This window comes from Periophthalmus magnuspinnatus, chromosome 21 (genome assembly GCF_009829125.3).
Source record: "Periophthalmus magnuspinnatus isolate fPerMag1 chromosome 21, fPerMag1.2.pri, whole genome shotgun sequence".
Taxonomy (NCBI): Eukaryota; Metazoa; Chordata; class Actinopteri; order Gobiiformes; family Gobiidae; genus Periophthalmus; species Periophthalmus magnuspinnatus.
In genome coordinates, this window is record NC_047146.1 from 689,890 (window position 1) to 975,526 (window position 285,637).

A 285,637-nucleotide genomic window follows, 5' to 3' on the forward strand; every position below is an offset into this window, starting at 1 on the left:
GAAGAGCAGGACAGAGGAGCGGGACAGAGGAGCAGAAGTGAGGAGCAGGAGTGAGGAGCAGGAGTGAGGAGCAGGACAGAGGAGCAGGACAGAGGAGCAGGACAGAGGAGCAGGAATGAGGAGCAGGACAGAGGAGCAGGAGTGAGGAGCAGGACAGAGGAGCAGGAGTGAGGAGCAGGACAGAGGAGCAGGACAGAGGAGCAGGACAGAGGAGCAGGACAGAGGAGCAGGAGTGAGGAGCAGGAGTGAGGAGCAGGACAGAGGAGCAGGAGTGAGGAGCAGGAGTGAGGAGCAGGAGTGAGGAGCAGGAGTGAGGAGCAGGAGAGAGGAGCAGGACAGAGGAGCAGGACAGAGGAGCAGGAGTGAGGAGCAGGACTCACGATCTTGTTCTTGAAGATGTCCAGGAGTCCTGACAGGTTCTTGTAGTGAGTGGGGACTTTGTGCAGATGAACCATCTCAAAGTCGACCCTGACCCCGGGGCCCTGGCACTCCCCCGTGAACAGACGCCTCCACTTCTGCTGCACCTGCATCAGCACCGGCGCCTGGCTAAAGGGCACAACAACAGTGAGCCTTTAGCCCTGTTGGAACGTTGTCGCTCTCTGGGTTAAACCTGCATTTGACTCATCCTTCAGTGTCTCTGGGTTAAACCTGCTAACTAACCCACTAGGCGACACGTTCCAAACAGGAAGTGATCATTGGTGCACTTCCTGCTCCACCGACTCTGGCTCCAATTCACTTTCTTTAAAAAAAACCCTGTGTCCTCTCTCTGTACCTGCTGCTGTCAGACTCATTTTGGTCTTAAATGTTGGTTCAATCAGGCACCTTCTTTTCCTGAAGTTGCTCCTGCTAACGTTAGCAACAGGTTTGACTGACGGCTTTGCTAAAGTCCCTGATCCTCACACACTGGAGCTGGAGGCTGCGGGTGACGTCTCACTCCCTCAGGACACTTTGGTTTACGGATGAACCGGCTCAGTTCAGGTGTGAAATGTGTTTTACTTAAATGTTTGTCACTGACCAGCCGCTGTTCTGGAGCGCGATGGACACGGAGCTCAGCAGCAGGTTACACTTCGACTCACTGATCACAGCCTCGCAGTTTGCACCAGGAGACACCACCACGAACGAGCGCAGACCGAACCTGAAACAGAGTGTGGACCGAACCTGAGACAGAGCGCGGACCGACCCTGAACCACACCGCTAAGCTTCACCCCTAAAAAATGCCAAACATTTAGGGATGCTAGCTCATGCTAATGTTAGCTTTTATTAAAACATTAAATCTGACACATCATTACATTTCCATTGTACTTCCCCAGAGCCTCTGGTCAAGTTTGGTAATTATGACTTAAAATGAGGATTTTATTTTTTATTTACAGACAGAAATCCACAGTTCAATAGTTTCTGTTTAGGGTGTTGGTGAGGCGAATATTTGGCTCCTGCTTTGGTGCCGTTTCAGGGCTGTTTCAGGGCTGTTTCAGGGGCTGTTTCAGGGGCTGTTTCAGGGGCTGTTTCAGGGGCTGTTTCAGGGGCTGTTTCAGGGGCTGTTTCAGGGGCTGTTTCAGGGCTGTTTCAGGGGCTGTTTCAGGTGCTGTTTCAGGGCTGTTTCAGGGGGCTGTTTCAGGGGCTGTTTCAGGGGGCTGTTTCAGGGGCTGTTTCAGGGGGCTGTTTCAGGGGCTGTTTCAGGGGCTGTTTCAGGGGCTGTTTCAGGGGGCTGTTTCAGGGGCTGTTTCAGGGGCTGTTTCAGGGGGCTGTTTCAGGGGCTGTTTCAGGGGCTGTTTCAGGGGCTGTTTCAGGGGCTGTTTCAGGTGCCGTTTCGGGCTCACCATCGGACCAGGCAGTGTGCTCTTGGGGGAAAGTCATTGTTCATACAGAGGAGGTCCTGCATGGCCACAGGAAACGCATCTGAAACAAAGTCACAGGTCAGATCTGCTGAAGCACCAGATGTTCCAGTATAAAGCTTTAAGATCTGGTTAGGTCTCCTCCTCATCTCCTCCTCACCTTCATCTTTCTGCGTCTCTCTGCTCTCGCTCTCTGCCTCCTGCTCCAGAAAGTGGTGCGTGATGCAGAACTTAAAATCGGCAAAGTTGATCTCCTCTGTTTTCTCGTTCCATACGCCGCTGGTGAACTCCCCCTGCAACAGACACGGGTCAAAACCTGAGCAAAACAAAGCATTTGATTAAGAGAGCACCTTTCAGGACACCCCACGAACTTCACCTTTCAGGACACCCCAAGAGCTTTACTTTTCAGGGCACCTCAACCTTTCAGGACACCCCACGAGCTTCGCCTTTCAGGACACCCCACGAGCTTCGCCTTTCAGGACACCCCACGAGCTTCACTTTTCAGGACACCCCAAGAGCGTCACCTTTCAGGACACCCCAAGAGCTTCGCCTTTCAGGACACTCCAAGAGCTTCGCCTTTCAGGACACCCCAAGAGCTTCGCCTTTCAGGACACCCCAAGAGCTTTACTTTTCAGGGCACCTCAACCTTTCAGGACACCCCAAGAGCTTCACTTTTCAGGACACCCCACGAGCTTCGCCTTTCAGGACACCCCACGAGCTTCGCCTTTCAGGACACCCCAAGAGCTTCACTTTTCAGGAAAACCCCACGAGCTTCACTTTTCAGGAAAACCCCACGAGCTTCGCCTTTCAGGACACCCCACGAGCTTCACCTTTCAGGACACCCCACGAGCTTCGCCTTTCAGGACACCCCAAGAGCTTCGCCTTTCAAGACACCCCACGAGCTTCACCTTTCAGGACACCCCAAGAGCTTTACTTTTCAGGACACCCCACGAGCTTCACCTTTCAGGACACCCCAAGAGCTTCGCCTTTCAGGACACCTCAAGAGTTTTACTAGGCCTGTCACGATAATAAATTTTGACGTATAACACCATATATAGATGATAAAAGATAATACTGAAACTAATTTAAGCCACTGACACAAAAAAATAAACAAAAACGAATTCATAATATGGTTAAAAACATAAACTGCTAAAAATAAACAGCTGAATGAAACACTTCAGTAATGCGTTTGTGTCCATAATGAGTCACAGACGTCTTTTGTTCAACTTTCTGCAGCTCAGATCTAATTGTACAACAGAAAAATAACAAAAAGTTCTGCACTAGTACAAAAAAAAAGTCCCCATGGTAAATACTGACCACCAAAAAGTATTATTCCATCTAATATATTGACATATTAATTGATAACTCGATGCTGCTCCTCTCTGATATTCCCAGCAGTCGCCCATGCAAGTTCTGGTAGCTTAAAGAACTTCTATGGGGTATTAAAGGCGGGGTATTTACTTCTGTGGGGGTATTAAAGGCGGAACAGAGTGTTTTCAGCCCGAGAGAAGAACTCAGCCTAAATCTACAAGGTTTGTGTGTTAAACAAGAAACAAAACACAACTCCAGGTCTGTTTGTGATGAAGAAACTGTATTATAACATACCATAAATTTCAGACTATAAGCCGTGACTTTTTCCCCCCACGCTTTGAACCCTGCGGCCGATACAACAGCGCGGCTTATTTATAGAGTTTTACCGGATAACGGCCACCGGGGGGCGCTCTCCAGCTGTAAACGTAAAAGTGAGACAGACGTGGGGAAAGATTCTGCTCTGAAGAATTCACTAGTTTTGATTTTGAACGGTCATTTTGCGAAAAACACACGAAGAAATGGAAATGATGCAGTTTGTAAGATAAAGAAGGAAATAGATCCACTGCACGTGAGCTCGACATCAATGAATCCAACTCTGTCGATGTAAAAAGACGACAAAAGGAAATAAAAGCAGATGCCCGTGTTGGTTAAGCTTTATTTTCTAAACCTGCAGGTGTGTTCATCCCGTGTTGATGTCGTGTTGGTGCCAATTTTCAGGCACAGTTTTAAAAAAAAGCGTGTCCGTGCACCGTCTTTCTGTGTAAATATCTCACGTTACAATATGAAAACCTGTGGCTTATATTCCGGTGCGGCTTATATATGCACAAGATTGATTTTCTTTTCAAATTTAGCTGGTGCGGCTCATATTCAGGTGCGCTCTAGAGTCGCCAAATTTACGGTAGATCATAAAACAGTGTAGTATGGGCCTTTACGGTGCGGTACCTTTGCAGGAGGAGTCTTTCTCGGGGCGTTTCCGATTAACTTCCAGTCGTTCAGGACCTCCTCCAGTCTAGACACAAACCTGAAAGAAACAACACAAACGTGAAGTGTACAAAGGACTAAAGATGATGCAGGCGGAGGTGGGGTTAAGGTCTTTTGAATGTTATCATAGTTTGACCCCACGTCCCATTTTGGCTTTTGGAATTTCTAAATTAGCTCAACATGTTGTGATTTTAAGTCAACCGCTTTGTGTGGGCCACTTTTCTTAGATTTGGTCAGAGATTAGAACTATAGAGAGACACAAGAACAACGGCCACAGATACGGACAAGTCTCATCGTGACACTAAACCCGTCACATCATCCGAAACCTAAAATAAAGAACATCCCTGGGTTTTGTTCGTGAGGTTTCGTTCAGGGGGGTTTCTGGATTTATGGGTTTATGTCTCGGACTCACCGTTCCCATTCGGAGGCTGTGGTGAAATCTGTGATCTCAAACACTTCTGTCTCGGTCTGAAACATCACAAAACCAGCGTCAAAATCGCACAAAACCATTGTCAAAACCAGTCAAAAACTACTTCAAAAACAGCATCACAACTGCATGGAAAACAGCACAAAATCCATGTCACAACTATGTTAAAAACTGCACCACAAACTGCACAAAAAGCATCAAAATAGCATTAAAAACAGCACAAAAAACAGGTTTGTAATGATAACTAAGTTTATTTATTTTTATTTGATCTTTCGACATGATCCATAGCTATGACAATAAAAATTAATGTTAAGAAAACTGCAAATGCATAATTAACTCTGAAACACAACACATTACTACAGAAAAACATGACTCTAAACCATAATATTTAAACTATTTCACGCCTCGGACACAAAAACACTGAACAGTTTTCAATGTACAGAAAGATTAAAGACCTGAGCTGTCACAGAATGAGCCAAGAATGAGCCAAGAATGAGCCACAGAAGCAGTTTCCCTTTAAAACAGGAGACTACGGTGGCTCCACAGAGTCATTTCACCCCCATATTCAAAAAACTAACAACAAACTACATTTTATGCTTGTACTGTCATCATAAACACACACAAGTCACAGTTTTAATCCGAAATCAGTGTTTTTTGTTCATAACTGACATTTATATACCACAATATTGTGATATTTGTGAAATCTGCACAGAAGTGACTTTTTCAACGCTCTGCAGCTCAAATCTGCTCGAAATGCAACAGAAATGACTAGAATCTCAACTGTATTGCAAAAAATGAAATAAAAATACAAATGTGCACAGGGTAAAGACTGAGAGACTGCTCCAGATGAGTCCAAACAGTGACCGTGACAGGCCGAGCAAAAACAGCAACAAAACGTGATTAAAAACGTGATTAAAACCCCGAGACAGAGCGTGGACACGAGGGGACACGAGGGGACACGAGGGGACAGGGACGGGTCTGGTGACACTGAAAAATAAGGCGAAAATCTAAAGAAAAACACATAAAAGTGTTAGAAGCTGAACTCACGTCATCGTCCGCCGCCATCTTTGTTTCTTCTTCTTCTTCTTCGTTTGTTTTACGCAGCGTCCGCGCGCACTTCCGCCGCCTGCTGGAGTCCAGAGAGTTACAGACCTGAAGTGAATATACGTGATTTTAACAAGAGCCGTTTAAATTAAAAAAAAAAAAAAAAAAAATAATAATAATAATAATAATAATAATAATAATAATAAATATAAATAAATAATTACCTAAAATGATCCATCTCTACAGGACCTGTCTCCAGGACTCGGGGGGAGCAGGCCGTAGAGCAGCTGACACACCCTGGACATGGACTATTTGAGCCACTTCCCTCTGGCAGGAGGCTACGGTCCATTGGGACCAGAACCTCTCGCCATAAGAACAGTTTGTCCCCTCTGCAGTTTGTCTCATGACACTTTATAATATCTGCACTAAACTGGACACTTTATAATATCTGCACTAAACTGGACACTTTAAACACCGGTCACTTTAATAAGTCATGTTTACTCTGTTGTTCTGATGCTGCTGTTGTAAACATTTTCTACCTTTAAGTATTTTATTTTATTCTTAAGCATATCTTTTTTTTTTACTTCGTGCATGCCCTTATTGTATTTGTATTTACTCAGTGTGTATTTATTAGACGAATGCGCCCGAAAATGTGTCATGCCTTTCCATGGAGATCAGCCAGAGGCTGTGTCTCAATTCGCCAAATGCACCCTTCAAGGGTCCTTACGAAGTACTCTTCAAAAGTGTATTTTGAAGGTTCCGGTCGAGAGTGTGTCCTCCTCAGTGTCATCTCCATCTTGCTGAAGTGGGACAGGTCCACACCACGGACCGCACTTCCACCTCTGTCTTTGAGCGTAAGATACGTACATTATGTACGTTATTTTTAATGATTTATTATTTAATAGAAGAAAAGTCAAGATGTCGTCGTCACAGCCGTTTCTTTCTGTTTAGATTGAATATCAATGGGCAAATATAACGTTCAAGGAGATTTTTTTTCTCATTTGTAGCTACTTCATAACTTTAACAAAATAAACCTTGTGAAAACGTAATAACAGAGACAGAGGAAACAGGATCATTTTCACATTCATAGTCTATAAACCAGAGACACTGATTATTTGTACATAAAGTGGGATATTACAGTTTAATAGTTCAGTATTTTGTCCAGTGGCTACACCACTTTAATAACAGTAGAGGGCGCTGTTTCCCTTCTATGTCGTGCCAGTTCTTTTCATCTGATTATTATAAGGTATTTTCTATCAGTGCAGCTACATCAAACTAGGATCTTGATTTACTAACACGAAAGTAAATGACACGTGTCCACCAGGGGGCGCAGACATATGGAATGTACCGGAACTCATGAAGATTTTTTTACGTCTCAGGACTCTGTTCTGTCTGTTCTGTCTGTTCTGTCTGTTCTGTCTGTTCTGTCCTTTCCTCAGAGTCCGTTGCTTCATTGTTCACATTACCTGTGTGGATCATTAAACTCTTCTGACTTTATGTTTCTCTTGGTCTTTGACACAATAGAAACGAACATTCTTACATTTTTCTTATTGCAGTAATATTTTCTCATGATAATAATGTCTCTTATTGTCAATAACTGCACATTCCTTTATTCCATGTAACTCTCCTCCTTTTTAATCAAACACACTGTACAGATCTTTATTCAGATTTAACAGTTTCATGTCGCACTGATGAGTTAAACCAGTACGAACATTTGAACGTATATTGCGCAACGGACTCCATTTTCTTCTCTTTTTTGCGTGGTCGCGGTGCATGATGGGATATAGAAGTGCGTGAAGTGTGCACGGATGCACGCTTCGGTTACGTCCGATCTCCATGGAAACGGTGCAAAGGGAAGGGCAGGTTTGTCGGGCGCATTCAGTAGGGTGGGTTGAAATGGGACAGCCCTTGTCGCGCCGGAAATTACGTCACTGCCCTTCGAACCGCCCTTCCAATGGTGATTCTAAGGCCAGGTGGGCAAATTGAGACACAGCCATAGCCGGAGCATGCATCCGAGCACACTTCATGCACTGCAATATCCCGAAGGTTTGGTTTGATCCCCGGGTCGCCCAGGCCTTTCTGTGTGGAGTTTTTCATGTTTCTCCTCGTGTCTGGATGGGTTTCCTCCGGGTACTCCGGTTTCCCCCATCAACCAAAACATGAACGCCCTTCGAGACAACTGTTGTTGTGATTTTGGGCGTTACAAAAATAAAATGAATTGAATTGACATGCACCGCGCCTACACAAATAGGCCGTGTCTCATTTCGCAAAACTGGCCTTAGAATCACCATTGGACGTGTGCGTCGAAGGGCAGTTACGTCATTTCCGGCACGACAAGGACTGTCCCATTTCAACCCACCCTACTGAATGCGCCCGACAAACCTGCCCTTCCCTTTGCACCGTTTCCATGGAGATCGGACGTAACCGAAGCGTGCATCCATGCACACTTCACGCACTTCTATATCCCATCATGCACCGCGGCTACGCAAAAAAGAGAAGAAAATGGAGTCCACTGCACAATACACATTCAAATGTTCATACTGGTTTAACTCATCAGTGCGACATGAAACTGTTAAATCTGAATAAAGATCTGTACAGTGTGTTTGATTAAAAAGGAGGAGAGTTACATGGAATAAAGGAATGTGCAGTTATTCACAATAAGAGACATTATTATCATTAAAAATTATTACTGCAATAAGAAAAATGTAGGAATGTTCGTTTCTATTGTGTCAAAGACCAAGAGAAACATAAAGTCAGAAGAGTTTAATGATCCACACAGATAATGTGAACAATGAAGCAACGGACTCTGAGGAAAGGACAGAACAGACAGAACAGACAGAACAGACAGAACAGACAGAACAGACAGAACAGACAGAACAGAGTCCTGAGACGTAAAAAAATCTTCATGAGTTCCGGTACATTCCATAGGTCTGCGCCCCCTGGTGGACACGTGTCATTTACCTTCGTGTTAGTAAATCAAGACACTAGTTTGATGTAGCTGCACTGCTAGAAAATACTTTACAATAATAAGATGAAAAGAACTGGCACAGCATAGAAGGGAAACAGCGCCCTCTACTGTTATTAAAGTGGTGCAGCCACTGGACAAAATACAGAACCAATAAACTTCAACATCCCAGTTTATGTACAACTAATCAGTGTCTCTGGTTTATAGACTATGAATGTGAAAATGATATTGTTACCTCTGTCTCTGTTATTACGTTTTCACAAGGTTTATTTTGTTTAAGTTGTGTACAAGTTACAATTGGGAAAAAAATCACCTTGAACATTATATTTGCCTATTGGGCGTGGAATGCGAGCTGCCTAGTGGGCCACTTTTGGTAAACAGAACTGGCGCTGCGGGATGAACCGAACGCCGGGTTAAGGCGCCCGATGCCGACCCCAGAAAAGGTGTTGGTTGAAATAGACAGCAGGACGGTGGCCATGGGAGTTGGAATCCGCTAAGGAGTGTGTAACAACTCACCTGCCGAATCAACTAGCCCTGAAAATGGATGGCGCTGGAGCGTCGGGCCCATACCCGGCCATCGCCGGCACGAGGAGCCTCGAGGGCTACACCGCGAGTAGGAAGGCCGCCGCGGTGAGCATGGAAGCCTCGAAGGTACGTTCACACCGGTGCGTCAGGTGCGTCGCGTTCACATGTAAAGTCAATGGTGGATGCGCGTCTTGGCCACGCTGCGTTTTTGCGGCGCGCCTTGAGCGTCCAGAGCAGCGCAAATCTGGCGTCGGTGCGGCGCGTCCACAGCGTCCAGGCATCAAGACGCCACAAAAGTTCAAATATTTGAACTTTTGTGGCGTTCGACGCGCAGCTGCAACCAATCACAGACCACGCTTCAGTGACGTCGAGAGGTTATTCTTCGGTACACCGGGAGCCACAAACACCATGATAAAAGCTTAGACTCAAATAAAAAAATAGCAATTAATGTAATTATTATATTTGGCAAATTTTATATTCACAAATGTAAATTTTCTTATGCATCCTTGTTTTTTCCTGTTTTAATTAATCAATTAAAATCTTACATATCCACTATTTCCAAAAGCTTAAAGAAAAAAGCTATATTAACACTTGAAAGCTGCATGTCTTTAAACATTTTTGTTAAATGTCACAGTGGATGCAACTAACTTTATTTTCTTTTTGTATACCCCCTGGCATTCTGTGTTCTTATTCTGTTCTGTACTCTACTTTGTTAACTTTTAATTTAATTTTATAATAATAAAAAAAAAAAAAAAAAAAAAGGGAGCCACAAACACGGAGAATGGAGGACAGACATGTTGCCCACAACTTTATAATGTGACGTTGGCAGATTATAAAGACCAGGACAAAAAGGACCTTATCTGGAGGATGATCAGTGGAGCTCGGTCTGCCGTTGTGCACCGACCGGAAAAACAGTGCGCGTCCAGAGCGTCCAAGACACGTGGAGGAGGCGTCTGCGTTCAAATTTACAGGCGTCTAAATAGAGGCGTCCGGCGCGTTCTTGACGCACCGGTGTGAATGTACCGTCAATCTCGCGCCAGGCCGTGCCCATGTCCACAACAGGTCTCCAAGGTGAACAGCCTCTGGCATGTAAGGACAAGGTAGATAAGGGAAGTCGGCACTCGATCCTGGAGGAGATCGTCTCGGACACCAAGGGGTAAGTGAACGGTATTTTTATTAATTTTAATTTGAGCTACGTAGCTTTTTAGCGGTTTAGCGGGAACTCTGTTGCGGTTAGCTTGTTAGCTTGTTAGCGGCTGATGCGTCAGCGTTTTACTCTTTTATCAATTGAATGAACTCGTTGGACAGGGCAAATTATGTTTCTTGTGATTCACGTGTAATGTATAACTTAAACTGTGGATGATTATATACATAAATACATTTTCGTGTTATGGAGCCAGTTAGCTTTTGCTCCGGGGCTGCGGGTCTTTCGGCCGGGCGGCCGCCAAGCTGTGTCCGGGGATGGGAGCTCGAAAGCGGATAGTTCGTTAGCAGCTGCTGCGTTAGCATTAGCTCTTGTCGGTTGAATAAACTCGTTAGACAGGGCAAATTATGTTTCTTGTAATTTATTTGTAATATGCGACTTAATCTGTGGGTATAACGTAGATAATTCCGTGTTATGGAGCCAGTTAGCTTTTACTCCGGGGCTGCAGGTCTTCGACGGGCGGCCGTGGAGCCGTGGCCTTGAACGTGAGCTCATAAGCCAATAGATTGTTAACAGTTGACACGTTAGCTTTGCCATCTATCAATTTAATGAACTCGTTAGACAGGGTAAATTATGTTTCTTGTGAGTTACTATTTATATACAACTTAATCTGGAGATGTTACCGGAGAAAATCCCCTAGTTATGGAGCTATATAACTTTTGCTCCGGGCTGCGGAGGTTTTGGCGGAGTGGCGGCTGAGTGTTGTCCCAGTGAGGAGAGCTCTTTGTCGGAGAGCTTGTTAGCGGTTTATTCGTCCTCTCATTGAATATTATTGGCTGAATGAGTTTGTTAATCTAGGCAAATTATGTTGTATTCTGTATCACATTTATTTACAGGTAAGTGCTTTATTATTATACTACGATTTAACTCATCATAAAGCAGAAGTTATGCACCGTGTTTCAGAAACTTATGCTAATGTGTTAAATATGACTGTAATGTTTGTGCTTGTAATATTATTTGATTATTTGTAATGACACTATCTCGTGGGCAATGTACGTTTCTATTGTTCTTTTCATCGTTATGCTTTAACTATATATGATAATGAGTTAACATTAGCTCTTTTCGGTTGTAAGAACTCGTTTGGCAAATTATGTTTCTATGTGATTAACATTAATGTACAACTTGATACTGGGGATGTTATTGGAGGAAATTCCCGTGTTATGGAGCCATATAGCTTTTGCTCCGAGACTGCGGGTCTTTCAGCGGGACGGCCGTCTAGCTGCGCCCGGGAATGGTAGCTCAGATGTGGGGAGGTTATTAGCGGCTGATCCGTCAGCGTTTTATTCTCGTATCAATTAACACACTTATCACACATATCATAATGTCTCTTTGTGATTTACATTTCAAATACAACCTAAACTGGGATATTAACGGAGAGGATCCCCTTGGTGTGGTGCCTGGTCGCTTTTGCTCCGAGCTGCGGAGGTTTTAGCGGAGCGGAGGTTGAGTATTGGCCCAGTGAGGTGAGCTCACACTCGGATAGTTTATCAAAGGGTGATGCATCCTCAGGTCGACTGTTATTGATTAATGAGCTTATTAATCTAGGCAAATTATGTTGCTACATGTGTCACATTTAATATACAGGTAAGTACTATGTTATTATACAGCAACTTTAACACAAAGTCTAAGCCATAGTTTTAAATCATTACAAAGCTATTTTTATGCACTGTGTATACAGAAACTCGTACAAAAGTGCTAAATATGACTGTGGATGTAATGTTTATGTTTGAGATACTGTGTGATTATTAGAAATGATAATGTCTCGTAAGCGTTATATGTTTCACTGTTCTTATCATCGTTATGTGTTAACACTTATCAATTGATTATTGTAATGTACTCGTTCAGCGAGGCTAATGTTAATTACCGTGTGTCACATTTAATTTACAGGTAAGTGCTTTATTATTATACAGCAACTTTAACGCAAAGTCTAAACCAGAATTTTAAATCGTTACAAAGCTAATTTTATGCACTGTGTTACAGAAACTTGTGCAAATTGCTAAATATGTTTGTGAATGTAATGTTTATGTTGAATATTATGTGATTATTACAAATTACGCTGTCTTGTAAGCAATGTACGTTTATATTACTCGTATTATTACTAAGCGTTTACTCTTGTCAATTAATATTATTATGAACTCGTTGGCAAAGCTAATTTTGTTACCCGTGTGGCACACGTAATTTACAGGTAAGTGCTGTACTTTTCATTTCATCTTTAAAACAATTTTAGCCAAGTCTAAGCCAGAGTTTTATATCCGTTATAATATATACAGTAACCGTTATTGCCTAAATGATCTGATTCTCTTAAAACATTAATGAGACTAATATTAACCTATACAGTTACGTCTTTCTGAAATAATATTGATTATATTGTCACTACTGAATTTGAGTCTAATAATTTCTTTGCCTCCATTACAAGAAGAAAGACGTTCAGGATTCTACTGACCAAGTTCCTCAAGAATATCTTAAAAAGGTAGGTGAACTTTGAGGTAAGTGCACATGCAGAGCGCCCTCTCTTATAGCCCCACAAGGAAGGAACTCAGCTCCCAGCGGCTTTGGAAAACTACTTTCATGTGGCTTAAACATGAAACACCTGGAAAAATGACTTACTTCCCATCAAAGCTTGTGATCACAAAGATATCACTTTGAGGGTCTTGACTTCCCTGCAAACATACGATCACAAAGTACTTGTTTGAGGCTCTTGACCCCACAGTGAACCGGCCTACATGATTAGGAAGGTAGGATGGATTATCTTTCTGGTTCCGGATTGGAGTTATAAATCCGGGGCCTACGAAGTACTGGTTTGAGGATCTTGACCCCGGAGCAAACTCACCTACATGATTAGGGGGTGGGTTGATTGTCTTCTGGTTCTGGATCGGAGTTATAGATCCGGTGCCTTCATATACCTGTTTGGTTCCTGCCAAAGGCCGAACCCTAGCTAACAAGGGGGCGTCCGGTGTGCCCTGTGGATGAAATACTCCGCACATTAAGGGGATGAGGACGCTCCTGTGACCCGGGGAAAGGGGACGTCCTGGTATGCCCTGTGGATGAAATATGGCCACACAGAAAACAGTCGGGATGAAGGACGCTCCTCCGAACCGGGTCACGAAGGTCTCGCTACAGGTCCCTGGGGGTGGTCGAACTGTTCCCACTGATAAATGCGCGCCCTCTGACACTATGATGACATTGTAGCGGGGGGACAACCCTGCCCCCTTCGCAAGTCAACGTGCGACTATAAAAGACACGAAACTAGAGTCATGGGGCAAGACCCTATTCTAGCGGTCGACCCTCCAATGATACCGTGGTGCCGCACTCAGACCTCCGGGGTCAGGGCCATGGGGCCGTCATCAACTATAGGTCCCCCCGTCGCAGGATGGTGGCGTGGGTAAGGGGGCGCTATCGCGAATGCGCGGTGCGGGAGCGCCGCTCGCCCTAAGCGAGGTTAGGGCAGGGGGGGCTCCCACCCGGCGGTCTGAATGTCAAAGTGAAGAAATTCAATGAAGCATGGGTAAATGGCGGGAGTAACTATCCTGAGTCTGGGTGTCCAGGCCTGGAGGGTTAGGGCCGGAGGACTGGAGGCCTGGAGCCTGTGTCTGGGTGTCCTGGCTGGGAGGGTTAGGGTTCGTCCATCACCCTGGCTGAAGTCACCGAGGTGGTTGGCAAGCTCCTCGGTGGCAAGGCTCCGGGGGTGGACGAGATGCGTCCCGAGTACCTAAAGTCTCTGGATGTTGTGGGACTGTCTTGGCTGACACGTCTCTGCAACATCACATGGCGGTCGGGGACAGTACCTGTTAATTGGCAGACCGGGGTGGTGGTCCCTCTGTATAAGAAGGGGGACAGGAGGATGTTCCAATTACAGCGGAATCACACTCCTCAGCCTTCCCGGTAAGGTCTATTCCAGGGTACTGGAGAGGAGAATCCGACCGATAGTCGAACCTCGGATTCAGGAGGAACAGTGTGGTTTTTGTCCTGGTCGTGGAACACTGGACGAGCTATATACTCTCCAACGGGTCCTACCATCCAGCGGCGAGCTGGTGTGGGCTTCTTTATTGCCCCACAGCTCAGCCACCATGTGTTGGAGTTCACCCTGGTGAAAGAGAGGGTTGCGTCCCTGCACCTTCGGGTCAGAAGGGGTACTAGACAGTGCACAAACTGGGTACTCCACTGTTCTCTTGGGGGACTTCAGTGCCCATTTGGGTAACGATGGTGACATCTGGAGCAGCGTGATTGGGAAGAATAACCTCCCTGATCTGAACCTGAGCGGTGGTTTGTTTTTGGACTTCTGAGCGAGTCAGTTTGTCCATAACAAACACCATGTTTGAGCAGAAGGTCCATCAGTGCACTTGACACCATGATACCCTAGGTCAGAGGTCGATAAGCGAGTTTGTTGTCATTTCATCTGACCTCCTGCCGTGTGTCTTGGACACTCGGGTGAAGAGAGGGGCAGAGCTCTAGAGCACCACCTGGTGGTGAGTTGGATTTGCTAGTGGAGGAGGAAGTTGGGATAGTGTAACCCGGGTGAAAATTGCGGATCCCCTGGTATATCAGTTCCCTCTCTCCCTCTCTCTCATTCCCCTCCGCTGCGTAAATTTCACATGCCCGCTCACGTGACTTGTTGTGGCCAATCAGCGCCCATATTAGCCGGCAATTCCACACACCCGGCAGGTGCGAGGCTAGCGCGAGGAGCATGCGACGCCGGTAGGTTTTAAAGTTGCCATATACGCTCATTTTTGTCATAACAACTCTCCAACTTTGTCAAACTTACTCTTCAACCAGAGGTACCGACCATCGAGGAAATGCCACGTCAGGGATGAGATTCGATTACATAATATAAAGGGGAATTGGTGAGTCCGTTTGTTTGTTAGCGGTAGCCTAACCCGCTCCATTCATTTCTAATGAGTGGTTAGCATTGGGTTTTAACCCCTGTTTACTCCAAAGGTTTTAAGCAAATATTATGAAACTTGCATTACAATTTTTGCCAGTACATTATGACATAATCACAGTTATTAATATCATGTGTTTGATTTATATAAAGTGACGCTAATTGTCCGAATACACAAATGCGCACTTTCTATGCACATAATTAATGTTGCCTCATATTGTATATTGTATTTATTAGGATTATTGACTGATACAGTTAAGTATTGTGACAGATTAAGATTTTAGCAATTGCTACTTATTTTTACTGAAATTCAGATGATTGTGTACACATTGAATTGAACTGTATTGACTGAGGCCATGGTCCTATGTTTACACAGACCAGGTTCTCATTCCCAGATGGCGAGCTACAGACTAACCCACGAACCTAGATCGGGAAACTTGTGCAACAAGTGAACTGCACCTGCTCTGGTCGGGCCGGTAGGAGGCTTATAGCCAGTCTCTTTTGCCTCGCAACCTTACTTTACTCCAACTCTACCTCCACTCCGCCCCTACTCTACCTCTCATCGTTAGGTCAAATTGACCCAGCCACAATGTACCTCCAACACTTTATAAAATGACTGTTTGAACTTCTGCTGCTTGCAGTATATAGACTGAGGGGGGTTGTGGGCATTTGAACTATCACTGAATGAACTTTATTATTGGATTTCACTGATCAATTTGATTTGTTATTTGTGTATGGCCATTGTCTGTCTATTGTGTTACATGTTTTTAATACATGGTACCAACTGCAGCATACTGTCTCTGTCACTCTCTCCTTGAGCCGAATCCCTAGTCTTCTGATCCTAGCCTAAGGTATTAGCACTATAACCCGGGTCTTTACCCCATATACCTGTTACAATAGACCTGGCGGGCCCAAGCGTATCGTAAGGGTCTGTTGGGAATGTCTGGTGGAGGCCTCTATCAGGGCACTCTTCAACTCCCACCTCTGGGAGGGCTTCTCCCAGATCCTGAGGGAGGCTAGGGACATAGATTCTGAATGGGCCATGTTCTCCGCCTCTATTGTTGATGCGGCTACTTGTAGTTGTGGTCGCAAGGTCAGCGGGTCTTCTCGCAATGGCAACCCCCGAACTCGCGGTGGACACTGAAAGTAAGGGATGCTGTCAGGCTGAAGAGGAAGTTCTATTGAGCCTTGTTGGCTCATGAGACTCCTGAGGCAGCAGACGAGTACTGGCGGGCCAAGTGTACCACAGCTAGTGCTGTCGCAGAGGAAAAACTTGGGGTTGCAAGGAGTTCGGGGAGGCCATGGAGGAGGATTATTGGACAGCCTTAAAGAGATACTGGTAAACCATTCGGCACCTCAGGAGGGGGCAACAGTGCTTCACCAGCTGGTGTGTGTGCGAATGACAGGTGATGGTCAGAGGGGCTGATGGCGCAGATTGGCAGCCTCGCTTCTGTCAGTCTGCCCCAGGGCAGCTGTGGCTACAGTAGTAGCTTACCATCACCAAGTGTGGAAATGAATGAATAATGACTATAGTGTAGAGCTTTGAGAGGCTTTGACAAGCCTGTAAAGCGCATTACAAGTGTAAGCCATCATTATTAGAACTCAGGGAACAGTTTAAATAGAGACTAGAGAATAGAAATACAGTTTTTAAATGTGCACAAGAAGATTGATCAGGTAGTTGAGAGTGGGGTTGTTTGCAGTAGTCCAGGAGTAGATTGTGGGCAAAGGGGTCAGACGAGGTGAGCAGTACCGGTAGAGATGAGCTGGGTCAGAGGATGTGAAGATCCTACCACTCGTGAAAAGCTGGGTCGGAGACAGAGGAGCTGAGCGGGTCCAGGGAGCGGGATCTGACGAGGAGCAAACACATCCAACTTAGAAAAAGTAGCAAAGGCAAAAACAAGAGACTAAGCTAAGCAGAGCTGTACCACTATGGATACGCGGACGATCTGGCTCTGAGTGTCCGGTCCTGGCTCCCCTTGTCCTCCCCAGGTGCAGCTTGATTGGCAGTTAGTTGCAGGTGTGCATGGGAGGAGCCCGTGTCTCCGCCCAGCTCCAGGCCTTCCAGAGTCGCTATGGGCCTCTTGGCTACATCTCTGATGAGTGCTCTACTTGTTTGTCCTGTAAGTTTTGGTGGACGGCCATGTATGGGTAGGTGTGCAGTTGTGCCATACTCTTTTTCCATTTCCAGATGATAGATTGAACAGTGCTCCTTGAGGGTGGGAAATCTTTTTAGATCCAAGCCCCGCTTTAAACTTCGTTTGATGTGCTCCTTTGGCTTCATTTTGTGGTTTGCTCCCCAACACTCTCTTAACGTCTGTGGCCTTCACAGCTGCATTTATACTGAGACAAGATTACACACAGGTGGACTCTTTGTAGTCTTTAGATCTACATTCAATCTTTCTAAAATCATCGGACAACTTCTAAAAGCAACTGGTTGCATTCAAGAAAAAGGGGTTGAATACTTTTGAACCCTGCACTTTTTAGTTTTTTTTTTTTAGTTTTTTTTTATGGAAATATTATAAAATACTTCCTTCCAGTTCACACTTGTGTGCCATTTTGTGTTGCTCATTCACATTAAAAGGAAAATATATTAAATTTGTGGTTGTGACATGACAATATGTGAAGAAGTTCCAGGGATGATGAATACTTTTGCAAGTCACTGTATGGAGGGAGTGCCAAGGGTTGGAAATGGCATCATACTCAACCAGCTTAAGAAACAATGCATCTGACAGCGTGCATTGATTTCTTTGGAGAAAGAACATATCTAATCTGATAATCACTTCTCTGAGGTTTGACCCTGCAACCTACTGATCCACAGACACTCTATAAATCACACATTTTGGAACTATAAAGATGCTTTTAGAGTTCAATTCTTTTTTGTTTATTTATAAATAAATACATTGAAAAAGCACTTCATTTAAGATTTAGTTCAATTCATTGTTTTTTTTTTTTTTCATAGACAGCACAGAGAAAAAAAAAAGTTTGACTGATGTGGCATTATGCTCTGGAGGTGGGCTTTGTCACTTGAGGGCCTGGGTTCTCTCATCGCACCTGCTGTTAAGCAATAAGTCTCCTTGCTGTTCTCCCTTTGGCTCCTAGTGGCCGCTCACTAGCATTCCACTTCTGTTTATCTGTGCCTCACGGCAGGCAAAAAGTGCTAAGGTGCTCTCATCTAAAAAAAAAAAAAAAGGAGTTTTTTCGCTGTTAATTTAGTAATCTATTTTTAGCATGGACAACTGCGTATCTACACTTGGACAGATACTATGTTAGCAACCTGTGATGGTGAGGGATCACAATTGTATTTGACTGTTAACAGTCCTTTTACTTTAGGTTTGAGTATTATGTCTACAGGCCCCATAGGTTCCCAGTCCTCTCCTGCGAGACAAGTTGTGCTCAAGTGGTAAGTACATGCCTGTATCACTGGTGCATGCTCTTGTAAACTCTAATCTTTGAATACGAAAGGAGGATGAATACAGACACTGCCGTTTGGCCTAAGTTTTCTGTTGCCTACTGCTTTTACTGTCCGCTGCTTGTTTTCACCGTGCGCATACACGTGGTCCATCAGCGCCACGCAGAAAAGGCTGTGCGAGGACCTCTGCCCTGCTCCATGTGTCCATACGCATTGGATCTACTGCTCTATCTGCCAAGCTCCTATTGGGAGTCAGTGAACTAGTGAAACAACCCACTGAATGCAGACAAACTCACAAGACTCCTGCAACTGGTCTATTGCTGTTGTTGAAACCACCCATTTCAATATTTTGATTTTTGTTTAGTGTCTAGTCTGGTGTTGGTGGTGGTTCTGGTGGTGATAATCTTTTATATTTGCAGTGCACTGTTTATTTGTGTGTGGTGATTTTCATTTGTTGCTTTTGCATAAGTATCCTCCTTAGTTGCTCTCCTCCCTTCTTTCCAAAAAGGCCTCAGCTCCCTGGTTTGTTTGTTGGGGTGTGTGTGTGTGCGCGCGCATGTGGGGCTGGGTTTTAACAAAGTTTTATACTTGGATTTTAAGCTATACCAGTCTAATAAAGAATGGCAATTTTAATAACATCTTACTATTTTGCCTTTTCAATAAACTTTGTGAATGGGGATTGTCTCTTGGCTGTCTTAAGTAACGCTTACCTGTGTACTTTTGACTTAGCATTTTATATTCTCCAGATGAAATTCCTGGAGTGGTGTTTTTGGATACTTGAACTCCAGTCCAGATTGATGATTGACAGGCGGATCGGTGCAGTGTCTGCAGTGATGCGGTCGCTGTATCGGTCCGTTGTGGTAAAGAAGGAGCTGAGCCGGAAGGCGAAGCTCTCAATTTACCGGTCAATCTACATTCCTGCCCTCACCTATGGTCATGAGCTCTGGGTAATGACTGAAAGGACAAGATCGCGGATACAAGTGGCCGAAATGGGCTTCCTCCGCAGAGTGGCCGGGCGCACCCTTAGGGATAGGGTGAGGAGCTTGGTCACACAGGAGGAGCTCGGAGTAGAGCTGCTGCTCCTACACATTGAGAGGAGCCAGCTGAGGTGGCTCGGGCATCTGCTCAGGATGCCTCCTGGACGCCTCCCTAGGGAGGTGTTCTGGGCATGTCCCACTGGGAGGAGGCCCCGGGGAAGACCCAGGACACGCTGGAGGGACTATGTCTCTCAGCTGGCCTGGGAACGCCTTGGGATCCCACCGGAGGAGCTGGAGGACGTGTCTGGGGTGAGGGAAGTTTTGGAGTCCCTGCTTAGACTGCCGCCCCTGCAACCCGGCCCCGGATAAGCTGAAGAAAATGGATGGATGGATGGGTGTTGTTGGATATTTATTATTAAATTATTTAAGTTGAAAACCAAATAAAGGTTCTACTCCACCTCTCCTGCTAGATTTTGGCATTGGTGGCAGGATTTATTTTTTGCTAGAGACATTCCACTTCACTGTTTATTGCTCTGTAAAAATTGTGTGTTCAGTGAGAAATATAACTTTTGTTTCTGTGTTTGATTTTGAGGACAAAACGGCCGCAGTATATTTCTGAGCATCTCATTGGTAAAGTACCTGCAGCCATGGTGGATGAACTACAGGGGCTGAGAGATTTCTCAGCCAAAAGCGGACAATAAGCCTCTGCGCAAGGATTGTGCACCTGCCCCAAGCTCCAGTGCTCGCACCTCAACAGGCTCTGCGCCCTGTGCAGCCTGTCTTGATAGGTTAGTTTACATCCCAAGGGTCCGTAAAGGCCTCATGTTCAGAGGGCAGTCTGATATTTGTGTGGGCGAGTGGGAGGCGTGGGCCTGTCACCAGCTGACCAGGCATTCTTTTTGTATGATCACATGGAGGGAGAAGCTAAGGAAGAGATAAAATTTTGCTCCAACAAAGACCAAGAGGACCCAACCAAAATGATCCATTCTCAAAGATCTTTATGGATGTGATGAGTCATAAGTCGCCTTGCAGGAAGCATTTTTTTCTAGGAGACAGGAAGAGGGGGACACACTCCAGGAGTTCTTGCTGTAACATAGGCTGGCCCTCAGTGGTAGGAGGTGGGACAGAAGACAGCAGCATGGGTGTGGTCCACAATTTTTATATCTTTTTTTATTTTATTTACCAATGTGCCTTGTGCAAGTGGAGGTTGAGGAGCAGCATTTCCTCCAGGAGCAGAACAGGAAACTTCACCTTTGGGCACGTTTGCCATAACAGTTGCAGAAAATTCTCTAACGAGTAACTACACGGGCAACCCAGTCTGTGGTGACTATTTTCCCAAATTTTGTCCCTACTGACCTTCATGAGCTTCAGCAGTCTAACCCTGTCTTGCAGGAGGTCCTGACGTTCTGGCAACAGAAACGACAGCCCACTCAAAAAGAGCGATGAGCTATCTCTCGCCCCGTCCTTTTAGTGCTGACCCAGTGGGATTGCTTGGTTGAGGGGCTACTGTATTCAGGTGTTTTGTCCTGATGGGGGTGGGGCCATATACCAACTCCTTTTGCCCCCAGCCCTGGTCAAGAACGTCCTCATTCAGGTCCATCAGGAACATGGACACCAGGGTATAGAAAGGACTTTGGCCCTGCTACACCTCTGGTGCTACTGGCCAGAAATATCCCGGGAGTTTGCTAAAAGGTTGTCAGCATGCTAAAGATAGTCAACCAGTTGCCCATGCTTTCATGGGGCATTTACTGGCCTCAAAGTAGAATGAGATCGTGGCACTCGACTAACTTTCTGCAATCCATCTCGGCAAGGGTGGAGAATGTGTTGGTGATGACCGATGTTTTTAGCAAATACACCTTGACATTCCAAACCCGCGATCAGTGTGCCTCCACAGTGGCACAGGTACTGGTTACTGAGTTCGGTGTCCCTGTTCACATTCACTCAGACCAGGGCCACAACTTTAAGAGCACTCTCATACAGCAGTTGTGTGGGTTGTACAGCATCGTAAAATCCCATACCACACCATACCACCCAGCTGGTAACGGGCAATGCGAGAGGTTTAATCAGACCCTGCACAATATGCTGTGTGTCAATTCAATTCATTTATTTTTGTAACGCCCAAAATCACAACAACAGTTGTCTCGAAGGGCGTTCATGTTTTGGTTGATGGGAGGAGTACCCAGAGGAAACCCATCCAGACACGGGGAGAAACATGAAAAACTCCACATAGAAAGGCCTGGGTGACCCGGGGATCAAACCAAACCTTCTTGCTGTGAGACAGGAGTGATGCCACTCAGCCACCGTGCTATACACAAAAACAAACAGGAAAATCAAACAACAGGAAATCAGCCAAAACAAGAAAAGAAGAATATATATAATAAAGATAAAAAATCGGCCAGGTGAGGAGGAGGGAGGGGGCGGAGGAGGGCTAGGCAGGGAGGAGGACAGGGTCCAGCTGTCATCGGGGCATCTGAAAGAGTTACACTCCACAGGGGGAGTGGGACAGGGGACAACATGTGAATAGCATTGCTGATGAGAAAATAGGAGGAAGCAGAGGATAGTTTTCAGGTTGCCACACTTCCCCCAGCTAGTTACTCCTACTGCAGCCTGTCTTATCACGAGTTTTAATGTCCCTCCCTAACTCCCTCACTATGTAACCTGGTCTATACCGAAGAGGAAGGTTTTAAGCCTGGTCTTAAATACAGAGACTGTGGGGGCCTGTTTAACATCAGCAGGGAGTTGATTCCATAGCACAGGAGCTTGGTAACTGAATGTTCTCCCTCCCACTGTACTTTTGGACACTCTAGGAACCACTAATAGTCCTGCATTCTGAGAGCGGAGTGCTCTGTTTGGCTGGTACGGGACAATAGCATCTTGCAGATAGGATGGGGCCATACCGTTTAGGGCTTTGTATGTCAGGAGGACGACTTTGAATTTGATTCTAAGCTCGACAGGAAGCCAGTGCAGATATTTTAGTACAGGACTGATGTGGTCTCTTCTTTTAGTTCCTGTTAGGACTCTGGCCGCTGCATTTTGGACCAACTGGAGGCTCCTTATAGTACTTTATAGTACTTTATAGTACTTTATAGTACTTTATAGTACTTTATAGTACTTTTGGGGCAGGCGGCAAGAGGGAATTACAGTAGTCAAGTCTGGAAGTAACAAATGCATGGATGAGTTTTTCAGCATCGTTTTTAGGTAAAATATTTCTAATTTTAGTTATATTTCGCAAGCTAGGTTTACATGGGCTGTGAATGAGAGATTTTGATCAAATAGGACTCCAAGATTTTTTACAGTAGGACTAGAAGCTATACTCACATTGTCGAGTGAGATTATCTGGTCCGACAGAGAATCTCTTTGACCTTTGGGACCAACGACAATGACCTCTGTTTTTTCAGGATTTAAGAGCAGGTAATTCAAGGTCATCCAGGTTTTGATGTCCTTCACACAGGCACTGAGTTTATCTATTTGATCAGTCTGATTTGGTTTCATTGAAAAGTAAAGCTCAGTGTCATCAGCGTAGCAGTGAAAATTAATGCCAAGTTTTCTGATAATGTTCCCCAATGGCAACATATACAGAGTAAATAGGATTGGACCAAGCACAGATCCTTGTGGAACACCACAGGCTACTTTAGAACAGGGAGAGGTGCTCTGGTTTATACTAACAAACTGGTACCTATCTGATAGATAGGATTTAAACCATTTGAGGGCGGTCCCTCTGATTCCAATGTCACATTCTAACCTCTGCAGTAGAATGTTGTGATCAATGGTGTCAAACGCTGCACTGAGGTCCAGTAGGACCAGGACTGAAGCCAGCCCGTTATCAGCAGCTAGTAGTAAATCATTTGTTACTTTAAGCAGTGCAGTCTCTGTGCTGTGGTGAGCTCTGAATCCAGATTGAAATTTTTCAAATATATTATTGTCCTGCAGGTGGCGGCAGAGCTGTTTCACCACCACTCGTTCTAGAATTTTTGAGAGGAAGGGAAGATTAGAGATAGGTCTATAGTTGACTAATTCATCAGGATTTAGGTTAGGTTTTTTCAAAAGGGGTTTAATCACAGCATACTTAAAGGACTGAGGAACGTAGCCATTTTCTAACGACATATTTTTTATGTTATGGATGGAATCTATTATTAGGGGGAGGGCTTCTTTGAGGAGTCTGATTGGAATAGGGTCGAGCAAACAGGCTGATGGTTTTGACGACATGATGACTGAGGTAATCTCCACCTCATCAACAGGAGTAAATTTATCTAATATTATTAGAGGGTCCATATGGGATATTGGTATTACAGACTGGATTAGCTCAGAGCTGATTATTGGAGTAGCTTTGTTGATTTTGTCTCTAATGGTTGTAATTTTGTAATTGAAGAATTGAAGAAAGTCATCACAACTAATGTTCGAGGGGATAAGAGACTCATTAGCAGTGTGGGAGTTTGTCAGCCTGGCTACAGTGCTGAACAGAAATCTGGGGTTATTTTTGTTTACTTCTATTAGATTTGAATAGTATCTTTCCGCAGAGCGGCCTTATAAGTGAGCAGGCAGAGCTTCCATGCCTTCAGAGACTGCTCAGAGCGCGAGCGCCGCCAAAGCTTCTCTGTGCGTCTCACATGTTGTTTGAGTGTCTTGAGCTGTAACGTGTACCATGGAGCCGGAGGTCTTGGGTTAATGCTTTTCTGTTTTAGCGGAGCTACAACATCGAGAGCAGATTTTAAGGTGAGCATTGTTCTGTCACCCAATTGATCAGTGACGATTAGATTAAAATTATTGTCATTGTCACATGACATATCTTTTAGTAATGGCTCAATAATTTCTTTAAACTCTGTAACCGATTTATTGGATAATGTTCTTTTCATTATAGTTTTTTTTTTCTGCGGGACTGGACAGACTTTTAGTATAAATTGAAAGGTAATTAAGAAATGGTCAGAGAGTATAGGGTTTTGAGGAAGGACAACTAGATCATTAATCTCAATACCATAGGTTACAACAAGATCTAGAGTGTGATTGTGACAGTGAGTCGGCTTGTGTGTTGCTTTTGTTTTGTAAGAGAGACTGGAGTGTTAGTTTGCTCAAGGTGCTCTGCGCCTATAACACCACTCCTCACCAGTGTACTAGAGAATCACCATTCTTCCTCATGTTTGGGCAGGAATCTCGGCTCCCAACTGATTTCTTGCTGGGTCAAGTGCAAGATCCTGTTGGAGAAAGCGCGCACGAGTGGGTGCAGGAGCACTAGACACAGCTGCGGATGGCCTTTGACAGAGTGAGTGAAAGACTAGGCCTTGCTGCCACCTGCAGAAAGGCCAACCACGATCATCATGTCCGAGAGGCACATCTTAAGGACGGCCAGCAAGTATTATTTTGTGACCACAGTGCCAGGGGTCAGAAAACCCAAAATCTATGGCAACCAGTGACCCATATGGTTCTCCTGGCTCCACAGGACGATGTAGTGTACACTGTATTCCCAGTGGACCCGCAGACAAAGATTAAAATTGTGCCCTGTTTATTTGCATGTGGTGTTTTTCATTTGTTGTTTTTGCTTAAGTATCCTCCTCAGTTGCTCCCCTCCCTTCTTTCCAAAAAAGGTCTCAGCTCCCTGGTTTGTTTGTTGGGGTGTTTGTGTGTGGGTGTGAATGTTTGTGCATGTGTGGGGCTGGGTTTTAACAAAGGTTTATATTTGAATTTTAAATGTGAAGCAGCTGGGATGAGAATCAGCTCGTCCATAACTGAAGCCATGATTCTCAACAGAAAAAAGGTGGCTTGCCCTCTTTGGATGGGTGTGGAGTCTCAGCCTGAAGTGGAGGAGTTCTTGGAGTCTTGTTCATGAGTGACGGAAGGATGGAGCGTGAGATTGACAGGCGGATCGGTGCAGTATCTATAATGATGCGGTCACTGTATCAGTCCATCGTGGTAAAGGAGTGGAGTCCAAAGGTAAAGCTCTCAATTTATTGGTCAGTCTACGTTTCTACCCATGAGCTCTGGGTAATGACTGAAAGGACAAGATCACAGATACAAGCAGTCGAAATGAGTCCTCCGCGGGGTGATTGGGAGCAATGCAAGTTTGTCTTTGGCTGGCCTGGGAACTCCTTGGGGTCCCACCAAAGGAGCTGGAGGACATGTCTGTGGTGCGGGAAGTCTAAGAGTCCCTGCTAAGACGGCTGCCCCAACGACCCGCCCCCGGATAAGCTGAAGAAAATGGATGGATGGCTAAACCAGCCTAAAGAAAATGTATATTCTCCAGATTAAATTCCTAGGATGGCATTGTTGGATATTTATTATTAAAGTATTTAAAGTGAAAAAGTAAAGGTTCTACTTCATCATTCACTCCACACTTGGAAAGGTAAAAATATATATATTTTGAAAATGGTACACACAATTTTTAACTTGACACTCAAGGCTTCTGTAGTGTGGTGTTTACATTCACACCCACACAAAATATTTTTTTCTTTTACATGGTGCCAACTTCCTTCTCATCAGCTATTAACGTGCTTTTGGTTTAGCTTGTTTGTTGGACACAATTCAAGAATTCCAAATTGTTAGTCTTGGTCATGCAACATATGTTTTGTTTTTCTTTAAAGGGATATTCTGTAAAACCAACTTATGTGTTTTTAGATTTTTGTTCAGAAAATGACAGTTTTCACTTATCCGTTATCTCAACACAATTTCATCTATTTACTTGAGATTATTCAAAAAACTCAGACTTCAGGTCATACATGTAGGATTCAAACATGTCACATTTTTCTGCTGCTTGTAACAGTGAAATGTGTCTATGAGGAGGTGGGGTCTGTCGGTTTAGAAGAGGAAGTCACTGGACCTGTTTCTATTATTTAGCCTTTTCAGATCAATATTGTGGTTTGCAGTGAACAAATACAAAACAATCATCTCCATATTATATAGTTTAAAACTAAATACCCAAAATAAAATCTTAATGACAACACAAGAAACGCAAATAGGACTTTTCAATTAGATTCATTCAAGATAAACCCATTTGTTTTTATGCCTGGTTTACATTAACTGGTTTTGCTGGACAGGGGGATTTCAAACACAAATAAACACTAACATTATAAATATATTATATATTATAAATCTTAAGTTAAAATAAACACAAGCCACTCCCTTGAGGCGGACTTTACACAGTCGTATAAGTGGCCTCAGCAGAGCCTCTCACTTCACCTGTATCAGTGTCAGACCGGTTCTTCTCTCTGTAGAAATGAGCAGGAGCTGTATCATTGCGATTGACTTTGGCACTGCGTACAGCGGCTATGCCTACAGTCTAACTCTAAATAATCAACAAGTCGAGCGTGTCAAACGATGGGAGCGAAAGTCGGGCGCAGACACTTCCAAAACCCCCACGTGCATCCTGTTCGATGAAAACAAAGAGTTTGTGGATTTTGGATACAGGGCTAGAGACAAATATTATGAAATGTGTAGAAACACAAGCGACTACTACTACTTTAAAGACTTTAAGATGGAGCTATACAAACAGGTAAGAAACACTTCTCTCTGTAATGGACCGTCTAGGACAAATGTAAAATGTTTGTGTAAACCCTTAGTCATCCAGGTCTGATCCATAGCAAATGACAAAGTTTACATCTGTCAACTAGACAAATCGTTGTAGTAGTTTTGTTGCTCATCCAAGCCGCTTCTTCAGTTCTGGTCAGATGCTGGTGGCCACTGCCTTAAATCTGAGGGGAGGGGCTAACTACACTGAAACTGTAAACAGCTTTTGTTTACAGTTTCATCTGCGACTACCCTATTCAGCCCTTAACAACCCTGCTATTGTTCTCATTGTTCTGGGTCTGAGGATGGAGTTGTAGATGGGGGAGAGGTTATGTCCCAGGCCTCCATTCCTCTTTAAGGAAGGAAAGGCAAGTTTATTTGTATAGCACAATTCGTACACAAGGTAATTCAAAGTGCTTTACAGAATAAGAAAGACATTAAAATCACACAAATCAAAACATAAATAATCACAAATAATCATCATAAAATTAACATTAAAAGAGAAGAGTGCAGAATAAAAATCTGTCAGTCATATGCACAGCTAAACAGAACCGTTTTGAGTCTGGATTTAAACATTGTCAAAGTAGAGGCCTGTCTCACATCTTCAGGAAGACTGTTCCAAGTTTTAGCTGCATAAAACATAAACGCTGATTCCCCATGTTTAGTCCTGACTCTGGGCACCAGCAGGAGGCCGATCCCTGAAGTCCTCAGAGTGTGAGATGGTTCATGTGGCACTAACATGTTGGAGATGAACTTTGGACCTAGGCCATGGAGAGATTTATACACAAGCAGAGCTGCTTTAAAGTCTATTCTTTGAGCTACAGGAGCCAGAGACCTGAGCACAGGACTTATGTGCTCATACTTCCTGGTTCTAGTCAGGACCCGAGCAGCAGCGTTCTGGATGTACTGCAGCTGTGTTAAGGCTCGTTTGGAGAGGCCAGTGAGCAGGACGTTACAGTAGTCTAACCTACTGGAGACAAATGCATGGATAAGTCTCTCTAAGTCTGGTTTTGACAGTTTACCTTTGATTTTTGCAGTTTTGATGTGGCTGTTAAAGTTCAAGTCTGAGTCCATTGTTACCCCTAGTTTTCTAGCCTGATTTGAAGGTTTTAGAAAGAGAGTGGAGGTGACTGCTGACACTTTCTCTATGTTTCTGTGGGCCAAAGATGATAACTTCAGTCTTGTCTGAGTTTAGCAGAAGAAAGTTGTTTTGCATCCACACACTGATCTGTTGGATGCAGTGGCAGAGTGAATCCACTGGTCCATATTCACATAGATCTGAGTGTCATCTGCATAGTTGTGGTAAGACACATTATTGCTGCGTATTAACTGGCCTAACGGCAGCATGTAGAGATTGAACAGCAGGGGTCCCAGGATTGACCCCTGGGGCACCCCACAGGTCAGGGACATTTTATCTGATATACATTTTCCAATTTCAACAAAGTACTCCGTTTTCTAAATAGGACTTGAACCAGTTTAGTGCCGTACCAGAGATGCCCACCCAGTCCCCTAGTCTCTGTAAGAGGATCCCATGATCCACAGTGTCAAAGGCAGAACTCAGATCTAACAGGATCAAGATTGAGACTTTGCATCAGTGTTCAGGCGGATGTCATTTGTCACCTTGATAAGAGCAGTCTCAGTGCTGTGGTGGGGTCTAAAACCTGATTGGAAAACATCAAAGGAGTTGTTAATTTCGAGGAAGTTAATAAGCTGTTGGTAAACAACTTTTTCAAGGACTTTGCCTAAAAATGGCAGATTTGAGATCGGTCGATAATTGTTCAATATTGTGGCATCAAGACTGTTCTTCTTTAGGAGAGACTTGATAACCGCAGTTTTCAAAGCACTTGGGAATGTTCCAGATTGAAGTGACATATTAACTATGTGAGTGAGTGGTGACAGCAAACTGTTGAGCACAGACTTTAAAAATTTAGTGGGTAACACACGACGCAGCATGTAGATGAACTCAGACTGGTGACAATCTCTTGGACAGTTTTATCAGTTACAGATGCAAAGTGAGTCAGCTCTAAGTGTCTAGGTGGGTGCAGGGTTGTTATTTGTGTTGTGGAATTTATGGCATTTTTAATACCCTGAACCTTGTCATTAAAGAATACTGCAAACTCATTGCACTTAGATGTGGAAATTAGTTCTAACGCCAGTGGAGCTGGGGGGTTTGTTAATCTGTTTACCATTGCAAACAGGACACGAGAGTTTTTACTACAACTTCCAATAATGTCAGAAAAATACCTTTGCCTTGTTCTACATAAACTGTGGTTGTACATGTGCATCTTTTCTCTGTAAATCTCATAATGAACCTGGAGCTTTGACTTGCTCCATTCCCGCTCGGCCCTCCTCCCTTTTCTGTGCCCTGACCGAGTCATCATTCCTCCATGGAGCTTTCTGCTTATCTTTAACCATTTTAACCTTCATCGGGGCAATGGTGTCCAGAACATTCAAAACACTAGAAGGAAGGATTCTCTTTCCTAACAAAAATAGCTTCTTTAACTCCTCTCTCAAACTATTTCTTTTCTCTGGCTAAGATCTGAACTTCACTATCTTCAAAGGAGTGGTTAGTGGCTTTGAGATGGAGATGCATGGTGGACTGGGGTCCAGAGGAACTCTCCCACCGGTGTTGGTACATCCTCTTATGGACCAGCTGTTTAGTTTCTCCAATGTAACACTCACTGCACTCTTCACTACACTGAATGGAGTAGACTACATTACTTTGTTTATGGCTCGGGGTTTTGTCCTTAGGGTGAACCAACTTTTGCCTTAAAGTGTTTGTGGGTTTGAAAAAGACAGGAATCTCATACTGTCTGAAGCTTTTCAGACACACCCGCAGTGTAAGGGATGGTAACACCTCTCCTTCTAGGTTCAGATTCCCTGTTGTCCAGTTTTTTAGATCTTAGATCTATTGAAGGCCCATTCTGGATATCCACAAGCAGAGAGGGCTTTCTCCACATGTTGCTCCTCCTTTACTTTTCCCTCTGTGTTTGTGGCATGAGCTCTGTGTTGTAGAGCACAGATCACTCTGAGTTTGTGCTGCAGTGGATGATGTGAATCAAACAGCAGGTATTGGTCACAGTGTGTGGGCTTCCTGTAAACTTCTACCTGGAGTCACCTGTCCTCTCCTATTGTTACTGCACAATCTAAAAAGGCCAGTTTGTTCTCCTTGGCTTCTTCCCATGTGAACTTGATGTTTGGATCCACAGCATTAATATGTGCAGCAAAGGGCTCCATATCCTGAATTTTGATTTTGGTCCAGTTGTCATCCACATATCGAAACCAATGTGTGGGTGGAGCCTGGAAATGAGACCAAAGCCTCTTGTTCAAATTGTTCCATGTAAAAGTTAGCCATGATAGGAAAGACAGGTGAGCCCATGGCACAGCCATAGATTCGCCTGTAAAAGTTTCCTCTAAACTGGAAATATGTGGTATTAAGGTTAGCCCCTCCCCTCAAATAAATTTAAGGCAGCGGCTACCAGCAATCTGACCAGAACTGAAGAAGTGGCTTGGATGAACAGCAAAATGTCTTCACTCCTACAACGATTTGTCCAGTTGACAGATTTAAACTTTGTTGTATGCTACAAATGTAAAATGTCTCTTCACTTCCTCCACAGAAAATCACAAAGAATATGAGGATCACAGATGTGAACAAGAAGCCGATGGATGCTCTGCAGGTGTTCTCTGCAGCTCTGAGGTTCCTGAAGGACGATGCTCTGGAAGCTCTCGACAAAGAAACACAGAACATGGCCAAGGGTCTTTTAAACTTCACCTGGGTCCTGACTGTGCCGGCCATATGGGACAATCCAGCGCGACAGTTCATGAGAGAAGCTGCAGTTCAGGTCAGTACTCAACATCGAAACTTTTAGATGTAAACCTCAGGCCAAAACTTCATGTACCAAAAATCAGTCCATAGAGTCTTTTCAGTGATGGATATTTTGGTTCATATTTCCAGGCTGGATTAGTGACTGCAGCCACTGAAGACAAACTGGTGATCGCTCTGGAGCCAGAGGCGGCTTCGATTCGGTGTAAACAGCTCTGCTCTGAAGATTTCATAATGGCCGAAGCTCCTGATAAAATCAGTCCTGGAACTCAGTACATTGTTGTTGACTGTGGAGGTGAGTGACCATAATCAGTGTTGACCAAGATCCTTCATAACATTAATAGTTATAGTTACCAATTACGTCACTGCAAAGTAATTGTGTTTGTAACAATGTTAAGATGTGATGACAGTAACTAATTACCAGATAAAGCTACTATTTAATTACTAAAAGGAAATCCTCAAAAATACACCCGCGGCTGTTATTTCTAAGTAAAAACGGGTTATATTCAGCCTTATTTGTCCTGCAAATCACCAAACGCTCTCAGAGTCAGCGTTAGAAGATATTCTCATCCATAAAGATCAAAATCCTCAACACAGACTCACAGCTGTAAAGTCATAACAACAGAGCAAACTACTGTCCCCTTTACACAGCAGACTGTGGCCAAACAGATATCAGAACATTACAAACATGAGCCACATGGCAGCGCTGAAACAGATGTTAGATCAGCTGCACTTAAGGTGAGTAGCTTTAGCAGAAGTGTCCACTATGGCATCGCTCAAGTCTTTTTAGTGATCTGTAAACTCCAGACGCACGTGTCACTCCAGCTGTAGTCGTCTGTTTGTGCTCCTGTCACAAAGAGTCACTAAATAATGATGTTTGTCCATAAAAGCCGCAAAAATCTGCATATTTCCTCATTCGTGTTGAAAACAGTTAGTATTTGTCGTAATGCTGGTGTAGGGTGGACCAAAGAGGTACAGAACTCAGAGCAGATTTGCAGTGTTTATTTACACTTTGTGAAATAACAGACAAGATTTCGTTAAACCGACAAGGAGTGAGGAGCAGGGTGCGAGCCAGAGTCCGGGAATGCGTCGCGGAGAGCAGGGACAGGAACAGGGAACAACCAGTACCAGAGCAGGAGACAGGAACAGGGACGGAGCCGAGGGCAACGGAGGCAGGGAGCGAACCAGAGCAGGAAGCGAGGTGCAAGCCGGAATCCAGGACGAGACAAGGTGGTGGAGATAACGCAGACAATACCGGAGCAGGAACACGGGGTCAGAAATAGAGCCAGAAGCAAAGGAGCTGGGGTGGTCCAGAAAGCAGGAACCTGAGAGCAGCTCAAACTCCAATCAGCATCAAAAAAGTAACAAGCGACAACAAAACAGAGCATGAATAGTCACATTTGACATGTGGACGATCTGGCACCGAGTGTCTGGTGCTGGCTCCTCTTATCCACGGCAGGTGGCGATGATTGCGCTGATGGAATGCAGGTGCGCGTGGGAGGAGCCAGGAACTCCGCCCAGCTCCAGGTTCAGGCAGGTGAGGGAGGGGGAGAAGCACACAGGGAAACAACACAAGGAGCACAAATACATGCTCATGACAGTATTTGACTTTGTGCCAAACCAATAAAATGCAAGGAAAAAGCCTTTACAATCAACTAGTGCTGTGTCTCATTGGTCACCTTTACAGTCAGTTGCTGTTTTAGCTAATGACTGTTACCCTCATCTCAGTCTTGTTTACTTCCCAAAACAAAAGAAAAAAAACTTTGCAGCTTCTCTGAGTGACACGAGAGAGCTCAGTCTGATCTGTTACTGGTAAAAGTAACGACGTTATCCCCAACACTGATCTTTATGAGTGCACTGCTGTTGGTAATGTTAGGAATCTTATGAAACTTGATCTTGGACAATCTCTATTGGTACCTCAAACTGTTGATTCTGTTTTATATTTTCACATCTTTTCTGTTTTTCACAGAAAAAAATGCTAATTAGCACTGTTGCTGAAAGACAACAGTTTGTGTGTGTTGTGTGTTTCATTGCCTTGGACAGATCTGTGTTCATGTCTGTGGACGTTTGTCTTTTATTTCAGGAGGAACCATCGACATAACGGTTCACGACGTTCTTGAAGGAGGACAACTTAAAGAGCTGCACAAAGCCTCAGGAAATGACAAAGGAGGACGAAGAGTGGACAGAAAGTTTGTTCAGTGTATGAGAGAGTTCTTCTGTGATGGTCTGTGGGAGGAATATGAGAGAGACTTTCCCAGTGAGGCTCAGGCCTTTATGGAAGATTTGATATGTTTCAGACAGGCTGATCACGCTAAGGTGCAGCAGTTAGACTTCTATGAAAAGTTCAAATGTTTGGTCAGACAAAAGAAAGCCAGAGATGAAGTTTTGTTTGAACCAATGGATGGCATGACCTTCCTCTGGGTTAAACAGCCAAATGCAGAGTCTTACAGCGCCAAAATAAAAATCTCTGAGAAGAAAATGGAGTCTTTCTTCCATGAGACTCTGGTCCATGTCACTGACAGTCTGTCTGAGATCCTCAACAAACATTCTGACATTAAATACATTCTGTTAGTGGGAGGGTTATCATCGAGCCATATTCTGCGCAGACACGTTCGTAGAGAGTTCAGTGATCAGGCCAAAGTGCTGTGTCCTAAAAACCCACAGGAGGCCATCCTGAAGGGAGCAGTGATGTTTGGACGAGACCCGTCAGTCATCAGGACCCGAAAGAGTGCGTTCACTTATGGGGTTAGTATGTATAAAACATTTGATCCATCTTTACATAAGTCAGAAAAACAGTACATCAACAAGGAGGGAGTGATTTGGTGTCGTGATATTTTCTCCAAACTGGTCGGGATAAATGAAGATGTGGAATGGAACAGTACAAGAGAGTTCACATTTTTTCCCAGCGAAAGTGATCAGCAGAACATGGGGTTTTCATTTTATCGAACAGAAAGAGAAACTGTCATGTATGTGGACGACTGGGGGGTGGAGGGTCCAGTTGCAGAGTGTGTCGTAGATATGCCCGACACTGCAAAAGGAACGAATCGTGAAGTAAAACTAGAAGTCTTTTTTGGCTCCACTGAAATAAAAGCAAAGGCCACTGACCTTGAGTCCAAGTCCACAGTGTCAGTCATAGTGGACTTTATAGCTTCATAAGACAGTGGGCATATTGGCAAAGCCTGGACTAAACTATAAATGACTACCACAATCCCAAAAATCAAAAAAATGTTTTTGTACAGTGTTATATTACATACAGTTAATATCACAATATTAACATGAAATCCTGTAGATTAGATGGATATTATTTTAGTCAAGCCTTCAAAATAATTGTTTGTATGGACATATGCAAATTTTGATTTGTGTCTTCATGTGATCACTGCAAATTAGAATTTGTAATATTTAAAACTTTTGTTTCAACTAAGGTAAATAAATAACTTCTTAAACTCTGTGTGACGCCTTTCAAAACCTCTTCCCCAGAACAGCTGCTGTAAGACAACTTTCATTTTAGAAGAACTGCTTCATACAATGTGATAAGATAAAAGACCCCAATTAAATTATATAGCTGAGTTATAGTAACCTATAACTGGCAATGCACAGTTAACAGTCACAAACTTCCTTCTGCTTAATAGTGCAAAATTAAACAGAGAATAATAATATCATATAATGATAAAGATTTTAATCAGAACTTTACAGATCTTCTGACAGACCTATTACTACACCATGACCAGCTTTTAATTGATGGAGATTTTAATATCCATGTCTGTTGTGAATCCAGACCTGTCGTGAATGAATTTTTAAACTTGATTGAGTCATTTAACTTAACCCAGTCGATGTTGGGCTCAACACTCACAAAGGACACACCTTGGACTTGGTGTTGTCCTTCAGTCTTGATGTAAGTCTGATGGAGATTTGTGAAACGCACTTTTCCGATCACTTGGTCATGTTGTTCTCTCTAACTGTCACTCAAGCTGTGGTTAGTCCAACACGCTGAGTGCGCATGAAGTCTATGTCTGCCTCTTTGTTTTCTGGTTCAGTACCTCTGAACTATGAATGGAGATGATTGGCAGAACATGCAGGATGGTCTGCTCTCTTGTTTTAATGACACTTGCACAGAATTTTCGGATTAAACATCTCCATTAAGACTAAAACGCACAAAGCCCATAGCACAGCCTTGGCTTAATGAGAACAATTTTGAGATCAGGCGTACATGTAGGCGCGCTGAGAGGAAATGGAACAAAGGCCGTCTACAGGTTTCCCTGCAAATATCCAGAGACAGCCTTGTGAAATATCAGAGGGTAGCTTAAACTGCCAAGTGTACTTTTATGTCTAACCTGGTGCCACAAACCTCATAGTTTTTTTTGTACTTTGAGGTCTCTTGTAAATCCATATAACATGAATGTTGTTGCCCTCATCTACACTTTGTGAACACTTATCATTCTTTAGGGATAATTTGTAGCTCCAGCTGTCTGTCTTGGGCTTGAAAACAATTGTAATAACATCTAGAGGACAAAAGGAAAGCTTTAGCTGTTGAAAAAGTTATCTGTTCAAGGATGTTTTTCAACAGACTTGTTTTTTCACAACATTGAACCTTATATTGCTAATGTTGTGAAGATGTCTCTGATGTCTGGTTGTTTTCCCACTGCCCTGAAATATGTTGTGGTCCAGCCACTCATCAAAAAAAAGAAAACTAGAAATGAATTTTTGTTTAAACCAATGGATGGCATGACCTTCCACTGGGTTAAACAGCCAAGTCTTACAGCGCCAAACTGGAAATCTCTGAGAAGAAAATGGAGTCTTTCTTCCGTGAGACTCTGGTCCATGTCACTGACAGTCTGTCTGAGATCCTCAACAAACATTCTGACATTAAATACATTCTGTTAGTGGGAGGGTTATCATCGAGCCATATTCTGTGCAGACACGTTTGTAGAGAGTTCAGTGATCAGGCCAAAGTGCTGTGTCCTAAAAACCCACAGGAGGCCATCCTGAAGGGAGCTGTGATGTTTGGACGAGACCAGTCAGTCATCAGGACCCGAAAGAGTGCGTTCACTTATGGGATTCGTATGTATGAAAGATTTGATCCATCGTTACATAAGCCAGAAAAGAAGTACACATATAAAGAGGGTGAGATTTTGTGTGACGATGTTTTCTCCAAACTGGTCAGGATAAATGAAGATGTGGAATGGAACAGCACATGTGAGTACACATTTTTTCCCATTGAAAGTAATCAGAAGAAGATGGAGTTGCTATTTTATCAAACAGAAAGAGAAACTGCCATGTATGTGGACGACTGGGGGGTGGAGGGTCCAGTTGCAGAGTGTGTCGTAGATATGCCCGACACTGCAAAAGGAAGGGATCGTGAAGTAAAACTGGAAGTCTTTTTTGGCTCCACTGAAATAAAAGCAAAGGCCACTGACCTTGAGTCCAAGTCCACAGTGTCAGTCACAATGGACTTTATAACTTCATAAGACAGTGGGCACATTGGCAAAGCCTGGACTAAACTATAAACTACCACAGGTCCATACCAAAGTTGTGTGTCTAAAAAGTGTTTTTGTACTGTGTGTATTACATACACTTGATGTCACAATCAAATCAAATCAAATCAAACTTTATTTATAGAGCACTTTTTCATACAAAAAAAGTAACGCAAAGTGCTTTACAAAGCATTAAAATCAGTCCCACCCACCAAACCCACCCAGCCACCCCACAGCCAAACAACCCAACCCCAACACATCAATAAACATAACCAAACAACCCCCCACCCCAACACACACTCCCACCCCCCACCTCAACACATGTTAAAATACCTCGGTTTCATTTAAAATATGTTTAAGTGGAACAGGCTGGATAAAGATGAACCAGATGAGAGAGCGCCACCAGAGGAACCATCTGCACCAGGAGCAGGGTCACCCACAGCCACAGGACACCAGCCCAGGGCCCCGAGAAGAGATGAGGTCAAGACCAAACCTCCAGGGCCCACGAGCCAGGGCCCAGCAGCCACAGCCAACCACAGCTCCCGGTGCAGAGGGCTCCTCAGAGGAAACACTGGCAAATCTAAAATGATTAAAAATAATAAAATAAGTCAAAACTAATAAATAAGTCAATAAATAATAAAATAAATAAATAATAAAATAATCAATAAATAATAAAATAAGTCAAAACTAAACAAGTAAATAAAACATAAGTAAAACATAAACACACTATCCAGCCTAAATAAGACTAAATAAATAGAGAAGTAAACTAAAATGATAAATACTAATCAAAAGCTGTGCTAAAAAGATGGGTCTTGAGCCTGCTTTTAAAAACCTGAATGTTCTCTGCGGCCCTGAGGTCCTGACAATATTAATAATCAGAACTGTCTCTAAAATAAAAAATAAAAAAAATCACGGGTCATAGTGTATTATTTCAGCCAAGGCTTCAAAATAATAGTTTGTATGAACATATGTACATTTAGATTTGTGTCTTCATGTGATAAGTACAAATTCGAATTTGTAATATTTACAATGTTTGGTTTCAAATAATTAAACAAAACCCTTTTTTAAACCGTAAGAGTAGACATGATGATCAAAACACAATCAGATTAAGTTTGACTACTTTGGGAGTGAGCAAAATTCATACATAACAAACATAAATTTGCTTCAGTGTTATAGTCCAAAATTAAACAGAATAATAATATAAACTAAAAATAAAAATAAAAATAAAAATAAAAATAAGTCCATGGATTAAAATCTGGTAAAAAATACACTTTGATACAAGAACAAAATATGCAGGAGGGGCAGAACAACAGTAGGTTAACTGCAGTTATTTAAATCTCCCATATTACTCTATTTTCTCTAGAAGCCTTTCATGATAAGTACATAATCAAGGCAAGTTACGTCTCCCGGACTTGTCATCGGCCTCACCCTGGCGCCAGGCCCGGAGTGGGTGCTCGCCAGCCAGTGCCTGATGGCTGGGTCTTTCCCTAAGGGGCCCGGCAGGGCCCAGCCTGAAGGAGCAACGTGGGGCCATCCTTCAGTGGACCCACCACCTGCAGGAGGATCCATAGGGGGCCAGTGCAGAGAGATCTGGGCGCCAGTTGAACGTGGGGACCTCGACGACTGGATCTCCGGACATGGAGACTGGCTCTGGGGATGTGGAATGTCACCTTGCTGGGGAAGGAGCCTGAACTTGCACAGAAGGTTGCACGTTACCCACTAGATATAGTCGGCCTCACCTCCACAAATTGGAAAATGTGTCTCAGATAAAATGTCCCTGACCTGTGGGGTGCCCCAGGGGTCAGTCCTGGGACCCCTGTTGTTCAGTCTCTACATGCTGCTGTTAGGACAGTTAATACACAACAATAATGTGTCACACACAACTCTGCAGACGAGTCAGATCTATGTCTCACTGCAGCAGGTGAATATGGACCAGTGGATTCACTGCATCAACAGATCAGTGTGTGGAGGAAAAACAACTTTGTCCAGATAAACTCAGACAAGACTCAAGTCATCATCTTTGGCCACAGAAACATAGAGAAAGTGTCAGTGTCACCTCCAGTCTCTCTCTCTAAAACCTTCAAATCAGGCGAGAAATCTAGAGGTAATAATGGACTCAGACTTGAACGTTAACAGCCACATCAAATCAATAACATTTGCAGCTTTTTGTGTTCATGAGCCCAGCAGCAGAGGGGATGAAACTGTTCTTGTGGCGAGAGATTCTGTAGAGTCCTTGTCCATTTCCAGAGTGAGGTCAGGTTTGATCCACACTGTAAAATAATAGTCAATATGAGGAAGATATAGTGGAGTGGTAGGACTTTGCTGCCTTTGATGTGACGTAAGGTTGAACCTAAAATTTTCAGATTCTCAGGCACTATTCAAACCCTTTTTTCTGTTACATATACACTGCAACGCTCCTCATGACCCCCCTTCTCCCGCTCAGCCCTCCCCTCCTCACAGAACAACAAACGGCAGAGAGAGAGAAAGAAAAATACACATTCATCATGTTAATGTTTATCATGTTTTTAAGAAAAGAACACAAAACGTGAAAAAAGGAGGCTGTGTCCGTGTTGAGGTGACGTCTTTGATTAGGTTGTAACTGACTATGTATTTCCTGGTAACAGGAACAGGTACAAACTGGTTGGTTTGGTCTTACATATTTCTTCTAAACACCGGCAACAATCTCATTTCAGATTAGGCACTGATTGCAGTGGCAGAACAGTCAAAATGGGTGGAAGGTAAGGCTTTTATATTCAAAAGTATTCTAGTTTAGTTTGTATTCAAACTGTGTATTTTTAATATTGTTTAGGCTCTGTATCTGACTTACTTTTACTTCAGGAAAATATTCTTTGTACTTTGCTGCATATTGTAAAATAATCTATTTTAGAGAAAAAATGAAGCTGATTTATTTATTTTAATAGGCATTTTTAGTAACCAAGTTTTTAGTTATAGTAAATAATAATGTCTTGTGCATGTGTTTCCTTACAGTTCATCGAGCCCGGTCCAGACTGGACAGGTGGAGAGGTCAGACGGTGGATGTTTCTCCTGGTGGCCATGTGGTAGTCCGTCCATAAGGTCAGGGTGAGACACTTTTGCAAGAACAGGTTGTGTTAGGTTATTAGAATTTAACAATGTTTCATATTAAGAGCAGTGATTATATTAGATATAGCTAGAAACTTTGATGAGAGCAAAAACAAGGCAGTTTACGTCGCCCGGACCAGCGTTACCGGGGCCCCACCCTGGAGCCAGGCCTGGGATGGGTGCTCGACAGCGAGCGCCTGGTGGCCGAGCCTTTCCCCACGGGGCCCGGCCTCCTCAGCCCGAAGGAGTGACGTGGGGCCATCCTCATGTGGACCGACCACCCGCAAGAGGATCCGTAAGGTGCTTGAAGATCTGGGCGGCAGTCGAAGGCAGGGGCCTCGACGACCGGATATCTGGACATGGAGACTAGCTCTGGGGACATGGAATGTCACCTCACTGGGGGGGAAGGAGCCTGAGCTTGTGCGGGAGGTTGAGCGTTACCGACAAGACATAGTCGGCCTCACCTCCATGCACAGTTTGGGCTCTGGAACACAACTTCTTAAGAGGGGCTGGACTCTCCATTTCTCTGGCGTTGCCCGCGGGGAGAAGCGGCGAGCTGGTGTGGGCTCATTGCCCCACAGCTCAGCCGCTTGGTGTTGGGGTTCACTCCGGTGAACGAGAGGGTCGCGTCCCTGCGCCTTCGGGTCGGGGACAGGTCTCTCACTGTTGTGTCGGCCTACGGGCCAAACAGCAGTGCAGAGTACCCAGCCTTCTTGGAGTCCCTGGGAGGGGTACTAGACAGTGCACCAACCGGGGACTCCGTTGTTCTCCTGGGGGACTTCAACGCCCATGTGGGTAACGACAGTGACACTTGGAGGGGAGTGATTGGGAAGAACGGCCTCCCGTTGTGTGTGGTGATTGGTTGACAGCTCAGCCCCTCTCTTCACCCGAGTGTCCAAGACACGTGGTCGGAGGTCAGATGACACGACAACAAAGTCGATCATCGACCTCCGACCTAGAGTGTCCTGGTGCCACGTGCACCGATGGACACCCTTGTGCTCAAACATGGTGTTTGTTATGGACAAGCTGTGACTAGCACAGAAGTCCAATAACAAAACACCGCTCGGGTTCAGATCAGGGAGGCTGTTCCTCCCAATCACGCCCCTCCAAGTGTCACTGTCGTTACCCACATGGGCGTTGAAGTCCCCCAGGAGAACAACGGAGTCCCCGGTTGGTGCACTGTCTAGTACCCCTCCCAGGGACTCCAAGAAGGCCGGGTACTCTGCACTGCTGTTTGGCCCGTAGGCCGACACAACAGTGAGAGACCTGTCCCCGACCCGAAGGCGCAGGGACGCGACCCTCTCGTTCACCGGAGTGAACCCCAACACGAAGCGGCTGAGCTGTGGGGAAATGAGCCCATACAGCTCGCCGCTTCTCCCCGCGGGCAACGCCAGAGAAATGGAGAGTCCAGCCCCTCTCAAGAAGTTGGGTTCCAGAGCCCAAACTGTGCGTGGAGGTGAGGCCGACTATATCTAGTCGGTAACGCTCAACCTCCCGCACAAGCTCAGGCTCCTTCTCCCCCAGTGAGGGGACATTCCATGTCTCCAGAGCTAGTCTCCCCGCCTTTGACTGCCACCCAGGTCTCCTCACACCAGCCCCTTACGGATCCTCTTGCGGGAGGTGGGTCCACATGAGGACGGCCCCACGTCACTCCTTCGGGCTGAGCCCGGCCGGGCCCCGTGGGGAGAAGCTCGGCCACCAGGCGCTCGCTGTCGAGCACCCACCCCAGGCCTGGCTCCAGGGTGGGGCCCCGGTAACGCTTCATGCCCCCTACCAGGAAGACGGGTAGGGGGCATGAAGCCCCCGACAACAGAGCTCCCAGGATGATTCGGGCACTCAAGCCCCTCCACCACGTTAAGGTGGCGGTTCAGGGAGGGGTATGTTTTTATTATTTTTTATTTTATGTATTTTTTATCTTACTTTTATTTTTTTTATACATTTTTATTTATTTATTTTTATTTAATTTTATAGGCACATGTCTTCCTTCTCCTATCAGCAGCACAAATGAGACATATTGTTCTTAGAGGCACAATTGTTTCTCATTTTGTTTTTTTTTACACAAAATGTATGTGTTCTGGCACTTAGTTTTTCCAAATAAAGTCCTGAAAGAGCTCGGGTCTCAGGAGGTTAACAAACATGATGCACAAAGCCTTTCATTTAATGTTATTTTTATTTGTAGAAATGAGGAGGATGTGGAAAAGTGTGAAAAGACACCACTGAGGTAAATAAACAATGTGAAAAAACAATATTAACAAATCATTAAATCATCACAAATATTATTACAGATCATGGGAAACAGTAATAGCACACGGCTCATGGTAACATGTTATAAAAGCACGAGTACACAATTTGGATAAATCTTAAACTTACATCTGTTCAGTTCTTTTTCTTTGTGTTCTTAGGGCGCTGGGCTTGTAAATGTTTAACTAATAATGAGGAAAGCACTGGAGAAAATAATGACACAGACTTTATTCAAATAAGTCCCAGGGCTTTGTTGTGTGTGGTTATTAAAACTGTTACCGAACAAAAACATCAAAATCAGGAAAATAATTTCACCTTTCAAAGAAGTAATTATATGTTCTTCACAACAGGTCGTCCAGTCGCCAAAAAGAGAAGCAAGAGAAGCATGAGTTTAATGAAAGGTACAGTCTGCAGAGTTATGGGCTCGACACACAGGGAGCGATGTCGCCCTCTCTCCATTTATTTTCAATGGTCTCTGTGCAACACTGCGAAAATCGCTTGTGTCTCTCACCTCCGCGACAAGCGAAAGTCGTGCACGTGAAAACCTGGCGCTCGTGCATGTGGACGTGCACACACCTGCGACGCGACTAATGAAAGTTAAATAATGTTCTACTTTTATCACTGTCGCACAACAGCCAATCAGAGAGAGTTTGAACCAATGCACTGTCCACTTCAGAAACATCATGGAGGAGAAAATTAGACTCACGGTGTCGGATTTCCCAATTCTGACATCTCAAAGTGACTAGAGATATATCAAAAAAGCAGCTGCCTGGGAACTCGTTGGTGCCAGGGTGAATATGAGAGGTAAGTTAACATGCACAAATTTGTTAATTCAGATAAATTTATGGAGGCCAATAACCAAATGTATTAAAGATTCAACATTAAAAATATATATTTATTTAAGGTTTCTACATTAAACAGAATTAGCTGCAGAATAGAGTGGACCCAGGATCGCTTTTTTTTTTTTAGTTTTGTAGAGTGGAACCAATTGTAATATTTTAGTCAAATGAAGCAAAACTTTACGAGATTTGATTTTAGCGTCTTTTTCCCATCTACCGCTATTAACCTCAAAATTCCCTCCAAATAAACAGCCAATCAGACGAGTAGGAGGCTCGACCTGCTCTGGGACAGAGCGCGACGTGACGAGCTGCCGCTAGTCGCTGCAGTTTGTCGCTGCCCGTGTGTTTGATTTTAAAGCCTCTGCGATTCGTTAGTCGCTCCCCGTGTGTCAAGCCCATTAAACCTTAATATAAAGGAAGAAGGAAAACCACTGACACAAACTGGATTAAAACTCTTCCACATTCTGCTGTTTTCCTCAGCTTTGCTCTGGAAGTGCCACAACAAGCATACAGCATAGAGAGCGTGGAAGAGCTGAGACACGAGAATCAACAGCTCAGGTAAAAATGGATTATTATATATTATTAGTTTTTCTCAGTTGTTTTGACGCCATTTTTTGACCAGATCCAAATGTTTCAGGTCTTTAAATGCATTTCCAAAACAGTTCATTCAAACATCAGAACTTATTGTATCTGTTGCAAAAAAAAAACTGCTCAAAATCTTTAGTTCTTTTCACAAAATGAAGTCTTTCTCTGAGTGAACACATCAGTCCCTCAGGGTGCACAGACGTCTGTGCAGCGTTTATAGAATCACCATCAAACTGCTTCAGCGTGTTTTCAGATCATGCACAGATCTGATATGAGGCTCATGTGGGAAATGGGATGGGGGCGCTAGAGAGCGCGATGGACTGAAGACACGCCTCTCCTGCAAGTTTTTGTTTAAATTTCATCACTAAAAGACACTTAGCACAACTGAGGAACTTAAGTTACCATCTTGTCCAAATAAAACCTGTGTCAGACTGTTGGCTACTGTCCTAACGGGTGTGTGTAGCAGACCAAGGGATGCAGACTCGGGGCAGATTTACAGTATTTATTGTAAGAATAGGACAAGTACAAACAGAGGGTGATCCGGAGGTGAGCAGGTGAGCAGGAACACATGGACACAGGCACGACAGGAAAACAGGAACAGGCAGACCAGACGGGCGTAGGGCAGAGCGGGCAGGAGACATCCAGGGCCGGAGCACGACAGGAACACAGGGACGACAGGAACAAGTGAGGACGACACAGGCAGGATGAGGACAAACAGACGATCTCGCACTGAGTGTCTTCCCCCATCTCCTCTTATCCACGGCTGGTGTGGTGATTAGCCAGATGGAGAGCAGGTGTGCGCGGGAGGAGCCGAGAGCTCCGCCCAGCTCCAGGTACAGGCAGGTGAGGGAGGGGGAAGAGCACACAGGGAGGAAAACCAGGAGCGGACAATGCGGATCATGACAGCTACTGATACAGAAGAGTCAAAGTTACATTTATTGCTGCAAATCTGTAGATCCCATCAATGAAGAAAATATTAGTATTATGGAATAATGTGAAATCTGTCACAGTGTCTCTTTGTGTCATCCCAAACAAAAAAGTTAGTTCAGAATCAGAAGAATCAGAATCCTTTTATTGCCATTGTCAGAGCTCACAAACTAGGAACTTACTTTGGTGATAAAGTGCAACATAAAACACTGAATAAATACAAATAAAGGCATGCATAAGTTTAAAAGAAATGCTTAAAAATAAAATAAAATACTTAGAAAGAAAATAGGTAGAAAATATATTCTAATAATACAACAGCAGCATCAGAACAACAGTGTAAACATGACTTATTAAAGTGACCGGTGTTATAAAGTGTCCAGTTTAGTGCAGATATTATAAAGTGTCCAGTTTAGTGCAGATATTATAAAATGTCATGAGACAAACTGCAGAGGAACAAACTGTTCTTATGGCGAGAGGTTCTGGTCCCAATGGACCGTAGCCTCCTGCCAGAGGGAAGTGGCTCAAATAGTCCATGTCCAGGGTGTGTCAGCTGCTATACGGCCTGCTCCCCCCGAGTCCTGGAGACAGGTCCTGTAGAGATGGAAGGAGCAGCCAATCACCTTCTCAGCAGAGGCACAATGTGCTGCAGTCTCTGTCCCTGGCCCCAGTGAACCACACAGTGATGGAGGAGGTGAGGATGGAGTCAGTGATGGACGTGTAAAACTGCACCATCATCTGGACCGGCAGCTTGTGTTTCCTCAGCTGCCGCAGGTGGAACATCCTCTGCTGGGCTTTCTTGATGAGGGAGCTGATGGTCGGCTCCCACTTGAGATCCTGGGTGATGCAGGTGCCCAGGAAGCGGAAAGAGTCCACAGTGGAGATGGGGGAGTCCGTCAGGGTGAGGGGAGGCAGGGGGGCTGTGACTTTCCTGAAGTCCACAATCATCTCCACTGTCTTCTGGGCGTTGAGCTCCAGGTTGTTGCTGCTGCACCAGGACACCAGCCGCTCCACCTCCCTCCTGTAGGCAGACTCATTGCCGTCCAAGATGAGTCCGATGAGGGTGGTGTCATCCGCAAACTTAACCAGTTTGACGGAGTCGTGGCTGGAGGTGCAGCAGTTGGTGTACAGGGAGAAGAGCAGGGGAGAAAGTACACAGCCCTGTGGAGATCCTGTGCTGATAGTCCGAGTGTCCGAGACATTCTTCCCCAGCCACATGCGCTGCCTCCTGTCCGTCAGGAAGTCAGTGATCCACCTGCAGGTGGAGTCCGGCACGTTGAGCTGAGCTTGTCCTGGAGCAGAGCAGGGAGGATGGTGTTGAATGCAGAGCTGAAGTCCACAAACAGGATCCTGGCGTAGGTTCCCGGGGAGTCCAGATGCTGGAGGATGAAGTGAAGGGCCAGGTTAATGGCGTCGTCCACAGACCGATTGGCTCTGTAGACAAACTGCAGAGGGTCCAGGAGGGGGGAGGTGAAGGACTTGAGGTGGTGCAGGACCAGGCGCTCAAATGACTTCATGACTACGGACGTCAGCGCCACAGGTCTGTAGTCATTAAGTCCAGTGATCCTGGGCTTCTTGGGGACGGGGACAATGGTGGACAGCTTGAAGCAGGCTGGGACATGACATGACTCCAGGGAGGTGTTAAAAATGTCCGTGAAGACAGGAGCCAGTTCCTCAGCACACTGTGTGCCCATTGAACCCATGCCGTATTTTGAATGGTGTTGCCATGGCAATGTGCAAAAGTGTCTATGTTATTCTTATGGAAAATTTTTCTAAATTTCAAATTACTACAACCACTGATTAGTATCACTGAAGAATGTGAAATGTTGGCCCACTGATTCTTCAGGTTGTCCTCATCAAAAAAGTCCAGGGAGCCAAAGTTGAATTTTACTGTGTTGCCACGGCGATGCCTGAAAACATCCACATTACTCCATGTTACTACAGTATCTGTTGACTTTGTCTGCTTATTGACAAGTGCAGCTCAAACCTTGTTTTTATTACAGCTCCGCCCTCGAACAGAAGGACAAAGAACTCTGGAAGACCAGAAAGAGGTTTATTCATTGAGTCTTTTGAATAGTGATGGTCACATTTTAAATACATAATAAAATGTAAAACTAAATTCTTTATCTTTTCTATCAGGTTGAATGATCTGAGTCATGAGAACAAACAGCTGAGGTAACTCCTGTTCACCACTGGGGGAGTGTTTTCACACGTGAGCTCTGTGGACACCAGTGGCTCTAGATTTAGTTCACTTTCACTTTTGGCTCAGTCCTTATTCATCGTTCACCTGAGAGGCCATAAACTGACCAAAGAACAGACGCTCACACTCTCTCACTTCTGTGGTCTGTTCTTTCACCTTTGAGGCATTAGAGCGAGACCTGGGGCAGGACCCACAGATGATTGTAAAGGACTTTTCACAGATAATTGTAAAGGACTTTTCACAGATGATTGTAAAGGACTTTTCACAGATGATTGTAAAGGACTTTTCACAGATGATTGTAAAGGACTTTTCACAGAACTCCTCTGAGGTGGTTTTAAAATGGTCTGTTCTCCACAGATTGGTCCTGGATCAGAGAGAGGAAGAGCATCGACAGAGGTACAGACTAAAGAAGTGCACAGTGTTAACACATGACCTTCACTTTGTCAAATACCATTTACATGACAGTGCCACATAGACCTGGGAGTGGGGGGTCTGTCAGGCACATTGTTATGTATTATCGGCTCATTGTGAGCATTGGAGGCAAAACATATATCATATCAAAACTTCCCTTTGTTTCCAAAACTGGAGAGTGGTGGCCTTGCAGCTTACCTAAATAAATGATGCAATGATGGCAGCTGATTTGGGTAGATGCACTGTTTTGGTCCTGTTTGACCGAACATCTGCTTTTTAGACACTGTAGATCATAGGATCATGGTCCCAAAGACTGGTCCCAAGTTGGAGGACCTTCCAGGCTGTAGCTCCCAGACTGTCCCTGGGCTCCATGAGGGCCATTTTGGTTCACTGAGTTGTTGCTTCATTTAATTTCTTGTACTGTATTGTATCTATTTTTATTTCATTTTTTCCATGTAAATCACTTGGTGAAAATTATCTGTGCAAAACAAATTTTTATTGTATTAATTGTATTGTATTAATTTGTTGTATTTACTTTTTTTCTCCTCCACGACTCACTGTCCACTTGAGGATGCACCAGGTGGAAATGTCATATGAAGAGAAACTGAGGTAAATGTTCATCATCCCCAGATTTAAGTGTCCATCATGAAATGAGACTCCTCCTCTGTTCCTCACAGATCTGCCCAGAAAACGAACAAAGAGCTGAATCAAAGGTTTGACTTTGGTGTAAATATGGATGTGAGCAAAAACAGAAACAAATCATAAAAACAAAAACTAATAAAACCAAGAGTGTAAAAGATTAAAGTAACAGCAGTACACAAAAAATAACTATCCACGAATAAAATAAACACTCAGTCTAAAACTGATTAAAACAAACTAAAATAGAAGGTTAAAATAATAAATAGTTTAAAATTGTCCCAGTCCACATTCAGTCCTTCAGTGCGTTCAATGAACCTGGAGCCTGAAAACACAAAACAACAGAAACGGGTCAACTGTTTCATTGTGTAAAATATCAGACAGAGCAGCAGGAGAGAGCCCTGTGCTCCTGCAGAGCTCCTCACCCTGGGGGTGTCTGCTGTACATGAGGTCATCCTGTCTCCTCCACCGCCGCTCGTGTGGAGACGTCGCCTCAGCACCGCGGTGTGTGGGTGTGTGATGTTTGCAGTATAAAACAAGAGCATGAGTGACACATGTGCGGGCGTCAGAAAAGGTCTCTTCTACTTGTTGTTTTAGAGACGACTTTTGAGTCTTTATTATTATGTTATAAGTTTGTCCTGCACTAAACTCATGTGGACACAGCGCAAGTTATCGAGGGCCGAGGAAAACTTCACATAGTTTTAGCCGCAGACTGCATGTGTAAATAAACAGAGTTAATACGCACAGAGTTGGCACGCTTCCTGCTCCATCGACTCTGGCTCCAATTCACTTTCTGTGATAAACAGCGCCCTCTCTCTGTCTCTGCTGCTTCAGACTCATTCTGGTCTTAAATGTTCGTATTAACCCTCTACATGATCCTGGGGTTTTTATTTCACTATTGTGTCTGTAAATCCAGATCTGAACATTAATAACAGACAAATCAGGTCCTTCTTTCCCCGAGGTCGCTCCTGTTAGCGTTAGCAACAGGTTTGATTGACAGCGTTGCTAAGGGAAGGGGCATTACCTTCAACAGGTAAGCCTGATTGGTTCTTTGGTTGCTGTGATACTCGCGGGGTCTATACCTGCTCTGGCCTCGATGAGCTTCATCTGGAGCTGAAGCTGTGGTGACGTCACTCAGTCACGTCTTTACAGTCTGTGATTAGGAGACACACTTTCTGTTTTGTGTGGATTAATTACATCTGTTCAATTCTTTTTCTTTGTGTTCTTAGGGCGCTCGGCTTGTAAATGTTTCACTAATAATGAGAAAAGCACTGGAGAAAATGAAATCAGGCTTAACACAGACTTTATTAAAATAAGTCTCAGGGCTTTGTGTGAGGTTATGATAAAGTATGACCAAACTAAAAATCAAAACGAGGGAAACACTTTCACCATTCAAAGAGCTAATAATTATATGTTCATCCCTCGACACAAACTGGATTAAAACTCTTGCACATTCTGCTGTTTTCCTCAGCTCCGCTCTGCAGCAACAAGCACCAAGCCCAGAGAGGCCAGAAGAGCTGAGCCTAAAGAATCAGCAGCTCAGGTGAAAATGGATTATTCTGTATGATTTTTCTCAGTTGTTTTGGTGCCATTTTCTGACCAGAACTGAATATTTCAAGGCTTTGAATGCATTCCTCAAAACAGTTGACGCAAACATCAGGGCTCATCATATTTACTGCAAAATCAAATAATCTGAAGTATTTCTGTCAGTGAACACATGTCCCTCAGAGTACAGACGTCAGCGTTTATGAAATGTTTCACACTGGAACTGAGCCAAGGCTTCAGAGGACGATTAATATCATTTACTAGAGCCAAGAAAAAGAAAAGACACTTTGAATTGGAGGTTAAAATAAAGATTAGAGCAAAAGAAGCAAAAGAAATCAAAAGAAAGCATACAAAGGCACAGCTGATCTGCTCAGTGAACTCAAATCTCTCCAGACAGAACCTGACAGCTTCATTACTGCTGATGATAAGGTTTAAGAAGCAGCACTCAAACAAAGTCTGATCAAACATTAATCACAAAACCAGACAAAAGGGGTTGTGTGCTCAGTTGATTTGTCACACTCACATCTAGAGTCTCCCTTAAACAGAATCAAATACATTTCTTTATTTGTTCCAGCCTCAAACTAGAACAAAAGCACAAAGAGCTCAGAGAGATTCTTCAGAGGTATGTAACAGAGTCTCTTAAACAAACACCCCTCTGACCCCAAATGATCACACTTTACTTTTAGGATGGACCACATGGAGGAAACCCACAGGTAAGACTTACTGTACATACAACTGTCCCAGTCACTGAGTGAGGTGGAGTTTTAAAGATCTTCTTTCATCCCCCACAGATCTGTCCTGGAGCACAAAGAGGCGGAGCACAGAGAGAAGTACAGATTACACTCACTTCAGTCGTCTCCATCAGCACCAGACTGACTGTAATGTCTCAGACACATCACTGTCACTCCATCTGAACTTATGTGATGTTTGAATTTCAGGATTCATGTCCTGGAAAAAGACCAAGAGGAACGACTGAGGTAACGACTGGTAAAGATTCAGATACATTTTACATTTTACATTTAAAACTGTGTTTATTATATCGTCAGATTTGCTGAGCTGAAGGAGAAAGATCTCACTGAAAGGTACAGACACCACAGAGTGTCTTAAAGTGCACTAACCCCAGTCTCACTTTGTGATCTCTGAATTATTCTAGACTGAATCAACTGAACCTGGAGAAGCAGCAGCTGAGGTCAGTGTTTAAAGGATGAAGTGATGAAGTGTGTAGTTTTACATTTAAATGTGTTAAATGAGCGCGGACGGCAGGAGGTCCATTTTCAGGTGAGGAGCAACATGGACTGAAAAACTTAATGAGGAGCAAAAAAACAACAAAAATATTTAACATTATAACAAAACTTTACTGTAAAAATAGCTCCATTGCCTTTGTGCGTAATTCATGTGCATTTTATGCACTGTTGTTTAGCAGCAGTTTTGAATTCTAAACATAATGAAATGGACAAAACAAAGAAAGTACAAGGACACTGGAAGTTTGTACAAGTTAAACTAGGGGCATCTTGGACCCAGAGCAGTTTGTGGTAAAGATGAAGATTCCACCATGGACTCAGGAGTAGAGGACCTTATGTTTTTGTGTGGTTTATTCTGCTATTGACATAACTGTCGGTAAAATATATTGTGTGTCATCTTTAGCATTGCTTCTGAGCACATAGAGCACATTCAAACCATGTGCTCTGGCACATCTGTGTTTAGTTGTATGAATTAGACTTGTGTATTGTTTGAAAGATGTTATTTTATTCTGCAGTTTGCATTATTGTGGGTAAAAATATAAGATGTGCACACATCAACATCTCGTCTGTGCGCACGGGTGAGGCTCTGGCACGATCCTGTGGAGAGTTATAGATCAGACGTGGTTTATTGTTGATATCTGGCAGAATATAGTTCAGACAGTGATAACTGTGCTGCCCGATGATAAACCCAAACACCTGGTGATGCCTGATTTGACAATCAACTTTAGTTTTGCGGATCACTGTGGATCGTGTTAATGATGCTTTACACTAACAGCCAACGAGCAGCAGAACAACACGATGTACGGTTTGACATGTTTTACTGTTCACAGGTAGAGTACAGTGTAGAGACGCAGCTCCACTCTTTGTAAATCCTGCATCATTGTGCGTTGTTTACTGTTTTTGTGTGATGATTACGGATATGTGTATGATATAATATTACATCATCCCCTCTTAATTTTGTACTTTCTTGTTACTAATGTGTTTTTCCTTAGGCACATGGGTGGTGTTGACCTTTCAGATGTGTTTATCGTCTATTACAAGGTTTTTCACAAAATAAAGAAATGATACAAGACTTTTTTTTATCATTTTGTGGACATTGCCATTGTGAATGCTTCAGTCTCTATAAAGGACACTGTAGATCAAAGGGTAAAATCCCTGTGCACCAAAAGGCCTTTAGAGAAACTCTTGTATTGGAGTTGCAGAGGCAGAAGTCAGAACACAGCAGGAAGAAGGAAGCAGGGAGAAGCATCGAAACACAGCAGGGAGAAGGAAGCAGGGAGAAGGAAGCAGGGAGAAGCATCGAAACACAGCAGGAAGAAGGAAGCAGGGAGAAGCATCATCGTCTTGTGTACATCAACCCGGGCAGTGACAAGACACACAGGGCAGAAGTGCAGGAAGTGACATCCCCAAACTACAGTAAAATGTTAAACCCACAATATCCCCCTGAGCTTCCAGCAACAAAGAGATTGATATAATGACACAGAAGACCAGCTATAATCATGTACAGTGTGTCCACTGTGTGGAATTTGAAAATATATATTTGTTTATTTTGACCCGTACCACCTGTTTTGACTATATTTATTTTATATATAAATATACATTTTATATTGTGTTTTGATATGATATATAAATGTACAATAATAGAGCAGCTTGGTGTGCAAAATGGCCTGGAACTCTAAGAGGTTAACCAGAGTCAAACATATAATACACTTTTTTTTATTTGTTCCAGCCTCAATCTAGAACAAAAGGACAAAGAGTTCAGAGAGAGCCTTAAGAGGTATGTAACAGTCTCTTAAACATGTATAAACATGTACTAAATATGTATAATAAAGAATTGTTAACAGCTTTGCAGTGGATCAGACTCGAGGGTCTGGGGGTTTGTAAATCCTTGATCTCATTCAGTCAATATTACAGTTTTTTCTTTCGACTATTGTTCTAGGAAATGTGAGAGGTCCAGCTGCCAGCGCTGTGAGCACCAAGCCCAGGAACACAGGCAGCAGTCAGTATCTTCACTCTGTATGAACTCCACTGTGATTCAGTCTAAAACTCCTTTGTTTGGAACAGAATGTGTGAGATGGAGAAGTTTTACAAAGACAAGCTGACTGTGGCCAGGTAAAGAACACAAGTAAACAGAAGAACATCCACTGCTCTGTGATTGAGCTGTTTGTGATCCACAGGTCTGCTCTGAAGGAGAAGGACGAGCAGTTCAGCTCCTTCAAAGACAGGTGCAGACACCTGTAGAAATGGAACATTACTTCAGCACAAACTGTTCTCAGATTCCAGTAGCTTTGTGACTGTTGTGTTTTCAGAGTGGCAGAGAACATGGTGCTCTCCTTAAAAACAGACAACACAGAGAACATGAACAGTCCAGTGAATCAGAGCCGCCTCACAGAGATGTACCAGCAGCTCCGAGTCTGCACGTGGCCACATATACAGTTCCCACGTTCAGACCGCGAGGCCAGGACACTGGTCCAGGTAAGTCTGCTCAGCACTCACTGACATGTACAGGTAGAGGAGACTTTCACCAGATGAACTGTGGATCCACAGGAGATGTTTGCAGCAGCAGCTGAGCACATGAAGAGACCCTTAGAGACAGTAGAGAAAGTGTGTGGAGTAAAGGCCTCTTCTCCAAAGGTAGGACTGACCCAGATGAGTGAGTGAGAGGATGAGCTCTGCAGCTCCGCTCTGTTTCAGGTGGAGAAGTTCAGACAGACGGCTCTGGAGAATCTACAGCTGGCTCTGTACCACAGCAGCAAACAGGACGTCTTTCAGGTATCTCCATCAATCACTGTCCATCTGTCCCTCTGAGCAGTTCAGCCAGAGACACTGGAGCTGTGTCTGCACTGGGTTTACACCAGGTGGTGTAGTCCACAAAGTTTACAGTGTGTGTGTGCTGCAGGTGGTGTAGTCCACAGGGTTTACAGTGAGTGTGTGCTGCAGGTGGTGTAGTCCACAGGGTTTACAGTGAGTGTGTTGCAGGTGGTGTAGTCCATGGGGTTTACAGTGAGTGTGTTGCAGGTGGTGTAGTCCATGGGGTTTACAGTGAGTGTGTTGCAGGTGGTGTAGTCCATGGGGTTTACAGTGTGTGTGTGTTACAGGTGGTGTAGTCCATGGGGTTTACAGTGAGTGTGTTGCAGGTGGTGTAGTCCATGGGGTTTACAGTGAGTGTGTTGCAGGTGGTGTAGTCCATGGGGTTTACAGTGTGTGTGTGTTGCAGGTGGTGTTTCCACACTTTGATGGAGGAGCTGCAGAGGTGGAGCTGGCCTCTGAGTGTTACTGGTTGGGCTGTCTGATGGCACTGCACATTCCTCCTCTTCATCCTCACTGGGACAGGGCTGATGAAGAGCGCAGGACCGTCTTTCCCAGGGACATTAGGTCACAGGCTTTAAATCTAAAAGAAAAAAAAAAATTAGTTAGTGCTTTTTAATGTTTATTTTACCAAACAGAAATAAATAGAAAAATGCATCAGTGGGTTTAATATACTGACTTTAAAATACTGAAGTTGGCCAAAATGGTCCAGATCTTCTCTGACGTCTTAATAAAAAACAACTCACCTGTTGTTCAAACTAAGCCAGTTCCTTATGGTGAGATTGTGTTAAAACAACACTCAGATAAAGATAAAGTCTAATTTGAGTGACAGAGCTTCAGACAGAGCAGTCCATTAAGTTAGCTTCACCCCCCAAGGAATGTTGATGATATCATACTTTTATTTTTTCTGTTTCTAATTTTAAACCTTAACATGTGATAACCCTTTATTCTTTGGTCCTCATTATTATTTTGTCGTTTTCCTGGTGGATCAGTGAAGTTTGTCCAAAGGTGCAATCACAATATATGAAAATGTAATAAATATAAATGTAAATGCTACTGACTCGCTGTTCATGAGGAGACAAAATAAACATAAACTTTAACCTGAATACTAAGTTCTTCCTGGTGTGGTTCATGTTCAGAATACACTTTTGTCAATGAAAGTAAATATTTAGTTATGAAAAGACCACCTCCTCCTTCTCCTCCGTCAGTGGAGCCTCTGCCTAAACAAACATGGAGAACTTAGACACATTTAAATACCTACTTCTGCATTCTACCTGAAAACAAAGTGAGAGAGCAAACAACACCTTATCCTCTATCAAAAACTGAACAAAGGGGGTGCCACAGGGCTCAATCCTCGGGCCCCGGCTTTTTTAGTCCACACATAAATGACCTTTCCTCAGTGCGTGATGTGTAGATGATTATGTAAGCTGACGGGACCGGCCTGTTCACCCACGGAAGACAGTGAGAGAGACAAAGGTACAGCCAGAATGCAACTTTACAAACTGCCCTGATATTTTCGTAAATGGTGAGAAAATGTAAAATGTTAATGAATTTAGTAAGAGAAAATTTCAAATCTGTGAACAGGACTGAAAGTTTTAGAGTGAAGATGCTTGACTGCTCGTCCAAGCTGCTTCTTCAGTTCTGGTCACATTTCTGCTGGACACTGCCTTATTTTGCCTTTAAAATCAAATTTGAATGATGTGGCCCTGTAATATCTGTTAGCATTTTGGTGAAATTGCCTTTGTTCTGACCTCTCCAAATTAAAATGATCACCATTATTTAACCCTCAGTAGTAAGTGCACATGTTTGGGGTCTCTTTGATTCAACTATTGTCTCAGAAGCACTGAACACCTGGAGGAGTCACAGCGGTGTTTTTTTAAGAGACTCTGTTACATACTTCTTGAGGATCTCTCTGAGCTCTTTGTCCTTTTGTTCTAGTTTGAACCTGGAACCAAAGAATAAATGGGTGTTTTATGTTTGATTCTGATAACCAGAATCAAACACCCCTTACAATTACAATTCCAGGGCCATTTTGGTGAAATGATCTTTGTTTTGACCTCTCCAAACTAAAATGAACACTATTATTGAACCCTCAGTAGTAAATACAGAAGTGTGTCTTTGTAAAGGTAACACTCTATAGTTTTACCCACAGGTGTCAGAATCACTGTAAGTTTGTCTGCTGAGCATTTATACATTTTGGAACACACATAAAAAAAAATTTCACCTAAATTTTTGTGTGAAAATGAAGGTGTAGAAACCTGCAGTAGGAGCTGGGGACAAAAATACACTATATCTCAACTGACAAGATTGTTGAACACATACATTTCAAATTTGAGGTAAATACCTATAAAAATGAGAGTTTTACAATCATTTTATCATGAATAAGTCCAGGCCTCTCCAAACCTGTCCAAATGAAGACATTTGGAGAACGTTTGGAAAAACTGCAATAACTTTTGAACATTTCAACCCACAGACATCAGTGAGCGCTCTACTGCGGCGCAGATTGGCAGTAGCTAATGCGAATGATTACACATTTCATGAGATCTTCACTCAGTTCCACGAACCGCTCCGGGTCCAGATGCCTCTAGTTTAACTTGTACAAACATCCACAGTGTCCTCGGTTGCGTACTTCCTTTGTTTCGTCATGTTTAAGATGCAAAACTGCTGCGTAAAAATTACGCAATTACGCGCGGATCTTTGTATCCAGTCTCGTCCTTTTACGTGCGCAGCAAACTCTGTCTGTTTACAGGAACCCATTGCATGTCATGCATCAGCGTGTTCCGCAGTTCATGGGCTTTAAGGGAAAAAATCACTAAACGTGTGTAATGTAACAGCTTGATTCTACAAGGGGGAGAGTGGGGCGTACTCTTTCAGTCATCTGTAGCTCTCATTCACTGTCTGCGGCTCCAGTAACACAGCCCCCACCTTATTGGCCAACTTTGGTGTCAATCACAAGCTAACAAGTTTGTTTTGCGCTGAGGAACAAAAGATAAAAGAAATGCAAAGAAGTGACGGAGCAGATTTAACTTTCCTGCAGCAGATTGGACATGGAGGCTCTAACTTCCTTTGTGGACATAATTTCTTGACTGGATTATATTCTCTGGACCTTTACGGAACGAATGAGACCAACTTTGTGTGAATATGTTGATGTTTGACAGAACCAGAGCGCTCAAAGTTAAGTGATGTCCAAATCCACATTTCTGACTTCTCTATGACTATTAGAACAAATCTGAACTGCTTCCATCTAATAAGACCTTGTCTGTCCATAAATGCGGCCAAATTGTACTTCCATGCAATGATCGTTTCCCACTATTCATATTGCATCACTGTGTGGGGCCAGGCTAGAGAGTCAACTATGAAAAGTGTGGCTTCTCTGTATAAACAAGCTCTAAAAGTGATGGACGAGAAGTCCATGAGATTTCATTATTGTACAATTATAGAAAAGCACAATCTATTAAGCCTCGATAATATTATTAAATATTCCTTCCTAAAATTGAATTTTAAATGTGTAAATAAACTTGGTCCAGAAATTTTAAGTAATATGATTCAGAGGTGTAACCCCCGCGGTGTGACCACAAGAGGCACTGCAAATGGTGACTGTAGACCAGCTCAATGCAAGACCACCTTTGGTCAAAGTGCATTTGCTGTTAAGGGGCCACAGATCTGGAACACTTTACCTGCCGAACTGAAAACATTCACAGATCTGAGCCAGTTCACCTGCAAAGGGAAGCAGTGGCTAAAACTAAATCAAGCTTGTGAACACTGAAGTAATTTAATTGTGTATTTTTTAACGCTGTAATAGTGTGTTGCATGCCTGTAAATATTTGTGTCTGTTTTTATGTGAGGGACCAGGCCTCTAAATTAGCCTTTGGCTAGATGGCTTATGGACATGGCATCGGTTACTGTTTTAAAATGTGGCAATGCTCTCCGTTCTGTCCCTTTTAAATAAACATTCATTCATTCTCTGTAAAAACAGCTTTCCTGTCAGCACTGTGGTGATTACAGGTATAAAGGGTTTACATATTCAAAAAGATGAGTGCCGTAGCTTTCATTTGATGTGTAGATTGTTTGTGTGGGTGACGCAGAAATATACGTGTAAAGTTGTAACGTAAAGACGGGCGGGCTGTCAGAAAGTCAAGTGGTTTTAATTTATATGAGGTCAATTTATCTGTGTACATTTAACCTGTATATATTTCCACTGGCCTGTTCAGAGACTACAGGTATAAATGAACATTTATACTATAACCTGACACCAGCGTCTGTGGTATTTGTCTTGGTTCGTACAGTGTTATCCACTGCTCCTGTACAAATAAAACTGCACCACACCATTAAGAATAGATGGACTTTATTAAGCCCTTTAAGTTGTTATATAGTAGTTATTTAGTTGCATCAGTTCATTTTAGAGTCACAACAAAAACAACATACATGAATTCATCCACTTATTAAAACTGCAAATAAGAAAACTATTTGACAAGGCTCTTTTGAAAAGGTTGTAGATACATTTCAGGCAGTGCAGTTCTTGTCAAACAGACTGATGGCCAACCCATTTTCCACTGATGGGTTTAAATCCATCACCTGTAATAAGACAAAAGTCTGAGTGAAAGAGTGAATTCAACGGTTTCAAAACATCACACCTTAGTCCACTTCTTTATACAGTCAGGACACTCAGGACAGGGCGCTGGACCATCGCCTTCTTAATCCAGGACACCATATCATATAGTTTTATTTGCATTCAATGACAATTTCAGATTCATGAGGAAATTTTGCAGTCAATTTTGGATTTCATAAAGATCATGTTGCAGGATCAGTCTCAAGGGCGTCTCTGTGCTGTGATGTCCCTGGGAAAGACTGTTCTGCACTCTTCATCAGCCCTGTCCCAGTGAGGATGAAGAGGAGGGACGTGCAGTGCCATCAGACAGCCCAACCAGTAACACTCAGAGGCCAGCTCCACCTCTGCAGCTCCTCCATCAAAGTGTGGGAACACCACCTGCAGCACACAGTTATGTTAGGGTTCCATGCTTCTTGATTCCAGTGACTTCCATTCATTTCCTGGAGACTTCTAGCCTTAACCATAGTAACTACTGAACCTAAACCCCACCCTTAATCTGCTTTAACCCAGATCTGGGGCCTCATTTATAAAGGATTGTGTAGAAATTTTCCTAAGCAAGTGTGTACTCCTAGTAGCCACGAGAGGCATGGGCCGTGTGTACTCCTGATTTATAAAACCCTCTGTGCACACTCCACCTGCAATCTGTGTTTTATACATCCCACCTGCAGCTGGAATCTGTGACCACACCCTCTCCATACCTCCACCTCACCATAAAAGGACAGGCCACGCCCTCTCTCATCATAAAAGGACAGGCCACGCCCTCTCCACACCTCCACCTCACCATAAAAGGACAGGCCACGCCCTCTCTCACCATAAAATGACAGGCCACGCCCTCTCCACACCTCCACCTCACCATAAAAGGACAGGCCACGCCCTCTCTCACCATAAAATGACAGGCCACGCCCTCTCCACGCCTGATGATACGGTTACAATAGGGGATCTATAACTCCATTCTTAGACTCAAAATAAAACAAAGAAAACAAAGAGAACAATAGAGCTAGCTAGGATGCTAATAGGTGTGAAATCACTCATTAATGGCTTGAATGATTCTGCTAAGTAGAACTCAAGTACAGTGCACACCTAGAGTAGCACAGTAGACCTACACTACAATCAGAAACTGGACAATGGATGTTTACAGTTTCAGTGTCATTAGCGCCTCCTTCAGACAGATAAAAGGCAGTGTCCAGCAGGAATCTGACCAGAGCTGAAGAAGTGTCTTGGACGAGCAGCAAAACATCTTCACTCCTACAATGTTTTGTCCAGTTGGCAGATTTCATTTTTCTTTTGCAAGTACCACCTAAGACTAACTATTTTAACTTCCAAATACCACCAGATCCAAACCAGGTCTACAGTCTGAACAATAGCAGGTCTTATGCAAGTACGAGTCAAGTGCAAGAACTGCAGAGGTAGGACCACAACAAAGAGCCCACGTACCACCAGTGGTGTTTAAGAAACAATGATCTAAAACAGTTCAATAATAGAAACTGTTCATTTTACTTCCTGTTCAGCACTGATAGGGACATTCCACTGTAACAATCAGCACATTTTTATTTTGTGTTTTTGAAAATCCATTATGTGACATTTTCAAACCCATTGTGTCACTGGGAGTCTAATCACAACTAAGTACAGGGATTTGGGTGTGGATAAGTGATCACATGAACAGGACAATACAGGATTAAGAGCATGAATCAATGAAAATTTGGCCAAACTTAAGTAAGCTACTGAACAATGTTATAACATGGTTAAAACCTCATTAAAGTTGATTTGACATTGTCCCATATATGTCCCATTTAAGGACTGCCAATGGAAATAAGCTCCCTGAGCTAGAATCTGGTACAAGCACTGGTACAGATACTGTAGTAACTGTACTGACCCTGTACTAATGGTATAAACTCTCCTCAAACAGGATCTGCTGACCCTATCTGACCAGTTGTCCTGTTTATTTTATTTTATTTATTGGTTTATTTGACAGGGACAGTGTACATTAATAGCATAGCTGCAAATGCACCAGAATTAGCCAAAAGGCTATTTTTCATCCGTTGTCCCTGGACAGATGGCAAACCTGTCTCCCTAAAAACAAGAGTAAAATATTATAAAGTGAAAATTACAATATAGTATAGAAAAAACATTAAAAACAGATATAACAAACACTGTAAACTGTTAAACTGCACTGAGACCTTTGACCGAGATGCAAAGACTGTTAAACTTTAATTTCTCTTAGGATCAATGAAGTATGTGTGTGTGTAAACCCAGTGCAGACACAGCTCCAGTGTCTCTGGCTGAACTGCTCAGAGGGACAGATGGACAGTGATTCATGGAGATACCTGAAAGACGTCCTGTTTGCTGCTGTGGTACAGAGCCAGCTGTAGATTCTCCAGAGCCGTCTGTCTGAACTTCTCCACCTGAAACAGAGCAGAGCTGCAGAGCTCATCCTCTCACTCACTCATTTGGGTCAGTCCTACCTTTGGAGAAGAGGCCTTTACTCCACACACTTTCTCTACTGTGTCTAAGGGTCTCTTCATGTGCTCAGCTGCTGCTGCAAACATCTCCTGTGGATCCACAGTTCATCTGGTGAAAGTCTCCTCTACCTGTACATGTCAGTGAGTGCTGAGCAGACTTACCTGGACCAGTGTCCTGGCCTCGCGGTCTGAACGTGGGAACTGTATATGTGGCCATGTGCAGACTCGGAGCTGCTGGTACATCTCTGTGAGGCGGCTCTGATTCACTGGACTGTTCATGTTCTCTGTGTTGTCTGTTTTTAAGGAGAGCACCATGTTCTCTGCCACTCTGAAAACACAACAGTCACAAAGCTACTGGAGTCTGAGAACAGTTTGTGCTGAAGTAATGTTCCATTTCTACAGGTGTCTGCACCTGTCTTTGAAGGAGCTGAACTGCTCGTCCTTCTCCTTCAGAGCAGACCTGTGGATCACAAACAGCTCAATCACAGAGCAGTGGATGTTCTTCTGTTTACTTGTGTTCTTTACCTGGCCACAGTCAGCTTGTCTTTGTAAAACTTCTCCATCTCACACATTCTGTTCCAAACAAAGGAGTTTTAGACTGAATCACAGTGGAGTTCATACAGAGTGAAGATACTGACTGTTGCCTGTGTTCCTGGGCTTGGTGCTCACAGCGCTGGCAGCTGGACCTCTCACATTTCCTAGAACAATAGTCGAAAGAAAAAACTGTAATATTGACTGAATGAGATCAAGGATTTACAAGCCCCCAGACCCTCGAGTCTGATCCACTGCACAACAGTTAACAGTTCTTTATTTTACATATGTAGATACTTTAGTTTGTGGCTGAATTAGCAAATCTTAAAACTGTGTAACTGAGATTATTGACCCAGATTTCAAAAAGTGCAAACGATGATGTGTAAATAAAGCTCCTAAAGGAAAAAAAAAAAAAAAGAAAAAAAAAAAAAAAAAACAGCTGAAAACTCTGCAACCAGCCAGAGACTGACACATAAACAAAGCCATGATGGCCTTTTAATCTCTGTGGCAGTGAAGGAAAGAGTGTATTTATGTAATGATTATGGGGATTGATTCAACTATTGTCTCAGAAGCACTGAACACCTGGAGGAGTCACAGCGGTGTTTGTTTAAGAGACTCTGTTACATACTTCTTGAGGATCTCTCTGAGCTCTTTGTCCTTTTGTTCTAGTTTGAACCTGGAACAAAAAAATAAATGGGTGTTTTATGTGTGATTCTGATAACCAGAATCAAACACCCCTTACAATTACAATTCCAGGGCCATTTTGGTGAAATGATCTGACCTCTCCAAACTAAAATGAACACTATTATTGAACCCTCAGTAGTAAATACAGAAGTGTGTCTTTGTAAAGGTAACACTCTATAGTTTTACCCACAGGTGTCAGAATCACTGTAAGTTTGTCTGCTGAGCATTTATACATTTTGGAACACACATAAAATATGATTTATCTCATCCTCGCTTACATTTTGTTTGGTAAAATTAAGGTGTAGAGAGCAGCAGTTGGTAGCTGGGGACAAAAATACAATCTATGTCAACTGAAAATATTGTTGACCTCACACATTTCAAATTTGAGGACAATATGTAAAAATGAGACTTTTACAATTATTTTATTATTGGTAAATCCAGGTGTTTTATGTTTTACTGAAAGCTCACACTGAGGAATCTGTATCTGCACCGAGCTGCTCTATTACTGCACAAATGTACACCCCCCCCCCCCCCCCCCCCCCCCACACACACACACATATATATATATATATATATATATATATATATATATATATATATATATATATATATATATGATATTTAACACATTTAAATGTAAAACTACACACTTCATCACTTCATCCTTTAAACACTGACCTCAGCTGCTGCTTCTCCAGGTTCAGTTGATTCAGTCTAGAATAATTCAGAGATCACAAAGTGAGACTGGGGTTAGTGCACTTTAAGACACTCTGTGGTGTCTGTACCTTTCAGTGAGATCTTTCTCCTTCAGCTCAGCAAATCTGACGATAAAATAAACAGTTTTAAATGGTTCAGTGTAAAATAAAATGTATCTGAATCTTTACCAGTCGTTACCTGAGTCGTTCCTCTTGGTCTTTTTCCAGGACATGAATCCTGAAATTCAAACATCACATAAGTTCAGATGGAGTGACAGTGATGTGTCTGAGACATTACAGTCAGTCTGGTGCTGATGGAGACGACTGAAGTGAGTGTAATCTGTACTTCTCTCTGTGCTCCGCCTCTTTGTGCTCCAGGACAGATCTGTGGGGGATGAAAGAAGATCTTTAAAACTCCACCTCACTCAGTGACTGGGACAGTTGTATGTACAGTAAGTCTTACCTGTGGGTTTCCTCCATGTGGTCCATCCTAAAAGTAAAGTGTGATCATTTGGGGTCAGAGGGGTGTTTGTTTAAGAGACTCTGTTACATACCTCTGAAGAATCTCTCTGAGCTCTTTGTGCTTTTGTTCTAGTTTGAGGCTGGAACAAATAAAGAAATGTAATGTGAAGTGAAATGAAAGAAATGTAAGTGCACGCAGAAATGGGGGCAGGACAGTGGAGAATCAGTTCTATAGTTTTGAACAGCAGTGAACTTGTTTGTGTCATTAACTGGTCAATATCACAGTTTACGATGGATAACATGTAAAATGTGTCTGTGTGTTTAGTTCATTAGGTACCTCAGCTCTCGGTTCTTCTGGCTCGGTTCATTCAACCTGAAACTCAGAAAATAACAAACCTTACTTTCAAAATGTTTGACCAGGTTTAGGGTTGATATCTCTGTAATTTGTCTATCCACATGAAACAAAAACTGGCACAAAGATCATCTCCTCTGTCTGTCCTGTGCCTACATGAACTAATATTGTGTTCCCACAGCCAGATCTTATTATCATTTTTCTTCCTTTTAAAAGTATGACATCATCAAATTTTAGAATGCGGTAAAACAATTCATAGGTAGGACATTTTTGTTTTGCCACCAGCTTCACAGATGTGCCATTGTAATTGTATAGGTTTAACTCATTCAACTGACCAGCACGTCTTTGGGGTTGAATAATGGCTGAAACTATTAAAAATCACTTACATTTATTTATACTGACAGAAGACGTTGATGTTTGTGCCATTTTTTGTTTCATGTGGCTAGACCCAGTAATTACAGGGAGATTAAGAGTCAAACTACAGTTAAATCAGGCCAGACTCATTCCCTGTGGGGGTGATGCTAACTGAAGGCACTGCTCTGTCTGGAACTGTTACTCACGTAAGACTTTAATCTGAGTTTTATTTTAACACAGTTTGATCATAAAGAACTGACTTAGCTGAACTACATCAGGTGAGGTGATTTGTTCTGTTAAACAAGTCCTTCTCAAATAAAATTAGAGTCACAAGATAGCTAGCATTAGCTAACAGTTTTTCAGTTAGTCATTCTCACCTTTCTGTGTAAAATTAAACTCCTAAACAGGACCATGAATGCTCATAACCATCACAGACTGCTGAAAATGTGCTGTTTAAATCCATTTTGTCTTTTTTTCTTGAGTTTGACTCAAATCCTGCAGTGCCAGACGTGTCCCCTGCTTAAGACAGGACATGTCCAGGCCCGTCTGAAGTTTGACAGAAGCATTTGGATGATCCAGAAGAGGACTGGGAGAATGTCACATGGTCAGATCAAACCAAAATACAACTGTTTGGTAAAAACTCACATTGTCGTGTTTGGAGGAGAAAAAATGCAGAGTCTCATCCAAAGACCAGACCTACTGTGAATCATGGGGGTAGAAACATCATGATTTAGGAATGTTTTTCTGGAAAGGGACCAGGACGACTGATCCGTGTAAAGGAAAGAATGAATGGGGCCATGTATCGTGAGATTTTGAGTGAAAACCTCCTTCCATCAGTGAGGGCATTGAAGATGAAACGTGGCTGGGTCTTTCAGCGCAACAATGATCCCAAACACACCGCCCGGGCAATGAAGGAGTGGCTTCGAAATATGCATTTCAAGGTCCTGGAGGGGTCTAGCCCGTCTCCAGATTTCAACCCCACAGAAAATCTTTGGGGGGAGTTGAAAGTCTATGTTGTCCAACGACAGCCCCAAAACATCACTGCTCTAGAGGAGATCTGCAGGAGGAATGGACCAAACTACAGCAACAGTGTGAGAAACCTTTGTGGAGACTTGCAGAAAATGTTTGACCTTTGTCATTGCCACCAAAGGGCAGGGAGTATTGAGATGAACTTTTGTTATCGACAAAATACTTACTTCCCACAAAATACTTATTTCACACCATAATTTGCAAATAAATTATTTAAAACTCCAACGATGTGATTTCCTGGATTCTTTCCCCCCATTCTGTCTTTCATAGTTGAAGTGAACCTATGATGAAAATTACAGGCATCTCTCATCTATTATAAGTGGGAAAACTTGCACAATTGTTGGCTGACTAAATACTTTTTTTTTGCGCCAGTGTATTTAATGTTTGATTCTCTATTTACTCTGTATATGTTGCCATTGGGGAACATTATCAGAAAACATGGCATTAATTTTCACTGCTACGCTGATGACACTCAGCTGTACTTATCAATGAAACCAAATCAGACTGATCAAATAGATAAACTCAGTGCCTGTGTGAAGGACATCAAAACCTGGATGACCTTGAATTACCTGCTCTTAAATCCTGAAAAAACAGAGGTCATTGTCGTTGGTCCCAAAGGTCAAAGAGATTCTCTGTCGGACCAGATAATCTCACTCGACAATGTGAGTTTAGCTTCTAGCCCTACTGTAAAAAATCTTGGAGTCCTATTTGATCAAAATCTCTCATTCACAGCCCATATAAACCTAGCTTGTAAAACCGCATACTTTCACCTGCGAAATATAACTAAAATTAGAAATATTTTACCTAAAAACGATGCTGAAAAACTCATCCATGCATTTGTTACTTCCAGACTTGATTACTGTAAATCTCTGCTCGCCGCCTGCCCCAAAAGTACTATAAAGTACTATAAAGTACTATAAAGTACTATAAAGTACTATAAGGAGCCTCCAGTTGGTCCAAAATGCAGCGGCCAGAGTCCTAACAGGAACTAAAAGAAGAGACCACATCAGTCCTGTACTAAAATATCTGCACTGGCTTCCTGTCGAGCTTAGAATCAAATTCAAAGTCCTCCTCCTGACATACAAAGCCCTAAACGGTATGGCCCCATCCTATCTGCAAGATGCTATTGTCCCGTACCAGCCAAACAGAGCACTCCGCTCTCAGAATGCAGGACTATTAGTGGTTCCTAGAGTGTCCAAAAGTACAGTGGGAGGGAGAGCATTCAGTTACCAAGCTCCTGTGCTATGGAATCAACTCCCTGCTGATGTTAAACAGGCCCCCACAGTCTCTGTATTTAAGACCAGGCTTAAAACCTTCCTCTTCGGTATAGACCAGGTTACATAGTGAGGGAGTTAGGGACAAACCCGGGATAAGACAGGCTGCAGTAGGAGTAACTAGCTGGGGGAAGTATGGCAACCTGAGCACTATCCTCTGCTTTGTCCTATTTTCTCATCAGCAATGCTATTCACATGTTGTCCCCTGTCCCACTCCCCCTGTGGAGTGTAACTCTTTCAGATGCCCCGATGACAGCTGGACCCTCTCCTCCTCCCCATCTGGCCCTCCTCCACCTGCCTCCCTCTCCTCCTCGCCCGGCTCTCCTCCTCCTCGCCTGGTCTTCCTCCTCCTCGCCTGGCCGATTTTTCTTGTTTTGTCTGATTTTTCCTGTTGTTTTGTTTTTGTGTGTTGTTGTTTTTTGTGTGTTGTTTTGTTTTTGTGTGTTGTTGTGTTTTTGTGTGTTGTTTTGTTTTTGTGTGTTGTTGTGTTTTTGTGTGTTGTGTGTTTTTGTGTGTATATCTCGGTGGCTGAGTGGCTCATGTCTCACAGCAGAAGGTTTGGTTGATCCCCGGGTCGCCCAGGCCTTTCTGTGTGGAGTTTTTCATGTTTCTCCTCGTGTCTGGATGGGTTTCCTCCGGGTACTCCGGTTTCCCCCATCAACCAAAACAATGAAGGCCCTTCGGGACAACTGTTGTTGTGATTTTGGGCGTTACAAAAATAAAATGAATTGAAAATGAATTGAATTGGTTAAAACAGACTGATGTAGTGATGGAGGGTTGTACACTGAGTTCATGTGCCACACTCCCATCTATAAAGAGCAGTGCCACCCGCCCATGGAGCCGGGCCATGGACACTAAGCAGAAATTATTTATTGTTTATACCTTATCACATGTGTGGGTCAATCATAAAAAACTCGTATCTATCAGATGTATTACTTTTCATTTGCTCCTGTAATGGAAATTTAAATATTGTGTCATTATTTTACCTTTTAGAAATCACATGGTCTCATAACTAAAACTAATTTGGTTTGGTCGTCAAAGACAGTGTTAGAAAAACCTTTCATGTCAACCCTTTTGTTCCCTCTTGGTGGCTAGGCTTGTTAAGATGTGTTGTAATGCAAGTGAAAGTAGATGCAACCAGACCATACAGTCGGCCTTCAATCCCTCCCTATTGACCCCCTGAGGGGACCCAGCTCATGAATATGTCCAGGAGCCAGTCTGATCACACCTCAGCAGAAGTACCACACTCTCTCCCCTGAAGTGTTCCACATCTAGTATTGTTTCTACTCCACATGCTACTTCACACCTTGTATTGTCTCTACTCCAAATGTTACCTCCTGAGGAGAACCGGATCCTGAATGTCTCCAGGAGTCGGTCTGACCACCCCTCAATGGAAGTGTCACATGCTTACTTTGAAATGTATGTCCTCTGGTCATCTCAACCTATATAAACTGGGTGCTTTCCAGCATTCGGGGTCTGACATAAGGGGGAGATGCTGTCGGACCTATTTCTTGCAAGAAATAAACGCTTGTCTATGCTTCAACATTCACCAGAGCCTGCAAAAGGAGTCTTATTTCCACGACAATTTAATGGTGTCAGAAGTGTCTTTCCTCAATCGGTCGTCTGGGACAAAGTGGTACAGGGACTGGCCATCCTAGGATGATTTTTTACCTTTTTTTCCTATCCTCTAACCTCACATTTCGAGACGGGAGGACTGCACCCAATGTCCCAGATCATCGTTGCTGGAACAACGAACTCAAATTGTAATTGGACAAAGGCCTGGTGAGTTTGAAACATTGACATAATTATCTTTTGGGGTAAAAAAAAAAATAATAAAAAGTAAAAAATTGAAAAAATTGAAAAAATTGAAAAAACTGAAAAAATTGAAAAATTTTAAAATTGTGAATATCTAGCATTTGGGCTTGCATGGCTTTTTGCTTCTCATAATAGAGTAAAAAAGACAAAAAATAAAGAAAGGAACTTTGTGGGTTTGAGTCCCATATAAGCCGGCGACTAGCAATACTACTGTCTAGCATAAAAACAAAAAAAAAACAAAAAATAAATAAATAAGGGGGCTAGCAGTATCCAGGTGAAAGTCCTGAGACAAGAAAACAGGAGCTGAACGAATTAAGGCAGCCACAGACGTCCTGTGAAATACATCTATAAAATGGGAAGCACAAAGTCAAAGGAGAGTGCACCTCCAGAAAGTCCAATTATAGATATCATGAAAGCAAAATATGGGGATAAAAGTGTTAAATATTTGCATGTATGGGCTGCAGAATATGGTTTTCCCATAGGGGGTACTTTGAAGTTAAAGAATCTGCAAGCATTTGAAAGCAAATTACGTGACACCGAGTCTGAAATGAGGAAAAAGAGGAAAATGTCTGTGAAAAAATTTGAAAAAATTGAAAGTTACCGAGAATGTTTAGAAATGTGGAAAACTGAAGCTGAGAATAGAAACAGAAAAACTTTGCAAAATCAACTACCTTTCTCAAAAGACAACAATCAAATGTGTGATGTGACTGCACCCCACTCGCAAAAGATTTCTTTGTCTCCACAGTTGACAGCACTGAAGCTGGATCCTGATCTGGACGGTACCCATCCGACTTGTCACACCGATCCTCCACCGTACACAACACCACAGCCAAATGGACAATTACAACCCCAGCCGAACAGAAGTGACCTTCCTCAGCAAAATGAAGTGCACTCACAACGGACAATCTCACCAAATGCACCCCTTGCTGTTGCACTGCAGGAGTCACCTTCCATTGCTCACAGATTACGCCAACGACAGGAAGAGACAACATTTAACATGCCCATGCTTGAGGTCTCAGGACCAGAAGGCCCAACGCTAGTTTTTCGCCCTTGGATCACATCAGAAATTGCAGCTGCTTCACAACATTTGCCAAACCCCACCCACTCTGGTGAAAATTTTGCTAAAGAACTTCTTACATTTTGTCAAGATTTTAAACCCACTATGAGTGAACTCAAAAGAGTATTACTCATGAGGATGAAACCAACTGACTGGCACAAAATTGCAAATCAACTCCAAAATACTGAACTGCGGTGCAATCATGTGGAATGGGAACATGACTCTAATGCTTTATACAGAGACTCTTTAAACAACATCTGCAGTGCCATCACAAAAGCCTTCCCTGTTACTATTGACACTGACAAAATTAATGCCTGCAAACAAAAAGAAGATGAAGAACCCGAGGATTTTCTCACACGATTAACTGAACTGTACAACACTCATAGTGGATTTACAAGACCTGTTACATTAGGGGACACTCGTGATGTGTGGGAAACATACTTGTGTACCTATTTTTTAAATGGACTAAAGCCAGAAATTGCTTCAGCTCTCAAGCAGTCATGTATTGGGTGGAATGCTGCCCGTCTAACTGAGCTAAAAAGACATGCCACACATGCACAAGAACAAATACTCAACAAGAAAAAAACAAAACAAGACAAAATGCAAAAAGAACTTCATATGGCTGCAATAACCATGTACAAGGCAAACACAAGACAGGACTATGGAAGCCGCCATCACAACACACATTTTCGTCATGGGGGACACACAAGGCGTGAACCCAAGAGAAGATCAGCTCTTCCTCATGATGTATGCTATCGTTGTGGGCAAAGGGGACATTGGGCACGCGACTGTCCACTTTCTTCAGAAGCTTCTTCAAATACGAGACTATTGGCTATAACTAACACATCAGATTGACTAGAGTCGGATGGGACCGGAAGGAGACGGACTCCAGCTGATGAGCCTGATCAACCTACAACTTCAGAGAAAGGTAGTGCACCACATACTCCCACAGTACAAAATAGTACCCCTACAACATATGGTCAAATGTATGTTCAATATACATCTCCAAACTTAAAAAAAATCCCACAATACTGTTTAACAATCACAGATCAAATTGTATCGTTTTTAGTAGATTCAGGAGCAACACATTCTGTCCTAAAAGCCATACAATTTAATCCTAAACTTCCATTAAGTGGAAAACATGTGTATTCAATTGGGTCATCAGGTCAAACAATCAAAGAAAACATCACCATTCCGCTACAATGTGAGGATGGGCCAAATTCAAAATTCACACACTCATTCTTACTCTCACAACTATGTCCCATCAACCTCATGGGAAGAGACCTCATGTGTAAATTAAATCTGTGCTTAATCTCTACACATGAAGGCATTAAAGTATGCAAAATGTCTGATTTGGCTTCTAAATTCTCCAACTCTTTTGTACAATGTGCCACTGAAAACCTCAACTATACATACTATTGGCAAATGCAAAATTTACAGTTTTTTTCCACACCTTTTAAAGATATTCAAAACAAAATTTGCCCAGTGGCAACAGAATTTCAAACACCGGAGAACCTGCAATGTATCTCCCATGTATCAGCCAGACCTGATGAGCCATATGAGAAAGGTTGGTGGAGAGAAACGACTGACACACTTTCACTTGATCATGTCTACTGGAACCAAAACAAATGTGCTGTGTCTGTATCTCTCACACCAACCCAACTCACTTTCTTTTCTATTACTAGCTCTGTGCCACATATTCCTATGTCTAAACGCACCTCTGATAATTGGTATGATTTGGGCCCTTTTGTTAAAAGGTGTCAACAAGCAACTGATTGGACACAAACGTCTGATCTGTTAATTTTTTTTTCTCCATCATTGCAATGTTTTTGTAAAAAAGTACAAGCTATTGTGCATGCATTGAGAACAGTCCAGCTGGCACCTGAAAGCGCTTATGAATCAAGCTGTTTCCTAACGGAAGAACAAGCTGCAGTTGTTCCAGCCCTACAAGAAGTTCCTAAAACTCTGTGGGCTGTCAGCAAATATGATGTTGGCCTCATGAAAAATTGTGAACCTGTTGTGATCACACCAAAATCTGACTTCAGACCATGTAAGCCACAATATCCCCTCAAGCATGAAGCAATTGAGGGAATAACACCTGTTTTTGAATCTCTAAAAGCATCAGGAGTAATTGTTCCGTGCGATGACTCCCCTGTGCGAACACCTCTATTCCCAATTAAAAAGATTAGAGAAAAAGAACAGCCTACCGAATGGCGTTTTATTCAAGACTTACAAGCAGTAAACGCTGCAGTTCAGCCTTGAGCTCCGAACGTTCCTAACCCGTACACTATTCTGTCCCAAGTTCCTCCTGATTCAAATTACTTTTCTGTTGTAGACCTGTCAAATGCCTTCTGTAGTGTACCAGTTCACCCTGACAGTCAATATTGGTTTGCATTCAACTTCAATGGCTGAGCTTACACATTTACTCATTTGTGTCAAGGGTATTGTGAAAGCCCGACCATTTACAATGATGCGCTCAGGAAAAGTCTTGAATCCCTAGTCCTCACGCCAGGGACAGTCCTACTTCAGTATGTAGATGACATAATGATTTGCACTCCAACTAAACAACAATGTGAAAGGGACACAATCAAACTCCTGCAACACCTTCCTGAAGAGGGCCACAAAGCTAGTCCTTCAAAATTACAATTTGTTCAAGAAAAAGTCACATTCCTGGGTCACATCATTACATCAAAAGGTAAAAGTCTGTCTCCAAAACGCGTTGAAGCCATTCAAAATCTTCCAAAACCAATTACAAAAAAACAAATGATGTCTTTCCTGGGAATGTGCTCTTTCACATTCATTCATTCCAAATTATGCAATTTTAGAAGCCCCGCTCAGCTCCCTAATTCACGGTAAAAATTTGCAATTGCATGACAAACTCACATGGACACCTGATGCTGATCATTCATTTACCACATTGAAAATAGCTCTCCAAACCACTCCCACTCTTGGGTTACCAGACCCAAACCGAACATTCACACAAATGGTTGAACGTAATGCTTGCATGACATCTGTTTTGTTACAGGATCACGGGGGAAAAATGCAACCTGTTGCTTACTTTTCAGCCAAACTGGATCCTGCTGCTGCTGGCATGCCAAGATGCCTTAGAGCAGTAGCTGCTGCTGAAAAAGCCATAATGGCATCTAGGGACAGTGTTGGTTATTCTGATTTAACTCTTCCTTCTTCCCCACGCTGTATCAATGATTTTATTTGAACAGAAAACATCTCATCTCTCAACCGCTCGATGGCTACGTTAAACACTGTGCTTTTAGACATGCCTATCATCACAGTGAAACAATGTAATGTGTTTTATTTGTTACAGGAGATGTGGATGCTGCATAATTTCTTTTTCTTTTGTGTCTTTTTCATGTTCATATGACATAATCACACACTAACAACACTAACAACTAACCAATAACAGTTTTGGGCTTCACAAAATGTTCCTTTCAGAACAGCAATTTAAGTGTTCTCTTGCAGCAGAAGATAACTATGCCAAAACTGACACATGTATATATACATATATATAAATGTGTCAAAAGGAGGGATGTTAGATGTAATAGCGGCGGTGGAACATTGGTTCACTAAAGGTTTCTCAACGTATGCGCAGAAATACTGCCAAACGTGCATTATCTGTGCTGCGCATAATGTAGGTAAGACAATTTCAATGACACAGGCTGCTCATCCTCCACCAGAACATCCATTTGAACATCTAATGATGGACTGAGTGAGGATTGACACCGGCACAAGGTAAGAAATATTGTTTAGTAATGGTAGACATGTGGTCAAAGTGGGTTGAAGCATTCCCAGCTAAACATCCAAGCAGTCAAGCAGTAGCAAAAGCTTTATTAACTGAAGTTGTTCCACAATGGGGAACACCAACCAAAATCATCAGTGATAATGGAAAACATTTTGTTAACACAGCAATTACACAAATAAGCAACTTCCTTGGCATTGATTTAAGAACACATTGTGCTTATCATCCAGCCAGTGGAGGGGCTATCGAAAGAGAAAATGGCACTCTGAAAAGTAAATTAGCCAAATGTTGTGAAGAAACAGGACTATCATGGATACAAGCCTTACCTATTGTTTTAACTCACATGAGAAGGCAAAAGAGGTCTAGAGTAAATATGAGCCCTTTTGAAATCCTATTTGGCAGACCACCATCTCTAGGACTGGGTCCTAGTGTTAGACCGCTCCCCTCCACTGGATTATGCGAAGATGATATGTTACAATATTGCAAAAACTTATCTCCCACTCTCTCATTTCTCAGATGAAAACAGCCCTTCCAACTCCCGCATCCAAACACCTCCACAACTTCCAACCTGGTGACTGGGTGATGGTAAAGGACCTGTGGAAGAAGCATTGGTGTTCCCGACGCTGGCAAGGTCCTTTCCAGGTTCTCCTGACAACACACACGGCCGTCAAGATTGCTGAAAGAGCAACGTGGATACACAGCAGCCACTGCAGGAAGGTCCCACATCCCAGAGACGACCCAACATCTACAGAGAACCTCCAAGCACCAGCCGCAGAACCAGCTCCCCAAGGCACAGCCATCTAACGACTACATCTACTGCAAATGCAGATCTATCTACCCATCTTCACGTCTCAACCGGCACACAGCTGTACAACACAGTATGGATCATATTGGTCATTTTACCTTTGCCCTTGGATACACGAACACTGTCAAACCTACAAACACCCGCCAGCCGTGAGAGTGCAACAGAGATGGATGAGAGTTTTCTGGGAAACTATCATGCCAAACAAGCTCTTACTAAATGCAATCACAACACTGCATGCGCTCTGGCACTATTGGACAAACAGGACTTACAGATTGATGGGAACTGTTGGATTTGTCATGCACTGTCAAACAGATGGCAAGCAGAACCATTGACAGCAAAGTCAGTGCTACAAACTCAAACAATACAGCAGTCCCAGTCATCTTGCCCTATTCCCCATGGAATGATGCTGCTGCTTCCACATCCCAGATGAATTCAACAATATCACAGACATTATTAAACACATGCAAGACTCCATTCAGCCCCCCAGACTGACAGACAACTCATGGCTCTCGTGGCTTCAGTCCTGGAGCCAAGACTGGCTGTCTTGGATCTTAACAACGATCATGCCCATTCTAATGATATTTTTCCTTGTATGCACTCTAACCCCATGTATACTGAAGTGCATGGTTAATGGCGTGGTCAAGAACATGACAACCTCTCCAACTTTCCTGCAAGAGGACACTGAACACAATGTTGCATGGGAAACGTCTTCCCAAGTCCCAGAGGAAACTGAAAATCAAAAAGCCTATCAAACGGACTCTGACTCAGATGATGAATTATTTGTATTGAACTAGTCACATGTGTGTCGTAGTACGGACTGAACTTGCAACACTGTGAAACAACAATGATGATGCATGTTAATCCATTCGGAAATGATGTGTTTGATAACAAGCTGTTTTATCCAAAAATTACTTTGATTGTATATACATTTTAGCTCACTTTTATCTTTTGCGTTAATATCTTTGCGTTATTTTAATCTTTGTGTTTATCATTCTTATAGGTCTTGGTATTATTATTAATTTTTGTATTTTTGTTGATTATGTTCCCAATACAGTAATGTTGAAGTAAACATGTGACATGATTAATGAATAATCAAAAGGAGGGATGTGTAATGGAAATTTAAATATTGTGTCATTATTTTACCTTTTAGAAATCACATGGTCTCATAACTAAAACTAATTTGGTTTGGTCGTCAAAGACAGTGTTAGAAAAACCTTTCATGTCAACCCTTTTGTTCCCTCTTGGTGGCTAGGCTTGTTAAGATGTGTTGTAATGCAAGTGAAAGTAGATGCAACCAGACCATACAGTCGGCCTTCAATCCCTCCCTATTGACCCCCTGAGGGGACCCAGCTCATGAATATGTCCAGGAGCCAGTCTGATCACACCTCAGCAGAAGTACCACACTCTCTCCCCTGAAGTGTTCCACATCTAGTATTGTTTCTACTCCACATGCTACTTCACACCTTGTATTGTCTCTACTCCAAATGTTACCTCCTGAGGAGAACCGGATCCTGAATGTCTCCAGGAGTCGGTCTGACCACCCCTCAATGGAAGTGTCACATGCTTACTTTGAAATGTATGTCCTCTGGTCATCTCAACCTATATAAACTGGGTGCTTTCCAGCATTCGGGGTCTGACATAAGGGGGAGATGCTGTCGGACCTATTTCTTGCAAGAAATAAACGCTTGTCTATGCTTCAACATTCACCAGAGCCTGCAAAAGGAGTCTTATTTCCACGACACTCCTCATTAAGTTTTTCAGTCCGTGTTGCTCCTCACCTGAAAATGGACCTCCTGCCGTCCGCGCTCATTTAACACATTTAAATGTAAAACTACACACTTCATCACTTCATCCTTTAAACACTAACCTCAGCTGCTGCTTCTCCAGGTTCAGTTGATTCAGTCTAGAATAATTCAGAGATCACAAAGTGAGACTGGGGTTAGTGCACTTTAAGACACTCTGTGGTGTCTGTACCTTTCAGTGAGATCTTTCTCCTTCAGCTCAGCAAATCTGACGATAAAATAAACAGTTTTAAATGGTTCAGTGTAAAATAAAATGTATCTGAATCTTTACCAGTCGTTACCTGAGTCGTTCCTCTTGGTCTTTTTCCAGGACATGAATCCTGAAATTCAAACATCACATAAGTTCAGATGGAGTGACAGTGATGTGTCTGAGACATTACAGTCAGTCTGGTGCTGATGGAGACGACTGAAGTGAGTGTAATCTGTACTTCTCTCTGTGCTCCGCCTCTTTGTGCTCCAGGACAGATCTGTGGGGGATGAAAGAAGATCTTTAAAACTCCACCTCACTCAGTGACTGGGACAGTTGTATGTACAGTAAGTCTTACCTGTGGGTTTCCTCCATGTGGTCCATCCTAAAAGTAAAGTGTGATCATTTGGGGTCAGAGGGGTGTTTGTTTAAGAGACTCTGTTACATACCTCTGAAGAATCTCTCTGAGCTCTTTGTGCTTTTGTTCTAGTTTGAGGCTGGAACAAATAAAGAAATGTAATGTGAAGTGAAATGAAAGAAATGTAAGTGCACGCAGAAATGGGGGCAGGACAGTGGAGAATCAGTTCTATAGTTTTGAACAGCAGTGAACCTGTTTGTGTCATTAACTGGTCAATATCACAGTTTACGATGGATAACATGTAAAATGTGTCTGTGTGTTTAGTTCATTAGGTACCTCAGCTCTCGGTTCTTCTGGCTCGGTTCATTCAACCTGAAACTCAGAAAATAACAAACCTTACTTTCAAAATGTTTGACCAGGTTTAGGGTTGATATCTCTGTAATTTGTCTATCCACATGAAACAAAAACTGGCACAAAGATCATCTCCTCTGTCTGTCCTGTGCCTACATGAACTAATATTGTGTTCCCACAGCCAGATCTTATTATCATTTTTCTTCCTTTTAAAAGTATGACATCATCAAATTTTAGAATGCGGTAAAACAATTCATAGGTAGGACATTTTTGTTTTGCCACCAGCTTCACAGATGTGCCATTGTAATTGTATAGGTTTAACTCATTCAACTGACCAGCACGTCTTTGGGGTTGAATAATGGCTGAAACTATTAAAAATCACTTACATTTATTTATACTGACAGAAGACGTTGATGTTTGTGCCATTTTTTGTTTCATGTGGCTAGACCCAGTAATTACAGGGAGATTAAGAGTCAAACTACAGTTAAATCAGGCCAGACTCATTCCCTGTGGGGGTGATGCTAACTGAAGGCACTGCTCTGTCTGGAACTGTTACTCACGTAAGACTTTAATCTGAGTTTTATTTTAACACAGTTTGATCATAAAGAACTGACTTAGCTGAACTACATCAGGTGAGGTGATTTGTTCTGTTAAACAAGTCCTTCTCAAATAAAATTAGAGTCACAAGATAGCTAGCATTAGCTAACAGTTTTTCAGTTAGTCATTCTCACCTTTCTGTGTAAAATTAAACTCCTAAACAGGACCATGAATGCTCATAACCATCACAGACTGCTGAAAATGTGCTGTTTAAATCCATTTTGTCTTTTTTTCTTGAGTTTGACTCAAATCCTGCAGTGCCAGACGTGTCCCCTGCTTAAGACAGGACATGTCCAGGCCCGTCTGAAGTTTGACAGAAGCATTTGGATGATCCAGAAGAGGACTGGGAGAATGTCACATGGTCAGATCAAACCAAAATACAACTGTTTGGTAAAAACTCACATTGTCGTGTTTGGAGGAGAAAAAATGCAGAGTCTCATCCAAAGACCAGACCTACTGTGAATCATGGGGGTAGAAACATCATGATTTAGGAATGTTTTTCTGGAAAGGGACCAGGACGACTGATCCGTGTAAAGGAAAGAATGAATGGGGCCATGTATCGTGAGATTTTGAGTGAAAACCTCCTTCCATCAGTGAGGGCATTGAAGATGAAACGTGGCTGGGTCTTTCAGCGCAACAATGATCCCAAACACACCGCCCGGGCAATGAAGGAGTGGCTTCGAAATATGCATTTCAAGGTCCTGGAGGGGTCTAGCCCGTCTCCAGATTTCAACCCCACAGAAAATCTTTGGGGGGAGTTGAAAGTCTATGTTGTCCAACGACAGCCCCAAAACATCACTGCTCTAGAGGAGATCTGCAGGAGGAATGGACCAAACTACAGCAACAGTGTGAGAAACCTTTGTGGAGACTTGCAGAAAATGTTTGACCTTTGTCATTGCCACCAAAGGGCAGGGAGTATTGAGATGAACTTTTGTTATCGACAAAATACTTACTTCCCACAAAATACTTATTTCACACCATAATTTGCAAATAAATTATTTAAAACTCCAACGATGTGATTTCCTGGATTCTTTCCCCCCATTCTGTCTTTCATAGTTGAAGTGAACCTATGATGAAAATTACAGGCATCTCTCATCTATTATAAGTGGGAAAACTTGCACAATTGTTGGCTGACTAAATACTTTTTTTTTGCGCCAGTGTATTTAATGTTTGATTCTCTATTTACTCTGTATATGTTGCCATTGGGGAACATTATCAGAAAACATGGCATTAATTTTCACTGCTACGCTGATGACACTCAGCTGTACTTATCAATGAAACCAAATCAGACTGATCAAATAGATAAACTCAGTGCCTGTGTGAAGGACATCAAAACCTGGATGACCTTGAATTACCTGCTCTTAAATCCTGAAAAAACAGAGGTCATTGTCGTTGGTCCCAAAGGTCAAAGAGATTCTCTGTCGGACCAGATAATCTCACTCGACAATGTGAGTATAGCTTCTAGCCCTACTGTAAAAAATCTTGGAGTCCTATTTGATCAAAATCTCTCATTCACAGCCCATATAAACCTAGCTTGTAAAACCGCATACTTTCACCTGCGAAATATAACTAAAATTAGAAATATTTTACCTAAAAACGATGCTGAAAAACTCATCCATGCATTTGTTACTTCAAGACTTGATTACTGTAAATCTCTGCTCGCCGCCTGCCCCAAAAGTACTATAAAGTACTATAAAGTACTATAAAGTACTATAAAGTACTATAAAGTACTATAAAGTACTATAAGGAGCCTCCAGTTGGTCCAAAATGCAGCGGCCAGAGTCCTAACAGGAACTAAAAGAAGAGACCACATCAGTCCTGTACTAAAATATCTGCACTGGCTTCCTGTCGAGCTTAGAATCAAATTCAAAGTCGTCCTCCTGACATACAAAGCCCTAAACGGTTTGGCCCCATCCTATCTGCAAGATGCTATTGTCCCGTACCAGCCAAACAGAGCACTCCGCTCTCAGAATGCAGGACTATTAGTGGTTCCTAGAGTGTCCAAAAGTACAGTGGGAGGGAGAGCATTCAGTTACCAAGCTCCTGTGCTATGGAATCAACTCCCTGCTGATGTTAAACAGGCCCCCACAGTCTCTGTATTTAAGACCAGGCTTAAAACCTTCCTCTTCGGTATAGACCAGGTTACATAGTGAGGGAGTTAGGGACAAACCCGGGATAAGACAGGCTGCAGTAGGAGTAACTAGCTGGGGGAAGTATGGCAACCTGAGCACTATCCTCTGCTTTGTCCTATTTTCTCATCAGCAATGCTATTCACATGTTGTCCCCTGTCCCACTCCCCCTGTGGAGTGTAACTCTTTCAGATGCCCCGATGACAGCTGGACCCTCTCCTCCTCCCCATCTGGCCCTCCTCCACCTGCCTCCCTCTCCTCCTCGCCCGGCTCTCCTCCTCCTCGCCTGGTCTTCCTCCTCCTCGCCTGGTCTTCCTCCTCCTCGCCTGGCCGATTTTTCTTGTTTTGTCTGATTTTTCCTGTTGTTTTGTTTTTGTGTGTTGTTGTTTTTTGTGTGTTGTTTTGTTTTTGTGTGTTGTTGTGTTTTTGTGTGTTGTTGTGTTTTTGTGTGTTGTTTTGTTTTTGTGTGTTGTTTTGTTTTTGTGTGTTGTGTGTTTTTGTGTGTATATCTCGGTGGCTGAGTGGCTCATGTCTCACAGCAGAAGGTTTGGTTGATCCCCGGGTCGCCCAGGCCTTTCTGTGTGGAGTTTTTCATGTTTCTCCTCGTGTCTGGATGGGTTTCCTCCGGGTACTCCGGTTTCCCCCATCAACCAAAACAATGAAGGCCCTTCGGGACAACTGTTGTTGTGATTTTGGGCGTTACAAAAATAAAATGAATTGAAAATGAATTGAATTGGTTAAAACAGACTGATGTAGTGATGGGGGGCTGTACACTGAGTTCATGTGCCACACTCCCATCTATAAAGAGCAGTGCCACCCGCCCATGGAGCCGGGCCATGGACACTAAGCAGAAATTATTTATTGTTTATACCTTATCACATGTGTGGGTCAATCATAAAAAACTCGTATCTATCAGATGTATTACTTTTCATTTGCTCCTCATTAAGTTTTTCAGTCCGTGTTGCTCCTCACCTGAAAATGGACCTCCTGCCGTCCGCGCTCATTTAACACATTTAAATGTAAAACTACACACTTCATCACTTCATCCTTTAAACACTGACCTCAGCTGCTGCTTCTCCAGGTTCAGTTGATTCAGTCTAGAATAATTCAGAGATCACAAAGTGAGACTGGGGTTAGTGCACTTTAAGACACTCTGTGGTGTCTGTACCTTTCAGTGAGATCTTTCTCCTTCAGCTCAGCAAATCTGACGATAAAATAAACAGTTTTAAATGGTTCAGTGTAAAATAAAATGTATCTGAATCTTTACCAGTCGTTACCTCAGTCGTTCCTCTTGGTCTTTTTCCAGGACATGAATCCTGAAATTCAAACATCACATAAGTTCAGATGGAGTGACAGTGATGTGTCTGAGACATTACAGTCAGTCTGGTGCTGATGGAGACGACTGAAGTGAGTGTAATCTGTACTTCTCTCTGTGCTCCGCCTCTTTGTGCTCCAGGACAGATCTGTGGGGGATGAAAGAAGATCTTTAAAACTCCACCTCACTCAGTGACTGGGACAGTTGTATGTACAGTAAGTCTTACCTGTGGGTTTCCTCCATGTGGTCCATCCTAAAAGTAAAGTGTGATCATTTGGGGTCAGAGGGGTGTTTGTTTAAGAGACTCTGTTACATACCTCTGAAGAATCTCTCTGAGCTCTTTGTGCTTTTGTTCTAGTTTGAGGCTGGAACAAATAAAGAAATGTAATGTGAAGTGAAATGAAAGAAATGTAAGTGCACGCAGAAATGGGGGCAGGACAGTGGAGAATCAGTTCTATAGTTTTGAACAGCAGTGAACCTGTTTGTGTCATTAACTGGTCAATATCACAGTTTACGATGGATAACATGTAAAATGTGTCTGTGTGTTTAGTTCATTAGGTACCTCAGCTCTCGGTTCTTCTGGCTCGGTTCATTCAACCTGAAACTCAGAAAATAACAAACCTTACTTTCAAAATGTTTGACCAGGTTTAGGGTTGATATCTCTGTAATTTGTCTATCCACATGAAACAAAAACTGGCACAAAGATCATCTCCTCTGTCTGTCCTGTGCCTACATGAACTAATATTGTGTTCCCACAGCCAGATCTTATTATCATTTTTCTTCCTTTTAAAAGTATGACATCATCAAATTTTAGAATGCGGTAAAACAATTCATAGGTAGGACATTTTTGTTTTGCCACCAGCTTCACAGATGTGCCATTGTAATTTTATAGGTTTAACTCATTCAACTGACCAGCACGTCTTTGGGGTTGAATAATGGCTGAAACTATTAAAAATCACTTACATTTATTTATACTGACAGAAGACGTTGATGTTTGTGCCATTTTTTGTTTCATGTGGCTAGACCCAGTAATTACAGGGAGATTAAGAGTCAAACTACAGTTAAATCAGGCCAGACTCATTCCCTGTGGGGGTGATGCTAACTGAAGGCACTGCTCTGTCTGGAACTGTTACTCACGTAAGATCTGAGTTTTATTTTAACACAGTTTGATCATAAAGAACTGACTTAGCTGAACTACATCAGGTGAGGTGATTTGTTCTGTTAAACAAGTCCTTCTCAAATAAAATTAGAGTCACAAGATAGCTAGCATTAGCTAACAGTTTTTCAGTTAGTCATTCTCACCTTTCTGTGTAAAATTAAACTCCTAAACAGGACCATGAATGCTCATAACCATCACAGACTGCTGAAAATGTGCTGTTTAAATCCATTTTGTCTTTTTTTCTTGAGTTTGACTCAAATCCTGCAGTGCCAGACGTGTCCCCTGCTTAAGACAGGACATGTCCAGGCCCGTCTGAAGTTTGACAGAAGCATTTGGATGATCCAGAAGAGGACTGGGAGAATGTCACATGGTCAGATCAAACCAAAATACAACTGTTTGGTAAAAACTCACATTGTCGTGTTTGGAGGAGAAAAAATGCAGAGTCTCATCCAAAGACCAGACCTACTGTGAATCATGGGGGTAGAAACATCATGATTTAGGAATGTTTTTCTGGAAAGGGACCAGGACGACTGATCCGTGTAAAGGAAAGAATGAATGGGGCCATGTATCGTGAGATTTTGAGTGAAAACCTCCTTCCATCAGTGAGGGCATTGAAGATGAAACGTGGCTGGGTCTTTCAGCGCAACAATGATCCCAAACACACCGCCCGGGCAATGAAGGAGTGGCTTCGAAATATGCATTTCAAGGTCCTGGAGGGGTCTAGCCCGTCTCCAGATTTCAACCCCACAGAAAATCTTTGGGGGGAGTTGAAAGTCTATGTTGTCCAACGACAGCCCCAAAACATCACTGCTCTAGAGGAGATCTGCAGGAGGAATGGACCAAACTACAGCAACAGTGTGAGAAACCTTTGTGGAGACTTGCAGAAAATGTTTGACCTTTGTCATTGCCACCAAAGGGCAGGGAGTATTGAGATGAACTTTTGTTATCGACAAAATACTTACTTCCCACAAAATACTTATTTCACACCATAATTTGCAAATAAATTATTTAAAACTCCAACGATGTGATTTCCTGGATTCTTTCCCCCCATTCTGTCTTTCATAGTTGAAGTGAACCTATGATGAAAATTACAGGCATCTCTCATCTATTATAAGTGGGAAAACTTGCACAATTGTTGGCTGACTAAATACTTTTTTTTTGCGCCAGTGTATTTAATGTTTGATTCTCTATTTACTCTGTATATGTTGCCATTGGGGAACATTATCAGAAAACATGGCATTAATTTTCACTGCTACGCTGATGACACTCAGCTGTACTTATCAATGAAACCAAATCAGACTGATCAAATAGATAAACTCAGTGCCTGTGTGAAGGACATCAAAACCTGGATGACCTTGAATTACCTGCTCTTAAATCCTGAAAAAACAGAGGTCATTGTCGTTGGTCCCAAAGGTCAAAGAGATTCTCTGTCGGACCAGATAATCTCACTCGACAATGTGAGTATAGCTTCTAGCCCTACTGTAAAAAATCTTGGAGTCCTATTTGATCAAAATCTCTCATTCACAGCCCATATAAACCTAGCTTGTAAAACCGCATACTTTCACCTGCGAAATATAACTAAAATTAGAAATATTTTACCTAAAAACGATGCTGAAAAACTCATCCATGCATTTGTTACTTCAAGACTTGATTACTGTAAATCTCTGCTCGCCGCCTGCCCCAAAAGTACTATAAAGTACTATAAAGTACTATAAAGTACTATAAAGTACTATAAAGTACTATAAAGTACTATAAGGAGCCTCCAGTTGGTCCAAAATGCAGCGGCCAGAGTCCTAACAGGAACTAAAAGAAGAGACCACATCAGTCCTGTACTAAAATATCTGCACTGGCTTCCTGTCGAGCTTAGAATCAAATTCAAAGTCGTCCTCCTGACATACAAAGCCCTAAACGGTTTGGCCCCATCCTATCTGCAAGATGCTATTGTCCCGTACCAGCCAAACAGAGCACTCCGCTCTCAGAATGCAGGACTATTAGTGGTTCCTAGAGTGTCCAAAAGTACAGTGGGAGGGAGAGCATTCAGTTACCAAGCTCCTGTGCTATGGAATCAACTCCCTGCTGATGTTAAACAGGCCCCCACAGTCTCTGTATTTAAGACCAGGCTTAAAACCTTCCTCTTCGGTATAGACCAGGTTACATAGTGAGGGAGTTAGGGACATTAAAACCCGGGATAAGACAGGCTGCAGTAGGAGTAACTAGCTGGGGGAAGTATGGCAACCTGAGCACTATCCTCTGCTTTGTCCTATTTTCTCATCAGCAATGCTATTCACATGTTGTCCCCTGTCCCACTCCCCCTGTGGAGTGTAACTCTTTCAGATGCCCCGATGACAGCTGGACCCTCTCCTCCTCCCCATCTGGCCCTCCTCCACCTGCCTCCCTCTCCTCCTCGCCCGGCTCTCCTCCTCCTCGCCTGGTCTTCCTCCTCCTCGCCTGGTCTTCCTCCTCCTCGCCTGGCCGATTTTTCTTGTTTTGTCTGATTTTTCCTGTTGTTTTGTTTTTGTGTGTTGTTGTTTTTTGTGTGTTGTTTTGTTTTTGTGTGTTGTTGTGTTTTTGTGTGTTGTTTTGTTTTTGTGTGTTGTTGTGTTTTTGTGTGTTGTGTGTTTTTGTGTGTATATCTCGGTGGCTGAGTGGCTCATGTCTCACAGCAGAAGGTTTGGTTGATCCCCGGGTCGCCCAGGCCTTTCTGTGTGGAGTTTTTCATGTTTCTCCTCGTGTCTGGATGGGTTTCCTCCGGGTACTCCGGTTTCCCCCATCAACCAAAACAATGAAGGCCCTTCGGGACAACTGTTGTTGTGATTTTGGGCGTTACAAAAATAAAATGAATTGAAAATGAATTGAATTGGTTAAAACAGACTGATGTAGTGATGGAGGGTTGTACACTGAGTTCATGTGCCACACTCCCATCTATAAAGAGCAGTGCCACCCGCCCATGGAGCCGGGCCATGGACACTAAGCAGAAATTATTTATTGTTTATACCTTATCACATGTGTGGGTCAATCATAAAAAACTCGTATCTATCAGATGTATTACTTTTCATTTGCTCCTCATTAAGTTTTTCAGTCCGTGTTGCTCCTCACCTGAAAATGGACCTCCTGCCGTCCGCGCTCATTTAACACATTTAAATGTAAAACTACACACTTCATCACTTCATCCTTTAAACACTGACCTCAGCTGCTGCTTCTCCAGGTTCAGTTGATTCAGTCTAGAATAATTCAGAGATCACAAAGTGAGACTGGGGTTAGTGCACTTTAAGACACTCTGTGGTGTCTGTACCTTTCAGTGAGATCTTTCTCCTTCAGCTCAGCAAATCTGACGATAAAATAAACAGTTTTAAATGGTTCAGTGTAAAATAAAATGTATCTGAATCTTTACCAGTCGTTACCTCAGTCGTTCCTCTTGGTCTTTTTCCAGGACATGAATCCTGAAATTCAAACATCACATAAGTTCAGATGGAGTGACAGTGATGTGTCTGAGACATTACAGTCAGTCTGGTGCTGATGGAGACGACTGAAGTGAGTGTAATCTGTACTTCTCTCTGTGCTCCGCCTCTTTGTGCTCCAGGACAGATCTGTGGGGGATGAAAGAAGATCTTTAAAACTCCACCTCACTCAGTGACTGGGACAGTTGTATGTACAGTAAGTCTTACCTGTGGGTTTCCTCCATGTGGTCCATCCTAAAAGTAAAGTGTGATCATTTGGGGTCAGAGGGGTGTTTGTTTAAGAGACTCTGTTACATACCTCTGAAGAATCTCTCTGAGCTCTTTGTGCTTTTGTTCTAGTTTGAGGCTGGAACAAATAAAGAAATGTAATGTGAAGTGAAATGAAAGAAATGTAAGTGCACGCAGAAATGGGGGCAGGACAGTGGAGAATCAGTTCTATAGTTTTGAACAGCAGTGAACTTGTTTGTGTCATTAACTGGTCAATATCACAGTTTACGATGGATAACATGTAAAATGTGTCTGTGTGTTTAGTTCATTAGGTACCTCAGCTCTCGGTTCTTCTGGCTCGGTTCATTCAACCTGAAACTCAGAAAATAACAAACCTTACTTTCAAAATGTTTGACCAGGTTTAGGGTTGATATCTCTGTAATTTGTCTATCCACATGAAACAAAAACTGGCACAAAGATCATCTCCTCTGTCTGTCCTGTGCCTACATGAACTAATATTGTGTTCCCACAGCCAGATCTTATTATCATTTTTCTTCCTTTTAAAAGTATGACATCATCAAATTTTAGAATGCGGTAAAACAATTCATAGGTAGGACATTTTTGTTTTGCCACCAGCTTCACAGATGTGCCATTGTAATTTTATAGGTTTAACTCATTCAACTGACCAGCACGTCTTTGGGGTTGAATAATGGCTGAAACTATTAAAAATCACTTACATTTATTTATACTGACAGAAGACGTTGATGTTTGTGCCATTTTTTGTTTCATGTGGCTAGACCCAGTAATTACAGGGAGATTAAGAGTCAAACTACAGTTAAATCAGGCCAGACTCATTCCCTGTGGGGGTGATGCTAACTGAAGGCACTGCTCTGTCTGGAACTGTTACTCACGTAAGATCTGAGTTTTATTTTAACACAGTTTGATCATAAAGAACTGACTTAGCTGAACTACATCAGGTGAGGTGATTTGTTCTGTTAAACAAGTCCTTCTCAAATAAAATTAGAGTCACAAGATAGCTAGCATTAGCTAACAGTTTTTCAGTTAGTCATTCTCACCTTTCTGTGTAAAATTAAACTCCTAAACAGGACCATGAATGCTCATAACCATCACAGACTGCTGAAAATGTGCTGTTTAAATCCATTTTGTCTTTTTTTCTTGAGTTTGACTCAAATCCTGCAGTGCCAGACGTGTCCCCTGCTTAAGACAGGACATGTCCAGGCCCGTCTGAAGTTTGACAGAAGCATTTGGATGATCCAGAAGAGGACTGGGAGAATGTCACATGGTCAGATCAAACCAAAATACAACTGTTTGGTAAAAACTCACATTGTCATGTTTGGAGGAGAAAAAATGCAGAGTCTCATCCAAAGACCAGACCTACTGTGAATCATGGGGGTAGAAACATCATGATTTAGGAATGTTTTTCTGGAAAGGGACCAGGACGACTGATCCGTGTAAAGGAAAGAATGAATGGGGCCATGTATCGTGAGATTTTGAGTGAAAACCTCCTTCCATCAGTGAGGGCATTGAAGATGAAACGTGGCTGGGTCTTTCAGCGCAACAATGATCCCAAACACACCGCCCGGGCAATGAAGGAGTGGCTTCGAAATATGCATTTCAAGGTCCTGGAGGGGTCTAGCCCGTCTCCAGATTTCAACCCCACAGAAAATCTTTGGGGGGAGTTGAAAGTCTATGTTGTCCAACGACAGCCCCAAAACATCACTGCTCTAGAGGAGATCTGCAGGAGGAATGGACCAAACTACAGCAACAGTGTGAGAAACCTTTGTGGAGACTTGCAGAAAATGTTTGACCTTTGTCATTGCCACCAAAGGGCAGGGAGTATTGAGATGAACTTTTGTTATCGACAAAATACTTACTTCCCACAAAATACTTATTTCACACCATAATTTGCAAATAAATTATTTAAAACTCCAACGATGTGATTTCCTGGATTCTTTCCCCCCATTCTGTCTTTCATAGTTGAAGTGAACCTATGATGAAAATTACAGGCATCTCTCATCTATTATAAGTGGGAAAACTTGCACAATTGTTGGCTGACTAAATACTTTTTTTTTGCGCCAGTGTATTTAATGTTTGATTCTCTATTTACTCTGTATATGTTGCCATTGGGGAACATTATCAGAAAACATGGCATTAATTTTCACTGCTACGCTGATGACACTCAGCTGTACTTATCAATGAAACCAAATCAGACTGATCAAATAGATAAACTCAGTGCCTGTGTGAAGGACATCAAAACCTGGATGACCTTGAATTACCTGCTCTTAAATCCTGAAAAAACAGAGGTCATTGTCGTTGGTCCCAAAGGTCAAAGAGATTCTCTGTCGGACCAGATAATCTCACTCGACAATGTGAGTATAGCTTCTAGCCCTACTGTAAAAAATCTTGGAGTCCTATTTGATCAAAATCTCTCATTCACAGCCCATATAAACCTATCTTGTAAAACCGCATACTTTCACCTGCGAAATATAACTAAAATTAGAAATATTTTACCTAAAAACGATGCTGAAAAACTCATCCATGCATTTGTTACTTCAAGACTTGATTACTGTAATTCTCTGCTCGCCGCCTGCCCCAAAAGTACTATAAAGTACTATAAAGTACTATAAAGTACTATAAAGTACTATAAAGTACTATAAGGAGCCTCCAGTTGGTCCGAAATGCAGCGGCCAGAGTCCTAACAGGAACTAAAAGAAGAGACCACATCAGTCCTGTACTAAAATATCTGCACTGGCTTCCTGTCGAGCTTAGAATCAAATTCAAAGTCCTCCTCCTGACATACAAAGCCCTAAACGGTATGGCCCCATCCTATCTGCAAGATGCTATTGTCCCGTACCAGCCAAACAGAGCACTCCGCTCTCAGAATGCAGGACTATTAGTGGTTCCTAGAGTGTCCAAAAGTACAGTGGGAGGGAGAGCATTCAGTTACCAAGCTCCTGTGCTATGGAATCAACTCCCTGCTGATGTTAAACAGGCCCCCACAGTCTCTGTATTTAAGACCAGGCTTAAAACCTTCCTCTTCGGTATAGACCAGGTTACATAGTGAGGGAGTTAGGGACAAACCCGGGATAAGACAGGCTGCAGTAGGAGTAACTAGCTGGGGGAAGTATGGCAACCTGAGCACTATCCTCTGCTTTGTCCTATTTTCTCATCAGCAATGCTATTCACATGTTGTCCCCTGTCCCACTCCCCCTGTGGAGTGTAACTCTTTCAGATGCCCCGATGACAGCTGGACCCTCTCCTCCTCCCCATCTGGCCCTCCTCCACCTGCCTCCCTCTCCTCCTCGCCCGGCTCTCCTCCTCCTCGCCTGGTCTTCCTCCTCCTCGCCTGGCCGATTTTTCTTGTTTTGTCTGATTTTTCCTGTTGTTTTGTTTTTGTGTGTTGTTGTTTTTTGTGTGTTGTTTTGTTTTTGTGTGTTGTTGTGTTTTTGTGTGTTGTTTTGTTTTTGTGTGTTGTTGTGTTTTTGTGTGTTGTGTGTTTTTGTGTGTATATCTCGGTGGCTGAGTGGCTCATGTCTCACAGCAGAAGGTTTGGTTGATCCCCGGGTCGCCCAGGCCTTTCTGTGTGGAGTTTTTCATGTTTCTCCTCGTGTCTGGATGGGTTTCCTCCGGGTACTCCGGTTTCCCCCATCAACCAAAACAATGAAGGCCCTTCGGGACAACTGTTGTTGTGATTTTGGGCGTTACAAAAATAAAATGAATTGAAAATGAATTGAATTGGTTAAAACAGACTGATGTAGTGATGGAGGGTTGTACACTGAGTTCATGTGCCACACTCCCATCTATAAAGAGCAGTGCCACCCGCCCATGGAGCCGGGCCATGGACACTAAGCAGAAATTATTTATTGTTTATACCTTATCACATGTGTGGGTCAATCATAAAAAACTCGTATCTATCAGATGTATTACTTTTCATTTGCTCCTCATTAAGTTTTTCAGTCCGTGTTGCTCCTCACCTGAAAATGGACCTCCTGCCGTCCGCGCTCATTTAACACATTTAAATGTAAAACTACACACTTCATCACTTCATCCTTTAAACACTGACCTCAGCTGCTGCTTCTCCAGGTTCAGTTGATTCAGTCTAGAATAATTCAGAGATCACAAAGTGAGACTGGGGTTAGTGCACTTTAAGACACTCTGTGGTGTCTGTACCTTTCAGTGAGATCTTTCTCCTTCAGCTCAGCAAATCTGACGATAAAATAAACAGTTTTAAATGGTTCAGTGTAAAATAAAATGTATCTGAATCTTTACCAGTCGTTACCTCAGTCGTTCCTCTTGGTCTTTTTCCAGGACATGAATCCTGAAATTCAAACATCACATAAGTTCAGATGGAGTGACAGTGATGTGTCTGAGACATTACAGTCAGTCTGGTGCTGATGGAGACGACTGAAGTGAGTGTAATCTGTACTTCTCTCTGTGCTCCGCCTCTTTGTGCTCCAGGACAGATCTGTGGGGGATGAAAGAAGATCTTTAAAACTCCACCTCACTCAGTGACTGGGACAGTTGTATGTACAGTAAGTCTTACCTGTGGGTTTCCTCCATGTGGTCCATCCTAAAAGTAAAGTGTGATCATTTGGGGTCAGAGGGGTGTTTGTTTAAGAGACTCTGTTACATACCTCTGAAGAATCTCTCTGAGCTCTTTGTGCTTTTGTTCTAGTTTGAGGCTGGAACAAATAAAGAAATGTAATGTGAAGTGAAATGAAAGAAATGTAAGTGCACGCAGAAATGGGGGCAGGACAGTGGAGAATCAGTTCTATAGTTTTGAACAGCAGTGAACCTGTTTGTGTCATTAACTGGTCAATATCACAGTTTACGATGGATAACATGTAAAATGTGTCTGTGTGTTTAGTTCATTAGGTACCTCAGCTCTCGGTTCTTCTGGCTCGGTTCATTCAACCTGAAACTCAGAAAATAACAAACCTTACTTTCAAAATGTTTGACCAGGTTTAGGGTTGATATCTCTGTAATTTGTCTATCCACATGAAACAAAAACTGGCACAAAGATCATCTCCTCTGTCTGTCCTGTGCCTACATGAACTAATATTGTGTTCCCACAGCCAGATCTTATTATCATTTTTCTTCCTTTTAAAAGTATGACATCATCAAATTTTAGAATGCGGTAAAACAATTCATAGGTAGGACATTTTTGTTTTGCCACCAGCTTCACAGATGTGCCATTGTAATTTTATAGGTTTAACTCATTCAACTGACCAGCACGTCTTTGGGGTTGAATAATGGCTGAAACTATTAAAAATCACTTACATTTATTTATACTGACAGAAGACGTTGATGTTTGTGCCATTTTTTGTTTCATGTGGCTAGACCCAGTAATTACAGAGAGATTAAGAGTCAAACTACAGTTAAATCAGGCCAGACTCATTCCCTGTGGGGGTGATGCTAACTGAAGGCACTGCTCTGTCTGGAACTGTTACTCACGTAAGATCTGAGTTTTATTTTAACACAGTTTGATCATAAAGAACTGACTTAGCTGAACTACATCAGGTGAGGTGATTTGTTCTGTTAAACAAGTCCTTCTCAAATAAAATTAGAGTCACAAGATAGCTAGCATTAGCTAACAGTTTTTCAGTTAGTCATTCTCACCTTTCTGTGTAAAATTAAACTCCTAAACAGGACCATGAATGCTCATAACCATCACAGACTGCTGAAAATGTGCTGTTTAAATCCATTTTGTCTTTTTTTCTTGAGTTTTTAGACTATTTAAAACTTTTTTGGCAGTGGTCGCTAATGTTTGCATTGTGTTATCATGGTAACTGCTGAACACCAAAGGCATACTGGCAAAACAATATCAATTCTTGCCACCCTGGAGTGTTTTAAGTCTCATCTTAAGACCCACATTTACTCTCTGGCTTTTAACATGCGTTGTGTGCTCCTCTCTTTTATTGATTTGATTGTACAAGTGTATTTTACTGTTTAATGTGTTTACTCTTTTATTTCTATTCATTTTATCATTATTATCTTGGGGTCTTATTCACGAGTGATGGAAGGATGGAGCATGAGATTGACAGGTGGATCAATGCAGCATCTGCAGTGATGCATTCACTGTATTGGTTTGTTGTGGTAAAGAAGAAGCTGAGTCCAAAGGCAAAGCTTTTGATTTACCAGTCAATCTATGTTTCTACTCTCACCTATGGTCATGAGCTTTGGGTAATGACCAAAAGGGCAAGATGGCAATTATAAGTGGTTAAATGAGTTTCCTCTGCAGGGCGGCTGGGCGCTCTCTTAGGGATAGGGTGAGGAGCTCGGAGTAGAGCCACTGCTTCCCCATGTCGAGAGGAGCCAGCTGAGATGACTCGGGCACATGTTCTGGATGCCTCCTAGTCACCTCCCTGGGTGCCTCCTGAAAGACCCAGGACATGCTGGGTCTTTTGGCTCAGGATCCTTCCCGAAAGAGCTAGAGGAAATGTGTGGAAAGGCAAGTTTGAGTGTCAGTGCTCAGACTGCAACACACTGGCCATGGATAAGTGGAAGAAGGTGGGTGGATGGTATTTGATTTCACTTCGTGCTGCACTTTGGAAACAACCTCTATTTATAAAAAGTGCTAAATAAAATTGATTGAATCAATAACCTTGATGATACAGGTCTGTTATAAAAGCTTGACGTACTCATTCATTAATTGTGATTAGGGCCAGAACATATGTGTCAAAGTGAAGGCAGAGCATGCGAGTTGCTCGAGACACGAGCAGCAGAGTGGGGAGCACTGTCTGCTTGGGGAGTATTGTATTTGTATTTATTGTATGTATTTTGTCCTCCACTAGCTGTGAAAGCACAGCCATTCTTCCTGGATGTCTATGTAATCCCTCAGTCGCGAGGTGTGATCTCTAGCAAAAGACAAAGTTTAAATCTGTAACTGAACAAATTGTAAGAGTGAAGACTTTTCACTGCTCATCCAAGCCACTTCTTCAGTTCTGGTCAGATTGCTGGTAGCCCCTCCCTTCAGATAGATATAAGGCAGTGGCTACCAGCGTCCTGACCAGAACTGAAGAAGAATCTGACCAGAACTGAAGAAGCGGCTTGGATGAGCAGTTAAACGTCTTCACTCTTACAACAATTTGTCCAGTTACAGATTTAAACTTTGTGTTTTGCTATTCTTCCTGGAGTCATTACACCAATTGTCAGTTGTGTTCATGAGGTTTGCCTCGACTGACAAACTAGTTTGGGTGTGTGGTGTGCTGGCCTTTGTCTTGTGTCTCTCTACTTAGGAGTTTTATGCATTACTTACTGGAAGAGAGGCAGACTTGAATGCAAATCCACTCATTGGGCAGCACTAAAGAAGTGGACTAAGTCAGTGTGGTGTCACCCATACCATTCAGCTCTGGTCAAATGAAGCTCATCAAGGCTAGCAGTTATATGGGTGAAGTTGTAGTAGTTGTAGTTGCCGAGTATTATAGCAACCAAAGAGCCAATCTGGAGCAAGGCTGTTGAAGGTAACACCCTTTCCCACCCTTGCTAAGTCCCCGCTCCCCGATTTAGCAGGGAGCAGACACTTAGCAAGGCTGTCAGTCAAACCTGTTGCTAACACTTGTGATCATGGCCTCAGTCAAATAAGGTGCATGATTCGTCTGTTATTAATGTTCATACACTGATTTACAGACAGAATAGTAAAATAAAAAATATCAGGATGATGTAGAGCGGGTTAAAGTGAGTCGATGGAGCCAGAAGCATAATCATTTCCTATTTGGAACATGGCAGCTAGCGTATTCATTTATCTATGTACAGTCAATATATATGTTCATATATATGTATATTTATTCTATAACTAAAAACACATGAAGTTTTCCTCAGCCCTCAATAACCTGCGCTCTGTGTCCACACGAGTTTAGTGCAGGACAAACTTATAACATTATAATAAACACTTATATGTCGTCTCTAAAACTACAAGTAGTAACCAGAAGAGACTTTTTCTGGCGCCCGCACACACGTGTCACTCATGCTCTTGTTTAATTTCAATCTGGTATTTTAAAGAATATGATTGTTGGCCTTGTTTCTGTCACTTTTTGTTTTTATGCCCCAGGTTCATTCAATGCACTGAACGACTGAATTTGGACTGGGACAATTTTAGCCTATTTATTATTTGAACCTTTTATTGTTGTTGCCCATTTTAGTTTGTTTTAATCCATTTTAGCCTGAGCGTTTATTTCATTCATGGGTTATTATTTTAGTACTGCTTTTATTTCATAACTTACTTTAATCTTTTATACTCTTGGTTTTATTAGTTGCTCTTTGTCTAAATCAAAGTCAAATATCACTGAAAACAGCACCTTTGATTCAGCTCTTTGTTCGTTTTCTGGGCAGATCTGTGAGGAACAGAGGAGGAGTCTCATTTCATGATGGACACTTGGATCTGGGGATGATGAACATTTACCTCAGTTTCTCTTCATATGACATTTCCACCTGGTGCATCCTCAAGTGGACAGTGAGTCGTGGAGGAGAAAAAAAGTAAATACAACAAATTAATACAATACAATTAATACAATACAAATTTGTTTTGCACAGATAAAAATCACCAAGTGATTTACATGGAAAAAAATAAATAAAAATAGATACAATACAGTACAAGAAATTAAATGAAGCAACAACTCAGTGAACCAAAATGGCCCTCATGGAGCCCAGGGACAGTCTGGGAGCTACAGCCTGGAAGGTCCTCCAACTTGGGACCAGTCTTTGGGACCATGATCCTATGATCTACAGTGTCTAAAAAGCAGATGTTCGGTCAAACAGGACCAAAACAGTGCATCTACCCAAATCAGCTGCCATCATTGCATCATTTATTTAGGTAAGCTGCAAGGCCACCACTCTCCAGTTTTGGAAACAAAGGGAAGTTTTGATATGATATATGTTTTGCCTCCAATGCTCACAATGAGCCGATAATACATAACAATGTGCCTGACAGACCCCCCACTCCCAGGTCTATGTGGCACTGTCATGTAAATGGTATTTGACAAAGTGAAGGTCATGTGTTAACACTGTGCACTTCTTTAGTCTGTACCTCTGTCGATGCTCTTCCTCTCTCTGATCCAGGACCAATCTGTGGAGAACAGACCATTTTAAAACCACCTCAGAGGAGTTCTGTGAAAAGTCCTTTACAATCATCTGTGAAAAGTCCTTTACAATCATCTGTGAAAAGTCCTTTACAATCATCTGTGAAAAGTCCTTAACAATCATCTGTGAAAAGTCCTTAACAATCATCTGTGAAAAGTCCTTTACAATCATCTGTGAAAAGTCCTTAACAATCATCTGTGAAAAGTCCTTTACAATCATCTGTGAAAAGTCCTTTACAATCATCTGTGAAAAGTCCTTAACAATCATCTGTGAAAAGTCCTTAACAATCATCTGTGAAAAGTCCTTTACAATCATCTGTGAAAAGTCCTTAACAATCATCTGTGAAAAGTCCTTTACAATCATCTGTGAAAAGTCCTTTACAATCATCTGTGAAAAGTCCTTAACAATCATCTGTGAAAAGTCCTTTACAATCATCTGTGAAAAGTCCTTTACAATCATCTGTGAAAAGTCCTTTACAATCATCTGTGAAAAGTCCTTTACAATCATCTGTGGGTCCTGCCCCAGGTCTCGCTCTAATGCCTCAAAGGTGAAAGAAAAGACCACAGAAGTGAGAGAGTGTGTGAGCGTCTGTTCTTTGGTCAGTTTATGGCCTCTCAGGTGAACGATGAATAAGGACTGAGCCAAAAGTGAAAGTGAACTAAATCTAGAGCCACTGGTGTCCACAGAGCTCACGTGTGAAAACACTCCCCCAGTGGTGAACAGGAGTTACCTCAGCTGTTTGTTCTCATGACTCAGATCATTCAACCTGATAGAAAAGATAAAGAATTTAGTTTTACATTTCTGTGGGTTATTATGTATTTAAAATGTGACCATCACTATTCAAAAGACTCATTGAATAAACCTCTTTCTGGTCTTCCAGAGTTCTTTGTCCTTCTGTTCCAGGGCAGAGCTGTAATTAAAAAAAAAAGAAGAAATGTCATAATTGGAAAAGTTACAGATTATTTTTAAAGGCTGTGCTTGAGAATTATAGTATGTGCTGGAGCTGTTGCCTTTCCCTTTGGACTGGGGCCTAAAATTATGAACATCAGCCTGTCCAGGGACAACAAGGGGAAATGAGCTCTAGTGCACTGTCTCTGTCTCAGACAAATAAACAAAACTAAACAAAGTTTGAGAAGTGTTATGGTAAAACTTGCTTTTGGGGGACGATTTATCAGTTTTGAATGTAACATTACATTTAACTTAGCAAATATTCAGTTTGGACTCCGTGTCCCCTTCATTCATCCATCTATCCATTTTCTTTCGCTGCCTGAGGTGCAGGGGCAGCAGTCTAAGCAGGAGAGTCCCAGACTTCCCCAGACAGGTCCTCCAGCTCCTCTGGTGGGACCCCAAGGTGTTCCCAGGCCAGCCGAGACACATAGTCCCTGCAGTGTGTCCTGGGCCTTCCCCGGGGCCTCCTAATGGTGGGGCATGCCCGGAACACCTTCCTAGGGAGGCGTCCAGGGGGCATCCTGAACAGATACCCGAGCCACCTCAGCTGGCTCCTCTTGACATGGAGGGGCAGCGGCTCTACTCCGAGCTGCTCCTGTGTGACTGAGCTCCTCACCGTATCTCTAGAGGAGCCCCAGCCACCCTGCAGTGCAAACGCATTTCAGCCGCTTGTATCCACGATCTTGTCCTTTTGGTCATTACCCAGAGCTCATGACCATAGGTGAGGGTAGAACGTAGATTGACCAGTAAATTGAGAGCTTCGCCTTTGGACTCAGCTCCTTCTTCACCACAACAGACGATACAGTGACCGCATCACTGCAGATGCTGCACCAATCCAACTGTCAATCTCACGCTCCATCCTTCTCTCACTCATGAACAAGACCCCGAGATACTTGGAACTCCTCCACTTGGGGCAGAGACTCTCCATCCAACCAGAGGGGGCACCACCTTCGAGAACCATGTCCTCGGATTTGGAGGAGCTGATTCTCATGCCGGCCGCACATCACACTTGGCTGCAAACCACGCCAATGCTGCAGGTCCTGGTTCGATGAAGCTTACTGTCAAGATCCCAGTGTGTCCTTGTGTTTCTGTGCTGTCTTTCCCCCTCCATTCTGTGTCTGTGTCTGGAGCTGGGCTGAGACTCTGGCACCACCAACTACACACCTGCAGCCCATGAGCAATCAAGCCTGCACCTTGAAGTACAAAGGGACTGAGGATCCTGCAAACTCTGCCAAAAAACTAGACTGGGCTTGGCTCAGTCTAGTTTTTGTGCGTATGATCTCAGTACTCAGTACTTTTTTTTCTTGCTTTTCACCAGATCCCACTCCTTGGAACTACCCTGCACATCCGCCTCTGACCCAGCTCTCCATGAAGGGTGCAAAAAATCTCAGCTTCTGACCCAGCTCTCCTTGACCAGTGCGAACACCCCAGCCTCTGACCTCGCTACCTATGACTGGCTCGAAGACATCAGCCTATGACCCTGCTCTCTACTATCTGCTCTGTTAATCAACATTTACATTTCCGTGTTTGTAAATAAACTCTGTTCAACTTTTTACCCCGAGTCTGTGTCTTTGATTCGCCCGAAATTATGACACTTACTGCCAGCAATCCAAACACAGCTCCTGCTTCACTCATGCAGGGACTGGACAGCCCTTCGCAAAGAGCCCTGGACCCCAAACTTCTGGAACACCCCCCAAAGGACACAGTCAAATCCAGACCACAAAGCACATGTTGACTGGTTGGGCAAACTCCCATGAACCCTTGAGGACCTGATGGATAGTATAGAGCTGGTCCAGTGTTCCGCGACTGGGATGAAAACAACACTGGTCCTCTTGAATCTGAGGTTTGACTATCGATCGGGTTTCCTTCTCCAATACCCTGGAATAGACCTTACCGTGTAGGCTGAGGAGTGTGATTCCCCTGTAACAGGAACACATCCTCTGATTGCCAGAGGGACCACCACCCCAGTCTGCCAGTCCAGCAGTATTGTCCCCAACCACCACACAATGTTGCACAGACGTGTTAGCCAATACAGCCCCATAACATCCAGAGACTTAAGGTTCTTGGGACGGATCTCGTCTAACCCCAGAGCCTTCCCACCGAGGAGCTTGCCAACCACCTCAGTGCCATCAGCCAGGGTGAATGATGAGTCTGCCTCTGAGTCCTCACTGTTTGTTTCCTCCTCAGCAGACGTGACAGTGGGATTGAGGAGATCTTCAACGTATTCTTTCCACCATCCGACAACATCCCCAATCAAGGTCAACAACCCTGCATCTGCACTGTAAATACTACTGGTGCTTCCCCCTCCTGAGGCATCGGATGGTTTGACAAAATCTCTTTGAAGCCAATCCTCCTCCACGGCCTCTCCGAGCTCTAACCCAGAGTTTTTGCCTCTGCAACCACACAAGCCATGGCACACTTGGCCCGCTGGTATTCGTTAGCTGCCTCAAGAGTCCCACAAGCCAACAAGGCTCGATAGGACTCCTTCTTCAGCCTGACGGTATCCCTTACGTCCGGTGTCCACCATTCAGTTCGGGTGTTGCCACCCCAACAGGGACCAGGGGACCTGGGCATCATAGATGGCCTTGTTCTAATAGTCATCATGATGTTCTTCAGAACCACTCTTAGTCAGACCAATCAGGAACTGTTTGCAATGGGTGACCCTACCGGGGGAATGAAGCCCCTGATAACATAGCTCCCAGGATAATTTGGGTGATCAAACCCCTCCACCATGTTAAGGTGGTGGTTCATGGAAAGGCTGTTAATTAATCTGATTTTCAATTTGAAAAAAAAAACAACAACAACAACAAAACAAAACAAAACAAACAAAGGTCAGTTTCCAGGCCCAGGCACCTGGTCCTGGGCAGAGGCAATGACGGTTGCAGGCGGTTGCAGGATCTGGACAGATTGTGGATCCACTGTTCCCTTTTTGAGACCAAGCAGAAGCAAAATGGTGATCACTGTGGACACAAAGCCACACTTGCTCACTTGTTTTGTGGGACAGGAAGTGCTCTTACCAGCTATTACTTTGTGGCTGTGGTGCGTCATGTATCACCTGGACTGAAGCCTCAGGGGTAGGAACTCATAGGGATTTAGGAACGGGCATGGGGCTTCCACTTTCATGAGACCAGGTAAGCGGTAAACCAGTAGTAAACCAGAACTAAACCAGGACTAACCCACCACTAAACCAGGAATAACGAAGGAATGAACCAGCACTAAACCAGTATTAAACCAGCACTAACCCGGAACCAAACCCGGACTAAACCCGGACTAAACCCGTACTAAACCAGGACTAAACAAGCACTACAAAAGCACTAAACCAGCACTGAACCAGCACTAACCCAGGACTAAACCCGGACTAAACCAGGACTAAACCGGTATTAAACCAGAAATAAACCAGCACTAAACCAGCAGTACACCAGCACTAAATGTGGACTAAACCAGCACTAAACCCGGCCTTAACCAGCATTAAATGAGGAGTAAACATAACTAAACCAGGACTAAACCAGAATTAAACCAGTAATAAACCAGTACTAAAGCCAGTGTTGCTGATGATTTGTCTGAGGGGGTTCAGACCTCTGCAGAACAGCAGTGGGGACAGTGCATCTCCTTGGTATATGCCACATTTGATGGGCACTTGTGCAAGTGGCTTGCCATTGGCCTCAAGGGTGGTTTTCCACAGCCTCATCGAGTTTGAAATGAAGGCTCTTAGAGTCCTGTAGATGTTGTACAGCTCCATTCAGTGATCCATATGTGTGGCATTGAGTCGTAGACTTTCTTGTAATCAATCCAGGCAGTGCACAGGTTGGTCTTATGGGTTCTGCAGTCTTGGGTGACTGTTCGGTCGACCAGGAGCTGGTGTTTGGCTCCCCTGGTGTCTTTGCTGATGCTCGTCTGCGCTGTGCTCATGTATTGATCCATGTGTCACTTATCTTAGCCAAAATGATGCCTGACATGTTGTGGAGAGCCAGGTTATTGGCCAATAGTAGGATGGGACGGTTCACTTTGAGGGATCCTTCTGGATGAGGATCGTATGCCCTTCAGTTAGCCATTCAGGGTGAGTCCTATCCATTAGCAGCTGGTTCATTTGTTCTGCCAGGCGCTCATGGAGAGCAGTGAGCTTCTTTTGCCAGTATGCATGGATCATGTCAGGGCCTGGTGCGGTCCAGTTTTTCATACCTGAGACTCTTTCTTGGATGTCTGTCTGTGATGGTGACTGGATTCTGTTCAGAGAGGTTGCTGTGGTCAACCAGCCACTGTGCATGTGATGCCTCCTTCTCCCATATGTTCAGTTTCCAGTCTTGGTGGGTCTGCTCTGGTGTTATTACCCTGCCATTGAGTGTACACTTTTGCCGATTATGTTGCGACGGTTTAGAGGTAGGGATCACTCTCAATGCTGCATTCACATCTTCTGTGAGATTTTCAGTCTTCACCTCAGTCTCTGCAACTGGCATTGGGGTTGCCTTGTGTTAATTCAGGCCATGATCTTATCTTTCAGGTCAGTCGCTGCCTCGCTCAGTGTGATACTTGTGGCTTCGTACCCAATCTCCGGTTGGGGAGTTGATGTTAACTCCCCTCTCACCTGGCCTCCTGGCTCCCCCTTGCCATAGTATATTTTGTGTTGTACCTTGTCAATCTCAAGTTGTGATAGCAGTTGCCGTTTGCGGATGTTGGAACACTGAGCTACTAGGTGCTTAGCTGTAAGCTTGCACTGTGGGTTTCGAAGTAACCATTTTTTCCCACTTCCTGTTCAGGTAAACCCTCTGACTCGGGTCACTGGAGTAGTAGCATTCCAACAGAGCCTTGTTCTCGCATCTCGCCCATTTCCTCCTTGTTCCAGTAGCCCATTTCTTGCTGGCATCTCGTACTAGGAACAGCAAAGATACTGCGCAGAACCCTCAAGCTCTGGCAAAAGATGGGAAGACACCACCCGTGGAGGGTGAGGAAATATATATATATATATATACATGTATGTATGTATGTATAAAATTACCAGTAAGTAAACTGACAAAGTAAACACATATTGCAGTAACATGACAACACAGTAAAATTCAACTTTGGCTCCCTGGGCTTTTTTCATGAAGACAACTGTTGAAGGATCCCAGCAGGGGTCACCAAAGGGTGCGTGAACGTGACGTCACACTGTTTTAACAATGCTTGAAGTAGCTGTAAGAAATGTTCGTTTCTGATGCAAGCGTCAAAGAGGACTAAGAGATTGAAATATAAGTCAGAAGGTTTAATGAGTTCATCACAGGTAAAGTTAACAATGAAGCACCGGACTCTCAGGAAAGGATAGGAAGAGAGTCCTGAGATGTTTGTGTTTCCAGCTTTTATAGGCCTCCCAGTGTGTGAGGCGGGTCTTCCTCTCGGCAACATGTGGTTACACATGTTGTGGTTTGTGTGTTGGCAGCACGGTGGCTGAGTGGCAACACTCATGTCTCACAGCAGAAGGTTTGGTTGATCCCCGGGTCGCCCAGGCCTTTCTGTGTGGAGTTTTTCATGTTTCTCCTCGTGTCTGGATGGGTTTCCTCCGGGTACTCCGGTTTCCCCCATCAACCAAAACATGAACGCCCTTCGAGACAACTGTTGTTGTGATTTTGGGCGTTGCAAAAATAAATGAATTGAATTGAATTAAAAATTGAATTGAAATTGAATTGAATTGAATTACACATTAAAAACCTTTTGGCAAAATCCCTGAATGTGCGTTTTTAAGTCAATCAATCTTATTGTTTTATGACCCTCACAGGATGGGGGGCACTCAGTCCTTGGTGAACAGGGCCACAGATAAGAAGTGGCCCTGGTCCTAGGTGTTATCTTCTGGGCCCCAGTGCTGTAGATTGCTTTACGACCCTCTCAGGGTGGGGGTCTTTGGTTTACGACCCTCTCAGGGTGGGGGTCTTTGGTGAATGGGGCTACAGGCATCTGGGGTAGTATGACATTGTTAAAAAATACCTTACATAGCTAAAATATCACGAAATTGCTTGAATGCTGATTTATTTGCGAGTATAAAGAAAGAGTATACCTTGATGATTTTATTTCCACTCCTATATTTGATTTGCTTATGAGGGTTATGGTAGTTAGAGTGATGGCTATACGATTTACCTTAGAGTACCTTTAATATCGCATTTATTGATGCTTTTTTAAGTAGAGATTTGTTTGCTAAAGATTTAACGGCATATTATCTTATATTCAAATGTGTCTTTTAATACTTAATACTTCTGATGGTTTTTACTTTGCTTTTTAATACTTTTGATGTTTTTTATTTTTATGTTTAATTTTTGCTTGTGCTTGTAATAACAAGGTGACATTGCAATATCAATGTTTGATGACTTAAACTGGGCTGGCTATAGTTTGAACTAAATTAAGGGTTTAAATTTGCTCTAAATTTAAGTTTAAAACAAAGTTCAAAAGTTCAAATTAAGTTCAAGACAAGTTCAGGGCATGTCTGGGCATGCTCAAACTTACAGTTCACTGAGTGCACAGGAACTGACTATATTTGGAAACCTGGAAAGCCCCTAAAACCATATTTGTACTTGAGGGAGGTGCTTTATGATCAGACCATGTTCACAGTTGAAATTCAATTGGCTCTCAAATTGGGGAAGTCCCTTGTAACTGTATATAAGCTACGCCCACTTTAAGAGCCGCGGAGATCTCTTTGGTGAGGGACGATACGTATTCTCACTCACTGATATCTTCTGTGTTGCCTCGACCTGGGCTGTAGGTCGATCAATCTCTGACTGGTTGATATTGCATGACTCTCCTGTCCATTCACGGTGTGGTTAGAAAGTGGGACTAGGCTCAGCTTCTGCGCTACCTACCCCATCTCAGGTGTGGATTCATGGTGGTACAACAGTAGTCCCCTGGGGGCTGTATCACTTGGGAGTTCATATAATTGCCTCTTTCTACTCACATGATAGCTGTGTCTCGGACGTAAAGGTCAAATCTCATGCTATATCTGTGGTTATATTGACGCTCCTGCATTTGTAGCCCATTCAAATCTCTTGAGCAATAAACATACAAAAAAGACATTTTACTGACTGCATCTCATTCTTGTCCCAACACTAGATCTCGAACTAGTCACAAAGTTTAGTAGTTGGCAGATCGGCTCGCCGAGGACTTAGTCTTTGTGAGGTAAGTCTCCACACTTTCTTACACTTTTCTTAGCTGGTCCGTGTCCAACCTTGGGAGGTAAAAGGGTTTTAAATAGGTTACTAGTACGGGTCATCTGGTGTCTCTCCCTCAGGTAAAAGTTGTTAAAGTTGCTCTACCACTGTGGTAATTTGACAACAACTTGAAGAGTCAGTGGGCTAAATTTCACATTCTTCAATGATACCAATCAGTTGTTGTAGTAATTTGACATTTAGGAAAATCTATCAATCAATCTATATATCAATCGTTGGCGCTTTTTTTGTCTTTTTTTTCACATGTTCTATTTGTGTTTTCAGAAATTGTCTCCCAAGGCTTTCTTCATCTTCTCTTTGATTAAGGGGGAGATATTCTGTCACAGAGAACTTTTTCCTGCTGCTGCACTGGACCTCGTACTTGTGTTTTCACAGATTTGCAGCAGTAAATACAACTTTCAAAGACTCTTCTGCATCAGTAACCAACTGTCTGACACAGGTTTTACAAGACAAGATGGTAAACGCTGCACAGACGTCTGTGCACCCTGAGGGACTGATGTGGTCACTGAGAGAAATACTTCAATTTGTGAAATGAACTAAAGATTTTGTGCAGGATTATTGGCCCTCGCCACTCACGAAGTGATGGCGAGGGGCATTGTTCTTGCTGGGTTTCTTTCTTCTTATTATTATTATAATTTTTCCGTCAAAAGGATCGCAGTTTTCACCCATAGGATCGACCGGCTCGGCGAAAAATTTCATAAAATTGGCATCGCGACAATGTCCAAAGCACACTGGCTCAACAGCGCCACCTAGAAATTTTGAGATTTTCAATTTATTAGGAAGGCTCGACTCAGATTTTGACGAAATTCGTACCAGTGATAGAGCTTATAGAGAGAAGCAAAAAATATAATTATAGCGCTGCCCTATGACAGACAGGAAGTCGGCCATTTTGAATCAAATATTCGCCACTTCATTCGCAGCGTGTTTTCAAAACGCTACTAGTCTCAGGTTTTTGGTTCAAATGAGCTCAGATTTCACATGCCACATCCAGACACATAGGTTTTCATAAAACATCCACGTTTTCTCCGAATTCCACACGGTTCGCCCGTACGCCACCACCGAAAAACGCCTTCATTTCCTGTTTTTTTTATGTCCTCTCACGACCACAGGCATCGCCCTACAGAGCTCACATTCACATCACATATGCGAGATTGGGGCATGAATGGAATGCAATATTAATTTTAATCAAAATGAACACTATAGCGCCCCCTACCATAGGGGTGAAACGCAAACATTATCCGATTCCTATGAAATTTGGGGAATCAATTCATGGTCTCAGAAGGGGGCTGGGGGGGGGGGGGGGGGCATTATCACCACTTGTGGCTTTAATTTGATTTGATATTTGTATGAACTATTTTGAGGAATGCATTTAAAGCCTTGAAATATTCAGTTCTTCTCAGAAAACTGCACCAAAACAACTGAGAAAAACTAATATTATACAATAGTCCATTTTTACCTGAGCTGTTGATTCTCGTGTCTCAGCTCTTCCACGCTCTCTATGCTGTATGCTTGTTGTGGCACTTCCAGAGCAGAGCTGAGGAAAACAGCAGAATGTGGAAGAGTTTTGATCCAGTTTGTGTCAGTGGTTTTCCTTCTTCCTTAATATGAAGGTTTAATGAGGTTAAAACAGTAACACATTGTATTAACGACACTAAACTAAGCCCTAAGACTTCATCTCAGCAGCTATCAGGTTAGCCATGTCCATTTATTCAAACAGTCTATGACCCTTATCTTGTTATTACACATGTTACCATGAGCCGTGTGCTATTACTGTTTCCTATGATCTGTAATAATATTTGTGGTGATTTAATAATTGGTTAATATTGTTTAAATCACATTCTGATCACCCTTAATGTGTTTATTTACCTCAGTGGTTTGTTTTCACACTTTTCCACATCCTCCTCATTTCTACAAATAAAAATGACATTAAATGAAAAGCTGTGTGCATTATATTCATTAATACATTTATGTAATTAATTAAGAGTCTCACCCTGAGCAAATGAACAGACCAGCCCAACACCGCCAGAACCAGGAGAACCATCCGCCGTGTGACCTCTGTACCTGTCCAGTCTGGACCGGGCGCGATGGACTGTAAGGAAACACATGCACAGTTATTTACTATAGCTCAAATTAAACTAAACATTTAGAAACTAAAATAAAAATGTGAATTGGCATTGTCACTAAATATTTATTTTTATTTTATTTATTTATTTTTAATCATTTTCATTCATGAAATATAAAAACACATCAACAGTTAAACATACCGTAAGTGAATGAGCAGAAAGGCAAGGCAAGTTTATTTGTATAGCACAATTTGTACACAAGGTAATTCAAAGTGCTTTACAGAATAAGAAAGACATTAAAATCACACAAATCAAAGCAGAAATAACGAACATGAATATTTGTTATTATATAACAAATAATCATCATAAAATTACCATTAAAACTGTCTCACATCATCAGGAAGACTATTCCAGGTTTTAGCTGCATAAAACTGAAACGCTGATTCCTCATGTTTAGTCCTGACTCTGGGCACCAGCAGGAGGCCGGTCCCTGAAGTCCTCAGAGTGTGAGATGTTTCATGTGGCACTAACATGTCAGAGATGAACTTTGGACCAAGGCCATGGAGAGACTTATACACAAAGAGCTGCTTTAAAGTCTATTCTTTGAGCTACAGGAGCCAGAGACCTGAGCACAGGACACATGTGTGAAGTACTTCCTGGTTCTAGTCCTGACCCGAGCAGCAGTGTTCTGGATGTTCTGGATGTTCTGGATGTTCTGGATGTTCTGGATGTTCTGTTCTGCCTTAAAGCTCATTTGGAGAGGCCAGTGAGCAGGACGTTACAGTCGTCTAATCTACTGGACACAAATGCAGGATACATCTCTCCAACTACTACTGCTGTTAAAGTTCAAGTCTGAGTCCATTATTACCTCTAGATTTCTCGCCTGATTTGAAGGTTTTAGAGACAGAGACTGGAGGTGACACTGACACTTTCTCTATGTTTCTGTGACTTTAGTCTTGTCTGAGTTTATCTGGAGAAAGTTGATTTTCCTCAACACACTGATCTGTTGATGCGGTGAATCCACTGGTCCATATTCACCTGCTGCAGTGAGACATAGATCTGACTCGTCTACAGAGTTGTGTGTGACACATTATTGTTGTGTATTAACTGTCCTAACAGCAGCATGTAGAGACTGAACAACAGGGGTTCCAGGACTGACCCCTGGGGCACCCCACAGGCCAGGGACATTTTATCTGAGACACATTTTCCAATTTCAACAAAGTACTCCCTGTTTTCTAGACAGGACTTGAACCAGTTTAGTGCCGTACCACAGATGCCCTCCCAGTCCTCTAGTCTCTGTAAGAGGATCCCATGATCCACAGTGTCAAAGGCAGAACTCAGATCTAACAGGATCAAGACTGAGACTTTGCATCAGTGTTCAGGCGGATGTCATTGGTCACCTTGATAAGAGCATCTCAGTGCTGTGGTGGTAAAACCTGAAAACATCAAAGGAGATGTTCATTTGGAGAAAGTTAATAAGCTGTTGGTAAACAACTTTTCTGAGGATTTTGCCTTTAACAGATTTGAGATCGGTCGATAATTGTTCAACATTGTGGCATCAAGACTGCTCTTCTTTAGGAGAGACTTGATAACCGCAGTTTTCAAAGCTCTTGGGAATGTTCCAGATTGAAGTGACATATTAACTATGAGAGTGAGTGGTGACAGCAAACTGAGCACAGACTTTAGAGGTTTAGTGGGTAACACATGGAGGTGTAGATGAACTCAGACTGGTGACAATCTCTTGGACAGTTTTGTCAGTTACAGGTGCAAAGTGAGTCAGCTCTAAGTGTCTCGGTGGTGCTGGGTTGTTATTTGTGTTGTGGAATTGATGTCATTTTTAATGCCCTGAACCTTGTCATTAAAGAACACTGCAAACTCATAGCACTTAGATGTGGAAATTAGTTCTAAAGGCAGTGGAGCTGGGGGGTTTGTTACTGTTGCAAACAGGACACGAGAGTTTTTACTGCGACTTCCAATAATGTCAGAAAAATCCCTCTTCCTTGTTCTACAAAAACTGTGGTTGTACATGTGCATCTTTTCTCTGTAAATCTCATAATGAACCTGGAGCTTTGACTTGCTCCATTCCCGCTCGGCCCTCCTCCCTTTTCTGTGCCCTGACCGAGTCATCATTCCTCCATGGCGCTTTCTGCTCATCTTTAACCATTTTAACCTTCATCGGGGCAATGGTGTCCAGAACATTCAAAACACTCGAAGTTACAGAGTTCAACAAATCATCAACATCAGAACATGAGGCATTTTCAAAGTGTATCATTTCCATGAACAGTGCACCTGTTTTATCATTTATGTGTCTCCTGTGAACAACTGCAGGACCAGCCGCTGGTTTGGGAATAACAGACAGGTCAAAGAAGACACAGAAATGATCAGACAGAACAACATCCACCACACTGACATTTGAAATATTTACTCCTTTTGTAATGAGCAGGTCCAGAGTGTGCCCTCTGTTGTGGCTCGCTGACACGCTGAGTCAGACCAAAGGTTTCAAGGACAGAACTGAGCTCTTTAGTGTTTCTGTCAAACACATTATCCACATGTACATTAAAATCACCTGTAATGACTAAACCATCAAAGTCTGTGCATACGACTGAAAGCATCTCAGTAAAATCATCAATAAAACTCAGACAGTGCTGGGGAGGTTTGTATATGACTAAGTAGAGGATGGAGGGGGATTGTTTTAGCTCCATTTTGAATGAAACATACTCGAAAACACCCCAATGACACTTTGTGAGTAACTAAATTTTCTCTAAAAAAAATGCACATACCTCCACCCTTTCTTTTTACTCGTGTTTCAGATTCAAATTTGAAGTTGGGTGGAGTTGATTCCACTAGAACTGCATTACCTGTGTTTTTGTCAAGCCATGTTTCGGTTAAAAACATAAAGTCAAGACATAAGAGGATGTACCAAGACTTCCTCTGGACCCCAGTCCATACATCTCCATCTCAAAGCCACTAACCACTCCTTTGGAGATAGTGAAGTTTAGATCTCAGCCAGAGAAAAGAGATGGTTTGAGAGAGGAGTTAAAGAAGCTATTTTTGTTAGGAAACAGAATCCTTCCTTAAACAGAAATGGAGCCTCAGACATAATCTGTCCCCCATCTACAACTCCATCCTCAGACCCAGAACAATGAGAACAATAGCAGGGTCGTTAAGGCTGAATAGGGTAGTCTCAGCTGAAACTAGAGATAATAGATGTTCACAGTTTCAGTGCGGTTAGCCCCTCCCCTCAGATAGATATAAGGCAGTGGGCACCAGCATCTGACCAGAACTGAAGAAGTGGCTTGGACGAGCAGAGAAACGTCTTCACTCTTACAACAATTTGTGACTTTTTAGGACTGGATATTATTTTCGAACAGAGAATGAGAACTAAATGGCTCTAACTGTCCTTCTGTTAATCAGTCTATGTGGTGTAACTGTAGATATAGCTCCATCACAGGGCCTCAGTCTGATATTATCTTTCTCATGACTGTATGTCCTGAGACAGCAGAGGCCCTGTGTGTCCAAGCTCTTGGTGATAACAGCTCTGGGGGAGGGCAGGGAAGGGCGAGCAGGGGGGAGTTTGGGTGAGGGACCAGGTGAGGGCCGAGGAGGCAGAGCAGGGAGGAGTTTGGGTGAAAGACTAGGGAGGATAGGTGGGTACGGGGAAGAGTTGAGTATAGTTAATGGCAGAACTCTTGATTGCATTATATTAGGTGTGATGGGAACCGTCCAAATTCCTGTCTGAGACTGAAACATCGGTTGGGGCTGTCACAGACAGGTTCAAGGCCTGTGACGAGCGCCCTGGGGGAAGTGACGCTGCAGCTGAATCCTTCACTTGGGAAGGTAGTGCTGCTGCTGAATCCATAGCTGGGGGAGATGGTTGTGCTGCTGGTCGTGAGTTCTTCGCTGGGGGAGGTGGTGGTTGTAGTTGTGGTGCTGCAGATGGTGCTGACACATTGGTTTGGTCTCTGGTTGGTGCAGCAGGAATGCTTCTCTCATTCCTCTTTTCTCTCACTGGGCCAGGACCCTGTCCAGGCCGGTGCCTCAGAGCGTGGAGGAGGTTCTCCGTCAACACTCTCACTCCACCTCTGCTCAGGTGCGGAACATTTCCCTTGAACAGGTCCTCTCGTTTCCAGAATAGATCACAGTTCTCAATGTAGTGCAGTCCTCTGACCGCACGTGTTGAACAGCCATGTGTTCAGCTGAAGCAGCCGGGTAAATTTGTTCATCTTTCTTCTGTCTATGGTAGGAAGAGGTCCACTGATGAATGTCTTAACCTCCACTTTATCAAGCTCCTCAAATAATTAAATGAAATGCTTTTTCAAGATTTCAGTCTCATTCATTCTGGTGTCAACTGCACCCACGTGCACAATCAGCTGTTTAGCTCCTTGGTACGTTGACAAAACGTTTGGGAGGAGTTTTGTAATCTCAGAGACAGTGTGACTGGGGTACGAGCAAGTTTGGATTCCTCTGTGAGTCACATCTCTCACAGCACCATCTCCTAACAGCAGTGTCTCTCTGAACTTCGTGTTTGGCACAGACCGCCTGTCTGCTCTTTTGCTAACTTCCTTGCTCTTGTTTTGTGACAAAAATCCATTTTCTGTTTGTATTTAATATCAACATCAGTCTGTGACAGTGGTAAAAATGTGTTTGTAAGTTGTATTTTGGGTGATGTAACTGTATTAGGTATAGCATTGTCTTTTATCACTTGTCGCGTTGGCTTGGCATTCTTGTCTTTACAAAGTTTTAGAAAAGACACCGTATCGCACTGATATCAAGAGAAAGTATCAAATTGAAAGTAGCAGTTTTTTTCACCCTCTTCTCTGAAATTAACTTTAGGCTGTTTACCACTGGAAGTCACAAAGAGCGTTCGGTGAAGTCATTTTTCAGATTCTAAAACAAATATCCGTGTTTGTAGCTCATTAATTTGTTGTTGATAGTCCCGACAGCATTCACAGAAAGAATTCCGTTGGTTTCTTCCCCTGGACATGTCGTTGGCTTGTCAAAAATGTAGTTAAAAATGTAAAATCATAACTAAACAAATCTCCCAGGACTGGAAGAGGTAAAATGATTAAAAACCAAAGTAAAGAAGGAAGCAGCCGGAGCAAGTAAGGTTTGCGTCTGCACTCTTCAGGAGCAGAAAAGATGGAGTAATCTTATGTTTTGTGCCCCTTTTTCCAGACAATACTTTAGTTCTGATTCTTACTTCAATATCTGAATATCTGTATTAAGTATCCTAAACTAGGAAACTGTTTTGGTGTTTGGTGCAGACGTACGACAGAAAAATGTGTCCCGGTAAAGAGTGTATGTTTATTACATTTTCACTGATGTTTCCTCATGTTTCTAATCCTACAACAACCAAACACGTCTCTCCGGGTTGTTACTTCATGATTCTTATCCAGTAAAATGCCGATTAAAATGTATAAATCAGCTTCATTTTTTTTCTCTAAAGTAGATCATTTTACAATATGCAGCAAAGTACAAAGAATATTTTCCTGAACTAAAAGTAAGTCAGACACAGAGCCTAAACAATATTAAAAATACACAGCTTCAAGAGGATATAAACTAGAATAATTTTGAAAGTAAAAACCTTACCTTCTGCCCATTTTGACCGTTTTGCCTCTGCAGTCGACGCCTAATAAGAAAAACGTATGATCTAAACACAGACACAACTTCCTTTTTTCAAGTCTTTTTCTTTTCTTAAAACATAACCAGGCTGAACATGTACTTGTCTGTCTCTGCTGTTTGCTGTTCTGTGAGGGGAGGGCTGAGCCAGGGGAGGGGCTATGTGGGAGGGGCATGGGGGGGGGGGCGCTGCAGAGCTCCCTGGTGATGTAGGCCGGTGGGCAGAGATGGTTCAACCTTTCGTCACATCAGAGGCAGCAAAGTCCGACCGCTCCACTATGTCTTCCTCATACTGACTATTGTTTTAGAGTGTGGTAGTTTGCTGATTTCATTGCTCTCAGTGAAACCATGTATGTCTCAAGGACTCAGGGGCGAGCAGGTCGGATCACAGCTGACCCTTCTCACCTATGGACTATTTGAACCACTCCCTTCTGGCAGTCATTTTAAACAACTGCAACAAAGCAATATAATTTTATTGGGGTCTTTTATCTTATCACATTGTTTGAAGCAGTTCTCCTGAAATGAAAGTTGTCTTACAGCCGTCGTTCTGGGGTGAGGTTCTGAAAGAAGTCACACAGAGTTTAAGAAGTTGTTTATTATTTATCAAAATGTGCATATGTTCAAACAAACTATTATTTTGAAGCCTTGGCTGAAATAATAGGCTATGATCCATGATTTGTTTTGCCTAAACAGGATTTATAGTTTAGTTTATAGTTTAGTCTAGGCCAAAGCCTAGACTAAACTATAAATGACTACCACAATCATAAAGTTGTCTGTCTAAATATATTTTTTGTACAGTGTGTATTACACACACAGTAAATGTCACAATATTAACAATCAGAACTGTCTCTAAATCATGATTGGGGAAAATATATCATGGGTCATAGCCTATTATTTCAGCCAAGGCTTCAAAACAAGGATCTGTGCTTGGTCCAATCCTATTTACTCTGTATATGTTGCCATTGGGGAACATTATCAGAAAACATGGCATTAATTTTCACTGCTACGCTGATGACACTCAGCTGTACTTATCAATGAAACCAAATCAGACTGATCAAATAGATAAACTCAGTGCCTGTGTGAAGGACATCAAAACCTGGATGACCTTGAATTACCTGCTCTTAAATCCTGAAAAAACAGAGGTCATTGTCGTTGGTCCCAAAGGTCAAAGAGATTCTCTGTCAGACCAGATAATCTCACTCGACAATGTGAGTATAGCTTCTAGCCCTACTGTAAAAAATCTTGGAGTCCTATTTGATCAAAATCTCTCATTCACAGCCCATATAAACCTATCTTGTAAAACCGCATACTTTCACCTGCGAAATATAACTAAAATTAGAAATATTTTACCTAAAAACGATGCTGAAAAACTCATCCATGCATTTGTTACTTCAAGACTTGATTACTGTAATTCTCTGCTCGCCGCCTGCCCCAAAAGTACTATAAAGTACTATAAAGTACTATAAAGTACTATAAAGTACTATAAGGAGCCTCCAGTTGGTCCGAAATGCAGCGGCCAGAGTCCTAACAGGAACTAAAAGAAGAGACCACATCAGTCCTGTACTAAAATATCTGCACTGGCTTCCTGTCGAGCTTAGAATCAAATTCAAAGTCATCCTCCTGACATACAAAGCCCTAAACGGTATGGCCCCATCCTATCTGCAAGATGCTATTGTCCCGTACCAGCCAAACAGAGCACTCCACTCTCAGAATGCAGGACTATTAGTGGTTCCTAGAGTGTCCAAAAGTACAGTGGGAGGGAGAGCATTCAGTTACCAAGCTCCTGTGCTATGGAATCAACTCCCTGCTGATGTTAAACAGGCCCCCACAGTCTCTGTATTTAAGACCAGGCTTAAAACCTTCCTCTTCGGTATAGACCAGGTTACATAGTGAGGGAGTTAGGGACAAACCCGGGATAAGATAAGCTGCAGTAGGAGTAACTAGCTGGGGGAAGTATGGCAACCTGAGCACTATCCTCTGCTTTGTCCTATTTTCTCATCAGCAATGCTATTCACATGTTGTCCCCTGTCCCACTCCCCCTGTGGAGTGTATCTCTTTCAGATGCCCCGATGACAGCTGGACCCTCCCCTCCTCCCCGCATGGCTCTCCTCCTCGCCCGGCTCTCCTCCTCCTCGTCTGGTCTTCCTCCTCCTCGCCTGGCCGATTTTTCTTGTTTTGTCTGATTTTTCCATTGTTTTGTTTTTGTGTGTTGTTGTGTTTTTGTGTGTTGTTTTGTTTTTGTGTGTTGTTTTGTTTTTGTGTGTTGTGTGTTTTTGTGTGTTGTTGTGTTTTTGTGTGTTGTGTGTTTTTGTGTGTTTTTGTGTGTATATCTCGGTGGCTGAGTGGCTCATGTCTCACAGCAGAAGGTTTGGTTGATCCCCAGGTCGCCCAGGCCTTTCTGTGTGGAGTTTTTCATGTTTCTCCCCGTGTCTGGATGGGTTTCATCTGGGTACTCCGGTTTCCCCCATCAACCAAAACATGAACGCCCTTCGAGACAACTGTTAAATAAAAATAAAATGAATTGAATTGAAAATAATAATTTCTATGAACATATGCACATTTTGATTTGTGTCTTCATGTGATCACTGCAAATTTGAGTTTGTAATATTTAAAACTTTTTTTTTTAACTAAGGTAAATAAACAATTTCTTAAACTCTCTGTGACGCCTTTCAAAACCTCATCCCAGAATGACTGCATTAAGTTAACTTTCATTTTAGAAGAACTGCTTCATACAATGCGACAAGACCCCAATAAAATTATATAACTGAATCATAGTAACTTATTATACCTGGGAATGTGCAGTTATCAATCAGTAAAGCAGGAGTAGAGTTTTATTGGCTTTAGGAGTGAACAAAATTTACAACTTGCTTCAGGGTTATAGTGTAAAATTAAACAGAATAATAAGATAAACTATGGTAAAATAAAAATGATAGCATGGATTTAATTCTGGTAAAAAAATACATGTTGATACAAATACAAAATATACAGTCGGGGCAGAGCAGCAGTGCAGGAAGGTGAACTGCAGTTGTTTAAAGTGACTGGTCAAGGGGGAGTGTCTTCTGCTCAAGGGGGAGTGTCTTCTGCTCAAGGGGGAGTGTCTTCTGCTCAAGGGGGAGTGGCTCAAACAGTCCATAGATCCGACCTGTCAATATGAGGAAGATATAGAGGAGCGGTCGGACTTTGCTGCCTCTGATGTGACGAAAGGTTGAACCATCTCTGCCCACCGGCCTACATCACCCCCCACCCCCATGCCCCTCCCACACGGCCCCTCCCCCGGCTCAGCCCTCCCCTCACAGAACAGCAAACAGCAGAGAGACAGACAAGTACATGTTCAGCCTGGTTATGTTTTAAGAAAAGAAAAAGACTTGAAAAAAGGAAGTTGTGTCTGTGTTTAGATCATACGTTTTTCTTATTAGGCGTCGACTGCAGAGGCAAAACGGTCAAAATGGGCAAAAGGTAAGGTTTTTACTTTCAAAATTATTCTAGTTTATATCCTCTTGAAGCTGTGTATTTTTAATATGGTTTAGGCCACATACAGTGGGGTAAAAAGTATTTAGTCAGCCACCAATTGTGCAAGTTCTCCCACTTAAAATAGATGAAAGACCTGTAAGACCTGAAAGACCTGTAACTGTCATCATAGGTTCAGTTCAACTATGAAAGACAGAATGGGGGGAATCCAGGAAATCGCAGTTGAATTTTTAAATAATTAATTGGTAAATTCCTCTGTAAAATAAGTATTTGGTCACCTACAAACAAACACTATTTGTCTGTCCTCCACACGTTACCTGTATTAATGGCACCTGTTTGAACTCGTTATCTGTATAAAAGACACCTGTCCACAACCTCAAACAGTCAGACTTCAAACTCCACTATGGACAAGACCAAAGAGCAAAGGAACCACAAACAAAACTGTAGACACCAGGCCCCGAACACTCAATCTGCAACAGGTAGGAAGGAAATGAACTGTGGAGCAATTATTAGAAAATGGAAGACAAGACACTGATAATCTCCCTAAATCTGGGGCTCCACGCAAGATCTCACCCCGTAGGGTCAAAATGACACAAGAGCAAAAGCCCCAGAACCACACGGGGCGACCGAGTGAATGACCTGCAGAGAACTGGGACCAAAAGGGACCATCAGTAACACACTACACCACCAGGGACTCAAATCCTGCAGTGCCAGACGTGTCCCCTGATTAAGACAGGACATGTCCAGGCCCGTCTGAAGTTTGACAGAAGCATTTGGATGATCCAGAAGAGGACTGGGAGAATGTCACATGGTCAGATCAAACCAAAATACAACTGTTTGGTAAAAACTCAACTTGTCGTGTTTGGAGGAGAAAGAATGCAGAGTCTCATCCAAAGAACACCAGACCTACTGTGAATCATGAGGGTGGAAACATCATGCTTTGGAGCTGTTTTTCTGCAAAGGGACCAGGACGACTGATCCGTGTAAAGGAAAGAATGAACGGGGCCAAGTATCGTGAGATTTTGAGTGAAAACCTCCTCCCATCAGCGAGGGCATGAAGATGAAACGTGTCTGTGTCTTTCAGTGTGACAATGATCCAAACACATCGCCCGGGCAACGAAGGAGTGGCTTCATAAGAAGCATTTTAAGGTCCTGGAGTGGCCCAGTCTCCAGATCTCAACCCCACAGAAAATCTTTGGAGGAGTTGAAAGTCCGTGTTGTCCCAAAACATCACTGCTCTAGAGGAGATCTGCAGGAGGAACGGACCAAACTACAGCAACAGAGAAAACCTCTGGAGACTTACAGAAAACATTTGACCTCTGTTATGTACCGTTTGTTGGCAGTATTGAGTATGAAGTATTGAGATTAACTTTTGCTATTGGCCAAATACTTATTTTTCACCATAATCGGCAAATAAATTCTTTAAAACTCAGAAAATGTGATTTCCTACATTATTTCCCCCTATTTTGTCTCTCTACGATGAAAATTACAGGCCTCTCATCTTTTTAAGTGGGAGAACTGGCACAATTGGTGCCCGACTAAATACTTTTTGGCCCATTCTATCTGACTTTTATTACTTTTAGTTCAAGAAAATCCTGTGCATATTGTAAAAGAAGGTATTTGTAAAAAAAAAACGTCTGCACCAAACACCAAAACAGTTTCCTAGTTTATGATACTTAATACAGATATTCAGATATTAAAGGAAGGATCAGAGCTAAAGTATTGTCCGGAAAAGTGGGCATAAAACAAAAGATTACTCTTCTTTCTGCTCATTCATTTCTTGTACATTGAACTATTGATGTATTTTTATGTATCATGAATGAAAATTATAAAAAAAATAATAATAATAAATTAAAAATAAATATTCACTGACAATGTCAATTAACATTTTTAGTTAGTTTAGTTTAATTTTCATGTACATGTGTTTCCTTACAGTTCATCGAGCCCGGTCCAAACTGGACAGATGGAGAGGTCACACGGTGAATGGTTCTCCTGGTTCTGGTGGCTGTGGGACAGTCTTTTCATATGGTTAGGGTGAGAACCTTAAGTAATTAATTACATAAGTGAATTAATGAGCATATACACAGCTTTTCATTTAATGTCATTTTTAAAAGAGGAGGATGTGGGAAAGTGTGAAAACAAACCACTGAGGTAAATAAACACATTAAGGGTGATCAGAATGTGAAATAAACTAATATTAACAAAATATTAAAGCATCACAAATATTATTACAGATCATAGGAAACAGTAATAGCACACGGCTCATGGTAACATGTGATATAAGAGGTTAAGGAGCATTGACCATTGACTCTGGCTCCAATTCATTTTATATTGAAAAACTATTACACTCCTCCCTGTACCTGCTGCTGTCAGACTCATTCTGGTCTTAAATGTTCGTATTAACCCGCTCTACATGATTCTGGGGTTTTTATTTCACTATTTTTTCTGTTATTCAAGATATGAACATTAATAACAGACAAATCGGGTGCCTCCTTTCCCAGAGGTCGCTCCCGCGAGCGTTAGCAACAGGTTTGATTAACAGCATTGCTAAGCGCCCACTCCCTGCTAAACCAGTGGTGTGGGCAGGTAAGGGCATTACCAGATTGGCTTTTTCGTTGCTATAATACTCGCGGTCAGAATTCGAAATATGGAACTCTGCTCCAAATTGGCGCTAACTGCTCTAGCCTCGATGAGCTTCATTTGATTGGAGCCGAACGCTGTGGGTGACGCCTCACTCACTTAGTCCACTTCTTTATACAGTCTTTAGTTTTAGTGCTGCCCAATAAGTGGGATTGCATTTATGTCTGTGTCATAATGTCTTTGGGATCAAAGATACAGAATCGGAGTACAGGTGTTGTGAAGTCAGGCAAACTGGACCAAATAATGGAGAACTCAGGGAAGGTTTACAGTGTTTATTTACAAGTAGTGAATAAGAGTTCAATAATGTGGGTTGATCTGGTGGGGAACAGGATACGGGGTGCGGGCCAGGATCCAGGGGCGAAGCGGGCGGCGCAAGGGAGCTGACAGTGCGGGCAGCACCGGGGCGGGGAGCAGAGCGTAAGCTGGGGTCCGGGAAGGTGGAGTGCAGGGACGGAGATAGGACGACCAGAGCCAGGACAGGGAGCAGGGTGCGGAGCGGGGTCCAGAGACGCAGAGTGCAGAGAACAAGAAGAGACAAGACTGTACCAGAACTGGAAGGCTGGGCTGGAACAGAGTCGGGAGCGCAGGAGCCGGGATGGTCCAGAGAATGGGATCTGAAGGGTGGCATACAAAATCCAATGAGCAGGATACAAAGAGCAAAAATTGCAAAAAGGCAAGACAAGCTAGAATATTCACGTGGACACGTGGACGATCTGGCACCATGTGTCTGGTCCTGGCTCTTCTTATCCATGGCAGGTGGAGATGATTGCGCTGACGAGCTGCAGGTGTGCGCGGGAGGAGCCAGGAGCTCAGCTCAGCTCCGGCTCCGGCAGGTGGATGAGGGAAGGAACAGGGCAGGAGACAAAACATGGAACAGGAACAGTGCGGATCGTGACAGTACCCCCCAGGCCGGTAATTGGGAGCGGGAACGCGGTGCCGGTCAGCGGCCGTCTTAGTGCGTGCTCCCGTATGGAGGAGGGCGGCTCTCGTCTTTCCCCAGACCCGCTGGCAGCGCCGGAGGTGGTGCTGGATAGAGGAGACAGCCAGATCTTTTTCTTCCGAGGAGATGAGTGGGGGCTGGTAGCCCACCAAAGCCTCGAATGGAGATAAACCCGCGGCAGAACTGACAAGGGAGTTATGGGCGTAAAGGATCCAGGGCAGGACATTGCTCCAGGCTGCCCGGTTGGAGGATACAACGCACCGTAAGGCCATCTCCAGATCCTGATTAGCCCGCTCAGTCTGCCCGTTTCATTGGGGGTGGAAGCCCGACGTGAGGCTCATAAACCTCCTGTAAAAATTTGCAAACCCGATAAAACTTTGGAGCTGTTTACGATTAATGGGAGTGGGCCAGTTGGTCACCGCCTTGATTTTCTCCGGGTCTGCTCTCACCTGACCTCTTCCTACAATAAACCCCAAGAAACTGACCTCCTCTGAGTGGAATTTGCACTTTTCTGCTTTCACATATGACCTATTTTCAAGGAGGCGCTGGAGAACTAATCGGACGTGGTACTGATGTTCCTGGGGAGAACGGGAGAAGATTAGGATGTCGTCGAGATAGACAAACACAAAACATTTGAGAAAATCCCAAAGGACATCATTAATTAGTGCCTGAAATACTGCGGGAGCGTTAGTTAGGCATAACAAGATATTCAAAGTGACCCAGGGGGGTCTTTAACCAGGGATACCCCAAGACCAATGGGGCGGAAGGGGAGGAGATGACGTGGAAGCTGCGGAACTCGTGGTGGTTGCCCGATAGAATGAGTGTGACCGGTTCCGTGACGTGCGTGACCTTAGCTAAAAGTTGTCCATTGAGGGCCAGTGCGGTGAGGGGGCGTTCCAAGGGCTCCAAGGCTATTCCCCACTGCTCAGCCACCCGCAGATCAATAAAATCCTCCTCAGCCCCGGAGTCGACAAGGGCGGAAATAGGTAGAGTCTCTGAGCGATAGCACAGCGTGGCCTGGAGAAGCAGTTTATTTTCTCTATCTGGGATGGCCTGCTGACCCACCAGTACTCCCAGAGCTACTGGTGGGCCCGGTATTTTGGCCCAAACCGGACAAGAGGCGATGTAGAGCCCTTTTTCGCCGCAGTACAGACACTCCCCCGCCAGGCGGCGACGCAGACGCTCCTCGGCCGAGAGGCGGGCACAAGCTAGCTGCATCAGTTCCCCAGCGATGGGTGGTGAAGGGGACCCCTCGATCTGGATTGGGGATTGCCATCTTACGGACCGGACTGGTGAGTGGCATCTCTCCCGCTGGCGGGTCTGCAAGCGGTTATCGATTCTGTTCGTCAGGGCAATGAGAGTTTTTAAATCAGGAGGCTCATTACGGGAAACCAGTTTTTTAGGTGGTCATTTAGTCCTTAAAAACACCGCTTTTAAAGCACTGTCGGACCAGTCCACCTCAGCGGCAAAAGTCCAAAATTCAATCCCTGGGACAGGCTTAGCAGGCGGGAAGCAGTGTCCGCCTGGTAATGCGGGTCATCAAAAAGAAGCTTAAAGTCTCTGAGGAAATCCACAAAACTCATCTGGTTTAGCTCAGTCCTAGCAAACTTGGCCTCCGCCCATTGCAGTGCTCTCCCTCTTAAAAGTCCACAGACATAACGAATCTTGGCAGCATCTGACAAAAAGCGGCCGGGGCACTGCTGGAAGACCGACATGCTCTGAAAAAAAAAAAACCCTGACAGAGGCTGGGCTGACCTGAATAGGGGTCCGGGTCCGTGCCCCTTGACTCCCGGGGGTCTGGCGGTGCTATGGCCCGGCGGAGGTGGCGGCGGTTGGAGTCGAGGGTGCGGGGGTGAGCAGCGTGGCAACCTGAGTGTTCAGTTGGGCCAGCTGCTGGGACAGGGACCGATTACACTCCATCAGGGTCCAGATGGTTTGGTCGTGTTGTCCTATTATCACTCCATGGTGAGAGAACACCTGACGGAGCGAGGGATCCGACCCCGAGTCTGCTTGATCCATGTTGGCCAGACCGTTCTGTCGTAAAATCAGGCAAACTGGACGAAATAATGTAGAACTCAGGGAAGGTTTACAGTGTTTATTTACAAGTAGTGAATAAGAGTTCAATAATGTGGGTTGATCTGGTGGGGAACAGGAGACGGGGTGCGGGCCAGGATCCAGGGGCGAAGCGGGCGGCGCAATGGAGCTGATAGTGCGGGCAGCACCGGGGCGGGGAGCAGAGCGTAAGCTGGGGTCCGGGAAGGTGGAGTGCAGGGACGGAGATAGGACGACCACAGCCAGGACAGGGAGCAGGGTGCGGAGCAGGGTCCAGAGACATAGGGTGCAGGAAACAAGACGAGACAAGACTGTACCAGGACTGGGAAGCTGGGCTGGAACAGAGTCGGGAGCGGAGGAGCCGGGATGGTCCAGAGAACGGGATCTGAAGGGTGGCATACAAAATCCAATGAGCAGGATACAAAGAGCAAAAATTGCAAAAAGGCAAGACAAGCTAGAATATTCACGTGGACACGCGGACGATCTGGCACCATGTGTCTGGTCCTGGCTCCTCTTATCCACTGCAGGTGGAGATGATTGCGCTGACGAGCTGCAGGTGCGCGCGGGAGGAGCCAGGAGCTCAGCCCAGCTCCGGCTCCGGCAGGTGGGGGAGGGAAGGAACAGGGCAGGAGACAAAACATGGAACAGGAACAGAGTTTATTACAACAACCCCTCCCTGAACCACCACCTTAACGTGGTGGAGGAGTTTGAGCACATGAATGATCCTGGGAGCTATGTTTTCAGAGGATTCATGCCCCTGGTAGGGTCACCCATGGCAAACGGGTATTGGGGGATGGGTCAGACTAAGAGCAGTTCAGAAGCCTTCATGATAAGCAAAAGATCAAGGCCAGCTACGTCACTCAGACTGGTGTTACTAGGGCCCCACTCTGGAGCCAGGTTTGGAGTGGGTGCTCGCCACAAACACCTAGTGGCTGGGCCTTCTCCCACGGGGCCCGGTCGGGCTCAGCCCAAAAAAGTGATGTGTGGCTGTGCTCCTGTAGACCCATCACCAAGCAATGAAAGGCTGGTGCATGGAGATCTGGACAGCGGTCAAAGGTGAGGACCTCAACAACCAGATCTCTGTACATGGAGACTGGCTCTGGGGACATGGATTGTCACATCACTAGGAGGAAAGGAGCCTGAGCTTATGCGGGGGGTTGAGCTATATATAGTGGGCCTCACCTCCACGCCTCTGGAACCTGACTCCTCAAGAGGAGCTGGACTCTCCATTTTTCTGGCATTGCCCGTGGGGGGCTGGTGTGGGCTCAGTGCCCCACAGCTCAGCCTCCTCATACTGGAGTTTACCCCGGTGAACGAGAGGGTTGTGTCCCTGCCCCTTAGGGTTCCTTTGGGGCAGATCTCTCACTATTGTGTCGGCCCACGGGCCAAACAGCAGTGCAGAGTACCCGGCCTTTTTGGAGTTTCTGGGAGGGGTACAGTGTGCTGACAAGAGACTCCAATGTTCTACAGGGGGACTTCAATGCCCATGTGGGCAATGACAGTGACACTTGGAGGGCTGTGATTGGGAAGAAGGGCCTTGGGGATCTGAACCTGAGCGGTGTTCTGTTTTTTGGACTTCTGTGCTAGTCACAATTTGTCTATAACAAACACCGTGTTCGAGCACAAGGTCTATCAGTGCACGTGGCACCAGGACACTCTAGGTCGGAGGTCGATGATCAACTTTTTTGTCATGTTATCTGACCTCCGGCCATGTGTCTTGGGCACTCAGGTGAAGAGAGGGGCTGAACTGTCAATCGATCTCCACCTGGTGGTGAGTTGGATCCACTGGCAAAGGAGGAAGCCAGACAGACCTGGCAGGACAAAGCGTTCTGTAAGGGTCTGTTGGGAGGAGCCCTCTGTCAAGGGGATTTTTCCAGGAGAGCTTCTGCCAGATCCCGGGGGAGGCTCCGGACATGGATTCTAAATGGGCCATGTTCTCTGCCTCTATTGTCGATGCGGCTGCTCGTAGGTGAGAATGTGAGGGCTGCGGAGCTTGTTGCGGTGGCAACCCCCGAACCCGGTGGTGGATACTGGAAGTAAGGGATGCTGTCAGGCTGAAGTCCGATTAAGCCTTGTTGGCATGTAAGCAGCTGACAAGTACCGGTGAGCCAAGCGTGTCGCTGCTTGTGCTGTTACAGTGGCAAAAACTCGGGGTTGAGAGGAGGTCAAGTTGTCCATCACCCTGACTGAAGTCACTGAGGTGGTTGGCAAACTCCTCAGTGGCAAGGCGCCGGGAGTGGACGAGAGCCGTTCCAAGTACCTTAAGTCTCTGAATGTTGTGGAGCTGTCTTGGCTGACATGTCTCTGCAACATTGCGTGGCGGTAAGGGACAGTACCACTGCATTGGCAGACAGGGGTGGTTTGTTGTTCATCTCTGCTGTTTGTTGTTGTCCTGATGGCTTCAAGCCAGGACCTGCAGCACTGGGGTGGTTGCAGCTGAAGCGGCTGGGATGAGAATCAGCTCTCAATCTGAAAAAGGTCTCTTGCCCTCTTCAATTCAGTTCAATTCGATTCATTTTATTTTTGTAACGCCCAAAATCACAACAACAGTTGTCTCGAAGGGCGTTCATGTTTTGGTTGATGGGGGAAACCGGAGTACCCGGAGGAAACCCATCCAGACACGAGGAGAAACATGAAAAACTCCACACAGAAAGGCCTGGGCGACCCGGGGATCAACCAAACCTTCTGCTGTGAGACATGAGCCACTCAGCCACCGAGATATACACACAAAAACACAACAACACACAAAAACACAACAACACACAAAAACAACACAACACACAAAAACACAACAACACAAAAACAAACAACACACAAAAACAAACAGGAAAATCAAACAACAGGAAAAATCAGACAAAACAAGAAAAATCGGCCAGGCGGGGAGGAGGAGAGGGTCCAGCTGTCATCGGGGCATCTGAAAGAGATACACTCCACAGGGGGAGTGGGACAGGGGACAACATGTGAATAGCATTGCTGATGAGAAAATAGGACAAAGTAGAGGATAGTGCTCAGGTTGCCATACTTCCCCCAGCTAGTTACTCCTACTGCAGCCTGTCTTATCCCGGGTTTTAATGTCCCTAACTCCCTCACTATGTAACCTGGTCTATACCGAAGAGGAAGGTTTTAAGCCTGGTCTTAAATACAGAGACTGTGGGGGCCTGTTTAACATCAGCAGGGAGTTGATTCCATAGCACAGGAGCTTGGTAACTGAATGCTCTCCCTCCCACTGTACTTTTGGACACTCTAGGAACCACTAATAGTCCTGCATTCTGAGAGCGGAGTGCTCTGTTTGGCTGGTACGGGACAATAGCATCTTGCAGATAGGATGGGGCCATACCGTTTAGGGCTTTGTATGTCAGGAGGAGGACTTTGAATTTGATTCTAAGCTCGACAGGAAGCCAGTGCAGATATTTTAGTACAGGACTGATGTGGTCTCTTCTTTTAGTTCCTGTTAGGACTCTGGCCGCTGCATTTTGGACCAACTGGAGGCTCCTTATAGTACTTTATAGTACTTTATAGTACTTTTGGGGCAGGCAGCGAGCAGAGAATTACAGTAATCAAGTGCTAGACCCCTCCAGGACCTTGAAATGCGTATTTCGAAGCCACTCCTTCATTACCGGGGCAGTGTGTTCGGGATCATTGTCACGCTGAAAGACCCAGCCACGTTTCATCTTCAATGCCCTCACTGATGGAAGGACGTTTTCACTCAAAATCTCACGATACATGGCCCCGTTCATTCTTTCCTTTACACGGATCAGTTGTCCTGGTCCCTTTCCAGAAAAACATTCCTAAATCATGATGTTTCTACCCCCATGATTCACAGTAGGTCTGGTGTTCTTTGGATGAGACTCTGCATTCTTTCTCCTCCAAACATGACAATGTGAGTTTTTACCAAACAGTTGTATTTTGGTTTGATCTGACCATGTGACATTCTCCCAGTCCTCTTCTGGATCATCCAAATGCTTCTGTCAAACTTCAGACGGGCCTGGACATGTCCTGTCTTAAGCAGGGGACACGTCTGGCACTGCAGGATTTGAGTCGAACTCAAGAAAAAAAGACAAAATGGATTTAAACAGCACATTTTCAGCAGTCTGTGATGGTTATGAGCATTCATGGTCCTGTTTAGGAGTTTAATTTTACACAGAAAGGTGAGAATGACTAACTGAAAAACTGTTAGCTAATGCTAGCTATCTTGTGACTCTAATTTTATTTGAGAAGGACTTGTTTAACAGAACAAATCACCTCACCTGATGTAGTTCAGCTAAGTCAGTTCTTTATGATCAAACTGTGTTAAAATAAAACTCAGATTAAAGTCTTACGTGAGTAACAGTTCCAGACAGAGCAGTGCCTTCAGTTAGCATCACCCCCACAGGGAATGAGTCTGGCCTGATTTAACTGTAGTTTGACTCTTAATCTCCCTGTAATTACTGGGTCTAGCCACATGAAACAAAAAATGGCACAAACATCAACGTCTTCTGTCAGTATAAATAAATGTAAGTGATTTTTAATAGTTTCAGCCATTATTCAACCCCAAAGACGTGCTGGTCAGTTGAATGAGTTAAACCTATAAAATTACAATGGCACATCTGTGAAGCTGGTGGCAAAACAAAAATGTCCTACCTATGAATTGTTTTACCGCATTCTAAAATTTGATGATGTCATACTTTTAAACGGAAGAAAAATGATAATAAGATCTGGCTGTGGGAACACAATATTAGTTCATGTAGGCACAGGACAGACAGAGGAGATGATCTTTGTGCCAGTTTTTGTTTCATGTGGATAGACAAATTACAGAGATATCAACCCTAAACCTGGTCAAACATTTTGAAAGTAAGGTTTGTTATTTTCTGAGTTTCAGGTTGAATGAACCGAGCCAGAAGAACCGAGAGCTGAGGTACCTAATGAACTAAACACACAGACACATTTTACATGTTATCCATCGTAAACTGTGATATTGACCAGTTAATGACACAAACAAGTTCACTGCTGTTCAAAACTATAGAACTGATTCTCCACTGTCCTGCCCCCATTTCTGCGTGCACTTACATTTCTTTCATTTCACTTCACATTACATTTCTTTATTTGTTCCAGCCTCAAACTAGAACAAAAGCACAAAGAGCTCAGAGAGATTCTTCAGAGGTATGTAACAGAGTCTCTTAAACAAACACCCCTCTGACCCCAAATGATCACACTTTACTTTTAGGATGGACCACATGGAGGAAACCCACAGGTAAGACTTACTGTACATACAACTGTCCCAGTCACTGAGTGAGGTGGAGTTTTAAAGATCTTCTTTCATCCCCCACAGATCTGTCCTGGAGCACAAAGAGGCGGAGCACAGAGAGAAGTACAGATTACACTCACTTCAGTCGTCTCCATCAGCACCAGACTGACTGTAATGTCTCAGACACATCACTGTCACTCCATCTGAACTTATGTGATGTTTGAATTTCAGGATTCATGTCCTGGAAAAAGACCAAGAGGAACGACTGAGGTAACGACTGGTAAAGATTCAGATACATTTTACATTTTACATTTAAAACTGTGTTTATTATATCGTCAGATTTGCTGAGCTGAAGGAGAAAGATCTCACTGAAAGGTACAGACACCACAGAGTGTCTTAAAGTGCACTAACCCCAGTCTCACTTTGTGATCTCTGAATTATTCTAGACTGAATCAACTGAACCTGGAGAAGCAGCAGCTGAGGTCAGTGTTTAAAGGATGAAGTGATGAAGTGTGTAGTTTTACATTTAAATGTGTTAAATATCATATATATATATATATATATATATATATATATATATATATATATATATATATATATATATATATATATATATATATATATATATATATATATGTGTGTGTGTGGGGGGGGGGGGTGTACATATGTGCAGTAATAGAGCAGCTCGGTGCAGATACAGATTCCTCAGTGTGAGCTTTCAGTAAAACATAAAACACCTGGATTTACCAATAATAAAATAATTGTAAAAGTCTCATTTTTACATATTGTCCTCAAATTTGAAATGTGTGAGGTCAACAATATTTTCAGTTGACATAGATTGTATTTTTGTCCCCAGCTACCAACTGCTGCTCTCTACACCTTAATTTTACCAAACAAAATGTAAGCGAGGATGAGATAAATCATATTTTATGTGTGTTCCAAAATGTATAAATGCTCAGCAGACAAACTTACAGTGATTCTGACACCTGTGGGTAAAACTATAGAGTGTTACCTTTACAAAGACACACTTCTGTATTTACTACTGAGGGTTCAATAATGGTGTTCATTTTAGTTTGGAGAGGTCAGATCATTTCACCAAAATGGCCCTGGAATTGTAATTGTAAGGGGTGTTTGATTCTGGTTATCAGAATCAAACATAAAACACCCATTTATTTTTTTGTTCCAGGTTCAAACTAGAACAAAAGGACAAAGAGCTCAGAGAAATCCTCAAGAAGTATGTAACAGAGTCTCTTAAACAAACACCGCTGTGACTCCTCCAGGTGTTCAGTGCTTCTGAGACAATAGTTGAATCAATCCCCATAATCATTACATAAATACACTCTTTCCTTCACTGCCACAGAGATTAAAAGGCCATCATGGCTTTGTTTATGTGTCAGTCTCTGGCTGGTTGCAGAGTTTTCAGCTGTTTTTTTTTTTTTTCTTTTTTTTTTTTTTCCTTTAGGAGCTTTATTTACACATCATCGTTTGCACTTTTTGAAATCTGGGTCAATAATCTCAGTTACACAGTTTTAAGATTTGCTAATTCAGCCACAAACTAAAGTATCTACATATGTAAAATAAAGAACTGTTAACTGTTGTGCAGTGGATCAGACTCGAGGGTCTGGGGGCTTGTAAATCCTTGATCTCATTCAGTCAATATTACAGTTTTTTCTTTCGACTATTGTTCTAGGAAATGTGAGAGGTCCAGCTGCCAGCGCTGTGAGCACCAAGCCCAGGAACACAGGCAGCAGTCAGTATCTTCACTCTGTATGAACTCCACTGTGATTCAGTCTAAAACTCCTTTGTTTGGAACAGAATGTGTGAGATGGAGAAGTTTTACAAAGACAAGCTGACTGTGGCCAGGTAAAGAACACAAGTAAACAGAAGAACATCCACTGCTCTGTGATTGAGCTGTTTGTGATCCACAGGTCTGCTCTGAAGGAGAAGGACGAGCAGTTCAGCTCCTTCAAAGACAGGTGCAGACACCTGTAGAAATGGAACATTACTTCAGCACAAACTGTTCTCAGACTCCAGTAGCTTTGTGACTGTTGTGTTTTCAGAGTGGCGGAGAACATGGTGCTCTCCTTAAAAACAGACAACACAGAGAACATGAACAGTCCAGTGAATCAGAGCCGCCTCACAGAGATGTACCAGCAGCTCCGAGTCTGCACGTGGCCAAATATACAGTTCCCACGTTCAGACCGCGAGGCCAGGACACTGGTCCAGGTAAGTCTGCTCAGCACTCACTGACATGTACAGGTAGAGGAGACTTTCACCAGATGAACTGTGGATCCACAGGAGATGTTTGCAGCAGCAGCTGAGCACATGAAGAGACCCTTAGACACAGTAGAGAAAGTGTGTGGAGTAAAGGCCTCTTCTCCAAAGGTAGGACTGACCCAGATGAGTGAGTGAGAGGATGAGCTCTGCAGCTCCGCTCTGTTTCAGGTGGAGAAGTTCAGACAGACGGCTCTGGAGAATCTACAGCTGGCTCTGTACCACAGCAGCAAACAGGACGTCTTTCAGGTATCTCCATCAATCACTGTCCATCTGTCCCTCTGAGCAGTTCAGCCAGAGACACTGGAGCTGTGTCTGCACTGGGTTTACACACACACATACTTCATTGATCCTAAGAGAAATTCAGGTCGCTGGTCCGGACGGGTTTAACCTGGGAGACGTGGAAAGAGGGATGGATACGGAGAGACGGGGATAGCTGTAACTGTATGGCGGATGGGTTGATTATCTTAGTGATCTTGAATGGTCCTAAGAATCAAGGGGAGAGTTTGCGGGAGTCAGTTTTGAGTGGGATGGTTTTGGAGGATAGCCACACCATTTGGCCGGGTTCGTAAGTGGGTGCCGGGACGCAGCGCCGATCCGCTGCCGCCTTGATGCGTCTGCCCTCCTGGAGGAGCGCCGGCCTGGTCTTCTTCCATACTTTGCGGCAGCGCTGGAGGTGATGCTGGACAGAGGGTACCTCCAGATCCCTCTCCTCCACCGGGAACAATGGAGGCTGGTACCCGAGGGAGGCCTGGAACGGAGACACACCAGTGGAGGCACTCACCAGCGAGTTGTGGGCATATTCGACCCAGGGTAGGACGGTGCTCCAGGTCGTGGGATTTGCGGACACCACGCACCGGAGGGCCGACTCAAGGTCTGCCCATTTGATTGGGGGTGGAACCCGGAGGTGAGGCTTACCGTGGCCCCCAGACCCTCACAAAAAGCCCGCCACACCTGTGAGGTGAACTGGGTCCCCCAGTCCGAGACTATGTCCGTCGGGATCCCGTGAAGGCGGAAGACGTGGGTGGTGAGCTGGTCCACGGTTTCCTTTGCCGTGGGGAGCTAGGGCAGCGCAATGAAGTGGGTGGCCTTTGAAAAGCGGTCCACTACCGTGAGGATAACTGAGTTGCCTTGGGACACGGGAAGGCCGGTGACGAAGTCCACTGCCACGTGGGACCAGGGCCCTTTCGGAACTGGAAGGGGAAGCAGAAGTCCCGAAGGAGGTGAGTGGGATGCTTTCGCCCGGGCACATACCTGGCAGGCGGCCGTATATTCTCGGGTGTCTCAGTCCATGGTGGGCCACCAGAAATGCCGCTTCAGTAGGGAGAGAGTCCGACTGGCACCAGGATGGCAAGCAAATTTGAATCGGCTAAAGAAAAGGGACCAATGGGCTTGGCGAGCGTTCAGGCGTTTAGCGGCCTGGATGTAAGCGAGGTTTTTATGGTCCGTCCAAACTAAAAATGGCAACTCCGCCCCCTCGAGCCAGTGACGCCACTCTTCCAGGGCCAATTTTACAGCAAGGAGTTCCCGGTCCCCCATGTCATAATTTGCTTCTGCCCGGGACCGGCTGTGGGAGAAAAAGGAACAGGGACAAAGGCGATTATGAGGGTCAAACCTTTGCAAGAGGACCGCCCCCACCCCAGTGTCCGACGCGTCCACCTCAACCACAAACTGCCGAGACGGGTCGGGGTGGTGGAGGATAGGAGCCGAGATGAACAAGTGCTTAAGTTTATCAAACGCGGACTGTGCTTCTGGAGTCCAAGTGTATGGTAACGCGGGCGAGGTCAATTTCGTGAGGGGTGAGACAACCCAATTGAAGTCGCGGATGAACCGTCTATAAAAATTTGCAAAGCCGATGAATCGTTGGAGCTGCATGCGGTTGGCAGGAGCCGGCCAATCCGTGACTGCCTGGACCTTCCCCGGATCTGCTTTAACCTGCCCCCGTCCCACTACGAAACCCATGAAACTAACCTCCTTGCCGTGGAATTCACACTTTTCTGCTTTAATGAATAGCTTATTCTCCAGGAGGCGCTGGAGGACTTGGCGAACGTGATGATGGTGTTCCTGTGGAGAATTGGAAAAAATCCAAATGTCATCAAGATAGACAAACACAAATCGATTAAGGAAATCCCGCAGCCCGTCGTTGATCAAGGCCTGAAATACAGCTGGGGCATTAGTAAGGCTGAATGGCATAACCAAATATTTGAAATGGCCAAGGGGGGTCTTAAAAGGGGTTTTCCATTCGTCCCCCTCACTTATGCGCATCAGGTGGTACGCGTTCCGTAAGTCGAGTTTTGAAAAGATGGTTGTGCCGTGGAGAGGTGTGAATGCGGAGTCTAAGAGAGGAAGTGGATACTTGTTTTTTACAGTTATGTTATTTAGCCCCCTATAATCAATGCAGGGACGTAATGTCTTGTCTTTTTTGGCTACGAAGAAGAACCCCGCACCTACTGGGGAGGAGGACAGACGGATGATACCAGCGGCCAACGAGTTCCAAATATATTCCTCCATAGTCTCTCGTTCGGGTCTGGACAAGTTATACAGGCGGCTAGACGGTAAGGGGGCACCTGGTAAGAAGTCAATTGCACAGTCATAGGGCCGGTGTGGCGGCAACGAGAGTGCCCTACTCTTACTAAATACCTCCTGGAGGTCGTGGTACTCCGCTGGAACTGCTGCGAGGTTCGGGACGTCCGAGGCGGGGCTGGAAGTGGGATCGACCCGCCCTCCTGGGGACAGGGCTAACTGGAGGCACTGGGCATGGCATGTGGGGCTCCAGCCAGACACTTTTCTCCTGACCCAGTCGAAAACTGGGTTGTGAGTCTGTAGCCACGGGTAGCCCAGGACCAGCGGCAAAGAGGGGGAGGAGAGAACGTGGAACCGGCGAACCTCGCGGTGATTTCCTGATACCACCAGTATGAGGGGCTCCGTGACCAGGGTCACGTGGGCAAGAGAGCGTCAATCCAGCGCCCGCGCATCCAGGGGCCGTTCCAGGGCCTCTAGTTTAATTCCAAACTGTTCCGCAAGCCGCTTATCAATGAAGTCCTCCTCAGCCCCAGAGTCGACGAGAGCAACCACCGGTAAAGTATCCGAGTTAAGACACAGAGTTGCATTTAACATGAGTCTATTACTTCCTTCCGGGATGTGCGACTGACCCACCAGTACCTACTGGTGGGCTCCCCCTTTTGGCCGAACCGGGCAGACAGCGATGAAATGTCCCCGCTCTCCGCAGTAGAGACACTCCCCCGCCCAGCGACGACGCCAACTGCGTTCCTCGGCAGACACGCTGGTTCGACCCACCTGCATAGGCTCCTCCTGAGGCAACGGGCAAACACGTGTTTCTCGCGGGGCCGGCGACCGGCGTCTCTCCCTCCGTTGAGTCTGCAGCCAGTTGTCGATCCGGTGGGCCAGCGAGATGAGCGACTGTAAGTCCAGGGGCTCGTCTCGGGATGCCAATTCATCTTTTAAAAGTTCATTCAGTCCCTTTAAGAAGGCAGCCTGCAGCGCGCTGTCCGTCCAGTCTACCTCCGCCGCTAGCGTCCAAAACTCGATGGCGTACTCTGCTACGGGCCGGCGACCTTGATCGAGACTGAACAGATGGGCAGCCGCATCCGCTTGGTAGTGCAGGTGATCGAATACTAGTTTGAGGGCCGTCACAAAGTTCTCATAGTTCAGATTGTCCGGGGCAGTATTAGACAGCCGCGCCTCCGCCCAGTGGAGCGCTCTTCCCCTAAGTAGTCCGCAGATGTACCTTATCTTAGCAGCGTCAGAGTCAAAACGGGCAGGGCACTGCTGGAACAAGAACGTACACTGGAACATAAATCCACGGAATAGTCCGAGCTGACCTGAGTAGGGGTCTGGGTCTGTGCCCCTCGACTCTGGGGAACGTAGCAGCGGCGCAGTACTGACGGCAGCAGCAGCGGGAGGCGGAGTCGGAGGCGAGCTGGCAAGCAGAGCCGCCACTTGACCGGTGAGTTGGGACACTTGTTGAGCGAGAGTCTGGTTATGGTCCAACAGGGTCCGGAGGGACTGGTCATGCTGCCCAATAATCGCTTCGTGGTGGGAAAAGGCTTGGTGCAGCGCCTGATCCGGTCCCGAGTCTGCTTGGTCCATTTTAGGGCCAGATCATACTGTCGTAACGGTGGGTGTAGGTGCGGACCAAAGGATGCAGATCTCGGGACAGATTTACAGTGTTTTATTTACAAGGTGCGGGATTCAAAGTCAATAGTAATAGTCACAACTGGGGGCAAGGTGCAGGAGGCAGAGCGGGCGGGCGCAGGACGGGTAGGACAGACCAGAACTGGAGCGGGAGCGGAGATAGCCGGAACCGGGACACGACGGGACCAGGAACAGGACCAGGAGAGACCGAGCAGGAATAATCCAACAGGTGAGAGCCAAGGCGGAGGACGGGAGACGAGCCGGGAACCCAGACGGGACAGGAGGCGAAGACAAAGGGTGAACTTTACTGGAGCTGGAGTGCAGAGGCAGGAGCAGGAACAAGCGGGAGAACAGGCATGTTTACACGCGGACGATCTGGCTCCGAGTGTATTCTGCCGAGCCCTCAAATACTTGGCAGCAGGTGACGGTGATTGCGGTGATGCGCTCCAGGTGCGTGCAGGAGGAGTCAGGGACTCCTCCCAGCTCCAGGCAGACAGGTAGGGGAGGGGGAGAGGACACAGGAGGACAGGCAAAACAGGCATCGTGACATATACCAAGGAGATGCACTGTCCCCACTACTGTTCTGCATAGGTCTGAACCCCCTCAGCCAAATCATCAGCAACACTGGCTATGGATACGACTCAGGAATGGGGCCACCATCAGTCACCTCCTCTACATGGACAACATCAAGCTGTACACTAAGAATGAGCGAGACATCGACTCACTGATCCACATTTGTAGAGCCCCTTTCACAGATAAAAACTGCAGCGTGAACAAAGTTGTCTGTACAACCTCAGTCCACAGGGTTTACAGTGAGTGTGTGCTGCAGGTGGTGTAGTCCACAGGGTTTACAGTGTGTGTGTGTGTTACAGGTGGTGTAGTCCACAGGGTTTACAGTGTGTGTGCTGCAGGTGGTGTAGTCCACAGGGTTTACAGTGTGTGTGCTGCAGGTGGTGTAGTCCACAGGGTTTACAGTGTGTGTGCTGCAGGTGGTGTAGTCCACGGGGTTTACAGTCAGTGTGTGCTGCAGGTGGTGTAGTCCACAGGGTTTACAGTGAGCGTGTTGCAGGTGGTGTAGTCCACGGGGTTTACAGTGTGTGTGTGTTGCAGGTGGTGTTTCCACACTTTGATGGAGGAGCTGCAGAGGTGGAGCTGGCCTCTGAGTGTTACTGGTTGGGCTGTCTGATGGCACTGCACGTTCCTCCTCTTCATCCTCACTGGGACAGGGCTGATGAAGAGCGCAGGACCGTCTTTCCCAGGGACATTAGGTCACAGGCTTTAAATGTAAAGTAAAATAGTTGGTCAGTGTTTTTTTTATCTTTATTTTACCAAACAGAAATAAAGTAGAAAAATGCAGCAGTGGGTTTAATATACTGACTTTAAAATACTGAAGTTGGCCAAAATGGTCCAGATCTGCTCTGAGTGATAAAAACCAACTCTGACTGTGTAATAACATTCATATTAAAGTCAAATTTAAGTGACAGAGCTTCAGACAGAGCAGTGTCCAAAGTGCTCAGGGACGACAGATGGAAACTCCAGCTATAATCTGGTGTAAAGTATCTTTAATGTTTTTGCACAATGTCCCTGTCAAATAAACTAATAGAAAGAAAGTTAGCTTCACCTGTTTAGGAATGTTGATGGCATCATGTAAAAGGTATACATTTCTTTCTACATTAATCATTTTAAAATAAAAAATGTATCATTTACTTTACTTTTTGTCTTATTATTTTGTAAGCTGTTTCCAAGTCATTTTCCTGGTGGATCAGTGAAGTTTGTCCAAAGGCAAATTCGCAATATATGAAAATGTAATAAATGTAAATGCTACTGACTCGCTCTTCATGAGGAGACAAAATAAAAATAAATTTGAGCCTGAATACAAAGGTTCACATTCACAATACACTTTTGTCAACTGAACTAAATATTTAGTTATGAAAAGACCAGCTCCTCCTCTGTCAGTGGAGCCTCTGCCTTATCCAACACATGTTAACAAACATGGAGAGCCACGGACAACTTAGACACATTTAAATACGCCGCCTTCTGCTATGAGAAAATCAGGGAGCCCAGTTTAATTATCAACTAGTTTGTATTGTTATGACCGCATTATGCGAGAGCAAACAACACCTTATCCTCTCTCCAAAACTGAACAATAGGGGGGTGCCACAGGGCTCAATCCTCGGGCCCCGGCTTTTTAGTCCCCACATAAATGACCTCTCCTCAGTGTGTGACGTGTAGATGATTATGTAAGCTGACAGGACTGTCCTGTTCACCCAAAATGCATGAAAAAATGCAAGTGAGTGAACAAAGTACGAACAGAGGGTGATCCGGAGGTGAGCAGGTGAGCAGGACACAGGGACACAGGCACGATGGGAAAACAGGAACAGGCAGACCAGACGGGCGTAGGGCAGAGCGGGCAGGAGACATCCAGGGCCGGAGCATGACAGGGACGACAGGAACGCAGGCACGACAGGAACAAGTGAGGACGACACAGGCAGGATGAGGACAAACAGACGATCTCGCACTGAGTGTCTTCCCCCATCTCCTCTTATCCACGGCTGGTGTGGTGATTAGCCAGATGGAGAGCAGGTGTGCGCGGGAGGAGCCGAGAGCTCCGCCCAGCTCCAGGTACAGGCAGGTGAGGGAGGGGGAAGGGCACACAGGGAGGAAAACCAGGAGCGGACAGTGCGGATCATGACAGTACCCCCCCCCCCCCCCCCCCCACAAGGGCCACCTCCTGGTGGCCCAAAAATTGATACGGGTGGGCGGAGGGGAGCCGGACGGAGGGCGAGGAGAGGACAGGTTGGGAGTGGACTGGTTGGTACAGGACAGCAAATGGGGAACAGGCCCGTGAACCGGAGACAGACAGGTGAGCAGGGTGGGCAGGTTGTATTGTCCGATGAACCCTGAGTCTGCTTGGTCCATAGTTGGCGAGATCGTTCTGTCATAACGGGTGTGTGTAGCGGACCAAGGGATGCAGACTCGGGCCAGAATTACAGTATTTATTGTAACAATTGAACAAAGTACAAACAGCGGGGTGATCCGGAGGTGAGCAGGTGAGCAGGAACACAGGAACACAGGACACAGGAACAGACAACATGAAGGGCCCACAGGACGACAGGCACGACAGGATCACAGGAACAGGCAGACCAGAGGGGTGTAGGGCAGTGCGGGCAGGAGACATCCAGGGCCGGAGCATGACAGGAACACAGGGACGACAGGAACAAGTGAGGACGACAAACGCAGCACAAACAGCGTGAGTCCAAACAGACGATCTCGCCCCAAGTGTCTTCCCCCATCTCCTCTTATCCATGGCAGGTGTGGTGATTAGCCAAATGGAGAGCAGGTGCGCGCGGGAGGAGCCGAGACCTCCGCCCAGCTCCAGGTACAGGCAGGTGAGGGAGGGGGAAGAGCACACAGGGAGGAAAACCAGGAGCGGACAGTACGGATCATGACAAACATTTACATGCCCAACACCCTAAGTACACATAGAAAGAATTGGATACATGTAATTAATCCACACAAAACAGGAAGTGTGTCTCCTAATCATAGACTGTATGAAGAAGTGGACTAAGTTAGTGTGACCCACAGTGTACAGCTCCAGTCAAATGAAGCTCATCAAGGCTATAGCAGGTTTAGGGACGATTTGGATTTGGTTTCATATTTGGAATTCTGACCATGAGTATCATAGCAACCAAACAGCCAATCAGGAACGAGGCTGTTGAAGGTAATGCCCCTTCCCGCCCACACCGCTGGTTTAACAGGGAGCGGGCGCTTAGCAACGCTGTCAATCAAACCTGTTGCTAACGCTAACAGGAGCGACCTCGGGGAAAGAAGGACCTGATTTGTTATTTGGTATTAATGTTCATATCTTCAATCACAGAGAAAATTGTGAAATAAAAACCCCAGGATCATGTAGAGGGTTAATATGAACATTTAAGACCAAAATGAGTCTGAAGCAGAGACAGAGAGAGAGACAGTTTTTCAATAGAAAGTGAATTAAAGCCAAAGGAGCTATATAGCTATATATATGTATACAGTCTATGCTCTTTGTATGTTACAACACATGTTACCATGAGCCGTGTGCCATTACTGTTTTCCATTATCTTTAATATTTGTGATGATTTAATAATTTGTTAATATTGTTTAATTCACATTCTCCATCCATCCATCCATCCATTTTCTTCCGCTTATCCGGGGCCGGGTCGCGGGGGCAGCAGTCTAAGCAGGGACTCCCAGACTTCCCTCACCCCGGACACGTCCTCCAGCTCCTCCGGTGGGACCCCAAGGCGTTCCCAGGCCAGCCGAGAGACGTAGTCCCTCCAGCGTGTCCTGGGTCTTCCCCGGGGCCTCCTCCCGGTGGGACATGCCCAGAACACCTCCCTAGGGAGGCGTCCAGGAGGCATCCTGAGCAGATGCCCGAGCCACCTCAACTGGTTCCTCTCAACGTGTAGGAGCAGCGGCTCTACTCCGAGCTCCTCCCGTGTGACCGAGCTCCTCACCCTATCCCTAAGGGTGCGCCCGGCCACTCTGCGGAGGAAACCCATTTCAGCCGCTTGTATCCGCGATCTTGTCCTTTCGGTCATTACCCAGAGCTCATGACCATAGGTGAGGGTAGGAACGTAGATTGACCGGTAAATCGAGAGCTTCGCCTTCCGGCTCAGCTCCTTCTTTACCACAACGGACTGATACAGCGACCGCATCACTGCAGACGCTGCACCGATCCGCCTGTCAATCTCCCGCTCCATCCTTCCCTCACTCGTGAACAAGACCCCGAGATACTTGAACTCCTCCACTTGGGGCAGAGACTCACCACCCACCCGGAGAGAGCAAAACACCTTTTTCCGGTCGAGAACCATGGCCTCGGATTTGGAGGAGCTGATTCTCATCCCAACCACTTCACACTCGGCTGCAAACCGCCCCAGTGCCTGCTGCAGGTCCTGGCTCGAAGAAGCCATCAGGACAACATCATCCGCAAACAGCAGAGATGAAATCCTGTGGTTCCCAAACCAGGCCCCCTCCGGCCCCTGGCTGCGCCTAGAAATTCTGTCCATAAATATAATGAACAGAACCGGTGACAAAGGGCAGCCCTGGCGGAGTCCAACATGCACCGGGAACAGGTCTGACTTACTGCCGGCAATGCGAACACAGCTCCTGCTCCGGTCATACAGGGACCGGACAGCCCTTAGCAAAGAGCCCCGGACCCCATACTCCCAGAGCACCCCCCAAAGGACACCACGAGGGACACGGTCGAATGCCTTCTCCAGATCCACAAAACACATGTGGACTGGTTGGGCATACTCCCATGAGCCCTCGAGGACCCGATGAAGAGTATAGAGCTGGTCCAGTGTTCCACGACCAGGACGAAAACCACACTGCTCCTCCTGAATCCGAGGTTCGACTATCGGTCGGATTCTCCTCTCCAGTACCCTGGAATAGACCTTACCGGGAAGGCTGAGGAGTGTGATTCCCCTGTAATTGGAACACACCCTCCGGTCCCCCTTCTTATACAGAGGGACCACCACCCCGGTCTGCCATTCCACAGGTACTGTCCCCGACCGCCACGCGATGTTGCAGAGACGTGTCAGCCAAGACAGCCCCACAACATCCAGAGACTTGAGGTACTCAGGACGGATCTCGTCCACCCCCAGAGCCTTGCCACCGAGGAGCTTGCCAACCACCTCAGTGACTTCAGCCAGGGTGATGGACGAGTCCGCCTCTAGGTCCCCAGTTTCTGCTTCCTCCTCGGAAGACGTGACAGTGGGATTGAGGAGATCCTCAAAGTATTCCTTCCACCGCCCGACAACATCCCCAGTCGAGATCAGCAGCTCTCCACCCGCACTGTATACAGTGTTGGTGAAGCACTGCTTCCCCCTCCTGAGGCGTCGGACGGTTTGCCAGAATCTCTTTGAGGCCGTCCGATAGTCCTCCTCCATGGCCTCTCCGAACTCCTCCCAACCCCGAGTTTTTGCCTCTGTGACCGCCCGAGCCGCGGCACGCTTGGCCCGCCGGTACTCATCAGCTGCCTCAGGAGTCCCACGAGCCAACAAGGCTCGATAGGACTCCTTCTTCAGCTTGACGGCATCCCTTACTTCCGGTGTCCACCACCGGGTTCGGGGATTGCCGCCGCGACAAGCACCACAGACCTTACGACCACAGCTGCGAGCAGCCGCATCGACAATAGAGGTGGAGAACATGGCCCACTCGGAGTCCATGTCTCCAACCTCCCCCGGACGTGGGAGTTGAAGACCCCCCTGACAGAGGGCTCCGCCAGACGTTCCCAGCAGACCCTCACAATGCGCTTGGGTCTGCCAGGTCTGTCTGGCTTCCTCCTCTGCCAGCGGATCCAACTCACCACCAGGTGGTGATCAGTTGACAGCTCAGCCCCTCTCTTCACCCGAGTGTCCAAGACACGCGGTCGGAGGTCAGATGACACGACAACAAAGTCGATCATCGACCTACGACCTAGAGTGTCCTGGTGCCACGTGCACCGATGGACACCCTTGTGCTCGAACATGGTGTTTGTTATGGACAAGCTGTGACTAGCACAGAAGTCCAATAACAAAACACCGCTCGGGTTCAGATCGGGGAGGCCGTTCCTCCCAATCACGCCCCTCCAAGTGTCACTGTCGTTACCCACATGGGCGTTGAAGTCCCCCAGGAGAACAACGGAGTCCCCAGTTGGTGCACTGTCTAGTACCCCTCCCAGGGACTCCAAGAAGGCCGGGTACTCTGCACTGCTGTTTGGCCCGTAGGCCGACACAACAGTGAGAGACCTGTCCCCGACCCGAAGGCGCAGGGACGCGACCCTCTCGTTCACCGGAGTGAACCCCAACACGCAGCGGCTGAGCTGTGGGGCAATGAGCAAGCCCACACCAGCTCGCCGCCGCTCCCCGCGGGCAACGCCAGAGAAATGGAGAGTCCAACCCCTCTCAAGAAGTTGGGTTCCAGAGCCCGAGCTGTGCGTGGAGGTGAGGCCGACTATATCTAGCCGGTAACGCTCAACCTCCCGCACAAGCTCAGGCTCCTTCCCCCCCAGCGAGGTGACGTTCCACGTCCCCAGAGCTAGTCTCCATGTCCAGAGATCCGGTCGTCGAGGTCCCCGCCTTCGACTGCCACCCGGATCTCTTTGCACCCGCCCCTAATTCACATTCTGATCACCCTTAATGTGTTTATTTACCTCAGTGGTTTGTTTTCACACTTTCCCACATCCTACTCAGTCCTACAAATAAAAATGACATTAAATGAAAAGCTGTGTGCATTATATTCATTAATACATTTATGTAATTCATTAATTAAGAGTCTCACCTGAGTACATGGACAGACCAGCCCACCACCGCCGGAGCCAATACAACCATCCACCGTGTGACCTCTGTACCTGTCCAGTTTGGACCGGGCGCGATGAACTGTAAGGAAACACACGCACAATACAATTGACTATAACTCAAATTAAACTAAAAACTTTGAAATTTAAAAAACTAAAATGGTTGATTGGCATGGTCACTGAATATTTATTTATTTTAATAATTTTCATTCATGAAATATAAAAAGACATCAACAGTTAAACATACCACAAATGAATGAGCAGAAAGAAGAGTAATCTTATGTTATGTTCCCACTTTTCCAGACAATACTTTAGCTCTGATCCAGAGCAAAAGACAAAGTTAAATCTGTCAACTGGACAAATCATGTAGGAGTGAAGACGTTTTGCTGCTCGTCCAAGTTCTTCAGTTCTGGTCAGATGCTGGTGCCCACTGCTTTAAATCTATCTGAGGGGAGGGGCTAACTACACTGAAACTGTTGTCTCCAGTTTCAGCTGAAACTGCCCTATTCAGCCTTAATGACCCTGCTATTGTTCTCATTGTTCTGGGTCTGAGGATGGTGTTATAGATGGGGGAGAGATTATGTATCAGGCCCCATTTCTGTTTAAGGAAGGATTCTCTTTCCTAACAAAAATAGCTTCTTTAACAGTTTTTGCCTTAAAGTGTTTGTAGGCTTGAAAAAGACAGAATCTCAAACTGTCTGAAAATTCTCTGAAGTTTTTCCGACACACCCGCTGTGCAAGGAATCGTTACACCTTTCCTTCTAGATTCAAATTACTGGGGTGGGTTTTACATTTGAATTTTAAGCTAAATGTCGTAATGTTAGGCAAAAGGGACCAACATACAGAACTCAGGGAAGTTTTAACAGTTTTTATTTACAAAGTGAAGATAGACAAATGACGGTAGATCAGACGGTGTGTCGGGAGTGGGGAATTAGCCGTGGTCCGGGGGAAAACATGAGAAGCTGAATCAGAGATGAGGAGAACAGTACCGGTACAGGGAAGCATGGTTGAAGACGGGAGAGCTGAGCTGGTCCAAGGAGTGGGATCTGGTGAGGAGCAAAAGGTAATCCGGTAAGCAACATAAAAAGCAGGGGAAAAACATGAACAGAGCCAAGCAAGGTATATGCACGTGAACACGTGGACGATCTGGCGCTGAGTGTCGGATCCTGGCTCCTCTTATCCACTGCAGGTGCAGCTAATGATGACACGTGAGGGAGGGGGAAGGGACAACAACCAAGGCAGGACAGACCGGGATCATGACACTAATCTAGTTTAATAAAGAATTGCAATTTTACTACTTTGTGAATTGGAATCATCTCTTGGCCTCCTTAAGTAAACTTTAACTGTGTGCCTTAGGCTTATATCCTCCAGGTGAAATTCCTGGGGTGGTGTTTGACATTTATTATTAAATTATTTAAACTGAGGACCGAATCAAGGTTTTACTCCACTGCTCCCGCCACATTCTGCTGCAGACATACGACACAGAAAAATGTGCCCTAGAAAAGAGTGTATGTTTATATTCTATATGAGCTGCAATAGCTGATGTTTCCACATTGCTCCAATCCTACAACAACCAATTAAAATGTATAAGTCAGCTTTTTTTTTTTTTTCCTACAAATACCCTCTTTTACAATATCCACAGTATCTGAACTAAAAGTAAAAAGTCAGATACAGGGCCTAAACAATATTAAAAATACAGTTTAAATAGGATATAAACTAGAAGACTTTTGAAAGTACCACTCTTAGTCTAAGACTAAGACTAAGAGCGGTTCAGAAGCCCTTCATGACAAGTGCACGACCAAGGCTAGCTACGTCGCCCAGACCGGCATCACCGGGGCCCCACCCTGGAGACAGGCCTGGAGTGGGTGCTCGACAGCGAGCGCTTGGTGGCCCCTGGTTTCCCCACAGGTCCCAGCCAGGCTCAGCCTGAAGGAGCAATGTGGGGCCATCCTCATGTGGACCCACCACCCGTGAGAGGATCCATAAGGGGTCAGTGTAGAGAGATCTGGGCAGCAGCTGAAGGTGGGAAACTTGACGACCGGATCTCCGGACATGGAGACTAGCTCTGGGGACATGGAATGTCCCCAGGGGGGAAGGAGCCTGAGCATGTCCAGGAGGTTGAGCTTTACCGACTAGATATAGTCAGCCTCACTCACGACCGATCACCACCTGGTCGTGAGTTGGATCCGCTGGCCGAGAAGGAAGCCGGACAGACCTGGCAGGCCCAAGCGTATCATGAGGGTCTGCTGGAAACGTCTGGCGGAGCCCTCTGTCAGGGAAGTCTTCAACTCACACCTCCACGAGAGCTTCTCACTGATCCCGGGGAAGACTGGGAACATGGACTCTAAGTGGGCCATGTTCTCCACCTCTATTATTGATGCTGTCACTCATAGCTGTGGTTGTAAGGTCTGCGGTTCTTGTCGCCGTGGTAACCTCGGAAAACGGTGGTGGACACCGGAAGTACAAAGGGGTACTACTGAACCTTGTTGGCTTGTGGGACTCCTGAGGCAGCTGACAAGTACTGGCGGGCAAAGCGTGCTGCGGCTCCTGTGATCATGGAGGCAAAAACTCAGGGTTGGGAGGAGCTCAGGGAGGCCATGGAGGAGGACTCTCAGACGGTCTCAAAGAGATTGTGGCAAACCGTCCGACGCCTCAGGAGGGGGAAGCAGGTCTTCACCAACACTGTTTACAGTGCGGGCAGAGAACTGCTGACCTCGACTGGGGATGTTGTCACATCTTCCGAGGAGGAAGCAGAGACTGGGGACCCGGCGGCGGACTCATGGATCACCCTGGCTGAAGTTACAGAGGTGGTTAGCAAGCTCCTCAGTGGCAAGGCTCCGGGGGTGAATGAGATCTCTGGATGTAAAGGAAGGGCTGTCCAGTGACTGTATGACCGGAGCAGGAGCTGTGTTCATTGCTGGCAGTAAGTCAGACCTGTTCCCGGTGCATGTTGGACTCAGGGCTGCCCTTTGTCACCGGTTCTGTTCATTATATTTATGGACAGAATTTCAAGGTGCAGCCAGGGGCCGGAGGGGCTCTGGTTTGGGAACCACAGGATCTCATCTCTGCTGTTTGCAGATGATGTTGTCCTTATGGCTTCATCGAGCCAGAACCGGCAGCACTGGGGCGGTTTGCAGCCGAGTGTGAAGCGGCTGGGATGAGAATCGGCTCCTCCAAAAACAAGACCATGGTTCTCGACCAGAAAAAGGTGGTTTGCTCTCTCCGGGTGGGTGGTGAGTCTCTGCCCCAAGTGGAGGAGTTCAAGTATCTCGGGGTCTTGTTCACGAGTGAGGGAAGGATGGAGCGTGAGATTGACAGGCGGATCGGTGCAGCATCTGCAGTGATGCGGTCGCTGTATCGGTCCGTTGTGGTGAAGAAGGAGCTGAGCCCAAAGGCAAAGCTCTCGATTTACCGGTCAATCTACATTCCTGCCCTCACCTATGGTCATGAGCTCTGGGTAAAGACAGAAAGGTCGAGATTGCGGATACAAGTGGTCGAAATGGGTTTCTTCCGCAGAGTGGCCGGGCGCACCCTTAGGGATAGGGTGAGGAGCTTGGTCACACGGGAGGAGCTCGGAGTAGAGCCGCTGCTCCTACACATCAAGAGGAGCCAGTTGAGGTGGCTCGGGCATCTGCTCAGGATGCCTCCTGGACACATCCCGAGGGAGGTGTTCTGGGCATGTCCCACCAGGAGGAGGCCCCGGGGAAGATCCAGGACACGCTGGAGGGACTATGTCTCTTGGCTGTCCTGGGAACGCCTTGGGGTCCCATCAGAGGAGCTGGAGGACGTGTCTGGGGTGAGGGAAGTCTGGGTCCCTGCTTAGACTGCTGCTCCTGCGACCCGGCCCCCTTATAAGAGGAAGAAAATGGATGGATGGATGGACTGTTGAAATGACAAACCTTGCCTTCCGCCCATTTTGTTTTTTCTCAGCATTTGACACCTCCGCTCTCAGAATGCAGGACTATTAGTGGTTCCTAGAGTGTCCAAAAGTACAGTGGGAGGGAGAGCATTCAGTTACCAAGCTCCTGTGCTATGGAATCAACTCCCTGCTGATGTTAAACAGGCCCCACAGTCTCTGTATTTAAGACCAGGCTTAAAACCTTCCTCTTCGGTATAGACCAGGTTACATAGTGAGGGAGTTAGGGACATTAAAACCCGGGATAAGACAGGCTGCAGTAGGAGTAACTAGCTGGGGGAAGTATGGCAACCTGAGCACTATCCTCTGCTTTGTCCTATTTTCTCATCAGCAATGCTATTCACATGTTGTCCCCTGTCCCACTCCCCCTGTGGCGTGTAACTCTTTCAGATGCCCCGATGACAGCTGGACCCTCTCCTCCTCCCCATCTGGCCCTCCTCCACCTGCCTCCCTCTCCTCCTCGCCCGGCTCTCCTCCTCCTCACCTGGTCTTCCTCCTCCTCGCCTGGCCTATTTTTCTTGTTTTGTCTGATTTTTCCTGTTGTTTTGTTTTTGTGTGTTGTTTTGTTTTTGTGTGTTGTTGTGTTTTTGTGTGTATATCTCGGTGGCTGAGTGGCTCATGTCTCACAGCAGAGGGTTTGGTTGGATCCCCGGGTCGCCCAGGCCTTTCTGTGTGGAGTTTTTCATGTTTCTCCTCGTTTCTGGATGGGTTTCCTCCGGGTACTCCGGTTTCCCCCATCAACCAAAACATGAACGCCCTTCGAGACAACTGTTGTTGTGATTTTGGGCATTACAAAAATAAAATGAATTGAATTGAATTAATAAGGAATATGTATGATGTAAACACAGAAGGAGCCTCCTTCATTCAAGTCTTCGTTCAAGTCCGACCACTCCACTATGTCTTCCTCATATTGACTATTGTTTTAGAGTGTGGTAGTTTGCTGATTTCATTGCTCTCAGTGAAACCATGTATGTCTCAAGGACTCAGGGGCGAGCAGGTCGGATCACAGCTGACCCTTCTCACCTATGGACTATTTGAACCACTCCCTTCTGGCAGTCATTTTAAACAACTGCAACAAAGCAATATAATTTTATTGGGGTCTTTTATCTTATCACATTGTTTGAAGCAGTTCTCCTGAAATGAAAGTTGTCTTACAGCCGTCGTTCTGGGGTGAGGTTCTGAAAGAAGTCACACAGAGTTTAAGAAGTTGTTTATTATTTATCAAAATGTGCATATGTTCAAACAAACTATTATTTTGAAGCCTTGGCTGAAATAATAGGCTATGATCCATGATTTGTTTTGCCTAAACAGGATTTATAGTTTAGTTTATAGTTTAGTCTAGGCCAAAGCCTAGACTAAACTATAAATGACTACCACAATCATAAAGTTGTCTGTCTAAATATATTTTTTGTACAGTGTGTATTACACACACAGTAAATGTCACAATATTAACAATCAGAACTGTTTCTAAATCATGATTGGGGAAAATATATCATGGGTCATAGCCTATTATTTCAGTCAAGGCTTCAAAACAAGGATCTGTGCTTGGTCCAATCCTATTTACTCTGTATATGTTGCCATTGGGTAACATTATCAGAAAACATGGCATTAATTTTCACTGCTACGCTGATGACACTCAGCTGTACTTATCAATGAAACCAAATCAGACTGATCAAATAGATAAACTCAGTGCCTGTGTGAAGGACATCAAAACCTGGATGACCTTGAATTACCTGCTCTTAAATCCTGAAAAAACAGAGGTCATTGTCGTTGGTCCCAAAGGTCAAAGAGATTCTCTGTCAGACCAGATAATCTCACTCGACAATGTGAGTATAGCTTCTAGCCCTACTGTAAAAAATCTTGGAGTCCTATTTGATCAAAATCTCTCATTCACAGCCCATATAAACCTATCTTGTAAAACCGCATACTTTCACCTGCGAAATATAACTAAAATTAGAAATATTTTACCTAAAAACAATGCTGAAAAACTCATCCATGCATTTGTTACTTCCAGACTTGATTACTGTAATTCCCTGCTTGCCGCCTGCCCCAAAAGTACTATAAAGTACTATAAAGTACTATAAAGTACTATAAGGAGCCTCCAGTTGGTCCAAAATGCAGCAGCCAGAGTCCTAACAGGAACTAAAAGAAGAGACCACATCAGTCCTGTACTAAAATATCTGCACTGGCTTCCTGTCGAGCTTAGAATCAAATTCAAAGTCGTCCTCCTGACATACAAAGCCCTAAACGGTATGGCCCCATCCTATCTGCAAGATGCTATTGTCCCGTACCAGCCAAACAGAGCACTCCGCTCTCAGAATGCAGGACTATTAGTGGTTCCTAGAGTGTCCAAAAGTACAGTGGGAGGGAGAGCATTCAGTTACCAAGCTCCTGTGCTATGGAATCAACTCCCTGCTGATGTTAAACAGGCCCCCACAGTCTCTGTATTTAAGACCAGGCTTAAAACCTTCCTCTTCGGTATAGACCAGGTTACATGGTGAGGGAGTTAGGGACATTAAAACCCGGGATAAGACAGGCTGCAGTAGGAGTAACTAGCTGGGGGAAGTATGGCAACCTGAGCACTATCCTCTGCTTTGTCCTATTTTCTCATCAGCAATGCTATTCACATGTTGTCCCCTGTCCCACTCCCCCTGTGGAGTGTATCTCTTTCAGATGCCCCGATGACAGCTGGACCCTCTCCTCCTCCCCGCCTGGCCCTCCTCCACCTGCCTCCCTCTCCTCCTCGCCCGGCTCTCCTCCTCCTCGCCTGGTCTTCCTCCTCCTCGCCTGGCCGATTTTTCCATTGTTTTGTTTTTGTGTGTATATCTCGGTGGCTGAGTGGCTCATGTCTCACAGCAGAAGGTTTGGTTGGATCCCCGGGTCACCAGGCCTTTCTGTGTGGACTTTTTCATGTTTCTCCTCGTGTCTGGATGGGTTTCCTCCGGGTACTCCGGTTTCCCCCATCAACCAAAACATGAACGCCCTTCGAGACAACTGTTGTTGTGATTTTGGGCGTTACAAAAATAAAATGAATTGAATTGAATTAATAAGGAATATGTATATGTAAACACAGAAGGAGCCTCCTTCATTCAAGTCTTCGTTCAAGTCCGACCGCTCCACTATGTCTTCCTCATACTGACTATTGTTTTAGAGTGTGGTAGTTTGCTGATTTCATTGCTCTCAGTGAAACCATGTATGTCTCAAGGACTCAGGGGCGAGCAGGTCGGATCACAGCTGACCCTTCTCACCTATGGACTATTTGAACCACTCCCCTCAGGAAAAAGCCACTCCCCTCTGGCAGGAGGCTAGAGTCTTTCATAACATCTTTCACTCTAACACCTGTCACTTTAAACAACTGCAGTTCACTTACTTGCACTGTTGTTTTGCCTCTACTGTATATTTTGTATTTTAATCAAAGTGTATTTTTTACCTGATTTTAATCCATGATTTTATTTTTATTTTACTATTGTTTATAGTCTTATTTTGCACTGTATCGCTGAAGCAAGTTGGTGTTTGTGAATTTTGGTCACTCCTAAAGCCAATAACACTCCACTGTGCGTTACTGACTGTTAACTGTGCATTGCCAGTTATAGGTTACTATAACTCAGCTATATAATTTAATTGGGGTCTTTTATCTTATCACATTGTTTAAAGCAGTTCTCCTGAAATGAAAGTTGTCTTACAGCACTCGTTCTTGGATGAGGTTCTTAAAGGATACACAGAGTTTAAGAAGTTGTTGAAGTTGACCCTCCCAGTCGTCCACATACAAGACAGTTTCTCTTTCTGTTTGATAAAATGACAATGCCATCTTCTGCTGATTACTTTCAATGGGAAAACATTTGTACTGTTCCATTCCACATCTTCATCAATCCCAACCAATTTCAAGAAAAGATCACGACACCTTTGTTTGTGTACTTTTATTCTGACTTATGTAAAGACTTATCAGATAATTCACTAATGCCAATCCCCTAAGTGAATACACTCTTTCGGGTCCTGATGACTGACGGGTCTCGTCCAAACATCACTGCTCCCTTCAGGATGGCCTCCTGTGGGTTTTTAGGACACAGCACTTTGGCCTGATCACTGAACTCTCTACGAACGTATCTGCGCAGAATATGGCTCGATGACAACCCTCCCACTAACAGAATGTATTTAATGTCAGAATGTTTGTTGAGGATCTCAGACAGACTGTCAGTGACGTGGACCAGAGTCTCACGGAAGAAAGACTCCATTTTCTTCTCAGAGATTTCCATTTTGGCGCTGTAAGACTCTGCATTTGGCTGTTTAACCCAGTGGAAGGTCATGCCATCCATTGGTTCAAACAAAACTTCATTTCTAGTTTTCTTTTTTTGATGAGTGGCTGGACCACAACATATTTCAGGGCAGTGGGAAAACAAAAACAAAAATTCTGTGCAAGTGTCATTAAAACAAGAGAGCAGACCATCCTGCATGTTCTGCCAATCATCTCCATTCATAGTTCAGAGGTACTGAACCAGAAAACAAAGAGGCAGACATAGACTTCATGCGCACTCAGCGTGTTGGACTAACCACAGCTTGAGTGACAGTTAGAGAGAACAACATGACCAAGTGATCGGAAAAGTGCGTTTCACAAATCTCCATCAGACTTACATCAAGACTGAAGGACAACACCAAGTCCAAGGTGTGTCCTTTCTGAGTGTTGAGCCCAACATCGACTGGGTTAAGTTAAATGACTCAATCAAGTTTAAAAATTCATTCACAACAGGTCTGGATTCACAACAGACATGGATATTAAAATCTCCATCAATTAAAAGCTGGTCATGGTGTAGTAATAGGTCTGTCAGAAGATCTGTAAAGTTCTGATTAAAATCTTTATCATTATATGATATTATTATTCTCTGTTTAATTTTGCACTATTAAGCTGAAGGAAGTTTGTGACTGTTAACTGTGCATTGCCAGTTATAGGTTACTATAACTCAGCTATATAATTTAATTGGGGTCTTTTATCTTATCACATTGTATGAAGCGGTTCTTCTAAAATGAAAGTTGTCTTACAGCAGCTGTTCTGGGGAAGAGGTTTTGAAAGGCGTCACACAGAGTTTAAGAAGTTATTTATTTACCTTAGTTGAAACAAAAGTTTTAAATATTACAAATTCTAATTTTCAGTGATCACATGAAGACACAAATCAAAATTTGCATATGTCCATACAAACAATTATTTTGAAGGCTTGACTAAAATAATATCCATCTAATCTACAGGATTTCATGTTAATATTGTGATATTAACTGTATGTAATATACACTGTACAAAAACATTTTTTAGATTTTTGGGATAGTGGTAGTCATTTATAGTTTAGTCCAGGCTTTGCCAATGTGCCCACTGTCTTATGAAGCTATAAAGTCCACTATGACTGACACTGTGGACTTGGACTCAAGGTCAGTGGCCTTTGCTTTTATTTCAGTGGAGCCAAAAAAGACTTCTAGTTTTACTTCACGATTCGTTCCTTTTGCAGTGTCGGGCATATCTACGACACACTCTGCAACTGGACCCTCCACCCCCCAGTCGTCCACATACATGACAGTTTCTCTTTCTGTTCGATAAAATGGCAACTCCATCTTCTTCTGATCACTTTCAATGGGAAAACATTTGTACTCTCTTGTACTGTTCCATTCCACATCTTCATTTATCCCGACCAGTTTGGAGAAAATATCTCCACACCAAATCACTCCCTCTTTGGTTGTGTACTTTTTTCCTGGCTTGTGTAAAGATGGATCAAATAATTCATTAACACCAAGCCCATAAGTGAACGCACTCTTTCGGGTCTGGATGACTGACTGGTCTCGTCCAAACATCACAGCTCCCTTCAGGATGGCCTCCTGTGGGTTTTTAGGACACAGCACTTTGGCCTGATCACTGAACTCTCTATAAACGTGTCTGCGCAGAATATGGCTCGATGATAACCCTCCCACTAACATAATGTATTTAATGTCAGAATGTTTGTTGAGGATCTCAGACAGACTGTCAGTGACATGGACCAGAGTCTCACGGAAGAAAGACTCCATTTTCTTCTCAGAGATTTCCAGTTTGGCGCTGTAAGACTCTGCATTTGGCTGTTTAACCCAGTGGAAGGTCATGCCATCCATTGGTTCAAACAAAACTTCATTTCTAGTTTTCTTTTTTTCAAACAAATACTTGAACTTTTCATAGAAGTCTAACTGCCGCACCTTAGCGTGATCAGCCTGTCTGAAACATATAAAATCTTCCATAAAGGCCTGAGCCTCACTGGGAAAGTCTGTCTCATATTCCTCCCACAGACCATCACAGAAGAACTCTCTCATACACTGAACAAACTTTCTGTCCACTCTTCGTCCTCCTTTGTCATTTCCTGAGGCTTTGTGCAGCTCTTTAAGTCGTCCACCTTCAAGAACCTCGTGAACTGTTATATCGATGGTTCCTCCTGAAATAAGAGACAAATGTCCACGGACATGAACACAGATCTGTCCAAGGCAATGAAACACACAACACACACAACACACACAAACTGTTGTCTTTTAGTAATAGTGGTAACTAGTATTTATTGTGTGAAAAATAGACAAGATGTGAAAATAAAAACAGAATCAACCATTTGAGATCCCAATAGAGTCCAAGATCAAGTTTCATAAGATTCCCAACATTACCAACAGCAGTGCACTCATTAAGATCAGTGTTGGGGATAACAGCATTTAGTTTCTCTTTAGCTTTCTCATCTCCTTCAGAGGAGCTGGAAAGTTTTCCCTATGTTTTGGGAAGATAACAAGACCCGGATGAGGGATTACAGACAGTGACTGGCTAAAACGGTGATTGACTGTAAAGGCAACCAATCAAAAGCAGCACTGGGCGGCCGTAAAGACTTTCCTGAGATTTCATTGGTTTAGCTCTGGCACGAGGTCGAATACTCACTGTTTTCAACACACATGAGGAAATATGCTGATTCTTGTGGACTGTATGGATGAACATTATTTAGTGACTCTTTGTGACAGGAGCACAAACAGACGACTACAGCTGGAGTGACACGTGCGTCTGGAGTTTAGAGTTTGATAAAAAGACATGAGCGAGACCTTAAGTGCAGCTGATCTAACATCTGTTTCAGCGCTGCCATGTGGCTCATGTTTGTAATGTTCTGATATCTGTTTGGCCACAGTCTGCTGTGTAAAGGGGACAGTAGTTTGCTCTGTTGTTATGACTTTACAGATGTGAGTCCGTGTTGATGATTTTGATCTTTATGGATGAGAATATCTTCTAACGCTGACTTTGAATGTATTTGGTGATTTGCAGGACAAATAACACTGAATATAACTCGTTTTTACTTAGGAAAAGCAGCTGAGGTATATTTTCAAGGATTTCTTTTTGGTAATTACATAGTTGCTTTATCTGGTAATTAGTTACTTTCATCACACAGTAACACCATTACCACACTTTGGGGGAGAAGAAATTGGTAACTATAACTATTACTGTTTTGAAGGATCTTGGTCAACACTGATTATGGTCACTCACCTCCACAGTCAACGACAATGTACTGAGTTCCAGGGCTCAGATTGATTTCCACAGGAGCTTCGGCCATCATGAAATCTTCAGAGCAGAGCTGTTTACACTGAATCGAAGCCGCCTCTGGCTCCAGAGCGATCACCAGTTTGTCTTCAGTGGCTGCAGTCACTAATCCAGCCTGGAAATATGAAAATATCCATCACTGAAAAGACTCTATGGACTGATTTTCGGTTTATGAAAGTTTACATAAAAGTTTCGATGTTGAGTACTGACCTGAACTGCAGCTTCTCTCATGACCTGTCGCGCTGGATTGTCCCATATGGCCGGCACAGTCAGGACCCAGGTGAAGTTTAAAAGACCCTTGGCCATGTTCTGTGTTTCTTTGTCGAGAGCTTCCAGAGCATCGTCCTTCAGGAACCTCAGAGCTGCAGAGAACACCTTCAGAGCTTCCATCTGCCTCTTGTTCACATCTCTGATCTCCATATTCTTTGTGATTTTCTATGGAGGAAGCAAAGAGACATTTTACATTTGTCGTAGACGGTCCATTACAGAGAGAAGTGTTTCTTACCTGTTTGTATAGCTCCATCTTAAAGTCTTTAAAGTAGTAGTAGTTTGCAGTTTTTCTACACATTTCATTATATTTGTCTCTAGCCCTGTATCCAAAATCCACAAACTCTTTGTTTTCATCGAACAGGATGCACGTGGGGGTTTTGGAAGTGTCTGCGCCCGACTTTCGCTCCCATCGTTTGACACGCTCTAGTTGTTGATTATTTAGAGTTAAACTGTAGGCATAGCCGCTGTACGCAGTGCCAAAGTCAATCGCAATGATACAGCTCCTGCTCATTTCTGCAGAGAGAAGAACCGGTCTGACACTGATACAGGTGAAGTGAGAGGCTCTGCTGAGGCCACTTATACGACTGTGTAAAGTCCACCTCAAGGGAGTGGCCTGTGTTTATTTTTTTACTTAAGATTTATAATTTTATAATGTTAATTTTTATTTGTGTTTTCATTGTGTTGAAATCCCTCTGTCCAGCAAAATGGTTTAAAGTAAGCCAGGCATTAAAAAACAGATGGGTTCATCTTGAATGAATCTAACTGAAAAGCCCTGTTTTTTGTTTCTTGTGTTGTCATTAAAAAAAAAGACATATTCTGCTTTTACTTTAGGTTGCAGAGATAGGGGGTAGGTGAAAACCAACATTTTCTGAGCAAAATTCTAAAAACTCATAAGTTGATTTTAAACATGCTGCATGAGAAAGAACTCGAACATTGTGGAATTATTATGAAATTGTGCCCACAATAAAAGCATGATAGCAGCTGATGGGAAGGAAGTTGGCACCAAACAGTCCCTTATCATGGTGTGTGTGTCTGTGTGTGTGTGGGTGTGAGTGTATGTGTATGTGCATGTGTGTGTGTTAAACTGAAATATCAATCTGAAATCACATGAAAAAGTCAAACAGTTAACCTGTTAACGTTCCGACGGCTCGCCAATTTACACATCAAATGAAAGCTACGGCATTCATCTTTCTGAATATACAAGCCATTTTCAAATGCAATCATCACAGTGCTGACAGGAAAGCCGTTTTTAAAGAAAAGTCAAAAATGTGGATTTGGATTTCACTTACCTTTGAGGGTACATAAGTTATAACATAAATTGGTCTCATTCATTCCGTACAGGTCCAGAGAATATAATCCAGTCAAGTCACTCTCCCCATTGTAGAATCAACTAATTATATTACACACATTTAGTGACATTTTCCTCTTACAGCCAATGAGCAGTGGAACACAAAGTTGCATGGCATGCCATGGTTTTCCGTAAACAGATGGAGATTGACACGTGCGTAAAAGAAGCCGAGTGGATGCAAATATCCGTGCGTACTGTGTGCGTAATTTTACGCACTGTTGTTTTGCAGCAGTTTTGCATTCTAAACATGACGAAACAGACAAAACTGTCGTAACCAGCGGGGCGTAGGGACCAAAGCTGCGAGACTCACGAAACTTTAACAATGTCTTTATTCACAATAAGTGTTCATAGAAACCAAAGTTCATTTATCCACAAGGCTGGGGAACGAGGCTGCTTCATAGCATAGTGTCCGACATAACATAGTTCAGAAATCCAGAGTAGCTGGGGAGCGTGGGTGCAGGTCCGTGAGCGCAGAGAGACAAAAGTGCACGACAATGAAGACACAAGATCATACCAGGGCGGAGGTGCGGGTGCTGGGGGAGTCCTTAGCTGGTTCTGGGGCGGAGATCTGGAGCAGAGCAAAAAGGTTCCAATAAGACAAAGTGTACAAGCAAGAATCAAAGTACTAAGCCATGAGCATAATCACGTGAAACACGCGGACGTTCCAGCGCCGAGTGACTCGTCCGGACCCCTCTTATCCGCGGCAGGTGGCGTTGATTGCGCTGATGGGGAGCAGGTGCGCGTGGGAGGAGTCCGGATTCCGCCCAGCTCCGGAGACAGACAGATAAACCCCAGGTTTATCCAGGTGAGCACGGTGGAAGTCCCTCACCAGGTTCGGGTCCAAGATACGGGCCCTGGGCACCCATGAACGCTCCTCGGGTCCGTATCCCTCCCAGTCGACCAGGTACTGGAGCCCCCTACCCCTCCGGCGGACATCGATGAGCTGCCGGACAGAGAAGGCTGGGTGACCATCGACAAGTCGGGCGGGAGGAGGGGGACCGGAAGGAGGGCAAAGGTCGCTGGTGCAGACCGGCTTGATCTGGGAGACATGGAACGTGGGATGAATGCGGAGCGAGGGGGGAAGCTGCAGCCGTACCGCAGAGTCGTTAACGACCCTGTTGATCTTGAAGGGACCAAGGAATCGGGGGGAAAGCTTGTGTGAGTCAGTCTTGAGCGGGATATTCCTTGAGGACAACCAAACCGACTGCCCGGGCGCATAGTTGGGAGCTGGAACGCGCCGGCGGTCAGCCACTATCTTAGTGCGAGCCCCCGCCTTAAGGAGCGCCTCCCGAGTCCTCCGCCAGGCCCGGCAACAGTGCTGAAGATGGTGCTGGACAGAAGGAACCGCCAGGTCCCTCTCCTCGGAGGGGAAGAGTGGAGGCTGGTACCCCAACGAGGCCTGAAATGGGGAAACTCCCGTTGCTGAGCTCACCAGGGAGTTGTGGGAGTATTCTATCCATGGGAGATAGGTGCTCCAAGCGGCTGGGTTGGCGGAGACCACGCATCTAAGAGCCCTCTCCAGGTCCTGGTTGGTGCGTTCAGTCTGTCCATTAGACTCGGGATGGAACCCCGAGGTGAGGCTCACCGAGGCCCCCAACCCCTCGCAGAAGGCGCGCCAGACCTGGGAGGTGAACTGGGTCCCCCGGTCGGAGACAATGTTCAGTGGAATGCCGTGCAGGCGGAACACATGATTCGTAAGCTGGTCCGCTGTCTCCTTCACAGTAGGAAGCTTGGGTAGGGCGACGAAATGGGCTGCCTTGGAAAAGCGGTCAACAATGGTTAGAATGACTGTGTTACCCTGGGAAGGAGGTAGGCCCGTCACGAAATCCACCGCTACATGGGACCATGGTCGCCTCGGAACCGGGAGCGGGTGCAGCAGTCCTGACGGCGGTGAGTGGGACGACTTCCCCCGGGCACACACTTCGCATGCGGAGACATAGGCCCTAGTGTCTTTGTCCATGGTAGGCCACCAGAAGTGTCGTCTGAGTAAAGAAAGGGTGTGGGAGGCTCCGGGGTGGCAAGCGAATCGGGATTCGTGAGTCCACTGCAGTACCTGGGAGCCAGGAACAAATAGTGTGCCGGGGGGGCGTTACCTGGAGCTGGGTCATCGCGCTGGGCCTCCCGTACCAAGTCCTCAATCTCCCAGCGAAGAGCGGCAACCACACGGGACGAGGGGAGGATAGTCTCCGGAGCAGTACTGGCCTCCTCCTGAGCAAACTGACGGGAGAGGGCATCCGGCTTCACATTACGGGTCCCCGGCCGGTAAGTAAGAACAAAGTTAAAGCGGCTAAAAAACAAGGAGCAGCGAGCCTGGCGAGAGTTAAGGCGTTTGGCAGATTGAATGTACGAAAGGTTCTTGTGATCTGTCCATACCAGAAACGGTAGTTCTGCCCCCTCCAGCCAGTGCCGCCACTCCTCCAGAGCCAACTTAACGGCGAGCAGCTCGCGGTCCCCCACATCGTAGTTCGCCTCCGCTGGGGACAGCCGCCGGGAGAAGAAGGCACAGGGGAACAGTCGGTCGTGGGGGTCGAACCTCTGAGAGAGGACAGCCCCGACACCAGTGTCGGAGGCATCCACTTCCACAATAAATTGTCGCGAGGGGTCGGGCTGATGCAAGATAGGAGCAGAGGTAAACATAGTCTTAAGCCTATCAAAAGCGGCCTGGGCCTCCCGAGACCAGGTGAACGTCTGAGCAGGGGATGTGAGTCTCGTGAGGGGGGAAATAACTCTGCTAAAGTCTCTAATAAACCTCCTGTAAAAGTTGGCGAACCCAATAAACCTCTGGAGCTGCTTCCGGTTGGTAGGAACTGGCCAGTCCCTCACGGCCTTGACCTTCTCAGGATCCGCCTTCACCTGGCCCCGCCCTATAATGAACCCCAGAAAGCTAACCTGGTCGGCATGAAACTCGCACTTCTCCGCTTTAACAAAAAGTCTATTTTCTAACAGGCGCTGTAGCACTTGGCGGACATGTTGTCTGTGCTCCTGCAGGGACCTGGAAAAAATCAAAATATCATCCAAGTAGACAAACACAAACTGATTCAGGAAATCACGGAGAACATCATTAATAAGAGCCTGGAAAACCGCTGGGACATTAGTGAGTCCGAAGGGCATAACTAGATATTCAAAATGTCCAATAGGAGTCTTAAAGGCTGTTTTCCACTCATCCCCCTCCCTCACCCACACCAAATGATAAGCATTACGTAAATCCAACTTAGAAAATATAGTGGCGCTGTGGAGAGGGGTAAACGCAGAGTCAATGAGGGGCAGAGGGTATTTATTCTTAATAGTTATCTCATTAAGACCTCTATAGTCTATGCAAGGGCGAAGAGTCTTGTCCAATGCGGAGTTAGCGAACCTAGCCTCTGCCCATTGGAGCGCCCTGCCCCGGAGCAGCCCGCATACGTAGCATGTTTTGGACGCATCGGCGGGGAAACGGGCTGGGTGCTGCTGGAACATGGAACGGCATTGAAATAGAAACCCCCGGCAGAGGTCCAGCTGCCCCGCAAACGGCTCCGGATCGGTGCTCCTGGATTCCGGGGGGTGGAGCGGAGCAGCGGGTCCCGCGGCGACAGTAGCGGGAGAGAGGTGCGTAAGCAGCGTGGTAACCTGATTGCCGAGCTGGGACACCTGCTGCGCCAGGGACTGGTTCTGCTCCAGCAGGGTCCGGATGGTCCTCTCGTGCTGACCGAGCACGTCACCGTGGTGAGTAAACGCCTGCTGGAGCGTGGCGTCTGATCTTGAGTCCGCTTGGTCCATTTCTGGCCGGAACGTTCTGTCGTAACCAGCGGGGCGTAGGGACCAAAGCTGCGAGACTCACGAAACTTTAACAATGTCTTTATTCACAATAAGTGTTCATAGAAACCAAAGTTCATTTAATAAGTGTTCATAGAAACCAAAGTTCATTTATCCACAAGGCCGGGGAACGAGGCTGCTTCATAGCATAGTGTCCGACATAACATAGTTCAGAAATCCAGAGTAGCTGGGGAGCGTGGGTGCAGGTCCGTGAGCGCAGAGAGACAAAAGTGCACGACAATGAAGACACAAGATCATACCAGGGCGGAGGTGCGGGTGCTGGGAGAGTCCGGAGCTGGTTCTGGGGCAGAGATCTGGAGCAGAGCAAAAAGGTTCCAATAAGACAAAGTGTACAAGCAAGAATCAAAGTACTAAGCCATGAGCATAATCACGTGAAACACGCGGACGTTCCGGCGCCGAGTGACTCGTCCGAACCCCTCTTATCCGCGGCAGGTGGCGTTGATTGCGCTGATGGGGAGCAGGTGCGCGTGGGAGGAGTCCGGATTCCGCCCAGCTCCGGAGACAGACAGGTGAGGGAGGGTGGAAGACGAGGGCACAGGGAGAGCAGAGCAGGAACCGTGACAAAAACAAAGGAAGTACACAATCGAGGACGCTGTGGATGTTTGTACAAGCATCTCAGACCCAGAGCGGTTCATGGAACCAAGTGACAATCTCATGGTGGACTCAGGAGTAGAAGATCTTATGTTTTGAGGGACTGGATCCTGTTCCTGATTAGTAAGCATGGTTTATTCTACTATTGACATGAATGTAGGTAAAATATATCGTGTGGAATCATCAACGTGCGTTCACACCGGGGCGTCAGAGGCATCCAGTTTACATTCAAAGTCTATAGTGGACGCGCATCTTGGGCGTCCTGCGTTTTTGCGGAGTGTCCTGAGTATCCAGGTGTCAGATGCTCTGAACGCATGTCCAAAAGTTCAAAAATTAGAATTTTTTGTAGTTCGACGCACAGCATCAACTAATCAGAGACCACGCTCCATTGACGTCGAGAGGTCATTATTCAGAACACTGGGAGCCACAAACACGGAGAATGAGGGACAGACTTGTTGTTGCCATTTGCCAGCGCCCACTACTTTATAATGTGACGTTGGCAGATTATAAAGACCAGGACAAAGGACCTCACCTGGAGGATGATCAGTGAGAAGCTCGGTGTGTCTGGTAAGTTATCACAACTTTAGAGCGGTAAAATATTTGCCCTTTAGGCCCATGCAGCATCATTAAGTTGCTGTTGTCACTTGTTTGTAGCTGATGAGTTTATGTATTTATTCAGTGGAGTTGAGTACAGTCAAAGGCATTATAAAATTATGTACTACAACCTGTCTGCTTAGTTCACTATGCTATGTTGTAATAAGAGTAGGAATTGAGTAATGATCATTCAGTGTACAATAAAATGTACAAAGCAAAAAACATAACTGTTGTGTAATATTTCTTATTTATATTATATACTTATATTTCATAATACTTTCTGTTTTGCAGGCCTCCCACCACAGAGGACAGCAAAGAAGAGGTCCCTGGAGGGACCAACCTCCTCCTCCTGCTCAGTCCGAGGATGAACACTTTTTGTTTTCTCTTTTTCCCCTGCAGAAGGTTCCACCTCATCATAAGCTTTTTGTAAAATTTTGTATTCGCAGATTATTATATGTTAACGCTATAGTTTCTTTAAATCTGGGACCTTTGGAGCCTACTTTGTAGATTGAGGTGGCACCTTCTTCAGGGGAGGAAACAGATCCTCCTTTTCCCTCTCCATTTGTTCCATCACTTCCCCCACCCCACCTCCAGACAAGGTCCTTTCATAATAAATAAATATGCAAATAGTTATATTATCTTTTTCCTGGTTAATATTTGTTATAGACTTTGATTTTGTAAATTTTGTAAAATAAAATATATATATTTGATTATAAAACGTTTGTTTTTTATACATCATGCACCATTCGTCTACTACTGTGTAGTTTGTAAGGGGTAATATCAGTAACTGTTCACAAAATGTTGTTATTTATATATCTAAAAGTTTACCTCATTTACCAATTGAAGATCATAAATAAAACATCAAAAATCATGGACAAGAGTTAAGTAAATCTGTATGTTTTATTAATTTCACTGTGTAATCCCTTTTAATAAATGAACCAATTGGCGACCTTAATATTGATCTGTTAGCCCTAACTGAAAAATGGCTTCAGGAAAATGACTATGTTAGACTAAACGAATCTACACCATCAAGTCACATGAACTTTCAGAGTGCCCGGAGCACAGGTCGAGGTGGTGGTGTGGCCGTCATCTCTCATTCTAGTCTAATTCTCAGCCCCAAACCCAACTATACTTACCTCTCCTTTGAAAGCCTCGCACTCTCCATTACGTGCCCCAATTGGAAAAACCAAAAAGCTGTTATATTTATAATAATTTATCGACCTCCTGGTCCATATGCCGACTTCCTGACAGAGTTTTCTGATTTCATTTCAAGTTTAGTCTTGAATTGGGAAAGGATTGTTATAGTTGGAGATTTCAACATACATGTAGATAACGGCAGTGATTGCCTCAGTGATGCTTTTGGTGCACTCCTGGATGGGATCGGTTTCACCCAGAGTGTGAATAAGCCGACTCACTGTCACAATCACACTCTAGATCTCGTTCTAACCTACGGTATTGAGATTAATGATCTAATTGTCCTTCCTCAAAACCCTATACTCTCTGACCATTTCTTAATTACCTTTCAATTTATACTAAAAGACTATCCAGCCCCACAGAAAAAAACTATAATGAAAAGAACATTATCAGATAAATCGGTTACAGAGTTTAAAGAAATTATTGAGCCATTACTGAAAGATATGTCATGTGACAATGGCAATAATTTTAATCCAATTGTCACTGATCAATTGGTTGACAGAACAATGCTCACCTTAAAATCTGCTCTCGATGTTGTAGCTCCGCTAAAACAGAAAAGCATTAAACCAAGACCTCCGGCTCCATGGTACACGTTACAGCTCAGGACACTCAAACAACATGTAAGACGCACAGAGAAGCTTTGGCGGCGCTCGCGCTCTGAGCAGTCTCTGAAGGCATGGAAGCTCTGCCTGCTCACTTATAAGGCCGCTCTGCGGAAAGCCCGAACTAGATACTATTCAAATCTAATAGAAGTAAACAAAAATAACCCCAGATTACAAAATTACAACCATTAGAGACAAAATCAACAAAGCTACTCCAAAAATCAGCTCTGAGCAAATCCAGTCTGTAATGCCAATATCCCACATGGATCCTCTAATAATATTAGATAAATTTACTCCTGTTGATGAGGTGGAGATTACCTCAGTCATTATGTCGTCAAAACCATCAGCCTGTTTGCTCGACCCTATTCCAATCAGACTCCTCAAAGAAGCCCTCCCCCTAATAATAGATTCCATCCATAACATATTAAATATGTCGTTAGAAAATGGCTACGTTCCTCAGTCCTTTAAGTATGCTGTGATTAAACCCCTTTTGAAAAAACCTAACCTAAATCCTGATGAACTAGTCAACTATAGACCTATCTCTAATCTTCCCTTCCTCTCAAAAATTCTAGAGCGAGTGGTGGTGAAACAGCTCTGCCGCCACCTGCAGGACAATAATATATTTGAAAAATTTCAGTCTGGATTCAGAGCTCACCACAGCACAGAGACTGCACTGCTTAAAATAACAAATGATTTACTACTAGCCGCTGATAACGGGCTGGCTTCAGTCCTGGTCCTACTGGACCTCAGTGCAGCGTTTGACACCATTGATCACAACATTCTACTGCAGAGGTTAGAATGTGACATTGGAATCAGAGGGACCGCCCTCAAATGGTTTAAATCCTATCTATCAGATAGGTACCAGTTTGTTAGTATAAACCAGAGCACCTCTCCCTGTTCTAAAGTAGCCTGTGGTGTTCCACAAGGATCTGTGCTTGGTCCAATCCTATTTACTCTGTATATGTTGCCATTGGGGAACATTATCAGAAAACATGGCATTAATTTTCACTGCTACGCTGATGACACTCAGCTGTACTTATCAATGAAACCAAATCAGACTGATCAAATAGATAAACTCAGTGCCTGTGTGAAGGACATCAAAACCTGGATGACCTTGAATTACCTGCTCTTAAATCCTGAAAAAACAGAGGTCATTGTCGTTGGTCCCAAAGGTCAAAGAGATTCTCTGTCAGACCAGATAATCTCACTCGACAATGTGAGTATAGCTTCTAGCCCTACTGTAAAAAATCTTGGAGTCCTATTTGATCAAAATCTCTCATTCACAGCCCATATAAACCTAGCTTGTAAAACCGCATACTTTCACCTGCGAAATATAACTAAAATTAGAAATATTTTACCTAAAAATGATGCTGAAAAACTCATCCATGCATTTGTTACTTCCAGACTTGATTACTGTAATTCTCTGCTCGCCGCCTGCCCCAAAAGTACGATAAAGTACTATAAAGTACTATAAAGTACTATAAGGAGCCTCCAGTTGGTCCAAAATGCAGCAGCCAGAGTCCTAACAGGAACTAAAAGAAGAGACCACATCAGTCCTGTACTAAAATATCTGCACTGGCTTCCTGTCGAGCTTAGAATCAAATTCAAAGTCGTCCTCCTGACATACAAAGCCCTAAACGGTATGGCCCCATCCTATCTGCAAGATGCTATTGTCCCGTACCAGCCAAACAGAGCACTCCGCTCTCAGAATGCAGGACTATTAGTGGTTCCTAGAGTGTCCAAAAGTACAGTGGGAGGGAGAACATTCAGTTACCAAGCTCCTGTGTTATGGAATCAACTCCCTGCTGATGTTAAACAGGCCCCCACAGTCTCTGTATTTAAGACCAGGCTTAAAACCTTCCTCTTCGGTATAGACCAGGTTACATAGTGAGGGAGTTAGGGACATTAAAACCCGGGATAAGACAGGCTGCAGTAGGAGTAACTAGCTGGGGGAAGTATGGCAACCTGAGCACTATCCTCTGCTTTGTCCTATTTTCTCATCAGCAATGCTATTCACATGTTGTCCCCTGTCCCACTCCCCCTGTGGAGTGTATCTCTTTCAGATGCCCCGATGACAGCTGGACCCTCTCCTCCTCCTCGCCCGGCTCTCCTCCTCGCCCGGCTCTCCTCCTCCTCGTCTGGTCTTCCTCCTCCTCGCCTGGCTCTCCTCCTCCTTGCCTGGCTCTCCTCCTCCTTGCCTGGCTCTCCTCCTCGCCCAGCTCTCCTCCTCCTCGTCTGGTCTTCCTCCTCCTCGCCTGGCCCTCCTCCTTGCCTGGCTCTCCTCCTCCTCGCCTGGCTCTCCTCCTCCTCGCCCGGCTCTCCTCCTCCTCGTCTGGTCTTCTTCCTCCTCGCCTGGCCCTCCTCCTTGCCTGGCTCTCCTCCTCCTCGCCTGGCTCTCCTCCTCGCCCGGCTCTCCTCCTCCTCGTCTGGTCTTCCTCCTCCTCGCCTGGCTCTCCTCCTCGCCCGGCTCTCCTCCTCGCCCGGCTCTCCTCCTCCTCGTCTGGTCTTCCTCCTCCTCGCCTGGCCGATTTTTCTTGTTTTGTCTGATTTTTAAGCTACTTTTATATTAGAAATAAGAAATATTGCTAATACCTGAATACAAAATATGTTATCATTATTGCATTCAGAATTATTAATATTTATATGTGCTAATTGAAGACAGATGGACAGGTGCTAGGCAGCTGGAATGGAGCGCCTGTAGTTGGTGTCCTGGGACGTTATCCACACACTAATGCGGGACAGCAGGTCATCGAACTGGGCATTTTACAGACGAAAGTACCACTAGAAGCAGTGGTCATCCAGACGAAGCTCCTGGAGCAAGTGATGAAACTCGCCAAACTCGTAACGCCTCTGAATTATAAAATGGACCTAGACACGCCGCCACCGAGCCGATCGCCTCCGTTGACGACTTTTATGCAATAAATACAAGACACTCTCAACCAAATCCAGATTGAAAATTTTCAAATATATTATTGTCCTGCAGGTGGCGGCAGAGCTGTTTCACCACCACTCGTTCTAGAATTTTTGAGAGGAAGGGAAAGGGAAGGGTCCTCCCGTGGACCCACCACCTGCGGGAGGAGCCATGAGGGGCGGGTGCGGAGAGATCCGGGCGGCAGTCGAAGGCGGGGACCTCGACGACCGGATCTCCGGACATGGAGACTAGCTCTGGGGACGTGGAATGTCACCTCGCTGGGGGGGAAGGAGCCTGAGCTTGTGCGGGAGGTTGAGCGTTACCGGCTACATATAGTCGGCCTCACCTCCACGCACAGCTTGGGCTCTGGAACCCAACTTCTTGAGAGGGGTTGGACTCTCCATTTCTCTGGCGTTGCCCGCGGGGAGCGGCGGCGAGCTGGTGTGGGCTTGCTCATTGCCCCACAGCTCAGCCGCTGCGTGTTGGGGTTCACTCCGGTGAACGAGAGGGTCGCGTCCCTGCGCCTTCGGGTCGGGGACAGGTCTCTCACTATTGTGTCGGCGTACGGGCCAAACAGCAGTGCAGAGTACCCGGCCTTCTTGGAGTCCCTGGGAGGGGCACTAGACAGTGCACCAACTGGGGACTCCGTTGTTCTCCTGGGGGACTTCAACGCCCATGTGGGTAACGACAGTGACACTTGGAGGGGTGTGATTGGGAGGAACGGTCTCCCCGATCTGAACCCGAGCGGTGTTTTGTTATTGGACTTCTGTGCTAGTCACAGCTTGTCCATAACAAACACCGATGATCGACTTTGTTGTCGTGTCATCTGACCTCCGACCGCGTGTCTTGGACACTCGGGTGAAGAGAGGGGCTGAGCTGTCAACTGATCACCACCTGGTGGTGAGTTGGATCCGCCGGCGGAGGAGGAAGCCGGACAGACCTGGCAGGCCCAAGTGCATTGTGAGGGTCTGCTGGGAACATCTGGCGGAGCCCTCTGTCAGGGGGGTCTTCAACTCCCACCTCCGGGAGAGCTTCTCCCTGATCCCGGGGGAGGTTGGAGACATGGACTCCGAGTGGGCCATGTTCTCCACCTCTATTGTCGATGCGGCTGCTCGTAGCTGTGGTCGTAAGGTCTGTGGTGCTTGTCGCGGCGGCAATCCCCGAACCCGGTGGTGGACACCGGAAGTAAGGGATGCCATCAAGCTGAAGAAGGAGTCCTATCGAGCCTTGTTGGCTCGTGGGACTCCTGAGGCAGCTGATGAGTACCGGCGGGCCAAGCGTGCCGCAGCTCGGGCAGTCACAGAGGCAAAAACTCGGGGTTGGGAGGAGTTCGGGGAGGCCATGGAGGAGGACTATCGGACGGCCTCAAAGAGATTCTGGCAAACCGTCTGACGCCTCAGGAGGGGGAAGCAGTGCTTCACCAACACTGTTTACAGTGCGGGTGGAGAGCTGCTGACTTCGACTGGGGATGTTGTCGGGCGGTGGAAGGAATACTTTGAGGATCTCCTCAATCCCACTGTCACGTCTTCCGAGGAGGAAGCAGAAACTGGGGACCCAGAGGCGGACTCGTCCATCACCCTGGCTGAAGTCACTGAGGTGGTTGGCAAGCTCCTCGGTGGCAAGGCTCCGGGGGTGGACGAGATCCGTCCTGAGTACCTCAAGTCTCTGGATGTTGTGGGGCTGTCTTGGCTGACACGTCTCTGCAACATCGCGTGGCGGTCGGGGACAGTACCTGTGGAATGGCAGACCGGGGTGGTGGTCCCTCTGTATAAGAAGGGGGACCGGAGGGTGTGTTCCAATTACAGGGGAATCACACTCCTCAGCCTTCCCGGTAAGGTCTATTCCAGGGTACTGGAGAGGAGAATCCGACTGATAGTTGAACCTTGGATTCAGGAGGAGCAGTGTGGTTTTCGTCCTGGTCGTGGAACACTGGACCAGCTCTATACTCTCCATCGGGTCCTCGAGGGCTCATGGGAGTATGCCCAACCAGTCCACATGTGTTTTTGGGAGATTGACAGGCGGATCGGTGCAGCGTCTGCAGTGATGCGGTCGCTGTATCGGTCCGTTGTGGTAAAGAAGGAGCTGAGCTGGAAGGCGAAGCTCTCGATTTACCGGTCAATCTACGTTCCTACCCTCACCTATGGTCATGAGCTTTGGGTAATGACCGAAAGGACAAGATTGCAGATACAAGCGGCCGAAATGGGTTTCCTCCGCAGGGTGGCCTGGCGCATCCTTAGAGATAGGCTAAGGAGCTCGGTCACATGAGAGGAGCTCGGAGTACAGCGACAGCTCCTCCATGTGGAGAGGAGCAGCTGAGGTGGCTCGGGCAGGAGGAGGCCCCAGGGAAGTCCCAGAACACGCTGGAGGGATTATGTGTCTCGGCTGGCCTGGGAACACCTTGGGGTCCCACTGGAGGAGCCGGAGGACATGGGTGACGGAAGTGTGGGGGTCCCTGCATTTGCAGTGATGCGGTTGTATTGGACTGTTCTGGTAAAGAAGGAGCTGAGTCGAAAGGTAAAGCTCTCGATTTACCGGTCAGTTTACATTTCTACCCTCACCTCTGGTCATGAATTTTGGGTAATGACTGAAAGGACAAGCAGTCAAAATGAGTTTCCTCCGTAGGGTGGCTGGGCACTCAGTTAGAGAGAGAGTGAGGAGCTTAATCACACGGGAGGAGCTTGGAGTAGAATCACTGCTGAGGAGCAGCTGAGATGGCTCGGGCACCTGTTCCGAATGCCTCCTGTATGCCTCCCTCGGGAGGGTATGTGCCAGCAAGAAGAGACCTTGAGGAAGACCCAGGACGCACTGGAGGGACAATGTCTCTCGACTGGCTTGGGAACACCTTGAATTTCCACCAGAGGAGCTGGAGGAAGTGTCTCGGATGGTGGAAGTCTGGGAGTCCCTGCTAAGACTTATAGGGGTAGCTCAACTGTGCATGGTCGATGGGCAGGGCAAGACCGAATGTACCTACCCACTAAAGGTTAAACTAGTGACATGAGGTAATTGAGGATGGCCCATTGACTTCAATGCTCCCACTACACGGTCCCTCCCCCTGCTTAGCCCTCCCATCACATCCCATCTTCTGAATATGTGTTTTTTGGTGAATATATGATTAAAAAAAACAACTATTCAATAAAAGGTAATATAGTGATCTAAATGCATTTTGTGTTAGCAGTTAATATCCCATAGAAGTTACATACTCCCTCTTTAATTTATCAGAAAGTTGAGACACAGTTCAAATAAACCTGCGGTGTTACTGAGCCCTCTTTAATCCTGGGTATACTCCTGACAGTGGAGAACTTCGGCCTGTTACACCAGGGCACTGTACAGCACATGGACCAGTCTTACCTATGGTGGAGAGCTGGGTGAAGTCCAGAGTCACACACATGAAGATCTGTCCATACTTATTCCCACTCTTGGGCCAAAAGTTGTTCAGGGTCGGGTTCAGGGCTGGGAAGCGTGGAGTGCTGTGTGTCAGCCATAGAGCAGTCTGACTTTCAGTGTTTCCGATGACCACACCTGCACAGAGACAGACACACGCCCTCTAGTGGAGCTGAGGAAAACACTACAGTCTGCAGTGAGGGTGCACCTTTGCTGTGGCCGTAGGTTGAAGGCACAGAGTCTTCATTGGGAGGAGGCTGGTCGCTGTAGCTGAGGAATCCAACGGCGTTCTGCTGAAACAGAGGAGTCATGAGTCCTCCTGGCTGATATGGTTTGATCCATACTGCTGTTGTGTTCTTGGGCAAAACACTTTTTTCTCTTAATTTAATAAGCAGATTTAAATGGCTTGTTTTGCACACTTACCGTTTTGGTGAACATAGGTTGGAGGGTGTTGGCCAGGGCTCCCTTCTGGTCACTGATGTGGTGGTTTGTGGGTCCTGTGTCTGTCTCTGAGATGTAGATGTATTTCTGACCTCCAGGACGTTTGTACAGAATAAACCTGGAGGGTGTTTGGGCTGTGAATAAATCCTGCTGCATGTTCTCTTCTTCATTTCAGAATATTACGTTAAACTGATCAAGGATGTTATTGATTTATTATTCACGTGTTTGTCTCAGGCAGCTGTGACTGCAAAAATAACTTACATAGAGTGTGCAGCAAAGTCTTGCGTACCTCTACAGGCTTCACTATTCACCATTCCCTCGTTCACTCCTCGCCCTCGACCTTCATGGCCATCAGAGACTTTACAACCACAGCCATGAGCAGCCACATCACATCATAAATAAGGAGAACATGGACCACTCTGACTCAACTCCTGGCCTCCCCTGGGATTTGAGACGTTCTGGAGGTGTGAACTCCAGACGTTCCCAACAGACCCTCATGACAGACTTGGGTCCGCCAAGTCTGTCTGGCTTCCTCCTCTGCAATAGATTCAGCTCACCACCAGGTGGTGCTCCACACCTCTGCCCCTCTCTTCACCCAAGAGAAAGACACACAGTCAAATGTCACAATGATAAAGTGGATTATCACCATACACTGACCCTAAAGTCCCGGTGCCACGTGCACTGATGGACACCTTTGTGCTTGGACATGGTGTTTGTTATGGACAAGCTGTGACTAGCGCAGAAGAACAACAACAGAACACCGCTCAGGTTCAGATCAGGGAGGCCGTTCTTCCCGATCACGCCCCTCCAGGTGTCACTGTCGAAATGCAAAGCCCGTAGAGGGCGCAGCCCATACAACAGAACATGGCTGATTTTCTTGAAAGATGCTCTGTACATCTTTTACATTATCATTATTAAACATATACCGACATGTCAAATGTCATTTTTGGTTCTCTCTGGCGTGTGGACCCATGCACAAACGTTCTACAGTGTCTCACCAGTTCACATCGTTGTTTCTCTCGTCTTTACAGCTCACAGTTGAGTCTGTGGTGTCCGAGCTCCAGGACGAGGCTGAGGTGAGACGGCCGCTCATCAGTAACAGACCCCAAAGCCCCCACATGACTCTGAGGGATGCAGCGCCTCATGGAGACAGGAGACAGGGTCAAAGACACTTCATACATGTGTATATATATATATATATATATATATATATATATATATCCCACCTGTAACAAACCGTTTTCTCAGGTGGTTGCTTTCAGTTTGCCTCGTCCTCTGCAGTCTCTCAGTCGTTACATTCTCTCCTGAGGTTTAAATACCTTTAAATACCTGGAGCTTTTCTCTCTGATTGGCTGGAGTCTCATTAAACTATGAATGATGATAAACTTGTCTCTTCATTGTGCAGAGCAGGTGTGGTTTTGTTTGTTTAATCACACATCCTCATATTTCTGTTTTACTTCCTTTAAATAGTCGCAATCAGAAATTCACAAAGAATTAAAGTCTGTTTTAATCAGTGTAAAAGATGCTAACCCTGTAGTTTAATTTAAACATGTTCTAAAATGTCCATGTGTGTGTCAGATGCCCTACCATACACCTGTCCATACACGACACAGTGTGGTTTAGAGATGGCTTTGTCCCAAACAATCTGGAACTAAAGAGCATTTATATATACTTGAATACCAGTTACAATATGGTACCAGAGTCTAAAAGTCCAAAACAAACGGGTCAGTGAGTCACATTCACATAAAGATGAAGTGGTATGAAACATTTTTGCTTTGTTATTGAATCATGAGAACTGTTCAAAACTTCGATGCCTCACATTTACGCAGCAGGATTCTCGTCCCACACCTCATTCTCTACAAGCCGAGGTCCTCCTCCCAAGTATTCTTCCTGTAATATTCCAATAATAGTGCTGGGAATTGGGCAAACCAAGCCCACCGTTCACTTTGGGCTTACACCAATGAACTTTTGATATAGTATGATATTTACAGCCCCAGATAAAAGAGATCGTTCCGGTTGAGATAAATAAAGAACAACATCATCCACATAAAATAGAGAAAATGATCCATGTTCCAGGTGAAAAGAACAAACACAACGACTGTTCCTGAGTCAGTGCTGACCACAAACCCAGGGGCAGGCGGAAAAACAGCCAGGATTACAGTGGGAAAGAGGACAGGGTTCAGGCACACAAAACATAACAGATACTCAAAGGGGAACGTGCTGAAGGTCTGAGGCTGTAACATCCTCGTAACACAACTTTAAAGGTCTCCCACACTTTGATCCATCTTGTTTGTCATTATTTTAGTTATCATAAATCAACAAAAGGATTTTATCAGTCCATAATAAAGGGTTAAATCACCAATTATATGAATGAAGGGCCATAGATGTCAGTGAAAGAACTGAGATTATAAAACTGTGGCACTGTGATGAAATAACAACAGAAATCAACTCTGGACCAAGTAAAAGACAATGTGCTCGACTCGTACGTGTGAAAAGTATGAATAGTCCCTCCCTGTAGCATCTCATAGCCTCCACACATCAACCTGATTTGTACAATTTATGAAATTATTCAAAACAATCAAAGAAGAAAATAATTGTGAATTTCATGCAGAAGTGTGCGTCGATCTATAGTTGAAATCCACAGCCATTATTCCAAGTGTTATCGACGCAGTGACGCCTCTCGCCTTATCGACACAGTGACGCCTCTCGTTTTATCGATGCAGTGACTCCTCTCGTCTTATCGATGCAGTGACTCCTCTCGCCTTATCGATACAGTGACGCCTCTCGTCTTATCGATACAGTGACGCCTCTCGCCTTATCGATACAGTGACGCCTCTCGCCTTATCGATGCAGTGACTCCTCTCGCCTTATCGATACAGTGACGCCTCTCGTCTTATCGATACAGTGACGCCTCTCGCCTTATCGATACAGTGACGCCTCTCGTCTTATCGATGCAGTGACGCCTCTCGTCTTATCGATACAGTGATGCCTCTCGTCTTATCGATGCAGTGACTCCTCTCGTCTTATCGATTCACTCCTTATCGGTCACACAGGTCACAGTTTGCGACGTTAGCTCCTCATTATCAGCAGCATTAGTCGGTCATGATGCATGTATTTCTGCTCCTGTGTTGTCTCCTGTGTGCTCTCCCCCCTCCCTCACCTGCCGGAACCTGGAGCTGGGCGGAGCTCCTGGCTCCTCCCACGTGCACCTGCTCTCCATCAGGGCAATCAACGCCACCTGCCGTGGATAAGAGGAGCTGGGACCAGACACTCGGTGCCAGATCGTCGGCTTGTCAAACGTGACTATTCCAGCTCTGTTTTTGTATTCTTTGTTACTTGCCTTTTTGATGCTGACTGGATTTTGCTGCCCCTCAGATTCCTGCTCCCTCGATCGTCCCTGCTCCTGGACTCTGGCTCTGCTCCTGACTGCTCCTGCTCCAGTACAGTCTACTCCTTGTCTTCACCTCCTTGTCTCATCCTGGACTCCGGCTTGCTCCACGTCTCCCGCTCCGGCTCCCGTTGCTCGGACCGCCCCTGCTCGGTGTCCTCTAGCTCCGTACCCGGTCCTGTCCTCGCTCCGGTACTGGCTGTTCCCTGTTCCTGTCTCTGCTCTCCGTGACGCATCCCCGGACTCTGGCTCGCACCCTGCTCCTCGCTCCTTGTTGGTTTAATGAACTCTTGTCTATTATTGCACAAACTGTAAATAAACACTGAATCTGCTCCGAGTTCTGCACCTTTTTGGTCCACCCTACACCAGCATTACGACATAGTCTCTCTTGCTTCTTGCCCTTCGGTTTCATCATGTCGGTGTTTGTTTTTGGCAGCAGTTGTTCTTTAACAGTCTGGGACATTTATCAGACATGTCAAATACTTACCAGATATAGCAAGAGTTTGAAGAGCTCAACCGAAACACGTCTATTCCATTACGTACTCACTTCTTAGATTGCAATACTCATCTAAAACTACTTAATAAAAGAAAAAAGTTTGCTGATTTCTGCGTTAGAAAACTGCGGTGTCCAATGGGACCTGACGTCGCCGTAAACGTCATTGCAACAAATCGCCGCATGCTGTTGGCGCCCCCTATGGATAGGACATCACACTAGCGAGCAGCTGTACAAAAATGACTACGCGACGCTGCCGAATCCTACAAGTTTCATAGATTATTAAAATAAAACAGAGAACAGAGAAGCAGGTGTATGTCAGGGACGGTGAAAACAGGAACTGATCGGCAAAAAGACATCTTGAAAATAAGTGAATAAAGATTAGTCAAACAATGGTTTAAACCTGTTCATAAAAGTGAAAGTATTTAAACCAGGGACTTCCTCCTTCCTCCATCACATTTTTACAATAGTCAACCCCAAACATCCGCGTGGCTCAAATGTTTCTGTTCAAATTCATATCGATCTCAGGCCTTGTACATGATTTCCTCATGTATTTGAGCAAAATGTGTCTACCCCCAGTACAGATACACTGGCCAAAAAAATACTCGCCACCTGGATTTAACGAAGCAAATAGGTTCGGGTTGCTGCAGTTGGTCCAGTCTAGGTTCAGCAGAATGAGGTCAGCTGACACCTGAATAAACTGAATGACCAGGTTATTCCATCAGTGGATTTTTGGGCATATTCCAAGACGACAATGTCAGGATTCATCAGGCTCAAACTGTGACAGAGTGGATCAGGAGACGTCATTTTCACACATGGATCGTCCACCACAGAGTCCAGACCTTAACCCCAGTGAGAATCTTTGTGCTGGAGAAGCTTTGAGCAGCGTCAGACTCGACCATCATCAATGCAACAGGTGAAACATTAATGCAACACTGGATGGAAATAAATCTGTGACATTGAAGAAGCGAAATCGAAACAATGACACAGAGAATGTGACGTGATCAAAGCAAAAGGAACAACCAAATATTAGCGTGTGTGACCTTTTTTGGTGGCGACCTCTTCTTGGCCAGGCAGTGTAAGGGATGCCTTCAGGCTGAAGAAGGAGCTCCACTGAGCCTTGTTGGCTTTTGGAACTCCTGAGGCAGCCGTGTTTCGTGCTGTCAGTGGCCATGGAAGAGGACTATCAGACGGCCTCAAAGAGATTCCACCTCAGGAGGGGTAAGCAGTGCTTCACCAACACAGTTTACAGCGTGAGTAGAGGGCTGCTGACCGCGACTGGGCATAGAAGGAAGGAATACTTTGAGAATCTCAACAATCCCACTGTCACGTCTTCCAAGGAGGAAGCAGAGACTGGGGACCTAGAGGCGTCCACCACCCTGGCTGAAGTCACCGAGGTGGTTGGCAAGGTCCTCTGTGCCAAGGTGCAGGGAGTGGTCGAGATCCGTTCCAAGTACCTTAAGTCTCTGGATGTTGTGGGGCTCTCCTGGTTGACAAGTCTCTGCAAAATTGTGCGGCAGTCGGGGACAGTACCACTGGATTGGCAGACAGATCAATCTCCGTTCCTACCCTCACCTATGGTCATGAGCTTTGGGTAATGACCGAAAGGGCAAGAAAGGGTAAGTGTCCGAAATGGGTTTCCTCCGCGCTTCCTTAGAGATAGGGTGAGGAGCTCGGAGTAGAGCCGATGCCCCTCCACGTCGAAAAGAGCAGCTGAGGCTTGGGCATCTGCTCAGGATGCCTCCTGGACGCCTCCCTGGGGAGGTGTTTCTTTCATGTCCCACTGGGAGGAGGCTGTCTGTCAGCTGGCCTGGGAACACCTTGGAGTCCCTCTGGAGGAGCTGGAGGACATGTCTGGGGTGAGGGAAGTCTGGGAGTGCCTGCTTAGACGGATGCCCCCGCGACACGTATAAGAGGAAGAACGTGGAGGGATGGAATGCAAAAGGTCAGTGAGGAGTAACTTTGGACCATTGCAAACTGTTTAAAATGAAATAATGTTGTTTTTTTTTTTACATTTTTGAGACAATAAAAATCAGAGACAGAGACTTTGATCTTTATTTTACAGTAATGTATTTCAACAGCAGATTACAAACAATTAAACCCACAATAGCAAAAATAAGTTTTAATAGATCCTTCAAATGAACAAAATGAGCCATTGCTGTGGAGATTTGATCATGAAAAAACAGAACTAAACCAGGACTAAATCAGGACTGAACCAGGACTAAATCAGGACTAAATCAGGACTAAATCAGGACTAAATCAGGACTGAACCAGGACTAAATCAGGACTAAATCAGGACTAAACCGGGACTAAATCGGGACTAAATCAGGACTAAATCAGGACTAAACCAGGACTGAACCAGGTCTTAGCAGAACTAAACTTGGACTCCACCAAAATAAACCAAGATAAAACCAGGCTAAACCTTAAATATATTTGTGTAAATGTTACAGGCATAAAAAAACATCCAATAAAATAATGCACTGAGTAAACATCATACACCACAGTGTTTGACAAGTGCACTTAAAGAACAACCTGATCATTTCAATGAGAAGATCCACTGTCCCCACAAGATATCTGGAAGGGCATCTGACATACCACAACATCTGCAGATTAACTACAGACACATTCCCCCATTTCAGTTTAAGGCTACAGGCATAAGGAGGATGGAAGGGCATCTGACATACAGATAAACTGTTTAAACCAGGTCTAAACCAGGTCTAAAGCAGGTCTAAACCAGGTCTAAAGCAGGTCTAAAGCAGGTCTAAACCAGGTCTAAACCAGGTCTAAAGCAGGTCTAAACCAGGTCTAAACCAGGTCTAAACCAGGTCTAAAGCAGGTCTAAACCAGGTCTAAACCAGGTCTAAACCAGGTCTAAAGCAGGTCTAAACCAGGTCTAAAGCAGGTCTAAAGCAGGTCTAAACCAGGTCTAAACCAGGTCTAAAGCAGGTCTAAACCAGGTCTAAAGCAGGTCTAAACCAGGTCTAAAGCAGGTCTAAACCAGGTCTAAAGCAGGTCTAAAGCAGGTCTAAACCAGGTCTAAAGCAGGTCTAAACCAGGTCTAAACCAGGTCTAAAGCAGGTCTAAACCAGGTCTAAACCAGGTCTAAAGCAGGTCTAAACCAGGTCTAAAGCAGGTCTAAAGCAGGTCTAAACCAGGTCTAAAGCAGGTCTAAAGCAGGTCTAAACCAGGTCTAAAGCAGGTCTAAAGCAGGTCTAAAGCAGGTCTAAACCAGGTCTAAAGCAGGTCTAAACCAGGTCTAAACCAGGTCTAAAGCAGGTCTAAACCAGGTCTAAAGCAGGTCTAAACCAGGTCTAAACCAGATCTAAACCAGGTCTAAAGCAGGTCTAAAGCAGGTCTAAAGCAGGTCTAAACTCATTTGAAGGTGATAAGGTAGTCGGGGTAGGCGTGGCTGTCGTGGAAGACGATGAACATGCTGGGGTTCTGAGTGTTGTCCACCACACTGTCGTACTTCTCAGTGGTGCCGGCCTTCTTCAGAGGAGGTTCTATCATGTCTTGGGCCCCTGTGGTGAAGTCTCCAGTCAGGACGGAGCACAGGTACATGAACTTCTCACCTGTGGCGCTGGGGCGGGAGTATGTATTACTACTCGAGTACTGGGCTTTCACGGCGAAGTATGTGCCTTTACCATACGCCGTAGCTGTGGAGGGAAACAGGACGAGAGTTAACCACAGTAACACAGGGAGAACATGCACACTCCACTCAGAGCAGATGTCTGTGTAATCCCTCAGTCATCAACGTCTGATTCATAGTTAAATCTGTCAACTGGACAAAATGTAGGACTGAAGACTTTTAGCTGCTCATCCAGTTCTGGTCAGATTAATGTTGGACACTGTTTGTCTGAAGGGACGAGATAACAACACTGAAAGTGCAAACAGCTGTTGTCTCCAGTCTCAGTATTAATGACCTCCATTCAACCTTTAATGGCCCTACTGGCTCACCCTATTCTCTTAGTTTCCTTTGTTTTCTTTGGGTCTGAAGATGGAGTTATAGATGATAGATGATGTCTAAGGCCCCCATTTCTTGTATTCCATCCATCCATCCATCCATTTTCTTCCGCTTATCCGGGGCCGGGTCGCGGGGGCAGCAGTCTAAGCAGGGACTCCCAGACTTCCCTCACCCCGGACACGTCCTCCAGCTCCTCCGGTGGGACCCCAAGGCGTTCCCAGGCCAGCCGAGAGACATAGTCCCTCCAGCGTGTCCTGGGTCTTCCCCGGGGCCTCCTCCCGGTGGGACATGCCCAGAACACCTCCCTAGGGAGGCGTCCAGGAGGCATCCTGAGCAGATGCCCGAGCCACCTCAGCTGGTTCCTCTCAACGTGTAGGAGCAGCGGCTCTACTCCGAGCTCCTCCCGTGTGACCGAGCTCCTCACCCTATCCCTAAGGGTGCGCCCGGCCACTCTGCGGAGGAAGCCCATTTCAGCCGCTTGTATCCGCGATCTTGTCCTTTCGGTCATTACCCAGAGCTCATGACCATAGGTGAGGGTAGGAACGTAGATTGACCGGTAAATCGAGAGCTTCGCCTTCCGGCTCAGCTCCTTCTTTACCACAACGGACCGATACAGCGACCGCATCACTGCAGACGCTGCACCGATCCGCCTGTCAATCTCACGCTCCATCCTTCCCTCACTCGTGAACAAGACCCCGAGATACTTGAACTCCTCCACTTGGGGCAGAGACTCACCACCCACCCGGAGGGAGCAAACCACCTTTTTCCGGTCGAGAACCATGGCCTCGGATTTGGAGGAGCTGATTCTCATCCCAGCCGCTTCACACTCGGCTGCAAACCGCCCCAGTGCCTGCTGCAGGTCCTGGCTCGAAGAAGCCATCAGGACAACATCATCTGCAAACAGCAGAGATGAAATCCTGTGGTTCCCAAACCAGGCCCCCTCCGGCCCCTGACTGCGCCTAGAAATTCTGTCCATAAATATAATGAACAGAACCGGTGACAAAGGGCAGCCCTGGCGGAGTCCAACATGCACCGGGAACAGGTCTGACTTACTGCCGGCAATGCGAACACAGCTCCTGCTCCGGTCATACAGGGACCGGACAGCCCTTAGCAAAGAGCCCCGGACCCCATACTCCCAGAGCACCCCCCAAAGGGCACCACGAGGGACACGGTCAAATGCCTTCTCCAGATCCACAAAACACATGTGGACTGGTTGGGCATACTCCCATGAGCCCTCGAGGACCCGATGGAGAGTATAGAGCTGGTCCAGTGTTCCACGACCAGGACGAAAACCACACTGCTCTTCCTGAATCCGAGGTTCGACTATCGGTCGGATTCTCCTCTCCAGCACCCTGGAATAGACCTTACCGGGAAGGCTGAGGAGTGTGATTCCCCTGTAATTGGAACACACCCTCCGGTCCCCCTTCTTATACAGAGGGACCACCACCCCGGTCTGCCATTCCACAGGTACTGTCCCCGACCGCCACGCGATGTTGCAGAGACGTGTCAGCCAAGACAGTCCCACAACATCCAGAGACTTGAGGTACTCAGGACGGATCTCATCCACCCCCGGAGCCTTGCCACCGAGGAGCTTGCCAACCACCTCAGTGACTTCAGCCAGGGTGATGGACGAGTCCGCCTCTGGGTCCCCAGTTTCTGCTTCCTCCTCGGAAGACGTGACAGTGGGATTGAGGAGATCCTCAAAGTATTCCTTCCACCGCCCGACAACATCCCCAGTCGAGGTCAGCAGCTCTCCACCCGCACTGTAAACAGTGTTGGTGAAGCACTGCTTTCCCCTCCTGAGGCGTCGGACGGTTTGCCAGAATCTCTTTGAGGCCGTCCGATAGTCCTCCTCCATGGCCTCCCCGAACTCCTCCCAACCCCGAGTTTTTGCCTCTGTGACTGCCCGAGCCGCGGCACGCTTGGCCTGCCGGTACTCATCAGCTGCCTCAGGAGTCCCACGAGCCAACAAGGCTCGATAGGACTCCTTCTTCAGCTTGACGGCATCCCTTACTTCCGGTGTCCACCACCGGGTTCGGGGATTGCCGCCGCGACAAGCACCACAGACCTTACGACCACAGCTACGAGCAGCCGCATCAACAATAGAGGTGGAGATCATGGCCCACTCGGAGTCCATGTCTCCAACCTCCCCCGGGATCAGGGAGAAGCTCTCCCGGAGGCGGGAGTTGAAGACCCCCCTGACAGAGGGCTCCGCCAGACGTTCCCAGCAGACCCTCACAATACGCTTGGGCCTGCCAGGTCTGTCCGGCTTCCTCCTCCGCCAGCGGATCCAACTCACCACCAGGTGGTGATCAGTTGACAGCTCAGCCCCTCTCTTCACCCGAGTGTCCAAGACACGCGGTCGGAGGTCAGATGACACGACAACAAAGTCGATCATCGACCTCCGACCTAGAGTGTCCTGGTGCCATGTGCACCGATGGACACCCTTGTGCTCGAACATGGTGTTTGTTATGGACAAGCTGTGACTAGCACAGAAGTCCAATAACAAAACACCGCTCGGGTTCAGATCAGGGAGGCCGTTCCTCCCAATCACGCCCCTCCAAGTGTCACTGTCGTTACCCACATGGGCGTTGAAGTCCCCCAGGAGAACAACGGAGTCCCCGGTTGGTGCACTGTCTAGTACCCCTCCCAGGGACTCCAAGAAGGCCGGGTACTCTGCACTGCTGTTTGGCCCGTAGGCCGACACAACAGTGAGAGACCTGTCCCCGACCCGAAGGCGCAGGGACGCGACCCTCTCGTTCACCGGAGTGAACCCCAACACGCAGTGGCTGAGCTGTGGGGCAATGAGCAAGCCCACACCAGCTCGCCGCCGCTCCCCGCGGGCAACGCCAGAGAAATGGAGAGTCCAACCCCTCTCAAGAAGATGGGTTCCAGAGCCCAAGCTGTGCGTGGAGGTGAGGCCGACTATATCTAGCCGGTAACGCTCAACCTCCCGCACAAGCTCAGGCTCCTTCCCCCCCAGCGAGGTGACATTCCATGTCCCCAGAGCTAGTTTCCATGTCCGGAGATCCGGTCGTCGAGGTCCCCGCCTTCGACTGCTACCCGGATCTCTCCGCACCCGCCCCTCATGGCTCCTCCCGCAGGTGGTGGGTCCACGGGAGGAGGACTAAGGAATTGTATTAAGGAAGGATTGTTTTTCTCCCACACTGGGAGCTGTGGTTGGCTGTGGCTCGTGGGCCCTGGCTCGTGGGCCCTGGAGGTTTGGTCTTGACCTCATCTCTTCTCTGGGCCCTGGGCTGGTGTCCTGTGGCTGCGGGTGACCCTGCTCCTGGTGCAGATGGTTCCTCTGGTGGCGCTCTCTCATCTGGTTCATCTTTATCAGCCTATTGCACTTAAAAATATTTTAAATTAAACTAAAGGTATTTTTACTCGTGTTGGGGTGGGGGGTTGTTTGGTTGTGGGGTGGTTGGGTGGTTGGGTGGGTTTGGTGGGTGGGACTGATTTTAATGCACTGTAAAGCACTTTGTGTTACATTTTTCTTGTATGAAAAGCGCTTTATAAATAAAGTTTGTTGTTGTTGTTGTTACAAAAATATCTTCTTTAACTCTCCTCTCAAACCATTTCTTTTCTCTGGCTCAGATCTGAACCTCTCTCTGTTCAAAGCAGTGGTCAGTGTGTTTGAGATGAACAGCAGACTGTGTCCTGAGCTGTTCTCTCTGTGTTGGTTCATTCTCTTATGGAGTGTCTGTTTAGTTTCTCCAGTGTGACGCTCACTTCACTCTTCACTAGTGAAGAGGGAACAGGAATGGGGACCTGAGATATTATCTCTCACCAATCTATAACTCCATCCTCAGACCCAAATCAAACAAAGGAGACAAAGAGTACAAAAGGCGAGCCAGTAGTGCCATTAAAGGTTGAATGGAGGCCATTAAGACTCAAAGTGTAAACAATAGCTTTAGTTAGCTCCTCCTTCAGATATAAGGCAGTGTCCACCAGTGTCTTGGACGAGCAGCCAAACGTCTTCACTCCTACAACGATTTGACCAGTTAACAGATTTAACCTTCAGCTTTTACTCCGCTCAGAGAGATCGGGAGTCAAACCCAGAACCCCATCACTGGTGGGTGGTTGTACCGTTCTTGCCGGCGTAGCTGCGGTTGAAGCCGTGCTCGTTGATGAAGGCGATGGTGTCCTGGCTCGTGCCGTGGAACAATTGTCTCTCGTTGTTCTGGTGTCCGTTCTTCACGTCCATCGCTCTCTTCTTGATCTGCAGACTCTGCCACAGCGCCGGGTTCTGGACGCGCTCGATCTGACCACGGCACAATTTAGTCGTTAGATTATGTTCACGACACCACGACACTGTACAATCCCTATAGTTTCATCTATAGACTGTACATATCTCTGGACATAGCTAACCCGCTAACCGCCACGTTCCAAACAGGAAGTGATCATGGGCGCACTTCCTGCTCCATTGACTCTGGCTCCAGTTCACTTTCTATTGAAAAACTGTGCTGTCATTCTGGTCTTAAATGTTCGTATTAACCCTCTACATGATCCTGGGGTTTTTATTTCACTATTGTGTCTGTAAATCAAGATCTGAACATTAATAACAGACAAATCAAGTCCTTCTTTCCCCGAGGTCGCTCCTGTTAGCGTTAGCAACAGGTTTGATCGACAGTGTTGCTAAGCGCCCGCTCCCTGTTAAACCAGCGGTGTGAGCAGAAAGGGGCGTTACCTTCAACAGCCTTGCTCCTGATTGGCTCGTTGACTGCACCCCCCAATTGTCAAATATTCAAAATATAATTTTGAAACCCATGGACCAAACCAGGCTTAGACCAGGACTAAATCAGGAGTGAATTAGAACTAAACCAGGTCTAAACCAGGACTAAAGCAGGACTAAATCGGGACTAAATTGAGACTAAATAAATTGAGACTAAACTGGGACTGAACCAGGACTGAACCAGGACTAGACCAGAACTAAACCAGGTTTAAACCAAGACCGAACCAGGTCTAACCTTGATTATATTCCTGTTACATGAGGCCTTGAACTGTTGCTCCACTGTGTTGTACTCCGGGCTCCCAGGGGCCACAGGGAGGACTTTGGTGGAGAAGCTGTCCATTTGCTCCCAGGACGGAGGAAGATCTGCAGGAATAATCAAGAAGAAGAGGATGAGCAGAGAAAGAGAAAGAGAAAGAGGAGGGGAGAGGGTGAGGAGGGGCCATAGACTGTATACAGAAGTGACTGAGTGAGTGTGACGTTACCACAGCTTCAGCTCAGATGAAGCTCCTCGAGGCTGGAGCAGGTGTAGGGACTAATCTGGAGCACAGTTCCATATTTGGAATTATAATTTCACTCGTGTTTCGCTCACTCACCCCCTCCTCTCTCTCTCTTCTCCCCTCACTCACCACTTCCCTTGTTCACGCTGTTCTCTCTCTCTCTCTCTCTCTCCTCCAACACTCATCGCTGCCCATGTTCTCCCTGTCCCCTCCTCCTCTCCCTCCTTCTCTCTTACTCATCCTCTCCTCCTCCTCCTCCTTCACTCACCGCTGCTCTTGTTGATCCTCTGTATCTTCAGGCTCTGTCCACTCTTGTTCTCTCTGTCCCTCCCTCTCCCTCCTTCTCTCTCCTCCTCCTCCTCCCTCTCTCTCCTCCTCCTCCTCCTCCTCCTTCACTCACCGCTGCTCTTGTTGATCCTCTGTATCTTCAGGCTCTGTCCACTCTTGTTCTCTCTGTCCCTCCCTCTCCCTCCTTCTCTCTCCTCCTCCTCCTCCCTCTCTCTCCTCCTCCTCCTCCTTCTCCCTCACTCACCGCTGCTCTTGTTGACCCTCTGTATCTTCAGGCTCTGTCCACTCTTGTTCTCTCTGTCCCTCCTTCTCTCTTCCTCCTCCTCTCCCTCCTTCTCTCTCCCTCCTCCCCCTCCTCCTCCTCCTCTCTCTCCTCCTCCTCCTCCTCCTCCTCCCTCACTCACCGCTGCTCTTGTTGACCCTCTGTATCTTCAGGCTCTGTCCACTCTTGTTCGTGGCCGGTCCATCGGGCAGTTTCACCGTCACCTCTTGTCCGTTTAGTTTCACTTTCACTTGGCTCTTCTTCGCCTCCAGAGCCTGCTCCAGCTCGTAGTTCGTCTTCAAGTCGAAGCTGTGGAAGTCCTGACCGGGCGCCGCATACTGCCACTCTATCACCGCACTCAACAGCGCCGCCTTCTGGTTCAGGTCTTCCTCCAGTCTCGCGGCCTTCAGAATACCGTGGATCAGTTTGATGGCGCTCGCCACATCCTGGGCCAGCCCCTCGATGTGGATGCTCCCTTCTCCGTTAATCCCCTCCACCTTGATCCCCACCTCGCTGCTCCGCTGCACCTCGTCCAGGCGTCTCAGCTGGTCCTGGGAGAAGCCACGACATCACACGTTAGACTTAAAGAGGAACTGCTGACACGTAACATGTAGCTAGTGCTAAATTCACCCAAAACAACGTATTAACATGTTCTATAAGTTTCACTTTCAACGCTCTGAGTCTCTCCTCTCTTTGCTCTCTGTGCTAAGCCCCTCCCCCTTCAGAGCACTATCACACCACAATCAGCTGCATCGCACTAATGAAACTACTGCACATCACACCAGGTTTGTGAAGTTATAGTGTAGTTTTGTATCATGTTCTTGTATATTTATGGAGAATTGTTGTGTGGAGCGTGGGTGATGTCGGCTTGTGGGCGGAGCCTCGTACAGGATCTTACAGGTAATCATAAAGAGGGTATCAATAGTGCCCTGGAGAGATCTCTAGATCACTCAAACATGTATGGATGACATCTCAAACCTCTTCAGACATGTTTTTGATGAGGGAACAACGATAGAACATGAGCGATGTCCATAACAAACACCATGTTCGAGCACAAGGGTGTCCATCAGTGCACGTGGCACCAGGACACTCTAGGTCGGAGGTCGATGATCGACTTTGTTGTCGTGTCATCTGACCTTCGGCCACGTGTCTTGGACACTCGGGTGAAGAGAGGGGCAGAGCTGTCAACTGATCACCACCCGGTGGTGAGTTGGATCCCCTGGTGGAGGAGGAAGCCGGACAGACCTGGCAGACCCAAGCGTATCGTGAAGGTCTGTTGGGAACGTCTGGTGGAGCCCTCTGTCAGAGGGGTCTTCAACTCACACCTCCAGGAGAACTTCTCCCTGATCTCGGGGGACGTTGGAGACATGGACTCCGAGTGGGCCATGTTCTCACACAGACATCTCTTTAATGAATTTAAAGTAAAGAGAAGGTGACACAAACGGCCAGATAAAAAAGCATTTTACAGTAGGTGGACTTTTTTGGAGAATAGATCGAATGGAAATGACTTGTCAAGTTTACTATTGTTTGGCTTTTCAGATGATGCTGAGCGTGGACGATCCTGAGGACGTCTCATACCTGGGACAGGCTGAAGACCATCTCATCCTTGATGCTCTCGCTGAGGAGATTCTTGGTCAGGACAGAGTTGATTTTCTGTTTGGCCAAGTTGATTTTGGAGGCAGACTCTCCGCAGATGTGGAAGCAGACGGGCGCGGGCTTCAGAGCGTCTCTCACAAAGTCTGAGGTCGTCTGGGTCTTGTCCGGGGACGAGGAGCTGAAGAACGCTGAGGACAAAACATGATCATACGTGAAGACGTCTGAGGACAGATACAAGGAGCCTGTTCTCCCGGAGTGAAGGGGATTAAATAGTTGTTTTTTTTACTTCAATGGGGCATTAACTGTAACTAACACACTGTATCTAAATAACCATTTTTACTTTTACTGTTTTGAAAATGCTATATTCACCCAAAACAAGTCCCTCCTCTCTCTTTGCTCTCTGTGCTAAGCCCCTCCCCCTTCAGAGCACTATCACAACACAATCAGCCTCATCCCACTAAAGAAACTACTGCACATCACACAAGGTTTGTGAAGTCATAGTGCACAGTTTTGTGTAATTTGTGGAGAATTGTCGTGCGGAGCCTGGGTGTGTAATCTTACATTTGACCTTGGACACCATATTTCCCAGCAGGCTGCCCCCCTTGTCGGCGGGCGTGGGGGTGGGCGTGGGGGCGGGCGTGGGGGCGGACGCAGACCGTTGCTGCAGACTGTCATGAAAGTCTGGGAGCATTTGCTTCTGGAAGATCACAATCCTCACGTTTTTCAGACAACTGTTTGGGTTTTTCCTCAGCACCTCCACCACCGCGTCCAACATGGCGTCCGCGACTGTCCGCGCCGCCACGTTCCCCTGACCTGCAGACACGGAATCAGAGAAGTGTGTCAGATGCCCTACCCTCCTTCTGCAGTGCGTCAAATGCCCTCCCTGTGTGTCAGATGCCCTCCCCTTCTCCTCCCGCAGTGTCAGATGCCCTCCCACCTGTGCCGATGGCGGGGAAGGCGACAGAGGTGAGGGAGTGCTTGATGCAGGTGAGCAGAGCGTCTTGTACGGTGGCGATGATCTTCACGGGGTCGGTCTTTCCCACCAGGTGGAGGATCTTCTTACACTTGAGGTTTCCGGGCTGCGTCAGGATCAAGCCGCTGTTGGGCTGAGCTCCTGATACGGGATATCAGAACATTTATTTATTTATTTCAACACGTGTGAGCCACAGAAAAAACGTTTGACTCGATTTAGTGTGATATAGTTAAAGTTTTACATCAGTGAGGTGGAAGTTTGTGGAAAGAAGTTGAGACGAAAAGCACAAAAATACAGGAAGTAGAGTTGAATCTCTCTATCCCTCTGTCATCATTTTGGGCAGGTGCATTATCTCCATGTTCAGACAGAATTTAAACAGTAATAAAACACTTTCTTTAGACAATATACTGTGATTTTCAACATTAAATGGTAGTTTTCTGTTCCCATGTGTCTTATATCTATGTAATCTCTCAGTGTTCCATAAAAATATAACTTTCAACAAGAATTGTTTTCAATTTTCTGCCTCGCCAGTAGGTGTCACTGTAGCGTAATGCAGTCATCACCGAAGTCGCACACGTGATGTCATCAAACTGACAGAAAACGGTGAGTATAAGTGGTAAAATGTTCTTTTAAACGGGTTCTGATTACAAAAATAATCTTTGATACTGATAAACGACGCTGTAATGAGCGTCACATTTTAAGATTATTGTTTGTTTCATTTGTAGAACCAAGGATGGATATAGATTAAGATTCCCGTGAAAAAAATGGCTCACGTAAGGGAAAGGCTGAGCTACATGACGGCGTGGGCGTTAAATACAAATTAGATGCAATTGGTAATGTCTGAGAGACAGAATGGGGCGAAAGAATCCAGGAAATCACATTGAAGGACTTTTAATAAATTACCACTGTGGCCAAGACCAAAGAGCTGTCAAAAGAACCACAAACTGAACTAGACCTGCACCAGGCCCCAAGACTCAATCTGCAACAGGTAAGAGCTCGGTGTGAAGAACTCAACTGTGGAGCAATTATTAGAAAATAGAAGACAAGACACTGATAATCTCCCTCGATCTGAGGCTCCACACAAGATCTCACCCTGTGGGGTCAAAATGACACAAGAGCAAAAACCCCAGAACCACACGGGGCGACCGAGTGAATGACCTGCAGAGAACTGGGACCAAAGTAACAAAGGGACCATCAGTAACACACTACACCACCAGGGACTCAAATCCTGCAGTGCCAGACGTGTCCCCTGATTAAGACAGGACATGTCCAGGCCCGTCTGAAGTTTGACAGAAGCATTTGGATGATCCAGAAGAGGATTGGGAGAATGTCATACGGTCAGCTTAGTTTCTCATGTTTGGAGGAGAAAGAATGCTGAGTTTCATTCAAAGAACACCAGACCTACTGTGAATCATGGGGGTGGAAACATCATGCTTTGGGGCTGTTTTTCTGCAAAGGGACCAGGACGACTGATCCGTGTAAAGGAAAGAATGAACGGGGCCATGTATCGTGAGATTTTGAGTGAAAACCTCCTTCCATCAGTGAGGACATTGAAGATGAAACGTGTCTGGGTCTTTCAGCGCGACAATCCAAACACATCGCCCGGGCAACGAAGGAGTGGCTTCATAAGAAGCATTTTAAGGTCCTGGAGTGGCCCAGTCTCCAGATCTCAACCCCACAGAAAATCTTTGGAGGGAGTTGAAAGTCTGTGTTGTCCAAAACATCACTGCTCTAGAGGAGATCTGCAGGAGGAACGGACCAAACTACAGCAACAGAGAAAACCTCTGGAGACAGAAAACGACCTGTCACTGCAACAAAGGGAAGGGAGTATTGAGATGAACTTTTTATTGACCAAATACTTATTTTCCACGATAATTTGCAAATACATTCTTTAAAAATCAGACAATGTGATTTCCTGGATTATTTGCCCCCGTTCTGTCTCATAGTTGAAGTGAAATTATGATGAAAATTATAGGCCTCATCTTTTTAAGTGGGAGAATTTGCACAATCGGTGGCTGAATAAATACTTTTTTGCCCCACTGTACAGCTCAACATCATTCTAAACATATTCAGGAGGTTCACTTCTGTCCTGTCAGAAGGACTTTTTTAGTATCGATACCTGCAAACAATCAGGATCCAGTTTCGATATTAGATTTAGTGTTGATTAGTGTCTGGTTTTCAATTCTTTTGTCGGCTCTAGTAGTAATATTAATAAGTATAAGTGCCAAAGCGACAGCAGTACGCTCCAAAATACTGACAAAACGATCCTCACCCAGAGTCTGACACTCGTTCTCCACGCTGGCTCCGGCGGCGTCCAGGATGGCCTTGGACACTCCTGCTCACAGACACAACATCATTTCAGCGTTAAAGTCTCTGCACCTGATTTTTACTGAAAAACAGAACGGTTTGCAGTGGTCCAAAGTTACTCCTCACTAAACTTAGGCAATCAGTGTCCGAATTACTCGCCATGATGAGTTTATAAGCACTTTTCACAACTCTCAGAGACCAGAGCAGAGTTTTACTGTGAGGGTTAAACTAACTACAACTAACATGCTAACACGCTCTTCCTGATTCTTTGACAATACAATGACAGAACACAGTGGACTCATTTTGACCTCATGAGCGGTTTATAAAACACATCTGTGCTGCAGGACACATTCTGCTCAAATACACAGATAAAATCATGTACAGGGCCTTAAATCCAAACTCTAAAACGCCTCAGCCTTTACCTGATTTGAGGGAGAAGTTCTCATTGGACGAGTTAACGATGACATCAGTGGTTTCTTTGGTGATGTCACCAGTGACCACCTGAACTGAGACGCCGCCCATTTTGGCCTCGTGCATCGAAGACGTGGACACGACCTTAGAGAAGGGCCCTAGGAGACAAGGAGACTACTGAGAGAAGGGCCCTAGGAGACAAGGAGACTACTGAGAGAAGGGCCCTAGGAGACAAGGAAACTACTGAGAGAAGGGCCCTAGGAGACAAGGAGACTACTGAGAGAAGGGACCTAGGAGACAAGGAAACTACTGAGAGAAGTGCCCAAGGAAACAAGGAGACAAAGGGACTACCATGGATCATTATGTTATAATTTGGTATATTCTAAATCGCACTATTCATCTAAAATAATTTAATAAAAGAAACAAGTCCAACTTCAGAGGCTCAAATAGAAAAATGACACGGTTAAATCTCTGAAAAGTCCAGTGTGCAGGTCTGATTTAATGAGCAGTGCGTACCTCCAGGGGGCGCTGCTGCAGCTGTAGATGAGCCTCCTGCTTGTGGAAACTTCTTTTGAAACTCATCACTGAAAACCTGAGGAACAGACAAGATAACCACTCTGCCACAGCAACACAGAGAGAACATGCACACTCCACAAAGACAGATCAGGAGTCGAACCCACAACCTCCTGGTGAGAGGGAGGAGACAGGGCTGGCTCTCACTCTGCCCATGATAATCACTACATTGACTTATCGTTAAATGTATGAAACATGGAACAATAGGTTTTGGGATCAATATTTTTTTGCCATTTTTATATAATCAGTGATGGGAAGAATCCTGAACACTGAACCTACATTGAATTTTGTGATGTAACCTGATCATAGACTGTTTATATAAATGGACATAGCTAACCTGCTAGCCACCAAACAGGAAGTGATCATTGGTCTTAAATGTTCGTATTAACCCTCTACATGATCCTGGGGTTTTTATTTCACTATTGTGTCTGTAAATCAAGATCTGAACATTAATAACAGACAAATCAGGTCCTTCTTTCCCCGAGGTCGCTCCTGTTAGCGTTAGCGACAGGTTTGATTGACAGCGTTGCTAAGCGCGCGCTCTCTGCTAAACCAGCGGTGCGGGTCAGAAAGGGTGTTACCTTCAACAGCTTCACTCCTGATTGGCTCTTTGGTTGCTATGATACTCGGCTCCAGATTAGTCCCTACACCTGCTCCGGCCTCGATGAGCTTCATGTGGAGCTGAAGCTGTGGGTGACGTCACTCTCACTCTTTACTTACGTTACTTCTTTACACAGTCTCTGATTCTGGTACGTGGTGTAGTTCTGAAAACTTTAAATTCTTTTACACAGATTTGTATTTAAATTATAGAGCAAAGACGCAACGTAGCATTAAAAAAAGCTTTATGCTTGTTCTGCATTTATTTCTCGCTGATTCTTCGCAGTCTGACGCCTAAATAATGTGACGAAGAACCGCCATAAAAAAACTAACTGTACTCTGAATACCACCAAATGAAAGAGTAACTGTACCTCAATACAAGTACTCGTGAATACTCTGAATGTGTATTTTTGATACCTGCAAAAGGGGGAGCAAAACAGGGGGGGACACAGGCGTCTTAGGCACCGAGAACTGGACCTTCATACTATTAATTTATATTAGAGGGAGAAAAGTCTGTCAGCGGGCCTGCGTACATGGATTCAGTCACTTCCCAACACTGCTTATAATACGATTTAAAAACTTTGTGTCGGTGAAGTAGTTTCAACATTATCATTTATCGCGATATTTCTCTGTAGCGATATATCACAGGTCTATCTCACCCGTATCGTCTCCGTGTCTCCCGGGTACAGCACCACGTGGACTTTTCTGAGGGTCTTTGGTTTCTTGCTGCTGATCTCCAGGACTCTCTCCACGAGCAGAGAGAAGACCTGATCTTTGGGGAAGCCCAGATTCCCGGCTCCGATCGCGGAGAAGGAGATGGACGACATTCCCAGGTCCTCCGCTTTGGACAGACAGGCTCCGAAGAGGTCGCTCAGCAGCTGCAGGGACAAACATCAGGAGACAGGGTTACACAAACGTTTCATTTAAGAGACGCTGTACTTGATTTTTACCGTCTTAAAAAGGTGAAAAACAAGACTACGGTGTTTTCGGGACAATAGGACGCTCCAGCCAAAAAATGCATAATAATGAAGAAAAAACATTTATAAGTCGCACTGGACTATAAGACGCATTTTTGGGGGAAATTTCTTTTACAGAATTGAAGACCAAGACATTTTATTTTTAAAGGCAAGTTACAAAAACAATAATAAAATAGGGAAGGGCCCTAGGAGATGAGGAAACTGCTTAATAGAAAGGCCCTAGGGAACAAGGAGACAAGGACACTACTTAGAGAAGGGCCCTAGGACATAAGGACACTAATTAGAGAAGGGCCCTAAGAGACGAGGAGACGACTTAGAGACACGGCTAACCTGCTAGTCGCCATGTTTCAAAAAGAAGGTGATCATGGACGTGTTTCTGGCTTTATCGACTCAAAACGGTCGTATTAACCCGTATGATCTGGGGTTTTTTATTTCACCGTTTTGTCCTTAAATCAAGAATAAAATTAATAACAGACAAATCAGGCGAGGTTGCATTCCCACTAGCGTTAGCAACAGGTTTGATTGACAGGTGCCCACTCATTGCTACATCAGCTGTGCCGGCGGGAAGGAGCGCGACCTTCAACCTTCACCTCGCTCCTGACTGGCTCTTTGGGTGCTGATATTCGTTAGCAGAATTCCATAATTGTGTCTTGGCTCCAGATTATCCGCTCTAGCCTCACTGAGCTTCATTTGGAGCCGAACGCCGTCCCACTCCCTCAGTCTTTATACAGTCGCTGCTCCAGAGACTCACCTTCGGCGCGTTGCCTTGTCCCTTGTTGTAGTGAGGAGCCACAGCGTGAAAGACCTTCAGGCAACTCAGGTTTCCACCCTCAGTGACGATCAGCTCCCCCACAGACGCCTGGTTCTGCCCGGCCTGGTTCTGACCGGCCTGGACCATAGTCTGGAGGCTGGGGCCGGCCGCAGACAGGATCGCACTGGAGACAGCTCCCACGGACAGATTCAGGTCCTGGGATATTGTGTTCACGATAACATCCGTCTGAGGAAAGAAAGAACGAGGACTGAACCAGGACTGAACCAGGACTAAAACAGGACTGAACCAGGACTAAAACAGGACTAAAACAGGACTGAACCAGGACTAAAACAGGACTGAACCAGGACTGAACCAGGACTGAACCAGGACTAAAACAGGACAAAAACGGGACTGAACCAGGACTGAACCCATTAATCCAGGATAAAACTAAAGTCACCCTAAACCAGGACTGAACTAGGACTGAAGCTGGACTAAGGTTGCATTCACACTGATTTGGTCCTGATTTTGTCCCAGTTTGAGACCTAATGTAGATTTGGTTTAGTCCCGTTCTAGTCTTCATTTAGACCTGGTCTAGTCCAGATTTAATTTTGGGTTAATTCCCAGTTTAGCCCCAATTTAGATGTGGTGAATGTCCAAGTGTGAATGCACCCTTAAAAGCAGGACTGAACCAGGACTGAACCTGGATTAAACCTGGACTAAACCCAGAATAAACAAGGACTAAACCAGGACTAAACCAGGACTAAACCAGGACTAAACCTGGACTAAGCCTGGACTAAGCCTGGACTAAGCCTGGACTAAGCCTGGACTAAGCCTGGACTAAACCCGGTCTTTTTTGTTTATACAGATTGTAAACTCTAGTATTTACCGTGGCTTTCTCCAGGTTCCCTTTCAGGATGCAGATCTCTAGTCCCTCTTTGGTCAACTCTTTGCACACCAGAGCTGAAGCAGACGGAGCCGAGGCCGAGGCCGCCGTAGAAGCAGCAGGAAGGACGGCCATTTTGTGACTGACTCCTCCTCCTCCAAACTCCATCTTCACCGCGTCCTCTATCGCTCTCACCGTGGCATCCTCATTGTTCACAAAATGGACGCTCTTCAGGCAGTCATCGTCATATCTCTCCTCGCAGTACTCTTTGACGGCTTTCACGATGGTTTGGGCGCACTCTTTTAGCGGGAAGTTGCGGTTTCGGCTAATGGCTGGGATGGCTATGGAGCTGCACTGGCATAGCTCCGCTAGCTCCAGACTCCTCTTCACCGCCCTCTTCAGTTGCGCGTGGGATTTTGCCACATTTTTCTTGTCGTATTGAGGTCCGATCGCGTGGATGATATTTTGGCACTGCAGACTTCCACCTGCCTGTGTCACTGCGCACTCTCCTGGTTTCAGTTTCCCGTGTGTTGATATTATCTTATCACATTCAACTTGCAGCTGTTGGCCTGCTGCGTTCAACAGAGCAGCAGAGAGCCCTTTGGTCAGCTGTAAGTCTTCCACTGTTGCGTTAACGACAGCGTGCACTGGATAGCTGCACATGTCTGCGTTTGAAACTACAATCTCTACTCCATCTGCTGTTTTGATCTGGTAAACCGGCTGTGGACTGGCTAAAAGAATCTTTTGTTTAGCATCAGCGACCTCCACCATCTTCACCACACACCCCGTTTTATTTGTGATAATCGACGGGTAATTCTCCTCCTTGTCCTCAAACAGCTTCCTAGCTCCGTGTTTAGTGACGGTTACCGATTCAAAGGCGACAGAAGCGACCATCTTCTTGAGTACATCTAAGCACTCTTCAACGCTAGCTCTCGCGCCGCTTAGGCAAACGCCATTCTTTGTAAAAGAAACCTGTACTTTATCTTTAATGGCATCTAACTTTGACTTTGAGAACTGCTGGAGGTATTCTAGTTTGGCGATAGAGTCGATGACAATGCTATTCTGAATATGAGCATTTTGATTTAAGAAACATTCAAGTTTTTGGCTAACCGTGATCACGTTTTCTTTGAACCCAGACACTACAGCTTGGTCATCCTCTGTTCTAATCTGGACTTTGTTGGTTCCTTTATTTTCATGATTCTCGAGTTCGTCCACCAGTGACTGCCACTCGATCGTCTGCAGCACGTTACTATCCTCAGCTTTGACGTATTCTGAAACCAGAACTGACTTTACAAACGCCTCTGCCTCTGTCACATCTTTCCTCGTACAGGCCGAAAGTTTGATTCGATTCCCGGAAATTTCCAAAACTGCGTGCTTCCTGGTCAGCAGTGCGTTTGTCAGCTCCTCCTGTTCTCCTGATTTTAAAAACTCCAGCATGTAAGTGTCTACTTCTACATTTTGGCTTTCCAGGTCTGACTTTTTTTTATAGATCTCGCTCTTTGAGGCTGCGATCTCTTCTATTAATCCGGTTATTTTTGGACACGGGCCGCGCATATCGAATTTCAAATCTGGGTAGACAGTTAGCAGCTTCTGTTGGAGGCCATCTTGGGACAGTAGCTTGAAGATGCTCATTGGGACCTCGATCGGCTCTGTGACTTGCGTCTTCTCTCTGCGCGCACGTTTTATGAGCGAGTTGATGGATTCGCAGAGCTGCTCTTGGAGTTTGGAGGTGTCCGATTTGAGTCCCACCACTTTTAGGATCCCATTGGACTCGTCTGGGACCATCAGGACCTGGTCTTGGTTTGTCAGAAGACTTGAGATCTTCTCCAAACTTTGCCTCCACAGATCAGGAGGAGGGTTCAACTTAAAGACGTCAAATTGAGACAAGAACCTGGACAGAATCGACCTGGAGAGAAGAGAACAGAACATGAGTTTTAGGGCTGCACGGATACCACTTTTTACAAAAACCAGTCCGAGTATTTCAAAACCACAGTGAGTGTTGTCTTTACCACGGCCACACTGTGCACCAATATGGACAAAGAACCTGCTCTATTCAGACACAATAAGTCACAGAACAAGCACAAGCAAAGAGTCACCAGTGCCACGTTAGCCTTGTTAGCCACTGCTCAGAGGCCATAGGTCATAGGTCACTGGTCAGATGCAGCACAGTTACAGTGGTATCGGCTCTTTGTATCAGCAGCACATTGACAAGAACTCGCACCGGGTAATGAAACAATATCTGATACTGGTATTGATACCAGTACATCCCTATTTCATTTACTCTAGTCTTTATTTGAAGAGACAATGCAGAGACAATAAAATGAAAAAGTTTGATTCTGCTGACACTGGCCCAAAATCAGCTGCGTGGCCTGTCAGAACCACACACTTTTACAACACTTTACAGAGACAAAGAGTCTGGACCTTGACTCCAGGATTTACGATGGGTGTGACTGACAGGCAGATCAACCAATCACAGACAGAAACAGGGACCGAACATGTCAAAATAACAAATGACTGAGAAACAACTCAGCAGAATCAACAGAAGCACTGAACTGTGAATCTGAGGTAAAAGAAGCAGCAGTGAGGTCCATGACCCTCCCGTGTTCAAACCATAGACTGTAAACAAGTGGACGGAATCAGTGTGATGTCATCTACAGCTTCAGCTCCAAATGAAGCTCATCGAGGCCAGAGCAGTTATAGCGGCTAATCTGGAGCCGAGTTCCATATTTGGAATTCTGACCACGAGCATCAAAGCAACCAAACAACAAACTCAGAGTGAGGCTGATGAAGGTAACGCCCCATCACACACCGCTGGTTTAACAGGAGGCGGGCGCTTAGCAACGCTGTCAATCAAACCTGTTGCTAATGCTAACAGGAGCGACCTCGGGGAAAGAAGGACCTGATTTGTCTGTTATTAATGTTCATATCTTGATTTACAGACACAATAGAGAAATAAAAACCCCAGGATCATGTAGAGCGGGTTAAAAGTCATTGAACGAGTGGTGAGTTTAATTGTTCTGTTTCAACCAGCCAAGAGTCTTGCCTAAAGACACAACAACATAATGAGGTTGAACACTTGAAGAAAACTGTGCTCAAAGTATCAGAGCAGCACTGCTAACCAAAAAACGATTCAATGAGCATAACACACAAATATCTGCCTCCAGTCTGAAGTTCCCCTTACAGCTTCAGAGCTTTACCTGATGGTCTCAGTCCAGTCCCCGATGACCTGCTCCTCCTGCTGCAGCAGCTCCGGCTTCGGACTCAGGTTCACACAGTCCTGTTTGAACTCTGCCTGGCACCAGTGGGTCTTCAGCTGTGAGTGGAGGTTCTGCAGGACTGAGGGTCTTCCAGAGAAGAACCGGAGGAGAGCCGGATCTGTGGAGTGGCGCAGAGCAGCGGGCAGCCTGATGGGGGGTCTGTCTGCGCCGTACAGAGCCCGGCCCAGGCTCTGGTAAAACGGGTACAACTTCAGCTGCTTCTTCTGGAGCTTGTGAGGCTTCTGCAGCAGCCGGATGACATCTGAGACAAGAGAGCCAGACACAAGAGGATCAGACCATAAACTGTGTAAAAAAAGGTGGTCCGAGTGAGCGTGACATCACCCACAGCTTCAGCTCCAAATGAAGCTCATCGGGGCGACAGCAGGTACAGCGGCTAATCAGGAGCAGAGTTCCATATTTGGAATTTTGACCATGAGGATCATAGCAACACAAGAGCCAATCCAAAGCGAAGGTGTTGAAGGTTACGCCCCTTACCGCCCACACCACTGGTTTAGTAGGACCAACGCTGTCAATCAAACCTGTTGCTAACGCTAACAGGAGCGACCTCAGGGAACAAAGGCGCCTGATTTGTCTGTTATTAATGTTCAGATCTTGATTTACAGACACAATAGTGAAATAAAAACCCCAGGATCATGTAGAGGGTTAATACCAGGAGTAAACCAGGACTGAATCAGTACTGAACCAGGACTAAAACAAGAATTAAACAAGAATTAAACCAGGACTAAACCAGGACTGAACCAGGACTAAACCAGGACTAAAAGAGAACCTAGAGCGGACCATCTGCAGGAGGAGAGGACCTATTTGTTTAGTTAAATCCTGGTGGAGACTATTTTTTTGACCAAGCAGTGTATGTGTGTAATCCTGAGTGTGCAGTAGGTCCATAGTGGTCCAACGGTGTACACTAGTCTATCTGTCTTATACTTGTGAAACATACAATGGGACTTTTTTAGTATCGACACCTGCAAACAAAGAGAACAGAGCATAGAGCAGTGGCAGCATAAATACCAGTGCGGTTGGTGAATGTGAGGACCATCCGTTGGTGCTTCTCTTGGACCTGTACTGTCTCCAGCTCCGCTCCCTCCTTCTCGAAGTACAGCCTCAGCAGCTCCTCGTCCATGGTGTCCTCCAGCAGAACCTGCCTGGTCGGTTCCAAAGCTCTCACCTCCATCGACTTCGACTTAAAGGTCTTGTTCTGAGGGCAGCGCTCCACGAACTCACTGCACTCTGGAATTATCATCAAATATTTTACAAACAAATACGAAACAATGGCAAGGTAGCTCACATAAAGCATTATTATCCTAAACTGAGAAGTATTGATGGGTTTGAAATCGCAAAATGTGACGATGGCTGTGTCTCGAGTCGCCAAAGTGCCCTTAAATGCGGCATTCGAACGGTACATTTAAGGGCACTTTCGTGTAACTTCTGGCGCAATAAGTGCTGTCCCGTTTCATGCATCTGACGAATGCGGCTTAAAATGTGCCCTGTGTTTCCATAGAGATCGGCCGTAAGCGAAGCGTGCATCCGAGCAGACTTCGCCCACTGTTATATCTCATCGTGCACTGCGCCTACGCAAAAAAGAGACGGAAATGGAGTTTGCTCTTCTCTAGATCAGTCAGGTTTCTGGGCTGTCACTGAGAAACACAGAGTTTGAGCTCCCTCCAAAGATTTTCTATTGGGTTTAGGTCTGGAGACTGGCGAGGTCAATCCAGAACCTTGATATGCTTCTTACGGAGCCACTCCTTGGTTGTCCTGGCTGTGCTTCGGGTCGTTGTCATGTTGGAAGACTCAGCCACGACCCATCTTCAGTGCTCCAACTGAGGGAAGGAGGTTGTTCCCCAAAATCTCTCAATACATGGCCCCGGTCATCCTCTCCTTATACAGTGCAGTCGTCCTGTCCCATGTGCAGAAAAACACCCCCAAAGCATGATGTTTCCACCCCCATGATGCACAGTAGGGGTGTTCTTTGGATGGTACTCATCATTCTTCTTCCTCCAAACACAGTGAGTGGAATTAAGACCAAAAAGTTCTATTTTGGTCTCATCTGACCACATGACTTTCTCCCATGATCCTCTGGATCATCCAAATGGTCATTGGTCAAACAGACGGGCCTGGACATGTGCTGGTTTAATCAGGGGAACCTTCTGTGCCATGATTTTAAACCATGACATCTTAGTGTATTATTAACAGTAACCGTGGAAACGGTGGTCCCAGCTCTTTTCATTGACCAGCTCCTCCCGTGTAGTTCTGGGTTGATTCTTCTCCTTTCTTAGGATCATTGAGACCCCACGAGGTGAGATCTCACATGGAGCCCCAGTCTGAGGGAGATTGACCGTCATGTTTAGCTTCTTCCATTTTCTAATAATTTCTCCAACAGTGGATCTTTTTTCTCCAAGCTGCTTGACACTTCCCCTTTGCCCTTTCCTTGTGGAGATCTACAGTTTTGTCTCTTGTGCATTTTGACAGTTCTTTGGTCTTGTCCATGTCAGTAGTTGGAGTCTTACTGATTGTCTGGGGTGGACATGTGTCTTTATGCAGCGAACGACCTCAAACAGGAGCTTCTAATTTAGGAGAATAAGTGGAGTGGAGGTGGAGTTTTTAAAGGTGGAGTAACAGGTCTGTGAGGGGCAGAGTTCTAGGTGATAGACAGATGTTCAAATACTGATTTGCAGCAGTAACATACAAATAAAAGTATGAGTGTGAAGGTGTGTGGGGGTGGGTGTGTGTGTGTGTGTGTGTGTGTGTGTGTGTGGTTTCTTGATGTAAAGTGCTGTATAAAAATGTGCCGGTTTGACTTGAATAAGTTCTTGGACCAGTACTTTGTACTTCTACTTGAGTAATATTATTCTGAAGTTACTCTAACGACTCCACTTTTTTGCTGCTCTGCCTCTGCTTCTACATCTGCTGCATCACTAGTACTTTGAGTGAAGTACTTTGAGTGCAGTACTTTGGGTGCAGTACTTTGGGTGCAGTACTTTGGGTGCAGTACTTTGGGTGCAGTACTTTGGGTGCAGTACTTTGGGTGCAGTACTTTGGGTGCAGTACTTTGGGTGCAGTACTTTGAGTGCAGTACTTTGGGTGCAGTACTTTGAGTGCAGTACTTTGGGTGCAGTACTTTGGGTGCAGTACTTTGAGTGCAGTACTTTGGGTGCAGTACTTTGGGTGCAGTACTTTGAGTGCAGTACTTTGGGTGCAGTACTTTGGGTGCAGTACTTTGAGTGCAGTACTTTGGGTGCAGTACTTTGGGTGCAGTACTTTGGGTGCAGTACTTTGGGTGCAGTACTTTGAGTGCAGTACTTTGGGTGCAGTACTTTGAGTGCAGTACTTTGGGTGCAGTACGTTCAGTGCAGTACGTTCGGTGCAGTACTTTCGGTGCAGTACTTTGAGTGCAGTACTTTGAGTGCAGTACTTTGAGTGGAGTACTTTGAGTGCAGTACTTTGGGTGCAGTACTTTGAGTGCAGTACTTTGAGTGCAGTACTTTGGGTGCAGTACTTTGAGTGCAGTACTTTGAGTGCAGTACTTTGAGTGCAGTACTTTGGGTGCAGTACTTTGGGTGCAGTACTTTGAGTGCAGTACTTTGAGTGCAGTACTTTGAGTGCAGTACCTTGTGCGGTCTTGAAGCTGACCACAGTGGACTTCAGAGCGGGGATCATCTCCATGGTGACTCCTTCTGCAGGTGGAGCTTCTTTGTTCATGATACTCTCCACCAGCAGCTCCACAAACTCCTGGCTCGTGTCCACAGGGACGTTCCCCAGGACGCAGGCCGTGGGGAGGAGCGTGTCTGAGCGAGGAGAGCCCACGAGAGGAGCAGCAGGGCTGGGCACAGAGACAGGCAGGCTCCCCCCTCCATCACCTCCATCACCTCCACCTGGAGCTCTGTGGGTGTGGACCACTGTGGAAGGAGGAGCTGGAGAAGACAACTCAGGTTTAGAGTTATGCAGGAGGAGCAGAGACAGAGGAGCAGAGACAGAGGAGCAGAGGAGCAGAGAGGAGCAGGGAGGAGCAGAGAGGAGCAGAGACAGAGGAGCAGGGAGGAGCAGAGAGGAGCAGGGAGGAGCAGAGAGGAGCAGAGAGGAGCAGAGAGGAGCAGGAATGTTGCTGACAAACCTGTTTGTTGTTTTCTTACATAAAACATTTTTATAAATGACTCACTGGTTTCACTGCTGATCTGATCACAGGGAGAGTCCTGAAAAAGACACAGAGTCACACGAACGACAAGGGAAGAAAAGAAGAGAAAAGAAAAGAAACAAAAAGAAAACAAAAGGAGGTGTGTGTGTATGTGTATATATGTGTATTTGTGTGTGTGTGTATGTATTTGTGTGTGTTCATTACCTGTGTGTGTGTGTATATATGTGTGTATATATTTGTGTGTGTATATATATATGTGTGTAGGTGTGTGTGTGTATATATATTGGGGTGTATTTGTGTGTGTGTAGGGGTGTGTGTGTGTATATATATGTGTGTGTATATATGTGTGTATTGTGTGTGTTGTGTGTATTTGTGTGTGTATTGTGTGTATATGTGTGTATTGTGTGTGTTGTGTGTATATGTGTGTATTGTGTGTATTGTGTGTATATATTTGTGTGTATTTGTGTGTGTTGTGTGTGTATTGTGTGTATATATTTGTGTGTATTTGTGTGTATCGTGTGTGTTGTGTGTATTGTGTATATTTGTGTGTATTTGTGTGTATTGTGTGTTTATGTGTGTATTTCTGTGTGTATTGTGTGTATATATTTGTGTGTATTGTGTGTATTTGTGTGTATTGTGTATGTTGTGTGTATATATTTGTGTGTGTTGTGTGTATATATTTGTGTGTATTGTGTGTGTTGTGTGTATTGTGTATGTTGTGTGTATATATTTGTGTGTGTTGTGTGTATATATTTGTGTATATTTGTGTGTGTTGTGTGTATTGTGTGTATATATTTGTGTATATTTGTGTGTGTTGTGTGTATTTGTGTGTATTGTGTGTATATATTTGTGTGTGTTGTGTGTATTTATGTGTATTGTGTGTATATATTTGTGTATATTTGTGTGTGTTGTGTGTATTTATGTGTATTGTGTGTATATATTTGTGTATATTTGTGTGTGTTGTGTGTATTTGTGTGTATTGTGTGTATATATTTGTGTGTGTTGTGTGTATGTGTGTGTTGTATGTATATGTGTGTATTGTGTGTGTTGTGTGTATGTGTGTTTATGTGTGTGTATTGTGTGTATTGTGTGTATATATTTGTGTGTATTGCGTGTGTTGTGTGTATAGATTTGTGTGTATTGTGTGTATTTGTGTGTGTATTGTGTGTATTTGTGTGTATTTGTGTGTGTATTGTGTGTATTTGTGTGTGTATTGTGTGTATATATTTGTGTGTGTTGTGTGTATATATTTGTGTGTATTTGTGTGTGTTGTGTGTATTTGTGTGTATTGTGTGTATATATTTGTGTATTTGTGTGTGTATTGTGTGTATTTGTGTGTATTGTGTGTATTTGTGTGTGTATTGTGTGTATTTGTGTGTGTATTGTGTGTATATATTTGTGTGTATTGTGTGTATTTGTGTGTGTATATATTTGTGTGTATTGTGTGTATATATTTGTGTGTATTGTGTGTTGTGTGTATTGTGTGTATTGTGTGTATATATTTGTGTGTATTGTGTGTATTTGTGTGTGTATTGTGTGTATTTGTGTGTATTGTGTGTATTTGTGTGTGTATTGTGTGTATTTGTGTGTGTATTGTGTGTATATATTTGTGTGTATTGTGTGTATTTGTGTGTGTATTGTGTGTATTTGTGTGTGTATATATTTGTGTGTATTGTGTGTATATATTTGTGTGTATTGTGTGTTGTGTGTATTGTGTGTATTGTGTGTATATATTTGTGTGTATTGTGTGTATTTGTGTGTGTATTGTGTGTATTTGTGTGTATTGTGTGTATATATTTGTGTGTGTTGTGTGTATTGTGTGTATTGTGTGTATTTGTGTGTATGTGTGTGTATGTGTGTGTATTACCTGTGTTGTGCGTCTCACTCTGAGTTCTAGTTCTCCTTGTTCCAGACGGAGAACGTGAGACTTTTTCTTCAGAACGTTGCTCTGGTCTGTGCAAAAAAACATCATTTAGAGAGCCACAGGAGCCACAGGAGCCACAGGAGCCACAGGAGCCACAAGAGACAGAGAGAGAGGAGCCACAGGAGACAGAGGAGCCACAGGAGGAGAGACAGAGGAGCTAGAGGAGCCAGAGGAGCCACAAGAGACAGAGGAGCCACAGGAGCCACAGGCGACAGAGGAGCCACAGGCGACAGAGGAGCCACAGGAGACAGAGGAGCCACAGGAGCCACAGGAGCCACAGGAGCCACAGGAGGAGAGACAGAGGAGCCAGAGGAGCCACAGGAGCCACAAGAGCCACAGGAGACAGAGGAGGAGAGACAGAGGAGCCAAAGGAGCCAGAGGAGCCAGAGGAAACAGAGGAGACAGAGGAGTCAATTTAGTGCCAAATATAAAGGTCAATATTTCAACAGCTGTGAAACAAACAGAAAGATAAACACACATGACCTTTGACCTTTGACCTCTGCAAAACTGTTTAGTCATTAAAGAAGAACTGTGTAACTTTTCAGGTGGGAGGTTCACTACCTGCATGTTTAAATGCAGATACTTTTACTCTTACTCAAGTAATATTTGTACAGAGTGACAGTACTCTTACTCGAGTAATAAATTACTTTGTAAGTCACTCTTTAAGTTACTCTCCCCTGAGTCATTTCTAGGCCCATTACTCTGTACTTGTACTTGAGTAAAGTTACTCTGTACTTGTACTTGAGTAAAGTTCCTCTGTACTTGTACTTGAGTAAAGTTCCTCTGTACTTGTACTTGAGTAAAGTTCCTCTGTACTTGTACTTGAGTAAAGTTCCTCTGTACTTGTACTTGAGTAAAGTTACTCTGTACTTGTACTTGAGTAAAGTTACTGTGTGGAGTTTGTGACTCTGGTGTTTCCTGAGTTTCACGTGACTCTGGTTTGAGGTGGAGCTTCTGCTCATGAGGAAGAGACGAACACAAATGTGACAAATAAAACACAAATGTGACAAATAAAACACAAATGTGACAAATAAAACACAAATGTGACAAATAAAACACAAATGTGACAAATAAAACACAAATGTGACAAATAAAACACAAATGTGACAAATAAAACACAAATGTGACGTAAATCAGTTGGACTCGCGCACTTCTCTCGTCACGTGACTGTTTCAGGGCGTTAAACGTCAGACTTTTACGTCCATAAATAAACTTTTAAATGGTCGTTTTGTTCAGATTTGATAAACTCGGTGTTTAGTTCATTTTGTCTGAGTTCTGCCCCGGGACCGGCGCGCGCCCCCGGGGGGAGTTGTACCTTGTTGTGTCCGGAACCTGAGCACCGCGGTCCCGCCGCCCGCCTCATGCTCCACGGTGCAGTCTCCTCCGCAGGACAGCCTCCTGCTCTGGAAATACTTGATCAGTTTATTCTTCAGTTTAGGGACGTGATTTTTCTCAAACTCCACGAGCAGCGCGTGCGGATACGCGTCAGCCATGGCGTCGCGCGCACTGAGCACTTTCGGTTTTGTTTTCACAGAAATGCATCTGGGACCGGGGAAAACCGGGAGAGGCGGGGACCGGGACAGAACAGCGCGGCCCAGGAGCGAATGAGCGCGAGGTGAGCCTGATAAACAGCCCCGGCCCCGACCCAAACAGCCCCGGCCCCGACCCAAACAGCCCCGGGACCGGCCCACACGAGCCACACCTCCCGCCGCGCGCTCTGGGCTTCAGTCGGGACTTTCCTGCGCCAAAATGGGTGCGTATTTGTGCTGTACTTCTGTTGTTTGTAACGCAGCTAGCTCAGCCATTAGCCACTGTTAGCTTGTGTGTAAACTTTGTAAATGACTTGAACTTTGAAGCGTCCTGGACACGTCCTGGACACGTCCTGGACACGTCCTGGACACGTCCTGGACACGTCCTGGACACGTCCCGGTCGCGTCCTGATGCGCCGCGTCCTTTTCGGATGAGGAGCGGGTTTGTGGAGCGGGTTTGTGCGTCAGTTCCAGGAGGATCTTTACGCAGGACTTTGGCACAGAGTCCATTTGGATCTGATCTGCGGGGTTTATTTTGCACCAGATTTAGTTTTGGGTCAGTTTGTCGTTGCGTTTCGTTTCAGAATTAACTTTAGTATTAAATTGTAAAATCTGCAGCTGAAATGCACTTGAGTTTTATAAAATGCTTAAAAAGGATAAATGTTTTTAAAAGGTCAATATTTTCTCCATATTTCCCGTTTCACAGTCAGGTGTCTCAAAATGGCGTCACGTGCGTCACACAGGTGATACACTGAGAGGGTCACGCGCGCACACACACACACACACACACACACACACACACACACACCCACACACACACACACACCCCCCCCCCACACACACACACACACCCACCACCAGCAGAGGGAGCCACAGTACACAAACACACACACACACACCAGCAGAGGGAGCCACAGTGCAGAGGGAGCCACAGTGCAGAGGGAGCCACACTTGTCTGTAGAGTCTGACTCACTGTAGACGTGCATGTTTTTCATTGCACTAAATCACCTGTAATGGAATAAATCTGACATAGATGAGTTTAATGCCACACTGTGACACCTTTCAGGCGAAGCAATAATATCTCTATGGAAACAAGCTTGAGGCAAACCCTTTACCAGAAAAGTTACATAGTGCACCTTTAAAGAACAGTGCGATTGGTGGAGCAGGTGTCTGCACTTCAAACTCCGCCCCTGCATCCAGGTGTTTGGATCAGACTCACCTGGCTGTGATCAGTGCAGTCCTGTGTGATGTCACATGATACTTGACATCGCAGAGGCAGCACACGCTGGCGGTTTGGACCACAAAGCTGCAAATGTACCTCGTTTGGACTAAAATTGCCACAAAAAACAAACAAAACTAGTAACAGAAGACATAGTCTGTGGTGTTATATCATATTGTTTTACTGACAGTTTATATAAATGGACATAGTTAACCCGCCGCCGCCGCGCTCCAAACAGGAAGTGATCACGGGCGACTGGCTCCAATTCACTTCCTGTGTCTCCTCTGTGTCCCCTCTCTCTGTCTCTGCTGCTTCAGACTCATTTTGGTCTTAAATGTTCGTATTAACCCTCTACATGATCCTGGGTTTGGTTTTTTTTTTTTTGTTATTTTGAGTTTTTTTTTAAAAAAAAATTTTATTTTATTTTGAAGTTGTTTTTTTTTTTAGTTTATTTTCTTAATTTGTTTTAGTTATTTAATTTTTTTTTTTTTTTTTTTTTTTTTGTTATTTTGAGTTGTCTTTTTTTATTTGATTGATTTATTTATTTTTTATTATAATTTCTTTTAGTTGCTTTGAGGGATTTTCTTTCTTTATTTTTTATTTTTGTTTTTTAATTATTTTGAGTTTTTTAAATTTATTTTTTATTTTGAGTTTTATTTTTGTTTTAACTGTCCTCTCTGTCTCTGCTGCTTCAGACTCATTCTGGTCTTAAATGTTCGTATTAACCCTCTACATGATCCTGGGGTTTTTATTTCACTATTGTGTCTGTAAATCAAGATCTGAACATTAATAAGTCAGTGTCAGTTTTATTCTGACCGTCTCCTCTGTCCCCAGCCTCTAATGCCCCGCCCCCACACACTCTGGACCTCGCTCTGTCTGGTCCATCCTTGCACGTCGCTCGCAGCTCCGCCCAAATCCTCCTGGACCTTCTCCGGACCCGGTTTCACTGTGAGGCGCAGATCCTCGGCGTAGACCTGACCTCGAACCCGGGACTCAGACCTCACGTGGCCCCGGAGAAGCGCTTCGAGCACATACTGCCCTCTGGTGTCCGAGTGTCCGTGTGGAAGGGAGATCTGGCAAACTTCTCGGCTGAAGCTGTGGTCAACGCCGCCAACTCCCAACTCCATCACGCCGGAGGTCTGGCTCTGGCTCTGGCCGAAGCCGGAGGGCCGCAGATTCAAAAAGAGAGCGACGATTATGTCCGGACCAGTGGAAATGTGAGGACAGGAGAGGCGGTGGCTTTGGGAGCGGGGAAACTTCAGTGCAAAGCCGTGATCCACGCCGTCGGACCTCAGCTGTCCTTCAGACCCACATCTTATGAGGTTTCAGTGGGTACAGTTCAGCTGGAGCGAACCATCAGGAGCGTGCTGGAAATAGTGGAGGAAAAAAAGTTCAATACAGTGGCGATTCCAGCCATAAGCTCCGGAATCTTCAACTTCCCATTGGCAGAATGCGCAGACGTGATAGTGAACACGGTCATGAAGTTCTACGGGAGCATCTTGTCACACAGGTCTGTTTAAATCATTCCTTTCATAATGTCGTGTGATGTAATGTTCTGCATATTTATTTTTATTGTATCTGAACAGGGACCGTGCACTTTAGTGAATGTGTCTGTAAATGCTCCAGTTTGTTGTGAAGCTGTTGTTCCTGTGTGAGATGTAGAGACACATAATCGATGTGAAAAGTGACACGTAACACATTCTGAAGTTTGATTATATCACAGAAGTAAATTCACACGATGATATAGAAACACATTTATGAAAAACAAACAGAAAAGAGCAGATTTTAAACACAAAAACTACAATACTGTTAAAAATCATGAGCTGCAAGAAAAAAAACATTCATCCATGTTCTTCCTCTTATCCGGGGCAGACTTCCCCCACCCCAGACACGTCCTCCAGAGAGACAGTCCCTCCTGCGTGTCCTGGGTCTTCCCCGGGGCCTCCTCCTGGTGGGACATGAACACCTCCCTAGGGAGGCGTCCAGGAGGCATCCTGAGCAGATGCCCGAGCCACCTCAACTGGTTCCTCTCAACGTGTAGGAGCAGCGGCTCTACTCCGAGCTCCTCCCGTGTGACCGAGCTCCTCACCCTATCCCTAAGGGTGCGCCCGGCCACTCTGTGGAGGAAACCCATTTCAGCCACTTGTATCCGCGATCTTGTCCTTTCAGTCATTACCCAGAGCTCATGACCATAGGTGAGGTGAATGTAGATTGAGGTAAATCGAGAGCTTCGCCTTTGGGCTCAGCTCCTTCTTTACCACAACGGACCGATACAGCGACCGCATCACTGCAGACGCTGCACCGATCCGCCTGTCAATCTCACGCTCCATCCTTCCCTCACTCGTGAACAAGACCCCGAGATACTTGAACCCTTAGCAAAGAGCCCCGGACCCCATACTCCCAGAGCACCCCCCAAAGGACACCACGAGGGACACGGTCGAATGCCTTCTCCAGATCCACAAAACACATATGGACTGGTTGGGCAAAGTGTTGGTCCAGTGTTCCTCGACCAGGACGAAAACCACACTGCTCCTCCTGAATCTGAGATTCGACTATCGGTCGGATTCTCCTCTCCAGTCCCTGGAGTAGACCTTACTGAGGCTGAGAAGTGTGATTCCCCTGTAATTGGAACACACCCTCCGGTCCCCCTTCTTATACAGAGGGACCACCACCCCGGTCTGCCATTCCACAGGTACTGTCCCCGACCGCCACGCGATGTTGCAGAGACGTGTCAGCCAAGACAGTCCCACAACATCCAGAGACTTGAGATACTCAGGACGGATCTCGTCCACCCCCGGAGCCTTGACACAGAGGAGCTTGAACCACCTCAGTGACTTCAGCCAGGGTGATGGACGAGTCCGCCTCTGGGTCCCCAGTCTCTGCTTCCTCCTCAGAAGACATGATGACACGATTGCGATCCTCAAAGTATTCTTTCCACTGTTTGACAACTGTGGGATGGCCCACACTGTAATCCACCTGCACTGTAAACAGTGTTGGTGAAGCACTGCTTCCTCCTCCTGAGGCGTCGGACGGTTTGCCAGAATCTCTTTGAGGCCGTCCGATAGTCCTCCTCCATGGCCTCCCCGAACTCCTCCCAACCCCGAGTTTTTGCCTCTGTGACCACACGAGCTGTGACACACTTGGCCCGCTGCTGCCTCAGGACTCCTCCTTCAGCCTGACTGCATCCCTTACTTCTGGTGTCCACCACTGGGTTCAGGGTACGAGCGTCCACATCGACAATAGAGGTGGAGAACATGGTCCACTCAGAGTCCATGTCCCCAGCCTCCCCCGGGATCAGGGAGAAGTTCTCCCGGAGGTGTGAGTTGAAGACCCCCCTGACAGAGAAAAAACACTTCTATGGAAACGAGCAGGTGGGGGCCGAAGAAGAGTCAGATTTGTGGAGATGCAAGCCCAGTCATAGTAAAGGGTTTTGTTCATGTTTTTAATTCAATTCAATTCAATTCAATTCAATTCATTTATTTTTGTTTTACAGGACAATAGAACATCCAAAATGAAAACAAACAAACACACCTGTATCTTTGTCTATTTTCAGCTAAAAAGTGACACAGTGAGGCTTTAAATCTGTTTCTTCTAAGGATGACTCTGCAGTGTATCTGTCTTCCTCAGGTTTAAGCCCAAAGAGGTTCTCCTGGTGAACATCGACGACCCCACAGTGCAGGAGATGGCGCTGGCGTGTGTCAGGCTCATGTCCCCCGTGCCGCCGTCCTACAGCCAGGTGGCAGGAGTCGCACCCCAGACCAGAAGAGCCGCTAAAGGGGCGGCTCCTCCTCCCCAAGTCCAGTTAGGAGCCGTGTGTGTGATCCTGAGGAAAGGACGCCTGGAGGAGGAGAAGGTGAGATCTTTTTAGGTAAACTCGGTGAATCCACAGAGCAAGAACTCGTCAAAATCACACGTCGCTGTGTCTCGTGTGTATCCTGCCTCCTGCTGGTTTAAAAAGGTACTACACTCACATCTGAGCCTGTGTCCAGAGCCTTGACCTGCAGATACAGATTTACACAGTGACCGTTCAGAGAGAGGCATTTTAAGTTTAGAACAACTGGATTTCAGCTTTGGACAAACACAAATGAGAGTCATGTGACGCTCGTTCTGTTTTCTGATTGGATAATCGTCTTGAACCAAAACATGAAATTATAACATAATGAGATTTTTTTAATTTAAGATGAGGATTACAGCAGATCTCAGATGTTTGTTTAAGGCTGTGATTCTCTGGTTTCAGACGGATGTGATCGTGAACACCATCGGCACAGACAGAAAACTGAGCACGGGCCAAGTGTCCAGGGAGTTACTGAGGAAAGCTGGCAACAAGATGCAACAGGAGATCTACGGCGCCCCCTATAGTGGGTGTGTGATCATTACAAAAGGATTTAAATTAAGCTGTAAAGAAGTCTACCACACCTGCTGCCCCTATAAACAACAGCATGGATCTGACCAGGTAATTCATACACGATGGGACGTCAGACGTATTCTGCAAAAGAACTTAGAACCATGTTCTAGTCGTTTCTTCTCATATTTGGAGTGATTCATGTTTGAGTTTAATCTTTAATCGACTATTTTCAAGACGGCATTTTGTCAATCTGCCCCCGTTTAACCTCCACTGTGACACGCCCACTGTGACACGCCCACTGTGACACGCCCACTGTGACGTCCGCACTTCCTTCTCCAGTTTTATTTTCTTAATCGTTGATACTCGTAGGATTCTGCAGCGTCGCGTCGTAAATGCTCTGCTCTAGTGTGATGTGCATCTGTCCATAGGGGGCGCCAGCAGCATGCGGCGCTTTGTTGTGACGACGTTTTTTTATGAAGTGGTTTTAGATGAATATTGTGATTTAAAATGTGTAAATTATAACATAACTTTGGCCATGGGGGGGCGTTGAGTTACTCTTTAATTCACGATAGAACTTCTGTCTTTCAGGCGTTGTTCACGTCTGTACGGGACTGTCTGTGGAACGCTGTATCGTCCAAGCACAGCTCCATCGCGTTCCCGGCCATCGGCACCGGGAACCTGGGCTTCAAGGATACAGAGGTGGCTCAGCTCATGCTGAACGCCGTGTGTGACTTCACTAAAAGCTATCCTCCCCCTTTAAACGTGCACTTTGTCATCTTCCCCTCAGACGTGGATCGATTTAAGGTACCAACACCAGCAGAGGGCGCCACAGTTACTCAGATGGACTGTAGTTGTGACACGTTACTCACAGAAACTGAATAAGAGATCGCACCATAATTATATAATATTCACTGGTGCCTGGTTTATCTCAGTGTCACGTCCTAAAAATAACCCACAATATGCGAAATCCGCAAATTATCAGCCTTAATTTTTACATTATTCTCTGTTTTTGTCTGTAAAACCCCTCACCACACACTTTATACATTTTTCTCACACAGGCGTTAACATTTTCTCACATTTCTCTCTTGTTTAATTGATTAATAGTGTCTCAGGTGTATTTCACAGTTCCTTTGACCGCGCCTCTTCGTCCTGGCGCCGCTCCGCTGTGGTGTCGATCCAACATTTATGTAAATTTGATCTAAAAAGAGAGTTACAAAATTTGTATTCACCGCTTTGAAAAATCCTCGTCCAAGTCATTCTCAAAAATAAACAACGGAAAGAAAAGCATTTGGCTCCGTCTTTATGCGCCGCCTCAGCTCGTTTCTCAGGCGTGTGCTCTTTTCCTCGTGCGTGCTGTCGCTCTTAAAGTGACGGTAACATATTTACGTAAAACTTAAATAATAACAGTTCTAACATATTTTAATATCAACATTAATGCAATAAAATAAATGTAGCTTATGTTTATAATTTGCAGCATTAGTACAGTAAGTATCTGAACACCCTGTGACTTTTCAACTTCTCACACTTATAAATCATGGAGGGTCTAAAATGTTCATCTTAGGTCCATGTCCACTGTGAGAGACATAATCTAAAAAAACATCTGGAAATCACATTGCATGATTTTTTAAAATTAATTTATTTGTATGTTACTGCTGCAAATAAGTATTTGAACATCTGAGGAAATCAATGTTAACATTTGGTACAGTCGCCTTTGTTCCAGAGGTCAAACGTTTCCTGTAGTTTTTCTCCAGGTTTGCACACACTGCAGGATTTTGGCTCACTCCTCCAAACACGGCGAGTGGAATTAAGACCATAAAGTTCTATTTTGGTCTCATCTGACCACATGACTTTCTCCCATGATCCTCTGGATCATCCAAATGGTCATTGGTCAAACTTAAGACGGGCCTGGACATGTGCTGGTTTAATCAGGGGAACCTTCTGTGCCATGATTTTAAACCATGACGTCTTAGTGTATTATTAACAGTAACCGTGGAAACGGTGGTCCCAGCTCTTTTCAGGTCATTGACCAGCTCCTCCCGTGTAGTTCTGGGTTGATTCTTCTCCTTTCTTAGGATCATTGAGACCCCACGAGGTCAGATCTCACATGGAGCCCCAGTCTGAGGGAGATTGACCGTCATGTTTAGCTTCTTCCATTTTCTAATAATTTCTCCAACAGTGGATCTTTTTTCTCCAAGCTGCTTGACACTTCCCCTTTGCCCTTTCCTTGTGGAGATCTACAGTTTTGTCTCTTGTGCATTTTGACAGTTCTTTGGTCTTGTCCATGTCAGTAGTTGAGTCTTACTGATTGTCTGGGGTGGACATGTGTCTTTATGCAGCGAACGACCTCAAACAGGAGCTTCTAATTTAGGAGAATAAGTGGAGTGGAGGTGGAGTTTTTAAAGGTGGAGTAACAGGTTTTTGAGGGGCAGAGTTCTAGCTGATAGACAGATGTTCAAATACTGATTTGCAGCAGTAACATACACATAAATTATTTTAAAATCATACAATGATTTCCAGATGTTTTTTTAGATTGTCTCTCACAGTGGACATGGACCTAAGAGGAAAAGTTCAGACCCTCCTTGATTTATAAGTGTGAGAAGTTGAAAAGTCACAGGGTGTTCAGATACTTATCTGCCTCACTGTGAGTCTGGAGGGACAGGACCCAAACCAACAGTCCCCAGTTTCACATGTTGTTTTATTTCAGGCGTTTGAAAAAGAACTGAGATCCCTCCAAACAAACGTTTCCCAGATGTCGCCGCCTCACAGTAAAAACGACTTCTGTATCTGACACATTTACAAATTTATATCAAACTAAAACAAAACACTAATAAATGTCTCTGTTTTATTTTAATGTTACAGATTTTTCACAAGGAGCTCAGAACTTTACACCAGCTCTGCCCCCAAAGCAAGGTCTGAACCAGGACTGAACCAGGACTGAACCAGGACTAAACCAGGACTAAACCAGGACTAAACCAGGACTAAACCAGGACTGAACCAGGACTGAACCAGGACTAAACCAGGACTAAACCAGGACTAAACCAGGTCTGAACCAGGACTAAACCAGGACTGAACCAGGACTGAACCAGGACTAAACCAGGACTAAACCAGGACTAAACCAGGACTAAACCAGGACTAAACCAGAACTAAACCAGGACTAAACCAGGACTGAACCAGGACTGAACCAGGACTAAACCAGGACTAAACCAGGACTGAACCAGGACTGAACCAGGACTAAACCAGGACTGAACCAGGTCTAAACCAGGGCCCTTTAGACCCTTGGGGCTGGGACACAGACCCCTTTGTCCCCGTGTGGCCTGAGCTCCAGACTGTTCCAGAGTGTTTATTTCTCCGTGTGCTCGTAGCAGCTGGACACTTTACCCACGGTTCCTTCTCGTTGTTGACAGTAGATGACAAACCTGTGGATCTGAGTGACAGAGTGTGGTTCTTCATACACGTGTTTCTGCTTCAGCGTCTGCAGCGTCTCACGGGGACAGACCTGAGGAGAGTCCGGTGGTTTCCCCAGAGCCGCGTCTCCTTCTGCAGAGCTCCTCAGAGGAGAACGTCACAGAGGCCAGAGCCTGGGTCACATCTCTGCTCCACAACAAGGACAACAAAGTCTGGATCTACAACAACTTCACCCAGCACCTCGGAGACAAACAACTGCAGGACCTGTCCAACATGGAGGTACAGGGAGGGCATCTGACTGTGTGCAGGTGGACGGGAGGGCATCTGACTCTCTGTGTGCAGGTGTACGGCGTGGAGGTGGAGGAGCTCCTGGAGAAGGGTTGCTCTGGGTTTATGGTGAGTGGAAACAGGGCGGAGGACATCGCGCTCACAGCTCTGACACTGGAGCAGAAGATCCAGGAGGCGCAGATGGAGTACGAGGACGAGGAGCGGGAGGAGCTGAGGAGGCTGACCCGGAGGAGCCAGAGTCCGAAGGGTCAGACGAGGGAGAACCGCAGAGAGGAGGTGAGAGGAGAGAGGAGTCGTGTGTCCAGAGGTGACTCTTCAATCAAACATCTGGTGGAGCAGCTGAGGAGCTTCGGCATGGAGACCGTCAAGGTACTGACCCCTTCATCTGATTGGTTGAGCTCACGTGACATCACCACACTGTAGCATCCCTGAAGTTTAACCTGAGCTGAGTCAGGGGGAGGAGTCAGGGGGAGGAGTCCTCAGGTGGGGTCCTCAGGGGGAGTCCTCAGGTGGGGTCCTCAGGTGGAGTCCTCAGGTGGAGTCCTCAGGTGGGGTCCTCAGGTGGGGTCCTCAGGGGGAGTCCTCAGGTGGGGTCCTCAGGGGGAGTCCTCAGGTGGGGTCCTCAGGTGGAGTCCTCAGGTGGGGTCCTCAGGGGGAGTCCTCAGGTGGGGTCCTCAGGTGGAGTCCTCAGGTGGGGTCCTCAGGTGGAGTCCTCAGGTGGGGTCCTCAGGTGGGGTCCTCAGGGGGAGTCCTCAGGGGGGGTCCTCAGGTGGAGTCCTCAGGGTGAGTCCTCAGGTGGAGTCCTCAGGTGGGGTCCTCAGGTGGGGTCCTCAGGTGGAGTCTTGATAAAGTGGAGACATTGTTCAAGCTCAAAGAGGTGATTGTGCCTCCTCCATTTTGAATTATGACATCATCAAATTAGGACCGTTGCCATAGTGATTAACAGTTTGAAACATGCTATTGTCTTTTAAAAGGTAAAAGTCGTCCAAATGTCCAAATGTCCAAATGTCCAAATGTCCAAATGTTGCATATGACATGAAGCCAAACCCCATAGTGAGGCTGGAATAGAACCACAAACCCTCTGGTTAAACTGTCTGCTTTTTACCCTGAGCCACTTTGTACTTTTTAAACTCTGACCCACGTCTCCGTCCTTCAGGTGGAGCGTGTGAAGAACCCAGCGCTGGAGAGACTGTTCAAGCTCCAAAAGGCCCAGATGCCCTCCCACTCCTCCCAGACGCTGCTGCAGCTCGTCTCTGCTCAGTTCTGTGACACGGTCGGCCATATTGGATTCAGGCCCGAGTGTGCGCCTCCTGATGGTATGAACCTGCTCCTGTCTGCTCCTCTGTACTCCTCCTCCTCTCACTCCTCTCTGTTTCAGATCCGTCTCTTGGTGAGGGGCTGTACTCCTCCTCCTCTCCTCCTCCTCTGCTCCTCCTCTCACTCCTCTCTGTGTTTCAGATCCGTCTCTTGGTGAGGGGCTGTACTCCTCCTCTCTGCTCCTCCTCCTCCTCTCCTCCTCTCACTCCTCTCTGTTTCAGATCCGTCTCTTGGTGAGGGGCTGTACTCCTCCTCTCTGCTCCTCCTCCTCCTCTCCTCCTCTCACTCCTCTCTGTTTCAGATCCGTCTCTTGGTGAGGGGCTGTACTCCTCCTCTCTGCTCCTCCTCCTCTGCTCCTCCTCTCACTCCTCTCTCTGTTTCAGATCCGTCTCTTGGTGAGGGGCTGTACTTTGCTGCAGATGTGGCGTCGGCTCTGGACACATGGACCAGACTCTCAGACCAGTTCCTTTATCTGTTTGTGGCTGAGGTCTTAAAGGGGAAGTCCGGGCCTGGTGCGCGCGGTTTAGTCCTGGGTCTTGGTCCGGGTCTTGATCCTGGTCTTGATCCTGGTCCGGGTCTTGGTCTTGCTCCAGAGACTCGCTATGACTCCGTGGAGAGTTCAAAGGTCACTGTTGTTTTCAGTCACCTGCAAGCAGTGCCCCGATTCCTCCTGACCTGCCAGAGACCGGGACTAAAGTGGGACTAAAGTGGGACTAAAGTGGGACTAAAGTGGGACTAAAGTGGGACTAAAGTGGGACTAAAGTGGGACTAAAGTGGGACTAAAGTGGGACTAAAGTGGGACTAAAGTGGGACTAAAGTGGGACTAGACCGGGACTAGAGCGGGACTAGAGCGGGACTAGACCGGGACTAAACCAGGACTAAACCAGGACTAAACCTGGACAAAAGTGGGACTAAAGCAGGACTATCTCAGTCCTCGTACTCTGAGGACCGCCTTAAAACTTTGTATTACTTTCTGTATGATCCTGAGCTAAAACTTTACTTTGTGGTGAAGCTTTTGAAATATATTTTTGTCATTTTCATTTGACATTTGTTTTTGAATCATTTTTGTGAAGGAAAATCTGTAAAAGTTCAGAGAGAACTGTGTTTTTATTCTATGCAAATACAATTAAAGAGATTCATAACAAACTGGTGTCGGGCTGAATCTTTTAAGGAAACGTATGATTTTGAGATTTATGTTTTAATAAAAGGATTGTGTCCAAATTCACATTTTACACACACAGGGAGGGCATCTGACACACGTGGGCATCCAGTACATGTTTGTACAGATCTAAACTGCAGCAGTGACAGTTTTTATACAAGTGGTAGTAGCCGATTTTTAACCATGTGAAGGAGTACCCCAAGGCTCCGTTTTGGGCCCGCTGTTTTTCCTAAATGAATCTATTGTTTTGCCTCATACATTTACAGACGATACGTTTGTGTGCACGTGCGCCCTCTGCTGGTCGGGCACTTTCCAAATCCAAAAGTCTCTCAAAAATCTTAAATTATCATTAAATCCAAATATGATTTTCTTACAAAGTTTTATTAATATTATTACACACAGATTTACACGTTATAATCGTGATTGTCTTAAATAGAAAAACATCTGTACAAACTCTTACGCAAAACCTCACATTTCATCTCCCACAAAAGTGAAACCAAACTGAACATCTCCAGAAAACACACGATTAAAGAGACGAACAGACGTGTCCGGAGAGTTCAGAGTCCCATGATGCACTGCTCTGATCTGTTCTAACGTTTCCTCGTCACACACAGACCTGGAGTTGTGTTTTGTTTCATTTTCACATGTTTAACACACAAACCTGCAGATTTAGACTGAAAACACTCTGTTCCACCTTGTGATGTCATCATGTGGTGATACAGGAAGTGCTCCACTGTGTTTTTAAACTCCACACACCTTCATTTATAGAATCATGTGGATCATTTCAGTCCTGGAGTTGTCTCTTATCTCGACTGAACTAAAGGTAAAAGTGGGAGGGGTTAACTTGAAAACTACCACTTGATGACATCACAAGGTGGAACGTCGCGTTTTGAAACACAACTCCAGGTCTGTTTTTGAGGACAGAACAGTTTTGTGTGATACAGAATCTTTAAACTCTACAAACTTTACACATCGTCCTGTGTCACTTCTGCTAAAGACACGATTCATAAATATAAATATTACACACCAGAGCTGTCAATCTAAAAAGGGGCGGGCTTTAGGCTGTGGTCTGAGGCTCTGATTGGTGCAGACAAATTATCTGCTCCTGATGGATGGGTCAAATGCAGAGGACATGTTTGGGGACAGTTCTGAGGTAGTTTTGTCTCAGTTCCCATCTCGTTCTCGTCTCATTCGTGTCTTGTCTCGTTCCCGTCTCGTCTTGTCCACGTCTCTTCTTCGTCTCGTTCTTGTCCCTGTCTCGTTTGCATCTCGTTCTCGTCTTGTCCTCGACCCATTCACGTCTCGTCCTGTTTTCGCCCTCGCCTCATTCATGTCTCATTCTCGACTCGTTCCCGTCTCGTTCTCGTCTCGTTCTCGTCTCGCTCCGTCTCGTCTCGCTCCGTCTCGTTCTTCTGGGCTCACCCTTTGTCACTTTAAATGACCAGGTTCAATATTTGTGGGTTTTGTTTTAAAATTGTCATTTTTGAACAAGTGTGAGGGACTCGCTCAGACGAAGGAGGAGAATAGAAAAGATGCAGAGACCCCATGAACTTTGACCCTAATCACAAACGCTGAGCTTGTCCTGAATCGTTTTAGACCTTAGTCCTCAGATAAGACCACACTGGGACATGAAAGACCTGCTGCCATTCAAGAGTTTGTTTTTATCGCTGTCGTATCGATATCGAGTCTTTGGAAACTTTATCGTTTTATCAGAATCAAGTTTGAAATGTTTTTCTGTTTGTTTCATCCGTCGTCTGCAGATGTGTGGATGTTTTTGGTGGAGTTGAGTTTGGTACAACCCCCTGACCACGACGAGCGCCATGAGAACGTCTCCTCTCTGTGCAGATCTGGTTGACTCTGGTGATGTTTCAGTCATGTTCCGGTGATGTTTCAGTCGTGTTCCGGTGATGTTTCAGTCCTGTTTTGGTGATGTTTTGATGTTTCAGTCGTGTTTCGGTGATGTTTCAGTCGTGTTCCGGTGATGTTTCAGCCGTGTTCCGGTGATGTTTCAGCCGTGTTCCGGTGATGTTTCAGCCGTGTTCCGGTGATGTTTTGATGTTTCAGTCATGTTTCAGTGATGTTTCAGTCATGTTTCAGTGATGTTTCAGTCGTGTTTTGGTGATGTTTCAGCCGTGTTTCGGTGATGTTTCAGTCGTGTTTTGGTGATGTTTTGATGTTTCAGTCATGTTTCAGTCGTGTTTCAGTGATGTTTCAGTCGTGTTTTGGTGATGTTTCAGTCGTGTTTCAGTGATGTTTCAGTCGTGTTTTGGTGATGTTTCAGTCGTGTTTCAGTGATGTTTCAGTCGTGTTTTGGTGATGTTTTGATGTTTCAGTCGTGTTTCGGTGATGTTTCAGTCGTGTTCCGGTGATGTTTCAGCCGTGTTCCGGTGATGTTTCAGCCGTGTTCCGGTGATGTTTCAGCCGTGTTCCGGTGATGTTTTGATGTTTCAGTCATGTTTCAGTGATGTTTCAGTCATGTTTCAGTGATGTTTCAGTCGTGTTTTGGTGATGTTTCAGCCGTGTTTCGGTGATGTTTCAGTCGTGTTTTGGTGATGTTTTGATGTTTCAGTCATGTTTCAGTCGTGTTTCAGTGATGTTTCAGTCGTGTTTTGGTGATGTTTCAGTCGTGTTTCAGTGATGTTTCAGTCGTGTTTTGGTGATGTTTCAGTCGTGTTTCAGTGATGTTTCAGTCGTGTTTTGGTGATGTTTCAGTCATGTTTCAGTCGTGTTTTGGTGATGTTTTGATGTTTCAGTCGTGTTTCAGTGATGTTTCAGTCGTGTTTCAGTGATGTTTCAGTGATGTTTCAGTCATGTTTTGGTGATGTTTTGATGTTTCAGTCGTGTTTCGGTCATGTTTCAGTCGTGTTTTGGTGATGTTTTGATGTTTCAGTCATGTTTCAGTGATGTTTCAGTCGTGTTTCAGTGATGTTTCAGTTGAGTTTCAGTGATGTTTCAGTCGTGTTTTGGTGATGTTTTGATGTTTCAGTGATGTTTCAGTCGTGTTTCAGTGATGTTTCAGTCATGTTTCAGTCGTGTTTTGGTGATGTTTTGATGTTTCAGTCATGTTTCAGTCGTGTTTCAGTGATGTTTCAGTCATGTTTTGGTGATGTTTTGATGTTTCAGTCGTGTTTCAGTGATGTTTCAGTCATGTTTTGGTGATGTTTTGATGTTTCAGTCGTGTTTCAGTGATGTTTCAGTCGTGTTTTGGTGATGTTTCAGTCATGTTTCAGTCGTGTTTTGGTGATGTTTTGATGTTTCAGTCGTGTTTCAGTGATGTTTCAGTCATGTTTCAGTCGTGTTTTGGTGATGTTTTGATGTTTCAGTCATGTTTCAGTGATGTTTCAGCTGTGTTTCACTCTGTACACTCGGGCACTTCGGTCCCGTCCACGATCAGCGTGTGAATGATTCCGTCTTTTCTCTTTCCGCTGCTCACGGCTTTGATGCAGCAGAGGTGACCGCTCAGACTGAAGTGAGTCTCAGTGCCGTCGTCCACAAACTCCCCCTGACAGAAACATCACAAAAGGATCAGAATGTCCCCAGTGTAAACTCGATCATAAATGTGTATATAATTATAATTATTATATACACGATCATAAATGTGTATATAATTACAATGACACAAACGTGTCGTGTATAAAACACTCACTGCCGTCTCGATGTTGTGTCCGTTGCACCACACGTCCATCGTGTCCTTCTCTGAAACACAATAGAAAAAAACACTTTCTTTTCTGTTTTTAAGTCCAGTGCTGCTCGTCTTTAATGTGAACTTTTCACACTGAACCAGCCTCATTATTGAGCTATTGTCATTTTACACCAGATGCCCTGCCAAAGGACACAACTCTAGTGACAGTGGGACCATTTGTACTGAAGTACAGTTTGTACTAAGTCCTTCAGTAGAGGTGGATGTTTCAGTAGAGGCGGGTGGTGTTTCAGCAGAGGTGGGTGGTGCCTTTAAGGGCACAGGGGGATTAAAGGTAAAGTCGATAAAGAGATTACTGCCTCTGAAAAGCAGCGCCCCCTAGTGGCCTGAGGACGACACTGGCAGAAGTAACATCAGCATCTAAACCAGCACCACCATGAGGTGGTGCAGTGGTGGTGGTAGTAGTAGTGGTAGTAGTAGTAGTAGTAGCACTAGCATTAGCATTAGCATTAGCAGTAGTAGCACTAGCGTCTTACCCAGGACCACCCTCAGGTCCGTGCCCTCCAGGTTGAGGACCCAGGTGCTCGTGGTCTTGGACCTGTTCTCCATGTACTTCTTCAGGCTCTTGCCGTTGATCTCCAGCGTGTACTCGTAGGCGAAGCCGCTCACCGCGTCAATGTTTATCGTGGCTTTGGTGCTCGACTTTCCCACAGAGAACGTCTCCTTCCCCACGAGTTTGAACATCCAGTCCCTGCGCAGGATCTCCTACAACAGAACAAGTGTGACCTCCACACAGAGGAGGAGAGGAGGAGAGGAGGAGCAGGATCTCCTACAACAGAACAAGTGTGACCTCCACACAGAGGAGGAGAGGAGGAGGAGGAGCAGGATCTCCTACAACAGAACAAGTGTGACCTCCACACAGAGGAGGAGAGGAGGAGAGGAGGAGGAGGAGAAGCAGGAGCAGGATCTCCTACAAGAGAACAAGTGTGACCTCCACACAGAGGAGGAGGAGGAGGAGCAGGATCTCCTACAAGAGAACAAGTGTGACCTCCACACAGAGGAGGAGAGGAGAGGAGAGGAGGAGCAGGATCTCCTACAACAGAACAAGTGTGACCTCCATACAGAGGAGGAGAAGAGGAGGAGCAGAGGAGGAGCAGAGGAGGAGGAGCAAAATCTCCTACAACAGAACATGTTTACCCACCACACAGAGGAGCAGAGGAGGAGGAGGAGAGGACAAGAGGAGGAGCAGAGGAGTAGAGGAGGAGATGAGGAGGAGAGGACAAGAGGAGGAGCCGAGGAGGAGGAGAGGACAAGAGGAGGAGCAGATGAGGAGGAGAGGACACGAGGAGGAGCAGAGGAATAGCAGGATCTCCTACGCAACACAAAGAACATGTTTAACCACCACACAGAGGAGCAGATGATACAGAGGAGGAGCAGAGGATACAGAGGAGGAGCAGATGATACAGAGGAGGAGCAGAGGAGCAGGTGCACGTACTTTTCCGTCCACGTAGATGACGCGTTTTCCGGTCGTGGTGCCGTGTTCAAACTCGATGGTGTGAACTCTGTCACTGAGAGCCACCTCCCACACCGCGGCCAGGTCAGAGGACATGACCCCGGGACAGAGGAGGAGAGAGGAGGAGAGAGGAGGAGAGAGGAGGAGACCGGGGGGAGACCAGGGGGAGAGAGGAGGAGACCGGGGGGAGAGAGGAGGAGACCGGGGGGAGACCGTGGGGGGGGGGGACTGGGGGGAGACCGGGTTAAAGGAGCAGCGGAGCGGGTTAGAGGAGCAGAGGAGCAGAGGAGCGGGTTAGAGGAGCAGAGGAGCAGAGGAGCGGGTTAGAGGAGCAGAGGAGCGGGTTAGAGGAGCAGAGGAGCAGAGGAGCGGGTTAGAGGAGCAGAGGAGCAGAGGAGCGGGTTAGAGGAGCAGAGGAGCGGGTTAGAGGAGCAGAGGAGCAGAGGAGCGGGTTAGAGGAGCAGAGGAGCAGAGGAGCGGGTTAGAGGAGCAGAGGAGCGGGTTAGAGGAGCAGAGGAGCGGGTTAGAGGAGCAGAGGAGCGGGTTAGAGGAGCAGAGGAGCGGGTTAGAGGAGCAGAGGAGCGGGTTAGAGGAGCAGAGGAGCGGGTTAGAGGAGCAGAGGAGCGGGTTAGAGGAGCAGAGGAGCGGGTTAGAGGAGCAGAGGAGCGGGCTCACGCGGTGGAGCAGAGTTTCCTGTGAACCACAAATAAAGCAACAACTTGAACAATGATTCCAAGCCCGTGGCGTTTAAAATGTTGCCATTTAACACAAAAACATCTTAAATAAATGTCCCTTAAACGGCTCTGATAACGTGCGAGTAAAAATACATAAAAACGACATTAATCTTTACATTTGTGTTTTATTGTGAAGGTCAAGCGGAAGTGCAGTGGCCCGGATGTTAGCACGCGCTTTATCCGCTCCGTGGCTCAGAACATTTCTACATTTCGCTGTAATCTCGTGTGAGGATCGAGACTTACGGCTGTTCCCGCGGGAGTCCCGGGCGCGGCGCCGTTCACCCGCGGACACGCGCTCCGTTTACGCGTGAATTCAACACAAATCGCGTTTATTTCAGGGTTTTAGCCGCGTTAGCTCCGGTTAGCTTCTGTTAGCCGCGGACTAAAGCTGTGGTTGTGCTGTTGCCCAGGCAACGGCGGCGTGCGTCACCGCGGACACGCCCCCTCTGCGCGCGGACGTCAGCGGAACATTCCACTGTGATTCTGCGAATAAATCATTTAAATGAAAAAAAACCCTCAAATCAGCCCGTCTGCCTTTTCAAAATGTAAAAAATAAATATAACTAAATAAAATGACCAACTAATAATGAACTGAACTTTAAGTAATTAATTTTCTTTATTCTTATTTTAATTAATTTAATGCTTTTTATTAGAGTCAAAAGTATCGATACTAAATAAAATAAAACAAAGTACTGCTCTTTAATGTGGAGAATCACAGCGAATCGTCTAAAGTTTTTAGTATCGTGGGATCAGAATCGGTATCGAGTCGATTCCTTAGTATCAAAATAGTTTGAGATTTCAGTATCGACACGACTCACATTGAGCTTTTTTATTTCCATTTGATCTTTAACAATATAATTAACCAAACATTTAAACATGACACTAATATTTAAAAATCATTTCAAAATGTGAATAATCAAAGTGTTTCGTTAAAATATGACAAATTTAAAGTTATGCTAAATGTTTTTGTATCTTTCTCTCATGTTCTAACTCTGTTCCTCATCAAAAACACGTCTGAAGAGGTTTATAAATGTCATTTATGTTTGAGTAATCTAGAGATCTCTCCTGGGCTCTATTCAAACCCTCCTCAGTTAGCCGTAAGATCCTGTACGAGGCTCCGCCCACAAGCCGACATCACCCACGCTCCACACGACAATCCTCCATAAATATACAAAAACATGACACAAACTGTACACTACGACTTCACAAACCTGGTGTGATGTGCAGGAGTTTCATTAGTGCGATGCAGCTGATTGTGATAGTGCTCTGAAGGGGGAGGGGCTTAGCACAGAGAGCAAAGGGAGGAGAGACTCAGAGACAAAAACAAAAGTGAATATAGCATTTTTAAAATAATAAAATGAAACGTGGAGATGTAAATATGTTACGTGTTACAGTTAATACCCCGCAGAAGTAAATACCTCCTCTTTAATACCCCGCAGAAGTAAATACCTCCTCTTTAATACCCCGCAGAAGTAAATACCTCCTCTTTAATACCCCACAGAGGTAAATCCTCCTCTTTATACAAAGTAAACACACGTTCATGATTCATCTACTGCGTTTATTATAAAACATTTGTTCTTTATATTTGTGAGTTCTACAGAAACGTGTGATTCTCAAATCGACAAATAAAAACGAGAGAAAACGGTAAAAAAAAAAAAAAAAAAGAGGAATGTTCCGCTACAGTTAATACAAAAACTCCACGTCCACAGAAACAAGATTCCAAAATAAAACCAGCACGAGGACTTTTACTTTGAAAAACAGAGACGACTGTGGACAAAGTGTTTGATTTAAACAGTGAAAAAACTACGTCACATTTTGCAGTAACATTTATATATTTATACTTTATACTTCATATCTACAAAGGCTGAGGATTCAAACCAAAATGAAAGAACTTTGAGCTAAAAAAAAAAAAAAAAAGTACCATGTGTTTAAAGGAGACGCAAGGGGGACGCAAGTGTGAAGTGTCCTCCCTCTCACCAGGAGGTCGTGGGTTCGAGTCGGTCTACGCACGTGCGACAGCGGGATCAGGTAAAGGCGGAGCGTTCGGTGAAATACTCGACGCCGATCGGGGTTTCTGGAATGTAAAAATCACGTGTTGTGTGATTGTTAAAACGTACACGGCTCAACTGCTCCGAACACTTTTTAAATCCAGAGAAAAAGTGTTTTACTCAGAGCGAAACGCAGAAAACAAAAACAAACATCGCACAGAAATAATCTTTAAATGTCCCATAATCGAACCGTCTCTGATCTGAGCTAACGTTTCCTCGTCACACACAGACCTGGAGTTCTTCTGTCAGACTGAAAACACTCTGTTCCACCTTGTGATGTCATCATGTGGTGATACAGGAAGTGCTCCACTGTGTTTTTAAACTCCACACACCTTCATTTCTAGGATCATTTCAGTCCTGGAGTTGCCGATCTACTACTGAAGTAAAGGTAAAAGTAGAAGGAGTTAACATGAAAACTACCACTTGATGACATCACAAGGTGGAACAGAGCGTTTTGAGGTTTGTAGATGTGACAGACGAATAATAAAGTGTGACTCAAACATGTGAATGAAACAAAACACAACTCCAGGTCTGTTTTTGAGGAGGTTAGGACAGGACTTAAAGCTACAACAGTCCATTTAGTGTAAAACAGGAGCTTTAAAAGAAACTCGGCGGGAAGTTGTTGGATTGGAATGTTTCACGTCCTAATGCGTCTCGTCACATAAACTTAAGACTCTGGTCAGAGACGACGACAAAACCAACGACAAAACACATCCTCAAATGTGATTCAAATGTAAAATGTGCCCACGGAATAAACCAGATAAAAACTACATGAACTGTCCAGTGTCCAGGGTCCAGGGTCCAGGGTCCAGGGTCCAGTGTCCAGTGTCCAGTGTCCAGGGTCCAGTGTCCAGGGTCCAGGGTCCAGTGTCCAGGGTCCAGGGTCCAGTGTCCAGGGTCCAGGGTCCAGTGTCCAGTGAAAGACTCAAACATGTCCAGACGTCCACAGTAAAGATCCAGTGATGTGTTTTTTTTTCATGGCCGGTGCTGAGTCCAGTGAACTCGATGGGCTGATCATTTTGAGCTGATTTGGATCATTTTCCCCAAATCATAAATTTAAATTTACTCTAAACTCACAGCCCCTTTTGTTGTGCAGTGTCCCCTGCAGCAGGACGGACAGAAGACGGACAGAAGACGGACAGAAGACGGACAGAAGACGGACAGAACAAAACCCCCGTCTGTGCTGGAGGTTTAAGGGCCAGAGTCGATGATACAAAGAGGAAATGTGATGATCTCTAGTCCACAGACCCGGTCCAGACCCGGTCCAGACCCAGTCCAGTCCAGTGTCCAGTCTAGTGCCCAGACCCCTCAGAACACAGGTCAGAGGTCATAGTTCTTCCGATGAACAAAAATGAACTTTCAAAAACAGATTTCTGTAAAACACTGTCCAGGTTGAACCCAGACCCTGAAGGATGGGTCAAATGCAGAGGACACGTTTCTCACATCTCTCTTAATCATCTCTTCATCAAACGTGTGTCATGACATTTCTAAGGGGCCGATGGCACAGAATGGCAGCCACAGTCTGTCAGTTTGCCCCAGGGCAGCTGTGGCACAGACCTGGAGGATGGACGACAGTGGAATGTAAAATAACATCAGCGACTTTAACAGCATTAAAAAAAAACAAGATGAAAACAACTTGGAATGTTGTGTCCAGCTCAAACCGGCGCCAAACTTCAAATCTAATAAAAACATTAATCCTGTCGTACGTTTAAGGCTTAAATATAAAAACAAGGTTCAACTTTAATCTGAAACTCAAACTTGTTCCCGTTTTGATCTTTTGACTCCATCAGTGTAAAAATCTAAAACTCCTGCTGCTTAAAATTCTGTTTTTCATAAAAGTGACTCGTTAAAACTTTAAAAATAAGTTCATTCGGTTCAAAAGTCACAGATACATTAAGAGGAAGAGAAAGAGGGAGAGAGAAAGAGGAAGAGGGAGAGGAAGAGAGGGAGAGGGCGAGAGGAAGAGAGGGAGAGGGCGAGAGGAAGAGAGGGAGAGAGGGAGAGAGGGAGAGATGTTCCAGTCGACATGTTTTGGTCCAGATTTACCACAGAGGCAGGTTCTGTGGATCATAAACATAACATAATCACACATGCATCAGTCCCAGGACGTTCCCAGGACGTTCCCAGGACGTTCCCAGATCTGCTCACACACCACCTGTTTGTCTGTGTCTCTCACGCAGCAAAAAGCAGGAAGTGTTGGTATTTTCCTGGTTCGCACGTCAAACCTTCCCCGTTTATTCCTTGGAATTATGCTGGAAATGAGCCAGATGAAAACTGGACATCAGTCGTGGTTCACACATGACCCTGTTCTGGCCAAACGGGTCAAATGGAGGCCGGGCTGTGTGTGAATGGGGTTTTAGACTGGAGACATGGTCTGCAGGTGTGGGACATGTGGGACATGTCCAGAGGTCCATGTCCCTCTGGGGTGTGGCTGGATGTTGGACATGTTGGACATGTTCAGAGCTCTGTGGTCAGGAGGCCTCTGGGTCTGGAGACATCGTCTGTAGGAGGAGCCTGGACTGAACTGCAGAGAGAAAAGAGAGAGACAGGGAGAGAGAGAGAGAGAGATAGAGAGAGGGAGAGAGAGAGATATAGAGAGAGATATAGAGAGAGAGAGGGAGAGAGAGGGAGAGAGAGAGACACAGAGAGATACAGAGAGAGAGAGGGAGAGGAGAGAGAGACACAGAGAGAGATACAGAGAGAGAGAGGGAGAGAGAGGGAGAGAGAGAGACACAGAGAGATACAGAGAGAGAGAGGGAGAGACAGACAAAGAAAGAGAGAGACAGAGAGAGAAAGAGAGACAGAGAGAGAGAGGGACAAAGAAAGAGAGACAGAGAGAGAGAGACAGAGAGGGACAAAGAAAGAGAGAGACAGAGAGAGAGACAGAGAGGGACAAAGAAAGAGAGAGACAGAGAGAGAGAGGGACAAAGAAAGAGAGAGAGAGAGAGACAGAGACACAGAGAGAGACAAAGAGAGTGTGTGGTCTGTCTGTGATTGGTCAAAACAGGCTCAAACAAAAACTAATATTAAAGCTGCACTATGTAACTTTCCCGGTGGGTCTACTGGGAGCTGAAAGGTCAAATGTATCTGTATTTGACCCATTATGTATTTAAGTTTATATTTGAGTGAAATTATGTTCAAAAACACAATAAACTATGAAAATTAACACCTGATTCAGATTATTACAACTGTGTCATTAAAGTCTGTTTAACCTGAGGTGTGTTCTTCTCTCTGTTTAACCTGAGGTGTGTTCTTCTCTCTGTTTAACCTGAGGTGTGTTCTTCTCTCTGTTTAACCTGAGGTGTGTTCTTCTCTCTGTTTAACCTGAGGTGTGTTCTTCTCTCTGTTTAACCTGAGGTGTGTTCTTCTCTCGTTCTTCTCTCTGTTTAACCTGAGGTGTGTTCTTCTCTCTGTTTAACCTGAGGTGTGTTCTTCTCTCGTTCTTCTCTCTGTTTAACCTGAGGTGTGTTCTTCTCTCTGTTTAACCTGAGGTGTGTTCTTCTCTCTGTTTAACCTGAGGTGTGTTCTTCTCTCTGTTTAACCTGAGGTGTGTTCTTCTCTCGTTCTTCTCTCTGTTTAACCTGAGGTGTGTTCTTCTCTCGTTCTTCTCTCTGTTTAACCTAAGGTGTGTTCTTCTCTCTGTTTAACCTGAGGTGTGTTCTTCTCTCGTTCTTCTCTCTGTTTAACCTAAGGTGTGTTCTTCTCTGTTTAACCTGAGGTGTGTTCTTCTCTGTGGTCATGTGACGTTACCTGTTGTTGTTGTTGTTGTTGGAGCGAGCGACAGGGGGCGCCACCTCCACACTCACAGACGAGCTCTTACACTCTGGGTCCAGGACGCCGTTACTGAAGATGCCTGGAGGCTGAGGAGGAGAGAGGAGGAGAGAGGAGGAGGAGGAGAGGAGAGGGGAAGAAGAGGGAGGAAGGGACAGAGGAAGAGAGGGAGAAGAAAAGAGCAGAGGAGGAGAGAGGTGAGAGAGAGCATGAGAGTGAGAAGAGAGAAGAGGGAGAGGGGGAAGGGCAGAGAGGAAAGAGGAGAGGGAGAGAGACAGAGCAAATAGAGGATGAGAGGAGGAGAATGAGACAAAAGATGGAGAAGGAGAGGGAGGGAGAGACAGGGGAAGAGAGAGTAGAGGAGGAGAGAGAGAAGAGGGAGAAAGAGACAGAGGACAGGAGGGGGAAGGGGAGAGAGGAAAGAGAGGGAGAGAGAGAAGAGGGACAGGAAAAGGGACAGAGGAGGAGAGAGAAGATGGAGAGAGGGACAGAAGATGGAGAGAGAAGATGGAGAGAGGGACAGAAGATGGAGAGAGAAGATGGAGAGAGGGACAGAGGAGGAGAGAGAAGACAAACCTTTACAAAAATCTGAAAATGTGATGAGCTAAAACAGAAACAAAGAACTCACTGCACTGGAGGGAACGATCCACCGCGGAGTGATGGAAGGTTTGGACTGGACCGGAGGGAGCTGCAAAAGAACAGGTGTGTCAGATGCCCTCCCTGTGTGTCAGATGCCCTCCCTGTGTGTCAGATGCCCTCCCTGTGTGTGTCAGATGCCCTCCCCGTGTGTCAGATGCCCTCCCCGTGTGTCAGATGCCCTCCCTGTGTGTGTCAGATGCCCTCCCTGTGTGTCAGATGCCCTCCCTGTGTGTCAGATGCCCTCCCTGTGTGTCAGATGCCCTCCCCGTGTGTCAGGTGGATTCTTAGATTAGTTTAAAGTTCTGCTCTCACCACTGGAGCGACGTCGCTGAAGTCGATGAGGTTTTCAGACAGAGGAGCGCTCACACTTAGCTCCGCCTCCTCTGGACTCACCTGCAGCACACACAGGTGACACACACACAGGTGACACACACACAGGTGACACACACACGATAATAAGAAAACACACTTTATTTAGACGATACACTGTGATTTAAAGCATTAAATATTGGTCCTTTGTGTTCTGTTACATGTGTGTTATGTGTGTTACATGTATATATGTGTGTTACATGTGTGTTACGTGTGTTACATGTGTGTAATCCTCAGGTTCACTCTGGTCCATGGTGTAAACTCGTTTGTCTTGTACAGAAACAGTATACAAACATCAGTATAAAGAGATTCAGAAAAAAGTCATTTCTGTCCTGTCAATGGGACTTTTTTGGTATCAATATCTGTTTAAACAACTATCTAGTTTTGATACTAGTTTTAGTATCGATTAGATATTGATTTTTTTATACTTTTGACAACCCTAGCCCTGATGTGAGCTCCTTTAGTGCCCACTTCAGCTCAGAGAACCACAGCTGTCGTCAAAGACAGACTCTCTTCTATTTTTAAACATTTTTAAGCTCCTAAAAGTTAGCTTTGTGAGAGTGAGCCTCGCTGTAGCTCCCATCACTATAATGAAAATAAATGTGTGAAAGAGTCTGGGCCCTTGAAACTGCTGTGACACAGAGCGCTGCAGTGACACAACTTTACCTGAGGGGGCAGTGTTTCAGGGGGAAGCTCCAGGGTTACACAGGAGAGTGAGAGATCCTCGCTCAGAAGCTCCACGCTGCAGCAGAAGAAGAACAGGGTTAAAGACGCCATGCTCCAGACTGAGGGGTTAAAGGGGAGGCATTTCCCTCTGTGGGGCATTAAAGGGGAGGCATTTCCCTCTGTGGGGCATTAAAGGGGAGGCATTTCCCTCTGTGGGGCATTCATCCAAAAACACATTCATATGTTCTATAAGTTTCACTTTTGTTTCTGACGCTCTGAGTCTCTCCTCTCTTTGCTCTCTGTGCTAAGCCCCTCCCCCTTCAGAGCACTATCACAATCAGCTGCATCGCACTAATGAAACTACTGCACATCACACCAGGTTTGTGAAGTCGTAGTGTGCAGTTTTGTGTCATGTTTTTGTATATTTATGGAGGATTGTCGTGTGGAGCGTGGGTGATGTCGGCTTGTGGGCGGAGCCTCGTACAGGATCTTACACCAAACTGGAGGATTTGAATAGGGCCTAGGAGAGATCTCTAGATTACTCAAACATGCATTTATGACACCTACAACCTTCAGACATGTTTTTGATGAGTTGGGGGAAAGATAAAGTTGATTTTGCAGAATACTGCCTCTTTAAAGAGGATCAGGGCTGAGAAATGCACTGGATTAGACCCAAGAGGACCTTTAGTGACAGTGTTTGAACACAGAGGAGGGGGCGGGAGTAACAGGACTGGTAGTAGTGGTAGTAACAGTAGTACTTAAAAGTACCTGACAGCTGCAGGCGGAGTCTTGAGTAGATCCTGGACGTCTGCTCTCACAGACAGAGAGCTGTTACTGCCCAGACGCCCGCTCTGAACCTTCAGCCTGAAACACAAGTACACACAAGTACACGCACGGGTACACACAAGTACACGCACAGGTACACACAAGTACACGCACAGGTACACACAAGTACACACACAGGTACACACAAGTACACACACAAACATGTAATCATAAATGAATTGAACATATATGAGATTAAATGTATGCACAATATACACACAAATACATTTGTGTGTACTCTTGTGCGTATATTTGGTGTGTCTGTTGTGCGTATATTTGGTGTGTATGTTGTGTGTACATCCGTGTATATCGGCACACACTGAGTACCTGGCCGTGGGGTCCTGCAGGTTGCAGTTCTTGTCTGACACAATGAGCTCCTCCGGAGAAACCTGAGACACAAGGACCTGAGGTCAAAGTACTGCACAAAGTACAGTAGTGGTAGTACGTCTGTACTGCTGTTACTGCAATAACTTACAGGCTGCAACCTTGGCCTGGGGGTTCAGGATGTTGTAGTAGTAATAGTAGCAGTAGCAGCAGTATTGGAAGTTGTAGTAACAGTAGTAGTTATAGTTGTAGCAGTAGTAGCAGTTCTAGCCGTAGTTATAGTAGTAGTACCTTGCAGGCTGCGGCCTCGGCCTGGGCTTTCAAGATGTTGCTCTTGAGGATGTCGGGGGTCCTCAGGGGGGCGGGGAGAGGGGCGGAGCCAGAGCTGGAGAGGACCGCCTTCTCTGTGAGCTTCACCAGCTCCTGAGGAACAACACAACGAATTAATTCATTACAACCCAAACACACCCGGGACGTGACCCACACACACCCGGGACGTGACCCAAACACACCCGGGACGTGACCCAAACACCTGAGACTCATCTGTTATTAATGTTCATATCTTGATTTACAGACAAAATGACAAATAAAATAAAAACCCCAGGACCATGTAGAGCGGGTTACTGCAAACATTTTAAGACAAAGATTACGAGATTGACAGCAGTTGATGGAGCAGGAAGTGCGCCCATGATCACTTCCTGTTTGGAACGCGGCGGCTAACGGGTTAGCGATGTGCATTTATACAAACAGACTGATGGCAACACTACTTTGTCATCTTTTCCGTCTCTGTGCAGCACTTTGGAAACAGTTCTGTTTGTAAAATGTAAACGATGCTAAATGCTATGCTAAACGATGCTAAATGGTGCTAAATGCTATAAACAAATGGAGAGGCCTTTTTGACAGACGTCACTCTCGGGGGAGGTACCTGGTTGTTCATGGCCACGTTGACGTTGACATTTTTGGGCGTCAGTGGAACAGCGGCGCTCTCCAACTCCAGCTGTTTCAGACGAGCTGCCGCCTCTGGAAAACACATGGGAGTAAAGTCAGATGCCCTCCCACATTTTGTACATCTGTGGATTTTGTTTTCTCACCGGTCAGACTGAGGCGGTCGTCCACGCACACAGCGACAGCCCCCTCCTCTGCAGAGTCTGGGGGAGGGGCTATGGAGGAGAGGGGAGGGGCTATGGGGCAGAGAGGAGGGGCAGATGGAGCGCAGGTGGGAGGAGAGGGGAGGGCGCGGAGGACGTCATCGATACAGGTCTCCATCAGGTCAGGAACCGCCGACAAACTGGAGAAGAGAGGAGAGAAGGAGGTGAGAGGGAGTAAGGAGAACGGCAAGAACGAAAGATAGAAGAGGATGGGGAGAGGGACAGGAGGAGGAGCAAAGACGAGGAGAAGAAACAGGGAGGTGGGTGTCAGGGAGTGAGTAAGAAAGAGAGGAAAATTCAGGGAGACAGAAAGAGGGAGAGAGGGGAAGATAAGATAAAAGAGGAGGAGAAAGAGGAAGGGGGAGTAAAGGAGGGAGAGCACAGTAAAATAAATATTTGAGTACGCAAAGACAGACCCTGAGGACATACTTACTGAGGTCAGACTCACAGCACTGGATCAGCACAAGCAGCGTAGACCAATCCAACAACTACAGCCCCAAACTACAACTACAGCCCCAAACAGCAACAACAGCCCCAAACTACAACAACAGCCCCAAACTACAACAACAGCCCCAAACTAAACTACAACAACAGCCCCAAACTACAACAACAGCCCCAAACTACAACAACAGCCCCAAACTACAACAACAGCCCCAAACTACAACAACAGCCCCAAACTACAACAACAGCCCCAAACTAAACTACAACAACAGCCCCAAACTAAACTACAACAACAGCCCCAAACTAAACTACAACAACAGCCCCAAACTACAACAACAGCCCCAAACTAAACTACAACAACAGCCCCAAACTACGACAACAGCCCCAAACTACGACAACAGCCCCAAACTAAGACAACAGCCCCAAACTAAGACAACAGCCCCAAACTAAGACAACAGCCCCAAACTACAACAGCCCCAAACTAAACTACAACAACAGCCCCAAACTAAACTACAACAACAGCCCCAAACTACAACAACAGCCCCAAACTACAACAACAGCCCCAAACTACAACAACAGCCCCAAACAAAGACAACAGCCCCAAACAAAGACAACAGCCTCAAACAAAGACAATATTGTCTAAAGAGTGTTTTTATTCTCATTGTGGTATTAGGATCATATCGAGTCTATTCTTTTGTGTCGAGATCAAGTTTGTCCTTTTAATGTCGTGGCAACACTATTTCAGGATAGAGTTCTTTCTGTATTCTGGCACAGTCGTCTTTTTTAGTCCTTGTCCTGTTGAATACAATAAAACTGCTGTGTAACATTCCCAGACTATAATCCTGTTGTGTTTTTTGTTCATAACTTCATAACCCCCCAGAGTCCGGGACACTTCACACACGGCGCTGTCTGAGAGGTGCTTTGCCTCGGGACACAAAGGCAGAGTTCATAACAGAGAAACACCTGGACCAAAACCTTTCATAAACACACAGAGACGCACGGGCAGCTTCAGTCTTTATTTGGACGTGAGACCGTCCTTCAAACAGACGTCATGATAAAACTTCAGGTGTTTGGCTTTAACTTTAAACAAATAAATACATAAAACGACATAAAGGACGACGATATGAGCTCAGAGTTCAGACTTTTTATGTATCTTTCTCCCATGTTCTAATGCCGTTTCTCATCAAAAACACGTCTGAAGAGGTTGTAGACGTCATCATGCATGTTTGAGTAATCTAGAGATCTCTCCTGGGAGGTTAAACGGGGGCAGATCGACAAAAATGGCGTCTTGAAAATAGTCGATTAAAGATTAAACTCAAACATGAATCAGTCCAAATAAAACTTCAGAGGCTCAACGAGAAGAAACGACTAGAACGTGGTTTAATAAGTCAATTTAGCAGAATAATTCTCCTTTAAGACGACGTTAAATGTGGAATGACATAAAATTATTAAAATAGTGCTCTGTGTTCTGATTGGTTAAGTGTGCTTACATTAATGACAATAAATACGACTTCAAAATCAAATCATATATAATTTTCCTCCAATATCTCCACATCTGAGCCAGGACCCTGGTCAGGACTGGACACAGACACAGGGAGAACATGCAAACTCCACACAGGAAAACTCCAAAATGGTCCGTGAGATGAAATTCCCAAACCACTTTTCCTGGACCATGTGACTTGAGTCGTTTGATTTGGCGTCGGGTTAGTGCTGATTCCTTCACTGTGGGGACTGAAAAGGTTCACGTTTAAATGACGTCCTCAGACTCGTGACAAACTCCGGCAGACGAGTCCAACGGCGCAGTCCTCAGAGTGAGCCGGAGGGGGCGCTGCAGGCACACGGCCACATCTCAGCCTTTTACGCAAATCTGTCTTTGGACGAATCAACGGACGTGATCGGGTTAAATGGGGAAAAAAGCTGCAGATGTGGTAATGAAAAGCATTTATTGGTGGAGAGACGGTAAATTTGCCCAAGCCATGCGACGTCCTGCGGAAACCATAGACTGTACAGAGAAAATGGACATAGCTAACCTGCTAGCCACCGCGTTACGAACAGGAAGTGATCAGACGGCTCCAATTCACTTTATATGTACAAACCCTCTGTACCTGCTGCTGTCAGACTCGTTTTGGTCTTAAATGTTCGCACACACACAAATTAGACGGCTTCTTTCCCAGAGCTCGCTTCCATTAGCGTTAGCAACAGGTTTGATTGACAGAGCTGCTAAACCAGAGGTGCAGGCGCCAAGTAGCGTTACCTTCAACAGCCTCGCTCCGGACTGGCTCTTCCAAATACGGTCCTCGACGCAGATTAGTGGCTATAACTGCTGTAGCCTCGACGAGCTTCATTTGGAGCTGACGTCACGGTCGCTCTGTCCACTTCGTTATACAGTCTATGGTTCAAACCCACCACCACAGCACCACAGCAGCACAACCCCGAGAGCAGCGCCTCCGATCGGGTACAGCTCTGCACCGTCAGCCCCGAAATCAACCACAAGAGCAGCTACGAGCGCCCCAGAGCCTACAACCACAGAGCACGGACCCCAGAGAACCTCGAGAACACGCCCCCTGAGGATCACAGAGCTCTGATTGGACGCGGTTAGTCTGGACCCCGCCCCCAGCAGAATCACAGAGCTCTGATTGGACACAGTTAGTCTGGAGCCCGCCCCCAGCAGAATCACAGAGCTCTGATTGGACACAGTTAGTCTGGACCCCGCCCCCAGCAGAATCACAGTGCTCTGATTGGACGCGGTTAGTCTGGACCCCGCCCCCAGCAGAATCACAGAGCTCTGATTGGACACAGTTAGTCTGGAGCCCGCCCCCAGCAGAATCACAGAGCTCTGATTGGACACAGTTAGTCTGGACCCCGCCCCCAGCAGAATCACAGTGCTCTGATTGGACGCGGTTAGTCTGGACCCCGCCCCCAGCAGAATCACAGAGCTCTGATTGGACACAGCCTGTTAGGTCTGGACCTACCTCAGAGCAGGAGACGTCAGTACATCACAATACTGGAACACACATTTGGACAAATGAATAAACGTTTGAGCTGAGCCAGGTCTGGTATAAAAGAGGAGCACGGCTCACCTGGACAGACAGGTGTGGGCCTGGGGGAGATCAGACCCAGGGGCAGTTTCATGTGCCCTGACCCTCTGTGTGTGTGTGTGTGTGTGTGTGTGTGTGTCTTGTATTATTTATGTTGTGTCATAGTTTAGTACTGTCTCACAATTTCATCATTTCACATCATTTAAACTAAGGGTCAGTAAATATTAAAGGTACAGGACTTAGAGTGAAGTGTGTTTTTCTTTAGAGCAGTGCTTCTCAATTATTTTCTATCATGCCCCCCCTATAAAGAAGAAAAAAATTTCGCGCCCCCCCCAATCAAATGACTAAATTAAATAAATATCAAAATAATACATTAAAATTAAATAAATATCAAATTAAAACAAGTAATTTAGCAGTTTGGTTCACTCCTTACATGATGCTCAGAGCTGCTGGTTTAAGTCACATTCACAAAGTGGATGATTGTTGTTAATATTTGACACGTTTACACTGAAAAAACTCCAGCGTCTCATCAGACTGAGGTGTAATGAGGTGGGGTCTTAACTTATTTGTCTTCATACTGTCCACTGCAAACACTTTCAGACACGGCAGACACCGGTCTGTCCTCGTGTCCCACCGGAGTCACGGTGAAGCCCAGTGCTCCATACTCTTCATCAGACTCCTCCTCGTCTTACTGTTCGTGTGACTTTACCTCCTTCTATCTCCGCCTTTCTTTTCATCCCTGTTAAAATGTTTTCCATAGTGTCTCTTTAGCAAAAGTGTTTCTTGTTCACTGCCCCGTGTCACGATCTGTTCACTCTCTGCTGCTCTTTGCTGCGCGCTGCGTAAAGTACTACAGTACTACAGTACAGTACAGTACTACAGTGTCATACGCAGAGTCATATGCTCCCCCCACGGCATCTCATCGCACCCCCCCAGGGGGGCGTGCCCCACTATTTGAGAACCACTGCTTTAGAGTGAAGTGTATTTTTCTTCAGAGTGAAGTGTGTTTTTCTTTAGAGTGAAGTGTGTTTTTCTTTAGAGTGAAGTGTGTTTTTCACAAACGCCTCTGCAGTATCTGGACGTCTGGTTTCTTTTCACCTTGTTACATCATCACAGAGTTCAGGTGAAATCTACACGATCCGTCCTCTTTAAACTCACACCTGCAGGTCTGTTTAATCTGTGTCATGTGATTTAAAGACAAAAAAAAACAACAAAACTGGGCCATTCATTACCCATAATTCACCACTGCCAATACAGCGTCCCTGCCCAGTGTAGGAGATCCATAGTTGAATATATACAGATTTTAATAACACATACCCTCTCTTGTCCGTCCCGGGGCTGTGGGGCAGAGGCTGGATCTCAACCGGGCCACAGGGGGGCGCTGCAGGGACCACAGGAGCAGACCAGGCCCCCCTCACTGCTGACACCTGCAGGACACAGAGAGAACACACAGGGGTTATACAGGGTAAAGAGGGACGTGCTCGATCATCAGTGTATTATTTATTTTATTTTTGTTTAAGTTAATGTCGATTGTTCTTACCCGGTCTTTGCTCGAGCTCACCCCGTTCCCTGAAGACAGCACTCTGAGAAAAAACAAACACGGTGAAACATGGACTTCAGTGTCATTTTCCAACATCAAAACTACATTTAACCTCCTGAGACCTCAAACACATTTTGGGTTGTTTAGGCCACAGTGCAATTTTTTTATAAGAAGAACAGCAACAAGAACATGTTAAATTTTGATTATTTTTAAGAGTTTAGAATATTTATTTTTATTTTAATGTATTTTTATTTTATTTATTTTTTTATTATTATTTTTTTAATTTAATTTTTATTTTTAATTTAATTTAATTTAATTTTTATTTTTTATTTAAAGGCATATGTCTGCACCTGTCAATAGCACTTCAAATGAGACACATTGTTTCTCATTTCGTTTTTTTACACTCAGAATAAATGTGTGTGTTCAGGCGCTTAATAGTTTTTGCAAATAAAGTCTTGCGAGCGCTCGGGTCTCAGGAGGTTAAAAGGCTCTTTACATGATTGTTCCGTGTGTTTGAGTCAGGCGTGTCCTGCCTCAGTACAGACGTGTCAAGTCCTCTGTGCGCTGTCTGCATCTGTAAAGCCTTTTATCGTCCGAGAATCAGGAAGAGCGCTTTAGCATCCTAGTTGTTGTTCGCTTTAATATCGCACCAAAACCCTGCTCTGTTTTTAAGACGGTAAAACTCAGGTACAGCCTTTAAAACCCCGTGTAGTCTGCAGAACAGACCCGCCGTGGGAATCAAACCTGGAACCTTCTCACTGTGAGGCAGGAGTACTAACCACTCTGCCACTGTCATATAAAACAGAAGTATTCAAAACATCCACCTCTGTGTCATAACTTCACAGAAGAGCCCAAATTCATGCACAAATACACGTTTATAAGGAATGTCACTCAAAAGTACTTACTCCTGTGGAGTGAAAGGACCTGGAAGAAACATAAAAAGATAAAGTTTAGATTAAATACAGTGATATCGTATCGTCAAACGTCTCACGATAATATCACGCACCATCACATATTTAATCATGAGCTCCTTTTGTTGTTTAACTACTGCTGCGCCAAAATGAAAACTTTAAACAGAGTGAACTACATAGACCATGATCCTTTGCTTCAGTCCAGAATATGTGAAGAAATAATTTAATAAAGGTCCTGTCTCACACAAAATGACTTCTGCATCTTTAATCCATGTCCTAATGTTTCCTCCTCACAAACAGACCTGGAGTTGTGTTTTGTTTCATTCACATGTTTGAGTCACTTTATTATTAGTCTGTCACATCTACAAAGCTCAAAACGCTCTGTTCCACCTTGTGATGTCATCAAGTGGTAGTTTAAGTTAACTCCTCCCACTTTTACCTTTAGTTCAGTCGAGATAAGAGACAACTCCAGGACTGAAATGATCCAAATGATTCTATAAATGAAGGTGTGTGGAGTTTAAAAACACAGTGGAGCACTTCCTGTATCAGCACATGATGACATCACAAGGTGGAACAGTGTTTTCAGTTTGAGAGAAGAACAAAACACAACTCCAGGTCTGTGTGTGACGAGGAAACATGAGAATTTAAAAGTAGTAGTAGTAGTAGCAGTAGTAGCAGTAGTAGTAGTAGTAGTAGTAGCAGTACTAGCAGTAGTAGTAGTAGTAGCAGTAGCAGTAGTAGTAGCAGTAGCAGTAGTAGTAGCAGTAGTAGTAGTAGTAGCAGCAGTAGTAGCAGTAGCAGTAGCAGTAGTAGCAGCAGTAGTAGTAGCAGTAGTAGCAGTAGCAGTAGTAGTAGTAGTAGCAGTAGTAGTAGTAGTAGTAGTAGTAGTAGTACCTCTGTTGTGCAGAGTTCTTCTGGAGTAGCGGCGACTCGGGCGTCTCTCAAATGAAGTGGATCTTCGGGCTTTGTTTGCCTTTGTCGTCTGGTACTCGGTTTTCCCACTGACACCAGAAAGACAAGAGCTGATGATGTGCACCCTGTGTCAGATGCCCTCCCCGTGTGTCAGATGCCCTCCCCGTGTGTCAGATGCCCTCCCCCTGTGTCAGATGCCCTCCCCCTGTGTCAGATGCCCTCCCCCCGTGTCAGATGCCCTCCCCCTGTGTCAGATGCCCTCCCCCTGTGTCAGATGCCCTCCCCCTGTGTCAGATGCCCTCCCCCTGTGTCAGATGCCCTCCCCGCGTGTCAGATGCCCTCCCCGCGTGTGTCAGATGCCCTCCCCCTGTGTGTGTCAGATGCCCTCCCTGTGTGTCAGATGATTTAAAGTTCAGTCTTATCTCAGATGTAAATCCTGCACTGGTTTTGGGCCCCTCCCCCCTGTGACCCCCTGTGACCCCCTGTGTCCCCCGTGTCCCCCTGTGTCCCCCGTGTCCCCCTGTGTCCCCCGTGTACCCGTACCTGTATCTGAACCTTGACCCCATGCGGATGAAGCTGGAGCGTGTGGCGTTCTTCTGGACTGGACCTCTGAGTCTGAAGAAGGCGTGATGTTCCACCGCACACTTCCACAGGTGTTTACACGCCTTAGGGTGGTCCATACGGAACACAAACGTGTGCTCCTGCTCCTTACCCTGAGAGGAGGAGGAGGAGGAGGAGAGATGGGGTTAGGAGTGATAAAGGAGAGGACACTCTACAACTGCACGACCTGATTCTCAAACTGCTCTTTCAGTCGTCCTCGTTATTTTCATTTTACATCGAGACTGAAGCTTTTTAAACTCAGTGACCGGAGCGGGACACGTGTCTACGTTTCATGATGTCACATTATTAAACATCTGAACCTCTTTGGACCAAGTCCAGTCCTCTGGCTCTGAGGTCAGAGGTCAGTGGAGTGTGTGGTCTTTACTGAAGCACTGTTCAGAACCAGGTATTTCAGAAATGTGCTCTCAAACACAGAGTAACCCAGAGTAACCCAGCTCCAAACCCAGCAGCAGCAGACCCGGTTTAGTCCCCAGTCGAGTCCCCACCTGGTCATCGTCCTCCACCACCACCAGAGTGAGTTTGCTCTTCTTAAAGTCCAAACGTGTGATCTTGGGCCTGAAAAGAAAAACGCCATAATTAATGTGATCTTGGTTTTGGATCTGGTTTAGAGGAGATGGTTTATCTATGGAGGAGAGGAGATGGTTTGTCTGCGTTGGAGATGGTTTGTCTGCGTTGGAGATGGTTTGTGTTGGAGATGTGACATTTACCAGAAGAACAGTCCGATCTTGGTCTGTCCCTCAAACACCAGCACTCCGGTCGGGGTTAGGCCCAGGCTGTACTCGTTTCCGTCTCGTGCCTGAAACGAAAAATCCAGAGTTTCGGCCCCTGCTGCTCCAAACACAGATGATGTAATAGACTTTAATTTATGTGAGGCTTTTCTACAGAAAACAGACAGTTATCATGTAGAAGATTGGACCAAACAAAATTAAACAGTTTCATTTTGGTGACGTTTGTGATTTGACTTCCTGGTTGGACACGTGCAGCAGAGGAAACTCCATCACTGTTACGTCTAAAACTGAACAGTAATTATGATTAGACCAACACAAATAAATAAAACCTTTATTTATTTATTTAAATCAGACGTGTTTTTCACACAGATGTTTCTCCTGTTTGTCGTTTCTTCTCCTTGAGCCTCTGAAGTCGAGTTTGAGTTTAATCTTTAATCCACTATTTAAGACTCACGAAGACGACAGCGTGTCCACTCCGTCTCACCTTGACCACGTGCGTGTCCACTCTGTCCCTCACCTTGACCACGTGCGTGTCCACTCTGTCCCTTCATCTTGACCATGTGCGTGTCCACTCTGTCCCTCACCTTGACCACGTGCGTGTCCACTCCGTCTCACCTTGACCACGTGCGTGTCCACTCTGTCCCTTCATCTTGACCATGTGCGTGTCCACTCTGTCCCTCACCTTGACCACGTGCGTGTCCACTCCGTCTCACCTTGACCACGTGCGTGTCCACTCCGTCTCACCTTGACCACGTGCGTGTCCACTCCGTCCCTCACCTTGACCATGTGCGTGTCCACTCCGTCTCACCTTGACCATGTGCGTGTCCACTCTGTCCCTCACCTTGACCATGTGCATGTCCACTCCGTACATCTCCAGCCACTTGGCCTTGTTCAGGTAGTTGATCTCGGCCTGAGCTGGAGTCTGACCTCTGCAACGACAAACACTTTATCAAACTGACCGCTGCAGTACGTGCGCCGGACTGTGTGTGGCGCTGTAAACAGATACTCAAGAAGACCACACTGTACACCTGTGTGCTCCTCCTCTGTACACCTGTATGCTCCTCCTCCTCCCCTGTACACCTGTGTGCTCCTCCTCCTCCCCTGTACACCTGTATGCTCCTCCTCCTCCCCTGTACACCTGTATGCTCCTCCTCCTCTGCTCCTCCTCCTCCTCCTCCTCCTCTACCTGCAGTTCTTCCAGGCGTTGTAAATGGCCTGCTCCAGATCTTCGGTCTGTTCTGGGATGAACCTGAACTCTGAGACCAGGTCCAGGGGGTGCTCCAGGGGGTCGCAGTCGCCCAACTCAGCTGAGGACACGGAAGAGGACAGGGACGAGGACAGGGACGAGGACAGGGACGAGGACAGGGACGAGGACACGGAAGAGGACACGGAAGAGGACATTAACAACTAAATTAAAATAAAATAAAACATCAAACAGAATAAACAGTTTGTCCCAGTCCCCCCGGTCCCGTCCCCCCGGTCCCGTCCCCCCGGTCCCGTCCCCCGGGTCCCGTCCCCCGGTCCCGTCCCCCCGGTCCCGTCCCGTGTTAGTTCTTACCCTGTAGTGAAAAGGCGGCCAGTTCCACGGCTGTTTCAAAGGGACACTCCAGTCTGAAAACATGAGGAAACATTCACAGTTTACTCAAATGAAAATGTTTGGAGACATTTGAGAGTAAAAGACCACGTACTTTCCAGAGAGGACGTCCTGCTTCAACTGCAGCACAAACAAATACCTGCGAGGACACAGCAGAAAGGACGTTTAAGGACCCAACGCCTCTGTACCTGATTTTCACCGTTTTTAAAACATGAAAAACAGAAGTAGTTCATTTTAAAGCGTTTGCCGTCGTCCAAAGTTCCTCTTCACTGACCTTATGCATCCAGAGCGTCCTAATGACTCACCACGATGAGTTTAGAAGCATTTTTCACAACTGTCAGAGACCAGAGCGGAGTTTTACCGTCACAGTAAAGCTAACAACAACTAGCATGCTAACACAAACCTGAAAGAAAAATGGGTGCAGCCCCGTTTGACTCTGACTAAAGGGGCTGGACTTTTTTCATGTCATAGAGTTAAATTGTTATATTGTAGAAGCAGCTCTTAGGGTCAAAATGAGTGCTCGGTACACAGTTAGCATGCTAGTTTTTGTCTCAGAGTTGTGAAAAGTGCTTATAAACTCATCTTGGTGAATAGTTAGAACGCTCTGAGTGCATCAGTTCAGTGAGGAATAACTGGACCACAGAGAATTAAAGGAGAAAAACAGAACCAGCTCATTTTAAAAAGACAAAAATGTGGCACTAAAAAGGAGGAAAAGAAAAAGAAAAAGAAAAAGACTGAGTTTGGTTCAAAGTTTAATGAGACAGTTTAAAAACACAAGTCTGTGCCAAATGTACAGGACAGATCTGGGGCGTGTGAGTTTGTGTGAGTGTGTGTTTTTGTGCATGTTTTTGTGTTCTTGTGTGTGTTGGGGTGTTCTTGTGCGTGTTCTTGTTCTTGTGTGTGTTCTTGTGTGTTTTGTGTGTGTTTGTGTTGTGTGTGTGTTTGTGTGTTGTTGTGTGTGTTCTGTGTGTGTTTGTGTGTTGTTGTGTACCTGGTGAGCTCCTCGTGCAGGTTGTTTGGTTCAGACGAGTAGAACTTGACCCTCATGTGGAGACAGTACGGAGGCCCGACTGGACAAACACGTCACATGTCACATCACACGTCTCACGTCACACGTCTCACGTCACACGTCTCACGTCACACTTCACGTCTCATGTCACACGTCTCATGTCACACGTCTCATGTCACACGTCTCATGTCACACGTCACTATTTTCACACCCACAGGAAGAACAAACTGAACCTCACTCACTTTTGACCTGTTTCTTTATACTTTTAGTGACGTCGAGCCAGTGCTGAAACAGAAACATGTGATCAGCTTCAGAAACCAGGACTAAACCAGGTCTAAACCAGGTCTAAACCAGGTCTAAACCAGGTCTAAACCCGGACTAAAGCGGGTCTAAAGCAGGTCTAAACCCGCACTAAAGCAGGACTAAACCAGGTCTAAACCAGGTCTAAACCAGGACTAAACCGGGACTAAACCAGGTCTAAACCAGGTCTAAACCAGCACTAAAGCAGGACTAAACCAGGACTAAACCAGGACTAAAGCAGGTCTAAAGCAGGTCTAAAGCAGGTCTAAACCCGGACTAAAACAGGACTAAACCAGGTCTAAAGCAGGTCTAAACCAGGTCTAAAGCAGGTCTAAAGCAGGTCTAAACCAGGTCTAAACCAGGTCTAGACCAGGTCTGAGGCAGTGCTCCCTCTTGTTGGACTCAGTTCTGTTGTTGTGCCTTTGGGCCAGACGTCCTTCTGTTTTTGAGCGTCTCCCACACATTCCTCTGTCTCCTCCCCCTCTCCTCCGTTATCTTATCTAGAGCTTTAAAAGGAGCAATATGGGACTTTTCAGGTGGAATGTTCCACAGTACAGCATTAAACATGTCCATCTCCGAGGAGGCAAGTTACAGGTCAGATCTGTGGAGGGGCGAGTCAGTGCACAGGAAGAACGCAGGTTTTACCAGGTTTTTGAGGAGTAATAAAACAGGATTCATGCAAGTTTAATGCCATATGGTGGAACATTCCAGGTAAAGCCATAAAATCTCCACGGAGACAGGCAGGTGGGGAACCAGAGAAGTGACATAGTGCATCTTTAAGTCAAACAGAACATGTACAACCAGTGTATTGGAATTTGTGTTAAAAGTCATGATCCTTAGTCCTGGTTCAGATCTGGCCCCCGCGTCCCCGGCCCCCGCGTCCCCGGCCCCCGCGTCCCCTGCGTCCCATGTCCTCGGGTCTCACCGGGACCTGAGCGGCGTCCATGAACCTCAGTCCAAAATAATCTTTCTCCACGATGTCCAGATGATACATGATCTGCTCAAACAGCTCCTCCCCCCGAGCCTTTTTCTGAAACACACACAGAATATGAGACAGGAAGGGCATCTGACACACGGGGAGGGCATCTGACACACGGGGAGGGCATCTGACACACGGGGAGGGCATCTGACACACGGGGAGGGCATCTGACACACGGGGAGGGCATCTGACACACGGGGAGGGCATCTGACACACGGGGGGGAGGGCATCTGACACACAGAGGGGGAGGGCATCTGACACACGGGGATACAGGAGGACGGGAGGGCATCAGGGTTAGATTACAGGAGTGATAGTGAACGCTCTGGAGGAGGAGAGTGCAGACGGAAGAATGTTTGGAATGTGCTTTTTCACTCAGAAAACAACTCTGTAAATGAAAGAGAAAGAGAAGAGGGAGAAAGAGGGAGAGGAGAGAGGGGACAGGAGAGAGGGAGGGGAGAGGGGAGAGAGGGAGGGGAGAGAGGGAGGGGAGGGGGAGGAGAGAGGGGAGAGGGAGGAGAGGGAGAGGAGAGAGAGAGAGGGGAGAGAGGGAGGGGAGGGGAGGGGAGAGGAGAGAGGGAGGAGAGGGAGAGGAGAGAGAGAGAGAGAGGGGAGAGAGGGAGGGGAGAGGAGAGGGGAGAGAGGGAGGAGAGGGGAGAGAGGGAGGAGAGGGAGAGGAGAGGAGAGAGAGAGGGGAGAGAGGGAGGGGAGAGGAGAGAGAGGAGAGAGAGGGGAGAGAGGGGAGAGAGGGGAGAGGAGAGGAGAGAGAGGGAGGGGAGAGGATAGAGGAGAGAGGGGAGAGAGGGAGAGGAGAGAGGATAGAGGAGAGAGGGGAGAGAGGGAGGAGAGAGGGGGGGAGAGGATAGAGGAGAGAGAGAGAGAGAGGGAGGGGAGAGGAGAGAGAGAGAGAGAGGGGAGAGGAGAGAGAGGGGAGAGGAGAGAGAGAGAGAGGGGAGAGGAGAGAGAGAGAGAGAGAGAGAGAGAGAGAGAGAGAGAGAGAGAGAGAGAGAGAGAGAGAGAGAGAGAGAGAGAGAGAGAGAGAGGGGAGAGGAGAGAGAGAGAGAGAGGGGAGAGAGGGAGGGGAGAGGAGAGAGAGGGAGGGGAGAGGATGGAGGGAGGAGAGAAAGGGGGAGGAGGGGAAAGGGAGAGGAGAAGAAGAAGTGAGAGGGAGAGAATAGATGTGAAGAGAGGAGAGAGGAAATGGAGGGGAGAGGAGAGAGAGAGAGAGTAGAGGGGGAGGAGAGAGGGAGAGGAGAGAAAGAGGAGGGGTGGGCCTGAGAGTGAGAAGAGAGAGAGAGAGAGACGGCAGGAGAGAGGGACATGTACAAACAGAGAGAGGACAATCGTCTCTTTGTCTCTGGAGCCGCTCATTGTTTCTACTGGACACATTTATGAGTCAGATTTACACAGAACGACAAAAGAGCACAAGGAAGGGCATCTGACACACACGGGGAGGGCATCTGACACACACAGGGAGGGCATCTGACACAAGGGGAGGTTCCTCTTTCCTCGAGGTCGCTCCGTTAGCAGCAGGTTTGATTGACAGCGTTGCTAAGCTCCACAGACACAGGGAGAACATGCACAGACACAGGGAGAACATGCACAGACACAGGGAGAACATGCACAGACACAGGGAGAACATGCACAGACACAGGCTCTTTGAGTTTGAGCTCGTCTCAAACTCGACACATTAATCTCACGTCTTTAAGTCTCTGGGCTGAAAAATGGATCCACTTTAAAAATCAGGTGACTTTTGTTTATTTAAAGTGACAGAAGACGCTGAACTTTGAGTCAGTTTCTGTTTGATGTGGAACGAACCAGGAACTCCACAGATATGACCCATAACCCAGGTCAAAGGTCAACACTCCTGCTCCTGACAGGTAAAGCTCCTGTATCACACAGACTGACTCTTGGAGCTTTAATCCATGTTCTAATGTTTCCTCCTCACAAACAGACCTGGAGTCGTGTTTTGTTTCATTCACATGTTTTAGTGACACTTTATTATTATCTGTTCCACCTTGTGATGTCATCAAGTGGTAGTTTAAAGTAACTCCTCCTCCTTTTACCTTTAGTTCAGTCGAGATAAGTGACAACTCCAGGACTGAAATGATCCAGATGATTCTAGTGAAGGTGGAGTTTAAAAACACAGAGCAGCACTTCCTGTATCACCACATGATGACATCACAAGGTGGAACAGAGCGTTTTCAGTTTGGTGTAAAGCCAACTAGAAGCACTACTCTGTCTAAAGATGCTACTCAAGTTAGACTTTAATGAGTTTTATTTTAACACAATCTGACCATAAAGAACTGACTTAGCTGAACTACATTTGTGCTGATGAACAAGTCCCTCAAATAACATCACAGTCACAGGCTAGCATTAGCATTAGCATTAGCATTAGCATTAGCCAACAGTTTTTCAGTCAGACTCGTAAACAGAACCATGAGCTCGGACTGAATCACCGACTCCTGAAAACACGCTCTTTAAATCACTTTTGGATTTTGTTTTTAGACTATTCTAAAGTGTCACCATGGTAACCGCTGAACATTCCACCACAGACATACATGCAGAACGCCCCCTACACGTATGCACAGGGGTTCCACAGTGTTCCAGTCCCTCACCGGCAGATCCACGCTGACGTCGCTCCCGTCCAACAGCGACACTCGACAGGTGATGACAGATTTGGCGTCGCCGGCCGCCGGGATGTGCGTGTTCGCTCTCTGGGCCTCGCGCAGACGAGTCCTCTCTGCATGTTTACGCACAGAGCGCCGCCCTAGAGTCCTCCGCAGGAAGCTCAGCATGGTGTCCGCGTCAACCACACCTGTACAGAGAGAGCCAATCAGAGACAAGAACCACACATGTACAGAGAGAGAGCCAATCAGAGACAAGAACCACACCTGTACAGAGAGAGAGCCAATCAGAGACAAGAACCACACCTGTACAGAGAGAGAGCCAATCAGAGACAAGAACCACACCTGTACAGAGAGAGAGCCAATCAGAGACAAGAACCACACCTGTACAGAGAGAGCCAATCAGAGACAAGAGCCACACCTGTACAGAGAGAGAGCCAATCAGAGACAAGAACCACACCTGTACAGAGAGAGAGCCAATCAGAGACAAGAGCCACACCTGTACAGAGAGAGAGCCAATCAGAGACAAGAACCACACCTGTACAGAGAGAGCCAATCAGAGACAAGAACCACACCTGTACAGAGAGAGAGCCAATCAGAGACAAGAGCCACACCTGTACAGAGAGAGAGCCAATCAGAGACAAGAGCCACACCTGTACAGAGAGAGAGCCAATCAGAGACAAGAGCCACACCTGTACAGAGAGAGAGCCAATCAGAGACAAGAGCCACACCTGTACAGAGAGAGAGAGAGCCAATCAGAGACAAGAACCACACCTGTACAGAGAGAGCCAATCAGAGACAAGAACCACACATGTACAGAGAGAGAGCCAATCAGAGACAAGAACCACACCTGTACAGAGAGAGAGCCAATCAGAGACAAGAACCACACCTGTACAGAGAGAGAGCCAATCAGAGACAAGAACCACACCTGTACAGAGAGAGCCAATCAGAGACAAGAGCCACACCTGTACAGAGAGAGAGCCAATCAGAGACAAGAACCACACCTGTACAGAGAGAGAGCCAATCAGAGACAAGAACCACACCTGTACAGAGAGAGAGCCAATCAGAGACAAGAACCACACCTGTACAGAGAGAGCCAATCAGAGACAAGAGCCACACCTGTACAGAGAGAGAGCCAATCAGAGACAAGAACCACACCTGTACAGAGAGAGAGCCAATCAGAGACAAGAGCCACACCTGTACAGAGAGAGAGCCAATCAGAGACAAGAGCCACACCTGTACAGAGAGAGAGCCAATCAGAGACAAGAGCCACACCTGTACAGAGAGAGAGCCAATCAGAGACAAGAGCCACACCTGTACAGAGAGAGAGAGAGCCAATCAGAGACAAGAACCACACCTGTACAGAGAGAGCCAATCAGAGACAAGAACCACACCTGTACAGAGAGAGAGAGCCAATCAGAGACAAGAACCACACCTGTACAGAGAGAGAGCCAATCAGAGACAAGAACCACACCTGTACAGAGAGAGAGCCAATCAGAGACAAGAACCACACCTGTACAGAGAGAGAGAGAGCCAATCAGAGACAAGAACCACACCTGTACAGAGAAAGAGCCAATCAGAGACAAGAACCACACCTGTACAGAGAGAGAGCCAATCAGAGACAAGAGCCACACCTGTACAGAGAGAGAGCCAATCAGAGACAAGAGCCACACCTGTACAGAGAGAGAGCCAATCAGAGACAAGAGCCACACCTGTACAGAGAGAGAGCCAATCAGAGACAAGAACCACACCTGTACAGAGAGAGAGCCAATCAGAGACAAGAGCCACACATGTACAGAGAGAGAGCCAATCAGAGACAAGAGCCACACCTGTACAGAGAGAGAGCCAATCAGAGACAAGAACCACACCTGTACAGAGAGAGAGCCAATCAGAGACAAGAACAAATGCACTGCAGGTTCTAGAAGATTTTCAATATTAATTTAGCAAATATTATTTAATGTTTAAATGCACTGACTCTGCTCTGTGTGTGTGATATATGTGTGTGTGTGTTATATGTGTGTGTGTTATACATGTGTGTGTGTGTGTACAGCTCCACACACACATGAGACAGTACACACATACGACCTGTTAAATCCAACCACAGGTACAAGTTTATTTGTGTAAAAACAGGAGGTGTTGTTCTTTGCAGGACGTTGTTTTTATCTAAATATTTGCAGCGTTTGTGATTTGACACTTCACATTTTGACTCGAGACACAACTCAGTGTGAACACAACAACCGGCTCACAACCGGCTCAGTGTGAACACAACAACCGGCTCAGTGTGAACACAACAACCGGCTCAGTGTGAACACAACAACCGGCTCAGTGTGAACACAACAACCGGCTCAGCGTGAACACAACAACCGGCTCAGTGTGAACACAACAACCGGCTCAGGACCTGCTCCCGACCTCTGACGTGAACCACAGTCTGTTTATATAAATGGACATATCTAACCTGCCGCCGCCGCCCAAACAGGAAGTGATCACGGTGCACTTCCTGTTGGGGCGGCGGCGGGTTAGACATGTGCGTTTACATAAACAGACTGTGGTCATGGGCTCGTGTTTGATTTACTCACCTCCTGAGACTCAACCACAGAAACACAGAGGACACTGATCCTAGAGCGGTCTGGGGTTTAAGAGCTTCTGATTTCAACACCTGCGTCGCCATGGAGATGATATGGCGTTGCCCGGAATGTTCCACAGTATGGCATTTCACTAGAGTTTAGAATTTATTTAATTTGGTATTTCCCCAAAATATCTCCTCATATATTCATTTGAACTTGAGCTGCACTACGTCCCACGTTTCGTCCCAGGTTTAGTCCAGGTTTAGTCCAGGTTTAGTCCCAGGTTTAGTCGAAAAACATGCACGTTTGTGAGGAGTACAGGAGCATTCACGTGCATAAACATCACACCTGTAAAGTTTAAGTTGGATCCATTTCTGGCTCAAATCTCAGTGTTTACGTGAGACTAAACGCACAAACGTCTCCATAAAGTTCACCAGAAACACCTCAAAGCTCCAGGAACATGACTTTTTCATTTTAAAAACATTTAGCGACAAAGTTAACCGAGTTCAAGTCGATTTGGTCTGAAGGAATGTTCAAGAATGTGGGCAGAGGGTTTTAATTAAGTGTTACATAAGAGAAGCTGCAAATGCCCCTCAATGTGTGACTTTAAAACGTGAATAATGATAAAAACAGACAGATTTATAAATGTGAAGTTTATGCACGTGCTCTTTACTCCTGTCCGTTACATCCATGTTGTTTATTCTAAGGACACTTGACAAACGCTGAGATTTACGCTTTAAACCTTAAACATTCAAACTTAACCGCGTCATTTTACTTTTTAACAGTTTTTTAGAAGCAAAACGATGACAAAACAATCGAATAAAAGAGAAGTTCGGTCGTTTTTTCCCTGTTGTTAGGCCTTCGGTAACGATGGAAGCAAAAGCAACAAGTGTCCGCTCGGTTTGTGTTAGCCGCGTTAGCCGTTAGCATAAAGTGCACGTTAAAACGCTGTGCCCGCCCGTCTGAGCTCACCCCGCGCGGCAAAACAAACGCCCCGCAGCCCTAAACCGTTGCCCAGCCCATTACACTTGCTCCGAGCGCCTGTGGATTCGGGTTTTAGCGCAGAAAAAGCGGGTTAAAACTCACGAAAAGGGGCCGAGGTGGTGCTAGAGCCGGGCGGCGGGCATGGCAGTCCTCTCCCCGGGCTGTGAGCGCTGGTTTCGGGGCCGTTTGGGGCCGCAGACCGGAGCGGGACGGTGCGTTTGTGCCGCAGGTCCCGGAGAAAAGTCCAAGGGAAGAACACAGGCTCCGGAAGTGACGTCAGCGCAAATCCACCAAGACTCAACAAAGAGACAACAAAAAAAAAGACACACTCCGGGGCTTTAAAGGCACGCACTGCGCTTGTTTTATGAGCCGCGCCAGTGTTTCCTCGTCACACACAGACCTGGAGTTGTGTTTTGTTTCATTCACACATGTTTAACACACAAACTCTGTCTGTTCCACCTTGTGACGTCATCATGTGGTGATACACTGTGTTTTTAAACTCCACACACCTTCACTAGGATCATTTGGATCATTTGAGTCCAGGAAAAACTGACAATCTACAACTGAACTAAAGGTAAAGGGAGGAGTTAACTTGAAAACTACCACTTGATGACATCACAAGGTGGAACAGAGCGTTTTGAGCTTTGTAGATGTGACAGACTAATAATAAAGTGTGACTCAAACATGTGTGAATGAAACAAAACACAACTCCAGATCTAAACCAGGACTAAATCAGGACTAAACCGGAACTAAATCAGGACTAAACCGGGGATAAACCAGGACTAAACCAGGACCAAACCAGGACTAAATCAGGACTAAACCGGGGCTAAACCAGGACTAAACCAGGACCAAACCAGGACTAAACCGGAACTAAATCAGGACTAAACCGGGGCTAAACCAGTTGAAAATCAGGACTAAATTATGGACTAAACCAGATCTAAACCAGGACTAATCTAAATGTGAGTTGTATGAGGTGAGAACATGAGACAAACCCATGTTATTGTAAGTGTAGGAAGGGCATCTGGTTTAAACCCCACACGTGTTAAATGAGCACAGGGCAGCACAGGCTCAGGTCACGACTGAATTCCCTTTTATTTAAAGATTTGTCATGTACAACAATCTATTTACAGTCTGCCATATTTACACAAATCAACAGGTGGCGCTGTGACGTACAAATTCTCTCAGAGCCAAAATCAAATAAAAATCAAATAAAAATCAAATGAAATCAGCATAAATTAAACTGTTCGTCCGTTTCCAGGTCAGCAGCACGACTTCCACCGGCCTTCACAATAAGAGCGCTCAAAACGGCATTTCACAATAAGAGCTGCTGTTAAAGTCAACTCTGGGCTGTTTACACTGAGAGACCAGGACTAAACCGGGACTGAACCGGGACTGAACCGGGACTGAACCATCCACAGAACATCATTTTTCAAATTTAAACATTTTTCTGTCAAATTAAAAACATTGTCTTGTTTCTGGATATTTTTTTGTCACATCTCGAGTGTAAACGTCCCAGAGCCGTTTGAGTCTCACACAAACCTCTGAAACTGAAGCGGAGTTTACTCCACTCTGTACGACTGTATGTGTGTGTACTTACACACACACACATATATACAGTCTGTACTATAGACTGTATATATGTGTATGTATATATACACACATATATACAGTCTGGTCTGTACACGCATTTATTATCATCACTATTCACAACAACATACTGCACCAGAGCACCCAACGAGCAGGGCTATGGTCCACTAGTCCAGACGCGGTCCAAACCCGGTCCAGACCCCGGTCCCGACTCCAGTCCAGATCCCGGTCCACACCTCGGTCCAGACCTGGTTTAGATTGAAAAAGATTTTGCTAGTGAAAATACATCACATTTGGCACTGTCATTCTTTATGTGGTGAAACAGTTAAAGCAGTTAAACCAGGACTAAACCAGATCCAAACCAGGTCTAACTCAGGTCTTAATGAGGTCCAAACAGGTCCATGGCACATTCACATATCAAATGGGTCTAAACCAAGACTAAACTCGGACTAAACCAGAATGTAACAAGGTCCAATGCAAGACTAATGTAGGACTAAACCAGGACCAGACCAGGACCAGACCAGGACCGGACCAGGACTAAACCAGGACCAGACCAGGACTAAACCAGGATTAAACCAGGACCAGGACTGGTGGACCTTTCAAATTCACACATACAGAATTCAAACTTCTCGAAGTTCAGTGGCATTTTTCATTTCTTTTGTTCAACATTTCATCATTATACCTTGATAAACACAAACCTGTGCAGTAACTGGAAGTACCAGTTTGAAGTACCAGTTTGACGTGCTAGTTTAAAGTACCAGTATGAAATACTAGTTTGAAGTACCAGTTTAAAGTACTGGTAAAAAGTACTATTCTAAAACCATTCTCTCAGATATGCTCCAGTTAGCAGGTTTGACACAGCAGTACGATTCTCCAGCAAAACCCAGAAGAAACGATTGATTTTGAAATAAAAACAAAGCGCTAAAAAGAAGGAGGTGACAGGGCATCCGGGTTAATTCACAAATCTCTCCTGGAGGTTTTAGAAAAGTGAAATAAAATGAGAAATAGCAAGTTTACACAGGTATTTTGGACCACAGGGGCTTCAGGACGGTCTGTAGATGTCAGGACTAAACCGGGTGTGAGCGCAGATAAGTAAAACTCAAACTGTATTTCTGAAGAACCTGAAACAGATTAATACAAATAAAATATAAATAAATTATATAAAACTTTGATCATTTGAAAATAAAAAAAATAATAATAATAATGGGGGGTCGCGTACCACAGTTTGAGAACCACATTTACCAAACAATATGCCATTCATGTAAAAAATGATAAAACCAGGTCTAATCCAGATCTAAATCAGGTTTAAAAAAAGGTCTAAATCAGGTCTAATCCAGGTCCAAATCAGGTCTAAATCAGGTCTAAATCAGGTTTAAATCAGGGCTAATACAGATCTAAATCAGGTCTAATCCAGGTCTAAATCAGGTCTAATCCAGGTCCAAATCAGGTCTAAATCAGGTCTAAATCAGGTTTAAATCAGGGCTAATACAGATCTAAATCAGGTCTAATCCAGGTCTAAATCAAGGCTAATCCAGATCTATATCAGTTTTAAAACAGGGCTAAATCAAGTCTAAATCAGGTCTAATCCAGATCTAAATCAAGTTTAAATCAGGGCTAATCCAGATCTCAATCAAGTTTTAAAAAAGGTCTAAATCAGGTCTAATCCAGGTCCAAATCAGGTTTACATCAGGGCTAATACAGATCTAAATCAGGTTTAAATCAGGTCTAAATCAGGTTTAAAACAGGGCTAATACAGATCTAAATCAGGTTTAAATCAGGTCTAAATCAGGTTTAAAACAGGGCTAAATCAGGGCTAAACAAGGATCAGACCAAGACTAAATCTGTACTAAACCTAGATTAAAAAAGGTACTAAACCTGGACTAGTCAATAGTTTGAATAATGACCTTTTCTTTGAGGATACTTCATATCATATTAATAATAATAATAATAGTAATAATAATAATAATAATAATATAAAAGTTGAATTATGTCAGTGGCAGCTCAAAAATATTCTTAAAAACAACCAAAGGTTAAAGGTTAAAACTTTAAATAAAATATACAGACAGTGCAATCCTAAAGAAAAATGAGAGGGAGGGCATCTGACACAGGGATTTAAGGGGGGGATGGGAGGGCATCTGACACATCTACAGACAGCACAGGTCCTTTAGTCCCGTGTGGTCCAAACTTCAGACCAAAGTGCAGTTTTTAAACAGATGGAAGAATTTAAATAAAAATAAAAAAGCACCAAAACACGACAACAGCGAGAGGCAGGCGCTCCGTACGGACACCAGGGGGCGACACAGGGAGAACACAAGAATAAATACTGTTGCTGTTTTTTTTTTTGTTTTTTTTTTAGCTAAAGGAAGTTTGGAAAATCAGGTCCTCCGGGTATGGCACGACAAGGATGCAGGCGCTCCGTAAACACGCCCCAAACACGTCCCAAAACATGTCCCAAAAACATGTCCCAAAAACACGTCCAAACCTGTCCCGTGTCCCAGTCTGTCGCGTAAAGTGCATCAGTGCATTCTGCCCGACCGGAAAACACCGAGGAGACGGAAACAGGAACAGCCGCCGTGTCAGGAATTATCATAAGAGATTTAAAGGAACTGTATGTATCCTGCCCCCTGCTGCTTCACAGAGGTACTACACGTCTGAGCCTTTGGGCAGTGACCAATCAGATCAGAGGCTTTTGAGGGTAAAACGACTGGATTTCAGCTTTGGAACTGGCAACCCAAACGAGAGTCAGGTGAGGAACGTTCTGCTTTCTGATTGGAACCAAAAAACACCAAATTATAACAAATAAACAAGATCATGTCCAGTGTTTTCGTAGTTTATGTAATTTAAATCAAACTCTCACATACAGTTCCTTTGTATTTGTGTTTTGTTTGCGTCGACCCACATTTTAGAAACGCTCACTCCTCCTTTTCCTTATGGCACATGTTTGAAGCAGTTTCATCGTTTCACATCATTAAAAATAGAATTAAAATAAAAAAAATGTATATAAAAGTTCAAACACACCCAGGGCCAGCCCATGAGTCCAGACGTCACGTCAACGTTTATAAACCACAGGCTGAGAAAAGAGCCTGTTCAGGACTTAAAGACGGGGTATTTACCTCTGTGGGGTATTAAAGAGGAGGTATTTACCTCTGTGGGGTATTAAAGAGGGGGTATTTACCTCTGTGGGGTATTAAAGAGGGGGTATTTAGTCCTGTGGGGTATTAAAGTGGGGGTATTTACTGCTGCGGGGTATTAAAGAGGGGGTATTTACTGCTGCGGGGTATTAAAGAGGGGGTATTTACCTCTGTGGGGTATTAAAGAGGGGGTATTTAGTCCTGTGGGGTATTAAAGTGGGGGTATTTACTGCTGCGGGGTATTAAAGAGGGGGTATTTACCTCTGTGGGGTATTAAAGAGGGGGTATTTAGTCCTGTGGGGTATTAAAGAGGGGGTATTTAGTCCTGTGGGGTATTAAAGTGGGGGTATTTACTGCTGTGGGGTATTAAAGAGGGGGTATTTACTGCTGCGGGGTATTAAAGAGGGGGTATTTACCTCTGTGGGGTATTAAAGTGGGGGTATTTACTGCTGTGGGGTATTAAAGAGGAGGTATTTACCTCTGTGGGGTATTAAAGTGGGGGTATTTACTGCTGTGGGGTATTAAAGTGGGGGTATTTACTGCTGTGGGGTATTAAAGAGGGGGTATTTACTGCTGTGGGGTATTAAAGTGGGGGTATTTACTGCTGTGGGGTATTAAAGTGGGGGTATTTACTGCTGTGGGGTATTAAAGTGGGGGTATTTACTGCTGTGGGGTATTAAAGTGGGGGTATTTACTGCTGTGGGGTATTAAAGAGGAGGTATTTACCTCTGTGGGGTATTAAAGTGGGGGTATTTACTGCTGTGGGGTAATAAAGAGGGGGTATTTAGTCCTGTGGGGTATTAAAGAGGGGGTATTTACTGCTGTGGGGTAATAAAGAGGGGGTATTTAGTCCTGTGGGGTATTAAAGAGGGGGTATTTACTGCTGTGGGGTAATAAAGAGGAGGTATTTAGTCCTGTGGGGTATTAAAGAGGAGGTATTTACTGCTATCAGGTTATTTTGAAAAAACTATATTCATTCAAAACAACTTATTAACATGTTTTTAAGTGTCACTTTCGTTTTTGTCTCTGAGTCTCTCCTCCCTTTGCTCTCTGTGCTAAGCCCCTCCCCCTTCAGAGCTCTATCACACTCACCTGCATCGCACTAATGAAACTACTGCACATCACATCAGGTTTGTGAAGTCATAGTGCACAGTTTTGTGTCATGTTCTTGTTTATTTATGGAGAGTTGTCGTGTGGAGCGTGGGTGATGTCGGCTTGTGGGCGGAGCCTCGTACAAGCTCGTACTGCTAAGTGGGGAGATCTCTAGATGACTCAGACATGCCATGGATGACATCTAAAATCTGTTCGGGGATGTTTTTGATGAGGGAACAGCGTTGGAACACGGGAGAAAGATACAAAAAAAAAGAGTAGATTTTGCAGAATACCCCGTCTTTAAACCTGTGGGTCACATTTAAACCAAACTGCACCTTTAACTCGGAAATGTGAGATTATTAATGGAAGATTTCCTCAGTGAATTAAACTCAAACCATGTGGACCACTTTCCTCATTGACTAAACAAATGTTAAATCTCTGAGGCAGAACAATTTACAAAAAATATAGAAAATATCTGACACGTTGAAACTGTTCTGATCTTTAAAGGGGCTGTACCTGATTTTTCCCGCGTATCTGAGCGTCTGACAGTAACAGCTCTGGGGTCAAAATAAATCTGTCTGCATCGAATTATGAAGAGCGTTACTGTCAGAGAATCAGGAAGTGCACTGTTAACATGCTACTTTATCATGAGTGGTCTCTGGTGTGAAAAGTGCTTATAAACTCATCATGGCGAGTGATTATGATGTTCTGAATGCATAAGTTCAATGAGGAGTGACTTTGGACCACTGCAAACTGTTTAAAATGATCTAGTTGTGTTTTTAAGGCGGTAAAACCCAGGTACAGCGTCTTTAGCGTGTCGTTTGAACACGGCGTGATGCGTTCAGGCGCCGCTCGGCCCTCAGAGCTCGTTTTTGTTTGGGGTCAATGAGATAAATGGCGTTATGTTTGTTTTGTTTGTGGGCGACGTTCTTTTGATAATTCGCTTTTGTCCTGTGCTTTTCTGCCTCCTCTTTTCCGCGGGCTCATTGTGGCTCTACTGTCCGGGATTCCGACTCGGCGCTGGTTCTGTCCGGATCCTGGTCGTGGTTTTCCGGGTCTGGACTGGGATTTCCGGGGTTTAAACTGGACTTTTCCGTCTCTGGACCGGTTTTGTCTGGGTCTACGCTGGTCTTGGCTGGTTCAGAACTGGATTTGTCGAGATCGGAACTGCTTTTGCTCGAGTCTTGGCTGGTTCTACCTGGATCACAACCGGATTTGCTCGGGTCTTTCCCGTTTTCCTCTCGATCCTTACTCCGCTCTAAGTCCGGACTGGATTCTAGACTGGTCTCTAGTCCTGTGCTGGTCTCCTCTGCGTCCTTGTGGTTTGAAATGCCTTCGTTCAAGTCCTCGCTGGTCTTCTCTGGATCGTAACCAGTCTCGGCAGGGTCCTCCGCGGTCTGGTCCGAGTCCGGGCCCGGTTCTGGACTGGTTTGGGGTCTTTTGCTGGTCTCTTGGTTGCTGGTTCGACTCCCGATGCTGCCCACGCTAAGGCACTCGTCTTCGGTCTCTCCCTCCGTCTCCTCGGTGATGTCCAAAACCTCCACGTCGCCCTCGTCGTCCTCGTCCAGCTCCAGCAGGTGGCGCTCTCCCGGCCCCTCCCCCTCCGCACACGCCGCCAATGATGATGTGGCGCTCTGCGATTGGTCGTTCAGGGGTCGCTCCGCCTCCCTCTGCTGGACGGGCCGGTGCACGGGTTTGACCAGCCCCTCGTCGTACACTTTCAAAATGGCCTCACACACGAAGCGGTACTGGCTCTGTGCAGAGAGAAAGAGAGAGAAGGAGAGATAGAAGGAGAGAGGGAGGACAGAGAGAGAGGGAGGGAGGACAGAGAGAGAAGGAGAGAGGACAGAGAGAGAAGAAGAGAGGACAGAGAGGGAAAGAGAGAGGACAGAGAGAAAAAGAGAGAGAAAGAGAGTGAGGGAGGACAGAGAGAGAAAGAGAGGACAGAGAGAGAAGGAGAGAGAGAGAGGGAGGGAGAGAAGGAGAGGGAGAGAAAGAGAAGATAGAGAGAGAGAGTGAGGGAGGACAGAGAGAGAAAGAGAGGACAGAGAGAGAAGGAGAGAGAGAGAGGGAGGGAGGGAGGGAGAGAAGGAGAGGGAGAGAAAGAGAAGACAGAGAGAGAAAGAGAGAGGACAGAGAGAGAAGGAGAGAGGGAGAGAGAGAGGGAGAGAAAGAGAGACAATGAAAGAGGAGAAAAGAAGAGGAGAGAAAGAGAGAGAGGAGAGAGGGAGAGAAAAAGAGAGGAAAGAGAGAGAAAGAGAGGAAAGAGGGACAGAGAGAGAGAGAGAAAGAGAGGAGAGAAACAGACAGAGAGAAAGATAGAGGGAGAGAGAAAGAGAGGGAGGGAGGGAGGGAGGGAGGGAGAGACAGAGAAACAGACAGAGAAAGAGAGGAACAGAGAAAGAGTGGGAGAGAAGGAGAGAGAAACAAAGAAAGAGACAGAGAGAGAGAAACACAGAGAGAGAGAGGACATAGAGAGAAAGAGAGGGAGAGCGAGACAGATGAAGAGAGAAACATAGAGAGGGAGAGACAGAGAAACGGAGAGAGAGGAAGAGACAGAGAGAGACAGACAGAAAGAGACACACGGAGAGAAAAAGGGGAGACAGAATTGACCAAATAAATAAAATAAAATACATTTGTCTTAAATTTATTCTCGTTATTTTGGCTTCAGCTCCACAAACTCGTCACATTAATGTTTTTGGGCTAAAAAATGGATCCAATTTATTTAAACTGACAAGAAGATGAACTTTGGCTTAGTGAGTCTACACCAGGTCTACAACAGGTCTATACCAGGTCTCCACCAGGTCTCCACCAGGTCTCCACCAGGTCTCCACCAGGTCTCCACCAGGTCTCCACCAGGTCTACACCAGGTCTCCACCAGGTCTATACCAGGTCTCCACCAGGTCTATACCAGGTCTACACCAGGTCTACACCAGGTCTACACCAGGTCTACACCAGGTCCATACCAGGTCTACACCAGGTCTACACCAGGTCTACACCAGGTCTACACCAGGTCTACACCAGGTCCACACCAGGTCTACACCAGGTCTATACCAGGTCTCCACCAGGTCTCCACCAGGTCTATACCAGGTCTACACCAGGTCCACACCAGGTCTACACCAGGTCTATACCAGGTCTGTGACAGGACTGTTCCAGGTCTAATCTAGAATGAAACAAAAACTGGCCCAATCTTTTCATTTTTTTTTTTAGATTGGTCCCGGTTTAGTCTCGGTTTAATCCCCCATTAGTTCCCATCTAGACCTGGTTTAGTTCTCATCTCGTGCTGGTTTAGACCTGGTTTGGTCTTTATTTAGTCCTGGTCCAGTTCTGGTTTAGTCCTGATTCAGTCCTTGTCCAGTCCTGGTCCAGTCCTTGTCCAGTCCCGGTCTTTAAAGCTGTGGTCGTGCGTAGAGTCCTGACCGGGGTCTGGATCATCATGGCTCTCTGGTCTCTCATGGTCCTCACGATGTCCAGAGGAAACACGGGCTGACCACACTCCATCAGACACAGGGCCGTCTCCATGGTGATGAGGACGCCGGTGCGGCCGATCCCAGCGCTGCAACGACACGACCGGCCAATCAGAAACAGAGCCGTCTCCATGGTGATGAGGCCAACAATCAATTCTCTGCGGCTGATGTCATCAACATTCCCTGGGCGTGTGATGCTAACTGTAGGCACTGCTCTGTCTGAGGCTCTGTTAGACTTTAATCTGAGCTTTATTCTACACGATCTGACCATAAAGAGGTGAGATGACCTGTGCTGTTAGACAAGTCCCTCCCTTTTTTTTTTTAACTGATGTGCCAGTGTGTGCATTGAGTCACCATGGTAACTGCTGAACATTCCACCATAGACATACATGTAGAACACCTTCAACATGCTGTCACTGTATCAATACTGGCAGAACACGACAGAACCGACACAAGTGCCGGAACACCAAAGACTCTTAAAAGTTTAACCCCGCAGGGACGGACGCTCTGCTGTGATTGGTCCATTGAGGTGATGCTGTAGCGCCCCCTGTGGACAGCTGCACATCACACTAGAGCAGAGCATTTTTATTCATTTGTATCAGAAGTGTCCGCGTTAAACCTGCCGCTTCACGTCCCGCTCTAAGTAGACGTCGTGTGAGTGTGTTACGAGTCGGGTCCTGACCTGCAGTGCACCACCACGGGCTGGTCCTGACCCGAGCGCTTCGACCGGACCAGAGTCACAAAGTCCAGGAAATCTGTGGAATCATCAGGAACGCCGTGATCCGGCCACGCCAAGTACTGGATCTGTGTCAGCTCCCTCTGCTGCCCGCTCTGAGGAGGTGCACCACACACACACACACACACACACACACACACACACACACGTAAGTATCCAGATGCCCTCCTATGCTCTCAGACCCTTGTGTGTCAGATGCCCTCCCTCATTTTCCCTGTGTGTCAAATGTCCTTTCAGCCTCCCTGCATGTGTGTCAGATGCCCTCCCCGTCTTTCCGGTTTTATTTTTTCATCTCACTCCTCCCTCACACTGCTCTTTGTTTGTTGTCCTACATTCTCTCCATCTCTGTGAATGATTCGGATGCGTCTCCATGGAAACAGTTCCCACAGCATCAGGACCGCATCCCACACTGTCGCCATGGAGACTCAACATCCCACCATCCTCAGCCCTGCTCAGTAATCTCTCCTCTCTCTCTTGTGTCCCTCCTTCATCCTCTCCCTCCTCCTTTCTCTCCATCCCCCCCACTACTCTCTCCCTCCTGTTTCTTCTTCCCGCTCTCCTCACCTCCTCTCCCTCCCTATCTTTCTTTCACCAGTTTGTGCATGATGATCATCTCTCTCCTCCTCTCTCTCCCTCTCTCCTCTCTTCCCTCCCTCCCCCTTTCACTGGTTTGTGCGTGATGGTCATCTCTCTCCTCCTCTCTCTCCCTCTCCTCTCTTCCTCTCCTCCCTCTCACCGGTTTGTACACAATGGTCATCTCCTCCTCTCTCTCCCTCTCTTCTCTCCTCCCTCTCCCTCTCACCGGTTTGTGCATGATGGTCATCTCTCTCCTCCTCTCTCTCCCTCTCCTCTCTTCTCTCCTCCCTCCCTCCCCCTCTCCCTCTCACCGGTTTGTGCGTGATGGTCATCTCTCTCCTCTCTCTCACTCTCCTCTCCTCTCTCCTCCCTCCCTCCCCCTCTCACCAGCTTGTGCATGATGGTCATCTCTCTCTCCCTCTCCTCTCTTCTCTCCTCCCTCCCTCCCCCTCTCACCGGCTTGTGCATGATGGTCATCTCTCTGACGAGGAACGCGGCTCCGCCCTCTTCGTTGTGGCAGGTCACGTTGAAGTCGCCGTACGCCGCGCTGCTCTCGGGGTTGGGCCAGTACTGATGACACTTCACCTGCGCACATGAATGACATCATCACACTTACGTCATAGAAACGCTTCAATAACACATGCAGCCACTCAAAACACTTGAATCCACCTTGTGACATCATCAGGTGGTAATCCAGAAGTTCCACGTGACGGGTTTTTATATTGTAATTCTGAGTAATTTAAGATTTACATCAGTTCAGTTGTAGAGGAGAGGGAGGGCATCTGACACACGGGGAGGGCATCTGACACAGGGGGGGAGGCGCACTTACCCGTCCCCGCTCCACCTGTGTGGTCAGCATCACCACCAGAGACGAGCCCTGCTCCCAGGTCATCTGCCAGAAGTCTGGACACGTGTGCGGCAGTGGCCCCTGGCACGCGATGTAACGGTTTATCAGACTCCACGCCGGAATCTCCATCTGAGAGAGGGAGGAGAGGAGGGAGAGGAGAGAGGGAGGGAGGAGGGGAGAGAGGAGAGGAGGAGAGGAGAGGATAGAGGGAGGAGAGGACAGAAGGAGGGAGGTAGGAGCAGAGGGGGAGAGGAGAGGAAGAAAGGATAGAGGGAGGGAAGAGGAGAAGAGGGAGGAGAGGACAGGGAGGAGGAGGGGGGAGGACAGAGGGAGAAGCAGAGGGGGAGAGGAGAGGAAGAAAGGACAGCGGGAGGGAGGAGAGGACAGAGGCAGGAGGAGAGGGAAAAGTAGAGGAGAGGGGGAGAGGAGAGGGGGCATGGAGGGAGGAGAGGACAGGAAGGATGAAGGGAGGAAGGAAGAGAGGACAGGGAGGAAGGAGGAGAGGGGTGAGTAGAGGAGAGGGGCAGGAGAGATGGTAAATCAATGATCCTGTTTTCAGCGCCTCCAAAGCACTTGACAACAACCAACCAACAATGACACTGAGTTGAAGAGCGGGATTTAAACCTTCAACCTTCAGATCAGACGGCGACAGGAAACATCTGCTCAAACAACGTCTAATGAAACAGAAACAGACTCAGACTCACGTTGATGTAGTTTGCGTTGATGTAATCGTCCGTGCTTTTCAAAATCACTCGAGTGGCATCGTCTGGACAGGAAGAACAAAATCACATGTTTGACCGCAACCATAAAGGACCAGTTTGTAGGATTTAGATTTTAAACTCCATGAACATGACCTCTGTGTGACCCCAGATATGAGCGAAACATGTTCACAACAAACACAACTTTTATAATCCCGGTTTATCCTTAAAACGCCCATAATGCACTGCTCTGATCTGCTCTAATGTTTCCTCCTCAAAAAACACACCTGGAGTTGTGTTTTGTTTTGTTCACACATATTTAACGCACAAAACTGCAGATTTAGGCTGAGTTCTTCTCTCAAACTGAAAAAAACACTCTGTCCCACCTTGTGATGTCATCATGTGGTGATACAGGAAGTGCTCCACTGTGTTTTTAAACTCCACACACCTTCATTTCTAGAATCAATTGAATCATTTCAGTCCTGGAGTTGCCGCTCATCTCGACTGAACTAAAGGTAAAAGGAGCTGGTCACTTGAGGACCACCACTTGATGACATCACAAGGTGGAACAGAGCATTTTGAGTGTTGTAGATGTTACAGACTAATAATAAAGTGTGACTCAAACATGTGTGAATGAAACAAAAAACAACTCCAGGTCTGTTTTTGAGGAGGAAACATCATTAGAACATGACAAAGCTACAAGAGTGTATTCTGTGTCATAAAGGACCTTTAATGACAAACAAACATGGGCATAGTGTCATTTATTTATGTGTCTGTATCTGCAGGTCAAGGCTCAGGACACAGGGTCAGATGTGAGTGTAGTACCTTTTTAAAACAGTAGGAGGCAGGATACACACACTACAATGAAATAAAGACAACATATTCTAGAGCCAAACTGAGCTGGAAAACAGGTCAGAATTCACCTTTTAACTGTCAAACACAGAGCTGTGACACGTACTGCCCCTTTAATGCTGAAGCTGTGACACGTACTGCCCCTTTAATGCTGAAGCTGTGACACGTACTGCCCCTTTAATGTTAATATTAAATCAGTTTATGAAATGACATGCTGTAGTGTAAATCCGCCTACAGGGGGAGATGTCTCTGTAGCGGTTCTTCGAGACGTTCTGAGGTAATTTGGCACAAAGCATGGTCATCCCCGGACGCTTCCGGTACAGGGCCTGTGGGGGCAGCACAGAGCACACACACACATATATATTTATATACAGGTAAACATAATTTAACATGGTTAAATCAGCCCATAATCTACATGTACTGAGAGTGCGCCTCACATCAAACTGCTGCAGCAGCGCCCCCTGCCGGAGCCCCTCCCTCAGCGCGCTCATGGACTCTCTCAGGGCGTTTTGGTCCACACTTGAGTCGATTGGACTTTTCTCTGGGATGTACTGAAACTCCGGCTCCGAGTCCTTCTCCTCCACCATGTTGTAGATCGCTAAAAACATGGAAGACAAACACACGAGTGAAACATGTCAGAGACAGAGAGGTACAGCTCTACGCCCAAGAAAAACAGACAGAGAGGAGTAAAAGAGGAAACACCACAGACTGTTTATGTAAATGGGCGTAGCTAACGTGCTAGCAGCCGCGTTCCAAACAGAAGTGATCATGGTGCACTTCCTGCTCCATTGACTCTGGCTCCAATTCTCTTTCTGTGTATAAACTGTGTCCTCTCTCTGTCTCTGCTGCTTCAGACTCATTTTGGTCTTAAATGTTCGTATTAACCCTCTACATGATCCTGGGGTTTTTCTTTCACTATTGTGTCTGTAAATCAAGATATGAACATTAAAAACAGACAAATCAGGTCCTTCTTTCCCCAAAGGTCACTCCTGTTAGCGTTAGCAACAGGTTTGATTGACAGCGTTGCTAAGCGCTCGCTCTCTGCTAAACCAGCGGTGTGGGCGGGAGGAGGCGTTACCTTCAACAGCCTCGCTCCTGATTGGCTCTTTGGTCGCTATGATACTTGAAAAAAATTGGCTCCTATACCTGCTCTAGCCTTGATGAGCTGTGGGAGACGTCACACTCAGTCCACTTTATACAGTCTATGGTTTGGCGTCACGAGCAGAATCAGCTCCCCCTAGTGGCTTCTTCATTATACTCATGTCTAATTGTGTATACATAGTTGTTGTAGGGAACATTAAAGGGGGTGCATCTCACCGTTTGGCCTTACGAGCAGAATCAGCTCCCCCGAGTGGCTCTCACAGCTCGCCTTGATGAACATGACCACCTGGTCATGGGTGTGGTCTGAGATGTCCCTGCCGTTTATCAGCAGCACCTGGTCTCCCTCATTCAGACGCGGCACGCACAGGTCCGCCTTAAAAACAAGAGGCAGATATGATTAACCAGGGAAAAGATGAGACTCCACCTTAAAAACAACACACACAAATGATTAACCAGGGAAAAGATGAGACTCCACCTTAAAAACAACACAAATGATTAACCAGGGAAAAGATGAGACTCCACCTTAAAAACAACACAAATGATTAACCAGGGAAAAGATGAGATCTCCACCTATTAAAACAAACACACACAAATGATTAACCAGGGAAAGATGAGACTCCACCTTAAAAACAACACAAATGATTAACCAGGGAAAGATGAGACTCCACCTTAAAAACAACACACACAAATGATTAACCAGGGAAAAGATGAGACTCCACCTTAAAAACAACACAAATGATTAACCAGGGAAAAGATGAGACTCCACCTTAAAAACAACACACACAAATGATTAACCAGGGAAAAGATGAGACTCCACCTTAAAAACAACACACACAAATGATTAACCAGGGAAAAGATGAGACTCCACCTTAAAAACAACACACACAAATGATTAACCAGGGAAAAGATGAGACTCCACCTTAAAAACAACACACACAAATGATTAACCAGGGAAAAGATGAGACTCCACCTTAAAAACAAGACAGATTAACATGGAACGCTAAGTCCCGCCTCCGGACAAAACGCTGAGGATTAAGGGAGTCCCCGATGAGGTTAGACCCACTGACCCTCTGGTGGGAGGGAGAGCACCTCACCCACTGCACCGATCTCCAGTTTGTGTAGAGATTATGGGATCTTTCAGTTTTACTCACCGAGGTCCCAGGAGCCACTCTGGACACGATTATGGGCATTTTCTGATCTGCCCCTCCCTGAAAGAGGGAGAGGGGAGGAGAGGAGGGACGGAGGAGAAAGAGGGGAAGATGGGGGAGGAGAGGGAGGCAGGAGGGATAATGAGTGAGATGTACACAAAAAATAGAGAATAGAGAGAAGAGAGAGAGAAAGAAATTATACATCACTTTTAAAGACACTTCTGTTTCTTCCATTAGCAGAACATAAGTGTGTAAGTATAAGTGCGAGTATAAGTACGAGTATAAGTACGAGTATAAACGCGAGTATAAGTATGAGTATAAGTGCGAGTATAAACGCGAGTTTAAGTGCGAGTATAAACGCGAGTATAAGTATGAGTATAAGTGCGAGTATAAGCGCGAGTATAAATGCGAGTATAAGTATGAGTATAAGTGCAGGTATAAGTATGAGTATAAGTACGAGTATAAGTGCGAGTATAAACGCGAGTATAAGTATGAGTATAAGTGCGAGTATAAATGCGAGTATAAGTATGAGTATAAATGCGAGTATAAGTATGAGTATAAGTGCGAGTATAAACGCGAGTATAAGTATGAGTATAAACGCGAGTATAAGTGCGAGTATAAATGCGAGTATAAGTATGAGTATAAGTGCGAGTATAAACGCGAGTTTAAGTGCGAGTATAAACGCGAGTATAAGTGCGAGTATAAATGCGAGTATAAGTATGAGTATAAGTGCGAGTATAAACGCGAGTATAAGTATGAGTATAAACGCGAGTTTAAGTGCGAGTATAAGTATGAGTATAAACGCGAGTTTAAGTGCGAGTATAAATGCGAGTATAAGTATGAGTATAAGTGCGAGTATAAACGCGAGTATAAGTATGAGTATAAACGCGAGTATAAGTGCGAGTATAAATGCGAGTATAAGTATGAGTATAAGTGCGAGTATAAACGCGAGTTTAAGTGCGAGTATAAACGCGAGTATAAGTGCGAGTATAAAATGCGAGTATAAGTATGAGTATAAGGTGCGAGTATAAACCGCGAGTATAAGTATGAGTATAAACGCGAGTTTAAGTGCGAGTATAAGTATGAGTATAAACGCGAGTTTAAGTGCGAGTATAAATGCGAGTATAAGTATGAGTATAAGTGCGAGTATAAACGCGAGTATAAGTATGAGTATAAACGCGAGTTTAAGTGCGAGTATAAGTATGAGTATAAACGCGAGTTTAAGCGCGAGTATAAATGCGAGTATAAGTATGAGTATAAGTGCAGGTATAAGTATGAGTATAAGTACGAGTATAAGTGCGAGTATAAACGCGAGTATAAGTATGAGTATAAGTGCGGGTATAAGTATGAGTATAAGTGCGGGTATAAGTATGAGTATAAGTGCGAGTATAAGTGCGAGTATAAACGCGAGTATAAGTATGAGTATAAGCGCGAGTATAAGTACGAGTATAAACGCGAGTATAAGTACGAGTATAAACGCGAGTATAAGCGCGAGTATAAGCGCGAGTATAAGTACGAGTATAAACGCGAGTATAAGTACGGGTGAGTATTTTGTACCTTGACGTTGAATCCGAAGCGTCCGTGTTCGTCGGGTCTCATTTTGATCAGCACCAGATTATCATGAGGCACCACTCCATTCAACTGGAACACAAGAACAAACACCTGCATTTGACTCCACAAAAATCACATTCTGACGTCTAAATAAAGAGTGTTTTTATTGTCGTTGTGGTATCGAGTCTATTCCTTAGTATCGAAATCGAGTGTTAATATTGTGACAGCCGCAGTTCGGCTCCCTGGACTCACGGTGGCGCTGTCGGCTCCCGGCTCGTCGTACAGGCTCTGTTGGGAGTGGGCCTGGATGATCTGACTCAGGGTTTTTCTGCTCAGCTGTTTGGGCGGCAGAGCGGGAGGCTGCCCGGCCACGCCCTCCGGAGACCTGGGCACAAAGGGTTCAAATGGATGGAAGCAATACGGCTAATGCGCTCTTTAGTCCTGGTCCAGTCCCCTGCTCGGTCCCCCGCTCGGTCCCCCGCTCGGTCCCCCGCTCGGTCCCCCGCTCGGTCCCCCGCTCGGTCCCCGGTCCAGTCCCCGGTCCAGTCCCCGGTCCAGTCCCCGGTCCAGTCCCCGGTCCAGTCCCCGGTCCAGTCCCCGTCCAGTCCCCGTCCAGTCCCCCGCTCAGTCCCCCGCTCAGTCCCCCGCTCAGTCCCCCGCTCAGTCCCCCGCTCAGTCCCCCGCTCAGTGAATCAATCTTACGGCGTAGAGTCCAGAGAGATGCTGTTGGCCTGTGTGGACGACGCAGACTTGTGATTAGACGAGAAAACAGGAAGTGAGGGCGAGGAGTGGATCACATGATCGACCAGGTGACCCACAGAGGAGGGGCGCACGCGGGTGCCCTCCGACACGAAAAGGGAGTTTCTGAAAAAAGACGAAATATTTAAAAACAACAGACAACAACTATTGGGCAATTGTCCCCGGTTGTCCTGGTCTAGTTTTGGCTCAGTCCCGATCCAGTCCCGATCCAGTCCCGATCCAGTCCCGATCCAGTCCCGATCCAAGTCCCTGGTCCAGTCGTTGGCCCAAGTCCTTAGTGCAGTCCTGGTCCAGTTCCTGGTCCAGTCCCCAGTCCAGCTGTCAGTCCAGCCCTCAGTCTAGTCCTGGTCCAAGTCCTTGGTCCAGTCATTGGCCCAAGTCCTTAGTCCAGTCCTGGTCCAGTTCCTGGTCCAGTCCCCAGTCCAGCTGTCAGTCCAGCCCTCAGTCTAGTCCTGGTCCAAGTCCTTGGTCCAGTCATTGGCCCAAGTCCTTAGTCCAGTCCCGATACAAGTCCCTGGTCCAGCCTTGAGTCTAGTCCTAGATCCAGTCCCAGGTCCAGTCCTCGGTCTAGTCCTCAGTCCAGCCCCGGTCCAGTAGTGCTCAGTACTTGTTGGGGGTCCCTGGGGGGGATCTGTTGGGGAGGCTCTGTGTTTCGAGGCGTTCTTCAGACAGAGAGTTCCTGCTGACCGAGTCCCAGTCCGACACCAGCTTTCTGCACAACGGTTTCGACGGAGACCTGAGGGACGAGAACGGACAAAATTACAGAAGAACACATGGAGAACACCCGAAGAACACATGAAGAAAACACATGAAGAACACACGGAGAACATGTGAAGAACACACACAAAGAACACACAAGAGCCGATCTCAAACTAATAACGATAAGTTTAACATTTGTAGAGCAGAAGTTTGGAGATTTATTTAAAAACAGTGACACTCCCGTCGGGTGAGTCCGTCGGGTGAGTCCGTCGGGTGAGTCCGTCGGGTGAGTCCGTCGGGTGAGTCCGTCGGGTGAGTCCGACAGGTGAGTCCGACAGGTGAGTCCGACAGGTGAGTCCGACAGGTGAGTCCGTCAGGTGAGTCCGTCAGGTGAGTCCGTCAGGTGAGTCCGACAGGTGAACAGACCTGGCAAACACTCGGTCCTTGATGCCCTTCTCTTTGCCGTACTGCACCGACTGCACCTCCGTCCGACCACTGCACAAACACCACATAAACATTAAACCTGATTTTATTTTGTTTAAAACAAACTCAGATCTCTACAGACGGTTACAGAACAACACTGTGAAATGTATTTAGTGACAGAACACAGTACATCTGCATTAAAATGTACTTTGTAACGTGTTCTGATACACGGTCCAATCAGAGTACTGTGTTTTGAATACTTTTACACATTATATTATAGAGTGAAAACATGAAAAAGGATTTAATAAAACAGCTTTGTTTGTTTCACTGTTCTGCCTTTTTTAAATTTTTATTTACATTTTCGCACTAATTCTGTGCCGTTTGAGCCTAAACTGTGATCAAATATCACCATGTACTCTTGGTTTTATAAAGTACCTATACTCTAAACACCACCAAATGAAAGAGTAACTGTATTCTGGTACACTTGAGTATTCAGTACACGTATTCTTGGAGCATATATTCAGGTACTTCCCAACACCGTCGACAGAAGCACAAACCAAAACTATGTAATTTATTTAGAAGGGATCTGCCATCTGCTCATCTCCATGGAGATGTTACTGGTTTGCCTGGAATGTTCCGTAGTATGGCATTAAACTGTTGTATTTATTCATTTACAGATGTGTTTATTGCTTAAAAGTGTGTAATGCTGCAGAGCTCGGGGCCGTGTCGTCCTCTCGTGACTTGGCGTCTTTAAATCTCCGTTGATTTAAATTAAGCTAACTCCTATCGTTAGCTTGAAGTGTTTTGGTGCTCACCAGTATCTGAACTTTGACCCCAGGGTGAAGTAGTGGCTGAAGAAGTTCTTGTGAGGAGGTAGGGGGCGCTCTAGTCTGAAGAAGGTGTGGTGCTCCACACAGGCCTTCCACAGGTTCTTACAGGAGCGATAGTTCCCCATGTGGAACCCGAGCAACGTCTCCCGCGACTCCGACTGAGAACACACAAGAACACACACGTGAGAACGCACGTGAGAACACACACACGAGAACGCACACGAGAGAACACACACACGAGAACACACAAGTGAGAACACACAAGAACACACATGTGAGAACGCACGTGAGAACACACACACGAGAACACACAAGTGAGAACACACAAGAACACACACGTGAGAACGCACGTGAGAACACACAAGTGAGAACACACAAGAACACACACGTGAGAACGCACGTGAGAGAACACACACACGAGAACACACAAGTGAGAACACACAAGAACACACACGTGAGAACGCACGTGAGAGAACACACACACGAGAACACACACACGAGAACACACAAGTGAGAACACACAAGAACACACACGTGAGAACGCACGTGAGAGAACACACACACGAGAACACACACACGAGAACACACAAGTGAGAACACACAAGAACACACACGTGAGAACGCACGTGAGAGAACACACACACGAGAACACACAAGTGAGAACACACAAGAACACACACGTGAGAACGCACGTGAGAGAACACACACACGAGAACACACAAGTGAGAACACACAAGAACACACACATGAATCCTCTCCTCCTCTAACCCTTTCTTCCTTTGCTCCTCTCCTCCTCTGACCCTCTCTTCTCCTCCTCTGACCCTCTCCTCTCCTCCTCTGACCCTCTCCTCTGCTCCTCCTCTGACCCTCTCCTCTGCTCCTCCTCTGACCCTCTCCTCCTCTACTCCTCTGACCCTCTCCTCTGCTCCTCCTCTGACCCTCTCCTCTCCTCCTCTGACCCTCTCCTCTGCTCCTCCTATGACCCTCTCCTCTCCTCCTCTGACCCTCTCCTCTGCTCCTCCTCTGACCCTGTCGTAGGTTATGGACTTTCAGAGCTGTCCAGATCATTTCGATTTTTTTTCCTCCAACCAATAACAACACAGACTTTTAAATCCACAGCACGAGCAACTGAATAACAGATCAATGTAATAATTACTACGACAAAGGGTCAAAGGGTGAAAGGTCACAGGTACACACCACTTCTCTGCGCAGCTGGATGAAGAACTGTTTACATTTGAATGAGATCTTCACGATTTTTAACCTGAAACATAAAGAGAAAGACAAGGCATGATTTTATATTTACAGCATTTTAACTGCACAGAGCTGGGTCAGAGAGAAGAGGAGGAGAGAAAGAGGAGAGAAGAGGAGGAGAGAAGAGAGAAGGAGAGAGGAGGAGAGAAGAGGAGAAGAGAGAGGGGAGGAGAGAGAAAGACAAGGCATGATTTTATATTTACAGCATTTTAACTGCACAGAGCTGGGTCAGAGAGAAGAGGAGGAGAGAAAGAGGAGAGGAGAGAGAAACAGGAGAAGAGAGAGAGAAGGAGAGAGGGGAGAGAGAAAGGGCAGAGAAGAGGAGACAGAAAGAGGAGAGAAAGAGGTGAGGAGAGAAGAAAGAGGGGAGGAGAGAGGGGAGAGAGGAGAGATTTTAACTGCAGAGAGCTGGGTCAGAGAGAGAAGAAAGGAGAGAGAGAGGAGGAGAGAAAAGGAGAAGAGAGAGAAAGACAAGGCATGATTTCATATTTATAGCATTTTAACTGCACTGAGCTAGGTCAGAGAGAAGAGGAGGAGAGAAAGAGGAGAGAGAGGGACAGGAGAGAGGAGAGAGAGAAGAGAGAGACACAGGAGAGAGGGAGGAAAGAGGGAGGAGAGATGAAGAGTCCCAGTGGAGCTGTGGTTCAGTTCTGACTCATGAAGCTTTTACTAAATATACTTCAACAGAGTCACATGACCACAACAGAGAGAGGAAAAGAGAAAGACAGAGAGAGGGAGAGACAGAGGCAGCGGAGAAAGAGAGTAAGAGAGAGGGAGGATAATAGAGAGAGGTTGAGTCATCAGAACAGTGGACTCCACAGCTGTTCCTGTGTCAGAGTCGACCCTGATTCTACTCAGATCTACAAATACAGACTCTTCTCTCTCCTTCTCTCTCTCCTACTCTCTCCCTAGCAGTAGTAACAGTAGCAGCAGCAGTAGTAGTACTTGTAGCTGTAGCAGTAGTAGTAGCAGCTGAAGTACTTGCTACAGTAGTAACAGCAGTAGCCATAGTACTTGTAGTAGTAGCAGTAGTTACAGCAGCAGTAGCAGTATTAGTGGTACTGACCAGGGGAAGTAGTTGATCCGGACCCGGTTCTTGTAGACCAGGATCCCTCCAGACTGGACGCCAAGCAGGATCTCGGTCTGGCTCTGGTCTCGGGCCCAGTGCAGCTCCACCCCATAAAGATCCAGAGTCCGAGCCGTGTTCAAGTACTGGAACTCAGCTTGGGCCGGGGTCAGGCCGCTGTGGATAGAGATCGGGTCAGGACCGGGTCAGAAGCAGGGACTAAATCAGGACCAAATCAGGACTAAACCAGGTCTAAACCAGGACTAAACCAGGACTAAACCAGAGACTAAACCAGGACTAAACAGCACTAAACCAGGTCTAAACCAGAACTAAACCAGGACTAAACCAGGACTGAACCAGGACTGAACCAGGACTAAACCAGGACTGAACCAGGACTGAACCAGGACTGAACCAGGACTAAACCAGGGACAGGGCTACAAATGAAGCTCATCGATGCTAACAGTTATAGCGGCTAATCTGGAGCACAGTTCCATATTTGGAAATGCGAACATGAGTATCATAGCAACCCAAGAGCCAATCTGGATCGAGGTTGTTGAAGATAACGCACCTTCTTGTCTGCACCACTGGATTAACAGGGAGCAGGCGCTTAGCAACGCTGTCAATCAAACCTGTTGCTAACGCTAACAGGAGCGACCTCGGGGAAAGAAGGACCTGATTTGTCTGTTATTAATGTTCATATCTTGATTTACAGACACAATAGTGAAATTAAAGAAAAGGATCATGCAGTATTTGTAGTATTTGTAGTATTTGTAGTACTTGTACCTGTGCTGCTGGTGGTGCTTGCAGACCTCGCGGTGGAAGTCTTGAGGGGGGTTAGGGATGAAACTGAAGTCGGAAAGGTACTCTCCAATTGGGTGTTCCTGCTCACTGTAGTCCCCCAGTTCAGCTAAAAACAAAGATGCCACAGAGTCAACGTTTAGATTTACTAAAAATGCACACGATTCAGAGTCAACGTTTAGATTTACTAAAAACGCACACGCTTCAGAGTCAACGTTTAGATTTACTAAAAACACACACGCTTCAGAGTCAATGTTTAGATTTACTAAAAACACACACGCTTCAGAGTCAACGTTTAGATTTACTAAAAACACACACGCTTCAGAGTCAACGTTTAGATTTACTAAAAACACACACGCTTCAGAGCCAACGTTTAGATTTACTTTAAAAATTTACTATTCTGAGCACTTAAACCTCAATAACAGTACAGGAGCACTCCAGATACACCTCTGAGATTCATTGAGGTATTGATATGTTGCAGCTGTGAGATGCTAACTCGAGGCATTGCTTTGTCTGAGGCTCTAATCTGAGCTTTGTTTTAATATAATCTGAGCATAAAGAAGTGCCTTATCTGAACTACAGCAGGTGAGATGATTTGTGCTTCTAATCAAGTCTCAGATAAAATTACAGTTGCAAGCTAGCTAGCATTAGCCAACAGTTTTTCATCTTTTTGTGTAAAAATCAAACTCTTAAACAGGACCATGAACGCTCAGACTGATCACAGGCTCCTGAAAATGTGCTCTTTAAATCCATTTGTATTTTTTCTTCACTTTTCTGATGATCTTAAAACTTATGTGTTTGCTAACGTGTGCATTGTGTCACCATGGTAACTGCTGAACTCCCCCAACGTGATGTCACCGCAAATTATCAATAACCAGACCTGAAGCTGAGCCAAAGATGCATCATGTTGTTTTCTTTGGTGCAAAATACAAAAAAAGACTTTATTCTGCATCACTTCCTCAATTCTGGCCAAGCTCCGCCACTGAGTGACGCTACAAAAGGGTTTAAAGGTCCATTATTACACTAAACTGACTCTTGTGAGCTTGTTGTTCCCTCCTCAAAAACACACTAGAGTTGTGTTTTGTTTCATCCACACATGTTTGAGTAACACTTTATTATCAGTCTGTAACATCGCCAAAGCTCAAAATGCTCTGTTCCACGTGGTGATGTCATGAAGTGGTAGTTTTCATGTTAACAAATATTTTTAGCCTCATTTGAACTGCTTTACTCTTAAGTAATCTAGAATAACATGAAGTTGTTGCCTTTTGTTTAGTTGAGTGTCAGTAGAAAGTCTCGAATATCTTCAGTGAAGTTTAAAAACACAGTGGAGCACTTCCTGTATCACCACATGATGACATCACAAGGTGGAACAGAAAAACACAAAACACAACTCCAGGTCTGTGTGTGACGAGGAAACAGAACAGAGATCATAAATGTGTAGAATACAGGGCCTTCAATAAAAAATGATTTCCCAGAATACATTGTGTCACTCACACTGAACGGCGTAGGAGGCCAGCAGAGCAGCCGTGTTGTGTGGACAGGGCAGACTGAAACAGTCACATTATTAATGATAAGTATTAAAAGTATTCATAACAGTGATGTTTAAAGTGTGATAAGAGACAGACCGGCCCGTCAGGATGTCCTGCTTTATCTGAAGGAAGTATTGGTACCTGAAACACAAAAACAAAACAAACGATTACAGGTGAACTATTATAATCAGCAACATTACACTGGAGTCTAAGCGCGGAGTCAAGGCGCGGGGTCTAAGCGTGGAGTCTAGGCGCGGGGTCAAGGCACGGAGTCAAGGCGCGGAGTCTAAACATGGACGCCCACTGGGGTCAAAGGGCCCCGCTCAATGGAGCATGTCGAGAGTTTAGCCATTAGCGGCTCTGCAGATTCTGCCGATGGACCATGGACCATGTGCAGTTGAGCGACCCTCATGAGACTCTGAACGACAAGAACGGCAAGAGTGGTGAGAGCGACGAGTGCGGCCGCGAAGGGAATAACAAATAACTAAACTCATTTATATAGAGCTGTTCTGTTGTTACTTGAGAGATTAATAACTCCACAAAACATCTGAATCATGTTTTTCTTATTTTATTTTTGTTTAACTGAAATAAATGCTGCTTTCAGTCTCTGTCGATATCGAGGATCAGCAGAGACTTAAAGCCATAATATCGAAATCGGTATCGGAACTGAAAAATCTGGAATGGTGCATAGTTGTTCCTGTTGTGAGATTTAAAGTTCTAACGCTTACCTCGTGTACTCCTCCTGCAGTTTGCTCGGGTCACTCACAAAGAACTTGACTCTGAAGCTGAGGCTGTGAGGGGAACCTCCTGAAACACGACAGAACACACAGATTTAAAACAAGAAAGAGATTTAAAACTAAAAATTTAAACAACTGCACGGGTGAATGACAGCGTCCAGGTGTGAGGCCTGTGGACCACTCAAGACATGTGCTGCTCAAAGGCCCAAATGATTACATATCTATGTGTCTGACCCAAACTGCACTGACAACATTATACCTGCAGGGGGAGCTCATGCAAAAACTACCATTTATGCAGAAAACACTACAATGTATTTATTTTGAGACAGATTAAACCTGTGAATCATGAGTTTAATCTGACTTTTTACAGATAAGCAGTGTGTGTGTGTGTGTGTGTGTGCGTGTGGGGGGGGGGGGGGTGTGGGGGTGTGTGTGCGTGTGCGTGTGTGAGAGAGAGAGAGACTCACTCTTGAGCTGCTTCCTGATTGGTTTGTTTGGGTCGAGCCATCGCTGGAACAGAGACGACATAAACATTAAAGGAGGTAGTTTACGGTATTTTTATTGTTTTGAAAATATAATATATTAACTGTAATTTTATCTCTGGGCTAAGTCCCTCCCCCTTCAGAGCACTACCACAACACAATCAGCTCCATCCCACTAATGAAACTACTGCACAAACGCAAACAAAAAACAACTTCAAATCTAAACCGGATCTAAACCTGGACTGAACCTGGACTAAACTGGGTCTAAACCGGGTCTAAGCCGGGACTAGACCGGGACTAAACCTGGACTGAATCGGGACTGAACCGAGTCTAAACCGCGTCTAAACCGGGTCTAAACCAGGACTATAAAGATCTAAACTAGAAACTAAAATATCATCTGAGCAAAGTTCTATTCACTAAAACCATTGGTTTGTAAAGTTACAAAATGATGACATTTAATTATGCGCATGTTTAATGAGATATTTAATGTCGTTACCGGGGCGTCGGACGACTCGTCGCTCAGGTGCAGTCCAAAGTAGTCCCTCTCTGTCAGCTCCAGGTGCTTAAAGACCAGGTCCAACAGCACCTGCCCAGGGTCCGCCTTCTGCAGAGACACACAAAAGACTCAGATGCCCTTCCACGCTCACACACACAGTCATATCTGAGCCAGGATCCTGGTCAGGTTTTGGTTTTCATAATTCCTTGTTCTTGTTTTGACTTTTCATGTCAGGGCACAGCTCTCATTCCTCTCACACAAAAGCAGAGCGCTGACTACCACAGATGCCGTTTTGGAAGTCAAGTCCAAGTCGAGTCCAGGACGGGTCCAAGACGAGTCCAAGACGAGTCTAAGTTGAGTCCAAGCCCAGTTCAATTCTGGTCCAAGCCTGGTCCAAGCGGATCCCGAGTCAAGTCTAAATCAAGTTTAAGTCATGTCCCGTCCAAACCTGGGTCCAAGTCCAGTCCAAAATATTTGTAGTCCAAGTCAAGTCAAGTCGGGTCCAAGTCCAGGCCTCGTCCAGGCCTAGTCCAGGTATAGTGCAGGTCTAGTCCAGGTCTTGTATTTTATTTGCTTTCTAAACTAGACTCTTAAAAATGTCCTGTGTAAATAACGGATGTTTGTGTAAATGACACAGATTTTTAGAGTTCGTCTTTACACTTTGGTCCAGTGCAGTTTTCAAAGGAAAATATTCAGCACGTTCACTTCCTCCTCTTCTCTTTTTTCTCTTTTCCTCTGTCTCTTCTCCCTCTCTCTCCCCCCTCTTCGTCCCTTTGTCGCTCGCCCCCGCTGCATGCTTCTGTTGGTTTCCATGGAGACCCTCCCTCGGTCACATGACCCTGAACAAAGGCGTCACGTGACGTTCCTTTTGTGCAGGGGTCAGAGGTCGCGTGTCAGAGCGAGGGTTCACTTCCAGAGTCCCTCACACACGAAGCCCTGGTCCCATTTAGACGTGTTTAGGATTCAAAAGACGACAGGATTAAAACGAGATTATTAACCCCGCGAGGGCGGGCAAAAGTATCAAACATCAGAGCTTCACCGATAATAAAACTAGTATCGACCCTAGATACTAATTTTTGGAAGGAATCGATACTAAAAAAGTCACAAGACAGAAATGAGTCTTTCCTGAATCGATGATGACGTCTCTCTGTATCTGTCACAAGTAAAAGACACAGACGAGTTTACACCACGGACCAGTGTGAACCTACGGCACCTAACATAAACTAACACACATGTAACGCACATGTAACGCACATGTAACGCGAATGTAACATGCATATGTAACGCACATGTAACATGCATATGTCGTACATGTAACATGCATATGTCGTACATGTAACACACATGTAACATGCATAAATCGTACATGTAACAGGCATACATGTACGATATATGCATGTTCCATGTACGATATAACATGCATGTAACGCACATGTAACGCGTATAACGCATATGTAACACACACGTAACACACAGGTAACACACAGATAACACACAGATAACACACATGTAACACACATGTAACACACATGGACCTGCTTTAGACCTATTTTAGGCCCGGTTTAGACCCCGTTCAGTCCTAGTTCAGTCCTGGTTTAGTCCTGGTTTAGTCCTGAAATATAAACCAAAGTCCTACCATTTAATGTTGAAAATCCCATGCTATTGTCTAAAGAAAGTGTTTTTATGAGCATCGTGGAATCGGTATTAAGTCTGGAGTCTGGGGTCTGGAGTCTGGGGTCTGGAGTCTGGGGTCTGGAGTCTGGGGTCTGGAGTCTGGGGTCTGGAGTCTGGGGTCTGGGGTCTGGGGTCTGGGGTCTGGAGTCTGGGGTCTGGAGTCTGGGGTCTGGGGTCTGGGGTCTGGAGTCTGGAGTCTGGAGTCTGGAGTCTGGAGTCTGGAGTCTGGAGTCTGGGGTCTGGAGTCTGGGGTCTGGAGTCTGGGGTCTGGGGTCTGGGGTCTGGAGTCTGGGGTCTGGAGTCTGGGGTCTGGAGTCTGGGGTCTGGAGTCTGGACCTTAGTGTGTAATAAGTGTGGTCTTATTTGGACTCTATAAGCCTGACGGGGTGAAGCAGGTTGAGGGTTCGATCACTCTCAGAACACTCAAGTTTTTATGAAGCGACAGAAAAACAGGAAGTGATGTCACACACAGGAAATACCCAAACACGCAAAATGAAACCACCATGTGCAGAGGAAGCGAGTGGAAAGAAGAGGAGGAGAGAAAGACAGAAAGAAACAGAGGACGGAAGAGGAGGAGGAGAGAGAACAGAGGACTGAAGGAGGAGAGAGAACAGAGGACTGAAGGAGGAGAGAGAACAGAGGACTGAAGAGGAGGAGGAGAGGAGAGAGGACAGAGAACTGAAGGAGGAGAGAGAACAGAGGACTGAAGGAGGAGAGAGAACAGAGGACTGAAGGAGGAGAGAGAACAGAGGACTGAAGAGGAGAGAGGACAGAGGACTGAAGGAGGAGAGAGGACAGAGGACTGAAGAGGAGGAGGAGAGGAGAGAGGACAGAGGACTGAAGAGGAGGAGGAGAGGAGAGAGGACAGAGGACTGAAGGAGGAGAGAGAACAGAGGACTGAAGGAGGAGAGAGAACAGAGGACTGAAGAGGAGAGAGGACAGAGGACTGAAGAGGGAGAGGACAGAGGACTGAAGGAGGAGAGAGAACAGAGGACTGAAGGAGGAGAGAGAACAGAGGACTGAAGGAGGAGAGAGAACAGAGGACTGAAGAGGAGGAGGAGAGGAGAGAGGACAGAGGACTGAAGGAGGAGAGAGAACAGAGGACTGAAGGAGGAGAGAGAACAGAGGACTGAAGAGGAGAGAGGACAGAGGACTGAAGAGGGAGAGGACAGAGGACTGAAGGAGGAGAGAGAACAGAGGACTGAAGGAGGAGAGAGAACAGAGGACTGAAGAGGAGGAGGAGAGGAGAGAGGACAGAGGACTGAAGGAGGAGAGAGAACAGAGGACTGAAGGAGGAGAGAGAACAGAGGACTGAAGAGGAGAGAGGACAGAGGACTGAAGAGGGAGAGGACAGAGGACTGAAGGAGGAGAGAGAACAGAGGACTGAAGGAGGAGAGAGAACAGAGGACTGAAGAGGAGAGAGGACAGAGGACTGAAGAGGGAGAGGACAGAGGACTGAAGGAGGAGAGAGAACAGAGGACTGAAGGAGGAGAGAGAACAGAGGACTGAAGGAGGAGAGAGAACAGAGGACTGAAGGAGGAGAGAGAACAGAGGACTGAAGAGGAGGAGGAGAGGAGAGAGGACTGAAGGAGGAGAGAGAACAGAGGACTGAAGAGGGAGAGGACAGAGGACTGAAGGAGAAGAGGAGAGAGAACAGAGGACTGAAGAAGAGAGAGAACAGAGACCACAGAGAAAAGAAAGCACAGAGAGAGACCAGAGAAGAGAGAGAGGAGAGAAAAAACAGGACTGAAGAGATCTGAGACCACAGTGAAGAGGGAGAGAAGACAGAGGACAGAGAGAATAGAGGAGAGAGAGGACAGAGAAGAGAGAGAGCAGAGGACAGAGAATGGAGAGTAGAGGGAAGAGAGAGACAGAGGAGAGAGGAGAGGAGAATAGAGAGAACAGAGGAGCGAGAGGAAAGAACAGAAGAGAGAGCAGGGATGAGCTCAAGAGAAACAGATCAGTCACACGTCTGGAAACTGCAGTCACTCTGTTATTTCTCTCATTTTTAATTGTTTCTTCAGAGTTTCACTGAGAAGAAGAACCACAGGACACGACTGAGACAGCACACAAATCAAGGACCTGCAGTAGTACACCTAGTAGTAGTAGTAGTAGTAGTAGAAGTAGCAGCACTCACGTTGACTTTGAAGGCAATGCACACAGTTGTCCAGGTTAGCAGTACGTTGCACACGGCCTGGGCGTGGCTCCTCTCTCTCTCCAGCTCGCTTGCTCGCACATTGTAGGATTTGGCCGAAGGTAAACGAAAGCGCGCGCTCATCACGCTCACGCCCACGTCTGAAATATACAAATATACATGTCAGAATATCTACAGTACACAAATATACATGTCCGCCTGAACACTGATGCAAAGTCTCAGTCTTGATCCTGTTAGATCTGAGTGTTTCCTTTGACTCTGTGGATCATGGGATCCTCTTACAGAGACTAGAGGACTGGGAGGGCATCTGTGGCACTGCACTAAACTGGTTCAAGTCCTATTTAGAAAACAGGGAGTTCTTTGTTGAAATTGGAAAATGTGTCTCAGATAAAATGTCCCTGACTCTTAGGCCACAGAAACATAGAGAAAGTGTCACCTCCAGTCTCTCTCTCTAAAACCTTCAAATCAGGAGAGAAATCTAGAGATAATAATGGACTCAGACCTGAACTTTAACAGACACATCAAATCAATAACATCTGCAGCTTTTTACATCTAAAAACATGTGAAAAATCAAAGGTAAACTGTCAAACCCAGACTCAGAGAGACTTATCCTGCATTTGTGTCCAGTAGATTAGACGACTGTAACGTCCTGATCACTGGACTCTACAAACGAGCCACAGAACAAAACATCTCTCCATGGACCAGCACCAAAGAACATCTCCCACATGAGCCACATGAACCATCTCACATGAGGAGGACTAAACCAGGACTAAACCAGGACTAAACCAGGAGTAAACCAGGACTGAACCAGAAGTGTGTGTCTTTTCGTGTAGTCCATGTAAACATCTGGTTTCAACTGTATACAAATATACAAAGGGAGATACCAGACTATATCTGCAGTACAACAAATATACAAAATATACACACAGGTAAAGTGCGCACATCACACTCACATCTCAAATACACACACATATACAGAAATGTGTCAGAATATGTCTGCAGTACACAAATACACATGCCATAAAGTACAAATATGCACAGAGGTGAAGCCCACGCTCAGATCTGAAGCACACACTCACATACATAAGCACATACACACACACACACACACACAAACAGGCACATATAAACACACAGATACACAAATAAGCACACAAACACGCACATACACACACACAAACATACACACAAACACACACACAAACATGCACATATAAACACACGCGCACAAACACACGTTGAGCCACATAACCAAATATATAATCAAGATTTTGTTTTTAATCAAGTCATTCATTTGATTTTATCTGAAAAACAAGAGAGCAAGAAAAGAGCAAGAAGAGAGGAAGAGGAGAGAAAGAAGAGAGGGAGAGAAAAGAGAGAAGAGAAGAGAGAAAGAGAAGAGAGAGAGGAGAGGGAGAGAAGAGAGAAAGAAGAGAGGGAGGGAAGAGAGGGAGAGAAGAGGGGGGGAGAAGAGCGGGAGCGAAGAGAGGGAGAAAAGAGAGAGAAGAGAGGGAGAGAAGAGAGGAAGAGAAGAGAGGGAGAAGAGGGAGAGAAGAGAGAGGGAGAAGAGAGGGGGAGAAGAGAGGGAGAAGAGGAACAGAAGAGAGGGAGCGAAGAGAGGGAGCGAAGAGAGAGAAGAGAGGAAGAGAAGAGAGAAAGAAGAGAGGGAGAGAAGAGAGGGAGAAGAGGAACAGAAGAGAGGGAGAGAAGAGAGAGGGAGAAGAGAGGGAGAGAAGCAAGGACAGAGAGAGAGAAGAAAGGAGGGTGAGAGAGAAAAGGAGAGAGGAGGGAAAAGGGGAAAAAGGAGTGAGAAAGAAGAGGAGAGGGGGAGAGAGCAGAGAGGTAGAAGGAGGGTCTAGGGGCGGGGCTAGAGGAGGGGCTTGGGAGTGAGAGAGGTGTGATAATGACAGAGCAGAGCCTGGAGCGTGTCTGAGCCTGAACTCAAACAATGTCTCAGTCTGTGAGACTCCCCACAACACCACTGACTAACTATACTTTATATTTATCACTCCTCCTCTGCTCCTCTCTCCTCCTCTTTCTCTCTTTCATTTGGTTCCATTTCTTCTCTCCTTTGTCTGTTCCTCTTTCCTCATCTGCTCCTCTCCTCTATTTCTCCTCTTTCTCTCTCTCGTCTGTTTCCGTTTCCTCTCCCCTCCTCCTCTTTCTCTCCTTTGTCTGTTCCTCTTTCCTCTCTCTCCTCATCTGCTCCTCTCTCCTCTATCTCTCCTGCTCTGCTCCTCTTTCTCTCTTTCCTCTCTCCTCCTCTTTCTCTCTTTCATCTGTTCCAGTTTCCTCTCTCTCTTTCCTTCTCTGCTCCCCTTTCTCTTTTTTTCTCTCTCTCCTCCTCTTTTTCTCTTTCCTCTGTTCCTCTCTCTCCTTCCCACAGAAGTTTCCGGATGCTCTGTTCTTTATGACTTCCTCCTCTGGGATTTTTACATGACCCAGACTCAGGTTCCTGTGACATAAACAAATAAAAACTCTGAGGAGTATCAGAGTACTACTACTACAACAACATATACATACATGCAGTACTAATACTAGTATTAGTTTCAGAATCAGTAGTAATAGTAGTTTCAATAGTAGTAGTACTAGTAGAAGTGTCGAGTCTCTTCCCGTTTGTGGATCATGTGACTTTACATCTTAGCGGTGCACAGACATGTTTATGTTTAGGCTGATATTTAGTCTAAACATTTTGTTGTTTTGTCAAACTAGTCAAATACAGACAAAAATGATTCAGCTGCAGTGGGTTATGAATGAATAGTCTGCATGTGTGTATTCATGTAGCCTACATACATGTACATCCTACATGTAGGATTAGCTCAAACATGTAGGATGTACTCCTACATGTTTGATGCACTCCTACATGTAGAAGTACATCAAACATGTACGATCCTACATGTAGGATTAGATCAAACATGTAGGATTAGATCACGCATGTAGGATGTAGTCCTACGTGTTTGATGTAGTCCTACATATTTTTATCCTATTTAAATTTATTGTTTCAAACTTTTGTCCATCCATCCATTCATTTTCTTCCTCTTATCCGGGTCGCGGGGGCAGCAGTCTAAGCAGGGACTCCCAAACTTCCCCCACCCCAGACACGTCCTCCAGCTCCTCCGGTGGGACCCCAAGGCATTCCCAGGCCAGAGAGACATAGTCCCTCCAGTGTGTCCTGGGTCTTCCCCGGGGCCTCCTCCCCGTGGGACATGCCCAGAACACCTCCCTAGGGAGGCGTCCAGGAGGCATCCTGAGCAGATGCCCGAGCCTCAGCTGGTTCCTCTCAACATGTAGGAGCAGCGGCTCTACTCCGAGCTCCTCCCGTGTGACCGAGCTCCTCACCCTATCCCTAAGGGTGCGCCCGGCCACTCTGCGGAGGAAACCCATTTCAGCCGCTTGTATCCGCGATCTTGTCCTTTCGGTCATTACCCAGAGCTCATGACCATAGGTGAGGGTAGAACGTAGATTGAGGTAAATCGAGAGCTTTGCCTTTGGGCTCAGCTCCTTCTTCACCACAAACAGGACGATACAGCGGACCGCATCACTGCAGACGCTGCACCGATCCGCCTGTCAATCTCACGCTCCATCCTTCCCTCACTCGTGAACAAGACCCCGAGATACTTGAACTCCTCCACTTGGGGCAGAGACTCACCACCCACCCGGAGAGAGCAAACCACCTTTTTCCGGTCTAGAACCATGGCCTCGGATTTGGAGGAGCTGATTCTCATCCCAGCCGCTTCACACTCGGCTGCAAACCGCCCCAGTGCTGCAGGTCCTGGCTCGAAGAAGCATCAGGACAACATCATCTGCAAACAGCAGAGATGAGATCCTGTGGTTCCCAAACCAGACCCCCTTCGGCCCCTGAACCAGACCCCCTCCAGCCCCTGGCTGCGCCTAGAAATTCTGTCCATAAATATAATGAACAGAACCGGTGACAAAGGGCAGCCCTGAGTCCAACATGCACCGGGAACAGGTCTGACTTACTGCCGGCAATGAACACAGCTCCTGCTCCGGTCATACAGGGACCGGACAGCCCTTAACAAAGAGCCCCGGACCCCATACTCCCAGAGCACCCCCCAAAGGACACCACGAGGGACACGGCCTGCCAGTACTCATCAGCTGCCTCAGGAGTCCCACAAGCCAACAAGACTCGATAGGACTCCTTCTTCAGCTTGACGGCATCCCTTACTTCCGGTGTCCACCACCGGGTTCGGGGATTGCCGCCGCGACAAGCACCGCAGACCTTACGACCACAGCTACGAGCAGCCGCATCGACAATAGAGGTGGAGAACATGGCCCACTCGGAGTCCATGTCTCCAACCTCCCCCGGGATCAGGGAGAAGTTCTCCCGGAGGTGAGAGTTGAAGACCCCTCTGACAGAGGGCTCAGCCAGGCGTTTCCAGCAGACCCTCACAATACGCTTGGGCCTGCCAGGTCTGTCCGGCTTCCTCCTCCGCCAGCAGATCCAACTCACCACCAGGTGGTGATCAGTTGACAGCTCAGCCCCTCTCTTCACCCGAGTGTCCAAGACACGTGGTCGGAGGTCAGATGACACGACAACAAAGTCGATCATCGACCTCCGACCTAGAGTGTCCTGGTGCCACGTGCACCGATGGACACCCTTGTGCTCAAACATGGTGTTTGTTATGGACAAGCTGTGACTAGCACAGAAGTCCAATAACAAAACACCACTCGGGTTCAGATCAGGGAGGCCATTCCTCCCAATCACTCCCCTCCAGGTGTCACTGTCATTACCCACATGGGCGCTGAAATCCCCCAGGAGAACAACGGAGTCCCCAGTTGGTGCACTGTCTAGTACCCCTCCCAGGGACTCCAAGAAGGCTGGGTACTCTGCACTGCTGTTTGGCCCGTAGGCCGACACAACAGTGAGAGACCTGTCGCCGACCCGAAGGCGCAGGGACGCGACCCTCTCGTTCACCCCTATCCCAGACCCCTATCCCGGACCCCTATCCCGGACCCCTATCCCGGACCCACGCTTCATCCCGGACCCCTATCCCAGACCCCTATCCAGGACCCACGCTTCATCCCGGACCCCTATCCCAGACCCCTATCCAGGGCCCACGCTTCATCCCGGACCCCTGTCCCGGACCCAGGTCTACGCTTCATCCCAGAACACTCTCTCAAACCCTTATCCCAGACGCATCCATTCAGACCCCTGGTCCGTCCCAGACCCATGGAGCTGTTTACTTCCTGATTCTGTGAAGAGGCAGCAGAGTTAACCCTTTCAGTACCGGAGCGTTTGCCAATACCGATATCACTCGATCGGCCAATACCAACGCTGTGCCGATATATCGGTGCATCTGAACTAAATGTGTCGACATCTGATCAGAACAAACCACAGCTCAAGTTAAATCAGGTTAAAACATTAAAAAAAATGTTCAAAGGAGCAAAAATATAAAGAGAGAAGTGAGACTGAAACGGACAGAGCAGTTTGTCAATGAACGAGAACACACATCCATTCATCTATACACACCTGCTGCAGAGAGAGAGAGGGGGGTGAGGAGAGAGAGGGAAGAGGAGAGAGGGAAAGGAGGAGAGAGAGGGGAGGAGAGAGGCAGAGAGAGGAGGAGAGAGAGGCAGAGAGAGGAGGAGAGAGAGGAGAGAGCATGGAGGAGAGAGGGAGAGGGAGGGAGGGAAGGAGAGAGGGAAGAGAGAGAGGGAGGGTGACAGAGGGGGAGAGGAAGGAGGAAGGAGAAGGGGAGGAGAAGGGGAGGAAGAGACAGAGAGAGATTGTTTCATTAGAACCTTCAATACATCTAAAACGTACACAGTCATATTCTCAGGAGTCATGGAGCTTATGTTTTAGTTCTTAGGATTCTGAGACAACTATTGAACATACAGACCTCCCCGGTTTAGTCCAGGTTTAGCCCAGCTTTAGTCTCGCTTTAGTCCAGGTTTAGCCCAGCTTTAGTCTCGCTTTAGTCCAGGTTTAGCCCAGCTTTAGTCTCGCTTTAGTCCAGGTTTAGCCCAGCTTTAGTCTCGCTTTAGTCCAGGTTTAGCCCAGCTTTAGTCCAGGTTTGGTCCAGGTTTAGTCCAGGTTTAGTCTCGCTTTAGTCCAGGTTTAGTCCAGGTTTAGTCCAGGTTTAGTCCTAGTTCTCTGACAACAGATGAACTCTGTTGAACTTTGACATCCGACCTCAGTATTCCGGGCTCTCAGCTGTTCCTATGACACATGCTAACACAACATGCTAACAGCTCTCTGGCATTAGTGCTTCGGTCCATGACCTTTTGACCTCTTGAGACTGGAGCAGACCTGAGCTCAGACCTGGGTCCAGACCTGGGTCCAGACCTGGGTCCAGACCTGGGTCCAGACCACAGACTGTAAAAAAGTGGACTAAGCGAGTGTGACAAATGAAGCTCATCGAGGCTAGTGCAGGTATAAGGACGATCTGGAGCACAGTTCCATATTTGGAAATCTGACCGTGAGTATCATTGCAACCAAACAGCCAATCAGGAAGAAGGCTGTTGAAGTAATGCCCCTTCCCGCCCACACCGTTGGTTTAACATGGAGTGGGCGCTTAGCAACGCTGTCAATCAAACCTGTTGCTAACGCTAACAAGAGCGACCTCGGGGAAAGAAGGACCTGATTTGTCTGTTTTTAAAATTCAGATCTTGATTTACAGACACAATAGTGAAATAAAAACCCCAGGATCATGTAGAGGGTTAATACGAACATTTAAGACCAGAATGAGTCTGACAGACGCAGGGACAGAGGGGACACAGTTTATACACAGAAAGTGAATTGGAGCCAGAATCGATGGGGCAGGAAGTGCATCCATGATCACTTCCTGTTTGGAACGCGGCAGTGGCTCGCATGTTAGATATGTCCATTTATATAAAGAGTCTATGATCCAGACCTGGTTCAGACCTGGTTCAGACCTGGTTCAGACCTGGTTCAGACCTGGTTCAGACCTGGTTCAGACCTGGTTCAGACCTGGTTCAGACCTGGTTCAGACCTGGTTCAGACCTGGTTCAGACCTGGTTCTTCAGTCTATTCAGAAGAATGTGGACAGGTCTGAACAGGTTTAAGTTTTTCTCTGAGCCCACACTGCAGCACAGGGGCTTGAAGTACTCATACTTGTACTGTACTACTACTGCTATGTACTGTGTATACTAGTCCTGTTGTTACTACAGTATTACTACCACACACTGTACCACACTGGGGTAGTAGTAGCTGTTCCCGGTTCAGAAGAATCCAAACATGTATTGTAACACTGAGCTCCTCTCCACAGACCTGACCTGGGACGTGGTGCCGTCACCCGTCTCCATGGAGACAGGGTGATCTAAAATAAAGTAACAGTCTGCACATTTTTACAGTGTACCACAAAGAGAAAAAAGAGGCGCCCCAGGACATGATTACACTCCAACACACACTACTGCAGTACTCCTGTACTCCAACACACACAAGTACTGCAGTACTCCTGTACGACAACACATACACGCAGGTACTGCAGTATTCCTGTACTACAACACACACAAGTACTGCAGTACTCCTGTACTACAACACACACAAGAGTACACAGGAGAAGTACAGAGGGCAGTACTACAGGGAGAGTACTACGTGTCCTACATAAATCAGGTTTAAATCCCAAAAGAGCCGAGGAAACGGAGGAATTAAGGTCAAATATGTTTGTGTGGCTTTACTCACGACTATCATCCTGTTACTACTACTACAAGTACTACTACAAGTACTACTACAAGTACTACTACAAGTACTACTGCAAATGCTTTTTTACTCTTAATTTCTTGGAGCGCTACTTTGCAGTTGAGTACTATGGTTTTGAAGTAACAGTACTGAGTATTACTCTCCTGTACCACTTCAGGCTCCTGAACATGTGCTCTATTTTTTTTCAGACTTTTCTGACAGTGTTTGCTGATGTGTGCATTGTGTCACCATGGTAACGGCTCAACATTCCATCATAGAGATACATGCAGTACCGCCCCAGCGTGATGTCACTGCATCAATAGCTCAGACTGGCCCCATGTTTCAGACTGGATTTACTGAAGCAGCAGAAACTAACCTGCCCTTTGAGAAGTCTTCAGTTCTGATTATTCTGAAACACTGACGCGCACTCTGCACAAACACACATGTGCACGGCGGCCCGCATCACCTGCTCCGGTGTGCTCCGGTGTGCTCCGGTGTGCTCCGGTGTGCTCCGGTGTGCTCCGAACGCGCCGCTGTCACCGAAAATCCGCGAGCGCAGAACCATTACGTCATCCACCAAAGCTCCAGCACGCGCCTCATCCCCCGCTACCGAAACCGGGACACGCGCACAAGCATCACCGGGCCTCCCCGGGCCTCCCGGGCCCTACACCGACCCCCGTTCCGCTCACCCCACCGGAGAGCACAGCGGAGTGTGTGCGCAACCCCGGGCCTGCGCTCTGCCGCGCTGCCGCCTCACGCGCAGACACAGGCGGTGAGGCGATGATGCGATTTCAGCACGAATCACGTTAAAAGCGGCTTTAATCCGCGGCGGGAGCGATAATAACAGGGTCCGGGTCTTAGGGGTGAGATTAGCAGCGAGAGCGCAGAGAAAACGCGAACAAAACGTTTAATAATCGCGAAGACGTAGCGGATTTTTGACGCTTGAGTGCCAACAGCGCTCCTAAAGCGAAAGCGCAACGCAATGTTCCACCAAACACGTGCAACAGAACCGGGCCAGGCTCAGATCCGTGCAGCCGTGTGTGTGAGGGCGCACGGGGGGCACGGGGGGCACGGGGGTCTGAGGGCTGCGCACACCGCTTCAGCCCCGGTTTGAATGAGCTAACAGCGCTAACAGGCCGACTACATACCAACACTAACACTGTTACACACATTATACACGAGTGTAACGACCATGGACCCACAGCACCACCAGAACCATAGCAGAACCACAGCAGAACCACAGCAGAACCACACCAGCAGCGACAGCACGCACTGACGCCGCGCGGAGGAGTCGTTCAGCGGAGGAGTCGGGGAGCGGAGTCTGGGCTCTGACAGCGGAGCCTCCTGCAGACGTCAGCCGAGGAAAGGCGCGGATCTTACCGTCACAGAGAGCTCCAGGGGCGGCCAGCTTTCACGGTGTGCGCTCAGCGGCGACAGAAACAAAACGCCTAAACATCCACGGAACGATCAGGCCGAAGCTCCGCGGCCACAGAGACATCCATCCAGCGCGGGGCCTCCTCCGGGCTCCTCCGTCACACTGGCCTCGGCCCCGGGCATGAGTTAGAACAGCGGCCGCCTCCGGAGCTTCAGATCCGGCCTCAGATCCGGGCAGAGCGTGGGATCCTCCGGTACATGCTGCAGAGAGGCGGTGAGATCCGGAGAAAGGCGGCGGACAGAGGCGGCGCGGCTGCGGTTCGCTCCGGGCTCGCTCCGGTTCGCTCGGGTCGTTGTTGTGCAGCTGCTCTGCCTTTGCCTTCAGCAGCGCTCCGTCAGCACGCACAGAGGCACGCACAGAGGCACGCACAGGGGCACGCACAGACGCACGCACAGGGGCACGCACAGGGGCGGGGCGTTCTCAAACGGAGGGTCGGGGTCCAGTAGAGGGCGCGCGGGTCACTGTTAAACTTGTGGATAAACATTAGACGCGTTTGAGAAGCTGTGACGTGTCTGATCTGTGACGCTCAGGAAAACACAGAGTATACAGAGTACACACAGAGTATACAGAGTACACAGAGTACACACAGAGTATACAGAGTACACAGAGTACACACAGAGTATACAGAGTATACAGAGTACACAGAGTATACACAGAGTACACACAGAGTATACAGAGTATACAGAGTACACAGAGTACACACAGAGTATACAGAGTACACACAGAGTATACAGAGTACACAGAGTACACACAGAGTACACAGAGTACACACAGAGTATACAGAGTACACAGAGTATACACAGAGTACACACAGAGTATACACAGAGTACACACAGAGTATACAGAGTATACAGAGTACACAGAGTACACACAGAGTATACAGAGTATACAGAGTACACAGAGTACACACAGAGTATACACAGAGTACACACAGAGTATACAGAGTATACAGAGTACACAGAGTACACACAGAGTATACAGAGTACACACAGAGTATACAGAGTACACAGAGTACACACAGAGTATACAGAGTACACAGAGTACACACAGAGTATACAGAGTACACAGAGTATACACAGAGTACACACAGAGTATACACAGAGTACACACAGAGTATATACAGAGTACACACAGAGTATACACAGAGTATACAGAGTACACACAGAGTATACAGAGTACACAGACTACAGAGTATACACCAAGCATACAGAATACACAGAGTAGAGTATACACAGAGTACACAGACTACACACAGAACACAGAGTATACACGGCGTAAACACAGTACACACACAGTACACACACAGTACACACACAGTACACACACAGTACACAGAGTGCACTGAGCAGAGGTGACCATAAACACACACATTAACTGTTCAGAAAATTAAATTCAGCTTTAACCACGTGACTGTCACATGAATGAAACAAATATTTAAGACTCTAAAGGTTTTTGTTTTTTATAATTCACCAACGACATCAACGCAGTGCTAACGACGCTAAGTGTTTACCATAGCAGCATGCTAACGACGCTAAGTGTTTACCATAGCAGCATGCTAACGACGCTAAGTGTTTACCATAGCAGCATGCTAACGACGCTAAGTGTTTACCATAGCAGCATGCTAACGACGCTAAGTATTTACCATAGCAGCATGCTAACATTGCTAAGTATTTATCATAGCAGCATGCTAACGACGCTAAGTGTTTACCATAGCAGCATGCTAACATTGCTAAGTATTTACCATAGCAGCATGCTAACATTGCTAAGTGTTTACCATAGCAGCATGCTAACGACGCTAAGTATTTACCATAGCAGCATGCTAACATTGCTAAGTATTTATCATAGCAGCATGCTAACGACGCTAAGTGTTTACCATAGCAGCATGCTAACATTGCTAAGTATTTACCATAGCAGCATGCTAACATTGCTAAGTATTTACCATAGCAGCATGCTAACATTGCTAAGTATTTACCATAGCAGCATGCTAACATTGCTAAGTATTTATCATAGCAGCATGCTAACCCTGCTAAATGGCGCTACTGATTGTTTGTTCATTGGGACTTATTGAACTTGGCAAAAACATTTAGACTGAACAGAACGAGTTCAAAGCTTTAAAAGAAGAAAGGGAGAGAGTTCAGAGCTTTAAAAGAGGAAACGGAGCGAGTTCAGAGCTTTAAAAGAGGAAACGGAGAGAGTTCAGAGCTTTAAAAGAGGAAACAGAGAGAGTTCAGAGCTTTAAAAGAGGAAACGGAGAGAGTTCAGAGCTTTAAAAGAGGAAACGGAGAGAGTTCAGAGCTTTAAAAGAGGAAACGGAGAGAGTTCAGAGCTTTAAAAAAGGAAACAGAGAGAGTTCAGAGCTTTAAAAAAGGAAACAGAGAGTTCAGAGCTTTAAAAGAGGAAAAAGAGAGAGTTCAGAGCTTTAAAAGAGGAAACAGAGAGAGTTCAGAGCTTTAAAAGAGGAAACAGAGAGAGTTCAGAGCATTAAAAGAGGAAACAGAGAGAGTTCAGAGCTTTAAAAGAGGAAACAGAGAGAGTTCAGAGCTTTAAAAGAGGAAACAGCATTAACATAAAGGTCACGCCTGGGAAAAGACCTCACTGTTATGATCATAGAGGATCGTTAGCAATTAGCTCATTAGCAGTTAGCTTGTTAGTGGTTAGCTCGTTAGCAGTTAGCTCGAAGCACAGTGTGTAAAAGTGTAAATATTAAATAAATTATATTTAAATTATACCAAACTACAGTGATTTCTGTAGAATAAAAAAAAAGTAAGACATACTATAAAATCCTGTAAAATTAATTAGATTTACCTCTATAATCAAACACCTGTGAAAATAATGTCTGGTATCGGTGTCTTTACTCAGTATCAGCAAGTACTCAAAATGAAGTACTCGTACTCGTATCGTAGTATCGGTGCGTCCCTGTGTGAGCACGCACAGCGCACTCAGGACGCCTTCACAGGTCGTTCTTTCATTCAGCAGATGGAAATGTCATAAACAAAGTTATTAATGTGACACAGAGACATTTAATCCACTCACAGCATCTGATGGACAAAAAGACACAGACAGACAGTGTAACGGACTCACCTGTGTCCTCTGTCCCTCTGAGGTGAGTCCACTGTCCCTCTGAGGCGAGTCCACTGTCCCTCTGAGGTGTGTCTCATGTCCCTCTGAGGTGTGTCCTCCGTCCTCTGTTAATATGTGTTCAGACATATAACACACACATTAATATGTGTTCAGACATATAACACACACATTAATATGTGTTCAGACATATAACACACACATAAATGTGTGTTCAGACATATAACACACACATTAATATGTGTTCAGACATATAACACACACATAAATGTGTTCACACGAGGCTCACTGGCTCCCCCTGCAGTCTGCAACATGGTACTGAGAGGGGGCGGAGCTGACCGTGTTATTACATGTGATCACACAGGATTTACAAATCACGACTCAGTAATGTAAATTATGTCTGAACAATACAATAGTTTTACATTTACAGTGGTGACAGTGGAGTAATTGTTTGGAGAGACAAATACACTATATATAACGTTCTACATAAATAAAAATCAAACATACCTGTGACAAACATATAAATACTAGTTAATATGTCTTCTCAGAGGGTCCCTGGCTCCTGTAACCATGACAACAGCACGTGACATGGCGGCTCATTTTCGCGCCATTAGCTCCATGTAAAATACAAAGCTAACTGAAAAAATTTACTATCCAAATTA

The 285,637-nt window shown here is 45.7% G+C and overlaps 11 protein-coding genes across 12 annotated transcripts in view; 4 read left to right on the plus strand and 7 right to left on the minus strand.

Moving 5' to 3' along the window:
- Positions 1-5,634, minus strand: part of rab3gap1 (RAB3 GTPase activating protein subunit 1) — a 20,324-nt gene extending 14,690 nt beyond the window's left edge. Inside the window, exons 1-7 of the mRNA XM_033986616.2 lie at positions 5,599-5,634; positions 4,537-4,592; positions 4,086-4,164; positions 1,993-2,125; positions 1,818-1,896; positions 1,016-1,135; positions 381-546 (exon numbers count right to left, since the gene is read on the minus strand). Of these exons, the coding sequence (XP_033842507.1) occupies positions 381-546; positions 1,016-1,135; positions 1,818-1,896; positions 1,993-2,125; positions 4,086-4,164; positions 4,537-4,592; positions 5,599-5,616 (651 nt within the window). The 5' untranslated portion in view covers positions 5,617-5,634. The remainder of the gene's footprint in view (positions 1-380; positions 547-1,015; positions 1,136-1,817; positions 1,897-1,992; positions 2,126-4,085; positions 4,165-4,536; positions 4,593-5,598) is intronic.
- A 21,103-nt stretch (positions 5,635-26,737) lies between these two features.
- Positions 26,738-34,078, plus strand: LOC117389407 (heat shock 70 kDa protein 12A-like). Its single transcript, XM_033987080.2, has 4 exons — positions 26,738-27,034; positions 30,666-30,890; positions 31,004-31,166; positions 32,955-34,078. The coding sequence occupies exons 1-4, from the start codon at positions 26,759-26,761 to the stop codon at positions 34,025-34,027; spliced, it is 1,737 nt and encodes a 578-aa protein (XP_033842971.1). The 5' UTR covers positions 26,738-26,758; the 3' UTR covers positions 34,028-34,078.
- Positions 34,079-39,034: 4,956 nt separating this feature from the next.
- On the plus strand, positions 39,035-54,815 carry LOC117389069 (trichohyalin-like). The gene is made up of 23 exons (XM_033986639.2): positions 39,035-39,080; positions 39,331-39,417; positions 41,603-41,644; positions 42,015-42,065; positions 42,984-43,061; positions 46,016-46,063; positions 46,152-46,187; positions 46,570-46,608; positions 48,731-48,802; positions 49,379-49,426; positions 49,491-49,517; positions 49,596-49,634; positions 49,743-49,781; positions 49,851-49,886; positions 49,958-49,993; positions 51,985-52,044; positions 52,110-52,157; positions 52,223-52,270; positions 52,355-52,520; positions 52,593-52,679; positions 52,740-52,817; positions 53,263-53,457; positions 54,792-54,815. Exons 1-23 carry the CDS (start codon positions 39,070-39,072, stop codon positions 54,813-54,815), a joined length of 1,395 nt encoding a protein of 464 aa, XP_033842530.2. The 5' UTR covers positions 39,035-39,069.
- Positions 54,816-57,246: 2,431 nt separating this feature from the next.
- Positions 57,247-109,316, minus strand: LOC117389408 (trichohyalin-like). The gene is made up of 52 exons (XM_033987081.2): positions 109,177-109,316; positions 103,515-103,613; positions 103,391-103,432; positions 102,981-103,058; positions 94,258-94,305; positions 94,126-94,161; positions 93,343-93,381; positions 92,719-92,757; positions 92,615-92,650; positions 89,197-89,232; positions 88,952-88,999; positions 88,861-88,887; positions 88,744-88,782; positions 88,597-88,635; positions 88,488-88,523; positions 88,381-88,416; positions 84,633-84,668; positions 84,388-84,435; positions 84,297-84,323; positions 84,180-84,218; positions 84,033-84,071; positions 83,924-83,959; positions 83,817-83,852; positions 80,035-80,070; positions 79,790-79,837; positions 79,699-79,725; positions 79,582-79,620; positions 79,435-79,473; positions 79,326-79,361; positions 79,219-79,254; positions 75,417-75,452; positions 75,172-75,219; positions 75,081-75,107; positions 74,964-75,002; positions 74,817-74,855; positions 74,708-74,743; positions 74,601-74,636; positions 62,631-62,666; positions 62,386-62,433; positions 62,295-62,321; positions 62,178-62,216; positions 62,031-62,069; positions 61,922-61,957; positions 61,815-61,850; positions 61,081-61,128; positions 60,560-60,619; positions 60,447-60,494; positions 60,334-60,381; positions 60,084-60,249; positions 59,925-60,011; positions 59,787-59,864; positions 57,247-57,840 (listed from the first exon to the last, which is right to left on the minus strand). The coding sequence occupies exons 1-52, from the start codon at positions 109,185-109,187 to the stop codon at positions 57,664-57,666; spliced, it is 2,445 nt and encodes an 814-aa protein (XP_033842972.1). The 5' UTR covers positions 109,188-109,316; the 3' UTR covers positions 57,247-57,663.
- Positions 109,317-112,526: 3,210 nt separating this feature from the next.
- On the plus strand, positions 112,527-131,565 carry LOC117389074 (uncharacterized). The gene is made up of 16 exons (XM_033986648.2): positions 112,527-112,662; positions 114,610-114,708; positions 123,165-123,200; positions 123,398-123,445; positions 123,510-123,536; positions 123,615-123,653; positions 123,762-123,800; positions 123,870-123,905; positions 123,977-124,012; positions 125,221-125,280; positions 125,346-125,393; positions 125,459-125,506; positions 125,591-125,756; positions 125,829-125,915; positions 125,976-126,053; positions 131,070-131,565. The coding sequence occupies exons 1-16, from the start codon at positions 112,652-112,654 to the stop codon at positions 131,250-131,252; spliced, it is 1,041 nt and encodes a 346-aa protein (XP_033842539.2). The 5' UTR covers positions 112,527-112,651; the 3' UTR covers positions 131,253-131,565.
- Positions 131,566-146,517: 14,952 nt separating this feature from the next.
- LOC117389053 (heat shock 70 kDa protein 12A-like) lies at positions 146,518-149,565 on the minus strand. Its single transcript, XM_033986622.2, has 4 exons — positions 149,266-149,565; positions 148,971-149,195; positions 148,707-148,875; positions 146,518-147,630 (listed from the first exon to the last, which is right to left on the minus strand). Exons 1-4 carry the CDS (start codon positions 149,539-149,541, stop codon positions 146,558-146,560), a joined length of 1,743 nt encoding a protein of 580 aa, XP_033842513.1. The 5' UTR covers positions 149,542-149,565; the 3' UTR covers positions 146,518-146,557.
- A 20,260-nt stretch (positions 149,566-169,825) lies between these two features.
- Positions 169,826-197,424, minus strand: LOC117389043 (protein mono-ADP-ribosyltransferase PARP14-like). The gene is made up of 19 exons (XM_033986610.2): positions 197,247-197,424; positions 195,875-195,960; positions 194,032-194,065; positions 193,484-193,786; positions 190,887-191,105; positions 189,801-190,122; positions 186,607-188,509; positions 185,721-185,966; positions 184,652-184,870; positions 183,339-183,414; positions 182,834-182,980; positions 182,377-182,439; positions 180,069-180,245; positions 179,693-179,944; positions 179,114-179,319; positions 177,678-178,086; positions 176,724-176,851; positions 175,843-176,017; positions 169,826-171,442 (listed from the first exon to the last, which is right to left on the minus strand). The coding sequence occupies exons 1-19, from the start codon at positions 197,422-197,424 to the stop codon at positions 171,159-171,161; spliced, it is 5,427 nt and encodes a 1,808-aa protein (XP_033842501.1). The 3' UTR covers positions 169,826-171,158.
- Positions 197,425-197,610: 186 nt separating this feature from the next.
- LOC117389050 (protein mono-ADP-ribosyltransferase PARP9-like) lies at positions 197,611-209,177 on the plus strand. 2 transcript variants are annotated; one of them, XM_033986618.2, is made up of 11 exons: positions 197,611-197,684; positions 199,514-200,189; positions 202,307-202,532; positions 202,917-203,132; positions 203,613-203,828; positions 205,729-205,789; positions 205,884-205,934; positions 206,494-206,708; positions 206,772-207,086; positions 207,874-208,033; positions 208,418-209,177. In XM_033986618.2, the coding sequence occupies exons 1-11, from the start codon at positions 197,681-197,683 to the stop codon at positions 208,738-208,740; spliced, it is 2,463 nt and encodes an 820-aa protein (XP_033842509.1). In that variant the 5' UTR covers positions 197,611-197,680; the 3' UTR covers positions 208,741-209,177. The 2 variants fall into 2 exon arrangements, with proteins under 2 accessions (XP_033842509.1, XP_033842510.1); XM_033986619.2 differs by lacking the exon at positions 208,418-209,177 and adding an exon at positions 208,096-208,411.
- Positions 209,178-211,783: 2,606 nt separating this feature from the next.
- faima (Fas apoptotic inhibitory molecule a) lies at positions 211,784-214,447 on the minus strand. Its single transcript, XM_033986650.2, has 4 exons — positions 214,329-214,447; positions 213,370-213,598; positions 212,840-212,889; positions 211,784-212,695 (listed from the first exon to the last, which is right to left on the minus strand). The coding sequence occupies exons 1-4, from the start codon at positions 214,440-214,442 to the stop codon at positions 212,546-212,548; spliced, it is 543 nt and encodes a 180-aa protein (XP_033842541.1). The 5' UTR covers positions 214,443-214,447; the 3' UTR covers positions 211,784-212,545.
- A 2,174-nt stretch (positions 214,448-216,621) lies between these two features.
- On the minus strand, positions 216,622-243,372 carry epb41l5 (erythrocyte membrane protein band 4.1 like 5). The gene is made up of 26 exons (XM_033986620.2): positions 243,217-243,372; positions 239,558-239,757; positions 236,889-236,993; positions 235,906-235,948; positions 235,646-235,724; positions 234,749-234,793; positions 234,619-234,671; positions 234,247-234,367; positions 233,902-233,989; positions 233,040-233,128; positions 232,818-232,887; positions 232,255-232,424; positions 231,694-231,800; positions 230,794-230,812; positions 229,889-229,931; positions 229,666-229,775; positions 224,813-225,009; positions 224,647-224,741; positions 224,013-224,144; positions 223,725-223,786; positions 223,341-223,436; positions 222,573-222,648; positions 221,850-221,930; positions 221,527-221,586; positions 220,878-220,987; positions 216,622-219,651 (listed from the first exon to the last, which is right to left on the minus strand). Exons 2-26 carry the CDS (start codon positions 239,735-239,737, stop codon positions 219,585-219,587), a joined length of 2,298 nt encoding a protein of 765 aa, XP_033842511.1. The 5' UTR covers positions 239,738-239,757; positions 243,217-243,372; the 3' UTR covers positions 216,622-219,584.
- A 3,410-nt stretch (positions 243,373-246,782) lies between these two features.
- Positions 246,783-281,985, minus strand: ptpn4a (protein tyrosine phosphatase non-receptor type 4a). Its single transcript, XM_033986611.2, has 26 exons — positions 281,843-281,985; positions 272,782-272,939; positions 268,971-269,078; positions 268,460-268,502; positions 267,984-268,062; positions 267,352-267,396; positions 267,221-267,273; positions 265,712-265,835; positions 264,929-265,105; positions 263,809-263,872; positions 262,597-262,769; positions 261,785-261,853; positions 261,267-261,395; positions 260,603-260,764; positions 260,153-260,285; positions 259,907-259,990; positions 258,353-258,409; positions 257,418-257,574; positions 256,538-256,698; positions 256,336-256,426; positions 255,255-255,316; positions 254,533-254,679; positions 254,160-254,288; positions 253,074-253,222; positions 252,345-252,480; positions 246,783-250,678 (listed from the first exon to the last, which is right to left on the minus strand). The coding sequence occupies exons 2-26, from the start codon at positions 272,920-272,922 to the stop codon at positions 249,908-249,910; spliced, it is 3,444 nt and encodes a 1,147-aa protein (XP_033842502.1). The 5' UTR covers positions 272,923-272,939; positions 281,843-281,985; the 3' UTR covers positions 246,783-249,907.
- Positions 281,986-285,637: the final 3,652 nt, after the last annotated feature.

Excerpts from the sequence above, each read along its gene's own strand:
- ptpn4a (XM_033986611.2), bottom strand. The coding sequence starts at position 272,922 with ATGAGCGCGCGCTTTCGTTTACCTTCGGCCAAATCCTACAATGTGCGA. Across the intron at positions 261,854-262,596 it reads GGGTCAAAGTTCAGATACTG|TGGTCGGACGGAGGTGCAGT; the intron begins GTGAGCACCAAA and ends GTGTTTGTGCAG. Across the intron at positions 260,286-260,602 it reads ATCTCTCTGGACTCTACGCC|GTCTCCGGAGGGCGTGGCCG; the intron begins GTAAGATTGATT and ends CTTTGTGCCCAG.
- LOC117389408 (XM_033987081.2), bottom strand. Across the intron at positions 60,382-60,446 it reads GACAAGCTGACTGTGGCCAG|GTCTGCTCTGAAGGAGAAGG; the intron begins GTAAAGAACACA and ends TGTGATCCACAG. Across the intron at positions 57,841-59,786 it reads GCAAACAGGACGTCTTTCAG|GTGGTGTTCCCACACTTTGA; the intron begins GTATCTCCATGA and ends TGTGTGCTGCAG.
- LOC117389050 (XM_033986618.2), top strand. Across the intron at positions 202,533-202,916 it reads GACGCCTGGAGGAGGAGAAG|ACGGATGTGATCGTGAACAC; the intron begins GTGAGATCTTTT and ends CTCTGGTTTCAG. Across the intron at positions 207,087-207,873 it reads TCGGCATGGAGACCGTCAAG|GTGGAGCGTGTGAAGAACCC; the intron begins GTACTGACCCCT and ends TCCGTCCTTCAG.
- LOC117389074 (XM_033986648.2), top strand. Across the intron at positions 125,281-125,345 it reads GCCCAGGAACACAGGCAGCA|AATGTGTGAGATGGAGAAGT; the intron begins GTCAGTATCTTC and ends TGTTTGGAACAG. Across the intron at positions 125,394-125,458 it reads GACAAGCTGACTGTGGCCAG|GTCTGCTCTGAAGGAGAAGG; the intron begins GTAAAGAACACA and ends TGTGATCCACAG.
- LOC117389407 (XM_033987080.2), top strand. The coding sequence starts at position 26,759 with ATGAGCAGGAGCTGTATCATTGCGATTGACTTTGGCACTGCGTACAGC. Across the intron at positions 30,891-31,003 it reads TGAGAGAAGCTGCAGTTCAG|GCTGGATTAGTGACTGCAGC; the intron begins GTCAGTACTCAA and ends TCATATTTCCAG. Across the intron at positions 31,167-32,954 it reads CATTGTTGTTGACTGTGGAG|GAGGAACCATCGACATAACG; the intron begins GTGAGTGACCAT and ends CTTTTATTTCAG.
- LOC117389053 (XM_033986622.2), bottom strand. The coding sequence starts at position 149,541 with ATGAGCAGGAGCTGTATCATTGCGATTGACTTTGGCACTGCGTACAGC. Across the intron at positions 148,876-148,970 it reads TGAGAGAAGCTGCAGTTCAG|GCTGGATTAGTGACTGCAGC; the intron begins GTCAGTACTCAA and ends TCATATTTCCAG. Across the intron at positions 147,631-148,706 it reads CATTGTCGTTGACTGTGGAG|GAGGAACCATCGATATAACA; the intron begins GTGAGTGACCAT and ends CTCTTATTTCAG.
- LOC117389043 (XM_033986610.2), bottom strand. The coding sequence starts at position 197,424 with ATGGCTGACGCGTATCCGCACGCGCTGCTCGTGGAGTTTGAGAAAAAT. Across the intron at positions 182,981-183,338 it reads TGCAGCAGCGCCCCCTGGAG|GGCCCTTCTCTAAGGTCGTG; the intron begins GTACGCACTGCT and ends CTTGTCTCCTAG. Across the intron at positions 182,440-182,833 it reads GAACTTCTCCCTCAAATCAG|GAGTGTCCAAGGCCATCCTG; the intron begins GTAAAGGCTGAG and ends GTCTGTGAGCAG.
- faima (XM_033986650.2), bottom strand. The coding sequence starts at position 214,442 with ATGTCCTCTGACCTGGCCGCGGTGTGGGAGGTGGCTCTCAGTGACAGA. Across the intron at positions 212,890-213,369 it reads GGACCTGAGGGTGGTCCTGG|AGAAGGACACGATGGACGTG; the intron begins GTAAGACGCTAG and ends ATTGTGTTTCAG. Across the intron at positions 212,696-212,839 it reads GACACAACATCGAGACGGCA|GGGGAGTTTGTGGACGACGG; the intron begins GTGAGTGTTTTA and ends TGTTTCTGTCAG.
- epb41l5 (XM_033986620.2), bottom strand. The coding sequence starts at position 239,737 with ATGCTGAGCTTCCTGCGGAGGACTCTAGGGCGGCGCTCTGTGCGTAAA. Across the intron at positions 235,725-235,905 it reads TATAAAGAAACAGGTCAAAA|TCGGGCCTCCGTACTGTCTC; the intron begins GTGAGTGAGGTT and ends GTGTTTGTCCAG. Across the intron at positions 221,931-222,572 it reads CTGAAACACTGCCCCCTCAG|GTGAGTCCAGAGGAGGCGGA; the intron begins GTAAAGTTGTGT and ends TGTGTGCTGCAG.
- LOC117389069 (XM_033986639.2), top strand. Across the intron at positions 46,609-48,730 it reads GAGGAAGAGCATCGACAGAG|CTCCGCTCTGCAGCAACAAG; the intron begins GTACAGACTAAA and ends TGTTTTCCTCAG. Across the intron at positions 52,158-52,222 it reads GACAAGCTGACTGTGGCCAG|GTCTGCTCTGAAGGAGAAGG; the intron begins GTAAAGAACACA and ends TGTGATCCACAG.